Source organism: Hypomesus nipponensis, chromosome 23, assembly GCF_054491055.1.
Source record: "Hypomesus nipponensis isolate SF chromosome 23, ASM5449105v1, whole genome shotgun sequence".
NCBI classification, from domain to species: Eukaryota; Metazoa; Chordata; class Actinopteri; order Osmeriformes; family Osmeridae; genus Hypomesus; species Hypomesus nipponensis.
In genome coordinates, this window is record NC_140383.1 from 10,447,667 (window position 1) to 10,730,636 (window position 282,970).

General features: G+C 48.0%; 12 protein-coding genes and 2 long non-coding RNA genes across 38 annotated transcripts in view; 5 read left to right on the forward strand and 9 right to left on the reverse strand.

The window, feature by feature from the left end:
• enox1 (ecto-NOX disulfide-thiol exchanger 1) overlaps window positions 1–30,829 on the forward strand; it is a 52,079-nt gene extending 21,250 nt beyond the window's left edge. Inside the window, exons 3-16 of the mRNA XM_084688096.1 lie at window positions 9,440–9,642; window positions 9,743–9,886; window positions 15,387–15,554; window positions 16,026–16,232; window positions 16,935–17,168; window positions 20,166–20,378; window positions 22,223–22,329; window positions 23,642–23,759; window positions 24,354–24,547; window positions 24,970–25,077; window positions 26,691–26,744; window positions 27,605–27,707; window positions 29,276–29,361; window positions 29,642–30,829. Of these exons, the coding sequence (XP_084544222.1) occupies window positions 9,633–9,642; window positions 9,743–9,886; window positions 15,387–15,554; window positions 16,026–16,232; window positions 16,935–17,168; window positions 20,166–20,378; window positions 22,223–22,329; window positions 23,642–23,759; window positions 24,354–24,547; window positions 24,970–25,077; window positions 26,691–26,744; window positions 27,605–27,707; window positions 29,276–29,361; window positions 29,642–29,773 (1,878 nt within the window). The 5' untranslated portion in view covers window positions 9,440–9,632 and the 3' untranslated portion in view covers window positions 29,774–30,829. The remainder of the gene's footprint in view (window positions 1–9,439; window positions 9,643–9,742; window positions 9,887–15,386; window positions 15,555–16,025; window positions 16,233–16,934; window positions 17,169–20,165; window positions 20,379–22,222; window positions 22,330–23,641; window positions 23,760–24,353; window positions 24,548–24,969; window positions 25,078–26,690; window positions 26,745–27,604; window positions 27,708–29,275; window positions 29,362–29,641) is intronic.
• Window positions 30,830–36,795: 5,966 nt separating this feature from the next.
• Window positions 36,796–43,685, reverse strand: dnajc15 (DnaJ (Hsp40) homolog, subfamily C, member 15). Its single transcript, XM_084688102.1, has 6 exons — window positions 43,539–43,685; window positions 43,174–43,225; window positions 41,781–41,854; window positions 41,168–41,247; window positions 40,653–40,723; window positions 36,796–37,831 (listed from the first exon to the last, which is right to left on the reverse strand). Exons 1-6 carry the CDS (start codon window positions 43,641–43,643, stop codon window positions 37,761–37,763), a joined length of 453 nt encoding a protein of 150 aa, XP_084544228.1. The 5' UTR covers window positions 43,644–43,685; the 3' UTR covers window positions 36,796–37,760.
• Window positions 43,686–43,728: 43 nt separating this feature from the next.
• On the forward strand, window positions 43,729–52,734 carry epsti1 (epithelial stromal interaction 1). 2 transcript variants are annotated; one of them, XM_084688099.1, is made up of 11 exons: window positions 43,729–44,030; window positions 44,325–44,374; window positions 44,548–44,631; window positions 44,801–44,874; window positions 45,066–45,149; window positions 45,969–46,042; window positions 46,779–46,863; window positions 49,119–49,202; window positions 49,715–49,788; window positions 49,956–50,146; window positions 52,060–52,734. In XM_084688099.1, exons 1-11 carry the CDS (start codon window positions 43,837–43,839, stop codon window positions 52,188–52,190), a joined length of 1,125 nt encoding a protein of 374 aa, XP_084544225.1. In that variant the 5' UTR covers window positions 43,729–43,836; the 3' UTR covers window positions 52,191–52,734. The 2 variants fall into 2 exon arrangements, with proteins under 2 accessions (XP_084544225.1, XP_084544226.1); XM_084688100.1 differs by lacking the exons at window positions 43,729–44,030; window positions 44,325–44,374; window positions 44,548–44,631; window positions 44,801–44,874; window positions 45,066–45,149 and adding an exon at window positions 45,236–45,539.
• Window positions 52,735–72,239: 19,505 nt separating this feature from the next.
• Window positions 72,240–79,764, reverse strand: tnfsf11 (TNF superfamily member 11). Its single transcript, XM_084688101.1, has 4 exons — window positions 79,544–79,764; window positions 77,293–77,328; window positions 74,245–74,374; window positions 72,240–74,069 (listed from the first exon to the last, which is right to left on the reverse strand). Exons 1-4 carry the CDS (start codon window positions 79,739–79,741, stop codon window positions 73,639–73,641), a joined length of 795 nt encoding a protein of 264 aa, XP_084544227.1. The 5' UTR covers window positions 79,742–79,764; the 3' UTR covers window positions 72,240–73,638.
• Window positions 79,765–86,152: 6,388 nt separating this feature from the next.
• Window positions 86,153–103,020, reverse strand: akap11 (A kinase (PRKA) anchor protein 11). 9 transcript variants are annotated; one of them, XM_084688082.1, is made up of 15 exons: window positions 102,876–102,936; window positions 102,376–102,403; window positions 101,478–101,597; window positions 101,270–101,372; window positions 100,634–100,724; window positions 100,256–100,366; window positions 100,096–100,149; window positions 99,787–99,918; window positions 98,819–99,080; window positions 93,725–98,030; window positions 93,305–93,451; window positions 91,458–91,544; window positions 90,181–90,227; window positions 89,341–89,543; window positions 86,153–89,080 (listed from the first exon to the last, which is right to left on the reverse strand). In XM_084688082.1, the coding sequence occupies exons 5-15, from the start codon at window positions 100,694–100,696 to the stop codon at window positions 88,895–88,897; spliced, it is 5,598 nt and encodes a 1,865-aa protein (XP_084544208.1). In that variant the 5' UTR covers window positions 100,697–100,724; window positions 101,270–101,372; window positions 101,478–101,597; window positions 102,376–102,403; window positions 102,876–102,936; the 3' UTR covers window positions 86,153–88,894. The 9 variants fall into 9 exon arrangements, with proteins under 9 accessions (XP_084544208.1, XP_084544214.1, XP_084544211.1 ...); XM_084688088.1 differs by having other exon boundaries at window positions 91,458–91,541; window positions 102,876–102,935; XM_084688085.1 differs by having other exon boundaries at window positions 101,478–101,593; window positions 102,876–102,932.
• A 1,240-nt stretch (window positions 103,021–104,260) lies between these two features.
• On the forward strand, window positions 104,261–107,842 carry LOC146234177 (cytochrome P450 2J2-like). 2 transcript variants are annotated; one of them, XM_084688097.1, is made up of 9 exons: window positions 104,261–104,494; window positions 104,600–104,759; window positions 104,867–105,016; window positions 105,227–105,387; window positions 105,702–105,878; window positions 106,010–106,151; window positions 106,366–106,553; window positions 106,647–106,788; window positions 106,999–107,842. In XM_084688097.1, the coding sequence occupies exons 1-9, from the start codon at window positions 104,300–104,302 to the stop codon at window positions 107,178–107,180; spliced, it is 1,497 nt and encodes a 498-aa protein (XP_084544223.1). In that variant the 5' UTR covers window positions 104,261–104,299; the 3' UTR covers window positions 107,181–107,842. The 2 variants fall into 2 exon arrangements, with proteins under 2 accessions (XP_084544223.1, XP_084544224.1); XM_084688098.1 differs by lacking the exons at window positions 104,261–104,494; window positions 104,600–104,759; window positions 104,867–105,016 and having other exon boundaries at window positions 105,229–105,387.
• Window positions 107,843–108,034: 192 nt separating this feature from the next.
• Window positions 108,035–149,152, reverse strand: dgkh (diacylglycerol kinase, eta). Of its 5 annotated transcripts, XM_084688095.1 has the most exons (30): window positions 148,415–149,152; window positions 140,514–140,624; window positions 139,503–139,661; window positions 137,649–137,729; window positions 130,567–130,671; window positions 128,941–129,073; window positions 125,661–125,767; window positions 125,362–125,487; window positions 125,070–125,172; window positions 123,133–123,295; window positions 122,908–123,016; window positions 122,421–122,642; window positions 122,024–122,115; window positions 121,769–121,868; window positions 121,352–121,673; window positions 120,971–121,102; window positions 119,694–119,828; window positions 119,436–119,553; window positions 118,993–119,103; window positions 118,749–118,845; window positions 118,330–118,437; window positions 117,090–117,203; window positions 116,760–116,894; window positions 116,335–116,495; window positions 116,098–116,203; window positions 115,862–115,954; window positions 115,048–115,167; window positions 114,733–114,838; window positions 113,358–113,488; window positions 108,035–111,828 (listed from the first exon to the last, which is right to left on the reverse strand). In XM_084688095.1, the coding sequence occupies exons 1-30, from the start codon at window positions 148,694–148,696 to the stop codon at window positions 111,742–111,744; spliced, it is 3,969 nt and encodes a 1,322-aa protein (XP_084544221.1). In that variant the 5' UTR covers window positions 148,697–149,152; the 3' UTR covers window positions 108,035–111,741. The 5 variants fall into 5 exon arrangements, with proteins under 5 accessions (XP_084544221.1, XP_084544217.1, XP_084544218.1 ...); XM_084688091.1 differs by lacking the exon at window positions 139,503–139,661 and having other exon boundaries at window positions 148,415–149,150; XM_084688092.1 differs by lacking the exons at window positions 113,358–113,488; window positions 139,503–139,661 and having other exon boundaries at window positions 148,415–149,149.
• Window positions 149,153–150,441: 1,289 nt separating this feature from the next.
• Window positions 150,442–198,504, forward strand: vwa8 (von Willebrand factor A domain containing 8). The gene is made up of 44 exons (XM_084688950.1): window positions 150,442–150,692; window positions 151,167–151,244; window positions 151,333–151,463; window positions 152,874–152,984; window positions 155,878–156,045; window positions 156,266–156,430; window positions 156,567–156,725; window positions 156,845–156,949; window positions 157,036–157,164; window positions 157,847–157,981; window positions 158,081–158,158; window positions 160,124–160,284; window positions 160,389–160,502; window positions 162,434–162,602; window positions 162,738–162,815; window positions 163,714–163,829; window positions 164,712–164,812; window positions 165,019–165,125; window positions 165,879–165,950; window positions 167,476–167,552; window positions 168,959–169,034; window positions 170,808–170,943; window positions 171,457–171,576; window positions 171,762–171,967; window positions 174,908–175,059; window positions 176,662–176,770; window positions 176,952–177,090; window positions 178,035–178,222; window positions 179,569–179,691; window positions 179,863–179,927; window positions 180,029–180,154; window positions 180,538–180,647; window positions 181,881–182,032; window positions 182,219–182,426; window positions 182,522–182,603; window positions 182,688–182,892; window positions 188,450–188,558; window positions 188,723–188,879; window positions 191,191–191,299; window positions 192,380–192,505; window positions 194,031–194,189; window positions 195,500–195,598; window positions 195,732–195,970; window positions 196,809–198,504. The coding sequence occupies exons 1-44, from the start codon at window positions 150,554–150,556 to the stop codon at window positions 196,915–196,917; spliced, it is 5,697 nt and encodes a 1,898-aa protein (XP_084545076.1). The 5' UTR covers window positions 150,442–150,553; the 3' UTR covers window positions 196,918–198,504.
• Window positions 179,359–185,522, reverse strand: LOC146234180 (uncharacterized). 2 transcript variants are annotated; one of them, XR_014741619.1, is made up of 4 exons: window positions 185,477–185,522; window positions 180,012–180,134; window positions 179,587–179,662; window positions 179,359–179,487 (listed from the first exon to the last, which is right to left on the reverse strand). It is a non-coding gene; the product is annotated as an uncharacterized LOC146234180 (long non-coding RNA). The 2 variants fall into 2 exon arrangements; XR_014741618.1 differs by lacking the exon at window positions 185,477–185,522 and having other exon boundaries at window positions 180,012–180,222.
• A 12,736-nt stretch (window positions 198,505–211,240) lies between the features above and the next one.
• Window positions 211,241–217,035, reverse strand: rgcc (regulator of cell cycle). Of its 2 annotated transcripts, XM_084689506.1 has the most exons (5): window positions 216,852–217,035; window positions 216,457–216,630; window positions 213,528–213,635; window positions 213,027–213,089; window positions 211,241–212,138 (listed from the first exon to the last, which is right to left on the reverse strand). In XM_084689506.1, the coding sequence occupies exons 1-5, from the start codon at window positions 216,883–216,885 to the stop codon at window positions 212,131–212,133; spliced, it is 387 nt and encodes a 128-aa protein (XP_084545632.1). In that variant the 5' UTR covers window positions 216,886–217,035; the 3' UTR covers window positions 211,241–212,130. The 2 variants fall into 2 exon arrangements, with proteins under 2 accessions (XP_084545632.1, XP_084545631.1); XM_084689505.1 differs by lacking the exon at window positions 211,241–212,138 and having other exon boundaries at window positions 213,016–213,089; window positions 216,852–217,022.
• Window positions 217,036–218,168: 1,133 nt separating this feature from the next.
• On the reverse strand, window positions 218,169–232,005 carry f5 (coagulation factor V). 3 transcript variants are annotated; one of them, XM_084688720.1, is made up of 29 exons: window positions 231,792–232,005; window positions 231,090–231,172; window positions 230,557–230,679; window positions 229,538–229,567; window positions 229,129–229,341; window positions 228,580–228,741; window positions 228,272–228,493; window positions 227,960–228,125; window positions 227,693–227,873; window positions 227,374–227,470; window positions 226,855–227,060; window positions 226,605–226,752; window positions 226,215–226,427; window positions 223,989–226,030; window positions 223,625–223,824; window positions 223,337–223,505; window positions 223,096–223,200; window positions 222,836–222,970; window positions 222,427–222,631; window positions 222,087–222,266; window positions 221,659–221,775; window positions 221,506–221,577; window positions 221,328–221,413; window positions 221,044–221,202; window positions 220,694–220,838; window positions 219,741–219,892; window positions 219,021–219,203; window positions 218,652–218,767; window positions 218,169–218,344 (listed from the first exon to the last, which is right to left on the reverse strand). In XM_084688720.1, the coding sequence occupies exons 1-29, from the start codon at window positions 231,956–231,958 to the stop codon at window positions 218,326–218,328; spliced, it is 6,096 nt and encodes a 2,031-aa protein (XP_084544846.1). In that variant the 5' UTR covers window positions 231,959–232,005; the 3' UTR covers window positions 218,169–218,325. The 3 variants fall into 3 exon arrangements, with proteins under 3 accessions (XP_084544846.1, XP_084544845.1, XP_084544847.1); XM_084688719.1 differs by having other exon boundaries at window positions 218,169–218,767; window positions 231,792–231,997; XM_084688721.1 differs by lacking the exon at window positions 229,538–229,567 and having other exon boundaries at window positions 218,169–218,767; window positions 231,792–231,996.
• Window positions 232,006–234,116: 2,111 nt separating this feature from the next.
• Window positions 234,117–239,370, forward strand: slc35a5 (solute carrier family 35 member A5). Of its 2 annotated transcripts, none has more exons than XM_084688722.1 (10): window positions 234,117–234,364; window positions 235,116–235,354; window positions 235,851–235,949; window positions 236,055–236,188; window positions 236,398–236,465; window positions 236,659–236,847; window positions 237,044–237,241; window positions 237,408–237,535; window positions 237,749–238,017; window positions 238,895–239,370. In XM_084688722.1, the coding sequence occupies exons 2-10, from the start codon at window positions 235,228–235,230 to the stop codon at window positions 238,958–238,960; spliced, it is 1,278 nt and encodes a 425-aa protein (XP_084544848.1). In that variant the 5' UTR covers window positions 234,117–234,364; window positions 235,116–235,227; the 3' UTR covers window positions 238,961–239,370. The 2 variants fall into 2 exon arrangements, with proteins under 2 accessions (XP_084544848.1, XP_084544849.1); XM_084688723.1 differs by having other exon boundaries at window positions 234,117–234,197.
• A 694-nt stretch (window positions 239,371–240,064) lies between these two features.
• ccdc80 (coiled-coil domain containing 80) lies at window positions 240,065–251,916 on the reverse strand. Its single transcript, XM_084689690.1, has 10 exons — window positions 250,268–251,916; window positions 249,802–249,999; window positions 248,973–249,520; window positions 248,033–248,404; window positions 247,210–247,366; window positions 244,273–244,409; window positions 243,147–243,298; window positions 242,585–242,688; window positions 241,623–241,706; window positions 240,065–240,991 (listed from the first exon to the last, which is right to left on the reverse strand). Exons 1-10 carry the CDS (start codon window positions 250,968–250,970, stop codon window positions 240,672–240,674), a joined length of 2,775 nt encoding a protein of 924 aa, XP_084545816.1. The 5' UTR covers window positions 250,971–251,916; the 3' UTR covers window positions 240,065–240,671.
• Window positions 251,917–274,884: 22,968 nt separating this feature from the next.
• LOC146234185 (uncharacterized) lies at window positions 274,885–278,828 on the reverse strand. 6 transcript variants are annotated; one of them, XR_014741679.1, is made up of 3 exons: window positions 278,678–278,828; window positions 278,250–278,505; window positions 274,885–275,958 (listed from the first exon to the last, which is right to left on the reverse strand). It is a non-coding gene; the product is annotated as an uncharacterized LOC146234185 (long non-coding RNA). The 6 variants fall into 6 exon arrangements; XR_014741678.1 differs by having other exon boundaries at window positions 278,250–278,512; XR_014741677.1 differs by having other exon boundaries at window positions 278,250–278,515.
• Window positions 278,829–282,970: the final 4,142 nt, after the last annotated feature.

Consider the following 282,970-nt stretch of genomic DNA (forward strand, 5'->3'; position numbering starts at 1 on the left):
TGTCTATGCCAGCACAGCACAGCTGCACTGTCGTTCTGTATCGCTCTTAGAAAGACATAGAACCACTCCGTGGATAATGTTATTACAGTTTTTTACAATCGCTATGACAGTTTTTTCAATACCTTTAACAAGTTTTCTAAACTAAACTCAAACACTAATTGTCATAACACAAAAATATACTAAAAATGACACCATGTCTACCAAACCCTAACACACGTTCTCTTTTCACAGTAACATTTAGTCAATCATAGCACAATGTCATAAAAAACACTAACATCAGATGGAATTACAGAAACTGCATTCATTTATGCAGGTATGTGTCAGGTCTCACAGTATATGGATTATAGATTGTGTTTGCAATGCAGTTTCTTTTGAAGCCTCTACATTTTTGTTTTGTTGGGTTTAGAAAATGCATGCATTTTGTTTCTTTTGCTGCAGAAATTCAGAACAAAAAATGAATGACGATGTCAGAATAGCTTTATAGAATGTATGGTTACTGTATTGAAAAAAAAGAAGCCAGAAACATAATTGCTGCAGTAAAGGCTTCATTTGCAACAGGACATTACTGCAAGAAATATGCAATATAACTGCCAATTACCCTAGCTCTGGCCCTTCTCTGAGCGCCACCACACATTCTAACTCCTCTCCCTTGCCCTTGTCCCACTCCTCTCCCTTGTCCTGGTACTTGTCTTCCTCTCCTTCGTGCAGGTATTACTGTACTGTATTCTTACTTTCTTCGTGTTTCTCTATATTGGTTTTTTTCCACACAAGATCAGCACAAAGAGCTCCACTTTGCAGTATATATACCATATAGTCATGCGATTGAAAGAACCTCAACACCATAGTGTTTCCTAGTTGGGAATCAACTGTAATTTATAGTATTTGCATGACTTCAACCAGCTTTTTCTCAGTAGCAATGGAATAAAATACAGGGGATATATTTGTGTTTCAATTCACAATATGAACAGCTGTTCACTTTGACTTTAGCCAATAAATTAGGTTTTGAACATAGTGTTATCTGTTCTGACATACAGTGTTAAAGCATTGGTAAATTGGTCCGTAAAAATCGATTGTTTTGGTCTTGGTGGAGCTTGTGTGTAAAAGAAGTTCAAGCATTTAAAATTTGTGTTTACTCTATGCATTTTGTGTCAAAGCAACAAGAAATGTGTTAATTGTATAGCCAACACAGGCGGATGTTCTGCTAACTGTGTCAAGAGTTTAGAAAACTTGTTAAAGGTATTGCAAAAACTGTCATAGCGATTGAAGAAAACTGTAATAGTACTACGGTCGACGTTAATATTCAGCAGCTTAGATTATACTTCATATGTTCATGCTCTGTTTGCCTGTGACGGCAGTGTCGAACATAATAGACCTGTACTGAAAGTAACTGTGTCGGATTCAGGTCGGATCCCCATGAGGAAGTGGGTTTGGTTGTGCACACAGTCCAGTTTCAGGCCAAACTCACAGCCTGTGGTGACCTATACATAAACTGCTACCTGCCAGGTTTCCAGAGTACTGCTGCCCCCCCTAACCCCCCCCCCCCCTCTCCCTCCGAGACATGACTGGATAAATATTCATAGTCCAGCTTAACGGCGTGTGTGTGCGTGTGCTTTTGTGTGTGTGATGCTAATTGCTCCGTCCTGCATAGCTGGGGATGAGAGCGACAGAAGGGAAGGTGTTTAAAATGCAGAGAGCAGTCACGGCTGGAGGAATGCTAGACTGGGACACACATACAGCTTTCTCTCTCCTCTTCTCTCCTCTCCTCTCCTCTCCCTTTCTCTCTGTCTCTCTCTCTCTCTCTCTCTCTCTCTCTCTCTCTCTCTCTCTCTCTCTCTCTCTCTCCCTCTCTCTCTCTTTCTCCTGCTCTCTCTTTCTTTCTTTCTTTCTCTCTCTCTCTCTCTCTCTCTCTCTCTCTCTCTCTCTCTCTCTCTCTCTCTCTCTCTCTCTCTCTCTCTCTCTCTCTCTCTTCTCTCTCTCTCTCTCTCTCTCTCTCCCTCTCTCTCTCTTTCTCCTGCTCTCTCTCTCTCTCTCTCTCTCCCTCTCTCTCTCTTTCTCCTGCTCTCTCTCTCTCTCTCTCTCTCCTCTCTCTCTCTTTCTCCTGCTCTCTCTTTCTTTCTCTCTCTCTCTCTCTCTCTCTCTCTCTCTCTCTCTCTCTCTCTCTCTCTCTCTCTCTCTCTCTCTCTCTCTCTCTCTTTCTTTCTCTCATCCTCTCTCTCTGTGGCCATCTGGCCACTTTCTGTGACTCGCCCATTGCTCACTGCAGGCTGCACCGCCCACACACTAAACAGACACGCAGAAGGTGCCCAGACTCAACCCTACACGCACACAGGCCACTCTGACGTGTACCCCAAATTGAAGAAGAAGAAAAAAGGACATTATTTTTACTCTCAATTCTTGGTCTACTACTCCACTCTGTTCGGCACCATATTCCCTCTGACATAGACCCCCCTGTCTCTCCCTCTTTCTGGGAGAGTCCAGGCCTGGCAGATGGGTCAGGGGGGGTCAGGTACAGCAGGTAAGGTAGAGAGGCGAGGTGTGGGGGTGAGGTATATGGGCAGTGGGGTTCCAGAAAGAATGGTCCCGTTACATTGGGAGGAATCAGTCGTTGGCAGCTTGATGGACTGAGACTGTGGACACGTATCTCTGATCTGACAAGCAGGAGGAGAGGCATGGACCGAACAGATGGAGAGGGGGAGAGGAGGGTGAAATGGATGAGATAAGTGGCCATGGAAAGAGAGAGAGAGAGAGAGAGAGAGAGAGAGAGAGAGAGAGAGAGAGAGAGAGAGAGAGAGAGAGAGAGACAGAGAGAGAGAGAGAGAGAGAGAGAGAGAGAGAGAGAGAGAGAGAGAGAGAGAGAGAGAGAGAGAGAGAGAGAGAGAAAGAAACAGGTAGGGAGGTGCCTTGTGTTTACCAACACAGTGTTGTGTTGCCCATCTCGACACACGATCTGGCCCATCAGTCTTCATTACAAGAGGAAAGGGCATACGCATACAGACATACACAGACACACAGCAATTAGTCAGGGTAGAGTTGTATGACAGGTGAGGGTGATGTGTAATCTGGGTCGGGTGGTGCGGAGAGAGACACTCTGCTGCAGTGTGGGAATGTTCTGTTCCTGTACACAAAGATCCATCCCATTCCATACAGTACTACACTCTGGCACCTCCCTGCTATCCCTGTGATGTGTGTGTGTGTGTGTGTGTGTGTATGTGTGTCTGTCTGTGTGTATGTTTGTGTGTGTCAGTTTTTTCCGGAAGGGTACTGTGTGTTATTGTGTGCATGTGTGAGGTGTTTGTGTGTGTGTTTGTGTATGTGTGTCTGTCTGTGTGTATGTTTGTGTGTGTCAGTTTTTTCCGGAAGGGTACTGTGTGTTATTGTGTGCATGTGTGAGGTGTTTGTGTGTGTGTGTGTTTGTGTGTGTTTGTGTGTGTGTGTGTGTGTTTGTGTGTGTGTGTGTGTTATAGAACAGTGTGAGCCAACCTGCCTCCAGGCCCAATGTGGTCTGTACTGTCACTCAACATGATGATCGAATCAAACATACTGCTGTGACACACACTTCCCTTTGGGCATCACTGGTTCTGTGTGTGTATGTCTGTGTGTGTGTATATGACATGAGTCTATGTGTATTTGCATGCCTGCATGTGTATGTGCAGGTATGTTTGTTAGTGTGTGTGTGTTTGTGTGTAAACAGTTTGTGTGTTCCATGTGGGCTTCTCTAAGTGTTTCCTGTTAGACTAGAGTGAAGTTATACTAGGAAGCAACAAACAATATCAGTAACATCAACTACACCTCCTCCATCCAGCATAGATTTGACCTCCCCCACCCGCCCATCCACATCTTAGTCAAGGATGACGAATAAGGCAACTATTTGCTGTTTGTCTTTGCGTGACATGCAAACACAAACATCAACATGACCCAGAGAGATGGGGTTGCCAGGTTTGAGACTCGGGGTTGTAATTCACATTAGCATGGCCACATGAGGCTTCTCATGTTTTCCCATCGAGCACTTTTCACAAACTGCCAACGGTATTGACCCCCTCTCTCCCCCGGCCTCCGCCTCTCCCCAACCTTGCACGCCCTAAGTGGATTAAATGGATCTGAAACAGTAACCACGAGGCTGCTAATAGCGTTGCTTGAATATTAAGCAAGCCACGGGGGATTGATTCGGAGGGTAAAGAGTGCAGGGTTGTAATGGAGACGAGCAGTGTGTTCTGTTATACACACTGATGGAGACAGGCGACCACTGCTGCTGTTGTTGGTATTTACAACCGATTTTACATACAAATTCACTCAGGGTAAGAAAATCAATGTCAATTCAAGCTCATGCAGACATACACACATACACACGCCCACATGTGCACATGCGCACACACACATCCTCTGGAAGGGATTTGGCGTTCTTAGGTATATAGTGTTTGGGCAATTTTCACTCGGATGCATCTGTGCGTTTGTGTGCGTTCAAATGTGCATGTGTGTTTGTGTGAAGAAGGTCGCCACCCCGGGTGAACATTTCCTTTTTTTCTTTCTGCTGTTTCCACTCCACTGAGCGTGTGTATAAAACATGTTGTGTACGCATGCGTGTGCGTGTGTATTTGAGGGCTGCAGAGTACAGAAGACAGGCCCGTGATCACATCAGAGCTGGGTGTCGCTGTGGCCGAAGGCTATTCTCCATTCCTGAATCTTCTTTCCCCGGAAAGAGACAGTTCTACAGAGACTCCACACCGACTGCTGAGGCTGGGAGACTGCAGGAGGAGATGGAGGAAGAGGGGAAAGGAGAGGGTGGGAGGGAGGTTGGGATGGAGAAACAGGAGTGGAAGGAGGGAGAGAGGGTGAAAAGGGAGAAGGGGAGAGCGAGAGAGAGGAGGGAGATTGGGATGGAGGGATGGAGGGATGGAGGGAGGGAGGGAGGAGGCAGCAAGGAGAGAGCAAAAGAGAGAGGGTGAAAAGGAGAAGAGAGGGAGAGAGAGTCAAGGAGGGCGGCGGACTGTAAGCAGAGAAACACACAAGACAAACGAAGCGCAGGAAAAGAAAGATAGACGGGAAAACAGCACAGCACGACCAGGGATACTGCAGGAGGACAGAAAATAGTTGTTTTCGCTGCAACCTTCCTCCCTCCGCCATACACAAAGCTGCCCTCCAAATCAGCCTCTAATTGCTGCTTTTGAGGAGAGCCCCCACATCTGAAAGGCACTGATGCCATGCGTGCCACTGCAGCTAAGTTTAGGCAGCCGTTACTGTAATTAGGATTACTGCCACACCAGTGTAACCTGATCAACTGATTATGGCTGGAGAGGAAAACCCAAACAGGCCGCACAATAACAAACTCGCCACGTGTCTCCTTCTCCGTCCAACTGTTATCATCTCCGCTATGAGGGAATTAGGAATGACGTCAATTTAAACGAAAGCTTTTGAATAGTTCCTGCAGGCGTATGGTATTTCTGAATTTCTTAATCTTCCACTTCTATCCGGAGGAGGGATCAAGTTCCCCCACAATACTCTGCTGATGGTGTAAATGGGATTAAATTAATCTTGGCTCCAGTTCCATACTTATTCTCCACAGATTTCTTACTCTCACTCTCTCTCTCTCCCCCCCTCCCCTTCCTTCCTCTCAGTCTTTCTTCTCTCTTTATGTGTGTCTTTCTTGGAGTGGTTAATGGTGCCTTTCTAAAGGCTGTATTAGGAGTAATTTGCAGTGAGCGGTGACTGATCTCCTGGCTGTGACCCTGTCTTTATGCTGAAGGGTACAGGAGAACCTTCCCTTGGCTGACAGCCTCCCAGCCTCCCAGCCTCCCAGCCTCTCAGCCTCTCAGCCTCCCTCACGCTTCAGAACAGACACATTACTGCGTTCACTGATGATATCAGTCTTACTTAAGGTGGGCTTAAAAAAATTAGCATGTGTGCAATTCTAAGCCTTTCTTTCACACTTCTTTCATCTATCTGTCTGTCTGTCTGTCTAATAAATCTCATCTATGTGTGCGTTTGTCTGTCTGTGCTACGTAGCTTTACTGTAGGTTACTATACACTGCCCCTAGAGTGAGTTTCGGTAAGTCCTTAAGGCTGGGAGTGACTCCTTTGACACAGATAATGTTATTATGTGTCATGAATATAGATGACACTTTCCAGAGCTCCTCCCACACCATCCGCTGTGTGTGCTAGCCAGATAGCATGATACACAAGGGTTTATACAATATTCATCTGCTCAAATTGCAGTGTGACAGGGCATGTAAGTTTGAAGGGAGTAGCTATGCCGTATGGGATTGTGTGCCTGTGTGCCTGTGTGTTTGTGTGTGTTTGTGTGTATATTGCATGTCTATGCTATACCTGAGGTAAGATCATGAGGTGCATCACCATCGCGTGTGATGATGACATGATGTCACCCGGGTGGTGAAGGCAAGTGAACCATCTGAAGGCTCCCAAGGCCTGTCACCTGCTCCCCGTGTCTTCAGACACACACCCCGCCACAGGGAGGCTGGCTAGGGGTTAGCGCTTTTCGATAGCGCACTTCAACTCGTAACACTCCAGCAGGCTTGTGTATATCCTTTTCCCGACGTGACCTGCAGTGGTACACCTACACCACTAAATATGAAGAATGTACACGGAGGAATGAGCCACGACATCACGTTTAGAAACCAGAAGAGCCCAAGGGAGGGAGGTCTTGTCTTTAGAATCCCTGCCTGCTTCTGGTACGTGCTTGAGATATCACTATCACGGGTGATGTACAATGAGGGCAGGGGATTGTCTTTGATGACAAAAAAGAATGTGTGAACATTCCAAAGAGACAGCTGGATTCTCCCAAGCCCGTGGAACCGCTAGATCCACAGCGCAGATTCCCGGCTCAGAGGAAGTCAAATCTGTTTCAAATGAGTGAGAATCCGATTATTTGTATTCTGATTTATTGATGTTCCTCCATGGTTATTGTGGACATCCTGCTCCCCATTTGGGACCCATCAGGATGACCCACATGTGTGGAACAGATTTATATCCTTCACTGTCCTCCTCTGTGTCGACCTGGTCATGTTCTCAGCCACGCGCCCTCAGTCGTCAGTCATGGTCAGTGGCTTCCCTGAAGCCCATGCTACAATCTGATTGGCTGTTACTGTCATCAGAGTCCTTGTCGATGTGTTACTTGGACAGGGTCACCCATCTCTGCCACACCGCACTCCCACCCTACCCTCCCCGCCCCCCCCCTCTCCCGGCCACCCCTTCCGCCCCCCCCCGCCCGGGTGTGTCCGAAGAAGGGTGCCCCCTCAGTGCTCGAGCAGAGCGATGGTCCTCGTGAATCATTCAGAGATGTCAAGTGAGCTCTTGAATTATGGAGAGGACACACGTCGCGCCGTGAATATTTCATGGCGTGTGAAAGTGAGCAGAAGTGCTCCACGGGGCCGGATATCTGCGGACTGCCCAGCCATCGACACGAGGAGACTGGGGAGGGAGAGGAGGGAAGATGGTGGATCGCTCGGGCGAGGGTGAAACCATGTGTGGTGGGAAGGGATGGAGGGATGGAGGGAGCTGGGAGGGGGGGGGGGGAGGGAAGATTGAAAAGGGATGAAAGAAAAACCAGCGCTGTCATTTGTCATGAGGGTAAGCTGCTCCATCAAATTCAGCAAGCTGGGGAGGCAAGGGAGGGAGAGAGAGAGGGAGAGGGAGAGAGAGAAGGAGAGAGAGAGGCAGGACAAATGGAGGGAATGAAAGCAGGGGGGGGAGATGTTCATCTCCATGTTTGTGATGCTACATTAGCTCCTACTCCACAGCACACAGGTACAGAACCCCCTGGGGAAAGAGAGAGGGAGAGAGACAGACAGGAAGAGTGAGCGTGGGCCGAGGTAAAGAGAATAGCTGATGACACATGACTGAGTGTTTTCCGAGTGTGTGTGTGTGTGTGTGTGTGTAGTGTGGAGAAGGAGAAGGATAAATATTCTGGTCCATTAGACGTATGATTGTGTATGGATAAGGAGGTGTGTGTGTGTACAATTCTGTTCAACGTTGTGTGACTGCTGTGATTATGCTGCCGATGGATCAACGTCATACGAGGATGTGAAGGGCTGACTGTTTCCTGTTTGCTCCATGTATGTGTGCGCACGCACCACACATGCACATGCTCTATTATCCTCGTCAGTGGCACGCGGCGTGTGTGACGTGCATCAGATATAAACAATGAAATGCCAGGTTGGAATCTGCCTCGGGCAACACTAATGTGTTTGCAGACTGAGGTGATTCTTATCCTGCTGCTTTTTACAAACATACACACACAGACACACACGGGTCTTTCTTCAATGTTCAGTCCTCAATGTAAAATAGCCATTCGCTCCTCTAAAGGAAAGCATCCCAGAGCAATTTGAACCGATGTACTTCTTAATGAAAATATATTGATATAATTGCGTCTCAGTTAAGCAGAGATTGTGTTGTGGGGCTAAGCTGATTTCCTGGTGTCAGATTTGAATAATGATGATTACAGCAGAGTGGTCTTGCTCCGTGAAGAGAGACGGGCCTTGCATACTGATCACCTGATCTACTGCTGTCAAGAGGGCTTCAACAGTGTTGGCCAGCCATCCATACGAGCTTTAGGTCTGGGCTCCTGCCTCACTGTTTAAAGGGATTCGTCATCATGACGCCATAAGAGATAAGTTTTGTGGAGAGACGGTTGTGGGGAGAGAGGTAGGACAGGACTGGGTCAACATATCAAAGGTCAGGTCACCGTAACAACTCCCTGGAGACGTTTCAGGGGGGTGCTGCTTGACGTCTGCTTGAGGTCAGCAGGTTTTTGTTTGGAGTGTGTGTGTGTGTGTGTTTGTTAGTGTGAAATGGAACAAAGTGGACTAAAAAGCTTCTGAAAGCTGATGTGGCTTATTGAGAGGGAGCACAATGAATCAAAGCCATTACCCTGTCAAAAGCAAAGCACGGTGGTTACTTTGGTTTTGGTGCTCTCATTTCCTCCCTTGGTCTTTCCCAGGACTTGACGTGCCTGCATGTGCGTGCGTGTGTGTGTCTGTGTGCATTTGTGCATTTGTTTGAGTGAATGTTTGGGCGACTGTGTGTGTGTTTGTGCATTTGTTTGTGTGCCTCCCATTGGTCGTGCTACAGGGTTTAGCTGGTCGTGGTTATATTTCAGCTGGCTTGTTTACTGCCCAGAGACTGTCCTGGGTGGCTCTATGGCTGTACTGTCTTTACAATGTGTATCTGCACTGCATGGATGTGTGTCTGTACTATGTCGTACTGAATGCATGTGTCTGTGTGTCTGCATGGAGCACCGGAACAGCCTCCACTAGTACCCAGTTCAAAGGCAGGTTGGCTGACTGATGTCATGTCTGCTGTGTGTCTGGTCTGGCTGTGGTTCCCTGGACCTCCTAGCAGGGGGATGTGTGCGTCTGTCTCGGGTCAGAGCAGGTTAAGGTTCGTACTGCCACGCAGCACTAAACGGCTTCTTCTGTCTTTTCCCCAGGCCGCGTTCACGGTGATGGAATTCCACCTCTAACCACCAAGGCGTCTGCAGTCCATCCCTCCCTCCACCCATCCATCTCTCCATCCGTCCCTCTCTCCATCCCTTCGTCCATGAGCGGTGTCCCACACCCTGAGGGAGGTGGGAATCTGATGAGAGCAGAGGAGAGGAGACACAGGAGCACAGCACACCTGCTATGGCTAGCGGTATGTCACTGCACACTCACTCCCACACACACACACACGTGTGCACGCTAACGCACTGTGTTCAGAGTGTAAGCCCCCCCCCTTTGTCTCCTTCAAGCAGCGGATGGCTTAGGCCACCTGGGCGGTGAACATCCAGGCCACCTCAGCATGCCTGTTTCCCATGGCGACCACGGCGCCTGGGCCACGGCCATGAACAACCTGGGCATCGTACCTATGGGCCTCACCAGCCAGCAGCTGGTATCAGGTACCCTCCTCTTCCTCCTCCCCACGCTGCCCCTCCTCTTCCTCCTCCCCACGCTGCCCCTCCTCTTCCTCTTCCCCACTCTACCCTCCTCTTCCTCCTCTACACTTTGCCCCTCCTCTTCCTCCTCCCCACGCTGCCCCTCCTCTTCCTCCTCCCCACGCTGCCCCTCCTCTTCCTCCTCCCCACGCTGCCCCTCCTCTTCCTCCTCTCCACTCTACCCTCCTCTTCCTCCTCTCCACTCTACCCCTCCTCTTCCTCCCCCCACTCTACCCTCCTCTTCCTCCTCTCCACTCTACCCTCCTCTTCCTCCTCTCTTCTCCCTCCTCTTCCTCTTCCTCCTACCCACTCTACCCTCCTCTTCCTCCTCTCCACTCTACCCCTCCTCTTCCTCCCCCCACTCTACCCTCCTCTTCCTCCTCTCTTCTCCCTCCTCTTCCTCTTCCTCCTACCCACTCTACCCTCCTCTTCCTCCTCTCCACTCTACCCCTCCTCTTCCTCCCCCCCACTCTACCCTCCTCTTCCTCCTCTCTTCTCCCTCCTCTTCCTCTTCCTCCTACCCACTCTACCCTCCTCTTCCTCCTCTCCACTCTGGCCCTCCTCTCCACTATCCCACTCCTGCCTCCACACCACGTCTTCAACAGAAGAGCATGGCAGCTCACAGCTGAACAGCAGTGGAGTGGCAGGGGAGCTCACCTCTACCGACCATAGTTCAGTCCACAGTAAACAGAGTTTCTTGGCCTGCAGCTGCTGTCTGCAGCGGGGCAGTGCCAGACTGGGCAGACCAGAGTGCAAATACACGGGAGAAGTTCTTTGTGTTCTTGTCTGCTGATTTGACGTAACTGAAACAGGGGGAGGGGTTGGCCGGACGGCTTTGCTGTGCCTGAAGTCCTCATTAAAAACCTTATATAATTTAAGAGGTTATGAGTTTGGCATGCTATTTTCTACATCAAGGGATTTGTATTACTTTTTGTCCATAATACAAAATGAGTGTTGGCTCAAATTCAGCAGGTGTACTTCAGTAACCTTCCTGTTCTATTGTTGTCTCGTCATCAGTGGAGAATAGATGGTATCATGTAGTCAAGGAATGTGACAGGAGGAGGACAATAGCAGAGAAAGTATCTCTCTAATGACTTCATTTCAATATATCTTGACATTGACACTACTGGTGTGCTAGGACTGTGTATGTGTGTGCGAGAATGAGAAAGATAGAAACAGAGGGAGACAAACAGAGGTAGAGAGTGTCAAAGAGAGAGGAAATGAGAGAGGGTACGTGTGTCGATGTGTTTGCTGCTGCCTTTGTGTGTGTGCGCGTTGGGTTCCCTATGGCGCTGCTGAGTACAATTAGGACTGCAAGGCCACCAAGGATGGAGGTTATAAAGAGTCTGAATTATTTTTGTTTTGATCAGCTTGACAAATCACTCCACAGGCAGTGGTTGTTTGTCCTGCAGGGAGCCCTGGGTTAAGAGATTCGAGCTGGGAGGCAGAAATGGTCTCCAGACCTCCAGAATCTCTCCGGGTTCAGTCACAAGATCACACACATTTACAGCTACAATATACTGTTACAGCATACAAACTGGCAGATAGGCAGGCAACCAGAAAGCCAGGCAGACAGACAGATAGATATATAGATACATAGATAGATAGATACATAGATAGATAGAAACATTAAAAGCTATTGCGAAAACACTTTGGGGAACTGGAGGAAACACACACGCACTTCAAAGAGAATTAGAAGTACTCACAGTAATGCTGACTGTTTGAGAATGAGCAATATGAGATTTTCCCAGACCAATGAAACTGTTAAAGAGACAGGGCTGGAAAACCACTCAGCTGTCGAATATCCCACAGCATCTGGATCAAATAAAAATATAAGTCCTACTCACAAAATTGTTCAAGGCTATACAAAATGAAATCAACCTATAGACTCATGTTTTAACATATGAAAATACAATGAAAACACATTCTCTGCCCTATCCATGATCCATAGCTTCTTCCCCATTACTAGGATGGTGTCATTGTGAGGATATTATTGTGAGCTTTATTAGCAGAGCACACAGGGAGATTTGGGAGTCAGAGTTGTGTCTAAGCCCTGAATTACTAAATGCACGGATTTAACTCAGGAAAGCTTGCTTGAATAGGAAAGGAGCCTATTGTGATGTGACGGAGAGAGTTTTAGTATACATGGGACCCTTATTGAGCTGGAAGAGTGATATCCTCTTTCTTTGTAATTTACATAAGTGGTTTTCACTTTAAGAATGTACTCTAAAGGGTAATTTTCAAATAACATGCTCTCTTCACTACCACATAACTATCATACTATTACCACTGATACGGATTAGTCTCGCGAGAGAAACTTAAAAACAGCTCATAAAACATCTGAAACTGATGGAGTTGATGCACACAAACTTCGGGACAATCATGACCTCTAATTAGTTCTGAACACAGGTGGTATTGGCGTCAGACCCCAGCGCTACAGGGTGGTAATGTAGAATTAGCTCTATGTAGAGGCGGTAGTTTCAATCCTGACTATACGTATGAATAATATCTACCCTATGAGGCATGGAGGACTGCTTTGTAGTATGTGCGGTAGCAGGATACAGGCACTGGAGCCAGCCCTATAACCTCTCATTCATAATTAATGGCTCTCTTTGCATATGAGACAGACAGAGACTTGAAGACAGACAGGCGCCCACATAGAAAGACTTCAGATGAAAAGCAGTTTTTAATGAGCTGGGAACAGAGATGGAGAAGAGGAGGGAGAGAGAGAGAGAGAGAAAGGGAGGGGGGAGAGAGAGAGAGAGAGAGAGAGGGGGGAGAGAGAGAGAGGGGGGGAGAGGGGGGGGGGGAGAGAGAGAGACAGAGGGGGGAGAGGGGGGGAGAGAAAGAGGGGGGGGGGAGGGGGGGGGAGAGAGAGAGGGGGGGAGAGAGAGAGGGGGGAGAGAGAGGGGGGAAGGGGGAGAGAGAGAGAGAGAGAGAGAGAGAGAGAGAGAGAGAGAGAGAGAGAGAGAGAGGGGGGGGAGAGAGAGGGGGGAGAGAGAGAGAGAGGGGGGGGAGAGAGCTAAAAGGGAGAAGGAGATGTAGGCACGGGGAGAAGAAGAGGGATAGAAATGGTACAGGAAATGGGACAGGGCAAAGAAGAAGGAGATGGAGTAGATGGATGTTGAAAGGGAGAGGGGGAACTAGGGGTGCAGGAAACGGGAGAGGTAGAGGTAGAGGTAGAGGTAGAGGTAGAGGTAGAGGTAGAGGTAGAGGTAGAGGTAGAGGGAGAGGGAGAGGGAGGGAGAGAGAGAGAGAGAGAGAGAGAGAGAGAGAGAGAGAGAGAGAGAGGGAGAGGGAGAGGCAGAGGCAGAGGCAGAAGCAGAGGGAGAGGTAGAGGGAGAGAGATACAGTAATTGGATGAAGGAAAGGTGTACAGGTACTGTAAATGTGAGACATTGGAGGGAAAATGTGCAGGGCAAGCCTTTGTGTGGATCTGTGTGTGTGTAACGAGGTTATGGAGTTTCTCTGATTGATGACATCTCACCTTCGTGGTAATTAAGGCCAGCTGTTTCCTAGAGGGAGATTCAGCCCTCATGGTGTCCGAGAGGAAAGAAAGAGAGAGAGAGAGAGAGAGAGAGAGAGAGAGAGAGAGAGAGAGAGAGAGAGAGAGAGAGAGAGAGAGAGAGAGAGAGAGAGAGAGAGAGAGAGAGAGAGAGAGAGAGAGAGAGGGAATGAAGAACATGGAACGAGGGAGAGGGAGAAAGGTGGAGGAGAGAGGGGAGGAAAAAATTGCTTAAATCATGACAAATAGAAGTGTGAACTGTTTCTCTGGCAGAGCTAACAGGGCTGGAGGCCAGGGAAAGCTGCAGGCCTTGAATCATTTTCCTTTGGAGGAAGACAGAGACAGGCAGAAAAAGCCCAAACAATATTAGAGAATGATGGATGTGGGGCACTAGGAAGTGTAATTTACCTGTTAAAACCATCACACTCTGCACTTTAACGAGTTTTCCAAAGATCTGCTGAATCTCAGCTTACACATGATTATGACTCAGGAGATCCATAGATAATCTAATCAGTGTTCCCTTTTTCCTTCTTACGGAAACATTTGAGCTTTTCTCTCTCTCTCTCTCTCTCTCTCTCTCTCTCTCTCTCTCTCTCTCTCTCTCTCTCTCTCTCTCTCTCTCTCTCTCTCTCTCTCTCTCTCTGTCTCTGTCTCTGTCTCTGTCTCTCTCTCTCTCTCTCTCTCTCTCTCTCTCTCTCTCTCTCTGTTTTTAGTCTTTCATTCCCTTCTCTGTTTTTCTATTTCTCTTTCACTGTCCTCTCTCCTTAATACAGTGACACTCTGTATGATATAGTAGGGACCAGTAAAACTGTGTAGTTCAGCTTAGACAACATTATATTGAAATGTTGAACAACTATGACAGTATTGCATGGAATCAGTCTAACTCCTGTACGCACATGAATACAAATCACTCACAAGGTTTGATATATAACCTAATCAATCGACCTTCATGTTGTGATTCTGGACAGGATATCAACAGTCTATGCTGCATTGTAATCTATAACTGTCCACATGCCACTGAAAAAAAATCTATCTTTTCGGAATTTGACTTCTGTTGCCATTTATATAAGCCTGTGAACGTATATGTGTGTGCGTGTTTGTGTTTGCGCACTCCCTACTGTGACTGTGTGAGATGACATATGTCTCCTGATGTGTTGGGTGTGTTTCCACCCTGTCTTATGTTGTTATGAAGATATTTAAACAGTGTACCCACCACCTAGCTTAGTCCCCACCAGGCCCAATCACTTTGAGTCAACGTTCTCCTGTCATACTGCCGGGCGAACAGAACCCTGTAGATTAGTCACCGGCTCACTACGCTCCTTTCGAATGCCGGCCTGGCTGCGACAGACGTAGCATTTGTGTCAAGCTGATATTCGTTTGTTGCTGACTCGGATAAAGAACTAGATCTAGATGTTGACACTTGAGGCGATGCAACTGTGGTGTTAAGGTTAGGCCGGGGTGTGCTGGATTGGTGTCTGTTCCATTATGCAGCTCAGTCACACTGATTTTTCTCTGAGATTTTCATCACCTCTCCACCACACCGACAGTTCTCTCTTTGTCCTTCTTTCTTGTCCAGACTCCATTTATGGTTAGGGCTTTCACCCCTGTCTGATGATTAATGACCATTCTCCTCCCTCACTTCCTTTCTCATCCAGACACATCGATGTCCCAAGCTTTCACAAGTCTTTCATTTCTCCCTCTCTTCCCTAGTCTACCTTTTCTCTTCCCTCCATCTCCTCCTCTCCATCTGTATCAAGGGCTTTGATCTCTCTCCCCTCCGGCTCCTTCTCTACGCCTCTCACCCACCGCATACAAACTATACACAAACCTCCCTTATCCCCCAGCCCATCTCCTCCCATCTCCTCCCTCTCTACTCAAGTCTCTCCAACCTTTTCTTCTACCTTCCTCACATTCACACAGTAAGGACTCTTCTCCTTCTCTCCTCTTTCTCCCCTCCAGACTCCATCTGTATCCAAGGCTTTGACCCGGGCCTGGGCCTCATCGGCCCCATCAACCCCATGATGGCGGGCATCAGCCTGGTGCCCCCTCCGCCTGTGCCCCCCGACATGCCCATCATTAAGGAGATCGTCCACTGCAAAAGCTGCACCCTGTTCCCCCAGAACCCCAGTAAGACCCCCACACTCCATCAAGATTCTGCAGGCTGGAGATTGCTTGTAGCTAACATGAGGGATCAGAACAGTTTCAATGTGCTGCATGTTTTTCCACTGTATGTGTAAATACCAGTTTGTCTTGTTGCTTTGTCTCATATCTACGACCCCAGCACAACACATGGTATATATATTTCTGTTGTGCCAACTTTGTTGTTTACTGCTTCAGAATGTGTCATTGTCAGCGTGTTCTAATAGGGCTTCCCACTCAAAATCTCATTGATCCCTGAAGAAAATCAAGGGAATCCATTAGACATGCAGCTTCATGGAGGCATGACAAATGAATCAGATTTTCTTTAGTTAATCTTTACTCAATCTCACGATAATATGTAGGATGATCATAAACATGGTATGGTTGTTTCAGACGTGCCTGCTTAATCCTAATGGCTCCACTGGATCGAACTCAACGTCGTTCTATTTGCTTCCCCAGACCTCCCCCCCCCTTCGACACGGGAGCGACCCCCAGGATGTAAGACTGTGTTTGTGGGCGGTCTGCCTGAGAACGCCAGCGAGGAGATTGTCAGGGAGGTGTTTGACCAGTGTGGGGAGATCATAGCCATACGCAAGAGCAAGAAGAACTTCTGCCACATCCGTTACAGCGAGGAGTTCATGGTGGACAAAGCCCTCTATCTCTCTGGTGAACACAAACCCTCAAACTCACACAAGTCACTCTCACCACCACACCGGCCGTCTCGACAGACTCACACTCTACACACGACTCACACACACCGACACACATCACATAGCCAACTTCTGGAAGCAGACATGAGAGACGTTTTTTTAAAATGCGTTCTGCTGTTCAAACTAACAGCCGGCATCAGTTATTTCTTCCACAGAGAGAATAAGCATTCACAACCAGTAATGAGTCTAACATCCTGAGCTGCCTGCATGATAATGTGGGCTGTTGCCGTTTCTGGAAAGGGATACAAATCTTTCAATCTGTGATCAGCAGCAAAAATATGAACAAAATTGTGGTGCGGAATTTTCCAGTCGGCGTGGAGTGAATCTCAAAGAGCGGGAGGGCGTGTGTGTCTGTGATATGCGGTTCAGTATGTGCTTGGTGCAGTGTGTGACTGTCTTTTTGCCCCCCATGTCTAACCCCCACCAACCAACCCTCCCTCCCTCCACCCCCACCAACCCTCCCTCCCTCCCTCCACCCCCACCAACCCTCCCTTCCTCCACCCCCACCAACCCTCCCTCCCTCCACCCCCACCAACCCTCCCTCCACCCCCACCAACCCTCTCTCCACCCCCACAAACCCTCCCTCCACCCCCACCAACCCTCCCTCCACCCCCACCAACCCTCCCTCCACCCCCACCAACCCTGCCTCCACCTCCAGGGTACCGGATGCGTATTGGCTCCAGCACTGATAAGAAGGACTCTGGAAGGATCCACGTGGACTTTGCCCAGGCCCGGGATGACCTGTACGAGTGGGAGTGTAAACAGAGGCTGTTCGCCCGGGAGGAGAGGCACCGCCGCAAAATCCACGACGACCGCCTCCGACCGCCCTCGCCACCTCCCATCATGCACTTCTCCGAGCACGAGGCAGCCATGCTGGCGGAGAGGTTGAAAGGTGGGCATTGCAATAAGGAACGTTGTCTTTAGGAGCCTGTGGAAGCGGGACTCGAGGCCTGGTCAGGAGTAGCGCTGCTCTAAATGTCGTCTAAAGCTACATCTCCCGTTTTTCGGGGGGGGCATAAGTGTGCGTGCTCGTGTGAGTGTTTGTGTGTGTTTGTTTGTCACCTTTCCACTACTACCTCCAGCTGTGTCCACCCTAGCCCTGTATTCCGTTTGTGTGTGTGTTTGTGTGTTTTGCCATGTTTGCCAAGCTACATGCTATGCCACCTATGAATTTGGAGAAGAAAACAAATCATTGATTGAAATTCTCAACATGAGTAGTCAAATGAGTGGTCAAATGCCGACACACCTTTTCGCCTGTTATCTGTGGATTGAATTAAACTGTGAAAACAAGCTCTCTGTAGACGTCATGTCAAATTGACATCAGCAAGTGTCAGACATGATTAGATATGAAAACAGTAACATTGGGAAAATACAATTGTCTCGTTTTTCCTTATCGCTCCAGCTAATTAGCTATCGATTTCCAGGCATCCTCTGCTAGAGCCTGCAAAGCTCCCCTTTCGGCGAGCCATGTTAGGAGCTGTTATTTAGTGTAACAAGATTGAAGACAGCCTGCGGCGCGGAGGGAGAGAGGGATGTGTGATGGCGGAGGTCACCACTCCTCCTTTCCCGTCACTCTCATCCCTCTGTCCTCTGCAGAGTTCTCCGTTCTGAAGAGGCTGCTGGTTTGACTCCACTGCCCCCTCTGGCTCATCAGCAAGCACAGCACAGCTCACAATCTGCGTGCGAAGGTGGCCCTTCTCTGTTGCCTCTTTCTCTCTCACCCCCTCCTCTATCCTTTTCTTTCTTTATTTCTTTCTTTCTTTCTTTCTTTCTTTGTCCCTCGCTCTCTTTAGTTATTGTTCTTTTCTCTCTCTCTGTTTCTCCCTCGGCCTCTCTCCCTTTCTTTCTATATGTCTCTTTACCCCCCCCCCCCCCGCCCCCCCGGCTGTGGTCTGAGGCACTGCAGAGCCCTCACTCTCCTACAGGAGTTGTGATCAGGACTCTAGATGGGGGGAGGCAGCTGCTCCTCCTCCTCTCGCCGCATGAGGCGTGTCATCGTGGGGTCTGTCGTGTCTGTGTAAAGGCATGTCAGGTGCTCACCAGTGGGCACCCTTCCTCCTCCCTCTCTGTCTCTCCGCCCTTCCATCCCTCCTCAGCCAATCAGTCTTCTCCTGGAGCTTAGCGCTCCTGGATCTCTTCATCAAATCCTACAGGCAGGAGATTCCGGGACCGCAATTCCCGTCGTCCAATTTATTCCCGCATTCTCTCTGATTCTCTTTTCTTCTTTTGAGTTAATTTCCTCATCTGATTTATTCTCAACAATTTGCTATGACTCTTCTTTGTTTGATCCCTCGGTTTTCTGTTCTGTTTTCTGGCATTAGGAAGCTTTTTGCCCTTTGTAATCATATCCATTCAAACATCCTGTGGATAATGTTTACAAATGATCTGCTGGGTAAATACTTGCATGTTCATCACCTCATTACTGTCTTTCTGCAGTAGTTAGAGTAGAGGGCTTGAGCTTTCAACTTGTACCATGAAAGGATGATAGTGACCACCATTGAGACCACTGGGGTGTGTGTGTTTGCACTGTATGTCTGAATGGGTGTCACGGTATGTGTGCACGTAGACCTCACCATTTCCAACTGATACCACAAATAAGCAGAAGCCAAGCGTTTACGATTCATGTTTTATGTCTAAGTCTGGGGGAATATTGAACCCATTCTACCTCGCGTTGCCCTGCGATGCTCTGATTCACTGTGTCCGCTGTACTGTGACTGCACATGCCTAACTCTACTCAATAGACCTGCTACTGCGCTCCGAAAAGAGTTTTTAGCTATACCGCAGGTTATGATGCGGAGGGTATTGAACTCATTTAATGATTTCTAATTCACTGTTCTGCAATCGGCTGTGGCGCTTTCAATTATTATTCAAATGTGAAAAATACACTTGAAAGAGGCCCTTTGAGAGAGGGCTATTACCAAGGAGAGACTCATGGAGAGGCTCCAAGTAAACGCTTTTATTCATGTTAGAAATGCTGTTTGGCTTCTATCTGCTTTGACTGTGGTACGAGCAAAAGCACAACAGGCATAGGTTGGTTGCATAGTGATATTTTCTGATATTGTATGCCCATTGTTGAATCTTTGTTGACGTTGAGATGGCCCGAGATTGGTTTGTCTGACATCATGTGCTAGTTTAGTTCTGGTCACATGACAATATGAACTCAGACAAAAAATCTGCTTATTCTATTGTAAGTCTCCAACTGACTCAAATAAATAAAAAATTTTGAAATGTTTTTAATTTTAAAAGATTATGTTTGGTTTTATATTATATTCATATTTTCATCTTATCAAACCTGATATTATGCAACATGATATCCAAAGGTGATTTGAAAGTTTATTTAAATTAGTTCACAGGAGCTCTGGACCACCAGAACCTTTGACTGGCTAGTACCAGTCACACATTACTGCCTGACTTCAAATGATGTGAAAACAGTTTTCAAGGAACATTTTATACAAATAAGTAAGTTTCAGAATTATAGAATAATATAGAGTCAGACAATAAAAACAAATGATAATATCTATGCATCATACCTGTGTCTCCTGGAAGGCTTAAGAGATGTGTCTGGGAGTCAGTTTGACTGAAGTCTGGCCTCCAGTATGTTTTTCTGAGACTGGGCACTCAGAAGTGTCTTACTCCTGGAACTCCTGAGTTTGCGTTTGCTTAAAAGACAAAACAATTGCTTTTCTTTGCTGCTCTCCAGCGATCCTGAAACGTCTCATTTCTCAACCTTAACCTTCTCCTCCCTCTCCTCCACTCCACCTTTCATCCTCCTCTCCCTACCATCCATTCTCTCCATCCCCCTCTCTACACTCTCCTCCGTTCTGTCCCTTGTGCTTACTGGTCTCTGCTCCCTCTCCTCCCCCTCTTCCCCACCCCCCTCCTCCCTCAGATGACCACAAGTTCAGCGAGGCCACGGCGGTCCTCTTCACGTGGATCGACCGCGGCGAGGTCAATCGCCGATCAGCCAACAATTTCTACTCCATGATCCAATCAGCCAATAGCCACGTGAGGAGGCTGATGAGTGAGAAGGCCCAACACGAGGAGGAGATGGAGCTGGCCAAGGAGAAGTTCAAGAACGCCCTTCTGGCTATACTCAACCAGTGTAAGGACACACACACATGAACACACAAAACCTAGCAACACTGAACACCTGTGAGCCTGTCTTATGCAGTGTAAGAAAGGACACACACACATTAACTTATAACGTATCCAAACTGAACACCTGCTGGCTGTAGACACTCAGGCTAAATACATATTTACAGGACAGTAGGCTCTATACTTATGTAACCCAGCACACCTGCGGCGGGATTCTGACGATCCAGCTCCCCCTCCACCCCCACAACACCTGACCAGCTCCCGTTAGTCTCCGTGACTACGCCCCTTCGCGTACGCGCGACACGCACGCCGGGACACGAGTCGTCGCGTCGACGTTTTGCCTTTCTAAACGACGTTGAGCGAATTTACTCAGCGGGCAGGTTCTCATCCCGTTTCCATGACGACCGTCTTCCCATGTGTCCTGTGATCGGCTCCATTATCCGGTTCCCCACGGTTCCCCATGATGAGACGCAGATTAGATCACTATCCTCTACATCCAGACACCATTCCTAGATACTTCCTCCTTCCTACAACACATGCTGTACACCGGTGCCAAAACACATTTTATATTCAAAACTAACATCACCTACCCGCATAGAACAGTTGGCACATACAGCACAGCATATGGTTTTAGTGCAGTAAGGCCTCCAGCCAACCAGCCAGCAATACGTCTGTCAGGGTGACTGTAGTCCAAGCCCAGAGAGAGAGAGGGCTCTGGCTGGGTAAGTACAGTGCAGTGCCCCTGGGAGCTGTCCGTCTGGAGCTCCTGTGTGAGATCTGCAAGGGGAGGATCAGGTGGTCTGCCTCACTCACAGGTAGGCTGCAGCATCACCACGGTAACGCAGGGCCTCTCCGGCCCGTGGACAACGCAGACTAAGGGGGCTTTCGGGTCCACGTGTAAACAGCGAGAAGCCGTGTATTACATCTGGGCCTTTTGAGGATATTACCGCGTACGAGGCTGCTGCTGTGGCGGTTTAGCGTCTAAGTCGTCGGGGGGGCTCCTTTATGGGAAAATCTATTAGGGAAACACCATGAACGCATGGTTCAGTCGAGGGATTTGGGCTGTAATGTTGTGTATTGTGTTCTCTGTAAATACACACCACTATGATAATGAGACTGCGAGACCTCACTTTTGAAGCAACGTTTCACGACAGGTGGAGATCAAAAACGTAATACCGTTCTCATCTGGTTAAACTTTGACGACTGTCATGAACCAACTGTGGTTTCTATCCACACATCCTACCAGACCGTACCATGTACTGTATGGTCCACCCAAATACAGAGGCTAGGTTAACCTCGAGTACAACATACTTCATTGACAGCTGTGCTCCACCTTGTTGCAGTGTTGCTGTAGTCAGTCCTGAAGGAACTGAACCTGCAGGTCATGAAATGTAAGTACTGTACAGCAAGGGAGAGGAGAAGCCAGGAAAACTGGTCTAGACCAAGTCTGGACTTAGTCTGGACCTGGTCTGGACCTAGTCTGGACCTAGTCTGGACCTAGTCTGGACCTGGTCTGGACCTAGTCTGGACCTGGTCTGGACCTAGTCTGGACCTGGTCTGGACCTAGTCTGGACCTAGTCTGGACCTAGTCTGGACCTGGTCTGGACCCAGTCCATCAACATAAATAAATATCAATTTGATAAAACAAGAACATCACACCAACTAAATTACAATCAAGCAGTACACAGAACCTGGCCTCTGTGCTTGTCACTGTGTCCCCAGCCTCTGGCCCCCGTCCTCGAGCCCCTGGCCCTGGCCTCTCCTCTGCACCTTCTGCTGTGTGCCCCAGTGGTACCAAGCGCTACATAAACGGCTTGTCTTGTCTTGACCCCCCCTATGACCCCCCCAAAGTCGAGCAGATCACAGCCGTGTTCACCGCTGCCACCCGGCAAAAGGCCTGGGACCATTTCTCAAAAGCACAGCGCAAGAACATAGACATTTGGAAAAAGCAGTGCGAGGTTGGTACATTTCTTCTTTTTTCACCCCCCCCCCCCCCTTCTTTTTTTTCTCCCTTGTCACAGTTTGACTGCTCAGGAGACAGGCAGAGACAAATACTCTAGCCGGACTGACACAAGTCAAGTGTACATGAAGCCGTTATTTCACGGAGTGCCTTGCCATCACAGTTACAGTAGATTGACGTCCCGAATTCAGATATTCTGTGTGTGTGTGTGCTTACGTTTGTGTGTGTGTGTGTGAGTTCTCCTCCTTCCTTCCTCCCTCCATCGTCAACTCTTCCATTTGTCACATATGTACCGTATCCGAAGATCTGACGCTTCCTCGAAAGTGGGAGCTGCTGCTATGGTAACAGCCGTTTCCAGGGTTAAGGCTTAGATCAATGATTCATTGAGAGTCAAATCTGGATAAGAAGTCAGGCAGCTGAGGAGCTCTTTTCATCTGAGCCAGAAATAAAGCTCAAGGAATGGGGATACTGGTTGGTTGCACAGATTGGGATTTTAAAGGGACAGTGTCTGTCTCTTTTTGGGGTAAATGATAGAAACAAGAACTTGCCAGTCAACACATGTCCTCCAGATTTTTCATTTCCCTTAGTCGAGTCAGTAAGCATGGAAAACATGTGGATCGTACTGTGAGGTAAGACACAAGGTGAAGTCAGACACAGCCTATGCAGTCAGAACCTATCACGCTGCCAATGTGAACCCTTAAACGGGTTAGTATTCTTGGTAAGTGATACCGAAGTGACGGCTTCCACACTATTGAATGCAGCGCTCTCTGTGCACATTAGCATGGAACGACATTTGGGAGAGAGAATACTGCTACCACAGTGAGATGAGTTAATTGCCTAAACATTCGTGAAATCCCTCTGGTTTTAACAACTGCGAATCAGAGATAAAGGCGTTTCCTGTGTAGCGGTTACAGCCCTGCAGCTCTGTATGGAATGGACTCGGTTCCTGTTTCATCTGACACTCCTTTCAACGAATTCACTTTATCAGACTTTACAGAAGGGAACATGTGGGATGGGATTTTCGACATTCCAAACCCGACAGTCCATGACTAATAGAATGTCTACTCAATTTGGACAGATGATGTCAAAGTTAGCCTTTGTGAAACAATCTTGCATGAGATTATTCGATTTGAGTGGACATAAAGACTGATCTTAGAGGAACAATTAAGGGCAACTTCAGCTAGAGTATTGATTTTTTTTTTATATTGAAAAGACCAGAATCTCCCTTTTTTTAGGATGACATCTGTTTAAGAGTACAGCCCTGAGGCACTTAGGGACCCTGGCTCCGTCTTTTGGTTGTGATGTCACAGGAACTGCGGAACGCCCACAGCGAGGAGATCATGGGGATTCGCCGGGAGGAAGAGATGGAGATGTCAGAGGACGAATCAGAGGAGAGCCCTTGTAAGAAGACACGCATGGAGGAAAATGGTAGGACAAACAGACACTTAAAGTTCACTTGGCAACATCACTGTAAATCATACTGTAAGTGTTTTGATCTGGATATTTGGATTTATTTAACGATTCATTTATTTGCATCAAGTGTACTCACTTAGGATCCATTGTTTTTTAGGTCCCAGTCAGAGGCAAAACTCTTTACAAGAGACAATTTACAAATAACAAATGGTACAAATGTATTTCCTCTACAGGGAATCATTTCTTATTTCAGAGTTCAATGGATTGTCCTCCGACAGTGTCTATTTATTCTCTCTTCTCTATCCTTGGTCGTACAACCGAGACCGGGAAGGTGTTTCATCTTTGTGTCAGACAGAATTATTAATGCTGGCTCCAAAGAGATAGGAAACAGTGTGTGTGTGTGTGTGTGTGTAGTTTGTGGCTAATGGTTGCTCTATGTCTGTCCTGGCCATGGATACCAGACACACACACACACACAAACACACACACACACGCACACAGCTTTCCAAAAGTGTGTCATGTGGTTCCTGAATAAGAGGGCCCAAGGCTTTGCCGGGGACAGATCAACAGTGATTTTCCTCTTGACGTGCTGTCCTGTGCCCTGCCCAGGTGTGTGTGGTCAGACCCAGGCCTCCCTGAGGGAGGAGAACGACTCTCTGCGCTGGCAGCTGGACGCTTACAGGAACGAGGTGGAGCTTCTGAGGAAGGAGCAGGGCAAGGCCTATCGCCCCGACGACGAGCACACGCACACCCACGAGGGACAGCTCCAGCTGCTGCAGCAGAGCATGCACAACATGCAGCAGGTACACACTCGCACACACACACACACACGCACGCACGTGCACAAAACGCGTATTGCTGATGCAGTGTCTGCACCAGTGAGCAGGACATTCAGCTATCCCCAAAACAACTCTTCCAGGGCAGAGACTGCGTCATTCTTATTTGTTCCGACTCTTCTGTCTACCTGACTTAACCTCCCAGCATCTGACCGGATGCAGATGACAACGGCTCACCAGTTTGCGCCGGCTCCCGTGTGCAGGGCCTCCGTGCATGTGTTGTTTTATTGCTAGCCCTAAAGTGTGACTGTGCCTGGCCTCCAATCCGCGGTGTCTCCTCTGGTTTCTCACCTCTGTTCTTCTTCTTGTCCTCCCTGTATCGGTTCCTGTGCTGTCACGCTGTGTAACCCCTTTGCATTGTGTGTGTGTGTGCGCTTGTGTGATTGCAGCAACTTTTGAGCCTGCAGGAGCAGCTGAGATCGAAAGAGGCAGAGCTAGAGCAGGCCAGAGATGAACACCGGTACTTAGAGGGAGAAGTCGTGGCTTTCCGAGACAAGGTGAGTGTCTGATGGAGTCTCTGTGATGATCTAAAGATCATCAGCCTTGATGATCTTTATTCCTAGGAAAAAAAACTGGAACAGTGCTAAACGTAAAGGATCCCAGATGGACTTTGTGGAGGATTTATAGACACTGAAGAAGATAGATCCACTGGATGATAGATCTACTGACAGAGCAAGCAATGGCTACCGAGACAATGACTGGGACCCAGCATTCCGAACTAGGAGATTTTCTAATGCAAACCTTTCCTCCCTCTCCCTCTCTCTCTCTCTCTCTCTCTCTCTCTCTCTCTCTCTCTCTCTCTCTCTCTCTCTCTCTCTCTCTCTCTCTCTCTCTCTCTCTCTAGCTGTCTCTCTCTCTCTAGCTGTCTCTCTCTCTCTGGCTGTCTCTCTCTCTCTAGCTGTCTCTCTGGGGGGCATATTTATTTGTCCTCCTCTCTCTTCTCTCTCTTCTCTTTCTCGCACACACACACAAACATCTGCACACACACAAGTACCAGGTCCCCTGCCTGTTGTCACATTACTCTTCTCTTTGCGGGAGAAAAACATCCTAACATGGCTACTCCCTCCCTCTCATCTCCCCCTTTCTCCGCCCCTCCCTCTTAGCGCAAGCCCCCGCTCCCCATTTGCCTCGCTCCCTCCTCTCCCTCACAAAGTTCAAACACCAGGCCATTCAGCCAGCCTTCCTCTCATGAAACTGGACGTCTGAGATCAGGCAGCTGCAGGGTGTGTGTCTGTGTGTGTGTGTGTGTGTGCGCGTAGAGAGCCAGCACGGTAGACATGATCCCTCATGTCTAACCCCCCCACCCCCAGTCTGCTCTCCTGCTGTGACTACTGATGCTTGGCTGCGGCAGTTACGGCCGACACTGCAGCCTGTACCAAATTCTGATGTCGCCTCTTTATGACGAACACAAATGAAACACTCAATTGACGGACTGATGTATTCAATCGATGGGCGGAAAAGATGGCCAGTGACAGGAGGAGGGTTGTCCACCTGGATGTGACAGCATTGCAAAGAATGTCTACTACACTATATGAACATGTCGTGTTGGATTTAACACACAAGAACTTTTCAAACGTGATTCTTTTTCAGATTGCATTTAATCTTAATGATGTCCGATCACAACCAAGGAAGAAAAAAACGTCAGTTTCTCTGGTTACAGCTGAGTCTGTACAGTTATTGCTTGTTACTGTAGCTTGTGAAGAATGAAAAATGTAAGATATCATGAACAAATCTCATGAGGAGCATTTGCTGAGGGAAGAGAAACTCTCCTCTCATCAGCAAACGGAGGGATGGAGAGATGGATAGAGGGATAGAGCACAGATCAGTGGACATATGAATAAATAAAGCGCACAGACCTCTATTGATGTCGTGTGATGCCAAGAAAGGTTCAACATCATACATAAACCAACGGCTGCAGGACCCACGGTCATACCTGCTGCTGTTAGTGAGATGTCCTGCCCTGCTTCCTGCCTGTGCCTGTCAGCATCGTCCGTGTGAGACGAGTCGTCGTCACAGTCAGATGATGTCATGGATCAACAGATGCACAGCTCCGGTCTCTCTGGTCTCTCGACCCGAGTCTCTCATGTCTGATCTTCCTCTGTCTTCTCAGCTGTTGAACAATGGAGATACAGTGGAGGGCACCAACGGAGATGTGCCTGAGAAGGTAAACCTGGCACACACACCCACCCACACACACACACACATACACTGTTGTAGGGATAGTAAGTCAACCAGAGGGCAGGAGTCCCCCCCTGCACTCTATATCACCTAGCCGCAGTGAGCTTTCTAAGTGCTTCCATATGGATGTGTCCACACTGAGGTCATACCCTGGGCAGGAGAGCCAAACGCATGCCCCTGGGACTCTGTCTAGAGCTACTGTACATTAAGGGCATAGGAAGGGGTGTTGTGGATTGTGTGCGTGTGTGTTGTTGGCTCCCCTGGGTCTTCTGAAAGGCAAGAAAGTGCAGCGAGAGAGAGAGATTGACAGGACAACGCTCTCCGAGGAACAGCAACCCTAATACCGGCCAGGCACTCTTCTCCGATAAAAATAACACACACACACACGCGCGCGCACACACAACTTGTGTGTTGAATTCCTAGCCGTCCAGTTACTGGGCTGGAAGCAGACTGTCGTCTCGAGGACACAGATACAGGAAACACATCACAGAAGCCCAGGGCGGAGTGTGTATTTATGTACACGGCTTGCTTGGTCACATCACCTCCTATTGCCCTGAAGAGGTCAACACCAGCCTCTCACTGTGTCTGACCCTGGCCTTCACGACGAGCCCAGGGCCAAATACCGAGCACCAGAGCTAAGCTCTCGGAGAAAATACGTTGTGTTACATGAAATGGAACACAATCATCTCGACTGAGAATCCTTACATTTGAAGGATTTACCCCAATCCTGCGCTCTATCTATTTGTATGTTTGAAGGGACTCATTTCGGAGATGTGTGTGTGTCTTTGTGTGAGTTTTTCCCCAAGGACTTACCATGTGTGTGTACGTGTGTTTGTATTTTTGCAGGGGGTGAATGGGTGCATGGCCACTCTGTACCACACCAAGGAGAGGAGGATGGAAGGGGCCATGAGAGGAGCCGTGACATCCGAGAGAGAGGCTCTTCTCCTGGGTAATCCCACCCTGTACACCCACCGTACCAGTATAGAACACACATCGCATCCTGTGCACACACAATCTCTTTTGTCATTTGAAGTCTGGTTCAGTTGAAGGGGCCTCCGATCGAACTGCAGGACTAAATCATGTCTGGTTTTCTTCACACACACACAAACAGACACACACACGTTGTCGTTCGCTCTTGCTCTCTCTCTCTCTCTCTCTCTCTCTCTCGTTCTCTCTTTCTCTCTCTTTCTCTCTCTGCCAGTTGCACATGCCATTGTGTTCACACACACAGAAACACACTCCATTTCAGAGCACGGAGGAGTGAAAACAGACGAGAGGGCTTTCAGCCTCGGTGGTTCAGAGAGAGCGGAGAGAGAGCGAGAGAGGGGGAGAGAAAGAGAGAGAGAGAGAGAGAGAAAGAGAAAGAGAGAGGGGGGGGGGGAGAGAGAGACTGTCAAGCACAAATTGTCTAAGTCTCCCGTGACTCTCCTCCCTCTCTTCACTCCCCATCCCGCTTTGAGAAATGGAGTTCCAGACTTGAATGAGAGCGGCTTTATATCAACTGGAGTGAATACATAGAGAGAGGAGAGGAGGGAGGAAGGAGGAGGGAGGAGGGAGGAGGGAGGAGGAAAGCAGAGGGGAGGGCAAAGCAGAGGGGCGAAGGTGCAATTAGTGAGGACGGGTAAAAGAGGAGGAGAGGAAAGCGAAAGGAAAAAACATCGAAGAAAAAGGAAAAGGAAAGGGAGAGGAAAGGGAGAGGAAAGGAGAGGGGCGAGCCAGCGGAGCCAAGCAAAGCAGAGCAGGCAGGAACACATTTATCTCTCTTAGCGGCGCACACAGAAACCCAACATGAAGGAGAGGAGAGGCAGAGCTCTCTATCTCCCTGCCTCCCTGCCTGCCTGCCTGCCTGCCTGCCTGCGCACGACCGCCACAGCTGCTGGGGTTCTGGCTTCGAAACCAGCCGAGGCATCTTTAAAGAAACACACACGTACACTCACCAGGCATAATGTCACACACAGGAACACATGCGCCTGTACTGTACATGAACACGCCTGCATGTCTCACGCACACACACCCACACACAGTCACACACACAAACCCAGTCACACATACCCGAACATTTACCCATGGACACAAACACAATCACCCCTCCCCTCCCTTTTTTCCTTGCCACTGTGTTCCATATGAGTGAGCCAGCTCAGGGAATTGAATTAGGCCTCTCAGTAATTGGCAGTGTTACGCCATATAAATCAGGGAAATAAATATTGGCTGTGAATTCCCCGGGGAGGGCACTATACTCTCGCCCCCCTACCCCACCCCCCCCGCCCCGAGTGACTGCACTACCTTCGCAGGACCTCTCACAAGTAATCAACTCAAGAGCTGTTTCTGCTCCGACCAGCGTTTTTTGACGAAGGGGGGGGGGGGGGTGCAGTGCATTTATGGCACGGCCATGTCGGCGTGATGCAGATTGCTGCTCTGCTGGAGGGTCGGATATAAATGTACTTTCTCCCCCCGCCCCCCACCCCCCATCGCTCTCTCTAACCCCCGCATCCACCCCCCCCCCCTCTCTCTCTGCAGGCATCGTATCAACCTTTCTCCACGTCCACCCCTTTGGAGCCAACATAGAATATCTTTGGTCGTACATCCAGAGACTAGATGCCAAGGTAATCCACGTCACACAACCCCCATGGTTGCGACAAAATACCGCATGGGAACGACCGTAACAATTTTTGTTAAGAGACTTTACAAAGAAGCGCGACCGTGATCTTGAATACCTCTCCCCCAATCTCTCCCCTTTCATCTCCATCCTTCCCCCCGATGGGAATCCTCCCGTCCGTCCGCCCTCGCCTCTCATCCCTTCGTCGTCTGGGTCTCTGTGCCTCGCCTCGCCGCACTAACCCTCTCGTCGTCTTCCCGTGTCCCTCCTCCCTCTCTCCCGCGCAGGTGTCGGCGGGCGAGCTGGAGGGCCTCATGGTGCGTCTGCCCGGCATGTTCCGTCAGGAGCTCAGCGGCGTGGGCGCCACCCTGGAGAAACGCTGGAAGTTCTGCGGCTTTGAGAGCCTGGGCTCGGCGTGACGCAGGGGCGCACACACACACACACGATCATGCTGACGACGCGCCCACGCAAGGCCGTCCTGGGGATGCACACGGGCGACTGATTGTGTGTGTGTGAGGAGGGGACGTATGTTGACACACTAACAGCTGATGGAAGGTGTGTGGAACCCGAACACTTTGCAGGCTAACCCGTTGCACTGTGTGTGGGTTTGTCTCTGTGGGCCGCGCAGCCTTGATGATATTTATTCCTAGGAAAAAAAACTGGAACAGTGCTAAACGTAAAGGATCCCAGATGGACTTTGTGGAGGATTTATAGACACTGAAGAAGATAGATCCACTGGATGATAGATCTACTGACAGAGCAAGCAATGGCTACCGAGACAATGACTGGGACCCAGCATTCCGAACCAGGACATTTTCTAATGCAAACCTTTCCTCCCTCTCATTTAATTCTTTAATTCTCTCTCTCTCTCTCCGTCTCTCCGTCTCTCTCTCACTCTCTCTTTCTCTCTTTCTCTCTCTCTTTTTCTCTCTCTCTCTCTCTCTCTCTCTCTCTCTCTCTGTCTCTCACTCTGTCTCTGTCTCTCTCTCTCTCTCTTTTTTTTTCTTACCACCACCAACTCTCATCAACACACAATACTGGACTGGGCTGTAACTCATCTGTCAGCAGGTCCAGGAATGCTGTTCTACTCTGAAAGGTACAACAATAAGAGCGAGTCAGTAATGGTTAGGGTTTAGGAAGGAGATTAGAGCCAGATAAGGCCTCCAGCCCTGACCCCTGTGACACCCCCCCCCCCATGGTGCTGAGGAATTGAGAGCTGAAAAAGATGGTTCCACACTCAATAACTCCAGCTCTTGCTCCAGCCAGAGCTTCTCTCTCTCTTTCGCCCTTCCGTTTCTCTCTCTTTCTGAGGTCTAGGACTGACTGGGTTCTGTTCGCATCATCTTTCAAATGGAGGCTCCCTCTCTCCTTCTCATTGTCTTGTCTGTCCTGTAGACCGGTGTTCTCTTCTGTCACAGTATATACAGTATCTACATATGTTTCTTTTTTATCTAATAAAGATGTTTTTATCCAAATGGGACAGTTTATTCTGTTACTTTAAAACCAAATCCTCTGACAAGCTTAGCGTTCATATGTTAGATGAAGGCAAGTAGTAAAACAAAAGAAATAGGATCAAAACATTTGAAATACAATTTTCTACTATCCTTAAATGATTTCAGTATGTCTGTGTGTTTGATCTGGTTCTTCTGAACTGGTAAATAAGTGTTTTTAAACTAATACAATTAAAATGTATATGATTTGTATAGCTCTTTATACAAGCATTGTCACTGAGGGCTTCACATATGCCCACATAACTTAATAATGAAACATATAATAATTGCTATGTCTTTTGTGGTACCATATAGTGTCCGTTGCCATAGAAAACGACATGAACATTAACAACATTAATACTAGATTGAAAGGAGAGACTGATCTCTGTCTAGAATGTCTGGTCATAACATCTGATGCTGTGTACCGAATTAGGACCGACAGCAACTGACAACTATCAATTCCAATTCACAGCAAATATGTGTGATGCAACATGAGGAAACTAGGGGTGTGTGTGTGTGTGTGTGGATGTGTGTTTATGGGAGGACTTTGGCTTGCCTGGGACTGACCTCTTTCTGACAGCCCCGTAGATCATCACAGTAACCATGGAGATGAAAGTACAGCATGTACCTGTCATAAAGAGGCAAGGCAGAAGAGAGAAGATTCTTTGTTAGCCCTGAGCTAACTAAGAATGGTTACGTAGTGTGTGTTTGTGTGTGTGTGCGTGTGCGTGTGCGTGTGCGTGTGCGTGTGCGTGTGTGTGTGTGTGTGCGTGTGTGTGTGTGTGCATAAGCATCTGTATACAATATGTGCAGAGAGCTCGTTTGAGTGGCGGAAGATAAAATAAACTGTAAAAAGTAGGACATGCTGCACTGTAGCTATGGTTATGTTTCGATTCTCTCCATCAAAACCTAGCTTCGGAGGGCCAACGGCATGAATAGAGATATTGTACAGGATAGCCATCCTTCCCCCACGTCGTCCAACCTCGGGGAGGTATATTTACCACAATTGGTGTTTGATGCCTTGCCATGTGGCAGAGGTTTTGCTGGCTCTCTCGATGCCAAAGAGTCCTGCAGGTCCACACAATTCCACGCCAGCTCACAGCCTTCATCTGGGGCACATTAATCAGAGGGTCAGAATCTCCAGCTGTACACACACATGCACAAATGAATGACGGTGTCACATTTTCCTTTTTGCTTTGTTTAGCAATTAAATTTTTGGTCCATGGTAAAACATTTCCCCCCCACATGAGGATACATGCTTCGTCAGCTCTATGGTGAGCTTGGGTGTAATGTAAACATGTTCTAGGATTGTGCTATTTCCACGATCTCAGAAAGATAGTTTCAAATCTTTAATTAATCTGCATGCAATCAGTCACCAGCACCATAATCATGTGAGGAAGGACTGATTATGTGGGCATGCCCTTGAAGGCTTATGAATATTAACTCTATGAATTACCATAATATGATTATCCTTTCCCAATTTAGCTGTGTGCGTGTTGATTAAAGATGTGTTTAATTCATAAAAAATGCTGTTAACCTTTCTTTAAAAAATGTATGTGTTAATCTATGTATTTGTCTGTTTGGGAAATAAACGTTCCCTTTTAAGAGGAGGGATCAAATTGAGGATGTCAGTTTGGGTAGAAGGGTATGTAACACAGCCGTCAGAGATATGATGAAGTGAAGTGTTTCTGAACATATGACAGGTTCACGTGCATGTGTGGCCCCACAACACTGTGCTCAGTGGCAGATCTAAGGGGTGGCAAGGGGTGGCAGCTGCCACCCCAATAAAAAATACTGCCACCCCAATCTTCCCATGGAAAAATATTATTTATACATTACAGAACATTTCAATAAATAATATTAATGTTACTGTTTTACAATGTTATAGACTAATCCTTTACCATAGGGAGTACTTTACCCCCCTACTTTGGGTTTTGATTCGCCTCCAGGAGGCCACCCAACAACTTCCTTCTGCCACCCCATTGCCACCCCGAAGGAAAATCTCTAGATCCGCCCCTGACTGTCCTGGAACAACAGGGCTGTCCTATGTCTGGGGGAAGCAGAGATACAGCGCTCTCTTAAAACAAGTCAACACAACACGTCAACACTGGCAGCCGGAACAAGACTTGGTTCAGTCAGCACACCACAGTATTCATATGAATGTTGAATTTCTGACACTACTCCTTTGCCCCAGCTCTCTCTGCCTGGCTGACTGCCTGTGCATGTGCTCAAGTCCATCTGGTTTTTCTGCACACCGCAGACCACAAGCTGGGATCTGTATCCTCCATCTCCAGTCTTGGGATCTCTGTGCTTCTCTTCTCTTCTTGATAGTATTTGCTCAGTGTCCCTTAGATGGAGGCACGAGGCCTGGTTCATGAGCCCGTGCTGATGGAACATTCTGGAACGATGAACGGCCAACTGGACGATCGCTAACATGATTGACGCTTTACTAGTATCGGCAGACAGCCCGTCGTGGTCTCACGTTCGTCATTCTCCTCTTTGCCCCCAGCCTTCTCTCTTCCTTCATTCCAGAATACGCCATTTACGATGATCAATCTCTCTCGGCGTCTCTGTCTTTCTCCCTGTCTTTGTACTCCTCCAGCGTATGTGGGTGACATCATGGGTGAGTATCACTGAGTATGACTGTCCTGTCAGGCTGTAAACAAGATTGCTGTCTGGGGCCTTAACGAGATCCAGGAGTATATTTTTGCTCCCCACCTTCCTCCCTCCTCACATTCCCATCTCAGCGGGTCTTCGTGTTCTTCGTTTTTTTCCATCCTCTCCCTCCAGTTTGTCTCCCTCTGTGCTCTAGCGTATGCGTAAACAATCCGAAGTGAATCCGAACAATACCTCGCAGCTGGGAGATTGCATCATGAGAGACATTTGGTGACATTGGTTTTATTTACAAGTTACAACCGTCGTCCATTTTCCCGGAGGCGAGCAAACGCCTGGGAGCAGCATGGAACCAGCCTGGCTGCCAACCAGCCTCGCAGCCAGGAGCGCTGTCACTTCTCTCGCTGGACCACAACGTTGCACAGATGATTGCACTGTGAGGAAATGAAGACTTTAATTGTGCGTGTGTGTGTGTGTGTGTGTGCGTTAGAGAGACAAAAGGAGAGATGTTGGGGAAGAGAAAGAAAGGAAAGGACTGAGTGTGTCTGTGTGCGAAGCAGAATTAGCTGTGCTGTGGTGTAATGGTGTCTTTCTGACAGCTGTAATTAGCTCTGCTGCTTTATGTTCTGTTGTTGACGGTGTTCAGATGTCTCCCATTTCCACCTGTTAAATTGCCGCGCCAATGTCATGCCTTTTTGCCGACGGCTTGCTCTGAATGTGTTGTCTGTAATTATGGCTTCCAGGCGTTACTGTGGGAGTAGCACCCTTACTATTACACAGCCACGCGTAGGCATGTGTTTGACTGAATATCTGTCAGTACTGGCTTTGTTATTCAACTCACACTGTACAATAGATATTATGCACCGGATCTATGAAGGGCCACGGTGGACATCTACGTTTTACCATCACACGTTTCACGGACAGACAAAGTATAGTGACAAAAGTAGAGTGCAGATGTGGGGCAGTCCCTGACAAAGCCTCTGGCTTTTGCAAGACAATGCACACATCAGTCAGCCAGCTTCACGGTCATGCTAGACGGCCCAGCTCTCTGGTCTGCTCTCTCCCTGCCAGACACATCTGATTCAGTATCTTCTCTCGCTGGCCTACATCGGAAGAGCGATGGTTGACAGGAGAGAGAGAGGAAGAGAGAGAGGGAGAGAGAAAGAGAGTGTGAGAGAGAAAAAGAGAGAGAGAGAGAGAGAGAGAGAGAGAGAGAGAGAGAGAGAGAGGGAGAGAAAGAGAGGGAGAGAGAGGAAGAGAGACAGAGTGAGATGGAGAGAGTGAGAGTGCTGAGAGACAGCCGAGGACGAGAGAAAGGGGTGAGTGACACGAGAGCAAAGCCCTGTCAAGAAGAAGAAGAAAAAACACTGAGAAGGAGTTAAGAACTTAAGGCGAGTTTCCATGTCACCGTGGTGAGAGAGAATTTATAGTTTTACATCTGGGGGAGCAAATGTGGTCCAGGAGGCTAACTGGTTCACATTTACATCGTCCCAGTCATGCAACGCGCGGCATGTGATACAACCTTTATTAATGGTTTATCTGCACAGAGAACTTTGCTTCCTGAGGACTTAGTGCAGAAATTGAAAATCTACTTGACTCTGATCTGACCCTTACCCATATTGTCTAACTATGTCATTCGCACTGTCATCCTGTGTCATCGGGTTACATCACCAGGAACAGAGGACCAAACTTAAGCTTTCTGTTCATCCTGAGCCCCATAACAGGCAGCTTGAGAGGCTGAAGAGCACTACATGTTCATGTTGACATTGTATAATGATGAAAATAACAGAATGCTGAATAACAGTTGCTTAGCAACCTCTGTCTGGTCAATCACTCATAGGAGAGAAAAGCAGTCAGCTATTATCATCTCCCGAGCACAGACCAATGTATCTCTGCGTTATTTAAGGAAAAAAAGCTCTAAAATAAGACGAGGACCTTGCATGAACTTATTGACAAAAGTATTATGATCGTCAAACTATTTAATACAGCTGTTTTATTCATACTTTGACAATATTCACAGTATTCAATGGTTTTGTGTTCATGATCTATGATTAATCCTTTTGCCTGATGTAATTCCTTTCCTGATTAGAAAGTGGACATAAAACAATAAATGTGATATGACAAGTGGTTTATTTTAGGCTATTATCACCAGAGAAGAGATCGAGGGAGCAAGGAAGGGGGTGCATGGATGGAGGCAGCCCCAGCTGTGTCTCACCCTCGCCCTGACAGAGACAGCAGAGGCGAGACATCAAACAATCCAAAAACAAAAGCCTGTCAGTCACAAGTCACGTCAGTCTGTCAATCACAAAGTCTCTCAGTCTATATCTGTCAGTTGGCTCAAGTCTGTATCAAGCAGCTGGTCTCGCTACTTGTTTCTACTCAACTGCACTTCAGTGGAATCTTAACGTCTACAAACTGTTTCTGGAGAAATACCACCATCTGTCTGAGTTTGCAGTCCTCCGTGCAGCCATTGCAGCGGGGCTACAGTACGCTTTGCGAGGCATCCGATGGACTTGACATCCGCGAGCCTTGCCACTCATGCTTGCACTGTATAACTCAAGCCGCTAAACCCAGATTTAATGAGCTCTGACTTCCTCTCTCTCTCGACGTGGTAGCGCTGTACAGAGGCAGAGAACGGACGCCTACGACGCAGTATGAGGCTGGCCGGCCAGGGAGGCCAGGGACACAACCAGGGGGGTGAGAGGGGGATAAAGAGGTGAGAGAGGGGCGGGGTGAGAGAGAGTCTGCCATAAGGACTCAAAGCGAGAGGAAGGGCTGGAAATAGCTGCAGCCACAGGAGGGAGAGGTGGCAGAACAGGCCCCTACCAAGCTCCATCAAGCCAAACTCGCAAGCACACACACACTCTCTCCGACTGAATGCATTAGTTTGTAATCCTTATGCATTGTATGGAGGCAAGACCTCACAACAGGCACATACAAAAGGAAAAAACAAGATGCAATACCCAGCGAGGAAAGATTGTTCCACCCCCAAGCAAGCAGCTCATTACACACACACGCACGCGTGGGAGAGAGCAAACTGTTTTTATGTAAACTAGAGAAATGAGTTGTGTGAGATGTGTGATTTGAGTTAGTCTTCTCCATTAGTTAGGCTCTGGACCCTGTTCATGGAAAACAGGAGGAGATAGGAAGAGAAGAGATAAAGAAACTACACACAGAGAGGATGCAAGGGAGAAAATAAGATGGAAAAACTAAACTGAGGACAGAGTGGAGAGATGGAACTAGAGCTGTTTGGTAGAAGCTTCAGGAGAATTCATAGTACAGAACAGGGACTAATTATGACCAGAAACACATTAAATCAGGCACCATGAGTCATTGACTGCCAGTACATAAAATGCTTTATTCAGCAATCTCCGATAAATTACTAATGAGATTCTTCAAAAAAATGCACACTTTCCCCCCCACTCCACACACACACACACACACACACACACACACACACACACACACACACACACACACACACACACACACACACACACACACACACACACACACACACACACACACACACACACACACACACACACACACGACTGTCTCTCAACGCTCCACATTTCACATTTAGTTTGTTTCATTTGCATGGCCATATTCTGCAATGTCATGGTGGAAGGATTAGGTCACTGTGAAATCTGAATTTGTTATTCTAGGACTATTTACAGAATAGGGGGCTGTACACTTGCTATACAGGCCATATCAATGTTATTTAACTGATACCCATTAAGAAAACAAAACTAGTCCATTTATATAACACACTAATAATTTACACTAGACTAATAAAATGTCTAATGTTGCTGATCTGCTTTCTGAGGGCACCCAGAAGGTTAGATGGAGGACAGGTTCTGAAGGTCAGATGGTCCAGGTCAGAATGTCAGGTTCTTAATGTTAGATGGTCCAGGTCAGAATCTCAGGTTAGATGGTCCAGGTCAGAATGTCAGGTTCTGAATGTTAGATGGTCCAGGTCAGGATCTCAGGTTAGATGGTCCAGGTCAGAATGTCAGGTTCTGAATGTTAGATGGTCCAGGTCAGGATCTCAGGTTAGATGGTCCAGGTCAGAATGTCAGGTTCTTAATGTTAGATGGTCCAGGTCAGAATGTCAGGTTCTGAATGTTAGATGGTCCAGGTCAGAATCTCAGGTTAGATGGTCCAGGTCAGAATCTCAGGTTCTGAAGGTTAGATGGTCCAGGTCAGAATCTCAGGTTAGATGGTCCAGGTCAGAATCTCAGGTTCTGAAGGTTAGATAGTCCAGGTCAGAATGTCAGGTTCTGAAGGTCAATTGGTCCGATTAGCGACGAGACTCTTTGTCCAGCAGATCTTTTGCTTCGTTGATCTTGGCAGCCAGATAAGGAGATCCACCTGCAGAGAGAACAGACAGCCCTCATCAACACACAACCCTGCTTTTGCTTCTCCCTTCCACAAGTCAGTGTATTCATCATCTGTTCAAAAGCTGTTTTACATCCCCCAAGACCGTTTTTTTTGTATTCTAGTGACTGGGACGTGTGCAAATACACACACACACACACACACAATTGACTGAGGCAGTCTCAGTCATTAGCCTTTTGCAGTGCTGTGGTCACATTCAATCTCCATCCAGCATAGAGCCTGCCTGCATTTACACACACTGAACACTGTGCGCCAGGTACACAAGCACGGAAGAATCTTTGCGACTCTGCTAGGTGTGGTGTGTATTTCTGTGTGTGTTTGTGTCTGCTGTGTGTGTGTGTGTGACACCCAAGGCATAATAGACTCATCTCACAGGGTCAATGAGCAGAGCATCCTGGGAGACAAATCTGCTCTTAGACACCACTGCTCCAGCCGGAGGCTTGAGGACAGAAGGATGTGTGTGTGTGTGTGAGCATGTACAAAACCAAAAATAAATGCATGCGCTGCCCTCTCTGGTGATAATAGTCATGTAGTAATGATTAGTAATAATTTGACATTTAGTAGCAAACGCTCTAATTCAGAGTGACATACGCTAAGTACAGGGACATTCCCAGAGGAAAGTAGGGCGAAGTGACTTGCCCAGCGACACAACGTCATCTTGCACGGCCGGGAATCAAACCAGTAACCTTCTGATTGGTAGCCTGATTCCCATAACCACTCAGCCATCTGACCCCCGCAAGAAAATTAGTTGGGATAGTCCAGGACAATGCGTATGGCCTCAGAGAGGAGGATGTGTGCGTGTGTGTGTGTGTCTTCAGTAGCAGAACACATTTGGTGTTATAGCAAGGAGACTTATTAGGGGCTCAGCACTTGGCAGAGAGGCAGATAGACACATAACGTATATACAGAGGCAGGGTGTTATTACGATTGAATTGAAAAGAAAGACTGACAGAGGGAGCAACATCAAATATGTCACTGAGACATTCGAGTTAACCCTGGACATCCTCATTGGCTCACAGTCAGGAAGTTATGAAAGCTAGTTAGCCAATCATTCCATTCCATCACCCTGACCAGAAACCAGTCGTGCACCAATCCCCTTCCAGACTGACATCGAGCGGATTTATGGGATGGCAAACATAGCATTTAGCAGATCTCTGCAAGACAATACACGCTTATCCTCACAATCACGGGTGACTTCCTGTGAATGACATGCTTAGGAGGAATAGATGGGGTCTGGTAGCCTCAAATCAGTCATGTGGTCATTTTCGATAAGACCATTTACTGAGGGACACACACGCACGCTACTGCTTCAGAGTTGCACGCAGACCCCATGTCTAGGTGTGACAGCTCTGATGAATGGGACCGGGCAGACTGAGGGAGAAACACTGCTATCTCAGAGAGACTAAACCACAGGGGACAGAGACGGAGAGAGAAGCCGAGAGAGAGAGAGAGATGAGGCACCGAGAAAACAAAAACAAGATTAGCGTGGAGACCGAAAGAGCAGCGTCACCTTCCGCCGCAACGCTACATCCGAACCACGCCCTTGCTGGGAGAAGGGCATGCTGGGTAATAGCCTCTAGTGCCCCCCCCCCCCCCTGCCTTTAGAGCATATTTCACCCCCCCCCCCCCCCGGTGCCTCTCTCACACAGCATCTTCACGCTGTGCCTCCAGCTCCCCCTCTTTCCCTCCTCCCCTTCCCCTTAGTCACCTCTCCTCTCTGTCCTTATCGCCCAGACTCAGATAGGAATCCCACAGGCCATTTCTCATTTCACAGTGAGTAAAACTACCCTGTGCTTGTGTGTGTGTGTGTACACTTCTGAAAAGGAAAACCCATACCTCTGCGTGTGTGTGTGTGTACGTGAGTGTATACCTCTCAGGAGAGGGAGAAACGAGGGAGGCCATTAACCTTGAGCAGCGCTAAACCGCGTGCAGGAGAGGGAGGGCATGGGAGAGTGAGGGGTGGGGGAGGAGAAAGGTGGAGCGTGGAGGGTGAATGCACCAGCCAGCTCACATGAATGCCCCGTTTAGAGGTTTGAGAGCATCCGGCTCCGGTGGTTCTACTTCCGGCGGGCGCAGGTCATCCAGCTGTTCTGTTCACTGACACGTTTCTATGTGGTCGTTCAAACACCCAGATCTTTAAAAAAGGTTCTTCACTGATTACTCAATTCACTTTATTGATCCCGAAAGACATTCAAGGCGTTCAGTTAGCTGTGTTTGCAGTTAGAAGTAACATAAAAAAAATAAAAAAATAAACGTTTCTAGATTAGTTTTGGTGCGAGTTGCCGAGTTGGCGATATTAGCAGTAGATGTCTGTCTTCACTCACTACTGGAGCTAGTTGGCACTCGGCTTGCGGTGCACACAAAACACACTACAATACATCTTTCCCATTTCGAACGCAGCAATGTCTCCCTCCAGAAATCATGACCTGCTTAGTGCAGATAATCCCCAGACCTTGTTGTGAGCAGTTTCATCTGGAACTCTTTTCTTTCGGCGGTGCTCCTTACATCAGACTGCACACAACAAGGTCTGGGGATTATAGAGTAACCAGGTCATGATTTCTGGAAAGGGAACGTTGCTGTCAGTTGAATTTTTCAACTGTATTTTTGGGGCGCACAGGCCAAGCGCCATCGAGCGCTGTTATTTTTGAGAGAAAGCAGACATTCCTGACAGTCAACCATTCTCGCCGAAACAATCTCGATGGATAAATGACACAACAGTTCACCCCTTTTTTAGGTGTGAACCGTCCCTTTAAGGATTGGCACATGTTCAGTGTGGTTAAAGGCTTAAACTCACCTTTGTCTGGGTGATTAAGGACCATTATCCTCCGATGGGCATCCCGTGTCTTCACCTTAGTGCTGGTAGGACTGTGGTAGGCCAGACATACACACACAGTTAATAACATTTCTCTGAATCACACTCACCACAAATTTACAGAGGGTCCAGAGCCCCATCTAGTGGCCACAGTAGGAACTGACTGGTTTGTGCATGGGGAGTTGATTGGCAGGTTTGGGTTAGACTTCCACAAAAGCCACATAATGTCTCCTACTTAAAAGGCAATTATAATATTAAGTCGTTATGTTATTCTGTTGAATTGCAGAGGCAGTGCTGCCAGATTCAGTGTGCCGGCTGTGACCTTGAATATATTCCGTTTTGTTTGAGTGGTGACTGATCGCTGAGTGATTGTGTCCTGCTTAAAAACAAACCAGCTGTGTTCTGACTGGAGCCAGCATTGAGCTCAGCTAGAAAACACAATGACTGACAAAAACACGTAATCCAGACCGATGATTACCCTCACACACACACACTACCTGATTCCTAGGATGAGGCTGGCCTCCCGTTTGGTCATCTTCTGCTCAAACCCTCCTTTGTAATAATGGGAAGAGAAAGCCTGCAGGAGAGAGAGAGAGAACACACGTTAAGGGCTGCTACCTCCAGTAGACCCTTGTGCAGCCACAGACCGTCATTATCTGTTTAGGCTCAGGGACCAATGTGAGGACACCTACTCAAACAACATACGGCAACACTTTAACCCGTGTTCTCTTCGGCACAGGGGTTAAAACAACGTTTGCACATTTTGAAATACGGACACCGCTCAGTCGACCTGCGTGTTGAACTGCTCATTCCATAATCAAGGGCATTAACATGGACATTCCTCAGACTTTGTTTCTGTGAAACAAACAAAAAAGTGACTTCTGTGAAGTCACTTTTCTGGGAAGGCTTTCCAATAGACACTGGAACATTCACGCTGAATTTACATTTAGTCATTTAGCAGACGCTCTTCTCCAGAGAAGTAGGGTGTGCCCAAGGACACAGCGTCATTTGGCTGACATGGACAAAGCGAGGTCCACACAGAAATGTTGTTGCTGAGCTCGGTGTGAAAACACTGTCTCTCTGTATGGAAATGTGTTTGTGTGTGCTCACCGATGTGGGCATTTTCTTCACGGTCTCCGAGAAGACTTGTCCCAGTGGCTTCCACAGCTGGAATGCATAGCGACCTGCAGGGGTAACACACGCCACATCACCTAAACATGACGTCGATATTTAACAAGGCCGACAAGGACGAGAGGGCGGTTACGTCTCTGATGTGTCTACCCTCGTCGACCTTAAAGGCAACATGGAGGTGGTTGAACCACCGGGAACGAGCTGGACGGTGTTTCGGGAGCAGTGTTGGTCTCCAACGTGAATGGGGAACTGATGGTGATGGTTAGCTGCAACGGAGGAGGAAGTATGGTCCGGTCCAAACCAGCACTAAGCCCGTCAGCACTGCAACCCAGCCAAACATTCAATGTTTATGAAGCCGAGTCACGCAGCCAGCCAGCCAGCCACAACCACTAACCTGCAGCCAGCACAGTAAGAGCCAGCGAAGAGACAAGATTCGACAGATCAAAAGTCTTCGCTCAGACACTGGAGCTTAAGGAGTAATCATGAGATTATTGATCACGTGCTGGATCCACATGTTTGCCTGTTAAAACTCTTGATTTGAGGTTTGGCTTCCCAGAAAGCTACTTGCTGGGGTTTAGTGCCTTCTTTCCAGGAAAGGAAAGAGTGCACACGCACAAGCTTTGACTTGATTAATAAACGACTCTTACACGACTCCTAACCTGACCCGCCAAATGGATTGTTACACTTATCCATCTGGAAACTGTTTAGAAAAGGGTAGGCACTTTCAAAAAAGATAATTCGGAGGCAAATGGACGAACCATCTGTCTATCACAGCCTAACTTCAATCACACTCGTAACAGTCGGTAGTTTGTCATGGAACTCTGATTGGTCCGAACCACTGTGGTTTGGGCACAAACAAGTAACTTGGAGCTTGGCAAGATGGACTGTCACATGATCATGATCTGGCAAATCCAGTTGTTTTGCAAGGTAACCATGAGAATCCCCCTCTGACCTCCCTCTCCAAGTGGAGTAGATCTATGGAGAGCAGCGTGGGTGGGTCACATTCAGAAATATTCTGGGAACCACTGGCAGAGGGTCTACTCTCTCAATAACATGAACACTTCATCAATATCATCTCTGGCTGACAGCAAATTCCAAAGACAATCATACAGGCTATGGTTAGTTTCAGAATTGATTGCCAAACAGTCATGGAGCCAGACATGTTATAGGCTACCCATGGCAACAGGCTGGATCTGTGATACCTAGCCAGAGTTGGATAAGAAAAGAAACATGAAAGGACTATGCCAGTTTGTTCTCCCAGTGTTTGAGGTCAAACCAAACCTCCACACTCCTCTCCCACATTCAGGTGGACGTGAAGTGTAACTTTCTGATTAGGCTAGGTTAGGCTTCTAGCAAGGCCCTTCCTTCTTACCTGCAAAGCCTGCTGCCGCCACACCAAGACCAACAGCAATCAGAGTTCCACCCTGTAATCAAGAAAAGAAAAGTTATTGATGCTAGCTACCGCCGGTAAGGGGAGCAAGAGCTGTCACAAATTGCATTACATATTTGTCTAGCTTGGTAGCTAACAATGATTACAGAACTAACTAACTGTTGTAATTTGAGATAGTCTATTCCTGAACATTGTTCATTTCATTAGTAATCTAACTGATAGAGATTAGTTTGATTGAACTCAAGCAATGGGTGGTATTGGCTAGCACGCTGCTAACCTGACGCACCTGTCGGGCTAGCGCTCATTCCCCAAAAAACAACCAATCATATCAAGATCAGTATACTCACAAAGCGTTTGTCGATTTCTGCTTCACTTCGTACGTTTGATTTTGATGTGTACTCAGCATAACGCATCACTTCGCCCTCCATTGCCGCTCCGCTCACGTTCGCCATGCTGATTCTACGACTTCAAGGACACAACTACGGAAAGCCCACAAGGACATATCATAACGTTATATTTTGTAATGCAAAAAAGTCCTGTCAACTACTAGAAACTATCCTGCTGTGCGGACACTATCACAGCTGCTCACCACCAGTCTTCAACGTAATTTTTTGCTATTCGCAGTTTTCTTTCTTACTAGTTGTCATGGACCGTGATAGGAACCAATACTTAAATAATCAAAGATATTCCACCAAATCGAGAGTTGATGGAGGATCAAGTAAATCGAGAGTTGATGGAGGAGCAAGTGATTTATCTGTAAATAATAATCCACCTGATGATGCCAACTCAAACGTACCTGTCAACGAGCCTACACCTCAAGATCCAACCCACACTGAACGGTAAATTGGCGTATAATTATTCGTTTGTAAAATAATAAATAACAACAATATAATTCACTCCATGTTAACACATAACATTCTAAATTATAGTACATATAGCTAATAGCATACACTACGGATTGGGGAATCATTTTGCGAATATGCGAAACGGATGAATAATGTTTTAAGTGCAGAGGATCATTTTATATTATTAAGAATTTAGCTTAAGCTGAGTTTCACTTTCGTTTCATGTATCTCGACTCAAGAACAGAAAGCACGCATGCGCATACTGACATTTATCCCCTTCTCCCTCAGATTCACAGTGGTACCACCTAATCCATCACGGCATAGTAAATTAAAGATGAGTAAGTCACCGACTCAAATATTTATCTTTGGTTTGAAGAGTCATTGTCATCCTCCAATCATTAAGTTGCATAATCGATTGAAGCAAAGTGACATATTTAATGCTGGACAGATTTTTCATATATATATATATATATATCATAGTATTATATTTCCACACTTCTTTCATATACAGTGGCACAGAAAGAAGAGGAGGACCTCCAGAGATATAAGGAGGCCAACAGACCTGGCCCCATTCATCTGAACCCAGAGAGGCTGGGTAATGTGCTCATACACACACGCGCACATACACACAAACACATACTCACACACAAACACATTTGCGGAGACACATGCATGCATTTAACAACGAATACACTCACACGCACCCATACACACACACAAATGCACACCTACAGAATGTAACCCATACTGAGTTATTACTCCAGGGGGAGCTGTATCATTGGTCGAGGCCAGAGAGAGACAGCGAGTTGAGTTACGCCAGTCCAAACTTCAGAAAAAGGTGCTCCTCCATTTATCCTATTAAATTCATGGACATTAAATGTGTGCATTTGTATTTGCATTATTGTACTTCAATGGGTACTTTAAAGTTATAGATAGAAAGGCTCGCATGTGTTGTGCATGGAATGATGTTTATTTCTTAGCCATGAAGTCTATTTCTAAGAGTGACCTTTCATTACCTCATATTTGAAGTTGAAAATGGAGGAGATGGAGAGAAAGAGAAGACAGGAGGAGGAAGAAGAGATTCAAAGAATGAAAGCCAAGCAGAGGGTAAAGGTAAGTTGGGAAAGAATCATCGAAATCTACACGTCGTAAGGAAGGAATGACGACGAAAAGGTGCTTTGGATGTAGTACAACATGCAGCCTGTAGATGTCCCTGCAGACAAGTAGGCCGACCAGTCACGGTAATCCCTGAGGGTGGTGCTGGATCCAAAGATTGTGTTCCCCACCCATCATTAAACAGATGAGGTATCCGTGATTGATGATGGCTGGTGTTTCCCCCGACCACAGGCAGCTGCAGAGAGTGCAGTCAGACATGCTCTCCTTCATGTCTGGCTGTCCACTCTGTCTGATGGTGGGTGATGGACTGTAATGGTGGTTAATACTGGAGTGCTGGAGGCCAGTGGACCGTACCATTTTTTGACTGTGACCCCCGTGATTAAAGCAGTAGGAATTAGCCTGTGATCCACAGAATAATCAAATGACCCTGTTTATAGTCTTGGTCCAGTTGTAAGACGTGACTCTGTGGTGACTGGACGGAGCCCACAACTCTGTCCTGGTTCTGATCCACGGTGTGGGAATATATGAACCCGGAGGGTTGAAAGTGGAGTTAAGTGCAGTTTATTGCTGGGTGGAGCGGTGTCGATAATGTGCCCATTTTGAGTTAGATTAATCGGCCTCTAATGAAGCTCGTTAGTCTTGCTATTACTGTCATATTAGTGTCATAGTACAGTCTTCTTCCCAAGCAAAGGATTCAAAGTTCCATCCTGCTGTGCTGTGTGTAAATTGCCTAGGGGGGTTAGTCCCTCTGTACGTCACTCTGGATAAATGAATACATGTGGAATTTGAATGTAAATGTGGTGCTTGTGTGTACAGGCAGACAAACTGGAGGAGAAAAAAGTGCAGGAGGAACAGTTGAGGAGAGAGCAGCAAAGAGAGATTCACTACAGGTATGTGTGTGTGTGTTTGTGTGTGTGTGTGTGTGTGGGTTGGAATGTTGGAACGTTCCTCAACAATCCACCACTGATCCCAGATTACTTTAAGAGAGCTGTCAACTTTCTGTGGGCATAGTTGCTGTTGCAGGTAACAGCTACTGTATGCTACTGTTTTTGGCCCCATCCCCCTTCGACACTCCTTTTGACACCACCCAAAGCTGGTGGATGCAGGTTAGACACAGGTAAGCTCTGGGGAGAGAGAGCAACACAGAGAGAGACACACACAGAGAGCATCACACAGAGAGACACACAGAAAGTGTCAGAGGTGACCCTGCCCACCCTGAGTCACCCAGCCACTTGCAAAATCAAGAGCATCATTCCTATCATACATGACCCATCATATCTATAACCAACCCACAGTTTCATAGCCATACCCAAAACACTGAGTTATCTTCTGCATTTCTGTTCGGCTGATTTAAAAGCCCAGCGATTGAGATGTTAGACTCTGGGAGACTGAGAGTAGAAAGACCAGGGCTGAGGAGTCAGAACAGAGTGAATTAGACGGCGACCGGAGAGATGGAGCCAGTTTGGTCAGAGGCAGACAAACAAACCGACAGATCAACCTCTCAGTTTTTCTGTCCTGTCAGCCTGCGGGGGAACTTCACAGAGGGCACTGACACCCCAAGCATCATCTCCGTTTCAGACTCTCTGTCTGCGTGCGCTGACACTCGGTCACGTGCTTTTATTGCAGGACAACGGACCAGTTCCTCCAGAGGTTTGAGAGGACAGTCGCACCTCCTGTGGCATCCAGCAGCGCTGCGCACTCGTCCTTGTGGGTAAGAAGGTGGCCACAAACATTGTGGGCCTGCGTGTCAATCCGCATGTGCGATCCATGTGTATCCGTGTGTGTGCGCGGGTAGGGCCCTGGGTTCAGCCTTGTTTCCCATAGCTGTGGCTGTGAGGTTGTAGTCTAAAACACAGGAGTAATTCACACCAATAGATCTGCCTTTGGAACTTGTTTTCTGAGTAAATACTATTCGCTCTGGCGCTTTCGTGGACCCTGGAGGACCAGGAATTAGCACAGCTCCAGAAGGGTGAGGCCAGCCCAACCTGCTGAGCTCTCAGATCCCCCTACAATTATCCTCTGGTCAGAATCAGGACAGAACCGGGACACAGGATTGTACCAGAGGCCCATTGCTGTACAGAAACAAGTGCCAATAAATACCCAGAAAATAATTATATTTTTCTTTAAACCTCTTTTCCCTTGCTTTCTGTCTTTCCTTCTCTCTTCTGGTTATATGTTTCAAGATGATTCCTCCCTTTATTGCTGGCTTCTTATCAAAATGGTCTTATTCTGTCACCTCTCTGTCTGTCTTCTTTCTGTCTTTCTCTCTCTGTCTCTCTCTCTCTCTCCCTCTCCTTTCTGACTCCCACTCTCCTACTCTTTCTTTCTTTTTCAATGTCTCTTTCCCTTTTTTAGTCAGTTTTTTAGTTTTCTAGTTCAGTAGAGTTCAAGGGACTTCCCGGAGTTCACTCAGTCTGGATGGAGACAGAGACAGAGACAGAGACAGAGACAGGCAGACAGAGACAGACAGAGACAGAGACAGAGACAGAGACAGACACAGACAGGCAGAGACAGAGAGAGAGACAGAGACAGAGACAGAGACAGAGACAGAGACAGACACAGAGACAGAGACAGAGACAGACAGACAGGAGGTTAAGAGAGAATGAGAGAGAGCAGAAATAGGAATGTGTTGTAGTCAGAGTGGAGTGGAATAACCTGCGCTGGTGAAAGTACCTGGAAGAGAGCCAGGCTGCTGTCTATCAAGTAGGAATAAAGGATATATAACCTGCCATTAACACAGTACAAATTGTTGTGAGATCATCCTTATTGTGTCCCTGTTTACTTTCCCCCATGCATTTTATTTGTGTGTGTTGAGCAGTCCTGTCACTGTCAGTCCAAAATGATGCTACTAATATTTAGTTTCTAATTTTCTCTCTCTCCCTCGCCTTCTTTCCTTCTCTGTCCCTGTCGTTGTAACAGGATAAATGTCACTGAGAGGAGACTAGAGAATAGGTGGAGAGAGAAATAGAGGGGAAAAGGGAAAGAGACAGAAAGGCAACAAAGAGAGAGAATGGAAGACAAGATTTCATCCTGTACTAAGCGACTGCATTTTGTGGCAACATGCAACACAGTAAAAATCGCACACGCAGCTCCTGTGGTGGACAGGGGAAATGTTTTCTTGTGCGGCTTTTTGCATTGTTGTGCAGGTTTTTCTTCTTTCTTTTTCTTACTCCTCACATCATCGGAGGGAGTCTGTGGTGCCAGGAAGGAGTACAGGGGGATGAATAAGAAAATGACCTCTCCTTCTCTTCGCCTCCCTTTCCATCACTCCTGACTTCATCTTTTGATCTCCCTTGTCCTCCCTTAACACAGCCTGCCCTACTTCTCTCTCTCTCTCTCTCCTTCTCTCCGTGCTTCTTTCCACTCCTGTCTCAGACTCTCCATCCCTCCGTCTCCTGTTTTGACTTCTTTCTTTCCCCATTTCCTCCTCTCCCTCCTTGCCACTCCCTCTCCCTGTCTTGACCTGGCCCTCTGGAGGCTCTCCAGGGCTGCAGGAACAGGATGCCCCTGACCAGACATCACAGACTGGGAGATGAAAGCCTGCGGCCCAAGGGGAGGGTGGAGAGGGCTGGGGAGGTGGCTGGGGAGAGGGGCGATTCTTGGAGAGACTGGGGTCTTGATGTGGTTTTGAGTGGGATTCTGGGATCTGTTGTTCTTTCAGAGATGGCCCCATAAGGCAGATTGATCTCCCCTCATATCCTCTGTTTGTGTGTGTGTGTGTGGGTGTGCGTGTGCATGCTTGTGCGGTGTGACTGTGTGTTTATGTCTCAGCCTGTAATCTTCCCAGGGTGTGGGTAAAGGTTGGGCCACCTAGTCTCCCGGTTATAAGACCAGCAGAACATACCCTGGTGCTGAGAAAGGCAAACAATACCCAGGGACAGAGAGACAGGGAGAGCTAGAGAGACCCCAAAATAGTCCGCCAGACAGACGGACGGACTGTCTTACCCTCTTTGTCTCTCCCCTCAGGTGCGAGCACAAGATTACAGGGAGGACATGAGGGCAGTGGAGAATGCTGCTTTGCAGCTGAAGAATGAGGAACAGAGGAAAAAGGTGAACGAGTGGACCAGAAGGCTGGCTCATCTCCTTCAAAATCAAAAACGATTGATTATAGAGATACCCACCACTGACCTTTAACCCACTGCAGCCAAATAGTTCACGTTGTTTGAGAGTGGAAACCATAATGTATTATGAACCGTAATAATCTACTAATAATCATGTATCTTGAAGAGGCACAGGTAGATAAGCTCATGTATGTGTGCCTGACATCTAAGAATATCTGTCAATTGGCATGGTTGAATATTTACCATGTGACTATTAAGTATATCCTACGTACATATAGCGCTTTACCAGGTGTTTTACTGTGTTCACCCAGGATGTAAAGTATATATGTGCGCCGTAAATGAAGATAGGATATCAACCTCCTGCTTGGCAACCTTCTCAGTTTACTTTGGAAATTGCTTAGGATTTAGCAGGCTAGCCAGGCATGTAGGGAGTTGATTGGTCTAACTGTAAATGACCATGGATCACGGTGGTGGTGTCTGGCCAACATGGATTTTCCCCAGAGTGAGGCACTGGAGGAGAGACAGAGACAAGAGGAGAAGGAGAGGAGGAGGAATGTTCAGCAAGAACACACACAGTGGGTGCCACATCTGATTTGAACTCAGTTGTTCCTTATTCCAGCTGTCAACATACATTTCTGTTTATCTGTACTAAAATGGCTTTATTAATATGGATATACACTATAGATATATTCCAATGACAACGATGAAAACAATGTTTTGACTCGTGTTCATGTCACTGCAGAGTGAACGCAGCCTTCTTGGATAGGCTGCAAGGTCAGAGGTTGGAGGGGCAAAGAGAGATGGAGCGCCCTCCTATGGCTGAGGAGGTGTACAGCAGAGACTGGGAGGCCCAGGCCCGTGAACCACAGGACCCCCCCACTCCACCGGAGGCTGACCTACCACAGGGCCCTGCAGTCTGGGCAGAGGAAGCTGGTGAGTTACCCTCCCCTGGAAACCACTTTTACAGAGATAGGGTTCTCTTGTCCTATCTTCTCTTTATGCCTGCCAGTGACTCTACCTTACTGATGGGATTGTATAACCTATTATACTAGATATGAGTTACTCAAGAGTTATGACAAAGAAACTAAGAACAAGATAGTGGGGGGTCAGATGGCTGAACGGTTAGGGAATCGGGCTATTAATCATAAGGTTGCCGGTTCGATCCCCGGCCCTGCAAAATGACGTTGTGTCCTTGGGCAAGGCACTTCACCCTACTTGCCTCGGGGAGAATGTCCCTGTACTTACTGTAAGTCGCTCTGGATAAGAGCATCTGCTAAATGACCAAATGTAATGTAATGTAATGTAAATTGACTGTGAGGACCAGAGTTTTCATTTCATAGTTTACTCCGGGGTGTGTTTGTGTGTGTTGTTTGCACAGGCGATATCCAGCACAGTATACTACAATATAGCCTGTGTAGTGATGCATGTTTTCAACTGTGAACATGACTGGTTCTGTTTCTGATTTAGTGCTTATTTGGAGGGGAAAAAGATGTTTGAGCCAAGCATCAATCTCTCACCGGGAATGTGCATGCACTTGACTTGGGCCTTGACTGATGCAAGTCTAAATAAAACGAAGCCAAATGAGCCTGGCCTCTTCGCTCGCTCAGACTACACACTGTAGCGGCAGGATGATAGAGAGGAGATGTGGAGGCACACAACGGCCCCTGGGACTGTAAACAAACGATGCTGGAAGACAGCGATGTATCAACACGACACAAAGCAAGACACATGGATTCAGATGTTGTAAACATTTTCACAGACACAGACCTAACAAGACACAAACACACATACCGGTACACACACACAAAGTGCAGCGTAGCATGTGTTACAAGCTGTCAGTGAGGGAGGGGGTTTCTGTGCCAGCTTGCAGGCTGTGTTGGTCTGACAGGTGACTGGCCCGTGTCCAAACTCAAAGTGGTGGAAACAGAATGTTGTGAAACCCCGTTATTTGGATTTGGCATTTATTTGGATTTAGTCTGTGTCTGCTGTGGTGCATTGCGTCTGAGCGGTGAGTGAAGTGTATACTATCACTGAGCGTTACAGTCACACTTTGGAGTTTGCAGTCACAGAAACACTGGAACCTCACAGGAGCACTTTAGTCACTTGATTGACTGAGAAAAGCTGAGACTACTGTATTGTAGTAGGCAGAGGCCTGGATCAAGCTTGTACTTGCAGCTGGCAACACCAGGGTTGTTGGTTCAAGAACCATACTTGAATTCCTCTTTACCCTGCAAGCATCTGTAAACTAGCATCCACCTGCTACATCCACCAGCCTTAATGAACCTAGCCTACTAACCACAAGCGTCCCCTTGTTGTCTTTCAACACATTGCACCATGTCTGTAGCCAGAGTTGATTGGCCTGTCATCTTCTTGTGACTTATTTGAGCCTCTGAGCATCTATTGCTGCTGGCAAGACAGGCACCCCCACACACAGAGACACACCCAGCCACATTATCAACCCCTGTTCAAGTTCAGGGTATGAGGCTCAGAGAGTCACCGGGATCCCACTCCTGGTCTGACTGGTTTGATAGAGAGTGGTTGGAGAATTCGGATTGCACGGTTGGTTGGACAGGCTGGAAGATGTTAGCAGAATGGCTGCTATTGCAGACTTGGGTTTCTTTCTCTTTCTTACTTTCCCCTCTTCCCTGTATTTCTGTCGTTCTTTTCCTTTTGGACATCTGTCTTTTCAGCCGGAACCCGATGACACAGCAGAGCACGATGAGAGTGGAGGTTTAAACGGACCCTGAAGATGTTTGGGGTTCACGTGTGTCTGTGTGTGTGTGTGTGTGTGTGTGTAAGTGTGTGTTGGGATTACATTAATGCCTGACTGTGTTCCTTGGTTTCAGATGCCGATTATGATTGGGTTGTGATGAAGCTTCAGGCTCGTTTCCTGGACGTTGACAAAGATTTTCTGATGGACATTGTCATCCAGTGCAGCGGAGACTACCTGCAAGCCTGCCAGCTGCTGCAACACTAGTTCAGATTGAAGTTTTTACTTTTCAAGTTCTTATGTGTCATGTTTATTTGTCTTTTGTACAAGTATAGGTACAGTACATTGGAGTTCTAGGTCCTTCGTGTCTCCACAGTTTCCTAGTGGTCTAACCTAAGTCCTATAAAGAAAGTAATATAAATAAATACTTTCTAATAATGATACGTCTTCAGAACTGGATCTCTAATGAAAATGTATAACCTGGAAAAGTGTGAAAACATTAGATTGAAGTGTACCCCTTAATTGTCCTATAATCGGATATTTCATCATGATTTTTTTAGTATGTTTATTATTTGTAATAGTATCTGAGTGGGTTTATGCAGCCATTGTAAGTTTTTCCTAAAACTGTTTTTTAGTTACGTGAGATTTAACAAATTAGCCGTATGTCAAAAATGAGTCATGATCTTAACATTCTTTGTTCGGTAACCAGTTCAGTGCGTGTGGATGGAAAAATCGGTCCACTGATACATGTGGCATTGTGTTTGTCATCTATGTTCGATAATTAAAGGAGCATGTGCAATATCAACAACAAGATGTTTCCTAGAGAAGTGAACTGTGTTTACGTAAACAAAAACATTCTCTCTTGGTGTTTACTGATCGCTAGGGATTTCAACTTTTCATATCTATGCTTACACCTTACCTCATATGATTCCTTTATACTTTATTTCCTGACTATTATTTCTTGAACGCGGTCATTATGGGGATCCAGTTTCAAGGCTGTACTTGTAATAAAGCAGAATTCAACGCGAGGACTTGCCTTTTGGCCATCCTCTTTGTCCTAATCTATGAGACTGTGTCCCCTAAGACCTCTGTTCAACTTTCTTACGTGTGGGACGGAGTTAGATCGTCTGTCATTCGTCTTTCAGATGGTTAAAGTTCCAAGTTGGTACAAAGCTCTTGTTAGAGGGAGAATGGCCATCGTCTCAGCTCGGACAATAGAGATGGTTATCACCTTCTACGCCGAACAAAGGCCTTCTCTCTCTCTCTCTCTCTCCCTCTCTATCTCTCTCTCTCTCTCTATCTCTCTCTATCTCTCTTTTTTTCTCTCTCTCTCTTTCTCTCTTTCTTTCTCTCCCTTTCTCTCCCCTTTTCTCTCTCTTTCTGTCTAATTGTCTGTTTATCTCTTTATCTCATTTTTCTCCCTCTCAGAATTCAGTTTCTGTCAAGCCAAAACCCCCCCAGTGACATAAAAAAGTCATACTGGAAATGTTCAATCTGTAAATGTCACACCACAAAGGCCCCAGAAATGATCTGGAGATTATACTGCATGGATATACGTGTGTGTGTGTGTGTGTGTGAGAGAGAGAGAGACAGACAGAAAAACATCCCCGTCTGTCTTTCCAAGATGAATGCAGTGTGTGTGAACATGTAGTTAGCAGCATACTTTGCAAACCGCTGGCACAACTGTAATCAGGATAGTATTAAATAAAGCTGGGTTGGTTGTGATGAGGGCAGAGGAAGGTATCACATGAACACTCTGGCTTTGGGGGATCTCTAACAGGTTGGCACAGTACGAAAAGACTCCTGCAACACAAACGTACAGTACCAACTGGATCAATGTGTGTGTCTGTGTGTGTGTGTGTGTGTGTGTGTGTGTGAGAGAGAGAGAGAGAGAGAGAGAGAGAGCACGAGCGAGATAGAGACAGAGAGAGAGAGAGAGAGAGAGAGAGAGAGAGAGAGAAAAGAAGCTTACTTGCAATTATGCTCTGTGTGCAAGGAAATATGGCATTTTGACTGTTTGTATATACATTCCATATCCTATACTGTGACCCACGTACAATCAGGGAGGACACTGAGCCAGGAAAAGGAAATGAGTGGTATTAGGGTGCTTTCCTGCGGAGGTTTCAGAGAGGAAGGAACAGGTACATAGAGAAGAAAGGATCCTGTCCAAACCCACGGTCATTTATTTATGAGACTCATCCTCTTTTTCCCCGGCCTTGAACGTTAACCTCCTTGCCTTTGCAACTCCCTCCCTTGCTTTCTTTTGCTCTCACTTTATCTCTCTCTCACACACACACATACACACACATACACGCACACACACCCTTGCCAGAGTGATTGATAACAAGTCGTTTCCTGAATGGTCACCAATAACAGCAGACGGTCCTGCTGCATGTTTTTATTGAACTGAGAAAAGTCAAACTAGAATACACAGGAAGGGCTGGCTTTACCCTCTCCCTTGCTAATACCTTCCACTGCAGACCTCCCACTTCCTCTGACAGACACCCTGCTATCCCAGGAGTTTGTGTGAGTGTGTGTGTGTGTGTGTGTTTGCATGTGTGTTGCCTGCGTGTACAGTATGTGTGTATGTTTGTGCAGATGTGTCTATATCTGTCAGTGTGTGTGTGAGCTGGTGTGTATGTGTGTACGTTTGTGTGTGTGCATGTGGGTGTGTGGGTCCATGGGGTGGAGGTTTCACTGCTGTGAAATCGACTCCACTGAGATCAAACAAAAGTGAAATTTATTTGGATAAAATCTGGAGATTTCGCTTCAACTTGAGACTTGTTTTGTTCATTTTCCTGTTTTTTTCAACCTCTGTTCCACCGGTGCTTCCATCATGGCTGCAGAAACCATCAGACCAGTGATTCAATAACTTTTGAATCTAGAAACTCTAGAAAGATGTCAACCAGATGGAAACATTTTATGAAGAACCAGATGCATATCACAGCATTTGATATCCTGCTATCTAGCTGTCTGCTCAAAACATGCAGGGAACTGACTGTTCACCTTTATTCAGGATCCTTTGGAAGAACCCCATTACCTCAGGATAAGTAGGGATGCATCTACGCCCACACGCAGGCACACACACACACACACACACACACACACACACACACACACACACACACACACACACACACACTGCTGTGAGTTGGGGATTCCCAGTGGGTGGTTCCCACTCTGAATGAGGTCACAATGTTACACACACCCCAAAACTTCTGTGGGGAAAATAATAAAACAATAAAATCGGTCAGATACACCCCTCGACAAACACACAAGCAGATCTGGAGAATATTAAATGTCGGTTTCAATTGTAATGATTATATTAATATGACGGAAATCACTTCCATTAGTTTTTTTGTTCGGGCTGTTGGGTTAAGTTCTAATGAGTCCAGTTACAGAATGAGCTCATCTATGACCAGTGCCTCTGCTAGGGTCATTTCATTTGACCTCCCACCTCATACTTGTTCCTTCCAAATGGTATATCAATGTGATAAAGAGAGAGAGGATGAGAAAATGAGAAAATCAGAGACTAGGAGAACGTAAGAAAGAAAATACAAGGGACATTCCCCAGAGTTTGATCAGTCATTTCTGTAATTATTAGCCTATATTTTTGTTTCTACAGTCCACGTTGTGATAATATGGGATCTAGTAACATGTCCGTGGACTGAGCTGTCATGCTTCGCTCTGTCGGGGGATGTGGCAGGACACCGTCAGACCTCACAGTGACCTGGGAAAGTATGCCAATCTCAAGGCTCAAACATGCAACCACACACACGCACACAAAAGCACAAGCAAAAATGCATACATAAACATTGTGGATGCTCTCTCTCTCTGTTTCTTTCTCTCTTTCTTTCTCCTTCTCCACACAAAAACACACACACACACACACACACAGCTGAACCACAACTGAGTCACTGTGTTTCCTGGGGAAAATCGGCTCCACAAGAAGGGCTTGCAGGGCACGCCTCAGCTGTTGGCTGATAGCGCTGACAACAGGACTTTACAGTCCACACACACACACACACACACACACACACACACACACACACACACACACACACACACACACACACACACACACACACACACACACACACTGGCCTGCACATGAACATCAAACACAAGCATGCATGCAATTATACACAAAATGCCATCTACACACACTCGTATACTCACGCGAAGCTATACACATACCAGCAGGTTGTGTTTGGAGAGATGAAGACGAAGAGTGGAGGGAGGGGGTTTGGAAGGGCATGAGGTTCGTATCCTGTAGTTTTCTGTGTGGTCCAAATCTCTGCTATAATGTTACCCCCCCACACACACAAACATACACACACACACACACACACACACAGAGACTCTACACATGAAAACACCCTTACATATGCTCTGCATCCAGCATCTATTCCACATAGTGACCCAAGCACCAGAACAGAGAGTCTTAACTGAACCTTGGATTTATTCATTCCTGACAGTAGGAGATCCCTGGGAATGAATCTGTAGCAGAATATTCTCTCTTCCTCTGCCTCTCAGCAGAATCTCTCTGGAAGGCCAGTAAACATCACTGACCTACTGGACAGATTTCTTGGGAAGTCAATGAGTTTACCTTGGATGGAAACCATCTCTGACTGTACAGTGACATTTATACAGAAGACAAAAAATGCATAGTAGGTCTAAGGAGTTCTCTATAATTCTTATGAAGGGATTGTGTGTTAGTACTGTGTTGTGGTACAGTGCTGTGCAGGTAAATTACCTTTCATCCTGTATTTTAATGACTTGTGGTGATGCTCTGTGTGTGGCCTGGTGCTCATTTAGCAGATACTTTTATTCAAAGTGACCGGATCAAAAGTGTGTAGTTCCACAGTATTTTGGTGGTCAGAGTCAAGAAGCGGTCTGTATTTACCAGCCACATCGCAAAGTAACCACATCTCAGCTACCAGGCATGGACAAACAAAAAAGGAATACTGCAGCGCAATAATAACACCTCAAATTCCTCAACTCGTCTTACGATAACATCTCGATTACGATAGTGCATGGTGCAGTGCAGCAAAAACAACAACGGATCTTGAGTGCAACATCAAACACTTGGATGCAGCCTCTCGCCAGACGGTGTAACAACAGGGTATACGATGTGCAGAAGGGACACATTCCCAGGTGTCACGAGAAATGATAAATGGTTCCGCTCTTTTTTCCGTGCCCCTCAGGCCGAGTTAGTTGAGGCGAAGCTCGAAGAAGAGGGTCTGGAGCCCCCGGGGGATGAACCGTACGGATGCAGAGGTGCGTGGTTGACTGGGGAGGCCATGCCACCATGGTGGAGCATGGATGGAGAAGTGGGAGGAGGAGGAATCCTTCTTTCTTGGCGCTGATGTCGCGAGACAGTCCAATGTTACAGAGGGGAGGGCCACGCAGGGCTGGCTGATGCCCTGGAGGACCAGTTTGCGGGGCGTGTCCTGTTGGCCACAGCATAGGCGAGTGTCGGGGATTTGAGGTTGAATGCTGTGGCGTGTGTTGAAGGCCTCCGTCAGTAGAGCTGTCTCTGTCGAGTGTCCTTCTTTAAATCTTGGTTGGTCTGGGTCAAGCAGGCTGTTCTTGGTTAGGAAGGGTAGCTGATTGAGAGCAGCACGTTCCGGAATAACAATCCCTGGTGTCGTGTTTAGATTGATGAGCAGATTTTGTCAGTTTGTCTCCTTTTGCTCAATAACACTTGGTAATACTATATAGATGTTTGTATGAGAGGGAAGCCTACTGTTTTTGTGCTATAAGCCTCTTCTGGTATCCACAGTCAAATCCTACTCAGGCCAGGCTGATATGTCTGGGGTACACAGTGTTCTGAATGATTTTGTCTTACAACTGTCACTGTCATAACCAACCATGGCATCATTAGACCAGAGCATTAAGCTGTCTGTGGTCTATGCTCTCCTATGTGCATACACATGCACCCCCCCCCCCTCCTAGCTAGATAGATAAACAGAGAGATATATATCAATAGTTATGATTCTTACACTCATTTTCACAGCTGGACATTCCACAATTCTTGGATTGAATATAATTTGGACCTCATCCCAGCTATAGCCTTTTCCCCAGCCCCAGCCCCAGGTTCACCCCCCACCCCAGGTTCAACCTAAGGCTCCGGCCTTCCCCCGACCACCTGTTTACACCATCTTCACTCACTTTGTCTGCAGCTGGGTCTTGTACCACCTCCAGACCTGCACGGTCTGCTATGTCTGCAATAGAAACCAGCAAGGGAGAGGAAAAGAAAAATGGGGAGGGGAAATGAACCCAGGGGGAGACGGGTAGAGATAAAACAGGGTGCAGAAGAAGAGAGGGGGGAAGTAAGAAGACAAACAGGGGAGAGGAAAAGAGAGGGAGCAAGAAACAGGACAGGAGTGTGTGTGGTCGAGTGGGAGCTGACAGCTGGATAATTAAAGGCCAGGGTGAAGCGGAACATGTCTTACTGTAACCCTCCAACCCCTGGTGTTACTGAGTCATGCTCAGGGAGATGGAGGGAGGCTGGCAGTGGGCTGGCAGTCCTGCCATCTGAACAACTAGACCATTTGGACTGCTACCGCTGCAACACTGAAAAACACTGATGGAATACACACAGTCACCCAATTCCTTTGGTTGCACACACTGAGTTGTTGTGTTTACATGATGCTGATACAGCACGTGAAAAGTCCACTTTAAGTCCTTCAAGACATCACAAACAAACATCACAAACGGCTAACAGTGTACAATGTCAACGAACCCAAAAACTCAGTTCAGATTGCTCTTTTCCAAACAATCTCTCAAAACAAACTCAGTGACTTAATATTGTCATTCCAAAGGATCGTGTCCTGACCACAACTTGACCATCGCCTGACCAAGCCTGTGGTCACTTTGTCTCAGTAGTATCCCCACTGATGAGACTGAACTCGCAACAATACTTTGGTATATACCAGCTTAATCAATCCAGGAGCCTGGGGAACACACACACGGACAGCTACACACATGCACAGCTACATGCACAGCTACACACACACACACACACACACACACACACACACACACACACACTGCACCACTCTCTCAGAAGAGTGTGTTGCACAAGGGCCAGTAATTATGGTCTCCTTACTTAAACAGGTCTCCTAAGACTGTCTGTCTGTCCAAGTCCAGTGCTCAAAGACAAGCATTGGGATTACTCAACAGCATCCCATAATTATACAATAAATCATAGATATAGCAGAGTAATTGTGATGTATATCTTTCTGCGGCGTAGCGGCATAGCTGTGGACAAGGACCAGTCGATTTTGTATTGTTTCTCACACTGTCAGTGGTGGAGATGAGACGTTGATTCTCTTTGATTTCCGTTCATTCCATTCCTCTGTGTGTTACAGTCTAGTTAATCTATTCCAGGTAACTAGAATAAACTTGAGTGTGTGTGTGTGACCATAATCAGCTCATCCAAACAAACACGGTTTGCGGTCATGGTTGAAGTCCGAAGACACACAACACACAATCTCGAAATAAAATCCTGTAGTCAAGCATTTTATTTTCTCCTTGACTGGGAATTGGTGTTGTAAACCCTTGTAATGTTTGTTATGGTTTCCAAAGTATTTGATATCCAATACCATCTGGTCACTTTTAATTGACTTGAAAATTAAACCTGTGTGCAAGACACAACAATCTTTGTACATCCAGACCATTCTGAGGAGGTTGTTATTGAATTTAAATTACGATAAAAAGGATATCTATGGCCACACCTCGGGAAAGCAAGTTACTCAGGATGTGTGTCTTCACCGACTGCCTGGAACACAGACATGAGCTCAACACCCACAGTTGTGATTATGAACTTAAGTAATTCTCAGAATAGGGATATGCATTGCCCACCCCTAAACACACACACACACACACACAGTCACATATGTAGGGTGGTTCCCAGATACGTTGGTCATCTTACCAGAAACAGTCTTGAAGCTGGATTCAAGGCCTCACTAGATTGATCCTCCCTACCACCTAGCTCCTTGTTGTAACACACAGTCAGGAATACTGGAATAGGTCATTGCTGTCACGACCTCACCAGCGTGCTTACTGACGTGGATTGACAGCTACTGCAGAATTTAATTGTCTTTTTGATCATATATTTTTTTATGTATATTTTGTAATATTATAGAAGCCTACCGTAAAAAAAAAAATCACAACTAAAAACTCGAATTTTATGGTAAATTAGGGTTTGTGAAAAACCGAAAAAGATATTACCATCGCAAACCTAACACTACCGCTACACACACAGAGTATTACTTTATTCTTCTTCTAGTACCCAGCTGTGACACCTGTTAGAGCACAGTCAGTAGTTATGTTGGTCTACTGCACTAATGCATCACTTGTAATTAAAACAATCACTATATGCATCTGGTCTCAGTTTTTACTGACATGAACCAAATGTGGTATTTCATAACCTCTTCTAACAGGGGAGCTGACACGGGAAGTAACACAGGAAATGTAAAAGGAGCTTATCTGAAGATACAATTTTGTGTGACCTTTTGCTCTCAACAATCTCAACACTTCAACCGAAGAGTTACTCACTCCCCCTTCCATTGTAACTGTTGCTTATACATCCCCTCTGCAACTTAGCAACTGGGAAGGATCAGCAAAGGTCAGCAGTCCACGGTATTCAACAACGTTAACGATACTTGATCTGCAGCCAGATTTGCACTTCAAGCCAAAGTGGTGTGTGCCGGGCTGGGGTGAAGGAGAACCCATGTAGTGGTTTGTTTGATTGAACGCAGCCTTTTACTTGACTTTGCGGTGGATAATAAAAATAATGTGCACAACTCTGTGGGAAATGTCAAGCCCACAACCCATGTTCAATAAACATCCTTCAAACTGGGTTAAGGCCTGTTGAGAGCGAGGATGGCTTAGGATAGGGAGTGACGTGTGGAAGACACCCCATACATGTGAACTCTTGTTCTGGGGTCGGTAATCGGGACATTATTTGTACTCATTTAGATGAAGATAAATCACCATGTCACCTTGGCTGTCCGTGCTGGAGTGTGGGACGTTCTGGGAATTGTAGGCTGACAGTCCTGTGTTTCCTTTCAACCTATTCAACTGTGTTATAACAGATAGAACATGAAGTGTGTGTGTGTGTGTTTGTGTGTGTGTGTGTGTGTGCGTGCGCGTGTGTGTGCGTGTCCGTGTGTGTGCGCGTGTGTGTGTGCGTACATGTGTGTTGTTGGCCGGAGAGGATACTGTGACTGTGAGACCAAAGTTGGTCCAGCCCACTCCCACAGTGGAAAGAATGACAGGATTATCCTGTAAATGACACTACTGACCAGGACAGATGCTTCTGGGAGGTGAGATGCTGGTTAACTTTTCTTTGTGAGTGATTTTGTTTGTGTGTGATTTTGTTTGTGTGTGTGTTTGTGTGTGTGTGTGTGTGTGTGTGTGTGTGTGTGTGTGCAAGCATCTCTGTGTGTGTACACAACATGCATAGTATGTGAGTGCGTTTTCCATAATTGCATGGGTACTGTAATTGCTTGTGTTTGTTGTGCTTGTGTCTTCTGTGCAAGTGTGTTTGTGTGGGTGTGTGTGTGTGTCTGTGTGTATGTCTGTGTGTGTATTTGCGTGCAGATAAGATATAGTAGAAGTAGGTCTGCTAAGTGTTTGTGCCTACATGCCCACCAGGTCCATATCCTCTGTTGTGGTTCAATGAGTGTGTGTGTGTGTGTGTGTGTGTGTGCGCATGTTTGAGTGTGCGCGTGTGCTTGTGTGTGTGTCATGATGTAGAGACACAATGAGAGGGCTATCTTCTCTTTCAACTCCACGGGTTTGAATCATTTGTTTAACTTCAGAGAAACAGCATGAGGGGTTATACTGTAAGTGTGTGAATGTGCGTGGTTCGTTCAGTTGCATGAGAATGTGCCACAGTATGTGCTTAGGTTGCAGTATGTACTGACAAAGTATACTGTGCTGTAGTGTGTGTGAAAGACCGAGTGTATCTCTCTGTTCATGTGGTCTCTGAATCTTGGCATGGTTACTGTAATTGGTTTTACAGTAAACCCACGCCTGTCATCTGGCATTCTACAAAACAGAGAAGGGTTGAGTCAAAGACAGAGATACTGTACATACATATGTTCACATGCAGTTGTGCGCCAAGGAAACAGCACGTTTTCTAAATGTCAGGAATCATATACAGCATATGAAGATATGTTGTATTTGTATTGAGTTTTGCATTGCTTCCTCGTCACGTAATCTGAGTTTTGGTGGATACACCCAATCCTGCTAATCCCCCTATCTACCCACACTGCCTGGCCAGCCGTATGGTCTGGACCACCACTCGGCCGCTGGTGGACAGCCAACAGGCCCCACTGGGACACCCACCTGGACTGCCTTTGATGCCTGAGGGGCGGTTGTCAGGGTCACTGCTAGACAACATGTAACTAGTGAGTGGCAACTGTGTGTGTGTGTGTGTGTGTGTGTGTGTGTGTGTGTGTGTGTGTGTGTGTGTGTGTGTGTGTGTGTGTGATGAAGAAAGGTATTTCCATCAGGCTCTCACAAAGTACTGAGAGAAGGATGTCAGTCCTTCCAATACAAAGACATAAGGCTGGAGACCCAGCACAGTCAGTGTTCCCAGTATTTGGAAAACTGGAATGTGATGATGTGAGAGTGTTCTGGAAGCATAAGAGACTGATTGAGATGGACTGATACCTCATGTGAGACTCTCTGAGGAAGGAAGTGGGGGAGGCCACATGACCCTGGATCACTGTCTAATGTTGATTCTGTTACATATAATACATGTATTGATGCTTCTAAATTAATTAATTAAGTAAGAAAGTCATTACTTACATTTATAATGACCCCCCCCCCCCCGAAAAAATATAATTGAGTAATAGAGTTGATTCAGTCATTTATTTTGACATGAAAAGGGCTAAGATGTATGGTTTATCATTACCAAGTGTTTTTGGGGGGTGTTTGTCTGTGTGCCGCATGTATTTTTGTGTCTAATGCTGTATGAGGACCACACCTGTCTTAATAATCATAAACAGCTGTGTGTGTGATTGGGGTTACTGTATGTCTAGTCATGTGTGTGTGTCTCCTGCTGACTCCTCCCAAACTGCTGGCTCCCAAACAGACAGGCAGATAGACAGGCAGACAGACAGACAGGCGGACACAGGCAGACAGACAGGCAGACACAGGCAGACACAGGCAGACACAGGCAGACACTGTAATAATGTCTTCATCATCTGTTGCTGATCCCTGTCAGGTTTATAAAGTCTAGTTCCAATGTGCGTCCAAACAAGTAGAGTAATCTTTGTTATCATTTTAATCAAAGTATTTCATTGCCTTCATCCCCAGTTTTTCAAATTTAACAAATAGCTACTGCGACTTCAGAACCTTGTGCTGTTTGTACCTGCCGACATTCCGAGTTGGCCTCCCTGTCACGATCCAACGCTCCTCTTCCCCTGAATACTGAGGCCTTCAAATCTGGACCCCAAATCCCCCCCTGTGTACCGTCCAGTTGGTTTGTTCCATTCTGTGTCTGTTGTGCACCCCCACTCCTTGGATTGAGTTGCCCACTTATCCCTACACACCTGTGTCTGGTTACCCATCAAGCTGGTCTGTATATATACCCCTGATTTCTTGTGTTCCTTGCGAAGTCTTGTGTTAGTTTACCATCACATTCTGAGCGTTTATCTTATTTACTGTTTGGCCTCTTGTTGACAATCCTTGTTTGTTCCAGACCTCCTTCCCTCCTGCCTGATCCTTGTCGGTACCTTCGCTTCTCTACCTGCTTCTGGATTTTGACTTCCTGCCTGAATACTGGAGATGACTAGCCTACTCCCTATTGTACCTTTGCTAAATAAATCTGCGCTCTGCGCTTGGGTCTAGTCCTGTCTCCTGTGATGCGTTACACTACCTTCTATGGCTCTAGAGTTCAAATGTATATTTATATAAGTTAAGCACACACTAGGTGTAAGTGGCTATGGTATCACAAACACCAGGACAAGACAAGCAGACCAAAGCAGACAGCAATACGAACAGAACGTTTTAATCAACCTCATCTTGCGGCTCTGACCGACAGAAGCTTGGCTTCCTCTTTCTACATGTCTGCCGGGTTTCCCTTACAGCAGACAGAGCCCTGGATCACTGCAGATGCTGCTCCGGATCATCTGTTTGAATCAGATTGAAGCTTGGATCAACTGGGATTCATTGAGTTGTTCTCTCTCCTCTGAGGTGATCAGTCTCCACAGACAGTGACACAAGCATTTCGCCGCCTGCAAAAATGCTGTCTCTTTTCCAACCCAACGGAGAGTACAGTGTTTAGTTGAGCCCACTCCATGTCAAGAATCTTCCCGTTAAAAGGGAAATTTGGCTCAGTTCCCAAGGGCAGAACCCATCTTGTTTATGTAGTATGTGGGATCAGGAGCTAATAGTGTTCTGAGTGGGTTCTGACATCACCAACCACTGGTAAGACATTCACAACTCATTGTCAAAAATCCGACTATTTTCCCTAATAATAATAACAACATGACAACAATGTGAGAGAAGTTTATCAACTGCATTCAGTTGATCGTTCACATCAGACAGAGGAACAACTAATACCCTTTTGTCCCTAACCAACGGCAATCGAATACAAGTTAGTGAGTATATACTGTATTGCCATTTAGGGACAGTGAAGATAATCTGATGGTGTGTGATTTTTAGAAAGGGGAAACACAATAATGAAAATGGCAGTCTCCATTCTGTTTCTGTCACATCCACGAAAAAGAGAGATATTGGATCTCGGTCTACAGAGTGCAGAGGACAGACTCATTGTTCATGACATCTGGAATAATCTGCTTCATGGAGGCGCGTGTGGTTTCAGGGAACTGGTTTCTGAAAATGGATGACAGTCCCTGCATGATTGGCTGTTTTGGTCTCCGGTCTCTCACATGACAGGAAGTGAGAGAAGTCGTCTGGGTCAATGAGGTTGCCTGGAGCACCACATCACAACATCAGGACGTCAACGGGGGAAGGTTCACAACCACGCCAGGGTAGAACCTCTGTACATGTGTCGTTCCCGACGCAAGAGCTCATGACCCTGGGTCACCATCAAATCCCTGTAGGTCACAGGCTCTTTGGTCTCATTTGAAACTAAAGACATTGGTTTGGTTTTGATCAACCGTAATTGATGATATTGGAGATGAGTGGAGACAGTTAACCTCTGCCTGACCTGGAATCACAGTGCATAACTGCAGGCTCTACTGTACTGGATGTATATGTTATGTGGAGACCAGACCACAATGTATCAAGAGAAAGATTGCCACTGTCTGCTTTATAAGTAAATCTTTTACCTACTCTGTCCCCAGTAAGCCGCCTGCTCAAGGCTTTATTAAACTAAATACATACTTTTGGTTGGTAAATGAATGTCAGAGGGAAATGGCTGGGTAGAGATGTTGAAAAGCAGAACACTGACTGTAACTACCATCGTATTTCAACAATGTGTCACTAGGTAATTGTCATGGATCTTGATTTTGATCTGTGGAACGATTGTTTATTTAGGCCTATTGCATTACAGGCATTCTTTTTCGGAAGTCTGAAGAGTTTAACATTCCATCCGACCTGTCGGACCTGTTCCATTCTTAAAGGTGCTTCTAAAAAGCTTGATACTGGAGGTCATCGTCGTGTTTCTAAAGCTGATCGTCCTCAGCTTTCGAAGGCCTCACTGACACTGTGTGTTCTCACATCTTAGCGTGTGTAAACAAGACTATTTGTTAGCAAGGAGAATGCTACCAGTATACAAACAGACACATCTTTGGCTCAGCCAGTCTGCCTCCCATTAGAAACCACATCACGGAAGAGCACTGCAAATGATTTTCGAGTGAAACCGACCTGACAGCCCGACAGACACAAATATCAGATGCAGCTAGCTTTGCAAGCATCACTTTCCATGGAAAAAAAGTGTCACAGTCATTTTATTGAGAGATGGAACTGCCAGAAAACCCCTCTTTTAGCTGTGAGGAGTGGAGCTGCAGTGGAGCAGTAGATAAGCATCACAACTGTAACGATAAGGAGTGCATCTGACATGGGACTGGTTTGACATAGATTAGACCGAGATCCGGTGTGGTGATATCGATTCCCCTTGAGTATGAACAACGTGTTGAAGACACGTACAATTGAAACTCGCCCTGTGGCCTTTTCTGTCTAGGGTTGGCCTTGACATCGTTTCGCTCTGCACGATTCTCATGAGATCTCACCCTGCTTTCCGCAAACAACCAAAATAAGTGGCGTTCACTGTCTCTCTGTGAGGACAGATGCATGCCCAGTCTGTGCTGCACAGCCACTGCAGCTTGCTAATGCCAATGTTCGGGAAGTCTTAAAGTTTCCCAAAGTATTAACGGAAAGAGCAGATTAGCAGAATTTGAAAAAGCCAGACTTTGCATGTGGCTGGTGGGCAGCTGTCTGTGCAAGCAAATAACTGGCTGGAAATGAGCCAAGCCTCATTCTGGAGCCGACAAGACAACCTCTCCTCATAGGATGGAAAGAAGAGGGAGGGAGGGAGCGAGGGAGGGAGGGAGGGGTGAAATCAGGACCATATGAATGACATTCCAGCTAGTCTTGAGTCTGGGTGTGTTGCTTGTTGTTGCCGGTGGTTTGGGATGTCTGGGAGCAGACTCTGATTTAGGTCTCATGTTGACATTGTCCTGGCACAACCCTAGAGTGAGTCATTGGCGGCCATTACTTTTTCACAGGTCACATATTGTACACACACACACACACACACACAAATAACTGGTTATTGGTTACTGGTTGAAGACACCCAGTCACAAATACACACTCATATCAATGTTCATCTTCATTATCTCCATCATTAGAGATCCTGAGCTCAGATGAAGGGTACCTCACGGAGTGTTTGTGTGTCTCATTGCTCACTAGCAACGTGGCTCACCTCATTCAAGTGAATGATACCTGACCCATGTTATTACATAGTAAACCTACTTCATGTGTGTATCTCTGTGTGTCTTCACATGCATGTGTGTGTGTGTGTGTGTGTGTGATTCGGTGTTCAGGTGTTTGTATTTATGTGTGTGTATGTGTACGCGTCCGTGAGTGTTAAACCAGAACCTGTGCTGTTCTTTATGACTGTAATGTCAATGTTTTCATCTTGAGATGATCGGGACACAGAACACTTGAGGTTTCACTCTGTGGACTTTAAACTCTTAAATCTATGTGGAATGGCAAGTAAAACAATGTTGTTTGGGACGTCCCTGTGGCTCACCGGGCAGTCCCAAACAAGGCTTCTCTGCGGCAGCCTCGGTTCACATCCATACTTACATCATGTAAACTCAATTAGATCTAAGAAAGAGACTCTTGTGAATGGATGGAGATTGGAATGTTTTTCTGTTTCTCCAGTTTCTGACACTGTGACTATGTCATATCCCCGGCCTAGGCCAGGCCGGTTTTTAGTCTGTTCCGTCTGTTTATTCCAGGTCCAGTCATCCATTCCATTCCTTCACTCCCTCCCGGTAACTCAACTCACCTCATTCCCTCATCAACACCACAGCTCTTAAACCCCGGATTGTCATCCACTACTCGCCAGTTTGTTGAATCACCGACCTCACGTCTGTATTCTTGGCCTTCTGGGATGGAGTCTTCTATGCCTGTTTTAGTTCTAAAGCTTGTTCCTGTCTACCACCAGATCACTGCTTCCAATCCTCTGTTCCTCTTACCGGTACCTCGCTCCACCAGCCTCCCTCGACTTCAACCATCCTCTCTGTCTCAATAAAAGTTCAGCACACAACTAGACCAAAGTGCGTGTGCCGTGCGTTCGGGTCCTCAGTTCAGCCGTGACCGACTAATCCCCTCGACTTCTTTTTAATCTTAGTGGGAAAAGAGATCGGGAGAAGAAATGCTGGTACATCCCCTGGTACAGTAGGTCCAAAAACCCGATAACCTGAATCTGTGAATGGCCCTTTTTCCTCACAAACCACAACTGTTCTGAAAGTCTTGCATGGAGCCTCAACTGGGCTGTGCTGTGAGATGGATGTGGTGTCGACAGACACTGGCCGTCACTGTAGGGAATCTAATAAACACATGCATCTGGAAGCATCTGGAAAAGTGTTTTGGAGACTTCTATGAAATCCTCTTGTCTTGTCTTCTGTTAAACTTTCCAAATCTGGTCTACCATGCCTCTATTTGTAACATCCCCCCCCCCACACACACACACACACACACAAACACACACCCCCTCACCCCCCCCCCCCCCACACACACACACACAATATTCCTAACTATGCTGTCCATGGTGCTGAAGGCCAGATCGAGGGCAGTATCAAAGGGGTGTGGGGAAATACTGTGAAAGTTTTGATTTTAAATCTTGACATCTGCATTTAACTAGTCTTCTCTTTCCCATTGTGAGATTATTGATGACTTCAATTCTATTGAGATTTCCTCCAGTTGCTGTTGGGTGAGAGATACTCATCACAACATTTGGTAAGAAAAAGGCATGAAAGATAGTATTTAGTATTATTATAAGTATGAATTGCTGGATTTAGTTGGTTTTGTTTCTTTGTTCTTTTTTGTCTTGGTGTTTATTGGATACAAGACGCAAGTAGGTATGTCTGTGGTAATTGTTATGTTAAGGTTTTCCCCCCAATCTGTTCAAGTGGGTCAGTTTTTCCTTTGTTTAGTTCTTTTAGTTCAGCCATCTTATGATTTCTGTTCTGTTTAGTTGACCTCAATTAGTAAGTTAAGTTGATTTCAGTTATTTGACTTGCATTGCTTTATGTTTTTCTTTGTTTCCTATGTGGATGTTTTGGAGAAAATAAAAGACACATTTTGCGTAGTTACTCTTGTGCTCTCACGACTACCAACTTGGTCCCGTTACAATACCTGAGGTGTGTCCATTCTACAGTACAGTACTCTTAGGTCTATGTCCGAGAACTGGATGGGAAGAGAAATAGGTGGGGCAACCCAAACACATCATCGGCTCATTGAATAATACTGTAATCTTACTGTAAACTGAAATCCCAGTGTCCACGTCAGTGTCTGCTGATGCTGTCTGTTTCCACGTACAGACAGGCACCCAAATGGCTGACATTGACTCATGCAGGCTCAAACATGACCGTCTCCTGTCGCACGCCCATACGTCTACACTAGGTCCTGTAAATCTTACTGTATTTAAAAAAAAAATATTATAAAACTAATGTTAGGTTGTCTTGGTGAAAATAATCTATGACTTCAAACTGCCAAGAATGTCTCAGTTCTATTAGGGCAAAGACAAAGGCCGAGAGCCTAGCTTGTAAAAATAGTTAGCTGTGCTGACTCAGCAAAGGACTGTGTGTGTTTCTGTGTGTAGGTCTTTGTGCGTAGGTGAAGTGTGCATACAATATGTCCAATGTGTCCACCCACATCTGTGTGTGTGGGTGAGGAAAGTGTGTAAGCGTGCGAACTGCAAAGCAACCTCATTGTGCATAACAAAGCTACCAGCTGCTCTGTAAATTGTTCTCTGAGCTGTTTCCTTCAAACCGCAGGACCTAATAAACCCAAGCATCCATAGTTCACTAATGGCACTCAGTTCTGTATCAATGCCACTGGCCCTGCTCATTGGAGAAAATAATATTGTGTTATTGTGTTAAATGTTACAAATAAAGTAAACCTGTTATTGTATATTGTTACTGTAATAGTTCCGTTGCTGTATATTTTAATTGTTATAGTTTACTAGTTGGAGACAACGGGGGGCTGGTTGTTTTCATCCTTATTCGTATAAATATAACCTATTTTAGAGTTGTTTCCCCTGGAACAGATTTCATGTTCCAACCAAGGGGGGCTGTCGCTGTCTTGGTGTGTGGGGCTGCATCACATACCCTCTTAGCTTTGTTAAATTGCTGCACTAGTCCACACTTGACCGGTGGGGATCTCATTCTATTACGACTGAAACTGTTAGCTGCTCCTGGCATTCTCTAATCCCTGTTCTCCTCTCTGTCCCCCCCACACATCCCTTGTGGTGTGGGGGGTCTGAGCTGTCAGGACCTGCCTGGTCGTCGGTCTACCAACGCTGGACCAGGTCGTCAACCGGAAACCAGCCTCCATGACGGTCAACAGCGAGTTTCCAGGTCCCATCCAACGTCTATAAAGCCGAACAATGGATTTTTGGTGTTTTAAAACCCATTGACACTGTATGACTATGTTTAGCTTGTGTTCTGCTCCTCTCTCTTGCCAACCGTCTCTGGAGGAGGGGATCCCTCTCTGAATTGCTCCTCCCAAGGTTTCTTCCATTTTTTCTCCCGTTGGGAGTTTTTCTGGGAGTTTTTCCTTGTCTTCCTTGAGGGTTTAGGTTGGTTGAGGGGCAGTTCTATGGGCGTATGTGAAGCCCTCTGTGACATGCTTGCGTGTAAAAAGGGCTATACAAATAAATTTGATTTGATTTGATTTGATTATTAAAAATATATATATTTTAACAACTCCACCTTTTAGTTGAGACATACTATTTGGCACCCCAAAATGATTTGGAAAAAAAGAAATAATTAACAAAACTGATTCTTTAAAAGTAAATCTCTTGGATAAAAGTAAGAAATAAGTCATCATGTGTATAACCTGTCAACAGATAATCAGAATAACCAGTGCCCGATAACCATAGGCGTTGCAAAACTACTGTCAGCAAATATAGTTATTTTTACTGGCCAGGATCTGTAAAAGGTTTTATGTCCTGTAGTTAATGCGAAATTGCATTTTAACATTGACATGTCTTGGTTGAAACCATTGCCTTTCATTGATGCAGCCCCTTGTGTTTTTACATATGTGAACAATAAAATAAGCCGGTACATTCTCCATCTTTGCCAAAAGGGGGCTGTTTCCTGTATCATGGGGAGTGTGTGTCTGTGTGTTTTGTGCCAAGCTTGGCACAATATCTACTGACATAACATATTTTAATGGTTTATTTCAATGCCAAGCCCTGAGAAATTGAGTCACTTCTTAAGAGTGGCACACTGTGGAACTCAACAGTGTATACTTAAATGTTTAAATGTCAGCTAACTAGCCTTGTGAAACGCACCTCCAACTTGTGCAGAAAACTAACCTGAAGATGGCCAAGATGATGAAATACTAAGAGCATTGTTAGTAAACTTGCATCTGAATTTATTACTTTGGTTGTGAAGTTCTAAAAGTTTTCAGCTCAAACCAATTTTCTTCTAGTACAACATTTTGCCTGAATGAACAAACGTGACTTTTTGACTGATGATTTTTATTAATGCAATGGACAGTAAATGCAACCTAAGAGCTCTTTGGACACACAATACTGAAGAATATATCTGATTTCCATCTGTGAACAATATTGAAATTGATCAGCTCCATATGAACTTTTATTTCCTTAGTCCATCTCCAACAATCCACCCGAGGTGAGGATCCCCAGCCTACAATTCCCAGCCTACAACATTCCCTATATCCAGACTCCGACCCTTTTCATTTTCAGCCTCTGACGTCCCCCATTGCCAGCTTCCAACACGGTCCATATCCAGCCTCTATCCTCCCCATCTTCAACCTCTTACGTCCCCATCTCCAAACACCAACCCTCCCCAACTCCAGCCTCTAACCACCCCATCTCCAGCCTCCCCATCTCCAGCCCTTAACATCCCCATCTACAGTCCCAAAATCTCCCATTCCTCAGCCTCTAACCTCCCCATCTACAGCCTCCAAAGATCCCATTCTTCAGCCTCTAACCTCCTCATCTCCAGCCTCCAACATTTCCCATCTCCTGCCTTCAACCCAGGGTACAGCATGTTGAGAAACCTTATGGAATCCATGTGAGGTCTCTTCAAATGGATGTGAACACCAACCACTGCCAGACCATAAGACTGTGAAAACCCCAAAACACACAATAGGGGGACTGTCTGGATGGTACTCTCCTGATCTCCATCATCACTCTCTCTCTCCCTCTCTCTCTCACACACTTTTTCTCTCTCTCTCTTTCTCGCAAAATCCATTGCTGAAAATCACATTGATGGCTCTTAGTGGTTTGGTCACATATTCCCTGCACACAATACAGTACATGTTGGTATACTATTCTCAGCTTTATTGTCATCTGTTTTAGTTGAATTTCCCCATGCAGGTTCCTCTGTGGTCCAGATATCTGCTCTGAGTTAGCTGTGCAATACAGGGGCGGTACCTCAGTGAGATCGTGGCTGTGTATCATGGAGTAGAGATGGATGGGTTACTAAGTATGTTATTGTGAATGACTGTAGCTGTATGTCTTTCATACACTCCATGTTAAAATGACCACAAAAGAAAAGAATAAACAATAATAATAATAAACAGTGAAACTCTTTAGAAAAAGTAATTGTTTTATTTGTTAAACTGATATAAATAAACAAATACGAAAAAAAGATACAAAGATGAAAAATGTTTTACTTTAAGTTTGCTACAATCTTATGGCAAGAAAAGTATATTCTGCTTTCGCTAGGCAAGAGCACACAGAATTGTCAGAGAACAAATGTACATAAATATTTAATCTAATATTGAGCCCCTGTGTTTCAATGGAAAAGCGCATCTACTAAGGATCTAAGTGCTGCAAAATGCAATACAAAATATTGATTTACAGCCGACTGATCATTGTAACAATGATCCATCTCTGACATCTAATAAATAAATACATTTTGTGCATATTCCCATTTACCTCAGTAAAGAGTCAAATGAAAAAAAGGAGGTTTAAATTAAAGATGGATCCAAAGTCGATTTGGTTCCACTAGTTTCATAAGACAATCTCTCTTCTTGTTTGCTTGTTTGGTCAGACAGTCCAGCTATCTGATGTATTGATAACTTGCTTGTGTAATCCCATCAGATTAGTACTTACATTGAGTACAGAGGTGGACACCACTGCAATAGGGAAAAAAACATCCCAAAACCTCAGACATCCAGATGATGTGCCATTCACACTTCAAGGTGTAGTTCAGATCTTAGAATTATTTATATACTGTGCTATATACTGTGCAATGTATATTTTCTTGGAAAACAGAAATAGCAGTGAAGTACTATGTCACGGAACTGTGCTGTACTATAGAGCAACTGTTCACCAATCCATTTCTGGTCGTCGTTCAGCAAATGTTCAGTCAAGCAACAACTGACTGCTGAATTTCAAATGTTTTACTTCTGCAGCCTCTGTAGGCTACTGCTGAGAACCAGACGGCTGTCTACTCACCAGCACTCACTACCAGGAACATTAAGTCACAGCTGTGTTTTTATAACCATGACAACGTTTAGTAAACTAAACTATTATAGGATCTACTAGATATGACTGATGACTTCCTGAAACTTGGTGATAAACAAGCACCATTTATTCTCCACTGAAGGTCTGGCATATCTGGAGAAAGTTATCCATGCCCTCTTACTTTTTGTAAGGGGAAGTATATACAAGCATTCTTAATGGTGCTCTTGATACATTTTTTCAAATGGAATGCATGGCCTTTTTCAAATATATCAAAATGCTACTGAACTAACTAACTAAGGGTTTATTGAGTAGGTAGTGGTATTCACACCTCACCTGAATACCCACAAGTCCTGTTTCTCTTTTTTTTTTACAAAAGAGAATGAAACTTATCTGATGAAGAGTGATATAGAATACAAAATCTAAATCGAAAATATACATGATATCAACAAAACAAAAAAAATTCAGTGCTCTTGCATGTAGCAAGTGCTCCCTCAGTGGTTCATTTGCAGTAAGATGTACATATTTACGTTCAGTAGCACATCCTCCCTCCGGTCAGACCTCGCAATTGCTCAACATCATCACCCCAAAGTACGTCCCCTGAGTGTCTGGGTCCAGAAACCCGATATTGGACACTTCCACATAGAGGCTGTCCCCTTCCTTCAACGTCATCGCCAGGCCCTGCTGGGCACAGTACATGTTGTACTGGGTGTCGTCCCAGCGCACGGTGCTGCCCGTCTTCATCAGTTGAACGGGCGTGACCTTCTGCGAGGTGTGCTTCTCGTGGGAGATGTACTGCATGAGCTGAAGGTTGCTCATGTTTACGGGCGTCTCCTGATCCGTTTCGAGGTAGCGGAAGCAGGTCTTGGCGTAGATGTAGTAGAGGCCCTCTTTCTCCACGATGAGGCGTCCGTCGTGGTAGTTCATCCTCTGCAGGTTTCCCTGGGTTTGGTCCCAGTGGATCATAGCTATGTGACCCTTTGAGTCTGGAATCATGACAACAGTAGCGGTCAGATGCTGTACATGCAGGTCAGACTTGACTACTTGAGTACCATGAAGATGATTAGTATCATCCTTTGCCAAATCTAAAGAAGCTAAATCCATTCAAATCACAAATCAGGGAATGTGTGATGTCTGTTGTCCTCATAGTTCTGAGCTTACTTGTGTTTTTGATGGGGTAGATGATGGGTAGATGGGCAAATGGAAGTCCTTCCTTTGCTTGGGCCTTGCACCGTCTGCCTCTCCTTGGATTCCTCAGTGCATCTGCAATGATCGGCTCTGTCTGCACTTCCTGTGGGGACAGGACATGGTCATTAAAAGAGTGACAGTGCACACCACAGACTCATGGTTTACATTACATTAATAAACCACACACTATCCGTAGGCATGCTTTTCAATTACAAACCAATTGTTAAACAACATCTTGGCCTCAAATTGCACGTGACACATATTATAGATATACATATCTCTGTAATATTTCTCTTTGGACACAATAGACCGTTTCTCAAAGTTTAAACCCGTCACGTAACATTCTCTTGTCTCTGTGTAATTGACACAGGAAGTCCATGTAACAGTGTACATGTGTATGCATTTCCATCGATTTCCCACAGTTCTCAGCACTGTTCTCCCTGGAAAGTTATGAGCCACCCCAAGATCTAAACACCAGACACTGTGGTCAGGATCTTCAACTGTTTGACGTGAGGAGATGGAACTGCTCTCATGTTTTTTTGCACGGTTGAAGTTCTGAATCAACCCCCAGGGTGATATTTCTGTTTGATGGCTGATGAAAAAACATATCCATAGTGTACCCTCCCCAGGAACAGGAGACAAGACTGAGCCCATAGAGGCAAACACCGTCTCCGGGCATGTTTACACATACTTGATCTCACTAAACTGGTTTGAAAATGAATCTCTTGATAGGGGAAGATTTTGAGAGATGACTGATTCAAAAATGCCATCTTAAGAACATAATGTATGTGTTTCAACTTGTTTCAAATAATTTCAGACCAATTTACCCTCAGAGAAAATGATTACAATAACAAAACAGAATGGACATGTCTGCATACAGGTCGTTGAAAGAACATACATGAATACCACATATTCATAGACACATAGACCACATATTTAAATTTAAGATTCCTATATTTTTATTGTATGCACCTTCCTGCCAAAGCAAATTCCTTGTCTGTGCAAACTTTCATGGCGAATAAATCCCTTTCTGATTCTGATACTGCCTGGATAGAACTCTTCTAATTTGAGACACCTCAAAAACACATTTACAGTTTCCATGGCACAATCCTACAACAAGTATAATATATATATATATATATATATATATATATATATATATATATATATATATGTGTGTGTGTGTGTGTGTGTGTGTGTGTGTGTGTGTGTGTGTGTGTGTGTGTGTGTGTGTGTGTGTGTGTGTGTGTGTGTGTGTGTGTGTGTGTGTGTGTGTGTGTGTGTGTGTGTTGCATCAATATGAATTAATGATGAATACATTTAAAAAACTAAAATAGAAAAAAAAATCGTCTCAGGAGTTTGTCATCCAAAAACAATTTGCCAAGGTTTGGAGAAATCACAAACATCATCCGACTACCTTGACCATGGTGGGATTCATCCCTGATTTGGGATCCCAAACAAACCCCAGCATCTCATACCACTCTACCAGGTAGCAGCTGGAATAGTTACTGTTCAACTGTCTGTCTGCCCTTAGTGTAATAACAGTCTACTGACTGCTGTGAAGCCAGATTTATTCTGTTGAAGTTCTTGAAACATAAAATCCATTGTCTTTTCTCACAGGTAGTTATTGATTAATGAATATCATTGACAGGCCAAAGTCCACAGACCTGGAATCCCAGGCCTTCTCTACCACATCTGAACAACTGCCCTGTCAGCAAGAGCTGCCTCATCTCTCTCTTCTCTAGGAAGCGTTTCCTAATGAAATCAACCAAATCCTACGCATTATATGATTCTTTAAAACGTTGCTCAAGAGGCTGCAGAAAGTAATGGGGAAAACGAGTCACTCGTTTGAAGTGTTCTGTGTTGACCTTAGGCCTAGACCCAGACCCTCCCCCAGACCTAGAGCAGTCAGAGAGGACTGCTTGCTGGGCCTGGACATCCTACCTCACTTCAAAGGGCCCTTGACAAAGCCAAATAAGACAAACGTCACATCCAAAGTAATGCATGATCTTTACCACACCCACTCATCTGTCTGAGGACCTGCAGTGGTTCCGGGACAGACTCTATCACAACAGAACTCAGGCCAAGCGGACCTGTCACCCTGACACCTCATAAACCTCTGAGTTCTGCTCAAACTGCTCCCTGGGAATCATATCGGATCTCACAACACAATGAGTCGCTCAGTCCCAGGCAGGGTGGGTGGTTTTTCTTAGTACTCCGCTGGGGCAACCAGGGCAAATACAAATACATCCTTTCAAAGGGAATTTTTGAATTATGGGAAACAAAACACAGCGAGCAAAGTAAAGCAAAGCAGTCTTCTTTTCTCTGTTGTTTTACTTCCTTGAAAGTTTATGCTTGTGCAGGGGGAAATGTGTGCCAATAAAGTGGCCAAAGGTTCCAAAAAAGGGATTCCAAAAACCCCCCACTATCAAACAATGGAGCGTTCCTTTGTGACCACTCCGTTTGTGCCACTGCTACTGAGCACGTGGTTACCAAGGTTACTGAGGTTAATATGGACACAGTATGCAACACCAAAAAGTGATGTCATCCAATGGAGAGGAGAGCTGATTTGTTGCACTTATGTAGTATCTGAGTGTACTGAGTTTACTGCTAACTACAACTAGTAGACTAATAAGGCACGCTTTAAAGATACACCTATACTGTGTGCACCAGGTCTCGTAGAGCTCTCTTTCTCTTTAAAACTAGACTAAAGGACTCTAAACCTCCAACACATGTTTGGTTAATATTGTTTTGGATTAATATACTGTAGCACTTTCAGTACTAATGACTTACTAACTTAATTGCCAACTACACACAACTTTTCACAAGCCAACATTCATAGTGCAGTGTTTGTGCACCAGGAAATGGAATACTTTTAAATATTCTTGAAAGTAAAATATGCAACTGACATGGGAGTGGTGCATAGCTTAAAAAGCACTTTCCTCATTTGAGGAACCAAATTGTCCAACAATCCAAAGGTTTGTGATTGTGTGAACGGGGATGATGCAGGGGTCAACCTACCTCCATTGGTCGATGCGAAACTGAGGAGAGATCTACCTGGTGGGAGAAGCAGAACAATGAGTGTCAGGAGAAGAGATACAGTCTACTCACAAATTCTCCATGGACGCACTTGGAGAAAAAATTCCACAGGTGGTAAAGTAGTTCTTTCAGTGACAGGTTCATTAGATCATTGTCAAGCAACAGAAACAAAAAGGGATAAGTAAAAGGGACAGTTCACCACAAAAATATAAATTACACATTCATCCACAGACTTTGTTGTGAGCAGTTTCATGGAGAACTATTTTCTCTGTACCAAAGTATAGCCAACCCGCCAACCGTATCACTGTGCATCTACTCAAGGATGAGAGGCTTGGATTGCGGTGGTGGTTTGGTAGGCTAAAAGAACACTAAATTCATTACAAATACTTCTCAGCTCTTTCATGTACTGCTGTATTAAAATGTTTCCATTGTTGCTCCAGAACCTTTAGTGGAACTCTTAAGAGTTTATTTTAACACCAATCATGTCCCATATTCATGTCCATCTTTAGCATACGTTTATCCCTATAACATGGCCATATACAGACACATTGTGTGCAGAGGACCTCTGCACACACCACATACGGGTGGAGGAAGCGGGGAGGAGGAGAATGTGTATTAGACAGAAAAACTGACCAGGAAAGACGTTTTTTGCCATTGCTGGTAAGGAAATCCATTTGAGAAATGGGTGATATGCCTTAACCTTTCTGGAATGCAGCTTACATAAAGGTTTCTGTTTGAGGAGCACATTCCTTCATAGTGGTGGGTGCCATAGGCAGATTCTTGCTCCCATAACTGTTAACTTTCACAGGTGTGCATGGCAGAGGCTGGTACCCAGCCAATACTCAAACTGGTTCCTAATAAAAGTATGACTCATTCACAAAGCAGAAGCATATGGGCCTGTCATCAACCAGAGAGGACATATTCAGGTTACAGCTCATAGTGTCTTTTCAGATCAACAAACTTCAGTACAATCAGAGTCATGACAGAGAGATCACGACATTTGGAATAGTTGTTCATAGGAAGGAAAATCACCCCTCTAATGAGCCATCTAATTTTCCCCAAAACAGTACTACTAATACTACTGGTCCCATCAACTGCACTGCATCTCTTCCTCTCTTTCTCGCTTCCTTCTGCAGGTCTAGTTCATAACCAGCTCCTGTTACACATCCCTATGTTTGTGTCAAATTAGTCAGACAAACTGAGACCCATCCAACACAAAATCACACACACCACACACACAATCTGGGTTTCATTATATGCCAGCACTATAAAGCACCCTGACAGTACTGAGATCTTGTGTCCTTGTACATTTTGTCCAAACATCCATCAACTCCAAAACCACCATCAGGCAGCATGAGTGTAGTGTTGTCTCGGCTCGGTATCATTTTGTCTAAACTTTCTATGGAGTGGAGAAAGTAAGCTTGATGACACTGTTGATATTATTGGTGAGGGTCTGCACTCCTCTCTCAGCTCTTTGCTCAAAGCACCTCCTAAAGCTGGTCTGGATCTGAAACTGGCCAAGTCGGAGCTGTTTATTCTCCGGGGCTGCCAAGGACACACTTCAGTAAACAGCGAGTGACCCAAAGTAAACAAACACAAAACAACATAAATCTATGTAAGACAAACATCTGCGTTTTACAAACAAGATACAATGCATGACCGTATACCGCCCTTTCTCCTCTATTTCGTAGGGATAAATAATATTCTGAAAACATTGAATTATTTTGATCAACTCGGGGACCGCTGGGGAATAAACCCTTAATCTCGGAGGAAAATCTCTCCGGCATCAATGCTATCTGTTAACAAAGAAAAGACACACACAAACAAAACAAAAACACCGGCGTTAACAATTCTGTTATTGGGAAACGTTCTCAGAGCTGACACTCCATGGTTCACAAAGCAGTCTGTCTTTAAATAGAAAGTGATGCACACACCTAAACCGCAGGCTTCAATGGAAACAACGTGCCTTTCCATGAATCCGCAAACCTGCAAAACTTCAAACCCTGACTTCTATCCATCGCTTCATGTGGTTCTGTTTGTGCAAGTATTCCAGGACATTGTTACGAAATAACAACTGAAAAAACATCTGGCATTATCAGTCGGTGCTATATATTAAGTTGAAAACAAAAGTTATTTGAATGTAGGCATATAAAGTTAATACTGACATATAGATCACAATCCGCAACTAAGTCGCAGTACCGAACGGTCAAAGGGGGATTTTAACGTGCCTTACCTCATGGAGATAACCTGTCAAGTGCAACAATATTGCCACACTCGATGCGACCTGTAGCAGTCCCATTACAGCAAGCGTTCCAAACAGAAGTGGTCGGTATGTCGGTTCCGAGGTCGGCGCATGGTGGAAGCGGGACTGACCTCCCTCAATGTCGTTGGGGTTCCGCAAGTAGCTCCTGTAATCGTTATTAGCTGCCATGGTGAGCGCTCTCTCGGTTAAGATCGTCTTCTCAGTGCAAGGAAGGAAGTAATGTACGAGACGTCCTATAAACAGTGGGTGGGCTGAGAGAGTTGTAGACACACAGCCAATCAGACGAACGTGATTTGTTATGGGCGCACTTTCATAGAGCGGGAGCCAGACAGACAGAGAGACAAGTGTACAGGTAATACCAGGCCAGGTCCTTAAAATTGGTCTGAGCGCGTCTCTCCAGAACCCACCCAACTAAAAAAAGCAGTGACGTGATACCCATTTTTGAGTGAATTACAGACATATGAATATTATTTGTATGCTTTCTAAAATAGAAGCACTAAAAATGATTCAAAACGGTCTGTTTAGGAGTTACAAACCTGGAGTTCTAGCCATGTTTAATCCAGTCTACAATTTTTTACAGGCTTTGATTCAATAAACACCAGCTTAATTATTAACATACAGTACTGTGCGTCAACATGTGTATGTGTGGGTGTGTATCAATAACTTTATAATACCAGTGTGTGTGTGCATGTCTGTGTGGCTGAGCAAGTGTTGTTTAAATAGTAAACACCTCACTTCAACAGATGTAAACAAAAGAAATGCTGTCATATTGTACAGTTTTAACAATTAATTTCAACCACAAACAAACATGACGGGAATGCAACAACTGTCCTTCTTACCACAGTATTTGCAAAAAAGACACAGGTCATTCATCACAGATATATCTCTGGTTGACAGTGTTTGAGAGAGTCACCATGTGAAAGATGCAAAAATGAAATTGAACTTCTACATTTTTGGGCCCTCCATTTAGTCTCTCTCAGTCCTATCCCTGTCAGTCCTGTAAATACCTGTTTGTCTGACCCCTTTGTCTACCTGGTTCTAAAGAAACAGCAAAAGAAACAACCGAGTTGGGCACTTTGCCAAGCCAACATAAAAAACTCGCTCAGAAACCAAGGTTATTTTAAGTAGGCAATGGAGAGTATGAGATAGAGCAGAGAGTAAGGAGGAGAAAAAGAAGGGAGTAGGTTGGTGATATTGCAAAATCAAGGGTGATTATATGGGTGCCAGAAGAGTTCATGGGAGAAAGTTGGCTTTTTTACATCTCTACCCCTAAACCATCAAACTTCATGGCGCTAGAATAATTGAATACGCCATTATTATGGGCTTTCTAACTTCATAAAACCACACACATGATTTTAGTTATGTGTAGTAGGTCCGTATTTCCCTCACTGGCCTTGCACCATGATCTGCAGATCTGTTTTCACAGGGCACCACAGGAACTGGGCACTGCATCAACGATCACTTGCATCCCAAAACAGACTGAACCCCACCTCTAGGACCTATTGACCTTGGCCTGGTGCTGGACAACCTCTTGACCTTGGCAGCCCATACGCTGGTCTTGGCTGTGGCTCTGAATGTGGTTCTGTTAGCGCTGTTCTCCAGGTCAGGGGTCCCTGGAGCACCGTGAGAATCTCTGTACAGCTGTGGCTTTCCTCTGACCCCAACTATGTCCCTCTGAGGAGAGAGGAGAGCTGTGGAGAACAACGCACCCCCGGGAACTAATGGAATTCAGTCAGCTGAAACTGTCATGTGTGCATGTGTTAGCATTGAATGTCAGGTGATTTAAGAGGTTTACAGATGTGTGTGTTTAGGTGATATTTCTGTCCGCTGTTTTGAGCTGTGTGCCAAGAGAAGAACCCCAAGATGATGCCAACCCCCTTCTGCCGTTGCATTCTGGGACACCCTCCTGGCGTCTCCTTACTGACAACCACAGACTCTGGTCTCGGGTCAGATGGGAGAGGTCAGGGGTCAGAGCTGAGAGTCTCAGTGTGTGTTTGTGTGTGTGCTGGGGTGTGTGTGTATCTCAGACTGTAAAGTCATAGTGAGAATGGTCCAGTGAGTCTGGCTGACGCTTGGCTATTTCAGTTTCAAAAGAACCAGCATGATTTAACAGGATTTTTTGAAACAGGCAAGAGGGCACGACATGTCTAGAAAAACAAGAATGTGCAATTTTGATAATTGCGATGAAATGAGTGAAGTCCCTTTGGCCTGAATATATTTATACAGTGTATTTATGTCATCTTTGATTGAGCAAGAGTTCTTTTTGCATGCAAGCTTACTTGTGTAGTAATGTCAAATTAGGTAGACCTCGACTACCTGGTTTATTTATAGCTTTTTCTAAAGTAAAGACAGAATTAAATATCACAACATGCAGTGTGGTATTTTCTTCTTCTGCTTAGCCACCTCCTTAGTGGTAGAAGGTTCATCCCAAGTGGGCCTTCACACTCACACACACACACCCATGCGAACAGACATACACACACACACGTGAGCACATGCATGGACCCCTCGACAGGTCTATCGTAAACTCGTTTCCACAGCGCTCTGTCTCCTGGATTATTACATAGCAACTTTCATAGCAACTAGTATGTTTACGCCATCCTCCCCCCCATCTCCCCCCACCTCCCTGTTTCTTTTCACATCTAACATCACTTAAAGCCAGACTGTGGTTTTCTCAAAACTACATATTTTCAAAAGAAGATTGAAGGAACGGAGATCTTAAACAGGGGTATTTGAGATCATTAGCAGTATCTGGTTTCAGTGTATGTTAGTGTTTAACAATCAGTGGAGAACACAGACCAAAGTATTAGAGCGGACACTGACGGTTTGTGGGTACAAGACTGGTTGATGGGACGAGCCACACAGGACCGAGGTCACACTCACTATTTATTAACTAGTCCGACTTTCAACAGAACAAGCGACTGCTAGGTCTGCCTTTTGAGTAATGGCAACACAGACAAGGAGGAATAACACCATGGGCAGAGTTTGCCTTACAGTTGTATGTGTTTGCTACTGTGTTTGTGCTTCAGGGGCTGACTATCCTCTGGACTACCCTTGGCAGGGGAAAGCAGATCCTTCTGTTGGCAGACACTGGGCTGCAAACTGAGACAGATTGCATCCACAGGTGACATTCAACACTAATGAAATCTGTAAGACAGAGGCTGGTTATGACAATTAGAGGTGTAAAAACAGGTCTAAGCACGCATGGCTGTCCATCAATTTAATGGCACTCACATACACACAGTCTGCAGTCTGCTCCATCAGACTGTCACTAAGACCCAAACACTTTCACATATTAAGTACTGTGTAGCCTACATACTAAACATAATCTTTATCATCTTCATCTGTCCTCCAGTGTTCTATCCTTATTTCTACAGTAATATATAACTTCCAGGGACACATGCAGCAAAGGAATTGATAATAACAATGATGGGCTTGGCTTAGCTTGTGTGTGTGTGTTTGCATGTGCGTGTATGAGCTCGAGAGAGAGAGAGGAGGAAGCATGTTTTGTAAGCCTCGGAGTTTTGGATGACCTCCCATGTCTCATTCATCTCCAAACCACATCTCTCTGGCAGAGGATGTATCCCTCCAACAGGAACGCCATGTGCCAGCTCTGCTGCTGCCGATCCAGGCCCGGGAGGAGGAAAAACACCGGTGCAAGATCAACAATGACATCACCAACGGGAGACGTCTCTCCACCAGTCATCTGAGGAGCATCCCGCAGTCCTAATCCCCGCTTCCCCTGTGGTCTGATGAACAAGCACGCCCCCCCCCCCCCCCCGCCCCCCCCCCCCAGACAGAGTGTGCAACGCGCAAGGTGTTTTCGTGCCAGCGAGAGTGAAGATGAAGTCATAAATCGAGTGAGGTGTCAAGGTGTTTCCCTGTCCGTACGACGTGAGGCAACTCACCTCGTACGGGTATACGAGACCTGAGTCATGCGCCCTCCACAGGGTGTGAGCAGATGATAGATGACAGTCCTTAGGCAATACATAAGATCTCCATGAATCTCAAGCAGTGACCCACGCACATCCCCACGGTGTTGGGAAACCATTACGAGTCTTTGTGTCTCTGTCTGTCAAACAAAACGATTAGCCGCGGTTGACGTTGTAATTACTTCCAATGTTTCCAGGTCCACCAGATCCATCTGCTGTTTTCAATCCCCCCACCCCCTCCCCGGTCAAAACATGTTCCTCGCTTGGGCAGCAGCCGTTCCACTTGACAGAGATATTTCCCCTCTGCGAAAGGTCCCCTCTTTCTCATCTCAACCCATCATCCTCAGATAAACAATGATTCTTCGACGTGACTCAGCTGCTCCTTGCGAGCATCTCCATCTGCTCCTCTGCTCTCATGCCTCTCTCTCCTTCTCCCACGGTCTTCCTGTTCACCCGTGCCACGGTCGGAGTGTGTCCAGTGCCACAGGGGCTGGAGGACGAGCTTGAGCGACCACAACCATCGCCGGTTTCTATGGGGCCCGGCCCGCAAGACCAACACACGCGTAAACCATGATCCACCGACACATTACATTTACTTTGAGTCATTTTGCATAACACATGCATGTTGCTGTTCCGCTGGCCATCTCAGATGGCTTTCTGCTTGTTCTGTTGTGGTTCTCTGTAGTGGAACATTGTTGAGTGAGAACACACTTCTGGAAACAAACAGCTAATGACAGAGACAGGTGACAGGAGAGAGCTCACTGGGTGTGATAAGCGACTTGGTGGGCTGATACCTAGAACCTTATATACCACAACTCTACTCCAAGTGAACTCATAAAGTCAAAAGGATTAGGATGCTTGTACAACATGGGGATGCTGGAAAACATCATGCAGTGCAGGTGGCAATTTATGTTCATAAGACTGTATTCCCAGTAATTGTCCTATGTGTGTGCAGTTGTCTGAATTCTGTAATGACCTCAACACCCACAGGATGTCATCTATAATATAATATGTTCTTATCCATATTTTTTTTTTTCTCAAGGCAGTAAACAAAAGGGATGATGTAGAATGATGTCGCTGGAATTACCCCTCAGACACAAAGCACTCGACCCAGTATGTCAGTAATTCCATGACCCCTCCTCCAGTCTCTTGGACTCTCCCAGCAACCCGGACGTTTGTTGGTGTTGGGAGGAAAGTGATGTCATAGGGCCTTTTAATCACGGCTTGCCGCGGGGGTCGGGGGGGATTCCGAGCCAGACCCAGCCTATTTGAAGTAAAGAAGAGCCTGGGATCCTGGTGGGGAGTCTGGCGTGCCCTCTATATCAGTCTACAGGGTGCTGAGTGCAGCAACTGTACTGGACTGCAATTACATATCAGCAGTTCAGAGGTATTCAGATGAGAAAATATTCCTCTGTTCGATTTCCTGTTTGTTGTACCAATCCCAATAGTCATTGAAACATTGTCAGCGTCATCATCTCTTTCAATTGTCGTCACATCCAGCATTTCTGTGGTTGAAGATGAAAAAGTTGAAGAGAAATAGTTTCTCAACCTGGTTGTTCACGTTGTGGCCAGCGATTCACCCAACTGACTCATATAACTCCTACAGTACAGTAAAAAGGAGGCAGGAGGAAGAAAGTACAAGATTGCTGGTAGTGCTTCTTCTCTATGTAATGTAGCAAACTAAGTAAGAGGGGACCCACTGTTATTTTCCAATAACTCACGACTGTTAATAAGTCAATGTTGACTACTCTTCCCCACCACATGTGATATGTCAGAGTACTTTGAAAAGGTATTTATGAACTGGGAATTTATTCTTATGTTTTATAAGTTCACCAGGAAAAGCAGTTTTCTAAGATTTTTTTTTTGATTGATAAACATAAAAAAAAGAACATGTTTGTAGCTAAACGGCGAATGAGATGAGTCGGGTCTATGTGTGGTCGCGTTGGGTATTCTCCACCCATCTATCAGGATCGACTTGGAGATCAAAAAGATTGCTTCCGTGACACATTCCACAGCTCCTGTATCACGTCTAGGGCTGCAATGAGCCTCTCCTTTCTCTCGCTCATTTCCCCCCTCATTCCATTCACCCCGTCTTTCGCTCCATCCGCACCTTCCCTTCTCTCTCGGTCTAACAGACCACCATTCATTCGATGAACACACAGTGTCGTCAGCTTACAGCAAACCCTGAGCATTGTACGGAACCCTAAATGCATATTCGTGCGTGTGTGTTTCAGAGGAAGCCATGTCATTATACGGCAACAATGGATTTTTGTGAGGCGGCAACAAGACTTGACCATATACTGTAACATTGACAAGACCAGAAGGGTTTGGCTTTGATGACTCATCTGTTTCTTCTTGAATGACTGAATGGATCATCTCGAGAGAGAGGGACAACAAAGCTCTTGTCTTCACTGCGCTTTCCGTTGAGCCACATCTTGGACCTGAACATCTGTCATGAGCAGCATCTGAAAGATTTTTTTCCACAGGTGTTCAACCCGTCATAATGTACAGAACCATTATTAAAAGAAACACTCCCATAACTAAGGCTTACTGTATACATACGGTGTTCCATTCATGTCAAGCACATAGTGTCACCAACAAAGCAGAAAATGATTCTGGTGGGTAAGGAGAGGACAGGACACCAATAGCACATGAAAAAAGCTTTATTTTCACACACAGCCTTAACAATGACTTATGTATAGCGCTTCAACTTCAAGCTTAGAACGTGTAAACTATTTAGCCACTACGAGGGACAAGTAATGTACTCACTGTTATAATAACTTATATAAATTATTAAATATATTTATGTGGCAAGATTATACAAGGAAGCAGAAAGAATATAAGGGAGGGGGGGGGGAGGGGCCAGTAACGTTTCCACGTTTAGTGGAGTAGTGGGTAAAAAGTACTCTGTGCCAACTACAACAGTAACAAAATAGACTGATCTTATACAGAGGAGTCACTTCTCAGCAGAGACACATTCAGCTTTTCAATACCACAATATAGTAGCGCATAGACGTCATAGTGAAGGGCAGGAATGTACAGGACGGACAACTACGACTGTCTGAATGGAGGTCGAAACTAATCATACAAATGTCACACTGAGAGGATTTGTGCACCGTCTGTGTTCTCACACACACTTTCTGAAAACCCATAACACCAAATACATTCCACTGATGTCATAGAGAGTATACCTGCTGCTTACCCCTTCACTTCTACAATACCAGTTAGAATACAAGCGTGTCATTGGAACTGCCATGTGATGGGTAAAGAGCTCCTGATACATCTATGTGTGCTGTAAACAAATACTGCTACAGATGTGGGGAACATTTGGCAGCCTACAGCATCAGCAGTAATACACAAATCATCAGCTTTGGCTTGGGAGGACCTGCTACCAGGCAGCAGGGGGACATGGGCACAGCAGGAGCAGCACTGGGTCTCATTCACGAATGGTACAGTAGGTCAAAAGGTCAGTAGATTAGTCCGCTGGTGATGGCGAACATGGAGACACTGAACACTGCCAGCGATGAATGACCGGCCGCGGTAAGTTCCAGTGTGGACAACTCGGAGGTAGTGCCCTCAAACACGGGAAACGTCTCGCCGACTGTTTCATTTCGATCATCAACAACTCATGCTAAGGGGTTAGGGGAGACGGACCAAACACTTGGTTACGGGTTGGCAACACTAACTGGCAGGGTGTCGTGGTGCTGTTTGGGCTAACCGGTGCCGTGCATGGCCATAAACACAACCCTGCCGACAGAATACTGGTCCAGTCAGACTAACGGTTCGACCACTCATCCCGTGTGGGTCCCTCATCACAAAGCATTCCTCTAGGAGTGAGCGTCGGGCCGCGTTGGAGCTGGTGAGTAACAGGCTGTGCATTTGTGTTGTGAAATTGCATTGGGGGGGGGGGGGGTAGGCCTTACGTGCGATTGGTGTGTGCGCAAGTTGTGGTGGTCAGACTTGTGGAAGGGGCGTGTTGGTGTGCAATGCTGGTGCTGAGCTACGCACACGCTGCCAGCTGTGGTCTGGAGGTGCAACCAGGAGGACGTGTCCCCTGATTAAGGGCTGGCCTGTCTGTGGTCGCGGGATCTTCCCAACAGTCAGAGGATGAGAGCCCTAGCTCCAGATAACCCCTGCTAGCCCACACATGGTACTAGGCCTTCCAGACTGGGGCGACACACGCACGGGTGATTCATGTCATCCTGGGTGCACTCGATTTGGCAATGCAGTCTACTAATAACAAGGCTTCCTTCATGTCGTTGAGCAGCTTCACATGTTCGATTTAGGCAACTTTAAAAACATATAAAATCTCTTAGTAGCAAATCAGGCATACAAATTACTAATGGCAGATGCAATGTCTATATTTGAATGATATAATCTGTAGTTAGAGTACAAATGAGTGATTTGCAGTCTACATGTTGACTGTTATAATAATACCTACACAGGAAGTGTTTTTAAACAATTCTCTCCTCAACTGGGAAATATTTCCTTGAGACTTACATCTAAGCAGGAAAATCCCTAGAAGTGAGCTTGATTGCAAAGGTGGCGAGTATCACCAGGCCTGCAACACATGGATCTTGTTTGAAACTTGGGTGAAGAACACATATGTATCCCAAGCAAGAGGCCAACACAGTTTTGGGGAAATCAAGACTGACGTATGATTGCTGTTAGATTAATACGCTAATTATATAAAAGACATATAATTGGCCAGGGATGAAAGGTTTATGTGACTATGAACACGTGCAAATTCCTTCCAGTGTTGATAATGGAAGGTGGGGCAGAAAGTGTGTGGTTTTGTTTGGTCCCAAAACATGTGGAAACACCACCACAGAGGTGAACTATGGGTGGGTGACATCACCCACCCAGCGGCCTTGGGGATTCCCAAACAGAAAAATACACTCTTTTACTATTATCTCTGTCTCTCTCTCTGTCTCTCTGTCTCACTCTCCATGAGAAAGGAAAGGGTGTGCGGGTTTAACACAAAGGCAAGAAGGGTCTAAATGACCGCTCGCTAATCAGCATGTGCTTTGCAGCCTAATAGAAAACAAAACCGAACAGCAACAAAATAAGAGAAAAAAAAAAAAGAAACTACAGATGTCACGGCATGCAAGACACACACGCGCTTGATGGGTTTAGGAGGCAAGTGATGCAGTGAATATGGCGCCCCCTAGCTGGCGGAGTGGGCAAATCCCTGCAGGGGACGATTAATACGCGCCACAGTACAAGGCGATGGGGCTGGCAGCTGTGCTGGCTCTGCACGTGACTGCAGCGGGGAGAGGCCTCCGTAACAGAGGTCACTGGGAGGCAGGGTTCACAGATACACAAGAAGCAGCTTAGGGAGGGAAGGTTAGGGGGCAGGGGGGGGGGGAGGAGTTAAGGGGCAGCCAGCCTAGGCGTTCTCCAGGAGCCACTGAAAGAGGGGCGTGTGGCGGGGTCCTCTGCCCGCCTGGGGTGGCTCCTCCCTGGGATCGGACTGGCCCGGAGCCTGGGCTTCTTCACAGTAGCGCAGCAGAGCTTGGAGCAGCTCTCCCACCCTCCACTCTTTCTCACACAGCCTCTGGACCACAGCTGGCAGCTGCAAGGGCAAACCGAGGGCAGAAAGACAAACTTAATCCAGACTTGTGTCGGGTCAGCAAGAAGAAAAACCTGCATTAATACACACAAAAACACAGGGTTGTGTTTCTACTCTTTGGCTGAAAGCAAACATGGACATTAAAGAGAAGGACTCAAGGCCTATTAGGACCTATTGACTCTGGTTGACTGTGGAGTCATGGTAGGCTTAGGCTACACCATGTGTGACAGTTCCTTAACCTGCGAGGCCATAGGTCTTCTAACCTGTTGTAGCTCCTTGTCAGCACTAGGACCCAGCTGCACCAGGGGCAGATCGGCCATGGAGGCCGCTGCCCACTGGAGCATGCTCCGGAGCTGGGGGTCGAAGGTCGGGGGTTGGAAGTCCAGGCTGGTCTCCCTGACTTCAGAGTTCACCACGAGGAGGGCTCTGTGAGGCTGCGACGGGCCCCTGTCCACACGCACAGTCACTACAAGGGAGCACACTCGACTTCATCACACAGCCTCAGAGATGGACACGCATAGCTCGACGACCCGCGTGCGGGCCAGTTCCCCGTTTCTCGGGCTCTCTAGCCCAGCCTCGTGGCCCTTGCTGCCCTGTGTGTGTGTGTGTGTGTGTTAGGTGTTCCTGTGCTGCTCGGCTCTGCTCTGCACTGACAGGGTGGGCTTGGTTCCCACGCTCGGAAACTGGGCAAGGCCGGGAGACACACCGAGGCCGGCCGGGGAATGGACCGACACACACGTGCGCACAAACACTGCACAGACTGGACAGGGCCTGAAAGGGAGGTTGTGTGAAGAATGTGGGGGTGGTGAAATCCCCCTCCTCGTGCAGACGCACATCGAGCCAAGGCCAACTACTCCACGCTCACAACGAGGGACCCCGAGTCAATCGCAGCGGTCGCGGATGACTTTGTGTGCTGTGGCCGACATATGGTCGATGCGATTGCTTGTCTGCTACCAAAATGATTTCTAGCTTCGTGTCAGTGTCAAAGTCGAGGTGGTCAGTGATGTCATAAAGTGGTACGAGAACGAACAGGGAACAGGGATTTTGTTTATTTTTTACCCGACATACATGATCTAGTGTGTGATTAGGGGTCTGTTTCTTACCGCAGGACTCGTCCTTGACTTCTGTCTCCTTATCTTCAGTGCAGTCGCTGTCGTGTGAGAAATACCACAGTGGTTAGAGAAGGACAGAGGGAGGAGGTGAGGAAAGAGAGAGACTTGAGTGCATGCAGAGGACAGGGAGAAAGGCTTAATGTTCAGCATGCCAAGCCTCTTCCTACACAGAATTTGCCTGAGCTTAGCCCTCCATTAGGTTCATTTCTAATGGTCACCAAGGGAACAGTTTAGTGCACTCTACTTGATCCAAAGTTTTTCCACGGGGATATGGTATCATTTCATGTTGTGTATCCGTATCAATATCTGTATGTTCATCTAAATTACACTTTATTATCAAGGGATGAGAGACTTTTGTTGACAAAAGTTCCATTCCATAGCAACATAAAACCAAAGCATTGTATTGCTTTGTAAATCGTGCCAATATCTGCTGTACAATGCGTCAACAGGTACAATTAGACTTTCCACTTTCTAGATGTAAACCTGAAGCTTTGTTGACACAGCCTAGGGCAACAGGCTTCATGATACTAGCCCATTAAAGCTCCTCCTGTCTGTCTGTCTGCCTGCAGATCCATTTCCTCCAGGACGGGGGAGGGGGGGGGGGGGGGGCAGGGTTAACGAGGGTCACCGGGTTCAGCTGCATGCTCTCTGGGCCAGCGTCACCTGTGGAGAGCTGAGGCCAGCTCCTCGTCACCACTCGCGCATTCATTCATCGAGCACGCAGGCAGACACGCTGGCGTGCCAGCAGGCAGACCAGCGCACAGCGAACACCGGCGAGAGGATCCAGAGACGTGCAGCGACAGGACATGCTGTACAGTACATGCACGCAGACTGACAGGCGCCCGGTGAGACATGCAGGGGACAGACACAGGGGGAATATGGCAACACAGGCAAAGACATAGGCAAACAAATAAGGGGGGGGGGGGGGGGGGGGGGGTAGGTGCCCTCATTCTACAGTCAGGAAATAAACTCATTCGAAACTCTTAGGCCGCACATGCACGGTAAGAAGCCCCAAGAATGGCAGAAGAAAGGATCAGATCATGCCAGTGAAGATTTCCCATCACACCCCACTGTATGGACCTAAACGGAGCGATAGGAACACTGCTCTGTCCATCGGGAGTGAGCCTACTTCCTGGTTCCTCCTGTGTTGAAAATCACAGGTCGCGTTGGCCCGATCCTTTGTCATGCCATCCTAGGCCAGCCCCCCCTTGCCACATCATGTGGTTAGCTTAGCAATGTTAGCATGGCAGAGTTAGCTGGTGACCAACCTGTCAGAGGGGGAGAAGGACAGGTGCTCCTCACACACCTCCCCCTCCAGCCCCAGGCTGCTCCAGCTACTGCTGTTCCCATTGCTGCTGGGGAGGGGCGAGAGAACGGGTTGCTTAACACGGGCCAACGCTAGACAATCCTAGCACATAGGCACAAAGGCACACACACACACACACCAGTCTTTGTACACCTCCAAGTTGTCTAGAACAATTATGTCTGGTATCGCTGACAGACTGGAAAGCCATTTTGACTTCTTGAGCAAACAAAAAAGATCAACCTAAAACAAGGGCGACCGTCCGTTGTTAAGGTAAGGACTCAAAAATAGGGCTAGGCTCATGAGACACGAATGCTTCAATGACTATGCTATTGGGCCCCTGATCACAGTTTAACAGTGCACTGATGACTATGAGGTTATATTATTCTTGCCTTGAGCTAACCCCCTGAACAGGATCAACCTGGATCATCCAGCTGTAAAAATAATAAACTGGATATCTTTATAATTAACCAGTGATTACCCGACTGGCTCAAACCTGCATACAATGCCAAGTAAAATGGTGTTTGAGGAAAGATGTTTCTAAGTGCAGGAAAACAATACAACCAACTTCCCCTCCTTTAGTTGTCACCTGAGGTAAGATAGTCTCTCTGTGTGGTTCGTCTGAATGAGGAATGCGTTGACAGGGTGGTAAATGAGAACATCAGGACTTGATACCTTCTTAAAAAGTATCTTGAATCGCATCCGCTGAGCGCTCTCATGAGAGAATGATTGAATTACACATGCAAACACTTTTGCTCTTCTAACGCCTGAAGCTAGGAGGCTGCTGCTCAAATCCAGACACACCTTTAGAAAATATTTTTGATACCTTGTGGCCAAAATAACTAGTTGGCTCACACATTCACTTTGCTTGGTATCTTGGGAAAGAATGTGAAATGTTGACTAGCTTTGCTTCCATAGAGACAAGATGGCTGTGCCAAAAGAGTCAACAGGGCCATTCCCTCCCCGAGACTAGAGACTGGGTGATGTCACTGAAAACCGAAACCTAAATCCATCCCAGAGACAGACACAAGAGACAGACACAAAGAGAAGAAAAATCTGGAAACAGTTATGTTCCTTATACCTACATACATTAACCCAAACATTCCGAGACACATTTGGTTGAAACCCCAGTACAAAATCTATTACAACATCGCCATTCAATATGTAATGTCATATTTTCATCATGTCAGAAATTGTTTTCTGGCATCTTAACATGGGGTTCTCAAACCATAAATGTTTTTGGCCCTGACATGACAAGCCCTTATGTCCTGCAACAGTTACGGGCTAATTCCCCAAACTTCAAACTAACACGACAATATGGACAAGGTTTTGTATCGCTCGACTCAGTCTCGAAGGACTCGTCACTCACAACCTAGGATTTAAGAAAGGGTCACTTCAAACACATATGAACCCCCTGTCACAAGGGTCTTCCAAGACAACAGTTCAACTGACAGGTTAGCCAGTGTCAACACGGAACATTAAGCACGGGTTAGTGTCACTTGATGCTGGTGAAAAGGGTGCTCAGAAGAAACGGCGTGTTCACAAGTGAGACATTAGTGCAACGACCTGCAGCCTGTCACATGAGAATGACTGAGGTGACGGGGAGATGGGATCCAGAGGCCTGTACCCAGCCACTTCCACTTGGTACACCCCTCTCTTGGATCTGAAAGCAGCTTCTGGGTAGAAGCTCTTCCATAAGGAACCTACGGCAAACTCATCCTCAAACCCATCCTCAAGTCAAGCTATCAAGATGTTCTTCCAATCATTTGAGATTATTGGATGAACCCCACACACACACACACACACACACACCTGTCACTGAGGTGCAGAAAGCTGCTGCTCTCGTCTGGGTGCTCATCCTCAAAGCTGAGGTTGGACCAGCTGCCCAGGCTGTCGTCCCCCACGCTCAGGCTCAGCTGCTGGGACACCGTCGACTCTGTGGCCTCCCTACCTGGACCACTGCAGGTCACGGGAACAGGGATGGAGGAACAGTGAGTGGAGTGGCAATGGGTAAAGCCTGAACCATCTTAGCCCTCAGTGGAGTACACTAAAATCACTTAAAAGAAAAGCAAAGTCTTAAATAGCACATTACGCCCCCCCCCCCCCAAAACACCAGCTAACCATAAAGATAACAGTGTGAAAAGTACACACCTATTTACCAGGGTAATTCAAGGGGTGAGAGTGTGTATGTGTGTGTGTGTGTGAAAGAGAGAGAGAGAGTGTGTGTGTTACCTGAGGTTAACGGTCTGGCAGGCATTGGACAGTGCTGAGGTCATGATCTCAGCAGTGAGGCTCTCAGCGAAACTTGCTCCGTCATGTCCTATACCGCTGTCAGCATTCAGGCTGGTGTTGCTGAGCTCCCTCTTGGCGGTCTCCATGGCTGTAGACACCATCTCTTCGGCGAAGGCTGCCCTACGATCAAGGTCGATGTGGATCTTGGGGATGTCCAGCCCGCAAAGCCGGTCTGACCCACCCTCACACTCTTGCCTCCTTCTCCTCTGGCCTGCCTGGGGAAGGAGTCTGCTACTGGGTCTGTTGCAGAATGGACACTCCATCTCCCCCAGAGACCTGTTTAGCCCTGCTCCCTCCGACAGCCTCTGGGTGTGGGAGTGCCTGTCCTGGGCCTGGGCCCTGTGGAACTCCCCGGCCGGGCGCCCTGCAGAAGCCAGGGTGATCTCCAGGGTGTCATCAACTATCTTCCTGGCATAGTGTTCGATTACCTGCATCACTCCACTACTGTAGCCTCCGTCGTACAGGCTATCCGTGCTGTGGTACTGCCTGCTCTTCCCCTCCTCGGCCAGCAGAGGGCAAGAGAAGGAGTTCCTGATCAGGTTTTCCGTCATGTCTTCTAGTTTCGACTTCTTATACAGACAGGAGTCGGTCAGGGACTTGGGCAGACGCGCGCTCGACAGGCGGAGCTTGCGAGCGACGTCACAAGTGATGTCGTACGCCAGAGACTCCGCAAAGTTCACCATCTCCACGTAGTCTTCCGAGTCCCGACACGCGCACTGGATGGCTTCGTCCGAAGAAGGGGACCCCCCTCTGGCGGCTCGGTCCCTGGGGGCTCTCCTGGGGGCCGAGTGGAGCCTGGAGGTGGAGACTCTCTGCTTCGTCTTGCGGGCAGCATGGGCCAGGCCCAGCTTGATGGAGCGGTAGGCCAGGCGGCTGGCGTACTGGTCGAGCACCAGCTCCCTGCTTCCCCCCTCCTTCTTTAGGACCCGGATGAGGTAGCCGGCGTACTCGTCCGTCACACTCTCACAGCTGGGGTACTCGGAGGACAGGCCGGAGCTAGACCATGGGCTGGGCACTGAGGATGAGGTGGAGGAAGATGCCGGATGGAGGACTGAGGCGAGGAGGTCCGTGGACCACTGCTCAGCCAGCAAGCCCGCCCTGCTGTCTCGGCCGGGCTCACTGGGGTGGGAGTGGAGGTGCTGGAGACATTCGGGCCTTTCCTTGCCTTGTCGGGTCGCTCGTGGGTGGCAATGTCCCGACCCCACCATCCGCTTCACGTCGCTGATCACCTCTCCGGCGACCTCGCCCGCGTACACCCACAGGGTATTCAGAGTCCGCTCGGAGAACTGGGCCACGCTTTCCCTCCCGTCCTCCTCCATTCTCCTGCCACCGTCCTCCATCCCACCAAGGGTGTCCATCTCCGTGGCCATGGAGACGATATGGCAAGCCAGGCGCTCGGCGTAGTGGATGGCCTCCTTGTTGGACACCTTGCGCGCTGACTTCGACGAACAGCGGAGCTCGGACTTCCCGGCACGACCTCTGGCCTCGGCATCTTCATCTTCCTCCTCCTCCTCGTTGCCCTCGGCCTCCTCGGAGAGAGACCTCATCAGTCTGAGCATGAAGTCCGCTTTTTCCGTCTCGGAGGCTGGGTCCTTGGGCCCATGGCTCGGCTCTGGCTGGTCGTGGGGGGTGGAAGGGGGCGTGGCAGGCGAGAACTCCTTGGCCAGCTTTCCCTTCAGTTTCTTGGAGAACTGCTTGATCTGCTTCTCCTGGGAGACCTCGCTGGGCTGCTGTGGGGTGGAGGGGGGAGTACCCGGCGTTCCGTTACACTTCCTTCCAGGGCTGAGGCTCACGTCGTCACCGGCGGACATCTTCCTCCCGCCCCGGCCTCCAATTTCCAGCCCGGGTACGTTCAACGTGTCCTTCACCATCACTCGGCGTGTCTCGGAGAACGGCTGAGGGTGAGGAAGCCTGGAGCCCGATTCACTGCTGACAGTAACACTTTCATCACACGCCGAGTCTTTACCATCATCTTCGGGTCTGCAGCGCTCCCTCCCACTGTCACTGACAGAGCCCTGAGAAGATTCTTCTGCAGGTGAGGGACCTTTGCTTCCCATGGTCTTGCTGAGGAAGTCCGCGCAGTCCTCTACTCTCTTTTTCACTTTCGTAGTGGCTGTTATCAGCTCACAGGCCTCGCTGACTATCATATCCACCATGTTGCCAGAAAAGTGCTGGAAGGGGGTCTTCCCCAGGGAAGGCTCTGCTCCAGAGCCAGCCACGAGGCCCTCGCTGGCGGACCCGGCGAGGTGAGCCACGGCCGGCTGCAAGTCTGTCTGGGTGGCCGTGGTCGCGTCGGCAGAGGACGTGGTCACCGTCCGTCCCTGGGAGCAGCAGCTCCTCCTGGGGCTGCTCTGGGAGGTGTGGGCCACGCTGGACTTCCGCTGGCATGTCTCCTCCGAGCACTGGAGGCTGGAGAGAACCTGGCCAGCCTGTGGCACGGGAACGCAGCTCGCCATGCCCGACACGGTGAAGAGAGCCTTCTTGACCGTGCAGCCGTCCTCCCCCGAGGTGCCGGGGCTAGACTCAACGAGGGGATCTTGGGAAGCCGGGGGTCCAGTGGTGCCGGCGGCGGCGCAGGTGTGAGTGGTGGTGGAGTTGTCCTCGGAACTCACGTAGCAAATGTTATCCAGAGAGACGCTGATGGCAGCCTGGGTGGTGAAGGCTACGTCCGTCTGCGAGAGCTCGATGAAGGCCTCCTGGAGGACGGACTCGGACAGGTCGGACGCGTAGGACGACACCACCTCCTCGTCCTCCTCCTGGCCGAAGGACCAGTCGCTGGGGGTGAGGGGGGTGGAGGGGTGGGAGAACTGGCACACCTCCATCATCCCCTCGAACACCAGCTCCTCGGCGAGGTCGGCGGCGAAGCGCGTCACGGTGCTGTTGAACATCTGCTTCTTCACCGACAGGAAGTCCTTCAGGGCGCCCGACACCGCCTCGCCCACCAGGAAGCCGGCCAGGCCGTTGACGGCGCGCTCCTTCAGCACGTACGCGTGCCGCATGCCGATCTCATGGAAGGCCACCTGGAAGACTGAAGAGGTGAGCCTGGCCGCCAAGTGGCAGAGGGTAGTGGTGCAGGAGGACACGCCCTTCTGCAGGTCCCTCAGCGCGCTGCCCAAGCTCATCTCCACCAGGTCCGTCGCAAACCTCTGAATGCCATCTTTCAGCGACTGGGACGTCTGCTGCAGCCTGGCGACGGTCACCGTCTCCTGGATCTCGGACAGTTTCATCAGGTGGCCCGACGAGTTCTGGAACTCCTTGTGGCAGACGCAGCTCAGGTTCTTGTTGTCGTCGATGCTGACGGGGGACTGGTAGCCACATACCGAGCCAAGAATCTCCTTAGACAAGCTGCTGGCAAAGTCCGAGTAGGTCTTGTACATGGAGCAAAGGTCCTGGGGCTTGGGAAGCTCAGAGATGTCTTCAGCTTCCCCCTCGGTCTTCCAGAAATACTCGAGGGTTCCCCCAGAGTCACCCAGCGGGCTGAAGGCTGAGGAACTCACGGGGCTGAATAGAGGACCGCCAGTCTCCTCGTTGGAGGTCCGGGCGGGCCTGGGTGAGTCCGGCACCTCGGGATGGGGGGAGTAGGGCGAACCGGGCTTCAGCGGGGTGGGCTTTTTCACATTGGCAGGAAGTGTGGGGTGATCGAAGCGGTGGGGGTTCATGGTCTTGGTAGAACAGCCGCCCGACACGTACTTGGAGCCAGACACACTGGCGCCAGCGTCGGAGTACTTGTTCTTGGTTGACGGCACGGCCGCCCCGCTGCTGGTGGTGGGGTCCAGGGGTAAAGTGAGAGTGCAGCTGTCGGAGCTCAGCTCCTCCACATCGTCAAACTGGTCGAAGCTGTCGAAGAACTCACTGACCTCCGAGTCCGAGTCTTCCACTCTTTCCCTGGGCCCCCCGGGGACCTGAGGGATGTCCAGCTTGGCACGGAGACTCTTCTGGTAACCTACCTCATCCAGGAAAATGATTGGACTGGGGCTAGAGCCGTCGGACTCCTCGGATTCACTGAGAGGGGCCGAAGGAGAAGGTAGGCGGGCTCTATGGCTGTACAGCGACCACTGGGATTCGACGCCCGACGAACGCTGGACAGTGACGGACACCTCTGGAGCGGATCTGTGTTTGGCTGAGGACTTCTTGGAGGAGGAGCTCATTATGACGCTGGAGCCTGATAGGTCCTTGCGTCTCCTGTGGGCTGGGACGGTCTGTGAAGCCACGTCACGCTGGTTCCCATGGTAATATGAAGCACCAGCTGGGATTACAAACATGCAGAGAGGGAAAAGAAGTTAGGACGAGGGATGAAGTGGTTCAAGTGCGTCACATATTTCACAGACATGGTTTCACAAGTAAGTCGTGAAATACAGAATAAGCAATGACACATTAAAGGACATATGTGATCAACATACATACAGCTGACACGTCCAAATGAACCAGCACTAGGATGTTGTTATGTATAATCGTCATTACAACATTGACCATAGGCAATGACTGGCAAATGACTACTCCGTTCATTATTTATCCCCTAAAACATTAACAGCATCATCAAGCTGATCTAATCATTAAAACTATTGACCACTCTTCTCCTACATCCTGAATCACAGTCATTTGAATCTACAGACTCCTAAGAACCACTATCCTTGGGGTTATAAAAAAAACGTTGTCATGCAAAGGGCCATCAAATCAAATCAAATTTATTTGTATAGCCCTTTTTACACGCAAGCATGTCACAGAGGGCTTCACATACGCCCATAGAACTGCCCCTCAACCAACCTAAACCCTCAAGGAAGACAAGGAAAAACTCCCAGAAATGTAGGCCATGCCTACAAGACAAGGAAGACAAGGAAAAACTCCCAGAAATGTAGGCCATGCCTACATGTGCAAGAGATAGGATTCATAGTAAACCTAAATGTGCAAGAGATAGGATTCATAGTAAACCTACATGTGCAAGAGATAGGAGGCACATTAAACCTACAGATGTAAGTGCGAGAATTCATAGTAAATCTGATACGTGTTAGTGAGAGGAGGGATCGGAAAATTTACAAGCGTGCTCTCCAGCGTCTTCCTCCTCCAGGTGCTCCAGAGCGGTGACGAAGTCATCCTCGATGGACGACACCGACTGGTTAATGTCATCCTCCTCCGGCTGGCTGGGCTCCGACGAGCCCTTGTGCAGGGCCTGCAGCTCCAGGGCATAGCGGACCCCCGCAGCATAGCGACCCAACAGGCCCACTAAGGCCCCCACACTCACCTGCTGCTGGGGGCTGGCGCTGTGCCGCAGCACACACACTGTCCTAAGCCAGCACTGCTGTAGTAGGGGTAGGCATGGCGAGGGGAAAGGAGGGAGAGACCGACAGACAGACAGACAGACAGACAGACAGACAGACAGAAAAACAGAAAGAAAGAAGAAAAATTACAGATGTCAAGCTTGCTCGTTTGGTGGTTTATGCCAAGCGACCGCACTGTAGCACTTGTAGCACCGAACAAGACCTGCTTATCGTCAGGAAGTCTGGGTCTTTGTAAACTCACAGAAATTCACACGGGAGTTTGCCTTCTCCTCCCAGCATCACCAACGAGCATTGTTATGTCTGTTAAGTCAGACTGCGGTTTAACATGTTGTCGTGGGAGCGGAATACGTCACTCAGTGGCCCTTCTGTGTGGGCCACAATGAGCAGACTGGGCCAATAAGGCCTCACTGTCACACTGACACACAACAAACCACACCGTTATAGGGCCTCACCGAAACGGCCTACAGACACACGGTCTCGTGCAGCAAAATGTGCCAATCTGCGGCTGCTGAGAAAACCAACACACCCACTGTCCCGGAGAGTTTCACCTGATTGTTTGAGAGCGTGTGATAACAGACCTGTCTTCCCAGTTGTGCTGCGGGCGCTGTCTGGATTGAAGAGGTCAGATATCCGTTTGCGGTCGTGTCGGTCACCCTCTGTTCTCCCTGTTTCGTCAGCCCCACTCCTCCCCCCCCGCTTCTCCGTTCCAAAAACACCCTGGCCCACCTGTGTCACTGGGTCCGTCCGGTCCGGGGGTCTGCGGGAGTCCTTCAGCAGCAGGACCTCGTCGGGCCTCAGGCTGTGCACGTGGACCGACCTCAACAGCTCGCTCAGCTCTCCAGGCAGACAGGCCAGAGACTTGGGGGGGAGGCAAACACCAGTTGTCACTACCAATACACTGATGTTGGTACAGTTATTCACAAGTCAACTTCACAGCGTCCATGTCTTTTTTTTGTATGGAGGTCCAATGTCACAGTATTTTGCCGTTATATAATTGCTTTAAAAACTAGAAGCAAGGGGGGTGGGGGAGGGCACCTGCAGATTGAAGTCATCTCCTTCGGAATGACCAGGAAGACATACGAAATGGATCTGAAGGGGGGGAATAGTCGTTATCAATCCATTACAAATAAAGAGTTATTATACTAGTATGCAAGTCTGTGTGTTTGTGTGTGTGTGTATGTATGGCAATACACACCTCTGTCAATCGTGTAGCGTCTCTGGATTGCAACTCTAGGCCCACGCTGCAGAGTTCTTTTTTGTTCCTCAGTAGGCTCTTCAAACTCTGTGCCCCATTATCACGCACCGTCTAAACAAACAAACACACACACACACACACACACACATCTTTATTAGAAACACTAGCCTGACTATGACCTGGAAAAGTCATGATTTGTTAAGTAGATAACCTTCATATCCAACCACCAGAGCTATTAGCATATATCTGGACCTCTCCCCTGCTCTGGGCAGGATGTGAGTACGAGATCAAACGACTACAAACAGTACTGCAGACAGGGACTGTTTGCACCGAGACAGGTGCGTTGGGCCAAAGGGCACACGTGAGAGACAGACTGACCTCCTTTCTGATGGAGGCTCGGGTCCTAAGTGGGACCCCTCGGATACGGGCACAGGCATCCATGGCAACAAAAGGCTTGCTGGCCACTCACCTGGACATGGACAGACAAGAGAGAATGAGATAGGAATGACAGAAGGCCAAGCCTTTCAAAGGTTGTGCAGTGGCTGGACTGGGATCACGTGCATGTCCCTGCACTCTCTACAGGCTCACAAGGTTTTGCATCCTGCCTACACACCCTAAACCTATAAGAGGGAGATTTTATCAGGAAGATCAAAGTGAGTGAGGAGTTGAAATGATCTCTGAAAGCTATTTCCCTACAGTCTCACGTGGACCTACTCATAATAGACAGGAAGTGCTGTGACATCTCAAAGAGTCACAAGCTTAGATGTTTCTTCAAATAAAAAGTACAAATAACTACAGTATGTGTGTGTGTGAGGGGGGGGGGGGGCACAACAACGAGCTGTACAGATCCTGCAGTCCTGTGATTTCTATATTTGGATATCACTCCTAAAACTATAATTGCATGTGTCTTCCTAGACTTAAAACGTAGGCAATATTACAAACAGTGGGCCTAGGTTTAGCAGATACGGATAATACAGGTAACTGATCATTCGGGTAACTGATAACCCAGTATACCTCCTTTTATGTTGTAAAAGTAGACAGCCTAAATGAAAAGGCACAGTCTGCTACAGTAGGGGGCCTATCTTGATCCTCTGAGCCGGCATCAATGGTTAAAGAGCTTTGGAGAAAAAACACAACAAGAGAGCAGGGGTGTAGACTCTGAGGAGGGGAGACAAACTTAGTAAGCATGACCGAGCAGCTAAAAAGACAGCAAAATATTTACTGTGCACAGGGAGGAAAGTTCCCCACGAAATCAGAGCTCCACTTTGAGGTGCAGTCCAAGGCAGCAGCTGCTGTCTAGACACAGGCAGGCCTACCCTAGTCTGTGATGGCTGAAACCTGCCTGGGAACCAGGAAGATACTGTAAGACACACTTGTTTTTCATACACGCAAATATATTCCACTTCCTCTGGTGGCCTATAGACCTCCTGGGCTGGCTTTGGCACTCTGCTGTGGGCTTCTCCAAAAGACAACACCAACAGACCATTCTGTCTTACCACAATTATGCTCTGGCTAGGTTTAGACTATGACTCTTTAAATTCAGGACTAGGCACACAATTTGCATATTTACAGGCCCAAACTACATCCACATGATATGAAGTGCGAAAACCATGGCATTTGAATCATAACTATTTATGATTTTATCAAGTTGACACAGCTGGAAGAAAGGGCCAAAAGCCCCATGTTGTAAGAAGATTAGGCTGCACAACGAATGATATAGTCCTTGTTGTCCATTTTAGCTGGAAGCTAAAATAGCTCCGTCTTTTGAGGCAGTTCAACATGATTGTGGGTGGGTGGGCCATTTAAGACTGTTTGGGGGAAAACCACAACATACCTATATGCTAGCCTAATCTTTTAGGAAGTGGGGAGACATCCTCAGTGGTGATCATGACAGGTCTACATGGGAAATCAGGACTACATTTAAAGGAATATTTGTTCACTTTGTAAATCAGTTACTAACACAACGAGGGTGGCAGAGAACAGTCTGACAACGGCTAACACGGAGTTGACGCCAACTAGAAGTAAAGTAGCACAACAATAACACAGCATGTACGCTAGCTATTGGGGGCATCACCGCAACAAAAACACAATGCATATTCATCATAATCATATCTACATACATTTTGCTCGAGCCTGCTCGGATCCCATCTATTTACAACAGAATAAGCAAGACCATTATCAGCATCATCATCGCATTGAGGCTAGTCACTTGGCCATATATGATGGCCTGTATACTATCGTTGTTAGCCGTGTCAAAGTATTAATGTCGCAGGTGTAAAAAAAAAAATTCAACCTCTAGCTAATTAGCTAACTAGCTTGCATAAGTAATAAACGATATGCATATTTTAGCTAGCCAGATGTCTCATAGACTGTCGATTCATACCTAACTATCACCAATAGGGCCTTGGCCTATAATGATGTCACGAAATTTGCTGTTACTGTCATTGCAGCTGCCTGGCTAGCCAGCAAAGTGCTAGCAACGTTAGCTTTAAGCGAGCTAGCAGGCTGACGAAAACACAATTTCAAATCGAAATAAAAATATACCTGTATTTATTGTACATTTCCCACAAATCGTGTAACAGCATCCATCTCTGTCCTAATGTACATTCGGTAAACTCACCATTCAGTGCTGGACTCTACGATGCAGTATACTGACAGCTCATTCCATGAAAACACACAGATTCAGACAGTAGCAATAACACCGGAGAAATGATATGGCGCAGCGATCAATGTAGTTGAGCACAGAGTAATCGATTTTCTTGAGTAGGCACTCTGGCCCCAAAAATATCCAAAGTATTAATATGATGACGAAAGCATAATTCCTGCATCCTTTAAAATAATTCAATTAAAGTGCACATTCCGGACTAATTGAGTAGCCTGGCTATTTCATAATTCTCCTTAAAATCAAGTCAAGGAGTAGCCTACAGTTTGTTTCTCATTTTGAATTCTATTTAACATGTTTTTTTGTCTGTTTCTAGAACTTTTCTTTGTGAGTTTTGCTATGGTATCAAATAGAAATGTAGTGTTTTGCTGGTTTTCTCTAATCAACTTAGATAAGATTTTTTATCTGGTCCTGGTGAGGGCTTGCTTTTACTTGTGAGTAAAGGCTATCCTTGCAAGCCAAACGGAAAATTTAAAGTCTGCTAATTACGTTCCAGTTTTCTAGTGAACATTTTGAGAGTGAATACCATGGAGCGATTTTCATTTCTTGCTTCAAGTTCTCCTGGTAGTACATTAGCCAGTTCCAGCTACGGCTGTGTTTGAGATTATGCAACGGCTATGAACAATTTTCTGAGAGCCTTCAGGGCTCTGACATAGTTTCATTTTGAAGGTAACCAGCCAGTGTTCTGATAGTGTAGGATTGTGGGGGTAGACTATGAGGTCAGTAATCGCAGTTCCCCATGTGAGAACTAGATCTAATGTATGCGAGTAAAGATGGGTTGGTTTGGGTCACCCACCTTGGTGAAGCCTGTGAAATCAGGGAGAGCAGTGAAGGCCTTGCTTAATGGATCTGTTGGGTCATCCACATGAATGTTGAAGTCACCCCTAATTTGAATATTATCAGTATACATCACAAAATCAGCAGCAAAATCAGCAAATTCCTGTAAGAAGAGGTAATACGGGCCTGGGGGCAATACAGAGAGGCGAATCAAAATGATAAGCAAACTTGTGACACAATGCTACCAAAGACATTGTTCTTTTCTCAAACTGTACACAAAAAAAGACAGATACACATAGACACACAAGAAAAATAAAACGTTTTTCATTAAAAACATTATTTATTTTATGTTTCCTGTGTCTTGAGAGGAAACATCTGAGGCTGGAGTGAAGTGAGGCTGGAAAGTAAACACCACAATAGGAGAAAGGCTGTGAACTGAAGCATGATCTATGGACTAGAAGTACACAGCACACGCCTAATCACGTGGTGAAACATGACATGACAGAAAGAAGACTTATGCAATAATATAATACATAGTTCAGAAACCTGCTGACATAACCCAATAGAATCCTTTTCAACCAGTCCGTTCTTAGAGCTGAATAAAGATGTCTCTGAGCTCAACACTTACAGAATGGCTGGACATTCCAAGTATTTTAGTTTTTATATGCATTTTCCTTTTGATTACAAACTTAATCAAAAACAAAGCTCCAAAGAATTTCCCCCCCGGACCTTTTTATCTGCCTTTTATTGGAGACTTACATCGACTTGATTCTTCAAGACTTCATCTTCAATTTGATGAGGTATGCCTTATGGTCAATCCTGTATAACCTCAAATATATAACCTTTACTAAAAAAGTATTCCAGGATATTAGTCATGTCATGATATTTATTTATTTTCTTGTCAGTTCTCTAAGAAATATGGAAAGATTTTCAGCCTCCGTATAGGACAACCATGGGTCATTGTGAACGGACATAAGCTTGTGAAAGAGGCCTTGGTTCAAAATGGTGAAAACTTTGCGGACCGGCCGACAATACCCTTATTTGATGATATTATTGGAAACCGAGGTAAGTGTAATTACACAGCTGTGGTCAGGTCAACATGTTGTGATTGGAATAATTCAATTTGACATCTGCTTTGTTACGTAGAGATGACTCTGTGATATCACCTTCAGGTATTGTTATGTCTAATGGAAATACGTGGAAACAACAGAGGAGATTTGCCCTCTCCACTCTGAGGAACTTTGGACTGGGCAAAAAAACATTGGAGCCTTCTATTCAAACCGAATGCCAATGTTTGAATGAGGCAATAATGGGTGAAAAAGGTATTTGGAATAATGGGTGAAATATGTGTTTATTTGCCGCCTTGAAACTTCATCACTTATCAACTTTGAATATGACCTTGAAAATGATATGAATGTTTTGTGTATATATACTAGTAATACATACATCATATAGATGGGTGGATTTTTTAAGGTTTCAACGATACGCTTTCTGTATTATGAATTCCAGTTTTGTTTGTTTGTTTTTTTAAGGTAAACCATTTGATCCCCAGTTCCTAATGAACAACGCTGTCTCAAATGTGATTTGCTGCCTGGTGTTTGGGGACCGGTTTGAGTACAGTGACAAGGAGTTCCAAACCCTCCTGAAGATCATCAATGAGGCAATTCAGTTGGAAGGATCCATATGGGCTCTGGTAGAACCATTTAATCTCTTACTTTTAAATGTATTTGCTTTCATTCTTAGGTGTGTTTATCAAATGTATTGTTTCCGTTTCATCCATTTAGCAAACGCTTTCATCCAAATAAATTTACAATAGGTAACGTTCACCAATATAACGTTCACCAAGTCAAGGATCAGAAGTGTCAGGTCTTACATTATGTCAGTGGTCAGAGTCAAGGAACAGTTTGTATTTCCTAGCCACATTGCAAAGTAACCAAATTCATCTCAGCTACAAAGCGCAGTGAACATCTAGTATTAAAGAACTCACACAAGGTTGAATGTCTGCAGCTGTACAACCTGTTTCCGGCCATCATGAGACGAGTCCCTGGACCGCACCAGAAGATCTTTTCCCACTGGAAGAAGGTCATCGCCTTCATAAAGGTTAAGATTGAGGAGCACAGTGAGGGCTACGACCCGTCCTGTCCCAGGGACTTCATCGACTGTTTTGTGAAGGAGATTGAGAAGGTGTTTTATCGACTTTGTTTTAATCCTTGATTAGTTCTCTTTAAATTGATCCAAGTGCACACGCTTCGAATTGTTCACCTTGATAGTATATGTTTCATAATTTATCAAAATGTCCTCTTTTTTTTTCAAAGTTCAAGGATGACTCAGAGTCTGGGTTCGACTTAGAAAATTTGATTTATTGCACTCTGGATCTGTTTGTGGCTGGGACAGAGACCACCTCCACTACTTTGTACTGGGGACTGCTCTATATGATCAAATACCCAGACATTCAAGGTATGTGTTCCAGTGACTAACCCACCCCCCCCATCACCTCTTACGATACTGTTATTTATCGTATGTGTTTGTGTGTGCGTGTGTCTGTATTTAAGGATGATATCAGTGTGTGTGTGTGTGCGTGCTTGAAAAGGCGTTCACGCGTCACATCATGGCCCCGTTTCTGTATTGCTTGTGCTGACATCACATCCTGCCATTCCGTATCCCTGCGTAGAAAAGGTCCAGAGAGAGATTGCCGCTGTGGTTGGCTCGTCACGCCCAGTCTCCGTTGCAGACAGGGACAACATGCCCTACACGGATGCGGTCATCCACGAGATCCAGAGAATAGGAAATATCATACCCCTCAATGTATCTCGCATGGCCACCAAGGACACTCAGCTGGGTGGATACACCATCCCAAAGGTCAGACAGACATTTGGGATGGACCTGTGACAGGAAATGTTTTACCATGCCTGAAATATTCAGTGACACAGCATTTTGTGATGTTGTCCTAAGGGCACTTTGGTTGCGGGCACCCTCACATCTGTCCTGTTCGATGAAAGCGAGTGGGAGACCCCGAATACGTTCAACCCGGGACACTTCCTGGACACAGACGGCAAATTCAGACGAAGAGATGCCTTCCTCCCATTTTCTGCAGGTAAATCAACAGTATTTCCTCGATACAGTTTGGCCACAGCTTGCACTTGATGCACGGAGAATACCTATGCCAAATATCACCCACTTCTCTATTCAGCATCCTTGACATCACAGTGCATTTATGTCTGTCATGAACATCTTAGACATGATGTGGCGATCGTGGAGTGCTGGTTTGTGAATTCTTGCTCTGTCTTTGGTACCTCCATCCCAGGTAAGAGAGTGTGCCCGGGGGAACAGCTGGCCAGGATGGAGCTTTTCCTCTTCTTCACCTCCCTCCTCCAGGAGTTCACCTTCTCCGCTCCTCCCGGCACCACCCCAAGCTTGGAATATCAGATAGGTATCACACATGGGCCCATGCCCTACCAGCTGTGTGCTGCCTCACGCTGCAACTAAGTCACTCCTTAAAAACGACAGTCCCCTGGCAGGCCTTACAGGAAGATTAAAAATGGCAGTTTCGTGCACTTAGCATTCGGAGTGTTGTTGTTGTCGGATGACGAGGTGAATGTGTTGCTACTTGTATTGCTGTGGTACAGGAAGCGCAAGGCTCAAACATAATGAATATATCACACAGAGTGATATGAATGGTCTGTCATCATAATCTTGTTCTAGGGTAGAAATAAACTATGAAACACTGCAACATGTTAAATAAAGTTGACAAAAGCTACAATATTGTTGTTCTTATAAAATGTAATGGTCACCGTATTGATTATAACCTATCACTCTTTAATTCAGCTGTTACCATGGGCCTGTTTTCAAATGAAATACCATAGATTCACCCAACAAACACATAAAATGTCTGATAGCCAATAAGAGAAGGATTTTTTTTTAACTTGTGTGATGGGTAGGATTAGGACAAGTCAGGGAGTCACCTGGTTCTTCACCTGTGTCTCGTTGAGTTCTCGTTAGTTTCATTGTGTCCACCTGTGTCTTGTTTGTTTCTGTGTATTTACGTTCTCGTTTTGTGTCCAGTCTTTGTCTTAGCATTACCCTTTGTCGCTGCGTGTTACCCTCTCTGTGTCCCAGTTGTTGAGTATTAAACCCTTTGTTTGACAATGCCTGCCGACTCCCCTGCATTTGGGTCCAACCGCACCTCACATCGTGACACCTGGACTGTGGCATGAATGATATTATTAATATCACTGTACAGTTGTCTTTAGCTAATCAATTGTAAACTAACAAGTGGGCCACATAGTATCTATGGATCTGAAACTATTGTATCTATAACAAACTATAAATGACACATCATGTACTGTAAGCATTCATGTTTTATTGAAGAAGGAAGATATGAACTGGTAGCCTTTTTTAAGGCACCTACAAATGTACAACAAAGTTGAACAATTTATTTAGTCAGAATACAAAAATACACATCTCAGTGACTTCAATATTGTAATAAATAGTTAACCATGCATTCTAACCATAAAAAGGCACAGAAAACAGTCACTTAGTAGTCATACAAAATTACCAACTACTTTACCAAATTCATCCAGATATGAATACAGATGACAGCTGTAACATTATATTCCAAAGATGAAACACAATACACATCATATCATGAAACCTTAGGCAATAAATATGTAAATATTGTTTATACCTACAGAATTCTTACAAATTAAAACTGTGCCATTGTAAACATAATGTAAACAAATGAAACTCACTTCTATCCCACCATGTTAGAAGAATCCATGACTACTGGGTACCTCATCCTAAGAGGCCCTGGTGTGGGTTTGTTTGGTTTGGAAAAACCAGGCAGTTTGCAGCATTATCTACACCATTGGAAAACTCAGAATAGGATGAAGTTGTACAAATACACTGATTTGAGGTCACATATTGAACCAGACCAGTTCCTAAGAGCAACTTCAACCAGGATTGGGAAACTCAAGCTTTCCTTTACCTGGGTACGGGAGTCAAATACCCTCCTACAGAGCCAGGCAGACACTTTTCAGGACACAAGGACAGGGAGAGCATGCACACACACACAGACACACACACACGCAATCACACACCCGCACACACACACTGCTGCATTACAGACATATTGACACAGGTCCATCAGAAATTGAACAGAATATTCCATTCAGTTTATGATGAGGATGGATCTTAAATTGCAGTGAATCTTGATGACCACTGTTACTACAGGAGGAGGCAGTCAGTAAAGAGGTGATCTGTTACTCAGATTAAAGCACATAGTTAGAATGATTTCACAGACTGAGATAAATGAACACACTGACAAGCCAACACTACATTGCACTGACCCAGATTTGTCAACATTTGGTAAAACAGTAGAATACAGTAAGCTAAAACAGGGACCATATCAAATTCATGATTTTGTACTGTAGTGAGACCCTAATTCAATCTCAGTTATCCATGTCCATGAAACCATCCTGTATAAATGACCACTTAAAGACAAAAACACACAAAGACCACAAGACTTCTCGCCAGACAGTGGTGCAATGGGTGGACAGGGTTTTCCGATAACCATTTTGGCAAACCATTTAAAATAGAAAGTGTAGAAAGTAAATAAAACGGAAAATCAGCAGTATGTTCAATTCATATCTTTGGTATGCAATTCATATTGTGATGTAATTGAGAGTTCTTCATTTACCGTGGGATAAAAACATTCTGTGTTGTTGACACGCCATATGATTTCAACGCACAGGTGAGGGAAGGGTGCCACCGTTACATGAGCATTTAGGATTGAGAGAAACATGAGTATTAAATCAACGTGGGCAGATTAGCGTGGTGGCTATCTACAGTGGGGAACTGAGGACGGACACGTGATATGGCGTCCTCTGGTGGAATAAACTAGGTAACGCTTACAGTCCTTTTATCATGTGACATCTGGCAATACATTACACCCTATATTTAATCTTTCCATTTGAAGAAGAAAAAATAGAATTTGGGCCAGAACAAATATAACGTTTTCAAAGATAGTGTCATGATTGCTTGCGTCATGGAAAAAAAACGATCTCATTAAGTGATAACACAGATTGACCAATCAATGATAAGCAGCATATAGTGCCTGATATGCCAGGTACATTACTGACATAGATGCACTCAGACACATAGTCAGCACAAACACGGAGCTTTGCCTGTTCTTGTTGTACACACGAACCAATCTACGGCCCTGTTTCGAGGACCTCGTCCTGGAAGCACTGAGGAAAGAGTGAAATGTATGTGGTGAGCGGCTGGAAGAATTCTGAGTCAGTATGAAAAGCTGTTTCGTTTAAAACCACGTCTACGGGTTCATCCTCATCTTCACATCACTGTCATTATCATCACAAGTAGGAGCGCATGTACAAAGCCATCAATCCGTTTTCCTCAAGGAGAAACACTGCGTCCGAGAGCTCCAGGGAATGGAAACCCATATGAAACAACAACAACAACATTGCACCTTCATTGGAATACAACATCATTATCATGTACAAGAGATTCAAACGAAGAATTAATAATCTGGTGCAATATATTGTACACGATCAATGTGTTAGCTGTTGACACTGCATATCTTGTCAGCGACCTACAAAGGCATTTGTCTAGAACAGCTACTAACGGAGTACTGTATGTATACACTGGTTATAGATTGTATATAAACCTTAGCATCACATATACAAATATACCCTGTAATGCCACCAAAATTACAGGAACTACAGAGAAAAGTGTTACATGAACAGCGCTTTCTTTTTTTTACTCTGTGCAACAAAACCTACACTCCATAATCATATCCTACCAAACCAATATGTATCTTGTATCCCCACTAGTGTTGTTGTGTCAAATATTAACTGTAAAATTGCTTAATAAACTGATGTGAATGACTACTTATAACTAATGACATGAGGATCTGCACTGGAAAAAGTGCCTATTAAGTATATTGCTCCTAAAATGACTTTGTTAAAACAACCTTTCCTATTAAATTGAATCCTAATTAACTCACTGCAATTGATATACCTATGGGTACTACCAACTTGAAGTAACTATTACATTATCTACTAATCCTCCACTACAAATCTACAAGTGGAACTTTGGAAGTGTCCTGGACATTCACTTTGGTACTGATTTTAAGTCAACAAAGTTGTCAGCAATAGACCATTAGAAACTCCTAATACTCATAACTCATCTACCAACTGCATTTAAAGTTCTTATGATTTCCTTAAGCACTTTTTTTTTACATTATATGACTTTGAAAATATGGCACATCCTTGATACAGAATGATCATGCAAACCAATAAATAAAAGAGTAAAAAGATTTAAATCAAAATAATGCTTTCAGTAGTAACAAATGGCATAATAATAATACTTAAGTCATAAAAAAAAAAGAAAAAAAAAAAGAAACTTGTTCAAGTGTTATTTTGTACACACAAATCAAGACACCGATCATGCAAAGAAAACAGATATTCAAACTCGAGGAGCGAGCGTGGCATGCACTCCCATCTCACTGTTTCCTGGAGACCCCCTCACTACGCTTAACGTCTTTAACCACCTACTGTTAAGCAGTGCGTCAGGCAGCATTCACAAAGCCACACAGCACTGAACGCCACTGAACTACTGTATACTGCCCTGTACACTAAACCCACATGGGAACACTCATGGAAGTCCTGGTTTTGCTACTTACGACTCGGCCGTCTACGAGGTCAGGAGGCAAACCAACTGTTAATGGCAATTTAGTTGCATACCTGATTGTGCCATGAATAGAAATGTGTCAGGAATGGCTTTTAGTAAAGATCCACGACTTCCTAAGACCTATGCACTTCAGCAGACCAACATTTTGGCACCACACACACACAATGCCACACAGAAACCTTCGGTTCTCCGCCTCTCTAAAGCTCTCTCGACAGATGGATCAGGTCCATCGATCGTTGCATACTTAATTCTCACTTCCGCTGTCTTAGGAGTCCCCACACTCTTCTTCTGTGGTGGATGACGGGCGTTTTCCCCCTCTCCGGATTCATCTGTGCCCGCATTAGAGGTCACTAAAGGTGGTCTTGGCAAGGTCCTTAGTTCCCTGGAGAATTCTCTTCATATGACCCACTTTCGATATCCCCAGATCCTGGGGAGGGGTGAGAGGGGGGACAGTCAGCGCACATCCTATCCAGAGCGACGCCTACGCTAGACCCAGACAGAGACACACACACAGAAGACAGCTTACATCACAAACCGCACACACCACACCGGTATGGATGCTCGTCGTGGGCCCAAGCCTAGGACAGGTGCTGTGCTGACTCAAGTTGTCCTGCAAATCCCAGACTATAATAACGTAAGGAACATGCTTCCCACGTTGCACTAGAACGTCTACCAGTGTTACTTTTACTGAAACGATTTTGTTCATCCATTGACCAGTCCTTTAAGACCATCAAGTGTGCACAGATTGTATGTGTGACAAGTTGTGCATTCGTTTTCCATATGCTGTAATGTGCCAACACGCATACAGCACATACGGTTAAAGGACCGGCTAACTGTAGCTGACTCGAATCTCCGCACAATCTCTGTCCTGCTGAGACCCGGCCTGGCTTGGAGGACAACGTGAGCAGGAGCCACTTGATGGGAAATGTTTGCTTGTAGAGCATTTATGAACGACTTGACCCCTTGACCTTGCGGTGGCTAGGACATGAAGCCGGGCGCCTGGCAGAGAGAAACGTCCCTGCGCACGGCTGCAATGCAGTGGGGTTCATAAACAGCTTACAAGACGAGCTGCGGAGGTATTTGGAGCCATCTCACGTGTATATGGAGGGACAGAGGTTGGAATGGGGAACACAAACAGAGAAACACGGGCACAGTCCAAGGTATGTGTGGCCTCTCAATCTGTACGCTACATGTGGGGTGTGTATGTTTGTTTTCTTGCTCCACACTTCCGAGCGGGTACATTCTCTAGCCCCCCCCCCCCCCTCTGCCCTCACCAGACCTTTAGAAGAGACGGACTCAGTTGAATGTTCTTGTATGTACAGAGTTTGAATTTTCACAGGCCACAGTGCAATATAGTCACCTGGAGCCTGATCACCATCGAATGGGTCTTAGCGAGTCTCGTCCTCCCTTGGGGGGGCCTTGTTCCCTCTCTCGGCCAGGCGGGCCCCCATCCCCAGAAGCCCCGCCCCCCCCCCCCCTCACACCCCTGCCGCAGTGTATCCGGACAGCAGGGCCGTCCCCTGGGCTCCTGCCCAACAGCGGCGCTGGCACATCCGCCCATCCTGACCAATAACCTCGTCCCTGGCCCCTCCCCCCCATCTCCCGGCCCTCCCCCATCGCCCTCCCATGCCCCCCCCCCCCCCCCCAACCACCCGGTGGAGACTGAGGGTGAGTTAGTGAGTCACGGTCTCCGGGCAACCAAGCAACAGTCGCGCGGAGGAAGCCAAGCAGAGCAGCGCAGCACACGGGAGCAAACGGGGAGACGGACAACAAGCAAGAGGAACCAGAGACAGACGGAGACACAGTCAAGAGAGAGAGACATAGAGAGAGAGAGAGACAGACAGAAAGAGAGAGAAAAACCGGAGGCGGAAGGAAAGAGTCGACCTGGGAGCGGGATCAAGTGGGTGAAAGGGGAGGAGGGGGGAGGTGTGAGCGCGTGTGCGCGTGCGTGCGTACCTTCAGGTCCCTTCTCTCCAGGTGGAGGAGCTCGGAGCCTCGGATGTCGTGGCGGGTGAAGCTGTCTCTGTACTCCCCCAGGCTCAGCTGCTCCAGCCAGATGCCCACCTCCTCTGTGCCCCACCTCTCCACTACACACGGAGCAGAGCAGAGAGGTGCTCAGCGGGCCACGCACGCACACTCACACACACACACACAGAGTACACACACACACACGCATAGTACACACACACACAGAGTACACACACACACACACACACATAGTGCACACACACACAGAGTACACACACACACACACACACACACAATACACACACACACACACACACAGAGTACACACACACGGACGCACAAACGCACGTACGCACACCACCCGCTCTCTGAATGGCGTCTCTTTAAGCAAGGCAGTGCTCCTTCGGTGAGAGACATGGATATATGCAACCACACATTTCGGTGTCACGTCAGGCCAAAAGACAACACCAGGATAAGTCACTGTTTGGGTGATGAAGAGAAAAGAGGCGAGCCAGAGAGGGGAGGAAGAGAGGGAGGGAAGGAGGAAGAGGAGTGGCGGCAGCAGATGGCGGAAACAGGGTTAACACGGGCCAGAGGTTGTCAGAACAAGGTGCTGGCCAATGGCGTTCCAGAGAGGCTGAGGGCATGCGGGTTATCCACCAATCAGAGCACAGACAGGAAGTAGGATAAAGAGGGAGGCGGAAGCCTGTGCAACCTACAGGAACGGCCCACCCAGTCAACATCTGCTCTGAACCCAAACCTAGACCAATAAACGCTCCCCTTTATAGGACGGCTGAATGGGAATTGCCTGCCGTCTGAAAGTTTGATACTCCAACCACATTGTGATGCTTCCATCCAACTTGGTGTCAAGTCTGACATTCTGTCCATACTGCACATTCACCATGAAGAGACAAGTATTGACCCGTTTCACATCAGTGTACTGTTGAACCGGGATGAGCTCACAGGCCCTATCACAGCATTTTTGGTTCCTGCTTCGTTCATGTGTGGCTTTGGGCTGGTCCCTGCCTGTAGCCTTGGTTTGTGCCTGCTGTGCATGAGTGGACAGGTGGATGAGACCATGAACAGAGGGAAGAGGGGTGCTCATGGATGGCTGGGTCAGACTGGGGACCAGGGGACATCACACCACAGAGACACTCCCTGGACAGGACACGTCCTCCACAGCTCATTCCAGGATGTTACAATGTGTGCTGTTCATAGGTGACATTCGTTTGGATACTGTGACTGTGAAGGATGGATTCCACAGCGGTCTTAGCCGAACACAAACATAACACGTACGAGTATCCTACACATGTTTGCCAACGTGTGTGTGTGTGTGCGTGTGTGTCAGGAGACCCCCTCTTACCTGACTGGGGGCTGGTCTTCTTAGTGGCTTTCTCCTTCTTGAACTTTGGCACAATTCGGAACATGCTACTGCGGCTGTTCCTCTTGCCATACTCCAGAGAGTGTTCCTGGGGCACACAGCTCAGTCAGTCAGTGTGTGTGTGTGTGTGTGTGTGTGTGTGTGTTAGAGTGTGGGTGTATGTGTGCTTAGGAGAGGCAAGGAAAGAGACAGAGAGAAAGAGCAAGAGAGAGAGCATTTGTGTGTGTGTGTGTGTATAGGCGTGTATGTGAGCGGAAGTGTGTGGGTGTTCCTCAGAGTGTGTGTTTGTGTCCTTACCTCCTCGTCGTTGGGCTGCAGTATGTGGTAGAGCCAGGGGATCTCTCCCAACTTGGCCAGCTCCATCTCCACACTCTGCAGAGCGCCGGACAGCGCCTCCTCGTCCGTGGGCTCCAGTTGCTACGAAGGGGCGGGGGGGGGGGCACAAACAAGACCTTCGTATGTGTTTCTCACTGTATTTGTAGTCCACAATCAACACGTACACTGTCCTGGCTCAGTGCAACTTGAGTCAACGTTGGCTCTCCTTCGGACAGATTCGCAAACTGGAAACACTGGAGTCATGCTGAAGGAGAGACTCGTTGGAGTCATGCTGAAGGAGAGACTCACTGGAGTCATGCTGAAGGAGAGACTCGCTGGAGTCATGCTGAAGGAGAGACTCACTGGAGTCATGCTGAAGGAGAGACTCACTGGAGTCATGCTGAAGGAGAGACTCGCTGGAGTCATGCTGAAGGAGAGACTCACTGGAGTCACGCTGAAGGAGAGACTCGCTGGAGTCACGCTGAAGGAGAGACTCACTGGAGTCACGCTGAAGGAGAAACTCACTGGAGTCATGCTGAAGGAGAGACTCACTGGAGTCATGCTGAAGGAGAGACTCACTGGAGTCATGCTGAAGGAGAGACTCACTGGAGTCATGCTGAAGGAGAGACTCGCTGGAGTCATGCTGAAGGAGAGACTCGCTGGAGTCATGCTGAAGGAGAGACTCACTGGAGTCATGCTGAAGGAGAGACTCACTGGAGTCATGCTGAAGGAGAGACTCACTGGAGTCATGCTGAAGGAGAGACTCACTGGAGTCATGCTAAAAGGAGAGACTCACCAGAGAGACTCGGCCCACCAGCAGTGACTCTGTCTCGTTGTGGAGGGCTTTGACGTTACTGGCCACCTCTATAGCTGTGTTCCTGGTCAAACTCTGCACGCGACAAACACACACACACACACACGTACGCACATTGTTAGCAGGTTTCACAAGCCCCACCAGCGCTATCTGCTTGGTCGTAAACACAGACACATGCCCGCATCCTGGCTGGGAGCTGAGCAATGGGTAGCACTGACCTCTGGGAACTTGGGGTGTGTCTTGTTGATGGCGTGAGAGGAGGCGTTGACAGCGTGAGCCAGCTCCTGTTCTAGAAGCCCATTGGTCTTGGCTGCCTCACAGATCCTGCGATTGGACACATGGGTGAGGTCATAGGACAACAAACCTACCTCTGATTGGGAGAGCAGTTAATGTGTCTGTGTATTTGTTTGTGTGTGTGCAGGTGTGTGTGTGTGTGTGTGTGTGCGTGTGGGTACCTGGTGATGAGCTCTTCGGCAGCACGGGCACACAGCTGTATGAGGGCAGCCTCCTCCTCTGTTGCCAGGTCAACAGACTGCTGAGGGTAGAGGTGGGGGCGGATGGGGGGCTTGTCATACTTCAGTTTATCCTCCCATGACTTCAGGGTGTTCTCGAATGCCTGGACACACACACACACACACATACACACACACACACAGAGAGGATAGAAGAAGGGGGGTAAGGGGACACCTCCAGGTACTGCTGATATTGAGTTCAGGCCAGTAAAGTCTTCTCAGTTGTCTCGCTTCCCTCTTTCTCCCCCTCGATTCCTCTCTCCGTTCCCCGCCTTTTCTCCCCCCCTCAAACCCCTTCCATGTCTTTCTTCCACACGTCCCCCCCCCCCTTTTCCCCCCTTCCTCATCCCTCCCTCGAGCTCTCTCACCCGGTCCCTGGTCAGCATCTGGGCTCGGTTCTTGTGCTGGATCTTGATGACTCCGGGGGGCTGGATCCAGGCCTCCCCGTCCACCTGGATGGGGACCCCCTCGTCTCCCAAGATGGTGATCTTCACCGTGCGACACTGAGGAGACGCAGAAAACACAGACGCTCAACGCTGGCTTGTGTGCCAACGTGTCCTCGAGTCTTGCGTGCTCGCGTGTGCCGGACGGTATCTGACAGAACGTGGGGCGTGCGCGTGTCTGCCTCTCAGTATCTGTACGTGTGCGTGCGCGTGCGTGGTGTGTGTATTTAAGGGACGCGTGTTGCGTTTCCTTGCCTGTGCGATGCGGTGATGCTGCAGCTTGATGACTCTGGACACAGCCATCTGCATGCTCCCGAACACTGCGACGACTTCCAGAATCTTATCGTCAAACGACGGCGCACAGAAGATCTGCACGAGAAAAAAAGGATCCGCGTTACATTGTACTCTGTACAAAGATATCCAACGGCTTCGTTTTGCATTCTGTAAGCATATGCCGTGGCCTTCGTAGACATTCAGCATTTGTCGTGACAGTGTAGAGAGCTCGACGATGGCCCTGGTATTGGTCATAACCAGGATATGGTAGAGTGAAGGAAAAGGAAGACGCTGAAAAGGTTATTTCGTGTCCGATCACCAGTTTCCCCACGGCGGCTGTGAGACTGTCTCTGCTCGTGGACGTTCCCGTTTTCCTGCCAGCAGCATGTTTACTGGACGGCAATACAGACTCACGTCACCAGAGGGCCACCGGGGCGAGTCCCCCTTCAGACCCCTCCAGGCTCGTTTATTCAGACGCAACGCGAGCGCACGGTATGCAGCTGGTGGAGCGTATCGAAGGGAGCATGACCTGAGAGACGTGTTCAGAGCGCCTCACGTGGGGGTGAGTGTGAAGTACACGTAAATGCCACTCGTCTGGACTCGCGTTCTTTCTTTCCTACTCTGAGAATCCAGGGTGGTGTTTGTCTGTAAATGTGTGTGTGTGTGTGTGTGTCTTGGACTGGTTCCACTGAATGTCCTCTCCCAGCTCACAGGCATCCCAGCTTCCTCTGCTCCGATGCAACAGTTACATAACAGCCTGACACACAAACACACACACACAAAACACACACACAGTGGGTTTGTATGTACAGAGGTAACCTAACAGGGGCCATCTCAGGGATGGTGAGTGTGTCTGTCTCATGTGTTTGTGTGAGAGAGCCAGCAAACTAACAGTCCAGTCTGTCCACAGGCCCTTGTGCTCTGAGCCTCAAACAAACAATCGTCTCTCTCTCTCTCTCTCTCTCTCTCTCCCTCTCTCTCTCTCTCTCTCTCTCTCTCTCTCTCTCTCTCTCTCTCTCTCTCCCTCTCTCTCTCCCTCCCTCCCTCCCTCCCTCCCTCCCTCCCTCCCTCCCTCCCTCCCTCCCTCCCTCCCTCCCTCCCTCCCTCCCTCCCTCCCTCCCTCCCTCCCTCCCTCCCTCCCTCCCCTCCCTCCCTCCCATCCCGGTTTCCTTCTGTTCCTCTATAGGTAACACCAGACCCGTGTTCTAGAGCGAGTACTCACGTCATCCTCCTTGGTTCCGCCCCAGAAGTTGGTCCCGCCGGCGTAGCTTGGGATGTTGAGCACTGCGATCCCCTGGAGACTAGGCAGGGGGATGTACTGCCCATCACACTGTGACACACACACACACACGTACGTACACACAGACACGCACGCAGATGCACACACGAGGTCAACGTTAGGCTTGATCAACAGGAAGTTGTCTGTCTGACTGGGAGTATGGACTCCCTTGTACAGTATGGGTTCTCTTGTATGTGCGTTTCATGTAGGGTTCTGTTGTTTGTGTTCTTATATATGTGGTTCTCTTGAATGGGTTCCCTTATACAGGTTCCTCTGGAACGGATTCTCTTTTAGGATTCCTCTTGCATTGGTTCGTTCGCATGAGTGCTCTTGCATGGAATCCCCCTGGTAAAGGTTCTCACCTCTAACTGGACTTTCTGCTCCAGGTTCTTGTAGGTTCTCTGAAGAAGTTCCTTGGTGCCCAGAACCCCGTACCACATCATGTTCTTGGTGCGACTCCTGCAACCGACAAACAGAACAATAAACTGATGCACTTCATTTGTCAGACCGAAGACCCTGAAGTGACCCAGGCACGGGAGGTGGCGAAGCGGGAACGATGAGGGCGGAGAGGGAGAGGGGCGAGAGGCGAAGGGGGGAACGTCCGACCTGCATTTCTCAGGGTGCTCCTCTCTCTTGTTGTTGAACTCCAGGGAGATCTTGGCGTCGAGGCCGATGCCAAAGTAGTTGTTCATCACACACTTCTCCATGTAGCCCTCGCTGTCGGGTCGAAGGAACGAGAGAGAGAGGGGGGAGGATACAGCGAGACGTCACACAAAGAGAAGTCTATTCGTTCAAGTTCGGTGGGAGTATACTCTTCTGACGTACAACTTTAGGAATTCGTAGTACTTCTTTACATTTACATTACATTTACATGCATCCATTTAGCAGACGCTTTTATCCAAAGCGACTTCCGAGAGAGAGCCTTACAAAGTGCATAGGTCACTGACCATAACAATCTTTGAATGTGGGTAAGCTCAGCTGTGACGGCTCCCGCATGAGCTGCTGCAACAGTTGCGGTGTTTAAGAGGGAGGCGAGAGGGGGAGCTTACAGTGAGTCCAGATCTGGATCTATGAAGGGCGTGGCTCCAAAGGGGTCAATGTTGGCCAACAGCATCTTACTAATGATAGAGCTCCCTGCTATGGAGGCAGCCAGACCAGCACGCAGACCTGTACACACACACACGCAGACACACACACACACACACACCGTGTAAGACAGATATCCAGGAAGTTCTACTACTTGCGTGCAGGGATTGCTCATCTGTGTGTGTACAAATGTGTGTTTGCGTGTGTGTGTGTGTACCTACCAGGGCAGATGATGCGTGTGTTGAGGACCGGAAGGTTCTCCTTGCTGGTGGTGAAGGGAGTGATGGAGAAGGAGCCACATGACTGCGTGCTCCTACTGATCCTCCTCTCAGAAGGAGAACAAGGACTCTTAGCAGCTGAGGAAGGAGAGAGCGGGGGGAGAGAGAGACAAACAGATAGTCAGGCTATTATGGAGACTTTTACGCAATGAACAGATATAGGAGATGATGGAAAGACACGGGGGGGGGGGGGGGGGGGGGGGGGAGAAGGACCTCCCACTGCTTGAAAACAGCTTCCATAAACAAGACGCTGTGTCCCAGAGACCAAGACATATCCTACAGGACGCACACACGCACGCACACACGTGCACACAACCGGCCACTTCCACTGACACACACACACACAGCTGAAACTGCAGCACGGTTTTAAAATAGTAAGCAGAGTAAAACATCCATTATTTATCAGTTTCTTCGGTGTCATTTGAACTGGTAGACAGGACTGGAAACACGAGACTAATCCAGTCCTCATATTGGGGGACTCGAGTCAAGGTTTCCTAATGGCAAGTCTCACACAAATCCCTCTGTTTATTTATGACAGGAAACAGAGTGTGCACATGTCAGCCCTGTTTCCATTGGCTCGTTCCAGAGCAGTGTGTGTTGTTCCATGACAAGGGTGTAGTATTTCGAGCGCCCCCTAGATGGCAGCCTTTATTTCCTCTTTGATTTCCAGGAAGAGCAACTCAAGCCACTCAGAGGGTTAGCATCCACAGGGCTCGACTCGACAGCTGTCCACAGATCCCATACATTAGCAGCGATAACTCAATCTTGCTGCTCCGGGGTAAATGTGCTGTGGGCAGCTGACTCCTAATCTAATGGACAGAGCGAAACCACCAGACAGTGACTCTAGTCACCATGTGTCCTGTCAGTCAAGTTTTAAGTTGCCATTTGTAGCAACACTTCTTGTCAACAATTTAATAACATTTTTACCCCCTCCCCCCCCAAAAAACAAAATAAAATTCAAAACCTCTCTCACGCATATAGGGAAAGTCCCGTGTATTTACCAGAGTGCAAGGTTGTCTTAACAAACGCTACTGCTTCATGAAATACAGAGCGTCATCCAGATTGCTTAGAGGCTCTCACTCAGGGGAAGTAGAGTCACGTTCAAGACGACAGTAGGCTTGGAGTGGTGGGTGTAAGGTCGGCCGGGTGCTCGTGGCAGCGTGCGCGGGCATGCGGGGGGGGGGGGGGGCGTGTGGAGGGGGGAGGTCCAGCCTACTCACATGTCAGCGTCTCCAGCTCCTTGGTGTCCTCGTCTTTCTCGCTGTCCCGGTTCTCCTCCTCGTGGTCCTTCCGGCTCTCCACCGGGGACACCAGCTCCTGCTCCTCCGTGTGCGCGTTCTGCTCGTCCACCACTAGGGGGACGCACGGGAGGGAGGAGAGAGGGATTCGGTGGGGGGAGAGAGAGAGGGGAGTCGGGAAAGCCCGTTTTTGATCTCGGGCTCGGGTCATTCTCTCGACGTCCGATCTCGCGGGAGGCGTCGGTGACGATCTAAAAGGTCCCTTGAGTCTCCGGTCAGTTCAACCGTCTGCAGTCCGGTGTGCGGAAGCAGCCTGGGTGCTCGTGTGTGCGTGTGCGCGGCGCGTGTGTGTGGGAGGCCTACCTCTGACGGCCTGCTCTATGATCTGCCTGACGGCTTTCTTCAGACTGTTGGCCCTGAGCATCAGCTGCTCCCTGGGCTTGACCGGCCGGCGAGGGGAGCAGGGGCCCTTCTCGGTCTCCTCCTCCTCCAGCTTGCCCTTCAGCTCCGACAGGCTCTCCTCGCTGGCCTCCTCCTCCTCGTCGTCCTCGTCGTCGTCCTCGTCGTCGTCCTCCCGCTCCTCCTCGACGATGGGGGGCGTGGAGAGGGAGGCCGGGGGCAGGCACTGGGCCTCGGCGTTCAGGGTGTGGAGGAGGGAGTCCAGCTTCTCGTTCAGGATGGCACACTGGCGGGGAGGCAGGGCGGAGGGTTGGTGTGCGCGTGTCTTCACCCGCATGTGTGTGTGTGTGTGTGGGGGGGGGGGGGTGAAAGAGAGCTCACCTTGACCGACATGGTGTCGGACTCCTCCGTGTTGTCGGGGTTCTTCTCGTAGGTCTTCCCCACTTTGGCCACAAAGTCTTTCACCGTCTCGCACAGGATCCTGGAGAAGAATAGGGGAAAGTGGAGAGGGGAGGGGAGGGGGGTGTGGAAGGAAAGAACCGAGGTGGGAAAGGGGAGTGGGGGGGTTAGTCGGTTCTTCGGACGGTCGCTGGGGAGGCCGGCCCATGAGATAAGTAAGCCTCAAAAGACACTGACTTGGCAGAGGAGATGACCACAGAGTGCTGGTCCGAGTCGAGGATCTTGGTGAGGTGGGCCGCCACTGAGTCTTCGTAGGACGCTATCTGGAACTGGAGAGAGACGCGCCAGGTGTGAAACTTGACATCCAGCGCGCGCGCGCGCGTGTGTGTAATGTACGTCTACGTGTGTGTATCTGTGCGTCTATGCTTGTTGTGTGTGTATTTCTTAAAAGTCTACGTGTGTATAGGTGTTTGTATGTCTAAGAGTGTGTGCGCGTGTGCACGTGTAAGCCTACTATGTCTGTGTATGTGTGTGCTGGTGTGTGTGTGTGTGTAAGTCTAAGAGGGTGTGTGTGTGTGCACGTGTAAGCCTACTATGTGTGTGTGCGTGCGTCAGTCTAAGCGTGCGTGCGTACCGGGCAGTGTCCCGCCTCCTCCGGCGTGGAGGGGCAGCTGTGCTTGGGCGGGATCTTGATCTCGTACGTCATGATGCTCCACCGGTCCAGCATCTTGGTGCTGGCCCGCTCCAGCTTCTCCAGGATCTGCGGCAGCTGGGTGTCGTCGTCGCAGGACGGGCCCCAGCCCAGGACGCGCGCCAGGTCGTTCCCCGTGCCCAGGGGCAGCACGCCCAGCTGGCACTGCCGCCACACACACGCAGCACACACATGACCGGGAGTAAGGTTTAGTGTTAGGGTCGGGCGTGCATCGCTGAATGTGCTCGGCTGGTGTGCGTGCGCGTGCGATTTGCCAAAGGCAGAGACGAAACGGCCAGCCGGCGCTTAGGCCACAGATACACTGTGTGTGTGTGTGTGTGTGTGTGTGTGTGTGTGTGCGCCGTGTGATAGCTCACTCCTGCGAAAGTGTGCCTGTCTGGGTGCGTGCGAGCGAGTGAGTGTGCGTTACCTGTTTGTGGAGGCTGAGCTTGTCGATCTCAGACAGCACCCAGCCTACGCTTCCGTCCCCTCCGCACACCAGGATGCGGAAGTTGTCAAACTTCTGAAACAGGCGAAGACTGACGCGTCGGAAGACACACACACACACACACACATCCCGTCAGGCATCTGCACGGCAAAACGATTATACGAACAACAATCCAAAGTATTGACAATGTGTGTGTGTGTGTCTCACCCGAGGTGTGGACCTCCGTTGACCAGATCAAACACCTGAGCAGGGTTGAGGAGCTGTTTGAACCGGCGCAGGAACTTGACCCCCTGGTTGTCACCGCTCTTCGAGTTGACAAAGACCAGCAAGGGGCTGGCACAGGACGGGGGGCAAGTGGCCTTCCAAAAGCCTGACCATAAAACACACACACACACGTGCACACACACACATACACACACACACTAAAGCGTCAGCCAATATGCTTTTATCATCACCATACACTTTACCATTCAGAATGTAAGTCACGAGACACCATATATTGGCACATATATTCGTATTGAGTGCTTAATGTATCCGCGGGAACAGGGACAGTGCGATTCGGCCCAACACTCAAGCAGCTTTGGAATAAACAGCTAATGCATAACTGTCATCCTGCCACCCACAATGCAACTTAAAAAAACATCAAAGTGTGTGCAGTGTCTTGGTACTTTATGATGTGTGTGTGTGGGTTAATGTGTGTGTGTGCGTGTGCGTGCGTACCGTACACGAGTTGTGGTTAGCTATTGCAGTATTAAGTCTGGCAGATAGAGCACGTGTTTTGGACATGTGCTGTACACACACACCCAAACACACACGCGCACACACACACACACATATGTAAACACACATATATTCTATGCAGGGGACCTGCTGCCGGCAAGCCTCTGTGTTTAGAAGATTTGTCATATGGCAAATTTATATTGTCTTTGCCTCAACAGCAGGGTGTGTGTTCAGGCTCTGTCCGTGTGTGTGTGTGTGTGTGTGTGTGTAGGAGGATTGTGACAGTCCCCTGGGGTGCAGCCACCCACTCCATGTGTCTCTCTTTTTCCATTCCTCCTCGTTTTCCGATGTCTTTTCCCGATTATCGCCCCTCTCTTTCTGTCCTCCATATATCTCGCCTCTGTGCATACGGCCTCTCAATTCGGTTGAACGTCCGGGGACGTTGTCACTGCCTCTGTCCACGTCTACTTCTTGTCCCTCCACAAAATCCCTGCGCCCCTCCTTTTCCATTCCCCTTCATCCCTTCTCCCTGCGTCTTTGGCAGCCCAGTGTGGTGCTGACTGGGGCGGGGATAGAAGGGAGGGGGAGAGGGAGGAGGGAGGGGTAGAGAGGGAGGGGGGAGGGAGTCACGACGTTCCGGCACGTGCCGCAGTCGGCCCATAGCCAATTAGAGCGCGGCCCTCTCTCCTCCCCGCTTGCACCGCGGTGAGGGGGGATCCTGGCACGTGGGCGGTGGGAGGAGAGAGGGGGGGGGGGGGGTGAGGGGGAAGGGGGGGGGGGAGACGGATAAAATACGGACGGAAGAATAAGAGTGACAGAGGGGAAGAAAGGGAAGGAGAAGAAGAGGGGAGTGGGATCTCACGATCTACGCGAGTACAATCCACTTTCCTTCCTCTTCTAATCATCCCTTCTTCTCTGGCTTAACTCATCTGCCTCGGCTCTCTTTTATCTATTTTCTAATTAGCTGATGCCATCAGCCTCTTACAGAATCAGTGTCTCTGAGTGTGTGTGTGTGTGCGTGTGCGTGCGTGCGTGTGTGTATGGGCTCTGGATACGGCAGCGATAATCGAATCACACATGCTTATCCGAGTCTAGCTCAAAGGCGCTGATCTCTACGAGGTTTTGGGCCAACTCACGCTCAACAACACACACACAATCCCTTGAAGACGTCGAACACAGAGCCTGGAGGAACCCTACAGGGCTCTGTCCCCAACAACACAACCTCCGAAGCCTCTGTGTGTGTGTGTCTGGATGAGAGAGCACTTACGCAGATACATCATCGATAGATACACGCATTTACACTCAACTAGGAGAGGGTTCGGGATGATTCTCCCTAAATGACTAAAAATGTACTCTGGAGTATGAGTGATTCTATCCCCCCCCCCCCCCCCCGGCGGCCAGGCCGCGAGCGCGCCGGTGCCTACCGTCTGAGTCGATGCTGTTGAGGGCAGTGGGAGGGATGATGGAGACCTTGCACTGGCCCAGAGGACACTTCCGGGGGTAGATGTCCATACACGCCGTGTGCACCTGTCACGCGCCAACGACACCGCACACGACACACACACACAGAGGCAAAGGGCTCATTGTCAGACCCACGTGGCCTCACGGGGAGGTGAGCTCGTCCAATCGAGGCAGCTCGTTTTTTTGTTTGTTTTTTTTTCGTCATCGAAAAGGAGCTGGGAGAAGCTGGTTTGAGGTGGCGGCGTCGTTTCTCACCATGGCTTTGCACCACAGGCAGCGCCAGTCCTGGAGCCTCAGCACGCTGCCGCACGTCTTGTCGCACACCGCACACTTGGCACTGACCGGAAGGTTCCCTTCCAGCCACTGGTGTGGCATTGCAATCTAAAGAAAACACACACGCAAAATAAACACACATGTACAAATGTCCACAAACAGACCCACACAAACAGGTGTCGGGCTAAAGGATACATGAAGCATTGGGAAAATGCACATGTACCTAGGCAAACACACACGCGCTCTCTCTCAGACACACACGCACACACACACAGACTTACCCCGTCCTCGTCCTCTATGATGTCCTTCCCTATGGAGGCCAGGGTGGTCCATTTGCAGTTGTTAGTGGCACGGACCGCGCAACGTTTGTGGGCTTTGAATTTACACACTGGAAACACAAACCCACACGCACTTCTGATGAGTCTGGTCGATAAGCTCACCCTCGGCATTCTTTGTTTGTGATGGTCTGTCGCGTACCTGCCCATGTACCCTTACACCCTCCCCCTATTATGTGTGTGTGTGCGTGCGTGTTGGGAGGGGTGGGTGGGTTGGGGGTGAGGAGAAGGGGTGAGGATTCAGCCGTGTTCATCAACCTCATCGACATCCAGACAAAAGCCGGTCAAGGCCTTCCAGTCCGACATCACCCAGTATATTCCTTCGGGAACGCGAGGACCACGAGGAGACGACTCAACGAGACGACTCTGGGAGTGTTTTAACACACGGAGGGGCCGAGCCCCGGAGCCCCGGAGCACAGGGGCCAATCCACTTCTCCCTGGCCTGGGCCTGAGCGGCCGAGCCTGGGGACACGTCGGAGCTGTGAGCCCCGGAGCCCATTCCTGCAGGCTCCGCGTCTCGCTCTGTGGGGTTACTCTCAGGTCCGGTACTACTCCACTAGTAATCACCCGGCGTGTCAACCTCACTCGCTGCCTCTGGCCAACCTGCCCTGAACACCTGATGGCTCTCCCTTTCAACCGAAGAGAGGAGGAGGGAACGTAGCTAGCGCAGCGCAGGGTTCCAACACACCCAGACACGCCCCCAGACACACAGATCGTACACGCTTAGCGCACAAAGTTGAAATGCACTTAAGGTAAGTGCTCGGGACTAAGAGCGTCTGCTTAATGACTTCAACGTAATTGTAAAATGAATACTTTATGTCATTTCTGCACCAGGCCTCTCTCTCGCGCTCTCTACGAGAGAAACGTCTCAGCACTCTTCATTATGGATGAAACTCACTGCGAATGCCTTGTGCTTTAGGAATGACCAGCTCTTTACACACATGCGAGGGCGCGCGCACACACAGACGTACGCACACGTGCACGCACACACACACACACACACTACCAAGCACATGCATGAGCGTGTATCACCTCATGAAACCAATCCAAACAAAAACACAGATCGAAATCAGAAAATGAGTTATGGAAACAAGATGACTCATGTTAGCGTACCTCTCTGGGTTGTCAGAGAACATGAATGTACCAGGATATTGGCCAGCCTATCAAAACACTGGAAGAACACTGGGGGGGGGGGGGGGTTCACCAGTGTCCGCTAATGGGTGGGAGAGGTCTAATCAGACAGGAAGAAAGTACTTTTACTAAGGGTGTGTGTGTGTCTTTGTGTGTATGTGTGTGTGTGTGTGTGTGGATAAGGAGGGGAGGGAGACAGAAAGAGGGAGAGACAGACAGACAGACAGAGATAGATAGAGGGAGGATGAGAGAGTGAGCGCAAAATGTGTAACACAGATCAATCTCTATCGACTGCCTTGTGCAGGAAATCGAAGTGAAATATAAGCAGGCCTGATCGCTGTGAAGTTGTCTGCCTGGCTGTTCATACCACTTAATAGACCAATCTCTCTCTAGCTCTCTCTCTCTCTCTCTCTCTCTCTCTCTCGCTCTCTAGCCCTCTCTCTCTCTCTCTCTCTCTCTCTCTCTCTCTCGCTCTCTCTCTCTCTCTTCTCTCTCTCTCTCTCTCTCTCTCTCTCTCTCTCTCTCTCTCTCTCTCTCTCTCTCTCGCTCTCTAGCCCTCTCTCTCTCTCTCTCTCTCTCTCTCTCTTTAGCTCTCTCTCTCTCTCTCTCTCTCAGGCAAATCCCTACTTGTGGTTGTCATGTGCAGTCAGACTATGCGGTTGTCCATCTCCGTGAAGCTGCAGTGACACGGTGTAACTTGGTGTCGGTGTAGAAGTGAGGTGTGTTGTATGTGGCTGTGACGCTGCTGCCTCCAGGGTTATGGGAAGTCATCATTTCCATGTGGATGTTCCAGCGCCATGTCTGGTGCTGCTCCTGCTGTGCTGACCAGAACAGACAGCCCAACAGCCCCACGTATCTACTTTGTGGCTCTTTGGAGTCCAGCTAGCTAGAGAGAGAGGCTACCCTAATGATTTAGCGGAAGGAGTCTTTCTCTCTCTCTCTCTCTCTCTCTCTCTCTCTCTCTCTCTCTCTCTCTCTCTCTCTCTCTCTCTCTCTCTCTCTCTCTCTCTCTCTCTCCCTCCTCTCTTTGTCAGAGTGAGTGGGAAGAAAAAAAAACACATAGCAGATAAGGATTTCAGTGGAGCGAGACTCGCAGCACACGCGCACAAACTCCCACGCACACACGTGTGCGCACTGCTAATGAATGACGGCATCACACACACACACACCACGAACACACAAACACACGCACGCGAGAACATCAGGCTAATTAACAATGGATGAATATGCAGATGGCGTTCATGAAGATCCGCTGGCTGCCACAGGCACTTAACATTAGAGAGGCAGCAGGTTCGTAAAAATAGCCCTCGGTTTGCACCCTGTTCACAACCACCTCCGTTAGACATCAGTCCACACCCTGGCGTGGCGTCTGTGGCGTCATTCACAGGGCATGTTCTCACCAACTACATTTGCACAGGCGGCAGTCTAGGTGTCATTTTATAATTTTTTTTCATTTAGCAGACGCTCTTGTCCAGAGTGACTTACAGTAAGTACAGGGACATTTCCCCGGAGGCAAGTAGGTTGAAGTGCCTTGCCCAAGGACGCAACGTCATTTGGCACGGCCGGGAATTGATCTGGCAACCTTCGGATGACTCGTCCGATTCCCTAACCGCTCAGCCATCTGACTGGGTCATGATTGTGTGTTTGAACGGCCCCACCGCTGAGCTCCTCTCCCAGGTAGAACCTCACAGCCACGCACAGCGGAGCCCTCAACAGGAGCAAGAGGCCGGCCGATACCGGTAGAGACTAGTACAGACCCGGAGAGACAAGAGGAGGCCTGCAGAGAGCCAGTCAGTGAGCCGTTGATGAGAAAATATAGAGGTGTGGACTAACTTAGCGGGGGGGGGGTGGGGGGCTGGGAGGGGGGTGGGGAAGGGGGTGGAGGGGTGGAGTGAAACAAGTGTGCGTGTTTGAATGTGTGCCTCAGTGCGTCCGTGTTCCTAAAGGCTTTCCCCGGTTCGAGTATCGAACAGCCAACGCGCACACGCACTCGTTTCGTGCCAACGTGTCGCGTCGAGCTTATGTTCCTGTCTCCCTCGCTGTCCGTTGTGTGTGTGTGTGTGTGTGTGTGTGTGTGTGTGCGCGTGCGTTTTACCTTCACAGGAAAGGCCGTGGGAGGTGACCCCAGAGAGGCTGTCTCTGCAGACGTTGCAGAATGTGGGGCGTGCGTGGGAGCAGGCGTACCAGTTGTGCATCCCTGAGAAATGTTCCACATTAAACTGTGCCGTCTGGCAAACGAGAGGTTAAAACAGGTTGGCAGCTGCAGTCGCAGAACACTCATGGGTCAGGCATTTTTTGGTCACACTTAACATCGTCCTATGGGCATGCTCTTTTACAAACACTCAACAGGTTGCCTGGCAGTTCAATGCAGTGCAATTCAAAGCTGTACATACGAATGTTGATACACACGTATATTTCTGTAAACATGAACTCGAATTTACAATGACGTCACATCTAGATATGTTAAGAACTATAAAATAGCATTCGAGCACTATTTTCAATACAAAAAATACATCTATGGCAAATGCAAATTGGCAACACACACATTCGCAAACATCCACACACACACACGTGCAGTCTTTGTTTGGGCCGTCTATGCCGCAAGGCTTATCAAAGCTACTGGCCATTGAGCCCAACCTGTTCACATAACTGAGAATGCCAGCAACAGCACATTGCCAACAAGTTAAGATGGACTCTAACAGGTGGGAACACTTAAGGTGACAGTAATGTAGAGAGCCATAGAGACTGGTGTGTACAGTAGGGCGTTCGTGGGGTTTGCTGTTTTGGGGGGTTGCTGCATTGCAGCAGGGGATAAAGGGTGGTGTTGTGGATGGGGGGGCAGTTCAGACGAGATTTGGCTTGCGAATCTCAGCTTGTTTATCGTGACCCTCGGCTACGGACAAACGTTGTGTCAACATACAAAATACTTTTCGTAGCTCGCCAGCGCGGACTTGCTAAGTATACGCCATCGCTATTAAACACCGGGACAAAACAATTGAAAGTTTGTTGATGTAAGCTTGGATCATTCTTTTTCACTCTGTTTCGTTATGGTCTGTCAGTCTGATTTTCCATAAATATTCTGGTTGGTTGGAGGAGGCACCAACCAAAAGATTACACTAACAGATTCCAACTGATAATCACAGACTGGCACAGTTACATTATCTATATCAGATAGACTTTGACACAAAAAATGTGCGTGAGTGAGTGTATCTGTGCGTGTTTGTGTGAGTGAGAATGTGCGTCTGTGCGTGTGGGATCCTACTGTATCCCATGTGTTTGTGTGTGTGTGTGTGCGTGTGCGTGTGTGTTTGCTCTGTGAGTTTCCACAACGATCCCTAGTGGAGATCAGTCCACGGCATGCAGCAAAACACGGTATAGCGCACACACACACACACACACACATCTGACTCTGTGTCGACACTCTCCCACTGCCACTGCATCAGAACCGTGCACTGGAGAAAACACGTTCACCAAGGCACCACGTAGGAATCGGCTGATGAACCGCGCGATTCAATGTTAGGACTCGAGTGACAGGATGATTGAGTGTCCATGACACCAGACTGACAGCACTCTCTTGCGTGTGCGTGATCTGCCGTCCGCGCAAGACACCGTAAACTTTGCTCGAGCTCGGCATCTCTGTGGACACACGCGCACCCACGCACGCGCACACACACTGGCTCCCACAGGCAGCGTATCTGTTGATAGAGGGGAAAGGGCTTACCTCGTAGTGCTCTCTGGACTGGACGGATTTGAGGGAGCTGATCCAGTCCTCCATCTCTTTCCTGTTCTCCGCACAGAGAATGAGCCGGCGGAACGGGGTGATCACCTGGAGCCAGGGACGGAGGGACGGAGAGGGACGAGTGAGTGTTGCGGCGCTTTCCCTGGTCTGCGGTGCCTCTGAGCTGCAGAGGCGTTCTGCTCCTTCTTTAAGAGGGGAGTGAGGACAAGCCCCCCCCCCCTCCCTCCCTCTTTCGCTCGCTCTTTTCCCCTCTCTCCCTCCCTCTCTCCCCTGCTCTCCACGTTTAGCCTCTCACACTTTCTTGCACTCTCGCCGTCTTCCTGTTCCTCTCTCTCCCCCTGTCTCTCTGTTCCTCTCTCCTTCTCTCTCTCTCTCTCTCTCTCTCTCTCTCTCTCTCTCTCTCTCTCCCTGTTCGTCTCTCCTTCTCTATCTTTCTCTTCCTATCCCTCTGTTCCTCTCCCCGTCTCTCTCTCTCTCTCTCTCTCTCTCTCTCTCTCTCCCTGTTCCTCTCTCCCTCTCTCTCTCCCTGTTCGTCTCTCCTTCTCTATCTTTCTCTTCCTATCCCTCTGTTCCTCTCCCCGTCTCTCTCTCTCTCTCTCTCTCCCTCTCTCCCTTTCTCTCCCTTTCTCTCCCTGTCTCTCTCTCTCTCTCTCTCTGTCTGTCCTTTCCTGCCCCCCCCTGTCCTCTTTCCCTCTCTGCCCCCTCAGACTCCCTGAGCTACTGGTTTGAGGCAGATGTGTGCTGACAGGCGAAGCGCCTTGGTAAAGGCTAAAAACCCTCCCCCCCCCGACACCACCACCACCCCAACAGCCCCCTCTGTCTCCTCCTCATCATCTCTTACTCGCCCCCCCTCCACCTCTCTCTCTCTCTCTGTTTCTCTCTCTCCCTGTTGCTCCCTCCCTCCATGCTGCAGTGCTGTTTTCTATGGGTGGTAAGCTACAGTAAAAGAGATAACCCAACTGACAGACACCACCCTTTCAAAACCCTCATCACATATTCATCACAACCACTCTCTCCGATCTTACTCTCTGTTCCCACTCTCTTTCCCTCTCCTTCCCTAGACATCTTTTTGTATTCATCTCTCTCTCTCTCTCTCTCTCTCTCTCTCTCTCTCTCTCTCTCTCTCTCGCACACACACAGGCACACTCACACTATGCATACGACATTGTGATCACACACACACTGCAACAAGAACAAACAGTGACATGCAGTGCTTTTGGAAGACACGGCAGTTCCCATTGGATGCACGCAAATGTGCGCGAGTGCAGGCACACACGAGCGCACGATTCACACTTCCTCCCGCTCACTCTCTCTCCCATAGGTTGCTATCCTCTCTCTGTGCTATTGTACACCGCTATCTCTGTGCCCCTCTGCTCTCATCTCCTCCCCTCCCCTCCCCTCCCCTCCCCTCCCCTCCCCTCCCCTCCCCTCCCCTCCCCTCCCCTCCCCTCCCCTCCCCTCCCCTCCCCTCCCCTCCCCTCCCCTCCCCTCCCCTCCCCTCATCTATCTGGTCAGCTGTCCATGCAGCTCTGCAGCCCAGCAACACCTGAGGCACACAGCCCATTACCAGGTGTGCGCAAAACAGTCCACTTACACACAGACCACCCCTCAGAAAGTGTGTGTAGTGTGTGTATTTGTGTGTATGTATGTATGCGTGTGTGTGGGTGGGTGGAAGGTGGAGAGTCCATCTGTTCAAATAGAAGACCTTTCTTCACTATACCTGCATTGTTTGCTGCATGAGGCCTGCAGTGACTGTCCCATCTGCTTCAGCGGCAACATTAAACTATATGTTCTATAGTAGCCGCCATCATTTCTGGTCAACAACACAGTCTGTCTCTCTCTGCAGTCTGTCTCTTCAATCTGTTTCTTGCCCACTCTCTTTTCTCTCTCTCCCTCTCTCTCTCTCTCGCTCTCTCTCTCTCTCTCTCTCTCTCCCTCTCCCCCCTCTCCCTATCTCTCTCCCTCTCTCTCTCTCCTCTCAGTCTTCCGTCTCTTTCTCAGGCTACATGCACAACAGACACACTGACAGGAAAGGTGTTTTTGGGGTGTGATGCTTCAATCAAAGCTGGCCTGTGTAGGAGCATGGCCACAGGTGGGTGACACACACACACACACACACACACACACACTTGTACACACACACACACACTTGCACACACACACTTGCACACACACACACACACACCTGCATCCAGCCTTTGTGTCTGTGATGAAAGGAACACCTGTGATGTAGGCTACTCACAGCCTGGGGGGGGGGGGGGTTGATGTGGGAGATGTACCTGTGACACCACAACAGACAGCACACACACATACACATGCACGCACGCACACACGCATCCAACTTTCCACGACTACGACTCAACAGAACTCAAGTGATCCTGTCGGAGCACTTCTGTTTGACACGGGTCATTCTCGTCAGTGTAACATATCTGGTATCTGGAATGTTCCGGCACAGGAACCATTTCGAACACACAGCGAAGCTAAGCACATTCCTCAGATGAGCAAACCACGTCAAACGACATATTAAACATTTAAATAGCATTCAACTGATACAAATCACTGCATAATTGTACCGTATAGCCACTCTTCTGGCTGTGCGCAAAATGTCTAACCACAATTGTTTAGCCAGCAAAAAGTCCTGCATTCATGCATGACAGGTAAACCTTATAATGAGCCATGTAAGGAGATTCTTTCCTTATTCAGTGGATTTTGTCAAGGAGCAGTTGAAGGTTGTGTTACTAAAACTAAATCAATGTTGACATCCACTTAACTCTTGAAAGCACCATCTACGAAGCCAATTTTCACTTGCATAAGAAAAAGTAACTATGGTGTTGATACAATAGATGATTCAACTACAGATACTGGAGTTATATTGTAGTTCATGCAACCTTAATGTAAACTGTAGCCAAAACTAAATATTCATTAAAATGTTTCCGGATAGATTGGTCTCGCTCTTGAGTTATACACACTTTACTGCTTTGGTCATCTTTGGTAATACATGTTTTGTGACATTTATATTTTTCTATCACGGCATACACTATCATTTTAGCATATGGCACAGATATATAAAATAATGTGAACCATGTTAGAGTAGAATGATAGTTGGAGTTTTTCTTCATTGAGCCGTTGTGTATGTGACACATACTTTACGTTGTGAGAAAAACAGTAATACAGAGATCTCAGCTCTCTCTTCCTCTCTCGTCACTGCTTCTTCGCCTATCCTCTCCTGTCTTCTCCTGTCCTCTCCTTCATCTATCATCACCTCCTCTGTTCTCTTCTAATCTCCTCTCCTCTAATTGGCGCTTCTTTCTGAGTAATCATGTTATAATTCATCATCATTACGTAACTGGAAAAGGCAAGTCCCAAATGACTATGTGTGTCTGTTTGTTATTGGATGTATGTGTACAATATGACATGTTCATACACAATGAATGTGTGTGTGTGTGTGTGTTAACTGTTCGATACTTGAACCAGGAAAAGCCTTTAAACATTTACAACAGAGAGAGAGAGAGAGAGAGAGAGAGAGAGAGACAGAGAGAGAGAGAGAGAGAGGGAGAGAGAGAGGAAAAAGAAAGCTATTTTCTGTTCTCTTGAACATAAAGAATTATGTCTGTCTAGCCGTGATCTGATGGTGGGCTATTTGCTGCACCTGTGTGTGTGTGTGTGCATTAGTGTGCGTATGCATGTGACTGTATGTGTGTGTGCAAGCCTGCATGTAAGAGGGTAGCTGTATGTGGATATGGAGGGAAAAGGGATCTGATTCGTTGCCAAGGGAAACTAGAATCGTTGTTTCTAAAAATAGCCTTTGGCATCCCTGGCGGGTGAACATGGTCTAGTGATGACTGACCTCCAGCAGTTCTGGGGGGGCAAAAAAGTCTGATTAGGAATAATGACATGTGTGTGTGTTTGAGTGTGTAAGGCTGTGTATGCTTTGTGAGTTTTGTGCATCTTTGTGTGTACTTGTTTGTGTGCGTGTCATTGCAGGAAGATTCTGCAGTAATTACATTTTTTTTATTATCAGTGACTGATAATCACATAATCCTTTGGTCAATTCATTTATCCATTATTGATAATTGTACATAACGATTTCCTATTAGAGTGGCTTGTGTAACTCGATGACTTAGTTATTTTATCAGGAACATATGCGCACACACACACACACAAACACATGCACACACACACACACACACACACTCTCGCATACACAAATCACAAAATATTAAAGTTATTCGCATTCTACCATTTACAGCATATTGTCTCAGTTGGAACAGGTTACTGTCACTAATTGTAAAACACTGTCATTATTTGGGTGGTTGGACACAAGTTAATGTTTGCACACACAAAACAAGCATGCACACACACAAAAAAGCAGACGCACGCACATACGCGCACGCGCGCACACACACACACACGCACACACACACAGAGTGGTGGACTCAGTGACAGTCAGGCTTAGGATCCTGTTTCCACAGGGATCTGAAACACAATGGAACAGGAGGTGGAGCGGAACTGTTGCAGCTGCTCACACACACACACACACACACAACACACCAATTACACACACACACAACACACCAAACACACACACACACACACACACATCCAGACACAGACACACGCATGCTACAAATACAATGGGAAACCCACCACCCACACATGTTCACACACACACATATACATCTAATCACTTGGATGTGAGGGTGACAACAGAGAGAGAGAGAGAGAGAGAGAGAGAAAGAGAGAGAGAGAGAGAGAGGGAGAGAGAGACAGAGAGAGAGAGAGAGAGAGGGGGAGAGACAAAGAGCGTGAGAGAGAGAGGGAAAGAGAGAGAGCGAGAATCCCTGTGACACAGTCCCTGCAAAGCCCTCCCTCCTCCCCTCCTCCCCCTCCCCCTCCCCTCACGTGTTCCTCAAGGTGCTTCCCTCTCTGCCTCACTACCGCTGCTACAGCTACAGACGACACACACACACACACACACACCAACAAAGACACGTCCACACACACACACTCGGATATACACATGCACACAGATATACACGCGTACAGATATACACACGACAACGTAGACACGGATATGTAGGCACGCATAGCGATGGGCGGGACACACATACCGCACAGCGTCTTGCGAGAAAGGCACGAGCCCAAACGCGTCCACAAGACATACACGTGCCCAAGCCAGCTGAATTCACGAAGCACGGAGGACATCAATAATACACGCCTTCCAGCAACACTAAATCTTGCCGTCAGCCTACCTCCATCACGCAGCATCTCCATAACAGCGTCACATCATCCACCAACATACTGAGGCAGACTGCAGGCAGACAGGCTAACAGGTAGGCAGACAGTCAAGATGGGTAAACAGGTCGGCAAGCAGTCAGGCAGACCGACTGAAGGGAAGACAGGTTTACGGACAGAAAGACAGATAGACAGGCAGACGGGTTGACAGACAGACAGACAAACAGACAGACAGACGAGCATATATACAGACAGACCGATGGCTGGACAGACACAGACAGATGAAATGGCAGGCAGGCAGGCGAGCAGAAGTATATGTGATGGGCAGCCAGACAGACAGACAGACAGCCAGACAGCCAGCCAGGCAGACAGTATATACAGTACAGACAGCTGCAGTATCCGCGACAGGCTGGTCATGTCTTTACCCCGCTATCTTTGCAGTGCTGAAGCTTTAGCGGATCTGTCTCCTCTGCAGTGCACTAACCTCTCTCTCTTTCACACTCGTGCTCTCGCTCTACCCCCCCTCCCCCCCTTCCCACCCCTCTCTACGGTCTCTCTCTTTCTCTCCCCCTCTCTCTCTCTCTCTCTCTCTCTCTCTCTCCATTCTTCCTCTTTCCCGCTCTCTCACACTGATCTTGCTGGAGATATGGGGAGTGCGGTCTCGCTGACTGCTGAAGCCTGGTCTCCCTCTGCCGGTGTGTGTGAGTCTCTCTCCCTGTTTTCCCCAGAACCACATGTCCTGAGCATAAAGTTCTGATTTCACCCTTGCCCCTCTCTCGGTGTGGAGTCAATAGTAAGTAGAAGCTATTAAATGTGTGATGAGAAATACAATACAATGGATGTGGTTGGTTTCTGGGAATGTTTTGGGTTATACAGGGCTAGTGTGTTGCAGGCACAATCTATATCGACCATAACACACTTCTGGTCTGTGATTGCAGCGGGAAATGTGTGGCTCACGATGGTAAATAATTGGCCAGGTCTGGTTTCTCTCCTCTCTCTCCTTTTTCCCTCCCTTCTTCCCTCCCTCCTTGCCTCCCTCCCTCCCGCCCTCCCTCCTCCCGCATTCCTCTATCTCCTCAGAGTATGTACAGTCTAATCATAGGCAAATGACATCACTCTTAGGATTTCCTTTGTTCCCTCAGAGAGACCACTATCTCTCTCGTCGATCGCTCCCGTCCTCTCCCCAATCCCCCCTGTCTCTACCTCCCCCCCCACGCTCTCTTTCTCTTCATTACAGGAAGGTGTAACCTGCATGTGCAGTTCACTGCTCTGAGGAACAGAAGTGTGTGTGCTTTCCCCTTCAAGCATGTGCGCCCCCCCCCCCCACACACACACACACACACACACCAAGTCTTGCTAAACAATATGCCAGCAGCCATCCTAAACATGCTCAGTGAAGCACTCAAGGCGCCGCTAAAAATAGCTCCCCTCGCTCCCTCTTGCCCCCTTTCCTCCGCCTCCCGTCTTTTTATAGCATCGCTGGGGGAGAGGGCAGACATTTATAGAAGGACAGGCCTGCGCTCTCTGCTCCTTGTCTGTTAGGCTCCCAGCTGACAAGACTCATGTTGACACCACCCTCACACACACACACACACACACAGGCACACACACACAGGCAGGCACACACACACGCAAACACATACATTCATCCGTGCCACCGCAGATATGTGCGCAGTATGAAAATGGCTGCAGTACATTGTACTGCAGGCAGCCAGGTCCAACAGTAGGTAGGAGCATGTAGATGCTTGCTTTCCCCAGGCCCACACCTGTGTGTGAGTGTGTGTGTGTGTCTGTGTGTGCACGTCATTCTTGAGTTAGTAGCTGCTCACCGTGAAGCTGTTGTTGACATTCTTTGTGCTGGACTCAGCAACGCTGGCATCTGATAGGTCCACCTCATCAAAGATGAGTGACTGCGGAGAGGAGAGGAGAAGGAGGGGACAATGGAATTAGCAGTCTGCTACGCAAAAACAGGTCCAACGAGGCTTAAATCTTCTTCCAGCATCTTATCTTGTCCAACTATAGTATGAGAGCTTGCTGAGGCAAGGCACAGATGTACGCTGGCTGCTGTAGTCTTACAGGACCTCTACATGACAGTTCAGGGTCAGGGCCACATCCAGTCCCACATCCAAGCTGTTCCAGACTGGGAACGAACCTGACCCATAACCCTGAACCCTCCTGTCTCCGCCCTTCAAATGAACTCCATTCATTCCCGTCATACACGTTTGTCAAACGTATGATATAGACGCCAATGGGGCTCATTTGACGCCGGGGAACAGTGAGATGAACAGCCCCATGCATGATGACCAGGTTCCTGTGGCGTGGCAGTGCCACTGCCAATAAAGGCTAACCCTCACTGATGCCGGAACATTCCGAGAAGCACGATGTCTACTGACAGTTCAGGAGGGGCGATTCTGTTGCTTCGACCTGCATTCCGACTCCCCGTCCAGTGGGCCTCCACCAGCACCGGTACACAGAGCACAGAGCCACAGCTGCCAGCGGCAACCTGATAACTAAACACACTGACTGATGACATCACTGAAGGCCAGCTGAGCTTCCTCTTAAAGGGCCGGAAGCCAAATACATCTCACTGTCAAAGGAATGCCATCCGTGAGTGTGTGTGCCAGCTATGTGCGCGTGTGTGTGTGTGTGTGCAAGGGAGCCAGGGGCGGCCTATAAGGCTACAGCTGTCAGAGGGAATGCCCTGTTCATGGCACACTCTTCAGGGCTGGTTTAAGAGCAGGTCGAGGACAACAGCCATCTTGTGTGTGTGTGTGTGTGCGTGTGTGTGTGGGGGGAGGTGGGGGGTCTCTCTGTGTACGTGTGTGTTGGTGTGGGCATGCCAACACAAACAGTGCACCCACTGCCGGCGCGCGTGGCTGTCGTGCCACAGTGGGTATCACGTGTGCATGTGTGTGCGCGCGGGTGCGTGTGTGAGCTCGTGTTCCTGACTGTGGGGTCTCAGCAATGACACAGAGCTCTCTCTCGCGCGCGCACGCACACAAGCACACACACGCACACACACACGCACACAATGCCTCTCTGTTCTCCACTGTTTTCACGGGTGTCCGCGATGGGTGGTTGAGAAACACAGTCTGTCCTCTTTAGTCCTGGGCCTGTGTTTCAGGAGTCTACAGTGCTTCCCTTTCCCTGACCGCCTATCTGGGCTTACACGGAAACAGAGGGTCCAAGCGGCTACTTTTTCTTCTCGAAGCTCCTACGAGGAGGAAGCGAGGCAAGGAGAGGAGGCAAGGAAAGGACGGAGAAAAGGCCACGAGGATGGACAGACGTGAAGAAGGGCTGAGAAGCGATGCCAGGCTAGCATGGATGTGGTAACAGGGAGGAAGGGGGGGGGGGGGAAGTTGAATCTCCTCAGAGCCTCTGACTCTGGACTAACTGTCCTGGTGTCCACTCCAGGGATGGGTTACAGTGGCCACCGGGCCAATCAACTGCTGTGTCACACGTGCCGATTCTGGGACGGAAAAATAAGGCTGACGCAACCATACGGTCCGGTCCAAAGCTGCCCATCCCTAGAAACTGTGTCTGGCTACCTTCCTAATTGGTGGGGTGGGGCTGGGGGGGGGGGGGGGGGTATGGGGAGGAGTGGAGTGAAGAGGGAGGTCTATGGGGTGCGGGTGACACTGTGGGGGTGGCGAGGGTGACGCTATGCTTCTGGCTGTGCTGACCCGCATTGTCACCAGGCCTTCCTCCGATCCGCTGGCGCCGAGAGGCGGGGGGGCCCGACGGGGCCCCGCCCAGCACACGGAGAGGACCCTCCAGCACACCCGGCTCCGGGACACCCCCCTCAGCGCCCGCTCCTGCCAGCGGGCCAGGGCACTGCCCGTCTGGCCCCGCAGCAGGGAAGGGCAGAGCAAACCAGGTCAGGAGCGAGGAGAGCGCAGGGAGTCAGGTGAGGTCGGAGGGAGGGAAGGAAGGAAGGAAGGAAGGATGGGAGGGAGGGAAGGAAGGAAGGAAGGAAGGAAGGGAGGGAGGGAGGGAGGGAAGGAAGGAAGGAAGGAAGGAAGGAAGGGAGGAGGGAGGGAGGGAGGGAGGGAGGGAGGGAGGGAGGGAGGGAGGGAGGGAGGGAGGGAGGGAGGGAGGGAGGGAGGGAGGGAGGGAGGGAGGGAGGGAGGGAAAAAGAAAAAAGAAAAAAGAAAAAAGAAAAAAGAAAAAAAAGAAAGGGAAAAAAGGAAGGAAGGAGGGTAGGGTAAGGAGTGATAACATTAACTGTAACCACCTGAGGTCATAGAAAAATGAAAAGGTAACAAAGGAGAAATAAACAAGAGTTACTGAGGTGCTAGGAGGTCAGAGGGTGTGGATGAAGGGAGCTGGAGTCAGAGAGTCCTGAAAGACTGGTACTGGAAGAGGCTGTGCATGCTTTGGGCCCAGCCTGAGTCAGACTCAGAGCACATTCGGACTGTAAGACCCGTTTGGGCTAGATGCTAACCCGGTTCTGGTGGTACGCCTCGGGTTCTGTGGAAATCCAGTCAGGAATAACACAGGTCTGCAGGTGCAGGACTCAGATACACTCCCAGTCTGAGGTCTGTGGGACCATTCTCCAGTGTGTGTGTGTGTGTGTGTGTGTGTGTGTGTGTGTGTTTGTGTGTGTGTGTGTGGGTGTGTGTGTGTGTGTGTGCGTGTGTTTGTGTGTGTGGGTGTGTGTGTGTTGGTGTCTAAGGAGCGATGTGCAGACATACCTTGGCATCTTTGGCGTAATAGAGTGTTCGTCCTCTCAGTTTAAAGTAGCGCTTTTTCCACCTCTGGAAGGAACTGGTCTGTTTCAGCAGTAATCCCTCTTTCACACTCGTCTAGAGAGGGAAAAAAGAAAGGGGGGGGGGATAAACATTTTACGATAGACACACAAACCCACGTACACACAAGCACGAAAAGACGAACAGTGTCCAGCCTCTGGGCATTGACCACACCTCTGTGTTTATCTCCAGGAAACTGTCAAGATAAAGAGTGTGTGTGTGTCTCCGGCCCCAATTTTACGCATGAGAGACAAGGGATAGGCCAAACATCAGAGAAGAAAGAAAAGTCATTACACACACCAGCACTCAATGCTCTCCTCCGCTCTCGCACTCCCCAGCCCCTTCCCTTGGGCCTGGGAGAGAGACAGAGAGACACAGAGAGAGAGAGGGAGAGAAAGAGAGACATAGAAAGAGAGATAGAGAGAGAGAGCAAGCGAGAGAGAGAGCAAGCGAGAGAGAGAGAGAGAGAGAGAGAGAGAGAGAGAGAGAGAGAGAGAGAGAGAGAGAGAGAGAGAGAGAGAGAGAGAGAGAGAGAGAGAGAGTGATAAAGAAGGAGAAAAAGGAAGATCCTGGAAGGACATGTCTCTGAATAACCTTGTCGGCGATTGAACTCAGTGGTGGGGACATGCTTAACCCCTACTGATATATACACATCTGTCTTTCACTCCACAAGTTTGACATTCTTTAAAGAGATTCTCAAAGTGTGGAAAAAGAGGTTGCAAGCGATGTTTTACCCTAAAAGGCATTCATTATAACTTTTATTAGGAAACCACTGCAATCGGAAGGAAAAAAAAAAAAAAGAAGGAAAAAAAAAGATGGAAGAGAGAGAGAGAGAGAGAGAAGAGAGAGAGAGAGAGAGAGAGAGAGAGAGAGAGAGAGAGAGAGAGAGAGAGAGAGAGCACACCGGGGGTGACAAGGTCATCCTGTCACCTCCACCAGAGCGACTGTGTCACCTTAGATCAGCTCACCTCTACCAACAGTGAAACACACACGCACACGGAAACTCTGGGTGGAGAAACAGCACTCTGGGGGCACACAGGGGAAGGTGGGCTCCACACACACACACACACACACACACACACACAGAGCTATTTATAGCAGAGGAAATCTGCTCTCAGAGGGGAGAATTCCAAACAGAAAGGCAGGCACGCTGTGATCTGACATCCTGCCGGCCAGCTGTGTCAACTTATACACACAGCCCGTCCACCACCGCATCACACTCCACCACTCGCACACGGTCACGCCGCAGTCCCACTCTGCTGTACTCACACACACCCTCCTCCACAGACACCTGCCTAAGTGTCTGACTAGTGGGGGAGAATAAGTGTCACGCTCTCCTTGAGCACGCTCATTATCGTGCTCACTAGCATGCAGACACGGGTGCTCACACACACACACACACACTCAGACACACACACTCAGACAAGAGTCCAGTCTGCTGGACTGTTTACATGCTCCAAATGTACATTCCTTCCCTGTATACAAAAACAGTGTGCAAGGCCCGAATTCCACCATTAAGGTGAAACCTGGCTATTCGGACGACCGTACAAGGCTGCGGCCAGCCGGCCACGGCCGCTGACGACAACTCAAAGACACGGAGCCCTGAGGAGAGAAATACCCCGGGACAGGCGCAGCGTGCAAACGTATCATCCCGGCTGGGATGATACGCTGTCCTATCCTGTGCTTGTGTAAGCACAGGATAGGACAGGGCAGGGCAACGCATACGTCGCCCCCGCATCACCTCGGATAGTGACACCTCGCTCAGAGGCTTCCTCCGCAGTCAGGCCCCTCTGTCCAATCAGCAGCGCGGCCGGTTAATCCAATCAGATCGGTGGGGAACGCAGGCTGGAGTGACCGTCATGAGGGGCACATGACTGAGAGGGAGGAGGAGGAGGGAGTTGCCGCTCATCAGTCACACCACGGCACGCAGGACCGCCGTCGTGAGCACTCGCGTAGCAGACGCACAGACGCGCCCAAACACACCCGGGTTGGCGTCGGGGGGGGGGGGGGGGGCGCGGGGCAGCACAGATGGACCCGTCGACGGGATCTCGGGCCGTTCCCTCCGCGAGTTGTTTATTGGCTCCGAGGGCCAAAGCCGTGATATGGAAACCACATTTGACTCTGTCTACACGGCTGTACTACAACACTGGAAACGCACACTGCCGACAGGCGGCTGGCATATCATCTTTCTTTCCCTCTCCCGTCTCCCTTACACGCTGCACACACACACACACAAGTTCCTTGAACTCCAACCACCGAATGTCTATCCGCTCCAGCCGTCTGGCAGCTGTGAATGAGCAGAGAGTTGCTGTTCTATGGGTTTCTGATTCTGATTAAGAGAAGCTGGTAAATACACTTTAGGTTATCAGCTACTACTGATCCAGGAGTCAATTGTAGGATTCGTTGTCAAGGATTCATTGTGGAAGAGAGATGGTTAGGGAGTCATTCCTGCTCCACAACCCCATCTGACTGCAGATGAGAATCTTTGGGACCAGCAACTAAAAATGAGAAGTTAGTGGAACTTATTGTTTCTCCCGGGTCACAGAGAAAAAAAAAAGTGACTTTGTTCCAGTTTCACGTTCTATTTTTCAGTTTGTCCCTCCTTGGCCTCCTTAGTCCCTCTCTATGTCTCTTGCCCCTTCCTGTTGCCAAGTGGGCCAGAAGGGATCTATTAATAGGCCCACTAGCACTCGCTCCTCACTGCCTAAACTGTGAGAGGGAGAGGAACAACATGATGCCATACAGAACTGAGTAACCCTACCACAATGTACTGAACACACACACCTCTCCTTGGCCCTAACCCACTCCCTCCTTCCCTCTTTCTTCCTCTTGTAAAAAAACACCCCACATTAACCTCTATGCACTTCGGACACGCACACGGACAACAAGCACACGCACAAGCACACACACACACAAACACACAATGGATAAAGCACAACTCCAACGAGCCCAGCAGCTGTGTGTGGGGGAGCAGAGCAGGAGTTCCCTGAGAGAGCAAATGTAGAGAACAGGCCTGCAGCCTGTCCCTGAGGAGAAATCAGCCAGCCAGCTGGCCAACCAGCCAGCCAGCTTGTCAGTCAGTCAGACACGCAGTCAGTCAGACGGCCAGCCAGACCTCCTTATAGTGCTGATAGCTAGCTACCGTAATCGAGATGTTATTGTTGCACTGAATTTCGCTCAAATATATAGCTGGAGGTAGCTGAGATGTGGTTACTTTGCGACTCTCCTTGACTCTGACCAATAACAATACTGTTGAGCCATGGACTTCTGATCCGTGATTTGCGGCACTTTCTTCCTGCACTAAAGGATTCTGCTAAATGAATGAAAATGTCCAATTGTAAATGTTCGTCTGCAGGCTCCGAAAGAACTGGAGGGAAGCGAACACCAACAGTCACCAGCCTCAGACTCAGTCTTGCTGCAAGCCCAGGGCTATCTTAAACCTGACACCGACGCCAACCCTATACCTAGACCTAACAACCCTGGCCCTAACCTGATAGTCTGCTGTACCTTTGATATGCACTACTTGTACATTGCTTGAATGAAAGCATCTGCTGCATGAATAAAATGTCAAATGTAACCGATCCTTCTGTAACCCCCTTCCTCCAATCAGGAAGAGCAGTTAGTGCTGGAGCCATTGGGCCTCGTCACATGAGGTCAGTGGGGACACATGGTTCTGCTTTAGTCCTGTCAAAATCCCAGATAGATTCAGGAAATATGTCTCACATGCAGGACCGAATGTTTGGAAGTTTGGTTCACCGTCTCATGCTTCCAGCAACGACCCGGTTCACTTCCACGTCTGTGTGGAAGATCCGAGGTGAGGCACTTTTGTTCCACAGAGATCCACATAATTGCATGTAATTTACGGAATTCTAAACTCAACACTCGAGTCAAGTTTTCAAAGTCAAACACCCACCATACCCAGGAATAAACACACACACACACACGGTCACAAACACACGCTCAAACTGCCACACACACACACCCCTAAAGCCGTAACACAGAGGCCTTAACGTGTTGGGGGAATTACACCTTGTCAGTGTTTGGCATGTAATCATGTCGTCGTTGGTGACAGCAAGGCGTGCTGTGAGGGGGAAGCAGGGTCCAGGCTTACAATTACACACAACACTACACACATAAGAAAATCCTCTGGAGGAGAGGAGAGGAGGAGAGGGGAAGAGAGGCGAGGAGAGGAAAGGAGGGGCAAAGGCAGAGGGAGGAGAGGCGAGGAGAGGGGAGGAAAGGAGAGAAGACAATAAAGAAAAGGACGGCGTGTGGAATGGGAAGGGGTGGAGAGACAATGACGTTCGAAAGCCCCCATCGCTGTAAATGATGTGCTTGTCCTGCCTCCACAATACTTCTTCTCTTTTCCAGGCGGACAGGATGATGGCAGGGTGAGTGGGTGACGGAGGTGAATAAAGCTCTGGATCTACAGACGACAGACCGGGTTCTCTCCTCCCACTGCAAACTCCAGCCGTTCAGCCTGTGGCCTCATTACCCCTCACTCACGACAGAAAGATATGGGTCCGCAAATGTTCACACAAGCAAGCAAACCCTATCTCTTGCCCTTCTCTTCCCCCCCCCCCCCCCCGCTTTTCTTCTCTCTTTCCGGCCCTTCTTTCCTCTCTTCTCCTCTGTCGACCATGATACCGAGGAAGTATAGGCGTAGTACGTTTATCCATGACTGGTTTGACTCCCAGCGCCCGGAAGATCCTGGAGGAGTTTCTTACATTTGATTCATTTAGCAGAAGCTGTTCTGGTCAGAGCCAGAGAGAGGGGAGACGGTGACAGGAAGAGATAGAGACATTGAACAATAGAACACTATACAGAAAGCAAGGAGAGAGGTGAGAGAGAGAGAGAGAGAGAGAGAGAGAGAGAGAGAGAGAGAGAGAGAGAGAGGGAGGGAGGGAGGGAGGGAGGGAGGGAGGGAGGGAGGGAGGGAGGGAGGGAGGGAGGGAGGGAGGGAGGGAGGGAGGGAGGGAGGGAGGGAGGGAGGGAGGGAGGGAGGGAGGGAGGGAGGGAGGGAGGGAGAGGGGAGAGAGAGAGGGGGGAGAGAGAGTTCTTCTCTGTCTGGTTGTGTTTAGAGGGCCACTCTGTCTGTGCAAATAGGGACAAATCCTATCCTCGGCATCAAGATGCAGAGCATGTCAAGACTCACTCGAGGCAGAGACTGTCAACACAGCTCAATAGGGAGACAGCTGCAGACAGTGTTTCACCTAATGGCCCTATATCAGATTCCCTCAGCCCTGGAACTATAAACATACTCTCGCACTGAACAATTACACACACATGCCCACACGCCCACTGACACACCAACACACACACACACACAAACACAGAGCCAGATAAATGACAGTGTTTCTAATGTCATAGAGTGTCGGGTTACCTGAGCCCCTGGCTAAATCCCATTACCGAGGAAGAGACTAGCGACAATCAGGCAGCCCAGCTCCTCTCAGGCCATCAGGCTCAGAAAGATGAGCCTTATCATGATTACAGCCGAGATGGACTGCACACAATCACCGTTCATCTCACTGCAATTACGGGACGAATCAGGGCTGTTCACTCGTATTGATACTTCAGTGTTTATGAGGACGACTGTACTGGAGGTGAACATTGAATGATCCTCTCTCTCATTCTCACTGTGTCTCTCTCTCTCTTTATTTTCTCTTACACACACGCATCTTTTACACACACACACACACACACACACGCGCACACACACACACACACACGCACACACACGCACACAAAGAATCAGTTTCAGGTCTAATGTTTTTCCGACTCCAGTGTGTGTGTAGGTGTGTGTGTGTGTGTGGTGTGGGCATGTGTGTGTGTGTGTGTGTGCATGCACGCATGTGTGTTCTCAGGGTACATCTCACTATGGCTGTTAGACAGATAGGCTGGTTGCCATGGAGCCAGTAGAGAACCCTAGGAGGCAGTCTTTCCATCAGAGCGGTTCACGGACTGGTAGCATACTGATATACACAACACCCAAATCTATATTTAGTTTCACATCTTAATGACAAGAAAACGGGTGCATTGGCCTGTCTGACTACGTGGGGGCCAATGCCATAGTGTCCCAGATACAACAACATTGTTTAGGTCATAAATCACGATGAAAGAAGCTTCTCAATTCTCTTAATTAGATCATTAGGGGCTATTGAACATGCAGCAGCAGCAGGGGGCTGGTACAACGTGTCTCCAACCAATCAGGTCTCCCTCAGACACACCGTTACCATGGAACCAGCAAATCAGAGGGGAGAGATGTGTCTCTCTGGCTACTGGATAGATGGCGGGTGGAGAGGAGGGACATAGTCATGAACCTGCCCTTGGTGAACAAACACACACACACACACACACAAACATATGCACGCACACCCCAAGGCCCGGGGTGAGCAAACAACCAGGTGGAACAACACTCAGAGTCTCCATGCTCCATTAGTGCTCCTCTGCACAAACACACAGAGAGACAGACAGAAAGAAAGAAAGAAAGAAAGAAAGAAAGAAAGAAAGAAAGAAAGAAAGAAAGAAAGAAGGAAAGAGACAGAAAGACAGACAGACAGACAGAGGCTATACAAGACAATACATGATCTCCCGGTCATCATTGTCACCCTTATGTCTCTCCCCCTCCTATTGCTCATGTTACACACCTGCAAACCCACAGACAGACACATCTAGCTTGCTCATGCACTGACTCACTGGACTGCGTGGAAAAGATACAGTGCTTTTGAAAAGACAAAACCCAGAGAGTTTAACCTCCAGACAGTGGGAGCTATGTCCACGCCTGTAGAGTATATCTACCTGTCCATCTGTAAACTTGAGAGACAAATGTCCCCCCTTATTTTAACTGTCCAGCCTTCTGCATATCTATTGCACTGTCGTACTGCCTGTAAAGCAGTTTCTCCTACCACTGAGTTTACTGAGCAAACTTTGCAGAGAAAAGATTTCCCAACAAGCCCTTGCATGCCTACGCAGGAGTAGTCCAGTCCGACTCCCCATATCCAGACGTGTTGTTTAGATATTCTTTCCGTGAGGTAAGGACTGTGTGTTGTAAAAGGACTGTGAATTGGTAATATCACCTATCTGAACATGTTCCAAGGGGTTGACTGTCTTAATCCTTACCCCACGCATGTGCTAGCTAATTAACATGACAAAGACATATAAGATGAACCAACTCCATGTCCTGACAAGGCCAGGCCCCTAGGCTCTAAATATAACCCTCCCTGCTTCATTATTTAGACTGGGTGGAGTGAACCAGTCAATAATGAAGTGTGTCTTTTCAGTTGTGAGGGGATGGCCTCACGTACTGTGCCAGGCGAGCCTAAGTGGGCCAAGAAAGCTATGATGTCAGTCCGCTAGGTGAAGAAAATAACATTCTCTTACTTTAGGGAATAATCTGTCCTAACAGTTTCTAGGCTCTGTCCTAAATTCACCAACCCATTCCAAATATATTGCATTCAAATATCATACTATTGGAATGCTTTAACAATTTAGCTTAATTATGTTTCAGAAATGGATTTTATTTCCACATGCGACAACCTGTTGAGCAAACCATAGAAGCAAAACTATATGTTGTTATTTTGTAGAGTAACTCAAAACAACTATTGGGATATCTACAACTATATTTGACAAAACCGCAATTTTCGACAACAATTGACAGTAAAATGACTATCCTGATTATGCTTATCGGTGGGTACGGTTTAAGCGAACCAAAATTGCTATAGCATGTTATATCCTATTTATAGCCTTCTGTCACTGAACAGATCACGCAAATCAATAGCCATCGCTTAATAGTATATTAATGACGCGCCGGTTCAGCTGAACTCAAGCTTCATAAAGATGTGTTTTACCTTGCTTCTGATCTGCCCGGAGGTCGACACTTTCCGGATGAGTTTCTGGGGGCCTTCTTGTTCTCCCTCGCTGTCTGACGACTCATCCACCGCTCCAGAGCCCCCGACAGCCCCCACGACGTGCGCATGGATCCCAGCCGCGGACGTCGGCCCTTTCTCCGGCTCCTGTGGTGTGGAAGAATATGACCACTCCAGGTTAGCATTAACCCGGTCAGCCGCTCCCTTCCTTTCCGGGATGCGAGAGCTGGACAGCGGCTGGAAAGTGGCTTTCCTCGCCGTCATCTTTCACCGTCTCAAACCCACAATGATCAGCGCAAAAAAGACCGTTGTAAAGCCTGACCGAGAACATACGTGGGCTGCTGTAAGCATGGGGATCTAGCATGTCTTGGCACGGGGGGTGAGGCTACTACGTTAAGGCTAGTTCGAATGTGTTTAAGGTTCCAGCCTACAATAAACCAGACTGAGGCTAGAGACCGCCTAGGCTGTCTACAGTCACCCTTCAGCCGGTGGACATCGCCGTGGCAGACCCTAGCGGTTGCATGACAGAAGCAGTCAAGCAGCTATTTGTGATGAGAGGATTCTAGGCTATTAGAAGATGAACAAAAAAAGCAGCCTGAGACTTATGTCTCCATCAAAGAGGTCAATTTCTGACATATATGGCTGCGTAATAACTGTGTTAGCCAACTATTAATTAAGTGATAATCAAGACTGAATTAAATTTGATCGCAGGCTTGCCATCAAATTAGCAGGCACGCGCGTGTAGATAACTGTCGCGTTGTTCATTAGTATCGACTCCAGAACAATCAGATGTCCGGGATTGGATACACTGACATATAACCAATAGCCAAGTGCTTACTTTGCCAACCTTATTATGCTACTATAATAATACTATAAAAAAATAAAAACACATGAAACTGAGATGGTCTTCTATTTCATAGATGTAACTAAGGTAATTAACGGACTAGTTTTAACGCAATCATAGGCTATATGGTAAATTTGGATAATAGGCACTTCCGATTGAGACTAAAATAAAACTATAATTTTTTATTTTTGTAGGTTAAGATTTACATCTGCAAAAATTGTAACTAACGTAGGGTAACCTAAAACACACGAATAGATCACCGCCCCACCCCTATAGGCTACATGAGTGTGAAATACTTCAAATATGTTGTTCAGAATTGTGTATGTGATCTTAATTCAAATCAACTCCCATACTATTTCATATTTTTTATAGTCTGGTTTTGATAACTGTCTTATGCATACCGTAGGCTATGTGGTAATCTTAACATGCACTTATTTAACATTTTATACAGTATAGGCTACTAACCAGTTCTTCCCAAGCAGGGCTGCGAGTGTAAGGGTAGATATCTTCCATATTCCTAATCTTTTTCCGTTCTGATAAACGAGGGACGGTGGAGGAATTTTAAGACGAGACTTGCCGAGACTGTTGTAGGATCCTGGATACAATCTGAAGTCCCGAATCAAATATTCATTCAATGTTGTTTCACTTACTACTTCCTCCTCCAGTCCTACGCCGCTTTCCCTCCCCACTCTTTCAAGGGCTGAGCCTGTTCTCCACGTGATAAATGTCAAACCAGCATAAAGGTACCGTGGTACGGCTGGGATAACAGAACAAGCGCCCGAGCAACGTTCATTACGTCATGCAGTTCTTTATTCCATCTGATGCTCCAGATGTTGTTAAACTTAATTAATTTCTCATGTCATTTTCATGGCCAGGGGATAACTCACCACAATTCAAAATCATCAATGCCAATATGATAATAACAATAATAATATCAATGTAAAAGAGCATCCATAATACACATTGTAGGCCATATCTGTTTCAATGTTAAACTTTGCTCATCTCATGTACCCCTTCATTGTTTAAAATAAAACAAAATACGAGTTTTTCCTCAATGTTTCCGCACCTCTAAAGCGAACGAGTACAGTGGAACCAAGTGTAGTTAAAGACTATAGCAGTAGCCTACCACGGAATATTCGGTACGGACAACGTTGTCCGACTTTGATTGTCTTCCGCAAGAACGTTGGAGGCGAGTGTTATGAAACCAGAATGATGAAATCTAAATGATAGAAAAGAGTCTGTCTGTGTTTTGAAACTGACCATACCAGTCTTTCGAAATGCATTCGCAAATATTATGCAAAGGCACAGCGGCGGCTGTGGCTGCGAGGAGAATGCGGAATATCATGGGACCTGTCCTGGGTAAGGCAGGGTGGACGTGGAGAACTCATGAGGTCAAACTCCTCAATACGTCCTCAGGTAACTGAACCATTTTCTGGCGACTGTATTAAAGTTACCCGAGTGTAGTATTCTTACTTGGCCAATTAAAGGTTAGCTTGCATAAGACAAGCTAACCGGCTAATCTTACCTACTGTTAAGCTACTAAAGCTAGCTGTCAAAATGTTAAGTCCCTGCATACATGGATACTTGGGTGGTTGTCTTTAGAATTGTATAACTCCTCCCATACCATGCCTATATTAGTTAGCTAACCTACCAAACACAAAATAAACTATTTCAACCATCTATTACTACAGTTTGTAAAGACATGGCCCAATTTCCCAAAATTGTGTAGGATCTAGATAGGTTAAGATAGACCACTAGGGATTGTCTGGGGAGCATGACCAAATAGTTCCAATGTTACAAATGTCAATAAACTTGGAACGTCTGCAAAGAGGTGCACTCCACCGGTCTTCTTGTGCATCCTAGTCTAATTGTATTTCCACTGTCTTCTAGGTGACACAGTGAAGATTGGAGAGATCACCTACAAGCTGAAAACACCCCGCAACCCTGAACTCGTTCCTGTGAAACACAGTAGGTTTTCGGTGGATTTGACACCATGTTGCAGTGTTTGTTTGTTCATGTGCAATACGTGTTTACATCTACACTTGCGTGTGTCCAGTTTCAGACTCCCTCACCCAGACGGTGGCCCAGCACCTGCGATGGATCATGCAGAAAGACCTGCTGGGTCAAGATGTGTTCCTCATCGGCCCCCCAGGACCCCTCAGGCGCACCATCGCCATGCAATACCTTGTAAGAACACACACACACAAAGCTGGTCAACGATCGCACACAGACTGTAATCTTGATTTCATGTTGACATTGAACTAGCTATGACCTTTCACCTCGTGTGAGGCCTTTTTTTTTGCCCCCTGTCCAAATTTCGGAGTTTGTGCACGTTTTCGATTGTATGTGGTGAGATTGGATCGTGGATCTTGGTAGGGATGTCAACAGTTGACATAGGAAGCTGTCGACCAGTTACTAACACTATACCGTACAACATTTAAAGCAAGCATCCTGCTGCCATGTCTGAAGATGTCTCTCAGCCAAAGATCACAAGCTGCTCGCAGAGGGGAGAAAGTTTGCCAGCCCGAGGCCATCATCCAGTTGGTTTAGCCAATGACCAATATGGTGTGTGGTAGAGGCTGAGGGATAAAGAGACCTAGTTCGGTTTGTGAAGCCCAAGTACGTTATGTCATGTCACCAAGACCTACTGTGTCCAAAAAACATGTTGAAAAACAGAAGGAGGATGAGGTAAAAGTCAAGCCTGTTCTTGTTTGGTTAGCTCCTAGATGATCCGCAATAATTCTGGAACGGCATTGTATGGACAGATCATTCTTTTTTTCCTCTTCTTCTTTAAAAGCAACAATTGGTAGACATGGGCCCGGTTATTTGGAGAAAAGTCAACATTTCAAACATGTAATTTCTTCAGAAGAATCTCATACCAACAGTGAAGCACGTGGTGGTGGTAGTGTGATGGTTTGGGGAGGTTTTGTTGCATTTGGACCCAGACGCCGTGCCATCACTGAAGGAACTTTGAATTCTGCTCTGTACCAGAGAATTCTGACAGAGAGCCATCTGTCTGTGAACTGAAGCAGAATTACAGTTAGATCAAGTAACAACAGTGTAAGCATCTCTACCTGAGAATGGTTAAATTACAAGAAAATACAAGTACAAATACAATAATTATGTTTTCAAAGTCCAGGCTTAAACCCCATTGAAATGCTGTGGCAGGACCTCAAATGTGTAGTTTATGCTCCAAAGCAGCATGTCACTGATCTGAAACAATTCTACAAGGGTGTTACCAAAAAGAGTGGGCCAAAACCTCCACAGTAGAGTGAAAAACTACAGAAAGAGTTTGGATGCAGTCATTACTGCCATTAGGGGGGAATCAGTTATTAACTTAATGGGCCAATCACTTGTATGTTTGTTTTTGTACACAAGGGCAGTAAGTGTTAAATAACTTACATTTTTTAAATAAATACATAAACGATTTATCAAATTAGATTTTTTGTGTGTGACGGAAGTGTCACTTTGATCGATTCATAGGTTCTGTTGAAGAACTGATGGCATTCAATGTAAAACTATGCAAAAATCCTGCTCCGGGGCCGATGTTAGAACCTGTTTGAACCTGTTCTGACCTGTGGTGCGTGTGCCCTGCAGGAGCTCACCAGGCGCGAGGTGGAGTACGTGGCCTTATCCAGAGACACCACAGAGACCGACCTGAAGCAGAGGCGAGAGATCCGCTCGGGCACGGCCTTCTACATAGACCAGGTACGTCATCCCCAAGGTCCCACACCGCAGCATGGCAGACCTGAAGTGTCTCGTCTGGACCTTCTCAGGGACTCCGGCACTCTGTCCTTGGCGACCAGGATCGTGCTTGTTTTGTCACTAGTCTTTTTGTGGAAGAGGCACGTCCTTTATGGGATCGGTTCAAAGAATAATCACTGAGAATTCAGAGTTGAATGAGTTGGTCTGTGAGACGGACGACAAATTGACTTGAGTACCATAGATGCACTTAAGGTAGACATGTTTAAACGCACATCATCACCCAAACACAACCCGCCATCATCACCCAGCGGCCAAGCTCATAGTACTAACACTTGGATTTCAATGTGTCTATGAGTACTTAGCTGTGAACCAGACTTCAGCTGTGAACTAATTCCCCCGGCGACATCAAAATACTCTGTGGTCTAAAGGAGAGAGAGACAGATCCAATCAGAGGGGTGTCTGAGAATCAAAGTTCCGGACCGCACTTTCGGACCTTTCTCACGAATTAGGCCTATTATTCAATGTCATTCAGATGTTATGCACAGTTTATAGCGCACCAGCCCTACATTCAGGGCTTTCAGGTGCCATGGCAACCAGCTGTTAAGAGGCTGGGGCCTTGTTCTATTCCATTCCATTGAGAGGTGTTCCATCCCAGACAGATGCTGGTGAGCTGATCTTTGATCTATGGTGATGAGTCAGGGAGGTTCCCATGGAGACCAGGCATTTATTAGTGGATTGATTTCTCCAGGGAGTGTCAGATCTCCGGGCTGTTCCAGGGTCCATATAACCCCCCCCCCCCTCCCCCCCCCATCCAGTCAAACCCAGCCTGTTAGTCGCTGAGAATTCAGTCCGGGGTCACTGAAGTCAATAAGAAAGGTCTGTCTAGTACTGCGAGAGTCCATGGTCAGAGCAGTCGTTTCAGTTATTCAAGCGCACCTGTGTGATTCCTATGCGGAGGGTTCAGACGAAACGAATGATATCAGCGGAGACGCGTTATAATTCAGCCTGTGCCTGACAGAGGAATGAATGTTCAAAAGGGAAGCCGAGAGTAGATTTTGTTTTGTTAATAGTGTCTATTCCACCCCCCCACCCTCCCACACCCAAACTCAGAAACACATAAACACCTATTCCCTTTTTTAACACACTAACCCCCCCCCCCCTCTTTTTTATTTTTATAAACAGGTGTCCGTTGTTTCCATGGAAACTGTTCTTGAACGGCTGCACTATCACAGATTGAGCTAATTAGTGCAAAGTCGTTTTTATCATCAGTTGTTTTCTTCCGTTAAACCCCCCCCCCCCCGGGCTTGGCCACGCTCGCGTGCGTGTGTGTGTGCGCGCGCCCGCGTGCGAGGTGTCACACGGCGGCAATGGAACCCGGGGGAGGTGGCTCTGGTGTCGATTGTCTTTGTGGGAGACGAGCAGGACGGTGTCTTCAGCATCGGGGAGGTGCGTTTGTGTGCGCGTGGCGAGGTGTTAACTAGAACAGCGCAGTGCTCCTGTGGGTCTTGGTCTCGTTCCGAGTCCTAGATTAAGGCTTTGTGTGTCAGTCCCTCTGCTCTCCCTCTCTCCTCCACCGTGAACGCCGAGGGAGGATATAGGCTCAGGATGGAAATAATTGCAAGTCTTCGAAACGGTCTCCAACCACATCTCCCCAGTTAGCGTGCACGTTACATAAGATAACCTCAAACCGAGAAGGATAAGCGCCCAAACTGCAAATAGCCTCCGTCTGAATCCGTTCTCGCTCATCCACCCCTCCAGCTTGGATGCCACACTCCAGTTCGTGATGTAAATAGACCTAGAATACATTATTGTGCCGAACAACCTTGCAGGCAGGTCACCCGGCCCGACCTTCCCCATCGCGTGCCGTTTTGTGGGGGTTTTCGAAACGGGAACTTTGCGATGAACTCGAGACGGCGCGACGAGCACGTCCCACGTTACGCCTCGCACCTCGGGTCCAAGCTCCTGTTCCATGGCATGCACAGGGCCTAGAGGGATGGCTGTGTCGTCGAGGACTGCAGAGGAAGTGACAACGCTGCTTGCAGCGTTACCCCGGCCGGGTCGCGGTTACCCCTCCGCTTTGCCCGTCCTGCGTCACTCGCATTTCTCACCATGATCTGATTATAGTGGCGCAGCCGAAAATGGATCAGGAGTTAAACATAGTGCATCTGGTACTGACTCGAGTTTTATGGCTGTGCCTTCCCACACGACCTGCCATGTATTTACATATAAACCTAATTACACGGCGACCCGCTTTGTGGTCGGTTTCAGACGGCTAGTTTCCTGCCTTTGACGTCAGCGCCCGTTTGATTTCGGCACACACATGCTCGCACACACACACACACACACACACACACACAGGTTTGCACACACACGCACATGCTTGTGTGTCTACGTTGGCATCGCTAACCTAACCACACTGGTTGGCTGAAGGCAGAAAATAGCTTGTTTTAAAATAGGAAAAGAAGTGTTTTGATGTGTGTGGGTGACTCTGTCGGGCCACGATGACGATTATAAAAAACCCAAAGTACAGCGAGAGGACATCCTCAGGAAAGCTTTATGGCGGCCCTGTATTGTTAAATGGAGCATGAGACGATGAGCTGATGTACAGATTGCTCTCTGTTTTCCAAAGCCTAAGTGCTTCCAGTAAAAAGTGTCGCTGTTGGCTCATTTTAGTGTGGTCCAAGGGTAAAGATCATTAATAAGTACTTGTTGTTGAGAGTGGTCTCCGCTTGATATAAAAGAAAAGGAAAGAAAAAAAAAAAAAACTGGAACTGAAATAGCCATACAGTTGATTTCAAAGGTTTGATGTGCCATTTAGCAGACATTAAACATGGCATCGATTGCTCGACTGATTGATCCGGTCGAGTGATGGAACGATTGGTCTGTCGGTCCCCAGTGTGCGGTGCGGGCGGCGACCGAGGGCAGGATCCTGGTTCTGGAGGGCCTGGAGAAGGCCGAGAGGAACGTTCTCCCGGTTCTCAACAACCTGCTGGAGAACCGAGAGATGCAGCTGGAGGACGGACGCTTCCTCATGTCAGCCGAGCGCTACGACAAACTGCTTCAGGTGGGCTGAGGCGAGCCGGAACCCTCCGGCCCGCGATCACACCCTTCCAACCGTCCTTGGAAGGAAGTCCACATGTTTTAACGATTTTCTCTGGAAATGTGCTATGTGGGGAAGAAGTAACGGCGTTGTTACTTTGTAGAATCCCTCTAGATTTGATTCAGATGACAAGTATGATTCAGTGTTGTCTGAATAAGTCAAATCTCTGACCTGTGACTCCCAGGAGCACACCAAAGAGGAGCTGGATGCCTGGAAGATTGTCCGCGTCAGTGAGGACTTCCGGGTCATCGCCCTGGGACTTCCTGTCCCCAGGTACAAGGGCAACCCCTTAGACCCGCCCCTCCGCTCCCGCTTCCAGGCCAGAGACGTCTACTACCAACCCTTCAAGGTTAGAGCAACGATCGCAGACAATCAGCTTCTCTCCGATGTTCTCTCTCCGTGTCTCCTCTCTCACATTCTCTCCCTCTCTCTCTCTCTCTCTCTCTCTCTCTCTCTCTCTCTCTCTCTCTCTCTCTCTCTCTCAGGACCAGCTGGAGTTGTTGTACTCCGTGGGACCGAACCTACCAGCGGAGCGGGTGTCCCAGCTCCTCTCCCTGGCCACCACCCTCTGCACCCAGGAGTCCACCACCCTGGGCCTGCCTGACTTCCCCGTCGACAACCTGCCGGCCGCCCTGAAAATACTGGTGAGGCCACCGGCTCTCCGCCAAAGGGCCGCGGGGCGACGCGTGCACACTCCCACCAGAGGGTGTTCCCTCTCGGCCGGCCAGGAAGTGAAGGAGCCCTGTGCTTTTCTCCCCCCCAGGATGTCTTCCCCATGCTGTCCTCCCAGCAGCTGGTCCACCGGCTGTATCCCTACAGCAGCATGCTGGGCAAGGAGGGACGCACCGCCGTGGAGGGCGCCCTCGGCGTAAGGATACCCACACACACACAGACAGACACAGACAGACACACACACACACAGTGTTGACCAGGTTCCCTCTGTCTCTGTCGTAGAGGTTTGAGCTGCTGGACTCGCGGTCCCAGCCGGCCCCCAGCTCCGTCCTCAAGGTGGCGCCGGCGAGCGAGGCGGAGGGCCAGGCGGAGGTCACCCTGCGCGTCGCCCACAAAGACGTCCCCTTCCAGGCAAGGCTGCCCGCCAAAAGAGGCGCACAGGGTCTCCCAAGGTCCTTGAGCACGACGCTCGGTCACCAACGGGCTTCAGCGTGGCTTCCTGTTTGAGACGGAGCATATCTCCCCATAAGGCGAAGCCACGTTTTGGGGGAAATGGCTCTCCATACCGTCATTTGAACTATTCTACACGTGCTAGAGCGCATACTCTCACACACACACACACACACAATGTTTCCGCAGCCTCGCCATGTTTTCTTTTTCCCTGACCTGTGTGGGCCTGTGTTGTCTTTGGAAAGATTTGCACACGGGCTGTCCCCTCTGCTGTCAAATAGCTCTCCGTTGGGATATCTTGGAGATATACAGAGTTCAAAGAGAAACCGTTTGTCAGCCCAGTTTGTGGTCGAGCCATGGAAATGATGTCACAATGGCCGGCTCTTTGAATGTATTGTTTGGTGTGTTTGGCCTGAGTGTCGTCCCAATATCTGTGAGAGTATGAAGTGCCTGATATGAAGTAGAAAGCCGTTCTGTGCTTCAACTGTACAATTATGAGGTATGACAAATGTCGAACGGGCGTCAATGCCGGTTCCTAGTCTTACTAAAGCTGGAGACATCTGCAAGTGTGGCTGAAGTGTTTGGAAAAACACTCTTGTCATCTATCTTTCTCAATCTATAATATATCATTTTGTGACTACAGGTCCCAGCAGGCACCAGGGGACCCCGCCCCCCCAACAGCAACCCTGCCTTCATCAACACCCCAAGCCACGCCCAGCTGCTGGCGGAGATGATGCAGTCACACCTGGTCAAAGACATGTGCTTAATAGGGGCTAAGGTGCACACACACACACACACACACACATATATACACATCACTAAGCACCATATACATCCACACAGAAACAGTACCAGGATGTGATTTTGTGTCTTGCAGGGATGTGGCAAGTCAGTAATTGCCAAAGAGTTTGCAGAGATGCTGGGCTACAGCATAGAGCCTGTTATGATGTACCAGGTAAGGTCCCCTTCGACATACAGACCGTCCTCTCAACACTTCCCGCTTCTCACACGACATGCTAAGTAAAGATCTTAGTGAGCATGCGTGTCTGCGCTAGTATACAAGGATTTGGCTGGGTGCACTTTTTATTTAATCATTCTATTACATTTTCATTTGATTTTCTTTTGATATTGTCCGTTTTTATTTGTGTGTAAGTACAGTAAGTGAGTGCATGTGTCTTTGTGGCAGCTCAGTGCAAGTGGGATTCTGTAGAACATGATCAGAGATTTGATAGAGGAAAGGTCACGCCTGGTCCCCTCCACCAAAGGACCGGGAGGAGAGGCGTTCCCAGACTCCCTGGCCAGTGGGGAAAGGGGATTCAGACCAGGAAGTTTCCTTAAATAGAAGGTCTTTCATGTGAACTGCACATTGCTGAATGCTTCTACCCCTTGCAGACAGGAAATTAATCCGTTTGTCAGTGTGAACAGCATGACCCAGAAAGGCCTGTTGAAGATGGTAGAAGCCATTCACAGTCCGAACCAGACTCAGTGTGACAGCTGGTTCTGCTGACTCAGTTGGTTAGAGCCAGGTGCTTCACAGCTACCAGTGGACCTCCTGCCCTCATGTTCTCAACAGGGAGCGGGGAGAGTGGATGAGGGGGCAGGGAGAGTGGATGAGGGAGCAGGGAGAGTGGATGAGGGGGCAGGGAGAGTGGATGAGGGGGCAGGGAGAGTGGATGAGGGGGCAGGGAGAGTGGATGAGGGAGCAGGGAGAGTGGATGAGGGAGCAGGGAGAGTGGATGAGGGAGCAGAGTGCAGAGAGGAGAGAGGCTGTCAGAGACGAGAAAGGGGGGCAGAGAGGAGCAGGCAGGGAGATGTAGTTTTATAGCAGTGGGAATACAACGGTAAGGGGTGAGGTGAGGCAGCTGGCGGAGAGGTCTTTGGATCTGCTGCCTAGAGACCAGGGTGACTCTCTTTAGTGTCCACGTAGTAGTATACCCTTGAGTGCGAGCGTGTAGAAATTCCAAGAAATCGTTTGGGCCGGATCAGCAGTGTGCGGGAAACGGATTATGTGGTGTGTGTGTGTGTGGGTGTGTGAGTCTACGCTTGTGCATCACACTAAAGCTATTTTTAGCTCTCTTAAGTCAAGGGTTATTTTGCACAGGGAGTAGTGGAATTCTATTGTGCAATTCATCTCGTCATGTTGAAAATTCTATTTCGGAAGGCCAAGTTCCATCTGTCGCCGAACAAAATGGGGATTTCATGTGTGTGCGCTCTCTTTTTGTTGCGAATGTACAAAATGTATTTAATCTGATGAAAAGGCTCTTCCATGCCATATGCAGTTGTATTGTCAATGTTCTAACTTGGCGACATAAATTAAGTTACTTGTTCTGGAAAATGGATTTCCCTTTGAAATGTCCTTCTCGGCTGGCTAACTGGAGGCCTTACGTCCCAGAGCGCCGTAGCAGGGGTTTCCCTGAGGGACACGAGCAATCCCTGGCTGCCACATGATACTGGCCACAGGCAGACAGGAAGGTAGAGGACAGACAGACAGTCACACAGGCAGGGAGGTGGGCAGGCGGACAGACAGGCAGGCTAGCAGACAGACAGGCAGGTAGGCCGAAAAGCAGTCAGACAGGCAAACACACTAGCAGGCACATAGATAGTTACACTCCGAGTAACACTCCGAGTCTCACCATCCAGACAGACAGACAGACGGTGTGTCTGGAGCTGGGTCAATGATGGCTCCTCTCACTGGAACCGCGTGCTAAATATTAGATGACACTCTGACACAGTTGATATATACTGACGAACGTCTGTGGGCCTGCGTGGGTTTTAACTTGCACCCTCACACGCTCTCTCTCACACTCTCTCTCTCTCTCTCTCTCTCTCTCTGTCACACTCTCACTGTCTCTCTCTCTGTCTCTGTCTCTCTCTGTGTCTCTCTCTGTGTCTCTCTCCCTCCTCATGCTCTGTCCACCAGGACATGACTGCCAGGGACCTGTTGCAGCAGAGGTACACCCTGCCTAATGGCGACACGGCCTGGAGAGCCTCTCCCCTGGTCACGGCTGCCCTGGAGGGGAAGCTGCTGCTGCTGGACGGCATCCACCGAGTCAACCTGGGGACGCTGGCCGTACTGTCCAGGTACACACACAAACACACACACACACACACAGGAGCACACAAACACACACACACACACACACATCGTGGCACACGCCTCCCTGATGTCCCTCTCCGTGTGCTAGGTTGCTGCATGACCGCGAGCTGTCCCTGTACGACGGCACCAGGCTGCTGAGGTGGGACCGCTACCAGGCTCTGAAAGAGGACCTGCAGCTGACAGACCAACAGCTCCACGACAGGTGGGGGGGGGGGCTGGGGGCTGGGGGGGAGGGCTGGAGGAAGTCTCCATTTGGAACCAGAACAGTGAGCTGGAACATGCGTGGGGGAGTGGGGGGGGGGGGGGGCGGGGGGGGAACGCATGACACTGACCTCGAGGGCTGTCACAGACATTGGTGTCCGCCACCTGGACAGGTCGCACGCACCACCGGTGCTGGGATGTTTCCCTCCTGTCACACTGGGACAAGGCGTCCCTGTGAAAGTGGTGAGTGTGTGCGTGCGTGTGTGTGTGTGAGAGAGAGAAGAGAGAGTGAGAGAAGTGCTTACCTCTCAGGGTGTCCTTCAACATCTCAGCTTGTACATCTGTCTGCCACACATGGAGGCGTGTGTGTATGCGTGTGCGTGCGTTTGTGTGTGTGTGTGTGCGTGTGTGTGTGCGTGTGTGTGTGTATCTGCATGTGTACATGCGTGCATGTGTGGGAGGCCAGGTTAATCACGTTTACTGGCTCACGGTGACTCATTTCCTACCTGCTTCCTTTGATTTGTCATCTAGGATTACACCCCCTACCCATGCTTTCCATCTGGTGTCAAACGCGGGCGCGCACACACACACACACACGCAGTGTCAGGTGCCGGGGATGAAGCGAAATGATTGGTCGCGTAATAACTGAGGCGTTGATTAAGACACCGTGGCATCATCATGACAAGCACTGTCATGACACCGCCGCGTTGAAATGCGCACACACCCGCACATTAACCTCCTCGTTGAGGAGTATAACGTATCTGGGTTGGACTGGAAATGAAATGTTGAAATGATGTGCTCGCTGACAGTGGAAACACAAGCGACCCTACTTTTTATATCAACCTCCACCCGCATAACAGGGACTTTAGATTTAGATGGAGAGGGATAGAGGAGGAGGGGGGAAGTGAGTGAGGATAGAAACGAGAGCGAAGGGAGGGGGGGTCAGAGAGGAGGGAGAGATCGTATTTTCTTGGGCCGCAGTGTGCTGGCGTTTGGCAGGCGAGCTGTGTTCATCCCGGCCTGCCCGTCGCTCTCCCATTCACACGCTTGTGCTCGGATGCACCCCCAAAGGTTGACCTGACGATGACCTCACATGGGCTCCGTCGATAACTGTCCCCTCGGAGGTGACATTTTAACATCACAGCTCCTCCCCGGTCAGAGAAATGTCCTCCGCAGAGTCCCCGCACACACGCGCGCTCGCCGCGCACACACAAGCGCAGTCTCCACGGGACTCAGAGCCTGCTTATGAAGGTAAATGTTCATTTACATTACATTTAGATTTAGTCATTTAGCAGACGCTCTTATCCAGAGCGACTTACAGTAGGTACAGGGACATTCCCCCCGAGGCAAGTAGGGTGAAGTGCCTTGCCCAAGGACACAACGTCATTTGGCATAGCCGGGACTCGATCTAGCAACCTTCCGATTACTAGCCCGGTTCCCTCACCGCTCAGCCATCTGACTCCCATAGGGAGGTTAGGTTCACCGTCCAGATGTCCTTAGAGGGCCTGAGAGCAACAGGATACACGATCAGAAGCTATTGTGGATTTTGAAAGCGCGTGTGTGTGTGCGTGCGCGCGCCCCAACTTGGCTGGCAGGAAGGATGTTTGTGGCGGCGCGTCTGGGCTGAAATAAACCCACTTCCTCTTCCTCTGTTTTCGCGGCGCGTACCCAACAATACGAGTCTGCCGGGGCCGGGTGGGTACCGCATGTGCAGTGCGTTTGCGGACACATCGCCCCAGCTGTCTGTTTGGATCACACACAAACACACACACACACACCGCCAGCAGTCCCACCGATGTCAAAAGGGATGATGCTCACTGTGATTGAAGAGCGCGCGCGCGCGCACACACACACGTGACTAGGAGAGATCAGAGCTCAGGAATGCCGGAACTGCTCCTCGAGATGTTTGACGTGTGCTTGTGTGTGTTCCAGGTCCATCTTCCCGGTGCACCCATCGTTCCGTGTGCTGGCCCTGGCAGAGCCCCCGGTGGTGGGCAGCAGTGGGCAGCAGTGGCTGGGTCCCGAGCTGCTCACCATGTTCCTCTTCCACAGCGTCCGGCCCCTGGCCAGGGCCCAGGAGGGCAGCCTCATCACAGGACTGGTAACCCACACACCCACGCGCCAGTCACTGACCGAAGGCATAACATACTGCTGCCGATGGAGAAATGCACGGATGACGCTAACGTGGATCTTGTTGAGTCCTGAGTCTGCCCTCCCCTTCTCTCTCGCTCTCCAGAATCCCAAGGTTCCCAAGGAAGCGGTGGATCAGCTCCTAGACCTCACACATACCCTCAGACAGACCAATGACCCCACTGTAAGACCCGTGTGTCTGTGTGTGTCTGTGTGTGTCTGTGTGTGTCTGTGTGTGTCTGTGTGTGTCTGTGTGTGTGTGTGTGTGTGTGTCTGTGTGTGTCTGTGTGTGTCTGTGTGTGTCTGTGTCTGTGTGTGTCTGTGTGTGTCTGTGTGTGTGTGTGTCTGTGTGTTCTATCGCGTCCCCCACTCGAGGACCGTTGGATGCGATGGCAGGGAATGAGCACGTCACTCATCTCTGGATGTGACTTTGTTAATGTGCGCTCACTTGCCTGTATCCTCGAGTGCTCAACAGTCAGTGGCATATCTCCGACCATAGGCGAGAATCGTTTGTGTGTGCTTGATCGGGGCACCGATCTCAATGCAAAGTGTGTTGACCATAAAGCTGTTCAATCAACACTAAGACTATGGAGTGAGCCGCTGTCAGAGTATTCCGAACCCCGTGTGCCAGAAGCTATGGTGTCCTGCCCCGGAGCGTGTCCAGCCGTACTGAAATACCAGGGAGAACCACTAACGTGGAATGGGAAAACAAAAAGAAAATATGACCAAATCTTGTGGATAAAATCAACTTGTAATAAGACACAAGTGAATACCGAAAGATACCTTCGGTGTCGCCCTATAGGCAATCGAAATCAAACATTAAAAGCTGTTCAAAACAGAATGTTCAGGAAGACAGCCTTTAATGACCACGCCCGAGTCTTCCTCGGGGGCCTCTCCACCCACTGTGACCACCCTCACAGGGCGTGAACATGACAGTGTCTGAGAGGCCTATACACCCAAACAGGATCAATTATACCACGTCAGGGAGCCCATGAACCAACGGACTAGGTACCCCCTTATTCAGCCCGACTTGTGTGTGTGTGTGTGTGTGTGTGCGTGTGTGCCCTCTTGTGTGTGTGCAGGCCCAGTCTCTGGCGTCCTCTCTCTCTACCAGGCAGCTTCTGAGGATCTGCCGCCGTCTCTCCCAGTACCCAGACGAGAGCGTCGCTCACGCCGTCAACAAGGCCTGCTTGTCAAGGTACACGCAACGACTCTGTGTGTCTGTATGTTTACATGTACAGTATGTACACTAGGGATGGGCATAATTAATCGACAATCGATTGTCGATCGTTAAGAATGTCGTCGATGACATTATTTGTTCATCGATTAAACTAATGTGTGTTCTGTTGCGTAGTGTGAGTCTTGAAGGAATGCAATGGATTTCGCTATGTGGCAGCAATTAAACATTTTACCAAACGAAGCCAATGTTTGGAAAAAAACGCCACAGGCCTACTCAATTACCGGCGAGTTTCCATGTATTTCAAAAGTAAACATGAAGAGGTCACGGCGAAGTGTAGCGTGAGACCATTTTGACTTAAAAATGACTTTGTTCAATGCCAACACTGCAAAGCTGAGTTTAAATACAACTCCTCCACGACTCAAATGATGTACCACTTGAAGAGCTGCGATGCACAACGAGCAGAGAAAAGTACCCAACGGATCTGCAAGTCCATCGAGATGGATATGCTACCCTTAAGTATTGTTGAGGGCAAAGGTTTTTATGAAGCTTTGTTAATTAGCCGGAAAAAAAACGAGGGTCAGTTGTGTTTGAGCACCGGCTTCTAGCTGTCGGCTCCGCTTCTAGGAGTTACAGAAATAGTTGTTCTTCTTGTGATAGCTACAGATCTAAATGCGGAAACACGCTGTGTGTGAATTTTAATATAAAAATGTTGATGATTAATCGAAAGTGGATCCTTAAATCTCCCGACGATCGATTAAGACAATTTAATCGAATGCCCATCCCTAATGTATACACAGACTATATATACACACACATCCTCAAACATTGACAGAATGGCATTTTCTCCGCTACCAATTGATTATTTGTGTGTGTGTGTGTGTGTGTGTGTTGGACGCGCAGGTTCCTGCCCAGCCTGGCTCGCTCCTCTCTCCAAAAGAGTCTGACTAACTGCTCCATACAGGACCGACCTGACCCTGCCGACCACACGCGTGACCGCAGCTGTAAGTACACGCACACGCGCGGCCACAGCGGTACCGTACGCAGCGTTCCGCATGCACCGAAACATGTGCACACACACACACACGGCCACAGTTGTAAGGTCACGCGCACATGCACGCCTGTGGTAACCTGCCCAGCCCAGTCCTCACAGCTTGAGCAGTTTCTCAGGTGTCTGTCTGTTTGTCTGTCTTGTCGTGTCTGACTCCAGGCTCAGTGAAGGAAGGTGTGCTGACCATCGGCAGCGTCTCTGCTCCTGTCCACAGCACCAGTGAGAGGATGAAGGTTCCAGATGTCCTCTTCTACGACAACACACAGGTACACCTCAGCTACTACCAAACCCAGATACAGGTAGCTAGTGGAGTCGGGGTGTGTGTGTGTGTGCGCGCGCGCGCGTTTGTGTGCTCGCGGCACCCTCGTTCGGTCAGGAGCAGCACAGGACGTTGTCTGTGTGACACCTGGAAATACTAGATTCAGGGAATGTTTGAGTGGCCTGATCGAGAACCGTCCATATCTCTCTCCCTACATACATACATCCCCTCCTTCCTGCATTCCTTTTCCGTCCATTCAGCCCATTCTCGGTTTTTTCCCTCCCCAGTCTGCTGCTGAAAGTGTAAGGGAGGAGAGAGAGATTGCGTCAGATTAGAGGAGAAAGGAGATTTTTTTGAAAATATTTTGACCTGCCCCATTTTCCAGTGACCTGCTTTTTGTCCTGTCCTACAGATAGAGAGAGAGAGAAAGAGAAGAGGAGAAGGGAGGAAGGGGGGGGGGAATTACAGAAAATGGGTTTTGTGTGTGTGTGTGTATGGAGGGGGGGGGGGGGGTGAGAGAAGAGGAGAGACAGTCCTTCCAATCAACGAACGCATGAAGCCAGCGCCTGTGTTTGCATCACACACCTGCTGAGTGTTAACTGACCTCTCGGCGCAGCGAAGGAGTCGACCGGAGTAGGCTTACCACAACAAGAAAGAGCCACTTTTGAATGCCTTGAAAGTGGTTGGTGTTGATGTGTTGGTGTGTGTGTTGGTGTGTGTGTGTGTGTGTGTGTGTGTGCTTTTTTTCTCACTCCCTCAGCACATGATGGTGATGGAGGACATGTTGAAAGACTTCCTGTTGGGGGAACACCTCCTATTGGTGGGAAACCAGGTGAGAGACCAATCACCGCCTAGCCCTCCAGTAGTGTTACTGTCGGGATGTCTGGAAGGAGACAGTGTTGCTTTGAAATGCTTTTCTGGGTGCTTTGAGCACCACAAGCCCTAATCAATCTGGTTCCATTATTTTCGAGAGAAGAACAAAGTCTCTATGGCCGGTATCTCCAAAACCTACACAAAAAAAAAGAATCTAGATGGATGAATAGCACTACGGGAAGAGGAAACATATGTACAGTACCAGTCAAGTTTGGACACATTTTCTGAATTGAATGGGAAAATGTGTCCAAACTTTTGACTGGTACTGTATGTTCTTTTTCCTATTTTGAGGTGAACTGTCCCTTTAAGAATGGATGCATTTCAGCCCGGCCACTAAACATAGAATGTCAACATTGCTGTATACAGCTGATACTGCAGGTTTAGAGTGAGGCTGAATGTGTCAGGCTGGGCCTGTCAGGAGACCCCGAGCACAAAGGCCAGTTGGAGAGCTGCTGGAAATACGACGGCTCTTCTAACCAGGTCAATGATGACAGCTGTATTTGATCCGATGGCTTGTGACACCTTCTCATACTATCTGGCCGCCAGCCTCCATCACTCCGTCTACCCTCCGGACTCCACGGCCCTCCACCTCCCTCCTAAGCCTGTAACCTTCATCTTTGGATCCCTCCGCTCTCCACCCCCCCCCCCCCTCTTTATCTCAGCCCACTCTGAACCTATTATCCCCCTCTTCCTCCCCCTCTCCCCTCCAGTTTATCCATCCCTCCTTCCTCCCCCTCTGCCCTCCAGTTTATCCATCCCTCCTTCCTCCCCCTCTCCACTCCAGTTTATCCATCCCTCCTTCCTCCCCCTCTGCCCTCCAGTTTATCCATCCCTCCTTCCTCCCCCTCTCCCCTCCAGTTTATCCATCCCTCCTTCCTCCCCCTCTCCCCTCCAGTTTATCCATCCCTCCTTCCTCCCCCTCTCCCCTCCAGTTTATCCATCCTTCCTCCCCCTCTCCCCTCCAGTTTATCCATCCCTCCTTCCTCCCCCTCTCCCCTCCAGTTTATCCATCCCTCCTTCCTCCCCCTCTCCACTCCAGTTTATCCATCCCTCCTTCCTCCCCCTCTCCCCTCCAGTCCATCCCTCCCCTCTCCAGTGTATCCATCCACTCGAGGGCCCTAGGTTCCAGGGGACGGCGAGGAGGGGACAGAGTGCTTCAGGAGGAGGGACAGAGACAGGAGTGTGACACGCTGTGCCCTTCGTAGGGCCCCTGAGTGTGGGCAAGTGGGCGGGTGTCTGGCCGGCCTGCCAGATGCCTGACTGAAAAGCTGCAGGCCCCATGAGACATTTCGATCCAGGCCGGACTTCCGAGTCCACGTCCCTGTCAGAGCACACTACCATCAAGGGACTGGCTCACTGCTAAACTGGGATTGTTATTTGCAACAGTGGAAATATCGAACGGGGGGTGGAAACAAAGCTATCATACGAGTAACTTTTTGTGTGTAACCATGTGTGTGTGTGTGTGTGTGTGTGTTTTTCTCCAGGGTGTAGGCAAGAACAAGATTGTGGACCGATTCCTCCACCTCCTCAACAGGCCCAGAGAGTACCTGCAGCTGCACAGGTAACAGGGGGACGACTCCCAGGTCTCACTGACACACACCCTCTCTCTATCTCTGCGTGTCAACACTCTGGCGGGGGGGGGGGGGGGGGGGGGGGGGCAAAGTCCCCCGGCCCTCACCCAGTGGCAGCAACACCGGCTCCCTGTCACGGAGACGGTTTCCATGGAGCCAGCGCTCTCGTTTTTGCCGCCCCCCCCCCCCCCCCCCGCCTATCCGTGGCTTCGTCTAAGGGTGTCGCGGCTATTTCTGTACCCCGGGAAACCAGGCCACCGTGCAGCCCTCCTGTCTCCAGGCCAAGGAGAGCCTATGGAGAGGCTGCTTCCTGCTGCCCAGGGCTCGGTGTTATTCATAGGCATGGTAATCACACCTGGATGGAAATGGGTCACGGTCGTCAGCGACGCCGCGGGCTGCTTGGCTCGAACGCTACTCAACGCGAGTGGGAGAGTGCGAGAGAGAGAGTGTGAGAGAGAGAGAGTGAGAGAGAGAGCGTGAGAGAGAGAGTTTGAGAGAGAGAGTTTGAGAGAGAGAGTGTGAGAGAGAGAGAGAGAGAGAGAGAGAGAGAGAGAGAGTGTAAGAGAGAGAGAGAGTGAGAGAGAGACAGAGACAGAGAGAGAGAGAGACAGAGAGACAGATGGGGAAAGGCAGATGGATTTGATCTGTTAGCGTCAGGCCCTACTTAGGTGCCACCAGCACTGTCTTCGCCCTCGAAGCCGGGGAGAGCAGTACGAGGGGTCATCGATGCCGGCAATTCAGCTCGCGGCTGTGGTGATGGATCTAGGTCTTCCGGTTGCGTGAGCAGCCTATAAGGGGAGGTGCCGCCGTGTACCGCAGACTGGGACACACACACGTAGAGAGAGAGGACAGTGTTTAGACTGGAAGATCCCAGTGGTTCATATCAGGGTTGAAGCATTCGGATCCCAAGGTTGTGGGAGTGTGCTCTTTCTAAGGCTTCTTCCCGCTCTCCCATTCCCTCCCTGTTGCGGATCTGCACTTTCTCAAAGTCGAGCGAAAGTTATAGAGGAGAGCTGTACATCGGGCCGGGCTGGGCCTGTAGGGCGGGTCGACGTCGGCCTGGTTAGCTTCCACAGCGCATGCCGGGCTAATATTAGCCCGGAGCGCTGGCCCCGGGGGGGAACGTCCTCCCTGTCGCAGCGTCGGCAGAGAGATGCGTCCCACAAGGACGAGAGAGCGGGACCAGGCTCCCAGCCGATCAAACCGGGTTCCCTCTGGGGTTCGACCGGGAGCTAGGAACCCTCTCGGAGGGGGGGGGGGGGGGACGGGGGGGACGGCAGGAATGATGGGGAGAAGCGTTTTGCGGGTCTTGCTCTAGTCAATTGCGAAAACGGTTTGGACGGTCGGCGTGCGGGCGCGCGCGCGTGTGTAACCTCTCTCTCCTGTTCCTCCACAGAGACACGACGGTCCAGACGCTGACCCTGCAGCCGTCCGTGAGAGACGGCGTCATCGTCTACGAAGACTCCCCGCTGGTCAGTAGACTCGGATAAACAAAGGACGACGAGAGAGAAAGGGAAAGGGGTGAAAAGATGGAGATGTCGAGAGGGCAGTTATGTGGGATAAAGATGGAGACCAGAGGGAGTAAGGGGTGAGGGTATTGAGCGGAGGATGAGAGAAGAGGCGTACTGTGTCCTGGTTTCCAATGTTATTGTGACATTTAGGTGTCAGTGGGGAAGCCAGAAATGGTTGGTGTCCTCCCTAAATGGGGTTTATAGATTTTCTTCTTCCTCTGTCTGCACCCTGTTTCCATCTCTCTCTTCCTCTCAATGTATATCTCTCTTCCTTCCTCTGTTTCCATCTCTCTCAATGTATATCTCTCTTCCTTCCTCTGTTTCCATCTCTCTCAATGTATATCTCTCTTCCTTCCTCTGTTTCCATCTCTCTCAATGTATATCTCTCTTCCTTCCTCTGTTTCCATCTCTCTCAATGTATATCTTCCTTTCTCGGTTTCCGTCTCTCTCTCTCTCTCTCTCTCTCTCTCTCTCTCGATATATCTCTCTTCCTTCCTCTGTTTCCATCCCCTCTCTAAATAGATACATCTCTCTTCCCCCTCTCTCTGTGTCCAGTAAATGAGGGAGGGGGAGGAGAGGAGAGATTAAAGGGGGCGTGAGTGTGTCCACAGGGTATTCATGAGATGATTACTGTGGCTTTTTGAACCCGCGGGGTGATAAAGTGCACGGTTGAAAGGCTTTAGTCCATCCTATACAGAGCACTACTATTTTCTTAAGCCGTCACACGCCATCAAATTACAGTAAACACGATATACGCGATCGGACGTGCTCGTAAATATAAACCGTGTAGGCAACACCGACTGCCTCTGTCGATGTTGCCTACGCGGTTTATATTTACGAGCACGTCCGATCGCGTGTGTCGCGTTTGTGACTGAAAAGGCACCAGGCCGAGGGGTAAGGAAAAGACGTTGAAGGATTCACGCGATTCACCAACCGTCTGTGCGCCTCTCTCACGTCTGCTCCGCCCGTCTGCAGCCCGACTGAAGCAGTGGTGAGAGCGGTGCCAGGCGACCAGCCCGGCATGTCCACGCTCGGAGTCCCAACGATCGCTCAGACGGCCTGCCCGCTGAGGCTCGCGTCTTAAGTAACACCGCTGCTTCTGTGAGTCTCGCGTTTGACCGCGTGCAGGCCTCACACGTCAGTTAGGGGCGACGTCATTCGTGCGTCGTGCGCCTGGATTACGAAATGGGGCGCTCGTTTCTCGATCACCTCAGGGCTCAACTGAAAGGCCTTCCGTTTGACCTGAAATCGTCTCTTGCGTCATCCTGAATTGGTTTAGTACAAAATGATTCCCGATAATTTCAATAATACTGTATATATTCATGTCTGCGAACGCCTTTCAGTAGTTTATATAAAAGCGAGCATTGAACTGTTTTGTGCAGTGTGTCTGAGCACACTGTGAAAGCTTTTCAATCGTTTTCTGTTTAGTACAATGTGTGAAAGCTATTCAATAATTTTGTGTTTACTACAATGTGTGAAAGCTTTTCAAGAGATTTCAAGAGACCGATTCACTTGAGAGCTCATCATTTTTTCAGTCGTTCACGTCAGAGTGTTTCAATTGTGTATCTGAAAGCATTTCACTTGTGTTTGTGTGTGTGGTTGTCAGAATAGTATCTGAATGAGTCAGTATACAATGTCCCTATTGACCCCGCATCATGAGAACACAGCCTCGGTCATGTCACAAGACCGGCGCCAACGGTGGCTGTGTGTAACTGAGGGTTTCCGCGTGCGCAGGTAAAGGCGGTGAGAATGGGCCACATCCTGGTGATTGACGAGGCCGACAAGGCCCCCACCAACGTCACCTGCATCCTCAAGACCCTGGTGGAGAGTGGAGAGATGATCTTGGCCGACGGACGCAGGATTGTATCTGGTACAGACGCGCGCGCACGCACGCAGACGTGACTGGCTGTTTAAAGGGTGCCAGAGATGTGGCGTCTCGTCATTAAACACTGTAATTGACTATTGGATGTCACCAAAGACAAACACAGTTGCGAGCCTACAGTCCACAGGGATCCAGACGTATGAGCAGGGGTTAGGATAAAAGCCTTTATGGACTAGGACCAGTACTTGAACTATTCAGGGCGTAAACACGGAAGATTTTCCACTTCTAATTAAACGAAGGGAGGACAGTGTCGACCGTGGTGACGCGTGACGTCACCCAGGAATGTAAACAGAGTCTGACAAACCTCAAACTGTCTCTCTCTCTCTCTCTCCCTCCCTCTCTCTCTCTCTCTCTCTCTCTCTCTTTCTCTTTCTCTCTCTCTCTCTCTCTCTCTCTCTCTCTCTCTCTCTCTCTCTCTCTCTCTCTCTCTCTCTCTCTCTCTCACACTCTCTCTCTGTCTCTCTCTGTCTCTCTGTTTGTGTCCTGTCTCCTGTCCTCAAGACCTTGTGGAGGCAGAAGGGAGGCCCAACGTCATCTCCATGCACCCAGACTTCAGGATGCTGGTCCTTGCTAACAGACCTGGCTTTCCCTTCCTGGGGAACGACTTCTTCGGGTCGCTAGGTATAACCCCCCCCCCCCACACACACACACACACACACACACACCATATTGTCAACGACGTCATCAGTGCGTGACTGTCATCCATCCACCCCCTCTCCCCGTCTGCTGGAGTGTCTCTACTTCCCTCTCGTTTTGGCGGCAAAAATGGACTGACGGGAGGGAGTCGTGTCTCCGTCTGCTCCCAGGGGATATTTTCAGCTGCCACGCCGTGGACAACCCCAAGCCCCAGGCCGAGCTGGCCATGCTGAAGCAGTACGGCCCCGACGTGCCCGACGCCACCCTGCAGAAGCTGGTGGCGGCCTTCGGGGAGCTGCGCTCCATGGCGGACCAGGGCACCATCACCTACCCCTACTCCACCAGGGAGGTGGTCAACATAGTCAAACACCTGCAGGTGGGCCGCGGACGCCGTCTGTCCTCTCTTTTTCTTTCTTTCTTTCTTTCTTTCTTTCTTTCTTTCTTTCTTTCTTTCTTTCTCTCTCTCTCTCTCTCTCTCTCTCTCTCTCTCTCTCTCTCTCTCTCTCTCTCTCTCTCTCTCTCTCTCTCTCTCTCTCTCTCTCTCTCTCTCTCTCTCTCTCTCTCTCTCTCTCTCTCTCTCTCTCTCTCTCTCTCTCTCTCTCTCTCTCTCTCTCTCTCTCTCTCTCTCTCTCTCTCTCTCTCTCTCTCTCTGTCTGGTGCTCTCTCGTTCTCTTTCGTTGCGTCGCTCTCTTTCTGTCTCTCGCTCTTTCTCGCTCTCTTTCGTTCTCTCTCTCTTTCTGTCTCGCTCTCTCTCTCTTGTTCTTTTTCGTTGTCCCTCTCTCTCTCTTTCTGTCTCTCTCTCTCTCTCTCTCTCGCTCTCCCTTCTCCTCTCTTGGTCCTTACGCATCCATTCAGATTAGTTTAACATAGGCTCTTTCCTAATATTTTCTGACCAAAAAAACTTGAGGCCCTATTTGAGTATTTTTTGGGGAGTTTGGGTCCATTTATAAATAGTTCATAGAGGTGTACATTATGCATGACGCTTTCCTCCAGTCACAGTGGTCCAAACGCATTAGAGAGGCGGGGAAGGGAAGAGGGTGGGGGGCGGGTTAAGTTCGGGGGGAGGGAGGGAGGGAGGGAGGGGGGGGGGAGAGAGAGAGAGAGAGAGAGAGAGAGAGAGAGAGAGAGAGAGAGAGAGAGAGAGAGAGAGAGAGAGAGAGAGAGAGAGAGAGAGAGAGAGAGAGAGAGAGAGAGAGAGAGAGAGAGAGAGAGAGAGAGAGAGAGAGAGAGAGAGAGAGAGAGAGAGAGAGAGAGAGAGAGAGAGAGAGAGAGAGAGAGAGAGGGGGGTACTACCTGTACCTCAGTGTGCTCTGTGTGGTCACACACACACCCACATCAGTCTTGGGGATGAACTGAAGGTTGGCCTCATTTTAGGCAGCAGGAGAAAGGGAGCTGAACAAGGACAGAGAGTGAGAGACGGTGTTAGCAAAAGATTGAGGAGAAAGAGAGAGGCGGTGGGCGTTTGGAAACCAAAATAGAGAGGAGAGGGGGAGCGAGACAGGACAGGGGGGAGAGACAGAGGAGGAGGGAAGAGCGACACGACGATGGTGGAGAGGAGGAGGAGGGAAAAGGAGCGAGAAAGAGAGTGCTGTCAGAACAAATTAAATGTCCCGGCGTCTGCCGTCTAGGAACTCCTCCGTCCTCTCCTCGTCTTGTACAACGTCGCCTCCTCGTCCAGGTTGTCCCTCTGTCCTCGACACCCCCCCCCCCCCGGTCCTGCTGTCTGGCCTCGTCCCTCCGGCTCCACAACGAGGACGACGCACCCGGGCTCCTCCAAAACCCCCTTGGCCTTCCTTTCACTTGATTGAGTGTCACTCTATCGAGTGTCGCTCGTTGACGTCGACTTGTGCAGTCGCGTGGCGCTGGTCGAAGTGAATCATTGCTTTTGCGGTCAGACTGCAGTATGTTCCGGTACTGTATGTCTCGTCTCTGGCCCATGCTGCTAGCCAGGCTGTGTTTACGCACGGTCTCCCTCCTCCCCGCTATAGAAAACAGAAGCTGCTATTTATACTTCCTCTGTCATTTATCACTAGGGAAGGAGAGACACTGCGCGTGTAAGTGTCTGTGGGTGAGACCGTATGTTGATACTGTATTTAGTACGCGGTATGAAGGAGACCTGTGGAGACCTCTGGAGTGTTATTCACGCCTGCTCGTCCGTGTAGGGCTAGCCTCATTCGAAGGTCCTTAACACGTACAGCACCCCTGAGAGACGGCAAATTACCATACAGCAGCGAGAGGAACGGAGAGGCGGGGGGTGAGAGAAACTGAAAAGGAGGGGGGGGGGGGGGGGGTAGGAGTCTACACAGGGGGATTGATAATGCTAATCAGGGGGGAGCTGATTAGCATTATCGATAACCGTAATCCGATTATATTTTCCCCTGCCATAATCCATCACCCTGATTATCAGCTGACTGATGCCGAATTCCGAATACACGTACGTCCCACCAAGGATTCACGTAGCACCACTGCACCGATTGGCCCACGCACGCTGACTTTAGCGTTTGTCTCGGCCCATGAGAAGCCAGATCAACACTCTCCAGGACTGTTATAGTCTAACCTCCAGAGACCGGTACTAATACGCTTGTAGTCCTGTAAAGTGGTCTTATTGTCTGATTATCTGGCAAAGTGAGGCAGGGGTGGGGGGCAACCCCTAGGATGGTATCTCGTCCCTCTCTCTCCCTCTCTCTCCCTCACTCTTTCCCTCTCTCTCTCACTCTCATTCTCCCTGTGTGCGCGCATACGCATGTGTGGGAGTGTGTGCGGCACAAAGCCAAAGATCCATCTTTAGCTCCTCTCCATGGTAACACGCCATCTTAGTCGGGGACATTAAACAACATTAGGCAGAGAGATGGAAGCACGTATTGACACAGCGCATACACTTTTGTCTCACCAGTGATCAAAGACAAAATGAAGTTGCGGTACTGGAGGGGGAGGGAGGGAGGGAGGGAGGGAGGGAGGGAGGGAGGGAGGGAGGGAGGGAGGGAGGGAGGGAGGGAGGGAGGGAGGGGGGAGGGAGGGAGGGAGGGAGGGGGGAGGGAGGGAGGGGGGAGGGAGGGAGGGGGGAGGGGGGAGGGGGGAGGGAGGGAGGGAGCTAAACTTTGGAACCATTTGTAAGTGAGAGCAGCACAGAAATTAGTTACCTTTGTGACGATAACATCTGTTTTCCCAGACTGCCTGGCTGAACTGACCTTCCTGGTCACAATGCTGCCACCATTGTTGTTTCATATTCAGCTCTACTTAGAATCGCAAATCATATTAACTGTTTCTCTGTCTCTCTGCCCCATTTATCCCCCCCCCCCCTTCCCCCCGCTAACAGGAATTCCCTGACGAGGGCTTAGCCAACGTGGTGAGGAACGTCTTTGACTTTGACTCCTACAACAAGGACTTGAGGGAGGTTCTGATTGGAGCGCTGCACAAGCATGGCATCCCCATAGGAGCCAAGCCCAGCAGTGTCAACCTGGCGAAGGAGTAAGACTTCTGGAGACCTGTCTTACATACCACACACACACACAGACAGACAGACATGCACACATGGGCATTACCAGTCTGGCTGGCTGTTAAACTCTATATGTCTCATGTTGCTATCACTCAGGGAAGTTCTGTCTTTCCCTCCCTGGCACTTTGACACACTCAAACACACACGCACACACACACATGTCCGCTCGCTAAAATGCTGTGACCCTAACCAACACAGCACAGGATGTCCTGAACTCCCTCGACTAACACACTTCTTCGTGCCTGATAGGGCCTGGAGTCAGGCCAAGACTAGTGTGCCTTCACTCTTCAGTAACACACACACACACACACACACACACAGTCCAGTGGCTCCACCATGGCTACAGGTGGGGTGTATTTATAGCAAGACAGTAACAGACCATAGACCCAAACCTTTTAAGTCAAGTCTATTTAGAAGGTGAACCATTTGAATGTAGACATTCTCTCCATGTAATGCTTCTTCCGTTATGGGCCATGCTGCGAAACACTTAGGCTTCTGAGAAGTCTTACTTCCAGTAAATGCCATTCATGGCAAACGCTGCTCAGTTTACTCTCACTTCCTCTTAGATGCAAGGTAAGGCGGAGTTGAAGGTCAACCTACCGATGTGCAGAATTTTAATAAAGGAAAATATTTGTTTCTTCTGTCTCTTGTTTGTTTATTGGGACCCAAAGCTTCGGATTTGTCGTACAGTTTTGAACCTTGAACGTAACTTTGAAGTGCAGGACGCATTTGCAAATGCAACGGGGAAGAAACAAGTATTTTCCTTGAATTGTATATTGCGTTTAGTTTGGTAATATTGTCTTTGCTTGAAATCAGAGGATGTCTGAATACACAGATCCATTGGGCTCACTGGTTTGTTACATTGATTTAAGGACAAGTTATTAAGGCCAACCACCGCATGCCAGTGGTGTTCTTGGCCCAGTGGGTAGGCAGGGAAGGTGAGGGTGGAGGGTGAGGGTGAACCACACATTGCCTCTGACCTCCACCTGGACTGGTTACAGTTGATGTGAAGAGAGTCAATGGAAGAACATATTCAATGTGGTCCTCAATACAATATCTGATAGAGACGTTTGTACCCAGTTTGTACAGTGGATGATACGCACTGTAATACTAAGCCCGTCATTCACAAGATACAAAAACCATGGAAAAGTCCATATATGGCCATAGTTTCCCCACAACATCCTGGTTGCATCAAAGCAAAGTAAAGTCCAAAGCACAGACTGTCCAAATTTGGACATGCAGTTCAAGAAACAACTTCTACCCCGTGTTGAGGTTTTCCACTGAAAGAGAAACAGATCAAGTGAAACGGACAGTCCATGGTGTGCTATATTGTGGCTATGGTGCTGACAGCCCACCTGCAACCAATAATAGGATGGCCCAAACCCAGCAGTGATTCATGGGAAGGAGAGTCCAGTAAACATCTGGCCAGACGCAACAACCAGGGAGGCCAACCAGACTCGCACACGTGCACACACACACACACAAACACACACACACAAGGAAAATGCACACACATAGGGGAGCAGAAGGAGGACTAAATGGTTGTAGGATGACCTGCATCTTTTCTCCTCCAGGTTGCCCCTGCCAGAGGTCAAGATGTCAGGCTACTGGACCACAAACCACGGGGGAAACGCCCGCCGCAAACTGCTTTGCCCCACCGAAACTCACCCCATCGACATCAAGGTGCACACGCAAAGAGTCGTCCTCTCCACTCGACCCCTATATATTGGTCTGAGCACTTCTACACGTACACATACCGACCCCCCCCCCCTCCCCCCCCATGTTGTTACTATGTACCACGGAGGTCCTGTGCGTGCGCTGTGTGCTAGCGTCGGCCCGGCGTGTGTCCTCTGTGTGTCCTCAGGGCCCGGTGTTCCTGCGCGTGCAGGGCTACCCCTGCGAGCGCCAGGAGAGCCGAGCGCTCAGCTTCAGCGAGGAGAGGGCCCACTGGCAGATCCCCATGAGCGAGGTCAACATCGTCTGTGACGTCACCACTTCCAGCGGTACGGACCCTCCGCAGATGTCGCTCTCGGTCAAGTCCAATTTGGGAGGACGTTGGAAAAAGATCTTGTGTTTTCGTACAGTCGGCCAAGGTCAAATAAGGCTGACAAATAGCTAAAGTTCCAGCACAAGAACGCATATACAGGCATATACAGGCATATACATACTAGAATAACATTCCTCTTTTTGCTATCAGGCGAGGGAGAAGTAGTAGGTCTTAACCCTTGTGTTATCTTCGGGTCGTTCTGACCCATCAGTCATTGTGACCCACCGTCGTGTTGCGACAACTTAGCATACAAAAACAAAGTGAAGCATTTTCTCTGAACCGTCGGGCTGTCTCAGACCCCCCACATCGCGAAGGTTAAAAGAAAATGCTTGTTATCCGTTTTTGTATTGGGATTTTGTATTGGGTTTTTGTATTGGGTGTATTGCTTGTTATTTGTTTTTGTTACCATCGTTGGGTAAACATAACGATGGTTTGTTGTGAACCTTTGGGTGATGTGACCCGAAGGCAGCACAAGGGTTAAGATATGATTTGGAAACGTCGGTAGCGGCCCGCCACCTTACTCACGCCCGGCTGACACACTTCTCACGAAGCGTGTCACGTTCGTGAGGGTGTGGATCTCATGTGACCATGGGTTCGGGCGATCCACCTTCAACACGGGAGTAAGGTGGCTGAGCGGTTAGGGAATCGGGCTAGTAATCAGAAGGTCGCTGGTTTGATTCCCCGCCGTGCCAAATTACGTCATGTCCTTGGGCAAGGCACTTCACCCTACTTGCCTCGGGGGGGGGAATGTCCCTGTACTCACTGTAAGTCGCTCTGGACAAGAGCGTCTGCTAAACGACCGAATGTAAATGTAACACACGGGCGAGCAAGATGCCGTCAGCACGCACGCGCACCTCACTCCCGCTCCGCGGCGATCCCGTGTGTGTGTCCCCTCTGCAGACGCCGTGTACGTGGCCACGTGTAACCCCGTGTCCCTGTACGCCATGCGCGACGGCGGAGACACCATCCACTGCGTGGACCTGTACGACGTGTTCCCGCGCACCATCAGCGGGGTCTGGCAGCCGTTCGTCACCGTGGCGGCGCTCGGAAGCCCCCTGGACGGACAAGTGGTCCTGCACGAGGAACAGGTGGGACTGCGGAGGCCACGCTGAAAGGCCACGCTGACGTGTGCGGGCCCTGTGGTTGTACCGAACGTTGTGCCGAGTTGTTGTTGAATGTGGTGCGAGTGCGTGCGTGCGTTTGTCCTCGTGCTGCCTCTTACCAAGGTGACCGCGGGAGACCCCTGGAGTGCTCCGCGTGCAAATCAATAGTTGTGCAAACATTGTCCTAAACACACACACAAAAAAAATTGTTACATCTGTTGCATATTAGGGGAAAAATGAGGCTAAAAATACCACAGGATGAAAAGAAAAGAGAGGGAGATGGATAGGTCCTTTTCCTCCTGCGCAGGAGTGAAAGGTTCCAGACACTGGAAGGTTCATTCCGGGGTCGTGGTTCTCCCAGTGGAGAAAACACACAGTCCACTTCCTGAATGAAACACCTCCCACAGGCAACGAGCCAACACAAACACAAGCACACACACACACAAACACACACACACACACACAAACACACACACACACACAAGCACACACACACACACACAAACACACACACACACACAAGCACACACACACACGCACACACACACACTTTTGATATGACTCCACCAAAACTTCCCCTAGTGAGACTGTCTTCCATATATTAAATGTCAGGGTGTACACGAAGGCAGCAGCCAGGGCGAGCTGAGAGATTGTCATCAAGACAGACTTGGCACACACACTCAAACGCCTAACCCCTCCAACTTGGCACACACACACGTAACCCTAGCACCCCTAACCCTAGCACCCCTAACCCTAGTGCACCCCTAACCCTAGTGCACCCCTAACCCTAGTGCACCCCTAACCCTAGCACCCCTAACCCTAGCACCCCTAACCCTAGTGCACCCCTAACCCTAGCACCCCTAACCCTAGCACCCCTAACCCTAGTGCACCCCTAACCCTAGTGCACCCCTAACCCTAGTGCACCCCTAACCCTAGTGCACCCCTAACCCTAGCACCCCTAACCCTAGCACCCCTAACCCTAGTGCACCCCTAACCCTAGCACCCCTAACCCTAGTGCACCCCTAACCCTAGCACCCCTAACCCTAGTGCACCTAACCCTAGCACCCCTAACCCTAGCACCCCTAACCCTAGCGCACCCCCGCAATACAGAAGAAGACATATTGACTCATTGACAGGTTTAATAGAGTGTTTGTCTAGTAAGTGTTTGAAGGAAATGAGTTTGGGGGCGAGAAAGAGCAGGTATTCGTCGAGACAGATGAACAGGACTGGAACCTAGACAGGGGCGCCATCTGTTGGTCGGGGTCAGAACAAGCAAATCAGCAATGTGTGGTTTCTTTGTTTAGTTTTTGTTCTTTTTTTTGCTCTCTCAGGGTAACACTGTGCTCCACCTTGACGTGGTAACGGGGGCGGTTCGGCGACTCCTGCTGTCACAGGACACCGATGAGCCCGCCCCTTCCAAAGGCTCTAATTGGTGGAGCAACAAAGAGGAACAGGTCAGAGGTCACGCCATAAACAGACACCATAACAACTTAATCACACAGGGCACCTCATACATCAACCCAATTTTCGTTCACTCGGACGGGACCTAAAATGACACAAAAACGGAGGAGGTAAAACTGAGGACATCCGCAACTAAATCAGAACGTGTGTTGCTTGATATCCAGAAAAGTCACAAGATGTGCCGGGAGTTTGCTCACAAAAACTGGCTTCTCTTCTACAAGGAGGATGGGTAAGCTGGCCTCACTGCTGGTCAACTCAAGCATAACCGCCCACTCTATATAATAAGGTTACACAGGAGTCGTTGGTGCCTTACCTGTCATGCTCTCCCAGGAACCAGCTCGAGGTGCTGGATGTCCTGGAGGGCCGGGTCCACACCATCTCTCTGCCCATCAACCTGCAGGCTGTCTTCCTGGTGGCGGAGGATCGCTGGTTGCTACTGGAGAGCAAGACCAATAAGTAACCCTCCTCTCCTTTCTCCTCAACCCAACTCCTGTCCTGTCCTCCTCTCCTTTCCACCAAGCTGCTCCTCCCTTCTCTACCCTTCTCCTCTCCACCAATCTGCTCCTCTCTTCTCCACCCTTCTCCTGTCGTCTCCACCAATCTGCTCCTCTCTTCTGCATCCCTCTCCTCTCCACCAATCTGCTCCTCTCTTCTCCACCCTTCTCCTCTCCACCAATCTGCTCCTCTCTTCTCCACCCTTCTCCTCTCCACCAATCTGTTCCTCTCTTGTCCACCCTTCTCTTCTCCTCTCCACCAATCTGCCCCTCTCTTCTGCATCCTTCTCCCCTCCTCTCCCATCTCTTGCTAGTGAAGTTCTCAACCCGGTCTTATGTTGACAGGAAGTTCCTGCTGACCAAGCCCATGCACATGGGAGCAGAGGATTCTGGGGTGTGTCAGCTGCACACCATCAGTGAAGACGCCGTCAACTCTGGATATGGAGCCAGCTCAGGTAGCACAGTGTCCTACATCACATCTGGGCTAACACAGTGTCCTACATCACATCTGGGCTAACACAGCATGCTACCTCACATCTCAGCTAACACAGTGTCCTACATCACATCTGGGCTAACACAAGGTACTATCTACCGTACATCACATCTGGGTTAACACAGCATGCTACCTCACGTCTCAGCTAACACAGTGTCCTACATCACATCTCAGCTAACAGTGTCCTACATCACATCTGAGCTAACACAGCATGCTACCTCACATCTCAGCTAACAGTGTCCTACATCACATCTGAGCTAACACAGCATGCTACCTCACATCTGAGCTAACACAGTGTCCTACATCACATCTGAGCTAACACAGCATGCTACCTCACATCTCAGCTAACACAGTGTCCTACATCACATCTCAGCTAACATGACCTGCTACATCACATATGATGGGACAAAGTATTCAGCGTCACAGCTCAGGTAACTGATTGATCAACATCATAACATGGGCATTACAGCCTGCTACATCTTACCCTGGATTCTGTTGTTAAAGCTAGCACAGCCTTAACCTTTTCCAATTCGCCTTCAACTCTGCTGAGATGTGAGGTCAGTTCCATTAGGACAGACATACTTCTGTCCGCAGCTTATTTTCTGTCCCTACAATTACCAAGACTTGGAGCCTCCTAAACTTTCCCATCTCCATTACTTTGTGAATTAGAGCATGATGTCACGAGTGATATCCAACCAATAACACTAATGGATCATATCTCACTGTAATAACTCACTGGCTAGGCAATAAACTAAAAGAGGTGGCTGAACCCAGTCTGAGTGCACCAGTCTTGCAGACGGAAGTTTGTCTCTGAGAGGAGAGGTTATTAGTGGGACAGACAGGAAGTCTATGAGGTTTGCCCTTATCTAGGCGTTATATATTATGAGACGGGAGCTGAGGTGAATCTCAGTCGGCTCCATCCCTTCATCGTTCCTCCCGTCTGTCCCCTCAGGGGCCTCTGTCTGCCATTCCGGGGGCCGTAAATCTGATCATTCACCCTTCTCTTGTTCTACCCCGTCTCTCTCCCTCTCTCTCCCTCTCTCTTGATCTCTCCCTCTCTCGCTATTCTCTATCACTCGCTCTCGTTCTGTCTTTCTCTCTCCTTATCTCTTCATCCCTTCCGTTCTTCAATTCTCTCTCTCTCTCTCTCTCTCTCTCTCTCTCTCTCTCTCTCGCTCGCTCCTCCTCTCTCCAGGCGAGGTGTGCGTCCCCCAGGGCGTGTCCTGTGATCAGCTACCCAATGAGAACTTGAGTGCGGCTCTGGGCCAGAACATCGTCTCGCCCAATCGTCTCCTGACCGACACCAGGTCCTACGCCCGGGTGGTAGTGGGCTTCCCAGACCTCATGGTGAGATGGCATTACAGCCACACTTCCTGAGATATTGACCGGAGCCAAGCTGTTCATAAAAGCCCGAATGTCAATGAAGCGTCAAGCCATCAGCAATTGAACCGTCCCTCTCCTTTCTTCATCCCCCTCTCCTTCCCTCTGCCCCCCCCCCCCCCCACCGCCTTCCCCCATTCCCTCCCTCCCCAGTCCCCTAACGAGTTGTACAGCTTCAACAGGGACGTTGACCTATCAGAGATGAAAAGTCCAGATGGCGCGGGGGGTCATATGTTCTTCAGGGGCGGGCTCCGCTCCAGCTCGGCCAAACGAACCAACTGCGTCAGTCTGCTTTCAGCCAATCAGGTCGTCCGGGCACTCCCACCTGGCCAGGTGCCCATGAAGGACATCTTCCCCAAAGGTCAGAGTTCAAATCGAAAGAGAACGGGTTCAGCCGTGAGTGCATCCAAACACACGTAGAAGCGAGACTTTAAGGACTGTTTGTTTGTGTGTCAGACGTCACCCCTCCGATGACCTCTGCTTACCTGGAAGTGACTGACCTCAACTCCAAGAAGCTTAAATACATTCCCGTTCCACGGTAACTAAAGCACAGTTCCATCACTCTTGCCCGCGGTGCACCAACCTTCTCCCTGCGGTCGATTGACCTCTGTATTATTGACAGGTCTATGACCGTGTCTCCGTACACCACCTGGCTGTCGAAGGTCTCCGACTGTGACGTGTTATTGGCTGGCCTGGGCACTGGGGGCGTGGTCACCGTGGACATGGGCGGGTACGTCCGTCTGTGGGAGACGGGATTGGGCAATCTGCAACGTTCCCTGCTGGAGTGGAGGAACATGATTGGTTCAGAGGACGGCAGACCCGTGCAGGTAAAGACGGCTTCGGCTGCTGGAGGGCTAAAAGTTGAAGCTGCGTTTGAGTCGTGTTCCAGGAAGGCACCACGCGGTCAGAACACCTTCACCGCTGACCAGTTTAGAGAGCAATTAACCGGAGCCCTCAAAAGTGAATTATGCACTACCTCAACTTGACCACTAAGGGGCAGTGTTTTACCAGAAATGATTCCCCCCTCCCCAACATGTTGTCCCATAGTAACAGTCAGTCATCTCCACCAGCTCTGGCAGGGCGATGTGTGTTTAGACCTCCGTGTTCCTTCCTCCTCCTCGGAGCCTGTTCCACCCCAGTGTCCGTGTCTGGATGGGGCAGGGCCCTGTGTGAATGAGAGCTCATTGTAGCTCCGCTGGGATGGGGCCTGACCCGGGTTAGGGGTCAGAGCACACAGAGACAGGCAGGGACACACAGTACCGGACCAGGCTGTATGGGGACGGATATAGACTTCATTGTTCCGCTGGCTCTGACTCAGAATCCGAGTCAATGACAGAATTGCTATCGGGTCAAAGAATACCGTGTCCAGTTCCCAGGCCCAGAAACGAAGCCCCTTGTCCGGGGGTTTCTGTCTGCTGTCGGAAACACAGGCACACACCAAGACACGCGCGTACATACACACGCACGCACACTGACATACACACACAGGGAAGGGCAGGGCCTTTCAACATCAGAGGCCCTCTCGGCCTAGATTCCAGGGTCCACAGGTCTTCTTTGAGGTTGCACCTTGAGCACACAGCCCGGCAGGTTCCGCACACAGAGGGCCCCGCTGTGCTGCCTGGAGCCCTGTCCAAACAGCAGGCCCTCTCCCCCCACCCACGCCCCCCCCCCCCCCCTCCGAGGTATGAGACCTGTTTACACACAGGGCCGCAGTATGTACCCTGGTGGGGAGACACACACACACACACTGTACACACACTTTATGGAAACATGTCTCTCTATCACTCTGACCCCCCCCCCTGTACACACAGACACAACATATTTGCCGAAGGGCTTATTTGAGGACTTGGGTTGGAGAAAAGCGTGATGTCTGGAACGAGAGGTTGCAAAAAGTGACAAGCAAGCACCACATGGCAGCTTTCCAGGGATTGGCCATGACCCGCCGTGTCGCGAGTAGCTGGGACCTCCGCCGCAGGACGGATCCCGTCCGACGCCCTCCCCCTGTCTGGAGGGGACGATCGGGCTGCACGATACAAGGACCGACACTGCCGTGCCACAGAGTCTGTGCGGACATGCCGAGGCCCGTACGCGCGCGTTCGCACTGATAAACAGGGTTTGATTCGAGAAGAGCACTGCAGTTTTCCATGGGGGGGGGGGGGGGGAGAGATGGATGACAGCTCTCCATGACCTCATAATGCTTCTATTCACACACACACACGCGCGCGGCACCTGGAACTCGCTCGACGCACGGTGCGTGCGATGTGTCATGCGATGTTGCCAGTTCTCCTTCTCTCCCCGAGCCCTCTCCATAACCTCTCATTTCTCCGTAACCGCACCGATGACATCGCCTAGCCACATTCACATTGTATTGCATATGCACAGATTCCGTCCCGTAGAACCCGAGTGCTCGTTGGGACAGACCCAATATCTACGGGCATAGACGAGTACGCCGTCGAAGGTATATTCATGCCGATGCTCCTCTCGACACACTCTCACTCAGCCATGCAGTCCACTCGTGCTGTCTTTCGCCCCATGTGGCTACTTGGTCACTCGTGAGTTGCGGCCCTGCCCTATTCAACGAGCCACATTAGCAACACACACACACATACACACACACACACACACACACACACACACCCATGCTTCACCATCAAACCCCGCTGTGTCTCTCTGTGGTCATCTAAAGGGAGCCTGAGAGACATTTACGAGCCTATTCATTCTACAAGCCGTGGACCATGGAGGAGGGAGGGGACCAAGGGCGAGAGGGGGGTGAATCGAGAGAGATCGAGAGGGACACGTGGAGGAAAGAGGGAAGAGAGGGGTTCCCAGGGTTCATCTGTCCCCCAAAGAGGAATTCCCCCATGCTGGAGTCTGGGACTGAATCCTGCAATCACTCTCCTGAAGAGACATGTTGAACTGCTATAGGAGCGCCTAGAATGATGGCTTTAACCTTACTAGACTTGATAGAACTGTGGAGCTACCATACTGGGCCCACTTCTATATCTAACAAATCAAGCTTGGAAACCCAGCAAGCAGCAAGGATCGAATGTCTGGTTTTAGTTTAGGATCTGTGGTCCATCAAGAAAGTGTCCAGGAGATAAATCCTGTCTTACTTGGGCAGACTCCATATCAGGCCAACCCCTCCCCCTGTCAGACTAGTCCCGCCCCTGCCACCCCAGACCACCTCTCCAAACACACCCACACACCATCGCCCCCCCCCCCCCCAGTTCATCTAATTGGGTAAATACAGAGCAGACAGGCCTGTTTGCTATTTCTAATTAAACTCTTAGACACACACACTTCCCAGGGAGACCGTAGTCCTGGAGAGCAGAAGCCACATCCTGTTGACCAGGACACATCCTCATGGACTTCCCTACACACACACACACACTCACTCACACAATCACATACTTGCATGAGTTTGGCTGGTAGACGGGTGTGGTCGGCACGGTAGATATTCTTGTTATGTGTTAAAGGTGACACCAGCATGTGAAGCATCTCTTTGTGGATATCTCTCTCCTTTTCTCTGCCCCCTCCCTCCGCCGGTGGAGATGAAGGCATTCTCTCTCTCACTCTTTCGCTCTCTCCCTCCCTAGTTGCCCCTGAACCCCACCCACCACCGGGCAAAGTGGAATTTGCAAATTGCAGGAAAGAAACCACACACCCTAAAGTTGCGGCCCAGTGGCCCATGAACCCATCCCCTCCAGCCTGCAGCCTGTGCAGAGACACGGGCCAGGCATCCCCTCATGCCTGGCCCAACATGGTGGCCCATCCTGTATCAAGCCCCTCCCTCCCCATCACTTGTTTAGTCACTCCTTACCAGCAGCCAGAAACCAGAGAGCAGCAGTATGCGCCAGGGACTGACACCTCGTGATAGAGACGCATGCTCCCAGTCTGCCTGCTGCACTGGAACCGGTCACTCACTGCCTTACTGGCACCGTTGAGCCAAGATGGCATCACAGAACTGTCTCTCCTTACCGGCACAGATGACCCAAGATGGCATCACAGAACTATGTCCCCTTACTGGCATAGATGACCCAAGATGGCGTCACAGAACTATGTCCCCTTACTGGCATAGATGACCCAAGATGGCGTCACAGAACTATGTCCCCTTACTGGCACAGATGAGGCGAGATGGCGTCAAAGAAATATGTCCCCTTACTGGCACAGATGAGGCGAGATGGCGTGACAGATCGAATTCCCCTCACTGGCACGGATGAGCCGAGATGGTGTCACCGAGCAATCTCCCCTTACAGGTGCTGATGAGCCGGAATGAGGGCTCTCTCTATCACCTCGTACTGGACGCATTCAGTTGGAGGGCAGTGCAGCTCCAGAGTCAGTCATTGCTGGACGGCGCTGTGCGGAGGCCACTGGGGTCCCATGCTGTGTGAGGGAGGAGATTCACCCAGACAAATAGCCAGGCGATGAGGGGCCTCTGGAGACACAGACTGACCGGATGTCGTTCTGAGGGATTGGAGACGCACATCGCCACGCAGTACATTACATTACATTTAGTCATTGAGCAGACGCTCTTATCCAGAGCGACTTACAGTAAGTACAGGGACATTCCCCCCCCCCCCGAGGCAAGTAGGGTGAAGTGCCTTGCCCAAGGAGACAAAGTCATTTGGCACGGCGGGGAATTGAACCGGCAACCTTCTGATTAATAGCCCGATTCCATAACCGCTCAGCCATCTGACCCCCCCAGTATCTATGGCCCGCCTCTCCAGTTATGGTGGCAGCATGCAGGTCTGCCCCCTTCGTTTCAGCGCACACACGCGTAACAGGAGAGCTTAGAGTAGATGAGGTGAGCACCTAAAAGAGGGTCTGCGGTGACGCTGGTGAGTGACCTCCGGCCCCTTACCTCACATCAGGAGAATGGCACGCAGCGTGCTCCGGTTACTGATGCCAACTCCGTTTACCTGTACACGCGCACACGCACGCGCACGCACACGCACCCTTCACTCCTGACTCCTGCAGGAGATTAGCTCGCCGCGGCTGAGTCAATGGGATGTTGTGTTTGTCTGTTTGGGGGTCCTGTGGGGTCATGTTTAACACTCAGCATGACCACTGGTCTGGTCGCCGCCACCACCCACCCACCCTCTGTTATCATCCTGGCATGCTGGTGTGTCAATAGGGTTTCCTGTGGGGTCTGTGTTCTCTGCGGTAGGGTGAGGGGAGGTGGGGGAGCAGCGCTGCCGTCTCAGGGCCGTCTGTGGCCCGGCTGGATGAATCCTGAGGAGCCCCACTGGACGGAGCCTCGTCCTGCTGACACAGCGCTTCTCTGGGGGGCTCCGCTCGCTCTCATTGTCCCCCTTCTCTGACTGTCCCTCTCTCTCTCTCTGTATAGAGAGAGCACTGCCACTGCAGTTCAGCATTTGAAGAACGGGCGTGTGTCTGTGAGCGAGTGTGCGCGTGTTTATACTTCTGGGTGTGTGTGCGCGCGCGCGCTTGCGTGCGCGTGTGTGTCCGCGACACGGTGCGGCGGGAGGTGCGCGGGCCACTGCGGAGCTGGATACGGACAGGGAGGGAGCCTATCTTGAGAAGCTGGTCTCCACAGATTAGACATCACCAAACCTCCCTGACCATGACACTGCAGAACACAGTCAGGGGACTGACCCCACTGAAGTAACACCAGCCCCACGGCCTTCCGGAACGTCGAGGCACCTGAAAGAGAGTCACCACAGGTCCGGAGCCTGTTGTTGACTGACCTTCGGACTGCTATTGTCCATACTGGGAAACTGGGGGCGTGTGAAGTGAGAAAGTGTACGTGTCTTGCATCTGACTCCACACCTGTGTGTGAGCGGGAGAGCCAAAGGGACTTTGAGACAGCGCCCTTGGATGGGGAACGGCAAGAGGAGGGGTCCCGATGGTTCTGTCCTCCTCCTCTCGCTCGCACCCCTCTCTTCCTGAGGCACACAGAGCCTGTCCATGCCTGGCCTCAGTGAGAGGACCGAGAGAAGGGAGACTGCCCGTTCTCTCCATCGCCCACAGACAGAGGGGAAAGAATGTGCAGGGTGCTGTTGTGTCCCGCATACTGATTTAGCTCTGTTAACCGGCTGAGTTTTGAAAGGAGAAACAAATTGTACCTTGTGGCTGAAGTCCACAAGATAAGCACCAATAACCAGCCTAAGCCCTCTGAGTAAACCAAATACGAATCTCTCAGAAAGAGAGAAGAAAACAAAAAAAGTGGTTTGTTTTTTTTTCCTCAAGAGACGATCAATTTAGAACACAATACGAAAGAAAACAACTATCACTATAATCCTAGGTTGCAATCCATGCAGTCGTCACTTCCATCCCCGAGAGACTTCAGACATCGCCGTGTCTCTCCTGAATCCCTTTCCAAGGTTCCAGTGAACCCGCGCCTGACCTCCCCTCTCCTCGCAGATCACCGTCCAGAGAGACAGCGGCCTGGACGTCACCGCCCCCAAACATGGCAAGGTGGACCCCAAAAACGCCCCTCACGTCGGGGGCAACCAGTGGGCCGGGGGCACAGGTGCGTCTGGGTCTCCGAGATCACTTGTTGGACGTTGACATGGACACCTACAGTTAGGCTGGACTCTTTAACGAGCAAAATATCGACAGCCTGTGACTAGCCTCCTCGATCGGGATGAATGGCCCCGCCCTCTATAACCATGTTGTTCCCCCGTCGCCCTGCAGGGGGCCGAGACACGGCCGGGTTGGGGGGCCGCGGGGGGCCCTACCGTCTGGACGCCGGCCACAAGGTGCACCAGGTGTCCCAGGCAGAGAAAGACGCCGTCCCGGAGGAGATCAGGAAGGCAGCCAGGGAGATGGGAGCGAAGGCCTTCAAAGACAGGTAGTATGTGTGTGCGTGTGTGTGTGTGTAGAAACGCAGGGTAGAAGGAACTGGCTGGTGTCTGACCAGGCTAAGCGTTTGGACACTCAGAGGGGCTCCTCTCCGATACTCCACCCCCGGAATGCAACTCCGATCCGGGCTGGGGAGTTGGGGCCGCACCAGCCTGGATGAATGAGGCAATTGATTCTGCTGGTGAAGAGTGCGCGCGCTTCTGGGTGCGGGGGTTGAGGGGGGGGGGGGGGGGGGGCAACCTTTTCACCGGCACATGAAGGCTGCCTCTGTTCTCCGCCCTCCGACGTTCCTTCTCTCTCTCTCTCTCTCTCTCTCTCTCTCTCTCCCTCTCTCCCTTCTTTTTCTTCTCTCTCTCCTCTCTCAGCTCCTCTCTTCCTGCGCCCCTTGCTTCAACACTGGCCGCTTTGACACCGGCCTGACAGCCCCCCCCCCCACCCACCCCACCTCTCTCTCTTTCTCTCCTTCGTCTATCACTGCAGCACTAAGCCTTGTCTAAGTTGTTCAACTATATGCTAACAGTCAGGTTTCCTGCTAGCTGTCACTAACTGCTTAACCCCCTCTGTAGTCCTAGAACGGCGCTGCTGACAGGACTAGGACTACAGTGGATGTCTGTACTTGCAGGTTCTGATCTTATCCATGCTGCCAAGAGCTGTCATCATTAAGGCCCGTCTCTGAGTTCTGCATGTCGAGGGGATGTTATGTCAGGCCATTGTTGACGTAGGCAGTCATACATCCATCAGGCCTAGTTTGATCCCTCTCTAAGCCATGGAACACCTGATATGACGACACAGGCACACCGGAACGACAGTCGTCGAGCGCAAACACAAGCCATGTACAGAGCACTAGTGTTGTGAACTGCGAGGCGCTGTCGCGTTTGTGAGTCACTTGGGTTCTGTGTTGTTGTTTACATAGTTGTTTGCTGGGATTCTTTATGGGCCAAGACTGAGGCTTCATCCCTTCTACCCCCTCTCTCTTTCTCTCTCTCTCTCTCTCTCTCTCTCTCTCTCTCTCTCTCTCTCTCTCTCTCTCACTCTCTCCTTTCTTTCCCTTGCTCTGGTCTGTGGAAGTTTCTGGAATTTGGAGGAAATAGCCACGGCGGCTGGCCAGTCCGTCTGCTCACCACACACATTTAGACACACACACACACACAGGAATGTGTGGAGGAAACCACATCAGCATGGCCTCTCAGGACTGTGTAATGATCTGTGTGAGAGAGTACAACTCCAGGAGACTGTACACAGATTTCACAGTCCCACTTGTTGTTTTGAAGTCGGCTCGCGAGGAAACTGGGTCCATTCCTTAGTGTTTTTGCCGTATCTGTTTTGGTCCATTCCTTGGTATGTTTAGGGCGGTTTCAAAGTGCTACGGTATGTGCAATGTGAGTACGAGTATGGAATTGTGTGTAATCCTTGTTGTATTTGGATAGCCGACACACATACACTCACCCACAGCACGCGCAGACATCTGCTCTGTGCCGCAGACTTCTCCGCCCCTCCTATGTTACCTGCTGGTCTTGTAAAGATAGGACCAGCGATGTGGACTTGTGCGTGTGTGTAACAGTGATACAGTACATGACCGGACAAGGTTGATCTGATGGCTCGGTTGATACATTCTCAGACTACACAAGACCCCTTTTTCTGATTTTTTTTCAGAGCCATTTTCCACACACAACACATACACACACACACACACAACACACACCACACACACACACCACACACACACCACACACACACCACACATACACCACACACAAACCACACACACACACCACACACACACAACACACACACCACACACACACGACACACACACCACACACACTGAGGGGTTTGATCCGGTCTCGCTCGAGTTCTCACCCACAGTAGACTTCATGTGAGAGAATCCCCCTGCATCCCACCAGGGTCCCCCCCTCCCTCCCCACCCACACACACTCCACCCCACACAGCTTACAGCTGTCAGTACAGCCTGTGTTTGTGTTCATGCGGGTGTGTGTGTGTGTGCTCTGAGGGAGGCTGAGATGAATGCAGCCCGCTTACCGGGATCATACTGATTAACCGGCCTTGGGGCCACAAAGGAAATTCTACAGGTGTGTGTGTGTGTGTGGTGAGGGTCACCTGTGTTTTTTTCCACTGCCGCGCTAAACTCAAGCAAGCTGGGCCAACAGTACTTACGTATGTGTGCGCTCGGCTGCTCTGTGCTAATGTATGCAGCTGCCTCAGATGCATTTGCAAGGTTTCCAAGCAGCCTCTCTCTCTTTTTTCCCCGCTATGTCTCTTGGTCTCGCTCGCCCTCTCAGGTTGAAGGAGATTGACATGAGTGAGTACGACGCCACCACGTACGAGCGCTTCTCCGGGGCGGTCAGGAGGCAGGTCCAATCCCTACGCATCATCCTCGACAGCCTGCAGGTGGGACACACCCACACACACACACACACCTTTACACCTGGAGAAGGGGACCGTAGAGTCAGCCCTGTCCACAGTTGCTCTGTAATCAGCTTGCTGGGAGCCTGCCAACTTTGCTTGTGTTGGTGTGTGTGTGTGTGTGTGTGCATGCGTGTGGGTGGGTGGGTGGGTGTTTAAAAGAGTGGAAAATGTAGGTGTGTATATTCATTCCCAGGTGTCAAGCCATACAACAACCTTTGCTTTGAACGTGTGCGTGTGTGTGTATGTATGTTATTGTTGGTCTTTGTCCTTGTTAACCCCCACCTCTACAACTATAGAGAACATAAAGACGAGGCTTAAATGATCATGCCCGGAGAGTGAATCAGAGATGAGAGGCTCTCGTCCACACACACACACACACACACACACACTGTCACGCACATTCGAGTTGGCAGACTCCCAGTGAACTGACATAGCTCTGCTGAGATCCTCTGTCCAACAGGGAATCTCCCCCACTGTGTTGATATCTAAACAATAGAGCGGGTTGCCAGATAAGAGAGACCGGATCCCCCCTTTAACTCACTTTGGACAGATCTACAAACAGGTTCAAACCAAAGGCCGCCTCTCGGGTTGCCAGACTACAGTAAACCACGCCCACTGTCCCAGTAGAGGTCCATCGTGTTCCATCCACACCCCTCAACTTAACAATAGCAGGACCTGCCTTTTGACATGGTTTATAAATAAACATCGCGCGCACACAAGCACGCCCTCCACGTAGAGCGTCAGAGATGTCAGAGGTGAGAGCGCGTCCGCCGCCGAAACGCACGCCTCGCCGCGGGCCGCAGCCCCGCAGACCACGTGTTCTCAGGACGGCGGGGCGGAGAGGGACATCTTTGTTTTCTCTCTTTCCTCTGGGAATGAGGAGAACCGGGGAAAGTGGCCGTGTTCTTCGGCCTCTCTTCCCTCTCTTCCTCTCTCTTCCCTTTCTCCTCGTGGGAATGCATGAATGGAACGAGTGGGTTGAGGAACAAAAGCAGGAAAGAGGTCTTGTTGCAGCTACGTTCGTGATGATGAAGTGCGTGTGTGTGTTTTTGTGTTTTTCAGGCCAAGGGGAAGGAGCGACAGTGGCTGAAGAACCAGGCTCTAGGAGAGTTAGACGATGCCAAGATCATAGATGGACTGACTGGAGAGAAGGCCATCTACAAGCGCCGAGGAGAGCTGGACCCAGAGGTGTGTGTGTGTGTGTGTGTGTGTGTGTGTGTAGGATCCTGCCAGTGGGAGACTGCACTCCAAAGATGTGGGATTATTATCACTGAGTTTGTAGTCACATACAGTGTCTATGTTCATTTTGCACCTTCACACACACACACACACTCTCATTTTAAACTAGCATACACATGTACGATTTAGAAATGTGCAAGTGCGTTACTTGTAACCTCGAGCGCTAAACACTCAATGACATGAAACTCTGATGTAGGTAAAAACCGTCTGCTTGATCAGGGCTCCAACCTTAAAGTATGCATACGCACTAATCAGCTTTGCATATCGATTTAACCACCATCACCGTATGCAAACTGATCAAGGAAAGCCCGACTGTACGTGACTCAGAGGCCTTAAGTTAAAACCGACTTTGGAAGTGTTTGTCTAAAGCCAGTATTAGCCGTATCAACCTAACTAGATCAAGGTTTTCACCGCCTTAGTGTGATAAATACGTACAAGGAGAACCAGTAACTCCAAATGCACAATGATAGTTTATTATCGAAATAGTAAGATAATCAATACAATAATAAGGAAACATATCAAATACTAAAAAATACCTTCGGAGCAATCGTTAACGAAGGTGTTCACGATGAACTCGTATAGTAAACACAACTCAAAGTGATTGGTAAATCTTCTCCATATATACACCCAAACCTGCATACAAAAATAGGGACACCGGCCATATGAAAGTAAGGTTGTCTTAACGCATACCAATTCAAATCGGCCCATCACTCATCATTACTCAAGGCTGCAGCAGACCAAGTGTGATGCCTTTGCAAGATACATGTCACAACATTAAAAGTATGACTAGAATTTCATACCTAAAATGTGTAACAAAATCATATCAAACATGACATTCAAAGCTGTTTAGAACTAGGTTTACATGAACACCACTTTGAATGATCATTTCACTTCCTCGGTTCACCTTCCTCTTCAACTGTTGAGACCATCTCTCCAGCGGTGGGGCGGTCATTTTAACATGACAGTCCCTTTGGTGCAAATCAACGACTGTCCCAGACGAGTGTCTGAGTGACCAGTGACAAAGGGGCTGTGTCATTCAGGTCTCGGCCAATACAGCCCTACACACACCTACACATACATACAAGCACACACACACGCTCTCACGTGTACATGTTTTGCATGAACTTGTAACGTCATTATATGGTGGGCTACAATAAGACACACAGCCTGCGGAGGGTCAGGAAATGTTAGCTTCATTCAGTTAAGTGGGCAGTCTGAATGAAGGGCCCAGAAAACCCCAAATCCTGGTTTTGCATTTACATTTAGTCATTTAGCAGACGCTCTTATCCAGAGCGACTTACAGTAAGTACAGGGTGAAGTGCCTTTCCCAAGGACACAACGTCATTTGGCACAGGCGGGAATCAAACCAACAACCTTCTGATTCATAGCCCGACTCCCTAACTGCTCAGCCATCTGACTCCCCTACTAGGTTTAGTTGAACCAGGATTTTAAAAAAACGCTGTATGTTTTCTAGCTGGGCAGCCCACAGCAGAAGCCCAAGCGTCTGCGCGTGCTGGCGGACGTGTCTGGGAGCATGTACCGCTTCAACGGCGTGGACGGACGGCTGGAGCGCTCCATGGAGGCCGTGTGCATGGTGATGGAAGCTCTGGAGAGCTACGAACACAAGTTCAAGGTCAGACGTCGACCACTTCCCTTTGTTTTTTGGTCACGAGCTGTGCAGTGGGTGTGGGTGGATGTGTGTGTGTGTGTGTGTGTGTGTGTGTGGTGTTGTTTAACTACCCTTGTGGGGACAAGAAGTTCCCATAAGGATAATAAACTAAGGCAAAATTAACCTTGTGGTGACATTTTATTGTGCCCCACTACTTCCAGTGTTATTTCTAGACTGTTTTAGGCAGGTTAGTGTTAGAATTAGTGTTAGGGTAAGAATGAGAAGGTTAGGGATTAGGGACAGCTCGATTTTTAATGGGAGGGAATTGTCAGTCCTCACTAAGATAGTAAAACAAACCCCTCTCGTGTCTGTCTGTGTGTGTGTTTGTGTATGTGTCTGTGTGTGTGTGTGTGGAGGCGTTGACTGATGCATTGGCTGTCAGATGATGTCTTTGTTTGCACAGAGCACTGTCATTTCCGAGAAGTACAGTCATTGTGCTGTCCCTTCTTATCTTCACACCTCTCCTCTCTAATCTGCATCCAAAGCTACTGCTTTGAACTGCTAGCACCCTGAAGAGAGAGAGAGGGGGGGGGAGAGGGAGAGAAGGAGAGTGTTGGTATGGACAGACTCCTTGGCCCCTTGTTGTCATACTACCTGACCCACAGCTAAATTGGTGTCATCACACACACACGCACGCACACACTTTGCTATTGAATGTCAGTGTCGCTGCTGGTCACCTTACTTGGAACTGCACCTGACAACCCTCCCAGACTCCTGGGCTTGGCATGGAGACAGGTGTCACCTGATCACAGGCATCTCAGCTAACACGCACACACACACACACACACACACACACACACACTGCCATGACCTGGCTTGATTAGTGTTGAGGAGATCAGGACATCAGGGTATGCAGGACAAAGTCTGTCTTAAATGTTTCAATACAGGAGGGTCACCACACACACACACACACTCACAGTGGTGAGACCCACAGTCACATAACTCAGTGTGATGGATTCCCTATGGATTCCCATATCAGAAATAGCCTCCTGATATGACACAGGAATGCTAGCCTGGCCCAGGGTTATGCAACATGATGACACAACCTTGATTTACACTTCAGGGGAGGTGTGTTTGTGGGGGGGGGGGGGGGCGGTGCTGGTAGAAGAAACAGCCGTACTCATTTTATTTATACCATATACACCGTTATGCATCTGGTGGTTAATATTGTTGTACATCTCCATTTAGGACAACATCTCCCTCTCTTACTTTCTCCTGTACCCTCCCCCGCTCCCTCGTCTTCCTCTTCCCTCTCCCCCTCTCTCCTCCTCCAGTATGACATCGTCGGCCACTCAGGGGATGGCTACGACATCGAGCTGGTCAGAACCGACAAGGTTCCCAAGAACAACAAGCAGCGCCTCAAGGTTCTCAAGGTAAGATGCGCCTGCCTCTCCGTCATCCCTCTCTCCCCCACTCCGTCCCACTCCTCCCCCCCCAGGAAGACTCTCCCCCTCCCACGCTCGTTCGCCGTCCCCGACGCCTCACCCCTCCGCCTCTCCCCTCTAGAACATGCACGCCCACTCCCAGTTCTGCATGAGCGGAGACTACACCCTGGAGGGCACCGAGGCCGCCGTCCGGGAGCTGGCGCGCCAGGAGGCCGACGAGCGCTTTGTGGTGGTCCTGAGCGACGCCAACCTGGAACGCTACGGCATCTCGCCCGAGCGCTTTGCCAGGGCGCTGACCTCCGACCCCCAAGTCAACGCCTTCGCCATCTTCATAGGCTCCCTGGGAGACCAGGCCGAGAGGTAAGGGGGGGGGGGGGGGGCGTGAGGGGGAGGGTGGTGTGTGTGTGACAGAGAGAGAGAGAGAGAGAGAGAGGGGGGGGGACAGAGAGAGAGGAGCGATAGAGAGAGAGAGAAGATAGAGAGAGAGAGAGAGAGGGACAGAGAGGGACAGAGAGAGAGAGAGAGAGAGAGAGAGAGAGAGAGAGAGAAAGAGAGAGAGAGAGAGAGAGAGAGAGAGAGAAAGGGGGGAAGAAAGAGAGGAAGAGAGAGAGAGTGTGTGTGTGTGTTTAGACTGACTGAGGCCATAGCCCGGGCAAATTAATCCCAGTGTGGAGTGGAGCTTGGTGGTTAAGAAGGCCGGACAAAGAGGGCCATGAAGCCTATTCTCTCAAAGACTTCTCGCCCCTCCTCCTTCTCCACCGGCTCCTCCCCCATCCCTCCAGACCCCCCAGGGCTCCTCTCCAGGGCTGTTGTCCAGGGCCCCTAGCCCGGCCTGTGTTGCTGCTCGTAAGGCTCTTAAGGAGCCGTGCGGCGCACAGTTAGAAGGGTAATATTGATAGCAGTGTACTTGAGTGTCAGCCTCTAGTTAGGACAGTGGGAGGAGGGACGGAGAAGGAGACAAAGAGAAAAGAGGAACACACAGAGAGAGAGGGAATGAGGGGGGGGGGGGGGTGAGGGGGTGGGGGGGTGAGAGGGCACAGTCGGGGGAACTCCGTTATGTCCCCAAACTTGGGCGCAAATGAACGGCAGCCATTGTCTCTCTTTCTCTGTATGGGGAACTGGTCAGTCGAAGTTCGCTTCCTGCTCGTCACTGTTTCTCTTCCCCCTCCCCCTCCCCCATCTCTCACCCCCATGACAGACTACAGAGAACCCTGCCAGCGGGGAGGTCCTTCGTTGCCATGGACACCAAGCAGATCCCCCAAATATTGCAGCAGATCTTCACATCCACCATGCTGTCCAGTGCCTGAGAGACACACACACACACACACACACTCATTCACACATTCAACACGCACGCGCACAGACCTGCTCAATACACACTAGCTCGCTCGCGCATAGTGACTTACAGCACACCAGTTGTGTCTTTATTGAACCATATAACATTCTATCATATCTCCCAGACCACTTACAAAACGTTGTTTCTGTTAACTGGGAACAGGAGAGCAGGAACTACATGCTAGAACGTCTGTACAGAAGCCCTTGTTAATGTAACGTTGGAGAACAGTTGGAGAAGGCTTAGATACTGCTGCATCCCTGGAAGTGCTTGATGGAAGTGTGTGTGTGCGCGTGTGTGTGTGTGTGTGTGTGTGTGTGTGTGTGTGTGTGTGCGGTAAAGCTTCGGATGAACACCCTGTGATGTTGGATGCCTATCCCAGCCCACTTACTGACTTCACACACACTGAGGCGTATCCTGTTCTTGAATCGGTTGAATCTTTCTGTGACGCACACGCGCGCACACAGTGTCAGGCTCGATCGACGGCCCTACTTGGTGTGTGTTTATGTGTGTGCGGGGGGTGAACATCGATAGTCTCTCTGTCTCTGAACGTCCGGTGTGTCGTGCCCTCTGACACGCCGGGCGGACAACACTAACGTGGCCCCTGACACACAAACAAACACACACACACACACACACACACACAGGGGGCAAGCGGTACTAACTTGGCTCCTCTGGAATGCAGGGACTGTGACCAGGGGGAACTTCCCACCTGACTGCACACGTCGTTTGAAAGCAGCCGCGGTTGCACAACCCCTTGGTGTGTGTGTGTGCGCGTGTGCATGTGGTTGTGTGTGTGCACTGTGTGTGTGGTATGTGGATGTGTGTGGGTGTGTGTGTGTGTGTGTGTTTTCCTGTGCTCCATCTATGTCAACAAGCGCGGCCCTTTCCTTCCTGATGACTGGACCTTGTGACGCCTGATGCTCCTCTCGGTCTTGTGAGGAATCTTGGCTCTCGTTACAGGACCCCCAGCAACTCTCTCGTCTACACACACATACACACACACACACACACACAGCGTCTTATTTGCAGAAGTCTGTGCTGCTGGGTAGGATAGAGTTATATGGGTGGCGGGGTTGTGTGTGCAGCATGTGTGGGTGTGCGAGTCAGGCATGTGGGTGGCAGTACACACACACACACACACACACTCTCTTTTCCCTCAGCACCGGCAGTCACATGCTGTGTTCACTCCTCTGGAAGCTGAAGGAAATCGATGACCTGCTCTCTGTCGCTCCCACCCTCTTCCATCGATCCCTTTCTCCTCTCTTCTGCTCTGCTGTGTTGGAGTGAGGGCCCCGTCTGACCTAATTGACTGTCTCTCCTCATATACTTACTTTATGCCCTCTGTGTGTTTGTGGGTTTGTCTTACTGTTTGTGCAAAAGTGTTTTCAAATCAGAAAACAACATGGCCTCTGTAAAGATATCCGATTGAAAATCGAACATTTTGTATAATCGCTGCTGTTCAATGTGTCGTTGTACATGACTGTAGGTTGTGACATGGATTTGTTCTGGAGTGGCGGAAATGTAATTTATATATAAACATTTGAAACTTACAGGATCATTCGATGACTTCTCGTGTTCCTTCTTTCATCGTGTACTCTGGCGTGTCGACGCGTGCGATCAGTAATGTGTTGAGACTGGCCGCTGTTGTGGCGGTCGTCGTTCCACAGCCAACCGTGTGGCTCTGAGAATGGGAGGGAATTCTTAGAAAGCCCCCAGTGTTTCGGTCCTCTCTTCCTGCCTGCTCACTCTTTCCACGCTCGGTCACAGACTCCATCGTTTCTGGTCCAGCTCCATCACTACCCCATCTGCCCTTTCGTTCGTGGCCTAGCTGGTTCAAACCCAAGTCTATTTGAAGCGTCAACTGGTTTATTCCTGCTTCATCCCTGGCCCCCGGACCTTTCCCCTAACCTCAGCCTCAGTCTTCTCTCCGGGCTCAGGCCTGATCCCCTTCCCGGAGCCCACACCCCTACTACCCTGGCCCCCACCCAAGCCCTCCAACGCTAGCAGTGAACCTCCCGCATGGACCTGCTTACTCCCACTCCTCCATCTTCTACACCTGGTAAGAAAGGGTTAGAATGACTAACGCATACTGAAACCCTCGCAGTCGTAATGCACACCTGCCCATGTTATTTTGAAACCCTCTGTGTGGTTCCGGTACAGTGACAGGAAGTCTAGACGCTGTGGGATGTCTGCATTCACTGACACACGCACGCACACAAAGACAAATACAGGTCTGGTGAATTACGGAGTCACTTGGTGACAGTGGTGTGTTTTCTGTCTGTGATTCACTTAGCGAACTGTGTTGTTCAGACAAAACACTGAGCTGTTGGAATGTAGCCTGATGACTAGGCCCCTCAACAGGAGAGTCGACATCGATGGAAATCAAGCTGACAGTCGAGGGTTTCTCTGTGCTGAGCGTGAATGTGTGTGTGTGCGGGAGGGGGGGGGGGGGGGACCTATTGGATGCAGATGACCTCCGTATGACAAGTGTAGAACCGAGTTAGACTCTTTCTAGGTTGACAGTAATACTCTCACACACAAACACAGTGACATCTCTCACCCAGGCGCAGCTCTAACCAGAGGGTGACGGCGGGAGACGATTGATCACACTGATCGATCGGTGGCTGGTTACCATGGCAACCCAGCGGGTGGGACAGGCTAGTTAAAACGACAGGAAGTGTTTGTACACGGTCACGGACTAGACAAAGGACACAGTGTAGTCTCTGGTGAATATTTTCTGCTACCGTTTGCTGTGAGAGGGTGATTGTCTACTGATGCCAAAGAAATCCTCTGCATGGATATGATGTAAATACTATGGCTCAACCAGAGGCTGAAATTGATGTCTCTCCCTGAGTCACTCTGTACAGTTTATGTTCCTGTAAATATCATTGTCTTGTAAATGGCAGTAGAAAAAAATGGAGGCGTTCAATTTTGTCATGAAAACAATCAAATAGTTCCAAAAAAGAAATTGCTCAAACCTTTTGTGTCTAGTTTATACCACACTGGATACATGTAGTTTGTGATTCGTATTGTATGTACATTCATTTCCACGTGTGCGTCATATGTGCGATTTTGGGTGTGTTTTATGAGCCTCTTGGTGAAAACGTCCCTTGAGTACTGTGTGTGTGTGCGCACGCGTTTGAGAGACAAAGTGTGTGCGTGAGTTTCCTGATGTAAACTAGCGATAATGACCTCAAGCAACAGGAAACTAGTAAAGTAGGAGGAAATGATGTCATCTATGGCACACACACACACACACACACGGGCCTACAGTACTTACACACAGATGGCGTGGGATCCTGAGAATTGTTTTTCGAGAGAGTTTAGGGAAATCTCACTCAGCTCTGCTCTCGGTAAACAAACGCACACACAAACACATACTCTAGCGGTCTGCGTACTCCCCCGCCCTGCGGTCATTCCTATAGAACACTCAACCCAGAAGGCATCCACCACAGGATTTATGGCTGACTCATGAGGCTATAACAACAGCCAGGCTTTAATAGCCCTACCTAATCACCACCTGTGTGTGCGCGCGTGTGTGTATATGTCTTATGTATATGTGCTCGTCAACAGTCTGGTGAACCTCCACTCTGGACCTGACTGGAGGCCGAGGGGCTTTTCAAAACACTGCTGATGGCCCACATAGATGGTCAGAGTGGCAGAAGCAATGCTAACAGATCCAGTACCCTATGGAGCCAGATAATACAACGCGGTTTCATCCCATCATCCAGAGCCTGCCCAGACCTTGATATGTACTCTTGCATGGAGATGAACTACGTTATTCACCTCACCCGTCATGGCGTTTTGGCTCATTAGTGTATCTATTTTTCCATCTCTGTCCGCTCTCTCTCTCTCCCCCTCTCTATCCCCCTCTCTCTCTCTCTGTCCCCCTCTCTCTCTCTCCCTCTCTCTGTCCCCCTCTCTCTCTTTCTCTCTGTCCCCCTCTCTCTCTATCTCTGTCTCTCTCTCTGCATGTAGGACCTTGTTTAGCCATGCAGTTAAGGTTTCAGCAGAGTAAGTGATTTGCATATTTGCACCCGGTGGAAAAGCCATTCCGTCTGCTGAGAGGCTGTGGTTTGGAAACAGCCCAGCGACCACGGAGGCGACAACCGGGGCCACCAATCAGGGGAGAGGAGATGGGCCGACACCCACACACCTTCCAGAGACATGACCTTGCATGGAGCTCTGGTGTGGGTGTGTGTGTGTGTGTGTCTATGAACACGTAGGCTGTAAAAAGTGTCTGTGTGTTTGTGACACGTGGGAAACCGACTGCCGTTAGCAGTACTCTTATCTCTGTTCCTTCCCTCAACCGTCGCCCGGAGTGTCCCGACCACAGATGAGGAGAGATGAGTGTTCTCCCCGTAACTGTAGCTTCAGTCATTCTGGGTGGATGCGACTGTACCGTGTGTCTGAATCAGACCTCCTTCGCGGCCTTTAGGCATCTCCACAGCTCTGCACCAATGACAGCGCTGAGGATGTGGTCTCTCTCGGTTGTGCTGTGGTTACCCTGTTGGTGTGGACGTGATTACACGGTCTTCCCTGACAACGGCGAAACAGTGTGGGATGTATTGCTTCTGTGGTTGTCGGGTTCACTCTCTTGGGTCTATTGAATTGATTTGAATCTATTTGTGTATTGATTTGAACGCTTTCCCTGGCAACATCAAAACAGCAACAAGTCACTTCCCAAACAGGGGAAAAAAGGAAGCGAAACTTCTCTGTGTTTTCTAGCAATAGCCAGACGTCTTTATCTCTCTGCCTGTCCTTCTACCCCCCCCACACACACACACACATACACACACACACTCTCTTCCTCTCCTCTTTCTCCTTTCTCCCATAGGCTCTCCGTCTCGAATGACTTATGGGGTCAAGCTGGCAAACCTGCCCTCTGGCATGACAGAGGCTAAGGGTTTGCGAAGCAGTTATCATCGCTCAGGGCAGCAACACACGAGGAAGGGGAGCAGGGGGGACACAACATCAGTGACAGGAGATTCTCAGGGCTTGTGCAGTTTGCTGACAGAGTCTTGCTCCTCTCCCCTGCACCATGATCGACTCCCCGTGGCGATCCCAGGGATGAAGACCACAAGAATGTGATCTCTGTAGGCCACGTCTTGTTTTCAACTCAGTCCCTGCCCGTTTATTGTCATAGCGACAGAGAGGGATGGACAGAGGAAAGTCGTCCCTCCGCTGGTTAACCTTTGTCACTCGTTCGACTTCCCTCTGTGCTGACTGGCTAACTGGATGTGTGACGCGCACGCGCACGCGCGCACACACACAAACACTGATTTGCTTAGCAGATTCTTCTCTTCTGTTTTCCTCACCTCCCTCGCTCTCATTCCTGTCCCCCTCCTTCTCACTTCCTCTGTCTCACAGCCTCCTGTCCAGCTGCTCTCTCTCTCTCTCTCCCCTGCTCTACCTCCTTCTTTCCCTCCATCTCTCTCTATCTCCCTCCCTCTCTCTCTCTATCTCTCTCTCTCTCTCTCATTCTCTCTCTCCTGCTCTCTGTCTGTCTCTCTCTCATGGGCTGGCTGGCCTTGGCTTTAGTACAGCCAGCTGTGCTCCAGTCTCTCTCTCCAGAATGATCCTAATGCTGCTGGATAATGGAGATGAATGTTCAGTCGGAATTCCTCTAGTGTGATGGTGAGCTAGCTCTTGCATAGAGTCCAATATGTACAAGATCACGGCCTTCCCCGGTAGCAGAACCACACAGGGTTTGTCAGCCGTCTGTTCAGACGCAGGTGGTTGGATAGTGAAACCCCATGAAGGATTCCCTGCTGTTTGAACTGAGCCTCTGTGCGTCCCTGATGACTGAAGCCCAGTAGGTAACGTGCGAACAGACTCCTGAATTTCTATGGGTAACACACCGACAGACGTTAGTAGGCAAATGTAAGCCGTTGTGGTGTGTGTCGTACAATCCGGGATGGAGCTGTCTGTCAGCAGTGGAAGATCCATCATTTTGTTTTCTGTATGATGAAAACGCTTTCAAACACACACACCGTACAGTCTTGTCCTCCAGATGTCTCCAGACGACGCTCCACATTCCTCCCGAAACGGCCTCCCAAAATGCCACAAAACCGGAACACCGTCTCGTTTTGCGTGTTGGTTGGTTTGTTGGAGAGCATACACGTATGCGTCGTGAACTTTGGCCTACATCCAGGAAGTGTACCAGGAGTTTGGGAAAAACAAGGAAAGAGAGCCATTTTCCTCTTCACTTCCAACCTCTGTTCTGGAAGTCTCCAGAGCATATCTATAGAAGAACTAACAGTTTTCACATGGCTTCCGCCTCTCTAATCACTATTGATAATGTTATTACACAGGCTATCAGTCCTGAACACTACGCCCAGGGAGTGTCTTAAACAAAAACAGACGTTTTCCTCTCTGCTCCTTCCTCAGACAGCCTCCCTAGCTGGCTCTGTCAAAGGCTTCTTTCATGCTACTCCAGACGGAGAGAGAAGCTAAAAATCCTAATTAGCCTAGCTGTATTGAGTCTTTCCTGCATGTCTGTGGCTAGGGCTGGCCTAATGACTGAGGTAGTTCCGCTAGACTGGCGTGTGCATGTGGACCGACCAGCTCCGAGCTTAGCAGTACGGGAGGCTACGACAGGTTTTCCTCTCATTGATCATATCAAATTGTAGAACTAACAGAATTTGCAGCTGTAGGCAGCCTAAGCCTAACCTAGGGCGACATGTTTAAAATGGATAATCCATTTGAACATCTATCACAGCCTGAATAATACCCCACTTCTAGCAGACGTCAACTGCCGGGTGCTGGACAACCTGGAATGGCTGTCATCTATTATTCCACCCTCAACCTGTGCCCACTCAGCAGTACAAAAGCCAAATCTTTCTCCATAGAAGAAGGTATCTGGCCTGTCAGTCTGGATTAGGCTTTTTGTGTCCTCGTTGAGCTCAGATTAGGCCTGTGATCTGACGGCACTGGCCTCCACAATGCCCTCCTACGGAGCTGTTCTAGCCTCACATCAGCGCCACAGCAGGTGAACGTGGTGCTCGTGTTAAGTGGCTGAGAGCCAAACAAGATCCTGGAGCGTGCCCATTCTTGTTTTAATGACTCACTCCTTCCCTCTCTCTCTCTCTCTTTCTCTCTCTCTCTCTCTCTCTCTCTCTCTCTCTCTCTCTCTCTCTTTGACTTTCTCTCTTGCTGTTTATCCATACTAAAATAGAGATGACAGAAGCATATAAAGCCTGTAGAGGAGTGATGATAAAGGCTGTATTAATGTGACAGCATATTGTCCCACCTGTCCAGAGAGATGGGTGAGATGACGGACACGTGCAGTATGTAATCTCAGGATGCACACACACACACACACACACGCTCATACGTAGGTTTAGGTTCGTTCACACAGTTGACCTCCTGTCACATTAGTCAAGAGCCTTACATCTGGGCGAGTATGGGCATAGCTACAGAAGAAACCTTCGGAGCCTGGAACAACCCAGTGTACACACACACACATGCACACACACACATTGTGATAAAGGAATGGAGACACCCCCCCGCTTGTCTGCGAGGGGACAGCTCTTTGCCTGTTTTCACTGCCTGCCTTTGAGCAGCAATTATCAGGGTAATTTAATTCCCATCAACCCAGCCGCCCCCAGACCTGCAGCGGATGAAGGGACAGGGTGTGTGTGTGTGTAGGAGGGGAGTCGGGGGGGGGGTCGCCAGGTAAAGAAGTAAAGAGAATGGAGTCAAGATAACCTCCCCTCTCTCCCTCTCTCTCCTCTCTCCGCTCTCTCCCTCTCTCCCCTCTCTCCCTCTCTCCCTCTCTCCCCTCTCTCCCTCTCTCCCCTCTCTCCCCTCTTTCCCCTCTCTCTCCTCTCTCCCCTCTTTCCCCTCTCTCCCCTCTCTCCCCTCTCTCCCCTCTCTCCCCTCTCTCTCCTCTCTCCGCTCCCCGGACTCCAGGGTCTGAGGAGAATCTGGCCACGCGTGAACCTGGACTAAATGACAGGCTGCTTATCCACCTCTCTAACCTGCCCAGAGGGAGGAATGGAGGGAGGTACAGAGAGGGCAATGAAGACAAGAACAGAGAGGTTAGAAAACAGTGGCGGGAAAGAGAGGAATCATAAGGAGAGCAGAAAAGTGAGCAATTACAATTAAGATGAATGGGGGGCCCTAACCTTGACGAAAAGGCGGAGGGAGGTGGAGAGACAACAAGAGAAGGTGGAGATGTTGAGAGAAGGGGAGAAGAGATAGAAGAGGAGGAGGAAGAAGGACAGTTAAAAGCAGAAGGCTTGGGAGGAGATGGGTTAGGAGGGGGGCGTAGCCCAGTCTGTTAGGTTCACATTGTTGTGACTCTGGCATCTGTTGGAACTTAATTATTAACTAATTCCTTTGTTCTGATAAAACAACAAACATCCCACCAGCTGACCGTGTGCATTTGCATGAACCTAAGATGATTGAATAATTCAGCTGAGTAGGTGGTTTCAACATTTGAAAGGACTTCATGCTAGTAAAGAATACAGTATTTGTTTGTAATATAATTCTATTTTTTGGTGTGGGGGACAAATTGGGGGAAAAAAGGGCAGCCTGCTTGAAGTTGTGTCTCAAAAATGCACTGATTTATTTAAATAGATATCACAATTGCAATTCCTCGGTTACCAAACACTGCCAGCTCCACATTGTATTTAGTAGCTGTATCTACATTGTTGAATAGTTCTGGTGTGTTACATTCTGATGTGGAAGATAAATTACATAAGCTGTTAACCACAGGCTGGCTGTGTGCCCTACTCCCTGAGGCAACGTAGAGCGTCTCTCACTCACATCCTCACTCTCTTTCTCGCACTAGTACCCTCACTCTGTCACACTTTTACTCTCTACAAGTCCTTTTTACATCCCTATCTTGTAGGAGTATCTAAGATACCACTGTTCTTAAAATGGCTCCCATTATTTTGTTATCTATTCAAATGAGTGCCCTCCCACTGACAGTATCTGTGTCCTCCTACCACACCCTGATAGACAACAGACAGGCATGGAGGACTTACAAACGTATCTGATACGAAAAAGAGAAGTAAATGAAAAGCGGGCGCAGGAGACCTCGAGGTGGAGAGGTGTGAAGAGTTAGCGACGGAGGGATGAAGAACGATGCGCAGACGAGAGCGCGAGGCGGAGGAGGGACGGAGAGAGACGGGGAGATCGAATGTTGGCTCCTGGAAGCCAGACAGAGCAGATGGAAGCCAGACAGTCGTGGAGGGAGGGGAGCAGAGGCCACGACTTCACATAGCCTTCTGGGGTCTGCCTTCCGCCACACACACACACACACACACAGTCATGAATCTTTAACGCCTCACGTCTTCCTTGCTGTTGATGGGACAGAAGCTGGAGCCGGGACGCGTCATCATTAGCAAAGTTAGAATCATCCAAACATTGATACTGACAGATTGATTCTACTACAGTGTTGTCACAAGATGTGATATGATGACATCCGTTGATGTTGTAGGAACCCCAGGCCGGATCTTCTCACATAATCTAACGTAGTGGGTCAGATCAATTGTATCAAAACTGCCGGCCTGCTGCGGAACAATATTATATGACAAATGTCTGGTTCAATTTCAGTCTGTTGTAATTGTTAGGAGCTTTGGGAGGTTTTGGCGCAATAGTAACAGCACAATGGTCACATTTCATTTGTAGTAAGTGGCAGTATTTTGTTTCTGATGGGTCTCGCCCCATTGCCAACAGTAACACATTTTGGCAACCGTCGCTGTTAATGTTGCAAAATAATTTGACAAGCCTTAAAATGGCCTCAAGAACAACATTTTTTTCATGTTTCAAAATGTCTCCCTCTGTGAAGCAAATCTGTTTTAACAATAAATCGTGAAGCTGATGTCAAGACTCCATCTGTTCGATCTATTTGCCCTTCTTTTGGAAGAGTCTCCCCTGTACTGTTACATGGATATAGGGTTAGGAGACTCTATAGATCTCACTTTGGCCAGTAGAAATAGAGGATAAGTGTCCCTGCGCCTTCTCATCTCCTTGGTAACTCCATGACCTCTAACCTGGCAAACTGTTCCAGAGAGTTTGGGGTTAGGAACCTGGAGTCAGGGTTGGGGGTTCCTGGGGTCTGGGGTCAGGTCTGGGGGGTTCCATTTCTTTCAATCATTGGGACCTGGTTGTGTGTCTTTGGGCACACATTTCACACAAATACAAATCCCAGTGGTTTTTATTTAAAAAGATTCTCTGTATGAACTTTTCGCTCTTACTGTGACAATTACGGCAACTATGTCTGTTTATTCATAGATATTACACACTGACTGACTTACTTCTTAACCGGCCGGCCAACCGCCCAAACATCTGTTTGTCTGACTGTCCGACCAGCCTATTGACTGACAAACGTACTGACTTTCTGATTCACTGACTCACTGATTGAGTCTCAGTTACCAACGTGGAAACGTTGACGTGGAAACCCAGCCAGTCGATCGCCTCAGAAAGAGGAAGGCCATACTCTGATACACACACCACATCCCTGTTTAGATGACTCAATACCCTCAAGTTCACCAAACCAATTGATCGGGACGGTTTCCCACACATTCCTGTTGGTTAGAACGAACAACCATTAACCGGAACTTCAGAAGAGTGGTCAAAGTAGGTCGTGACCACTCCCCCCAATGTGAACAACCCCTGTGGATGTTTCTCAGAACGCGTCCAGTGGATCAGTTGGACAGCTGCGGCCAAACTCGGCAGACTCGAGACCTCGTCGAGAGCGTGACGTCATCATACGCCTGCGTTCCTCCCCCCACATGTGGAGTGAGAACAACGAGAGCCTCGAGCCCCGTACTGCGAGCGCAATACGGAGAAACTAAATGTGTGTCAGTGGAAAATGTGTTTCCCTGAGAGATAGCAGCGAGAAGCCGCATGAAGTTTTACGGTTGTCTAACGGGTCTTTTCAGCTATCTTCTAGCACCTGCCGCTGAGTCCCATTCAACTGAAAACATTCACTCTCATAAATTATCTTCTGAGTCATTTTCCAACACTCCCCCAGTCTGAGCGGGGGACTCTGGGTGGCCACAGACAAACGCTATGTGTGTGTGTGTGTGTGTGTGTGTGTGTGTGTGTGTGTGTGTGTGTGTGTGAGTGTGCACATGCAATCGTACGTGTCTGTGTGTGGTGAGGTCATGGGACTTTTGAGGAGTTTTGAGGAGTGGTGTAGTCCTCGTCATATGTAGAAAAGTGTAGAAACTAAGATACGGCAATAGTGAGATAGAAAAGTTCACAGAAAGTTCAGTCGGCGTGTTTTAAACAACGTCCTCTGATAATAAAACAAGGGCAACTGCACAATACCACGGAACATAAAATACCAAAGTTGACTATGCGATTCAGCTTTCAATAATACAGAAAATTACGACTCGCCTTTTAAAGTCTAGCCCCAGTAAAGAAAGCGGCAGGGCATTGTCATCTATTGAAAGCTAGGCTTCAGTTTGAGGGTTATTCAAAGCCTCAGGCCCACACACACACACACAGACACGCAGGCACACACACACTCTGAGCCCCTCCCCCTTGCTCCTTGGACTGCCAAACCTGACATCTGGCCTCCAGTGATCTGGGGACGGAGCAGTAAGCAAACTGATCATTGGCCTACAGTGATCTGGGGACGGAGCAGTAAGCAAACTGATCATTGGCCTACAGTGATCTGGGGACGGAGCAGTAAGCAAACTGATCATTGGCCAACAGTGATCTGGGGACGGAGCAGTAAGAAAACTGATCATTGGTCTGCAGTGATCTGGGGACGGAGCAGTAAGCAAACTGATCATTGGCCTACAGTGATCTGGGGACGGAGCAGTAAGCAAACTGATCATTGGCCTACAGTGGAGCTCGGTCTCCCCATGATGTGGATGTCCACATCTCTGATTGGCTTGAGCTGCACCCCAGCTATTCACAGGAGCTCCATTCCAGGCTCCAATCAGGATGATCCTGGTAACTGGGCTGCCCCTGAACTCTTGTTGACAAGAACCTGACAGGTTTGGGCTTGTCTCGAGAACATGAGATTGTCATCATCGCTGCCTTATTGCACCATCTCACCCGTGCTCCAAACGACCTCACCTTCTGCCTCGATTGTCTGTAGCCGGTTCCACAACGCCTGCCAGATGCTGTCCGTTTCTCTCCAACTGCATGACTGCTTCCTCAATCCCATCCCTCTCTTCTCCCATCCCTCTCTCTCTCTCTCTCTCTCTCTCTCTCTCTCTCTCTCTCTCTCTCTCTCTCTCTCTCTCTCTCTCTCTCTCTCTCTCTCTCTCTCTCTCTCTCTCTCTCTCTCTCTCTCTCTCTCTCTCTCTCTCTCTCTCTCTCTCTCTCTCTCTCTCTCTCTCTCTCTCTCTCTCTCTCTCTCTCTCTCTCTCTCTCTCTCTCCCTCCACCCCTCCCCTTCCCATGCCTCTGCCTGTCCAATGTTCCCACACTTCCAGCCCAGTGTGCCTGGCCGTGGCCTTGGCCAGGTCCTGGGTCTCCTGCCAAACCCAGCACTGGCTGCTCCTGCACTGGCCCAAAAAGGTCCTTCCTGGTGCCAACGAGGAGAGTAGTTGTTCCAGTGGAACAATACCGTTGCACCAACACGTTTCACGTTGCCCCTGCCAACCTCCCTGCTTCCCGGGCACAGAACAATGAGGACAGGTGGGCTCTGTCTGTGATACGGTGGGCTATGCCCCTACGGACACGGGCTTCTGCCCAACTGTACTAAAGAAACAGAGTGGATGTGAGCTCTGTGCCAGGTTCCTGCTGCCAGATGAATGTGCCTGGCGGATGGGGCTCTTGGCTGGATAGGGAGACAGACAGACTGGGCCTGGGACAGGCTGGACCGAAGCCTGGACAGATGTGACTGACAGAGCAAGTTTTCCAAATGATGGGGCTTTCATCCTCTGAGTGACTGTTGACCTTGTCTGACGGTACATGTTATGAGTGAAATAATACATGAGGGCTTGGAGGGTTTAAGTCTTGTATCAATAGGAAATGCATCCTGTCTTCATTTTCTCCAAACATATGTTCTCTCCTGGCCTGCACCTGCTCTCTTGGCACCCTGGTGTCCACAGAGAGGACTGGTTTGCTTCCAACCTCTGACCCCCCAGAGCCCCCAGTTGCAGACCTGGTTGGACCACCACACCTGCCGTCCTGGTAACGAGGGGGTCATCCCTGGCTGATAGCCTGGCCTGGAAATAGACCCTGGGTGGTGGTGGGGGGTGGGGTGTTACACAACAAACTTCCTGCTTTGTTGAGTGGTTGAGTAATGACTCCATGAGTCATGGGATCTGTAATGTCTATTTTTGTGTGTGTGTGTGTCAATCACGTTGCTGTCATGTGCATGGTCACCATAGGTGTCACACACACTTTCTCTCTCTCTCTCTCTCTCTCTCTCTCTCTCTCTCTCTCTCTCTCTCTCTCTCTCTCTCTCTCTCTCTCTCTCTCTCTCTCTCTCTCTCTCTCTCTCTCTCTCTCTCTCTCTCTCTCTCTCTCTCTCTCTCTCTCTCTCTCTCTCTCTCTCTCTCTCTCTCTCTCTCTCTCTCTCTCTCTCTCTCTCTCTCTCTCTCTCTCTCTCTCTCTCTCTCTCTCTCTCTCTCTCTCTCTCTCTCTCTCTCTCTCTCTCTCTCTCTCTCTCTCTCTCTCTCTCTCTCTCTCTCTCTCTCTCTCTGTCTGCACCTTCTGTCAAAACGACATGAAAAAAGGCTTCACATTCCCGACAGTGGATGGCCAGTCATTCGTAGACCCAGCCCAAGCCAAACCTTTATGAAACAGCAGAATATCCCTTTAACGGAGATGTGCTGACTCCGTCTGGCTGAAAGCTGGCTCCAGGAGAGGCCCGGAGGAGGAGGTCAGGACAGGGATAGGATCAGTGACACATGGACACAGTCACCCACTGGAAAGGACGGGGACCAAGGATGTGGGAGACAGTGGAGTGACAGGATGGGGGGGGGGTGAGGGAGGGGGGGGGCATGAGCAGTACACCCCTGAGGTGACGTGGTGGATAAGAACCAGCTGTCGGCTGTCAGCCAACTGTCTCAATCTCAAACCAGGGAGTCAGCAACATTGTTGTCTTACATTCATTCATTTATAGTTGAATTCTCCTGATGTCGGAGATACTGGCAGGACTGTGTTGTGCGAGCCATGTGCTACTGTAAATCCAGAAGATACTTTGTGCTACTGTGCATGTATTCTGCTTTCTGACCCTTCCTCTTGTAATATGTCACGGTATTTTGAAGTTGTGTCATGCAGCTTCTGGGTTGCCAGGTTGAAGGTGTTAATTATCCAACCTCCCATTAGGTGACAGAGAAACCAGTCAAGAACAAAAATAAAGACAAGGGGTGGTTTTTAAAAGATCCATAGAAATATTCATTTTATTGATCAATTTTAATTAATAATATCGTCTCTGGTAGCTGTATTAAATACGTTGTTTTTCCAAGTAAATTATGATTTAAGTTCACATTCGTTAGAAGCATGAAACCAGCAGTCAACAAGTGTCCAGCCCAAATCTTAATCTGTCCATAGAAGCTTTTTAATACCAAAGCAATATAATTTGGTGCAATCATTATTTACATAAAATACAAAAATATATTTCACAAAAAAAGTATTACTGATAAATGTACAATAACCAGCTCTATAAAACTTACAAATATACTTCTATAAAAAAGCTATTTTTAAATACTCTTCCAGGTCAAGTTTTGATTAAAGTAGCACAGCCCTGTGTGTGTTAGTGAGGGAGCAGACATTGTCACAATGACTTTTAATGGCATCCTTTGCCTTTCTCCTTTGCTATCCTGCTTTACCTTTTCACCATCACTAGTTACAGATACATAGCCAATGGGTGTTCCTCTTGAATCGTTGAATTCCTCGAGTTCACCTTGAGTATTCTGTATGCATACAGACTAATGCTGCAGTAGTGCGAGGAGGAGGAGGCAAGGAGGGTAGGAAGGGAAGTGGGGAGGAGGAAAGGAAGAGGAGAGGAAGGGAGTGGAGAGACGATCCTGACAGGACAGTGATTCGGACTACAGGAGGAGATGAGTTTCGGTCTCGCTGTGGGATTCAGAGTTGGCGTGGTCGCCATGGCAGCTGGTGTGCCAAATCCAGCTGTATCAGGGTGAGAAGGAGGGGATTTGGGTGGCTGGTGGCTGGTGGGGGGGGGGTGAAGTCCAGACAGATGCCCCGCTCCCTCATGGCTACACTCCAGGACGGGTCTGTTTGTTGTCGTCTCCGTGTCACATGCCTGTAGGGACAGACAGACTGGGGGTTAGCTGTGGACTCACTGTCTCCCTCCTGGTCAGAATCCAGCTCTATTCTGGGCAGGGTTTTTATTGTCCAGTCATCGTAAACACCGCGGCCCCAATAAAGCTGCCTGACTGACTGGTGACTGACTGACTGACTGGTTCAGATTTTACAGGGACTGGCTGTCCACCTACAGGCACTGAGGGACACTTTTACCCAACACAGACACAGGTGCAATCTCTGTTGATACACCTCTTACTCATTGCCAAACCCAATCCCATTCCACTTTTAACATTTCGACTTGACACTCCATCCCAGGTTTTCTGCACGCATACATTCCAGCGCATCTGATACAAGTTCTAACACCCTGCAGTGCTGTCATAAAGAAGTGGTCCAACACAAATAAACTGTGCTATGTTGGTCTGTACCCACAGCATAGAGACGACTTCAGCTCTGCTTACGCTGTTCCATGAGCTGCAACAGGTTAGTAAGTGTGTGTATGTGTGTGTGTGTGTGTGTCTGTTAGGATTTTACAACATGAGTGACAGCTGAGTAGGATATGTTCCCTTTGCCTCCACGGTGCCCCTGTAGGCTTCTGGATCCCCCGGTGCGTCCCTCCCTGCCCCCCAGCCCCCCTGCCCCCCAGCCCCCCAGCCCCCATCCCCCCTAGTCCCAGCCCCAAGCCCAATAACCCTCTCTATAGCGAACCCCTTATGGTTTCCTAGAAGCAGTCAAGTGTGATAGCCCCTCACGTCGCTTTGGGACTGGTCGTTAGCATAGCTGGAACTCCAAAGGACAAGCACGCCTGGTGATCCTGTCCAATGGGCAATGCCAGGGGGCAGGTGGTCATATATCACAAACCGGACAGCTTGGTGGCATTAACACTTACTCGCTAATGTTTTGTCAAGGTCGGCGATGAAGTCCTCCAGTTCTTTAGTGTCTCCCAGTTTGGCTGCAAATACAACAGACAGCGTTGTTAAAAGTTGTTACTAGGTGACCCATGATTGAACAGCTTACAACAGCTAAGGGATGTCATTATTCCCGTTAAAAAAACAACACACTGCATTGAAATGTGCACCTAAAAGGTGACCTTTCGCATTGTAAGTTTAGCCTATCTGAAGTTTTGGCATTCGAACTGTTCAATCATCTTCTTCCATGGCTATTTACAGTCTGACATTCTGCTGAAGCACTGATCTCTGGTACAGCTTGTCATTATCAGTCAAACGGAGAAAAACTTTGCATACAGAAAGGCAAAACAAAGACCCGATTTGTTTGCACGCGTGTGTCCATGTCTGTGCAAGTCTACGTGTGATTGTGTGAGCGTATGAGCGTGTGAGCATGTTTGTCTCTGTGTGTGTCGGAGCCATGAGGGATGACGAGCGGAGCTCACCTTTAGGTGACATGAGCGCGGGAGAGGTGGGGGTGGTGGAGAAGACTGTGGGGGAGTTGAGCCTCTCATCGCTGAAGCTGAAACTGTTTCTGTTCAGAGACTCTGCACCTGAGAAGAGACAGAGACCGAGAGAAAAACGGGGGAGGAGGAAAGAGAAAGACTCATTTAAAGACTATTCAGACGGTTTTGGGGTCGACCGCAAGGTTCACTACAGCAGGCGTCAGTGTTTTGTCACAGAAACACGTGCGGCAGGTTATCTGTGTCAGTGGAGCAGGATGATTGTGTGTATTCAATGCATACCACCCAAATAACAACCTTCCTGTTTTCTACACACACGCTTACGCGCTCCACTTTGAGTCAAAACTATTTCTGTGCCCTTTCCACAACCTGGAAGTGTCACATGGACTTCTATGGAAGTCATTGGAAAAGGTCTCAATTCTAGATGTTTCTGATTCAGTAAGAGCAACACATTATGGCATTTTGAGAGGCAAGACAGCACTCCTTCCTCCCCTGGTCTCCAGTTTGGTTTCAAACATACAAATCTCTGGGTCTTTCCCTCTGTTAGTCCCTCACTCCCTCCACTCTTCTCCGCCAGAAAGCTGTTGGATTGTTGCATAAGTGACATAATGAACACTTTGATGCAGCCAAATCAGTTCAAGCACCCACACAGGAAAACACGTTCTGTTGTTTTAAGTGCCGGAAAGGGAAGGTGAAAAAAAAAAAATAAGAGAAGCAACACGTGTAAAATTGAGGAGGAGTTCGGCTCAGCTTAGCTCGCAGTCTGGTGAGACTTTTCTCTGACGTGGCTCAGGGATAAACGTCTTTGTAACCCTGAAATGGTTTGGTATGGACGGTACGCTGTTGGGGCAGTCGAGTTTGTGAGTGTAAAGAGAGTGTGCGTGGAGTGAAAACAGATTATCCAGAAACAGATTGTCTCTTTTACCCCCCTCCCCCCCCCCTCACCTCTATCTCTCCCTCTTTGCGCTGAACGACTGACAGAGTGCTTCTGATGTACACCACTTACCTACAGTGGTCTAGCCTCTGACCACCTCAACTGCTGTCGTTCACACATGCATACAAACACACACACACACACACCCTGTAGCCACACACACACTCCCTGTAGCCACGGTGTGCGATGATAAGCATCAGTGTTTGACTTGGAATGAGAAACCTCTCATTTCTCAAGCAGACGGTGGCTTTCAGTCGGCGTGCTGGCCACGCTAGCTGGTCTGTGGGGAAGCTCACCGCATCACTATCTCTCCCTCCATCTCTCTCACTATCTCTCAACCCTATCTCTCTCACTGTCTCTCTCACCGTCTCTCTCACTGTCTCTCTCGCTGTCTCTTTTTCTTTCCGACTGTCTCTCTCCCTGTCTTTTCTCAAATTCTATCTCTCTCTCTCTCTCTCTCTCACACACACACACACACACAAACTTACATTGGGGAGCATATCTAAGACTTCGGCACCCTGCTTTCTTCACCCCTTCAGCCATCCTTCCATCCATCATCAACACAATAGCTCCTTTTTGCACGGGTCTAGAAGCCTCCTCAATGGACTGCCATGGAGAGGACAGGCCTCACACAGGAATTTGATCTGTCTCGCTCCTCGCCCACAACCACTCTCATTATTTTCAGCCACATATCACATAGTGCGACTGTTTTTCTCCTGAGTAATCTCTACAGTACTCCTTGACTGCATTGCATGCGTTTTATTGCTGTGATTTGGATTTTTAACTCTGTGTGGGAATATGTGAAACAATATAATAAACGTATATCCCTCATTTTCTTTTCTTCTACTTCTTTCTTTGTTGTATGGCTTTATTGGACAAAGATTAGAGATGTACAGGAAATGTGTGTGTGTGTGTGTGAGACAGAGAGAGAGAGAGATAGAGAGAGAGAGAGAGAGAGAGAGAGAGAGAGGGGGGGGGGGGGGAGACATGCAGAAATGTGAGCCGGTATGGTTTGCGCCCCTACCCAGTGAGCTACTGAGGTGCTCTATATAACACCATCATTTTAAAGTTATTATCAAATGATGTACCCCTTAAAAAAATGTGTCACTACATCAAGTGAAAACATAAAAAAGTGTAACTACAAAGAAAAAGGAAGAAGCATTTCTTGCATCTCTTCTCAGTATTGTATCCATTTCTAAGACTACATTTTGAGCACAGTTCCTGATGGACCGGACACTTAAACCTCCTTAAACTATTCAGCAGTCCCAGGATTCTAGAACCTGTAGAACTGTACAGCACTCTTCACATCTTTCCTCGGAGACCCCAACCCACTCGCATGTGCCTGCGAAATGAAAGCACTGTGCTCAGGGTGGACCAGTGGACCATATATGTGTGTGAGTGTGTCTGTGTGTGTGGGTATGTGAGACTATATGTTGGTCAGCGACAGTGAGGCCCAGTGTCAGTTTCAGTGTATGGAATGGTGATACACATTCTGTGGACCAGGAAACTGCACAGTGAGCTTTATGACAATAAAACCTTAGACAGCCACAGAGTCATGGCAGGCTTTCAATATGGGGGCTCGTTTGCCAAGTATGCCACTGTAGTTAACCCCAAGATCTCTGGACTCGGATGAAGCCTGTGTGCATGTGTGTGTGTGTGTGTGTGTGTGTCTGTATGTGTGTGTGTGTTTGTGCAAGCTCCTGTTCAGCTCTCCAGCAGACCAAGACAAACCTTTACAAAGATATCTTCCTGCTGACGTTGCAAGTCTCCCACTAGCTAAACAGCGTAGTCATGAAAATAAGTGCATTCTGGATACTAGTGGTAAGTGTGCAGCTATGGAAAAGTGGTGCTGACAATTTGATGACACCTGTTATTAGTCATACTATTCCCACCATTATATTATTTTTGGAACCTGGGGACTCTGACATTGGATGGTGATGCCCAGTTGATGAGTCCAGAAAGGGAAGGTTTTCTTACTTTCTGAGTCGCTGATGCCACTGTCACTGACACTCGCGCTGCTTCTCCTCTTCATGGTCTTCAGATGCTCGTCGTATCGAAAGTGTCTCTTCTCCACCGGTGACGTGAAATCCTCGATCACTGCGTCAAACTCACCGAGCACGTCACTCAAATCGTCCTCCTCAGTGAACTGGCCTGAAATTATAATGATTCAGGTAAAGAAATAGTCCAGTGTATACAAATCATTTAGGTTATATGTCCTGCTAAATTAATAATAATTTAAAAAAAAGATTCGTATAGGCTAGTTCTGTGTTATAAAATTCCAAAATTGGTGTCTTGGAAGTTATTCCCAGCACTGTTTAGTGTTTACTGTCCACATTTTATCACATAGATGATGACAAGACTTAAAAACGTACCTTTGCCTCGAGACTTCAGTTGAGGAGACTTCATGGTTGTTTCTCTATTAACGTTGTTGATTTTATTCAGGTTTATCCAATATTCACTCGAAGATCAAATAAATCTCTGCGTTAAGTCCAAAGATACAGTCCCTCTTATATTTTGTGGGTCTTTACTTCAAAACACTGCCTCTAAACTGAACCCTCCCGCGTAGCAGGACTCCCGTATTTAAATGTCCAATGCGTGGCGGGGGCGGTGACTAGTGGGAGGCGAAAAAGAGGGAGGGAGAGAAATATATAGAGAGATGCAGGTGTCCGTGACCGTTTAAGCTACTTTATCATAGGGCAGTCCATACTTGTGGGTACAGTTACATTCGCTGGCGTCATCTTAATATAAGCATGTTTGTAAACAACTTGTGTGTCACTTAGCGGGCATACATGTAATGCTGAGGTATTAATATCATTGACCTTGAGCTCCCCGTCTTCTATTGCCGGGCAGATTGTGAAAGAATGGGGCCAGACTTGGGCCGAATTGACATTGATAGCCTGGGCCCACGCATTATTGGCATGGCAGTTTCTTAGATAACTCCTTTTTCAACTTGGCCGTAGAATACGTATTCATAAGGCTATACTCCATCAATGTAACTTTCCTTTTCTGACAGCAGAGTCTAATTAATCAGTTAGTGATTGTTCATTATCATTATCATCATTATCAGTAGCCTACCCAAAGCCGCCTTGACATTACAGTACATGAGTATGATCCTTTGTGCCCTAAAATAAGGAATGGGCGCCATCTGGTGTCTTAAGCTAGTTACGCTAGTTCCATGTCCAGTTCCAACTATTGGTTACTATCTGGTGAGTGTGTGTGTGTGTGTGTATGTATGTGTGTGTGTAACGGACCAGCTCCTGTGGAGACTTTCACACCTTCTGTGGCCGGTAAAATTCAACACAAAGTGTGTTTGCAGCTGCACGTGTGTGTTGACTCAGGATCCAGAAGGTGCTTGATGATGGCACAGCCGTCTGTAGGACAAGTGCTAAAGCTGACACCTTCAGGTCCTGGACTTGGACAATGCTGCTGTTCACACGCCTACCCTGACAGGGGGTATCTCTCTTTACCTCTCTCTCTTTACCTCTCTCTCTCTCTCTCTCTCTCTCTCTCTCTCTGTCTGTCTGTCTAATGTTTCTCTGGGAGACTCTCCCCTCTCTATTTATCTCTCGCTGCCTATATTTATTTATTTCTCTCTCCTATCTCTCGGTTTCTATGGTGAACCTTCATACCACACTGCTAGACTGGACATTCTGCAGCCGGACAGTTATGTAATGTTAATGACAGACATATAAGAATTACCACAATTTATTGATAAGTACGATATATTTACATGAATCTTCAATTATGATACAAAATATTACATATGAAGATAAACAAATATAATTACATGATCTACTTATCTCTGGTTCCAATGTGCACATTCTGCATGCTTTCAGGCACATATCTTTACTGCTGAGGAACATGTCTGGAAACGTACGGAAACATTTATGGAAACACAATAAGGAAAAACAACGTATATGGAACGTTTAATGTGAATTCATCTGTGACAAAACAAGCTGATAATAACAGTCGTGCTGTCATGAAGATTCCTCCAAACCCCTCCTTGAGTTTCAACGACATTCCATTCCTTGTGTTTGCACCCGCATGTTTGTTTCATCTGTCTGTGCATCTGTCTGGGTGTATGTGTGTGAGTCAACTTTGCGTCCGTGTGTGCCACTGTGTGTTTGTGTGTGCGTTTGTTTCACTCAAAGTCGCAGCCCAGCAGCTCCAACCTCAGGGTGATGGAGCTCCTCCAGGTCTGAGGTTTGATTCGTATGAAGCGAGAGAAGATGGGAGGGTGGATGTAGTTCTTCACGTGGCCATTGTTGTCTGTGTTACCTGGGAACACCTGCAGGTGGCAGCACACCACAGAGACAAATCATTTACAGGCACCAACAGACTCTGCTGAACAGGAATTCAATCGAAAATACTCTGGGTGACTTTGGTAAAAAAAATGGATTCATCTTGTTCAGTCAAGCGTGTGTTCTTTGCTGTTCATGTTAGATCTTTTGACTTAAAGAACCTTCTCATCTTCAGTTATGCTGATAATATATACAACAGGTGAACAAACGCACACCGAGACTTCCAGAGCAGCTTTTTACCTTAGACAGATAGTCATCATCGTCCGTGTACTGGGTCCAGACTATTCCGTCATCACTGTGCTCCAGAGAGTAGGAGCTGATGAACATCTCCTTGCCTAGAGCCTTGGCTCCCTGAGTGACGATCCCTGTGATCTTCTTCACCTGAGCCAGCTCGATCTGAAGCCACTGCCCCGCTTCGTTGTACTGGTGAGGAGGCAGACCAAGGTGAGGGGGGTGATGTGAGTGGAAGGGGATGTCCCTGGTGGTGTACTTACTGTACATGCAATGAATGTGTGCATACATGTCTTTTACCATTCTGTGTGTTTCTCTGTGTTTTCAAGTTTGAGTTTTAAGTTTATTTGTGATTTGTGTAAGTAGAAATACAGGTACATTCAAATTCTCTTTCCTGCCCTTCTCGACTGTTTACTTCCTCGCGGTCAATGTCCCATATGGTTCTAAATCTTAATTTCAACATAACGCTTTCCTAAACATACATACATACAAATGTATATAAAATGAACAATAAAAACACTATAACAACAAAATGTTTTACATAAAATAAACCTATAAAGCTTATTTGAATTGAGCATGTACCTCCTATGTGAAAGTGCAAACTCCAGTGAATTGGCTAGTGTTCAATGTACACTGGTGATGAAGTGACAGTTGTGTGGGTGGGAGGGTCCAGCTGGGGCAGAATGGGGAGTTGGGTGTGTGTGTGTGTGAGTGTGTGTACTACTGCACCTTTGCCTGCCATGCATTGATGGTGCCCTGCTTATTGAGGCGTGCCAGAGAAGGGTACCATTTTCCAGAGTACCAGCTCGTAGCTGTGGAGCTGGCAGTGATGCGATGATCCTCTATCAGTCCACTCTCAAGACCCAGGGGCACAGAACAACCTGGCATAGGGATTACACCGGGAACAATTTGTCATACCCCTCCTTGTCTCTCTCTCTCTTTCTACCTCCCTCCTCAGGGACGTGGACAGGTTGTGGCTAAGGTTGCCCGGGCAACTGCCCGTTTGCCCTCCTCGAGTCAAAGTGCCCCTCTGAGGGAAAATAAATGAGTAAATAGTACATTTAAACAGCTGCCGAAAAATGTAATAAAGTAACGTTATTCACTTCCAATCGATAAGCCTGTGGGCAACGAGAGTGGAAGTCACAAGGGGAGGGGGGTATGCCCCCTACTCTGTTTACTCTGCGGTACTGCACGTCTCCGCCACCTGAGCCTGCATTTTTTGCCCTTAAGAGGTTGTTTTCTTCTATGTAGATGAAAAAACTGCTTTGACGTTGTCAGAAATGGTGAGTTTTAAGTTGTAGAAATGTTTACCAAACGAACAATCATCATCAAGTTTTATGACCTTCATAAATCCAGGCTCAGTTTGCCATCTTAAGCCTAAATAATCAGACGGCTAGCTTGCCTACCAGACAACCAGCCCGTTATCACACGCAAATATTTTGGTAGGAAAACTAAGCTACATGTCTGCTGATGGTCAGTTTATAACATTTCGTTTTAACAAGAAGAATCAATGATAAAAGTAATGCATCACGTGAATTATTTCATTCGAAATGGTTAAATATCTAATCCTATCACTATTTGGTGTTTTGTTGAGGGGGGGGGCTACCCTTTTTTCAGGCCAGAGCAACTGCCCTTCTAAATTCCTGCGCACGTCCCTGTCCCTCCTTTTCTCTCTCTCTCACCATCAAGTTGACAGCCGTAGAACTCCATCCGTAATGTGGCCATGTTGTAGTAGCTTAGAGGGTGGAGTCTCACGTACCGGCCAATTAGAGGGGGGAAGAAGGTGTTGACCTTCAACTCGTTAGCCTCCCGGTTACCTGTGAATGTCTGAGAGAGAGAGATAGAGAGAGAGAGAGAGAGAGAGAGAGAGAAATACCAGGATATTTTGTGAGGATACTGCGCATAATTGTGAAGAAAACGCTTGCATGCAGTTTGCATTTCCTTTTGAAGAGGCATACCAATTATTAAATATTTATGTCAAATCAGTCTGCAACCTATATATCCATGACTAGTCTGGAGCATGGTCGCTCACCATCATCGCATAATGGTTGCTGTCTCCCTTGTAATAGGTCCACTTCCTGCGGTCGGTGCTGTAGGAGATGGTGTAGTTGAGGATATACTGGGGCCAGAACATCTCCTTGGCTCCCTGGGTGGCCACCTGGCTGATCACCACGGACCTCTGGAAGTCCACCTAAGGGGGAAGGAGCACAGGAGGGTTAGAGATGGGAATTGGTACACGTGTCACACAGACAAACACATATAAACACACACACTCACACACTCAGACATATACACTGTCTGTTGGTTTCACTGTACCTGTATCCAGCTGTCTGCCTTGTCGGTGCTCCATGCATTGATCTTGCCATGGTTGTTGAGCCTGGCTAGAGAGGGAGCCCAGTATCCTAGGAGAGGAGAGATCAGCTGTTGGATGGAGACACCAGCCTACACCAACTATATACCTAGACTACACATAGAGAAGGGAGCGGGGCGATACCTCTGTGGCTTGATGCTGTGATCTGTTGATCCGGAACACTCCTAGACTCAAGTCCCAGCGGATGGAAACAATCTAGAACAAACACACAATGCAACGTGTAAAGACATGTTCTTAGTGTAGTTGGCATGTCTGTAATATGTCAGTGGGTCATACCATCATCTAGGACCAGGAAGAGGGTCTGCATCCCTTGCTGTTGGTACAGTCCGACCTCTGTCTCCAGCTGCCACAAGCCTGGCTTGGATGGCCTCATCTCGAGTGTCGCAAAGCCCCCTGGGATGGAACACATATCTTAACAGCCGTTTCTGCCCATGGATTCTATGACTTTTAGATGTCTGTTCGACAGCTCCCATCCTCCTTGGGATAGCACCTGGTACATTTATATTTAGTCATTTATCAGACGCTCTTATCCAGAGCGACTTACAGTTAGTACAGGGACATTCCCTAGAGGCAAGTAGGGTGAAGTGCCTTGCCCAAGGACACAACGTCAATTTGCACGGCCGGGAATCAAACTGGCAACCTTCAGATTACTAGCCCGACTCCCTAACCCCTCACCCACCTGACTCCCTGGTAGTGTTACTGACCCGGCAGCAGAGGGAAGACCCCCTGGCGATGCTTGTGCGTGTGCTGAATCAAGAAGGTCTGCCCATGGAAGTGCACACTGTGCAGGTCCTGAGGAGAGCCCATGTTGATGAGGTGCCACCGCACCAGCTGGGAGGTGTACATCCTCAAGCCCTTCAGGCTGAAGATGATGCCGTTGATGGCTATGGATGAATGGGTTCCACAGGAAGACGACATGAAAGGCAGAGCAGAGCGGCCATGACATTTCGGAACATTGTGGAACAGACTTCCTGGGAACCTTTGCGCGCCCTTCGTTCCACAGTGGCTAGTTTTGACGTTTTTCGGCCGAGCCCACATGCCTACCGTGGAACTTGAAGGTGCTCTCCCTCAGAGCTCTCCTGTTCGTCTTCTCCAGGCGCTCGCGGTTCCTCTCGTAGTACCAACTCTGCGACTCGTCGAAGGTCATGAAGAGGAGCGTGAACTCTCGTGTGTCCACCATCCTCTTGGCCATGGTGCCCTTCCGACACACCAGCAACGGACCAATGAGACCAGAGTTGATGTCCTTCTCCTGGAGGACAGTGTGAGCGGCTCAATTAAGTATTATTTTCATCCCGTCCCATAGAAGAAGAAAAACACTGTTGTAGATGACATCATCATCATTTAGGGGTTTTACTGCAGTCATGTGGTCGTGCAATGTATACAACTCAATTATGCCCACAAAATGAAAAGCTGTGACGGTCAATCTCTACACACACACACAGCCGGTACTCACAGGATTCACACCAGAGTAGTAGGCCCAGGTGCGACAGTCTGACTCGTGTGCCTTTGGCCCGGCCTTTTCATTGACATTCCATAGGTATGTGTAGCTGCTATTGGGCAGGACCTCGTTATCCTCCTTGAACCAGTACTTACAGTGGAAGGACAACCACATGTTAGCAGAATGCAAACCACGAGTAGACATATCATTGAGGATCATATGTTGTGATTGGAGTCCGGAAGATTCCGTAAAATGGTTCCCAAATGTTCCCTCACCATATTAGACTCATCCTCGTATGACAGGCCTTCGGTCTGCTTGGTGTAGGTGACCCCATTAGGGTGCAGAGAGTACGGACGGCTAGCCAGATTCCTGAAGAACACCTTCACACACAAACACACTGGGATGACTGAGTCTATGTATACAAATATCTCCGTATAACAATACCAAGTTGTGCATTCTCCATATAAACTGTACAGGAAATCTGTGGGATCTACAGCTGCTTGATGCCATTCTTACAATAATGGTCTCTCCGACTTCAGCCTTGATGACTGGCCCCAAGATGCCCAGGTGCTCATCCATCTCCCTCCGGAGGTCAGGAGTCTTAAATGAGCTGTCCAGATAACCCCGGAAGATCACCTTGGTGAACTGGGTGTTGGGGCTGTTGTCTCCCCACTTCTCCATCCTCCTGGAAGGAGAGAGTGAGATGATTCAATACGCTGTTAAGCCTGGAATGCGTGTGTTCATCCCTACAAACTGTCAGTCGCTAGCCACCCTCTTCTCCTCCTCTGCCGTCTCGCTCCTCACCTCTGTCCGTAGCCGGCGTAGTCCCACTCGACCTCCTCTGCGGTTATAAAGTAGGCCCTCACTTTCTCCCCTCCGGTCTTCAGGAGGAACTTGCCGTTGTCATCCAGGTCAAATTTGACAAAACGACTGTGACTATACGGATCCTTGAAGTCCACATACTCATAATCTTCCTTATCTAGGTCCTTTGACTTGTGAGTCAGCTGGAGAAAGAGAGAGAGCGAGAAAGAAAGAAAGAAAGAAAGAGAGAAAGAAAGAAAGAAAGAAAAAAGTATTTGTTAAAATGATCTGATACTTTGAGAGACTGTACTCATGTACTTAAGAACATGAACCATGACAATCAGGCAATCTTGGAACTGTCCTCCACCTCCTCTGAATGCTCCCCTGGTAGATACAGCTCGTAGTCACTGAAGTCAGGTCGAGGAATGCCAATGACGATGGCATTGTTGATCAGATCCTCCTCGTTGGTGACGGGCCGTGACCCGCGGGGGCTGAATGCCGGGGCCTGGGGTCGTACCCCGCGAGGGGAGAACCCTCCGTTCTCCTTGCGTTGAGCCTTGTACTCCTTCTTCTTCTTGGTCTTCATGCTGTGGCCTTTCTCAGGAATATGTCTGCGGTACTCAATGATCTTGGGTTTCTGTGTTGGCTCTGGTGTTGGATCAGGACTCAATGCTGGCTTTGGCAACTCGTTGCCTATGTATTTGATCATATGGTCAGGCATCTCCATGGAGACTGCGTGGTGGGTTGCATTGTAGCTCCAGTGCTCTTCTTGGGGGTTGAGGGGGGGGCTGCGGACGGCATGGCAGCTGCCGTTCTTCAAGCAGATGACCACTTCCTCTATGCTTTCGGAACTCTCTGATGGGACTTCCTCTGAGCTGTTCTCTTGCGTGTGACTGGTTGGTAGAGACAGATTTCCAGCATCAAGGCTGATGGTCTCCTTGGAGACACTCTCAGAGGATGACGACTGGTCAACTTGATGAGCAAATATGTCCTCCCTTCTCTCAGAGCTGACCTCAGATGAGTTCATCCGGTCACTGTTGGTGACATTTTGTAAAGGTTCTATTTGAATATTTGTTTCATTGAAATGTTCCCTATTTACCACTGCATCGATAGACCGGTTGGCTGTGGAGGTGGCCTCAGGTAAATGGATGGTATTTACATTTACATTGGTCATATTTTCCAGGGAATGATTCTGATTGGTCAGATTTGTTGCCTCCATTTTTAGGTCCAAACTGGTCATATTGTATTCATCTGGTTGGCTGAAGTTCAACTTACTCACTCCAGTAATTGATAGGTTAGCTGCATTTTCTGATGCATTTAGCTGGCTAATTATGTTACCTGTCAAATCTATGCCATTTAGGGGAGGTGGAAAGGTGTTGTTAGACATGTTGCTTACAAACATTTCATTGTCCATTTGTTCTTCTAACTGGAGTTTTAACTCCCTAAACACAATTAGATCTAGGTGTGTTTGGTTGGTTGCATTTCCTGGTAAGTCTAATTGGCCAGTTTTGTTACCAGTCAGATCTGTAACATTTTCATTCGCTGAATCTGGGATGGGAGACATGTTGGTAATGAACAGGTCTGTCTCACTGGAGGATTCCTCTGAAAGTTCAGTATAGGAGAAAACATCTCCCCGAGTGACTTTCTCCTGGTCCTCAAGGTCTAGATTATCGCTCACAAATGTCTGGTTTCTCCCGGAACTGTCCCTGTTTGAACTCATATTCTTGCCAGCCTCTGTGTCCATAGTGCCATCCTCTATCAATGAATTTATGTTCTGCCCAGTTATGTTCCTTGTCTCAGCCGCAGAGCTGCTTAACTGATCACGACTGGTGCCCAGTGGTTCTGTTGTATTTTCCCAGAAGCTGAAATTCAGTGATGTCTGGTTGTGTATGTCACTCATTTCCCAATCAGTCGATATCGTGTTCTTCAGTGACTCCAGTGTTGGCTCTGGAACGGTGTGGTTTTCCACCTTATTCATGTCACCGTCGGACGTGCTGTTAAAGAATGATGGAAGGATGGAGGCAGGTAAACTGTTGGACAAGATGTTTGCATTCTCAGCCTCTTCTCTCTCAGGCTTATCAAGGGAAGACAGGTCCAACTGCTCCACACTCGATCCTTCTGCCTGCTTACTGAAGGATCGAATGCCCAACAAGTTGGCCCACATTTCCGTATCCTCGTCTATCTCCACATCTATTGTCTTGTCCTTCGTCACATGCTTCTCCTTTTCTTCTTTTATAGCGTTGATGTCCTCAGGCAGCCACACATCAAACCCAACCTTGGTCTCAGGCACTGTCTCGGCCCCATCCTCAAATTCATAGAGGTAGTCATGGAAACACTCCACATCTTGGAACTTCACCCGCATTCCCTTGGTGGTCTCATGGGAGTTCAGGGAGGATATGAGCCACACGCCTAGCAGGAGAGACAAACACCATGAAATACACAAATTGTACACATTTTGTTTTACTTATGGAAGATAGCATTAGAAGCATATTGAAAATTGGAGCCCCTCTGGATAACACTGCACTCAACTTTGCCAGGTATTTACAATCTAAACCAGGGTTTTCTTCAGTATCCGTATCTACTCATTCCTCACCGATGTTATCCATGTCCATCCTGATGGTCTCTCCAGTCATGGGGTACAGGCTGAGGAAGTCCTCTGTGCGATTGTTCAGTTCAAACACGTGACCGTAGAAGGTACTGGTCTGGATGTGGCTGTGTGCTCCAACGCTGGACACGTGCCATGTCACAATCTCTCCATTGCAGAAGCCTAGCACCTGGCCACTCTCAAACACGTACCCGTTGATGGCTGCAGGGAAGTCAAGTGTCGATTGAAGTTGACATATCCTTTCCAAAATCATTGTCATCAATAAACATGATCTTTGGCACAAATGACATTCAACCATGTCTGGAATTGCAATCTGAGGACGACCCAGTAGTGAGGCAGGATGAGAGTTTATACTGAGTGTTGAAAGCTGAGACTCACAGTGAATAACGTTGGACTGATAGAAGTCCGGGTTGTCCTTTTTGACTTTGTTGGGGTCACAGTAAGACTGTATGTTGTCTTCCAGGTACCAGCTCTTGTTCTCATCAAATATGGCAAACATGGCATGCTGCTCCTTGTCTGCTCTCAACTGAAACACACATCCGTATCAATTCTGTAGGTTGGAGTAGTGGGCTTGCAGAAGAGGAAGAGTCGACACGCCGTAGCGTGTCGTCGTGTCCTACTGTCATACCTGTACGTTTTTTATGTTGAGGGACTGGCTCTTGCAGATGAGCAGGGGGCCTATGAGTCCGGAGGCGATGTCTCTGGGTGTGTCCACAGCACTGTGGTACATACGGGTCAGACATCTGGCGTCGCTGTCGGACGGCTCGTCCTCCACGATCACCTGCCACACGTAGGTGTGCGTCTGGCCAGGCAACACCCCGTGCGTCTGGTTGCCTGGCAACGGACAGGCGTGATATTGGGTTAACTAATGGGGACCCGTTTGATGAAAAGAAGGACTTCGAACACACGACAAAAAACAAAACATTTGAAAGACTTTTATAATCGAAATATAGACTAATTATAAATCAATTTATTTGCCCTTGTCTGAAGAATCTCTATACTGTTCAGTGTTTGACGTAATATGACCTTGGAGATAAGGCATACAGTATCAAGTCTGTCTCCAAATAGCACCCTGTACAAGATACAATTTATCAGTGTGTCGTCTGTTTTTGGAGGAGAGAAAGACGAGTGGAGGAGTGCAGCATACCTCCGGCCGGGTAGTTGGCTCCCTCGGCGGCCTTATCTATGGTCAGTCCATGAGGATAGATGCTGTAGGGCCGTGAGGCCTTGTTCTTAAACACGATCTGGAGGAACATTAACAGAGGCACTTGGGATGCATGGAGAGCAAAGTTCAATATTCCTACATCGGTACAACGTTCATTGTTGATTTGTCAACAAATCCAACAAAGTTTATTAGGATTTTTCGTATCCATTTTGAATCAGCGACAACCTTATGTCTGTGGAAAGGGTAGCCTGCGTCCCGAAAGTATAGGGACGGGTCCGCAGTGTGAGGAGAAGGCGATTACCTTGATGACATCCCTGATCTGTGCTCTGATGACGGGCCCGATGATGCCCACCTCCATCTTCCTCTGCTGCTTCTCTGCCCTCTTAGTGAAAGAGTCATCCGTGTACTGAGTGTACACAGCCTTCTTATACCGCTGGCCTATACGCTGTGGGCCCGGCTTCAAGTATTTGAACTTGAAGTCCCTGGGAAGTAGTTTTCAGTTGAACAAAATGATATGTTCATGGACAGAAATGGTCAATGTGATTTAAATCCTGGACGCTGTATTCACCCATCCATGTAAGCAGGCATGTTTGGAGCGTAGTCCCAGACCACCTCCTCTGCGGCGATGTAGTAGGTCCACTCCTGGCTCTCTCTCCTCTGCTGGATGGTCAGCTTGCGCTTGGGAGCATCGAAGCCCTTACAGCTCACTACATCTACAAAGCCATGCATACCAGCTAAAGAGAAAGAGAGAGAGACAGAAAGAGAGACAACAGACAGACAGGTGATATTTTAACCGATAGGTTGAACAGCAGTAATACGCACATTTAAAAACAAATTCTCACAGTTCATCTGACATGTTTATTTGTTCTTGGCCACATACCCTCCTGGTGCTTGTTGGTGTAAGATGAAAGCAGCCAGCGGCCAGGGTAAACGGCGGTCATCTGGGCACTGGTGGCAGTGCCACTGACCAGGCCCACAGACGACACTCGATGCCCGAAATGTTGCAACATCTGCCCATTCATGTGCACCGAGAACACCTCAGGGTCTGAACTCATGCCCACCAGGTGCAGGCTGACAGAGGTGTGAGCACAAATGCTTAAACCTGAGAAGGGAAAAGGTAGCGAGGCACTTCAACTTTGGATCCTGACCACCTAACAGGCTGCCTTACTGACTGAAAGCGAGACTCACCAGGGATCGCTCCCTTGCTGTAGCCATTAATGGTGTGTTTGACAGGGTTGTCAGTAACTTCTCCTACAGCACTAGATCTACTCAGGCTCTCATCAAATACCCCAAACATGAAGATGTACTCGTGGTGGAAGGAAGCCTGCTGCCCCGTCTCGTCAAGACTGCCTACAAGAAGAGAAAGCAGCGAATACAATTAGGGCCACTGGACACCTCTCTCTATGCAATGGATGGATGGATGTGGACCGATGGATGGATGTGGATGGATGGATGTGGATGGATGGATGAATGAATGTGGATGGATGTGGATGGATGGATGGATGGATGGATGTGGATGGATGGATGAATGAATGTGGATGGATGGATGAATGAATGTGGATGGATGTGGATGGATGGATGGATGTGCATGGATGGATGTGGAGGGATGGATGTGGATAGATAGATGGATGAATGAATGTGGATGGATGTGGATGGATGAATGGATGAATGGATGGAGAAAGGGTGGGTGGATGGATGAGCCGACTGGCAAAAATCCTGACATGCTACCAGACCTACCTGGTTTACAGATGAGTAGCGCGCCAATCAAGCCAGCGTTGTAGTCTTTGACTATGTCAAAGTGTGACTGGTAGGTGTAGGTAATACAGGGGGGGTCTGCCACTTGGGGGGCTACTTCAGAGTTGACCTCCCAGTAGTATGTGTGCTCGCCGTTAGGAGGCACCACGTCATCATCCTTCTCCTGTTGAGACGTATTGTCAAAGTAATGGGCGCCTGAGAAAGGAGATGGAGGCGTGATGCTAAAATCAGGATAGACTCATTACTGAGAGATTACAGAGGAAAATATTCCGGGTCATTGCATTGGCAGATGTGGTTTGACAGTCCGGTACAGTGATGATAAAATGGCGTAATGTTTTATACTATATTATTTCTAGGAAGAAGGTGAGTGTTGAGTGCTTGAGCAGGGTACCTATCTCAATGATAAGGGGAGTCTTTTCAGCTGTTGAATTAATACATTAATAATTAGGTTCAGCCATAATAAAGTGTATAGCAGTAACTATCACAGGCTTTAGTAACATTCAGGTGCAACTTGAATGTTACTTAACTGACGATGCCCTTAATTTAACTTAACTGACGATGCCCTTAATGTGGAAAGCCCAACGGTAATAGTGATTCAGAGGCTATATTTTATTCCAGATAAACACATTGTGTTGTACAGTATGCCAGTTAGCTATATCAGTAACAATATCAGCTGACCTTTCTCTCTGGTCAGGGTGACCATTGCCTCCTCGTAAAGTAAAGGTTTGAAGCGAGTTTTTGTTCAACTTTTCCCATAGTTGTTGTGTTCCCATAGACATCAAAGTGAAAGCAATGTAAAATCCCATGAGAAAGTGGTTACAGATAGTAATGTTTTTCCTAGTTTACTTATTTGATTTCCCTTACCCTGTGACCTCTGGTTTATTATTATTTTTGTAAGTTAAATTAGACTTAGTTGTTCCCACTTGGTTGTATCAGTCATGCCCAGCAGCATTAGTCTTGTTGTGAAGGGATATTGAGGATTTCCAGAAGGACATCCTGTTGGACTTCAGATCAGTAATCTGTCTTTCCTGGTTAATATGTCCAAAACGCCCAAACACAGCTGTGTTTTTGCCCAATATCTGTGTACACTTTAGTGAATGAATAACATCCCAAACACTCCAGAGCCCACTGCTACCCATGCTGGAAACATCTAAACCCCCAGGTAGGGTGGAAATGTCTTGGGGAAGGTTTGTTAGAGTAAGCACGCAGCAACACTTCCTCCTATTTCTACAATGCCCATATTTAGGAGTGCTAGCATCATGTTTAATAGTTGAACTTCTGCTTAAGTTTATCAGGCATTTATGCCTGCTAAGTTGATCCTCTAATGCAGGGTAATATCAGCAACTAGACTAAACAGTCGTGCAAATAGTCACGCAATCAATGTGTACTAGAGGATCCAGTCATGATTACCCTCTGACTGCTTGCCATAAGCAATGCCATGTGGATGGATGCTGAATTGTTTGTCCGCCATGTTCTTGAATGTGACCACAATGGTCTCGCCCACCTGACCTCTCAGGGTTGGGCCCAGCAGACCTAGGGAAGACAACACGCTGTGGTGAAGGGTTTGCACACCACACTGTAAGATCATTTGTTAAAGTGAGAACGATTCATGTGCCATGCCTTGAAAGTGAGGTTGTTATTGTGTGGATGCTGTTTGTACACAGTGGTTAAGGCGGGCCGTATGTTTTCTTGATAGGATTAGGATTATATCTCAACACTGTTACACAAATACATTTGATTTATTGATGATTTATATATATGACTCGTCTTTCTTTCTCGTATCCCCAGGGTCTAGAGAAGGACATTGCATGTTGTTTTCCCAGCAATTGATCAAGTCTGATGTTTTTCTTGGGTGGGTATACTCTTGTCTGGACATATGAGACTCATTCACTAACGAAAGCCAGACGGTGTTTAGAATTTCCAAAACCACAAATCACATTTACCTAACCATGGAGGATGAGTCTTAGCCTGCTTGAAGCCTTCCTCGTACTCTCTGAAAACCACTTTCTTATAGGAGGGACCCGGCCTGGGGAAATTACGGAGGAAAAACATACAAAGAGTTAATAAAACAACAAGAACTGCATCGGCCCGCGCACAAAACACACAGTGTAATGTATTGTAAACTACATACTACATGGCTCACCGTCTTCAATTGTAATCATACACAGAAACAGTGATCTAATCTGATCTAAACAAGCTGCTTTTCCTACAGTAAAATTAAAAAAGTAAAGTTTAATAAAGAGTAGTGACATTTTATAAAGGTCTGCCACATACTGTACTTACACATAAGTACTTACACAAACATACAATCATAACTAGTCTTACAAAATGACAACACAACCTAATGTGATGCTTTTTCATCAAATTACATCAAGTACTTTCATACAAATATACACGAACAAGAAATATACTGATAAATCTGGCAGTAGTAGTCATAGATCACACCAACCTTTCCTGTAACAAATCAATGGGCCAAGTAACATACCACCACAAAACCTACACAAAAACTGTTCAATGATTCTTGAGTATAACATTAATGTCACTCATTTCACCACAGACTAGCCCATACATCTCATCAGGATACTTAATTCACTACAGACTAAACTCGTTCATCTTTTAAGAACAATATAATATGACAACTCTACCTTCCGTGTCCATGGCCATCAGAGTAGTCCCAGAGGATAGGAACAGCAGCAATATAGTACCGTCTGATCCTGGCTCCATCCTGAGACGCAGCGATGAAGGACAGAAAAGGAAACACAGCCAGGAGAGGCAGCAGACAGGAAGCAGCTGCCCAAGGACAAGGCTTCATTTCTGTTCAGCAGGACAGCAAAGTGTGATCTGGGTCCACTCTGTACTTTGCCTGTCTTAGACCTGAATTTGGACACACACACACAAAACACACAGACTGGTTAAACATTGTATTTCAGGGCAATGGGCCAGCGGAACATTTTTGAACCCTGTAATTTACTGTTGTTCCCTCCCTGGTACATGTATTTCCCAACATGCATGCAGATGACACTTCTGATGTCAAGTTTAATCATAGGGGTTTTAGACATCATGGATAGGACTCCTCCTTTATTGAGGAATGTCTTACTTTAGGCCTGACGTCAGTCCTGACTTAATTAAAAAAAAACAATAGATGATGGATGTGAATTTTGGACACCCTGAAGAGCTTGCCATTTGCAATTGTTTCATGCTAACAATATTTAAACAAAAACCTCGTTAGTTAAAGCCGCCCACAAAGAGCATTGAGCTCAAGCAAATGCCAACAGGTTTGATCCCATGGTCCGATCCAGAGCCATAATGATTCTGGTCCGACCATTGAATTAACGTAACACGCCTCGCTCTGCTTGTGTGAATGATGGTGTGGTGTCCTGTCATGTCCTTTCTACACACAAGAAGTTTAATGTTAGGATTACATTTACCCATATACATTTTTTTTGTAGCAAAATGCAGCAAAATATTATACGTTTTTGACGTTTTGTCTTTTTTTATGGAGCCAGACAGAAAAAAGGTTATCGTTATTAAGCTACGTCATTGCTTCACGTTTCACAACCAGGAAGTGACCAGGAAGCACGAAGTAGTTTTTTTTTAGTTTTTTTTAATTTTTTAAAAAAAATTTATTAGCAATTTCAACAAAGTCAAGTGCATTGCAGTTTACAAGATACAAAAAGTAAAAAAACAACATCATTTACGTTCGGAGTAAACATGTATTAATACAAAATAACATAACTAAAAAAAAAAAAATCACGCTAGGGGATATAAACCATTACATTAATATATTTAAACTACTACAGATTTTTACTGTTTTAATGGCCTTTTGTTTAAGAGAATTTTTTATTGAAAAAATATACTGTCTGAGCTCTCCGTTCAAGGCAATAAAGCAAGGTTTTCTTCCCATGAATTTGCATCTATGAATATGATACTTGGCCATAATAATAATAAGATTAATTATATATACACAGTTGTTTTTCCTGGAACTGTCAAAAAGCCCAAACAATACATACTTCCAGAATAAACAAAAATCAGCCTCAATACTTTCAGTAATAAACTTACAAAGATTTTGCCAAAATTCTTTTACAATTGGACAATGCCAGAATAAATGCACAACCGTTTCTTCACATTCATTACAAAAAGTGCAAACAACATCAATGTCTTTCTTAAATCTTTTCTTAATATAGCTTTTTGCTGGATAACATTTATGGATAAGTTTAAAAGAAATTTCCTTCACTTTATTTGTGACTAAATATAGATTAGGTAAAAGCCATACATTCTTCCAAACAATATCATTGACAAAACGATTCCAGTAAGGAATAACATAAGACACCGTAGTTATATCTCTCTGAAACAAAGTTCGAATAGATCTATTATTATTTCTACCAGTATTGGAAAAGCAGGTTTTGCCTATAGGGGAGTCTGTAACAGGATTATGCACAAGGGGACAATTTTGGAGTGTAACCCTTGGCTGAGATTTAAAAAGCATACAAATACCAGAGGGTATTGCGCCAAAGACTTTTGCATAATCCCCAGGTGTGACTGGAATCCTGTATTTAGCAAGAAACTCCTCATAAGTGAAAGGACGACCCTTCTCATTAAATAATTGATCTACCTGCAAGATAGTTAGTTAAAGCCGCCCACAAAGAGCATTGAGCTCAAGCAAATGCCAACAAGTTTGATCCCATGGTCCGATCCAGAGCCATAATGATTCTGGTCCGACCATTGAATTAACGTAACACGCCTCGCTCTGCTTGTGTGAATGATGGTGTGGTGTCCTGTCATGTCCTTTCTACACACAAGAAGTTTAATGTTAGGATTACATTTACCCATATACATTTTTTTTGTAGCAAAATGCAGCAAAATATTATACGTTTTTGACGTTTTGTCTTTTTTTATGGAGCCAGACAGAAAAAAGGTTATCGTTATTAAGCTACGTCATTGCTTCACGTTTCACAACCAGGAAGTGACCAGGAAGCACGAAGTAGTGAGCAGGTTAATGATGATGTGCTGCTGTCATAGAGTGGTTGCTGTAGCTAACTGGGGCTGAAAATGTAATACTTTTGTCTTTAAATCAGGACAACTTTCATTGTTATTGAAGTCTCTAGGGTGGATGACCCACTGCTTTTTGTTTGCATTCGGGAGACCTATTTATGTGACGAGCGAAACAGCTGGTCATGCATTGTATACGTTCAGTGTTATTTACATGATTCATCTGCAGGTATTGTAACTCATTTAGTAGTTAACCATCTACTTTGTACTCAAACGTTTGTACCTAATCGTGTTGTGTGATTATATGCTAGCAACCAACCATAGATTGTGCCTTAATATTAATGCAAAGCCAATAGCAAACCATATTTAACAGTAAGTGGGGAAGTAACAGTAACAGGGAGTTTGTCAGTCCACCAGATCTGTGTAAGTTTTGGAACCTGCTAGCCTTTGGTTAGCCACCTACAAGGTTCAAGTATTTTTATATATGATGCTGACTACTTCTAAAGTTAAATCTTTAGCTTAGTCGTCCTGACCCAATATTGTTGTTTTGAGAACGCGTTTTCAATAGCTATGATTTCATTTTGTGTGAGAAACCCTGACTGCCCTCCCTGCCTGTTGGAACAGAAGGCTCTTTGTGTTCCCCTTGTCTTTGGCATAGTCTTAGTCTGTTTCTCTCACATGTCTCTAATCAGCTAGCTAAACATAGCTAATCAGGAAGACCCTGGTTTAACTCAGAAAGGGAGTTGAGGAGGAATGCATAGGACACATTTGGTCCAGCATCTGGTATCATTGTTTACATGTTCAGTTTGAGTCTTGTGGCACAACAGCAAGTTTTGTATTAGTTGACTAAATGACACAACTGACTGTTATGACCAGCTTGATTTCTTTTCCATTTCGTATAAGGCTATAGGAGATAGTACTTGATTAATCAAGGTAGGGAGGGAAGGAAAATTGCAGCTCATTGTTGTATGTGTCCTCAGTCCTCTTGCAGAGTTGTGACTGTGTGTGAGGCTTCCACAAGCCACCTAGCTTCAGGTCCATCCCCAGCCTCCGCTTCATCCACTAGCCCCAGCTCCCTCCTCTGCTCCAGCCATGCCGTGCTGCCGTCCCTGCCCATGGCTCTGCTCCCGCTCCTCAGCCTACACCCTGGCCCTGGGCCTGGGCTTCGTCACCCTGGGGACCAGCCGCATCCTGCTGCTCAAGTTCTCCGTCAACGCTGGTAAGCTGATGTTTATCGATGTCAAGACCTCAATTGTCAGTTTGGGAGATGTTTCAAGAAGGCTCTGATATTGTTAGTAAGAACTAGACATTTCTGTGGACCACTGCCTTATTCTAGTATTACTATCAGAATCAGAATCAGAATGGGATTTATTCGCCATGAAAGTTTGCACAGAGAAGGAATTTGCTTTGGCAGGATGGTGCATACAATAAAACATATAGTAACCTAAAATTGTGGACTATCTATACTAAGAGTACATAAACTAGCAGTACTAAGTGGAATAAGAATGAAATAAAACATACAATAGAATAAAATATAAGTTGCCGTAATTTACAATAAAAAAATACAAATACACATGGTCAAGATACGGATTGTATTTCTTGGGCCTAATCTTGATGAGCTAGGCCTTTCAGATCTGCAGTGCAGTCAGCAGCAGCAGTGGCTGTGTACATTGACAGTTTCCTGTTTGTTTGTTTGTTTATTTCTCTGTCTGAAGAAAACAAGTATGACTTCCTCCCTGCGTCTGTCAACCTGCTGGCCGAGGGACTCAAACTCATCTTCTGTCTGGTTATGTCCCTCAGGGTGATTATAAAAGGTAAGACAACAACAAGGACATGGACATGTAGGTGTGTGTGTGGGAGGGAGTATCTCTTGAGCGTGTGTTCGTCACCGTGTGTGTTTGTCACTGTGTGTGTTCCAGAGGGTCGTTCGGGCAGAGAGCGGGGCTGTTCCTCTGGCCCCTCCTTGCTCAGCTTCATGAAGTGGTCTGTTCCTGCCTTCCTCTACTTCCTGGATAACTTAATCATCTTCTACGTCATGACCTACCTGCAGCCTGTGAGTTCTATTACGTGCTTGGGTTGGAATCTTCCCGAGGGCCAAATATAATTTGAAATCCTTCCACATCTTTTAAGCATAATCATTCAAATGATTATCGCTAGTGTTTTGGGCAGTTGTTTTGCTCAATCCTTGTTGGTGTGTCTTTGTATAAACAAAGCTGCTGATCCCTTCTCTGTGTCTAACCTCTGTTTCTGTTCCTACTTTAGGCCATGGCAGTTCTGTTCTCTAACTTTGTCATCCTGACTACAGCCATTCTCTTCAGGCTTGTGCTGAAGTAAGTGACAGCTCATTCGTGTTTTCAACCGGTCTGGACACACTATATCTGTGTTGATGACGCTAAAGGTTGTACCACATATCCAGAATGTGGATTAAACAGCCTCAGACGACCTGTGAAGGTCTCAATGCTAAAGTGTGTTCAGTGCGTCCGGCTCGTCCCTCATCAGCTGTCGTTCCCCATCACCCACCAGGAGGCGCTTGTCCTGGGTCCAGTGGGCCTCCCTTTTGATTCTCTTCCTGTCCATCGTCTCCCTGACGATGGGTTCGGGGGGCAGCCAGCACGCCATGGCAGTGCCGGGCCTCCACCCCGGGCCCCTGACCACACCGACAAACAGCTGCCTGCTCTACACCCAGCTGGAGCAACAAAGGAGCAACAGCAGGTAGATGGATGGATGGAAATACGGATGGACGAATAAAGGCATGGATAGAGGGATGGACAGATGCCAGAGAGGAAGAGGGACGGACAGATAGACGACTGAGTAGCACGAGTGACCAGAACCCGTCTTCCCAGAAGCTCATACTCTCCCTTCTCTCCCCTCTCTTCCTCCCGGCGTCCCTGTCCCCCCCCCCGCTCAGCGAGTCCTCCTGGGTGTCGTCCCTGCCAGGCGAGGCATGGCGAGGCAGGGTGTTATCGAGGCTGCGCGCCCTGGGCATGGGGCACGTCCTCCTGCTGCTCCAGTGCTTCATCTCCTCCATGGCCAACATCTACAACGAGAAGATCCTGAAGGAGGGAGACCAGCTCGTCGAGAGCATCTTCATACAGAACAGCAAACTGTACGCCGGCAAAACCCCGCGCTACGTCTGAAATGACGCGGCTAGACCGAGCGTGGTCGGTCAGGCGGTGGCCCGAGGTTGAACCTCCAACCACCTTGGGTGACGAGGCAAGTTCCAGGATTAAGCCGATGTGTGTTTTCTTTTTCTTCTTCACGTGGTGTTGCAGGTACGTGTTTGGCGTCGTGTTCAACGGGCTGACACTGACGCTGGGCAGAGAGGCCAGGGGTCTTACTGTGCACTGTGGCCTCCTCTACGGGCATAACATCTACTCCTTGGGCTTGGTGTTAGTCACTGGTGGGTCCCAAACACTTCTAGACATCCCTGTACACGTGCACGACAACTACCACCCGTTCCCCTGCTTTCTCGACGCTCAGATAGATGTATGACTAACCCCATCCCTTCCATACGGCCCATTCATCGCGACCGCCGTAACTGAGATCGATAGGACTCAGCCGTATTCATGCCGATGAACCCGATCCCGATCTTCTCTCCCGCCCACTTTTCCAGCGGCCCTGGGTCTGTCGGTGGCCTTCATCCTGAAGTTCCGGGACAACATGTTCCACGTGCTGAGCGGCCAGATCACCACCGTCCTGGTGACGGCCCTCTCGCTCGTCCTCTTCGACTTCAGCCCGTCGCGGGACTTCTTCCTGCAGGCGCCCGTGGTGCTGCTCGCTATCTTCGTGTACCACGGCAGCCGAACCAGCGAGCCGGAGTACGCCCTGCAGAAGGAGACGCTGCGCATCTCCAACGGGGAGGTGACCAAGAGGTCACGGGGGGTGAGGAGATACGCAACCACACGCAGGCACACGCACGCACACAAGCGGTTGGTACCGCCTCGAGATCGTACGAAATGAACGGTTCAGAGTGCAAACCGACGACAAAGGAAATGACGGGGGATCGTCGGTGCGTTTGCCCGACGGTATAGAAGCACGTCCACATGCGAACACGTTGACAGGGACAGCTCGTTCCTGTGTAATGTGATTTGGCCGGAGTGGAAGCAGCGCTGATTCTCTGTAATGAAAAGAGGATTCAGGCTGTTGCCACAGCCCCGCCTCAGATAACCACATTAACCAGATAAGATGTAATGCATTAGGTGGGGAGTTATGGGCCTCGGATGAGGGAAGGCCTAGCTATGTGTGTAGGCTTTGTGAGGTGCACGGCCTGCGTTGATCTAATATGAAGAAGCTGTAGCTAGCTATGGTGCTAATGGGAGTTAAGTAGGCTGACATGTTGAAGGCCCAGGGCACTCTCGTACATGGTGTGTCTGTCTGTCAGGTTGTGAGTCCTTCACTCATATGCCATGTTAGACCGTTCGGGTGAAAGGCTGCCCTAATGTTACTAATGGTGTGTCAGTTTGAAGAGGCTGCACATGGTGAGTAAAAGCACTTTAAATTAAAAGTCAACATTTTTCCCTGAGGGAACATCAGTTGTGTCCTTTTGGGGGGGAAAAGAAAACAATGTATATAAAAGTATAGCATGCATGTACTGGAAGTAATAATAATAGGGTGTCCGTGGCCATTTTGAATGAAAATCCATAATGTAGAACACAGTGTTAATCAATATGCAAAAGCCGTATTGAGACAAAAGCATGGAACTTTGAACCCCCCCCCAAAAAAGAACTGTGTGTGATATTTGGTTTGTGTTGTCGGGTAGGATGGGGAGGAGCTGCCGATGCTGCTAAAGGCCACAGACAGCGAATCAGAGGAGGAGTCTTTATAGCACCTTCTGAAGGCAGCACTGCAGCCGTCGCTGCTAATGGAAAAATTGGTCTTGGACTGTGACATCTCAATCGACATTCTACTTGTGGTTGTGTGACATCAGTGTGCCTGGTTGTAACATCAAAAGGGACACAAAGAACCTTTTGTCACAAGAGCTTTTATTGAACGTTTGTGCCTGTCTTTATGATGATAATGCTGTATGGGTTAGATATTTTATTACTGCTCTATACAGTTTAGGCTTAATGATTGCCTATTTCTGACATGGTATTCATGTGGTCTAAAATGATTTATCTACAATTCATATCCAGAGGATGTTAGTCTTTTATGTTTTAGTGTTTTTTTGTTTGTTTTGTGTCAGTGCAGTGTTTTGGGAACGTTGTATTGGCGTGGAAGAAAGATACTGCTGTTGAATGAAGCCTTGTGTGTCTCCTGTGATCACAAGAGTAGTGACTGCCTGGTGACCTTGACCTGTAGCGGTCCATATCAGTGTTCATGTACAGACAACTGATTATATGGAAGCTGAGCATCACATCTCTGGGTTTGGTTTACACATGAAATGTCAATCTGTTGTCTTCTACTATTTCCATTTGTATCTAACCGTACAGCTTCAGTATACTTCTGCAGAGTATCAACAGACAATGGAATCATTAATGATTTATACTACAAAGAGTATATTATGTATATATACATTGTGAATATATATATATATATATATATATATATATATATATATATATATATATATATATATATATATATATATATATATATATATATATATATATATATATATATATAGTTGTGATCAATGTACAGAAAGATAAGTGTTATCTTGAACTGATGCTTTGCTATTCTAACATAAGTAACAGTAAGTAACAATACCTTTACCACTGATTTTGCCAATCTGAACGACTATTATCAGACAATCAATGCTATTGTGAATGAATACTTTTTTTCTATACAAGTATCTTTCAATTACCTGGGAAGTTTTTAGATTGTATTGTCAAGTGATACCACAAGGAGGAGCTGTAGGTATGTAGTCACTGTAAATGAATGACAAACAGTATAAACAGCCTGGTAGGTGAACAACATACTCAACTCAGGGTTAAATACTGGTTGTAAACACAGTTTAATTTGTCAAATAGCACAACATAGTATAAATAAGAACAATGTATACAGTAGCAAATTAACTTTTTAAAAGAGAGGAAACTTTTATGTGGGAGCGTTACCCCAACCAGTTGTATTGCTGGTCTCAGATATCGATTTACCTTGACTCATGATAACATATCAATAAATAGCTACACAAGCTTAGTCTTGTTTTAGTCTTTATCTCCAGAAGACAGATCCACATTGAGAGGGAGACTTTAGCCAGGAAGGCGAAGTGAAGCAGAATGTCTCATCCAAATAGTGTTGGCTTGAACAGAAATGAGAAGTATAAAGACTTGAGAATTGAACTCAAGGAGCTGCCTAGTTCCAGTATGGTTTCTAGGTTCTTACAGATGTAAAAGAACTGTATACGTGTAAGCAATATGGTAAATGCAATTTATAAGTGCTACAAAGATTTTAGGAACCCCACCCACAGATGTGTGCTGACTAGGGACAGGGGCGAGGGTAACGACCAGAAGCCAATGTGAAACTTCCTCATTCCATCGGCAACTAAATCCTACAACAGAAAGGGCACTATATAGACCACTCCCACTTCAAACCCCATCTTAGTAACCGTAGCCCTGGTGGTAGGCATCCTGGTAGCCGTCGTAACCATGGTGATGGTATCCGTAGCCCCCGTATTCGTCCTCGGGGCAGCGCATGCCCAGGGACTGCTGGATGGCCATCTCCTGGCGCCGCAGCTGCATGGAGTCCACCAGGTCGTAGATGATGGCCATGGACCACATGGGCGATGGGTACCAGGACTTGACGTTGCCATCCTTGCCCACCAGCAGCATGGAGAAGTACTCCGGGCTGATCTGGAAGTAGTTCCTGATGTCCTTCACCAAGGTGGCAGACAGACCCTCTCGATCCACGGTGGCGCTGCCTGGTGAGGGGAGGAGTGGAGGGAGGGAGGGAAGGAGAGGGGGATGGATGGGTTCATGGATCATCTGTGTTTGCTTCAGCGTGTCTTTGAGGTGGAGATCAATGGTAAGAACAGAATAGGGCCCAGAGAGGGAGGTAGAACAGGGGGGCAGAGCTGGGTGAGAAGCAGGGGTGGAGGGGAGGGACAGGGGGGCAGAGCTGGGTGAGAAGCAGGGGTGGAGGGGAGGGACAGGGGGGCAGAGCTGGGTGAGAAGCAGGGGTGGAGGGGAGGGACAGGGGGGCAGAGCTGGGTGAGAAGCAGGGGTGGAGGGGAGGGACAGGGGGGCAGAGCTGGGTGAGAAGCAGGGGTGGAAGTCTGGAGTAGAACTGGGTCAGCAGCAGTGGTTGAGTGGAGGAACAGGGGGCACAAGCTGGGTCTGTAGGCTGGTTCAGTGCAGCAGCTGAGCAAAGCTGCTTGTGTCAACAAAACACCACGAATCTGCATCAAAGAGCACTGTAGAGCACCTGACTTTGACATGGTGTGTGTATGTGTGTGTGTGTGTGTGTGCACTGTATGTGCGTCTTGTTTGTTTTTCAGAAAGCCAGTTCCTATATGTAATACATACTGTCAGTTGACATTAAAGGTGTCTTACCATTTATAGGATAGAGCTCCAAGACGCCTCCCATATCTGCTGCGTCCATGCCGACCAATTTCAAAATGGAGATGTGTCTTAGGCCTGGGTCACCATGGCAACGCCCGCCATAGGGAGAACAACAGGAAACAGAGACGAAATGTTTACACCTTCGAACGTCGAGGAATAGCAAATAACTTTAAGTTTGATCCATGGAGTATCTATCACAACCTCTTTATTGCATCGCAGCACACGGAACGCCAATCGGTTTCTTCACACAGTGTGAATTCACTATATAATTAGAACCGCTTGGGTGTGTTTGGTTGACGGAAGGGGAATGGGAAGGGCTGCTGAGCAGAGCGGGGACAGAAAAGCTGCCACAGCCACATGAAACAGAGGGCTGGGCTGTGCGAAGAGAGGTGAGAGCCAACAGCTGAATACCGCGGCAAAACCTCCCAGCACAGTCAGCAGGACTGGCTCTTGGTTGGATGGAGATAAATAGCATGAAAGAGAGAGAGAGAGAGAGAGAGAGAGAGAGAGAGAGAGAGAGGGAGGCAGATAAATGGAAACAGGCAGAAGAGAAACAACGTGAGTGAGAGAGAGAGAGAGAGAGAGAGAGAGAGAGAGAGAGAGAGAGAGAGAGAGAGAGAGAGAGAGAGAAAGAGAGAGAGAGAGAGAGAGAGAACAAAAAAGGAATAATTGAGGCCAGCCAAGAAAACAGATGAGGGAAATCCTCGGGCTGTAGATAAACAACGTGTCTCTCTGTATCTGTGTTTGTTGAAATAAAGCACTTTTTGAGTAATCCTGTTACAGTTTCCAGACAGTTGGAAAGGGTTGCTAAATGGCTTGCTATCACGACAATGGAATGCTGTTGTCATACAGATCAGAGCAGTGGAACGGGGAAAGGAAAAGGCGATTCATGACTCTGATTGGTCAGGCTGATAGGCTGTGTTTTGTGATAGATTGTTAATGCGCTGACTTACCCAGGTTACAGGCTTGGCTCGTTAAAGCATAGAGCTGCTGTTGATAGGCCCACTCCTCATCGTTGGGGGCGGAGATAAGAAACAGGCGACGCCTCCAACGGAACCTGAAATGGTGTGCAAAATGGTTGAGCAGAATTCACGTCTCCGTAGAAACATATGATATGTCGTTTTTTTTCAATCAGTCAGAGTCAATCAGTCACAAAGCATTATTATAAAAGTGACTTGTTCCTGAGATGAGCTAAGTTACTACTGAACACCACACAGACTTACGAACACACACAAACACACAGTTACGCTTCTGAGAGGAGCCAATTTGAGCTCATAAAAGTAGTGTGCATTGTGATCCAGGTGATAAACGTGACCAGAGAAACAGGTGCATGCTCCCTGGCCAGTTATGTACAGTTTAATGGGAGAGGGGCCATGTGTGTTCATAGATTCAACCCATACATTTCATGAGCAGACCCATTTTGACCAAGCTCAAAATGCCACTGCACCTCTGGTTGTGTCTGTGTGTATGTTTGTGTGTAAAATATGACGATGCGTCTGAGCAGAGGCAGGATACCTTGACAGGAAGTTCTCGAGTGACCTGGGCTTGTCCTCCTTCTTACACTCCACTCCGTTCTTCTTCTGCTCCTCCATCTCCCGGATACGAGAGGAGAACGTGTCCACGTAGTCAAAGACAGCCTTCATGGCGATGGGAACCTCGTAGAATTGCTGGGATTGGAGGAATGAGAATGACTGGCCGTGGAACAAACCACATTTGTACACCCATCATAGGGGTCACACTGGGAGAAGGAATGATCATATCTTAACCATTACTGTGAGGACGTTTTGGAGTAAATCTATTTCATTAAAAAAATTGGGCATCACAAAGACGACAGTAAATGGCTGGTCACTATACGTGTCTTATATCTTATTAAAAATGCTTTAGAAAGACAATGGTTTGCGTATGGGAAACATTTAGTATCATCAGTAGTTTTGCTTTCAGAGAATCAAATTGGTGCTGGGATTTCAACCCTCTTAGATATGACTGTCTCAAAGGGTTGCAGGATGTATGCAATCCCAGCATGAATATTTTATTTTATAGGTCTGAAAATACAATTTTAGAGTTTTACGATCCATTACACTGTTCTGGGAAACAGTTTGGAGTCTGCTTTACCTCCATCTCTTTCTCCATCCAAATGTCCACCATCTCTCTCCTCCCCCTCTCCATCTCTCTCTTTCTCTCTGCTCTCTCTCCCCTCTCCTACACAGGGTCAGTGCCCCGTCGTTTCTATAAACTTCTCAGAACACTGGCTGCTTTGTTTATTAGTCTGAAAACGACCACAGTTTACGCTGGCATGGACGCACAGACTCACAGACAAACAGGCCGAAAAGTGAGAGAAAAAGAGAGAGAGAGAGAGAGAGAGAGAGAGAGATAGAGAGAGAAAGAGAGAGGAATATCTGTTTGGTCTTGGTTATTGTGACAGTAAATCGATGTACAGAGTAGTATAGAGAAATCCTAGAACACAGATGGGTTGCCAAAGGGACTGGAGCCGATGCACTGAATCAGTGGTGTACACTCAACCCAATGTCCACCTGGCAGACAGTATGATGCATCGATGATGAATGTACTTATTCTCGTTTTTACAATACGCTTTATCGTTCGCAAGTCTTTGCTGCATGCAGCGGGTTGTGTGTGGCCGCACCTTTGCTCTCATGTCGGTGTCCGTGACGACCATGTAGAAGTCATTGTAGGTCATGCCAAAGTCCTTCCTCAGCTCTGTGATCAGATCATGGTTCACCAGATCCTCCTGGCGAAGTCCTTTCATCGTCTTGTCATTCTCTGGAGGAGAGGAGACCAAAGAAGAAGAGAGGGAGTCAGAGACCGAGAGACAGAGGAAGAGTGAGAGACATTGAGAGAGAACAGACTCATTTTGTGTGACAAGGATATACAAAGAGAGAGGGTAATTCAAACATATGGCATGCTGTTTGTACACAGTGTAGGCAAACTGAAGAGATGGACAGAACTTTTCTTCCTCACCAAAAACTGTTATGTATTAGTGAACAGGAGACTGAATACACTTTTACGGGACTTGGGCGATATAGATCTTATTGAACAACATTGGGTCACGTCAATTCTAGATTGGTGCAGACAGTATGGTTCAAACAACAAAGCAGAACATTCTTTCAGATCCTGTCCACTCCAGTAATGATGAAACCAATCCATGATATATACCTTAGAAGAACATGCACAAAAATACCATCTTTGGTAAAAAAACAAAACAAAAAAACATTAGTTTTACCTTGTAAGGAGAGCACTATGGTGGTCTGGAATATTTGACTAACACTTACACAGACCACAGCCAAAGGCCTTAATTGTGCACACACGTGTACATACATGCATGCATACATACAGCACACATGTTTACACAACACTGTATGCACAACGCTGTGGAGAACGGGTTCCATCATATACCATTCAAAAGACTACTTGTGTACACACTCACAAACATATACCGTACACAGACACATGCACGCACACACACAGACACACACACACATACACACACACGCACACACACACACACACACTGACCCTTTGGTCAGTAAGTGGAACAAAACTGTAACTACCGATCACTTCTGTACGTGGGCTGGGTCATATGACCTCACCTCAGAACTTTTCCCGGTATTCGGCATACAGAACTCTTTTCACGCAGGTCGTCAGACTACTGAAGTTTTATACAGAAGGGTTGTGTCCTAACACACCCTAACTAGAGGCTTCAGATCCAGACGTCCATAAAATGAGTCTGTAATGGTAACTTACCCGATGACAAGGCATATCCCATTAAAAAAACAGTTGTGATGCTGGGTCCTATGAATAAGAACTGTGTGTGCATGAGCATTTGTGGGTTTGTGTGTGTGTGTGTGTGTGTTTGTGTGTGTGTGTTTGTGTGTGGATGAGCTAACTCTCTCCAGCTAGCACATCAGCTGCAGGGGAAGCAGACTTCCCCCTTGTCTGAGATGATGAACTAGGAAGGTATTTGCTCCCAATCCCACACATAACAATAACACTCACCTCTTTGTGCGTGTGAGTGTGAGTGTGTGTGAGTGTGTTTGTGCTTTCTAGCTCAGCTCTGACACCAGCTGATAGACACACAAAGACAGAAAAGTCACAACAGAAGTGAATATTGTTTTATTACTGCCTCTGAGAACTTGATTTGATTCATAAATCTGTTATAAAATGTTGGTGTTGGCACTGGGCTACCTAAAAGCTGATACAGGAGGGCTTTGTGCCCTTTCCCAGAACCCCTTGGGGAAAACCCAGACTTCAGCATGTTAAGAAACTGTGTCCACGGTAGCCAAGGGCCAAAAACCTTTTTATAGTCTGCAGTCCTATCTCTCTGTTGAACAAGACCTCAAACAGAAAACAAAGTTGCTACACATGGCAAGGAAGGGAAAGGGCAAGAGGAAAGATGGAGGGGGTGAAGGAAGAGAAAGGAGAAGAAAGTGGTAGGAAGAGTTATATGGCATTAGGTACAGAAAAATTGGAAGGGAGAAAAGGTAGAGACGGTTAGAGAGTAACAGGAGAGAGAAACGTTTAAGAAATGCAGTGAGAAAGACTAGCAGACACAGCAGAACATAGAGAGTGGCAGGGAAAGGAAGGAGCAGGGAGAGAGAGAGGTGGTAAGGGGTGAGAGAGGGGTAGGAGAGAGAGCTGGTAAGGGGTGAGAGAGGGGTAGGAAAGAGAGGTGGCAAGGGGTGAGAGAGGGTTTGGAGAGAGAGGTGATAAGGGGTGAGAGAGGGTTTGGAGAGAGAGGTGATAAGGGGTGAGAGAGGGTTTGGAGAGAGAGGTGATAAGGGGTGAGAGAGGGTTTGGAGAGAGAGGTGATAAGGGGTGAGAGAGGGTTTGGAGAGAGAGGTGATAAGGGGTGAGAGAGGGGTAGGAAAGACTTCAAACACAATTTCCTCTGGCCTGTGGGGACCGCTAGACAGTGTGGCTGTCTTCAGGGTGTTACTGTTCCTGTGCTTCCTGTCTGAGAACCTCTACTGTGGGCCCAGGCTGACACTCTGCAGACCCGTGGAGGTCTGGTGCGTCTCGAGGTGGGGGGAGGAGTATTAGCAAGAGGGGTGAAATAAGGACAGGGAGCAGGACTTTGATGCACTGATACAAGACAGACACATATGCTGTGACAGTGGTCTAGGGCCGGGGGCTCAGGACCAGACACCTGGGGGGTATTCTAGAAAGCAGGTTATGTGACATACCCGGGTAAGTTAACTCCTCAGCTGACACCCAGCGTTGTAGCAGCATTGCCAGTAGGTTGTCGCAACATTGTGAATCAGCTGGTAGGTTAACTTACCCGGTTATGTTGCACAACCTGCTTTCTGGAATACCCCCCTGGGGGACAAAACAGTAATTTGGACCTAATACAGTCAAACTTGAACTCTGACCCTGCAGTTTGGGCAGGAAATCCCATGCGGTGAAGGGAGGGGAAATGAGGGATCTGTGTTTCCTGTTGCCTGATCACTGATCACTGATAAGAAATCATAGCACGCATAGATATGTGAAGAACGACACCACTTTCCGGCCGACGAGCACACATCTTGACTGAGTATGTTCTCTACTGCACAGTTGGCCTACATACCCAGCTGGTAGTGGTCAATCTTCATGGTGGAGTTGGTGAGGGAGCCGAAGATAGTAATGATGGACACCTTCCTGATGGCCATCTCGCACACGTTCTCCAGGTATTCATCCCTCTGCTGCACATACATGCTGCTCTCCTCACTGGGGGCTGTGATGATCTGGAGGGAGGGATGAGGGGGGTGGGGAATGGAGGAGGGGGGTGGGGAATGGAGGAGGGGGGTGGGGAAAGGGGGGATGAGAAGAAGTAAGCACACACATGCAGTAAATGAGTTGCATAAATACACACACTCACTCACACACACTCACATACAAAAACACACACCTGAGTGTACGCTGGGAGGTACTTGTGTTGACATTGCAGCCCTGGGAGAGGATGGGGGTTGTGGTTTCCCACTCTGCCCCTCCTCACAGCTCTAATACCAATGTAGACCGGCTGCAGAGCACTGCTTACACTCTCTAGCAATACCACCGCATGACACAGTCTACTGGAACAGTGTATACAGTCCACTAGAAAGCATATATAGCAGTCTGCTAGAACACCAATTGACAGTCTACTGTACCAGTACACTGACAGAGTCTGTAGTCTACTGTACTAATACACTGACAGAGTCTGTAGTCTACTTCCATCCTTCCCTTCTGAAATCTATTGGGATTTAGCTATTCTAACTAGGGGCTCTATTTGTGTACACTTAAGTCATATGTACTGTGTTTGGTTCATGCGTAGTTAAAATATGGCGTACATGTGGGTTGAATAAATGCTGTCTTCAATGTACTGTATGGGTTTTATGTGTTGTATGTGTGCATAGTGTGGACTTAGCACATACCACCAGCCGTCTCCTGCCCTCAAAGTAGTCGAGGAAGGTGGCCAGGGATCCCTTAGCGGGGGGGGGCTTCTTGGTAGGCTTCTGGTACTCCTCTTTCTCGTTGTGCTTGGATACTTTTTTGCCGTTTTTCTTTCCATTGCTCTTCCCTTCCTTCCCTGGCTTCCCCCCTCTCCTCTCTGTTTTCTCTCTCTTGGAAGCCTTGTCAGGTCTATCGCTCTTTTTCTTCTTCTTCTCGTTCTTGTCGTGCTTGACTTTGACCCTCTTGGTGGGGGTGATCTCCGGGATGACCTCCAGGGTGACCTCTGGCTCCTCGGGGTTGCTGGCTGTTGGCTGGCCCACCTCATACTTATCCTCATACTCGTTATTCAAATACTGGAAAATGACACCGAACAACAGAAGTGTGTGATCTTTTAGGTGGAAAAAGGTACATGATTGTTGGTCATCCTACATTTCTCCAAATTGGATTTGAACTGAATTTAACAGAACTAATTTTAACGATGACATCTATTGTACACATTCATTGTGTCTATTTTGAGTTGCAGTTTGGGTCAGTTGTAATGGCCACAGTAGTTATGTTTTGGTTGACACCTCCATTAAAAATACCCCAAAACGATTGCCAATATTTCAATCTAGATTGACAGTAGTGCTATCAGCGTAAGTGTGTAAAATCCCTGATTACATCCTAATGTGACACATGATGTATTCAACCTGAGGCAACATCCTGACTACAGCCTACATAATCTGGATGTTTTTGGTCTTTAAACGTTTTGCAAGACATAGTACAAGCCTACTGTGCAAAAACATGAAAAAAACAAAACAACAACAACCGCGTCATGTTATGGCTTGTGAAAAGCCTCTATAGAAAGGAAGTGCAAATGACCTTCACAACCCTAAACTCTACTAATGCACAAACATGTTTTTGAACTCCAAGCTTCTGTACCTTTCCTCCATTCTTCCTCTTGGTGGGCTTGGTCTTGGAGGGCTTGTGAGAGGTGGGCACCAGCCCGTCCTGTTTACGGCTGTGGGCTTCCTTTCCATTCTTGTCAGTGCGGTTATCCCCAGCAGGGGTGGTCTTGGGCGGGTGCCTCTCTCCCTCCCTGCGGGAGGCTGGCAGCCAATGGGCTGTGGTCTGGGCTTTGGTGGGTCTTGGAGTGGTGACGGTGGTGGTCTGTTTGGTTGTAGTTGGGCGTTTGGTTGTGGTGGTCGTTGATCGCCTTGTCGTGGTTGTGGTAGGTTTGATTGTGGTGGTGGTAGGTTTGGTTGTGGTTGTGGTAGGTTTGGTTGTGGTTGTGGTAGGTTTAGTTGTGGTTGTGGTAGGTTTGGTTGTGGTGGTGGTAGGTTTAGTTGTGGTTGTAGTAGCTCTTGTTGTGGTGGTTGTGGGTTTTGTGGTTGTGGTAGTTGTTGTCGTTGTCGTGGAGACAGTTGCTGGCCTCATCATTACTTGCTTCCTGTCAGGCCTCCCAGCTATGGGCATGTCAACTTGTCCACCTATCAAAAGATAATACTCAGAGAGCTTTAGTACACCAACACTGTCTGTAGCTCAACCAAATACACTCATCACTTCACATGTTCTGAGACACATAAACTTCTTGTAGTCTGTACAATCAATAACAAATTATATAGATGACCAAGAAATTACATGCCCCATGTAAAGTGAATTCAACTTTTTTCCATGTAAAACTAGACACTTTAGCGAGGAGAGATATCCGTTTCGTCCGTGTCCTCGTGTTTTGGGTGGTAACAGTTGACATGTTCCCACACCATCTCACCAGTCGCTGTGCCCTCCTCCACCTGGCCCTCCACCCCCGCTCCTTTACACTTCTGGATGAAGCCCTTCTGCCTCAGCTTCTCCAGCTTCCTCATGGGCGCCTGGTCGATGACCTCATACACGGCCTCCAGCCTGACGGGGTAGGGGTACCTCTCCTCTACCTGCAGGGTCTTCCTCAGAAGCACCATTCCGAACTTGCCTGTCAGAGGTACAACGTCACGTTATTGCCAGCATTATTAGTCATACAAAATTCGAATGGAGCTATTGTGTAATCCCTCTCTCTCTCTCATTCTTTCTCTCTCTCTCTCTCTCTCTCTCTCTCTCTCTCTCTCTCTCTCTCTCTCTCTCTCTCTCTCTCTCTGTCTCTCTCTCTCTCTGTCTACTTCTCTGTCTATCTCTCTCTCACACACACAAACATGCACACATAGCCTTGTCCACCCGATGTGAGCAGATGTACGTGTCTGTACCTTTCTCTAGCTTGAGGAAGCTCATGAGTCGGGGGATGAGGGCTGTGTCCAGCGGCTCCTCCATCACTTTGCCTTCCTGGGTGATCCGCCTCACCTTCCCGCCCATCTCCCCCTCCTCGTGGAACATCACGATCTGTTGCACATGGCGATCTGCCAGCTCGCAGTACACGTCTGGCTTTAGGAGTGACATCATCAGCCGGTAATACCCGTCTGACTCGTGGGGTGCCGAGATAACCAGGACCCGGTTTTTCCCCGCAAAGCTTGCCAGGAGGTTAGGCGAGCCGGCGTTGTTGGGCATTCTGGCGACTCTGGCCCGCGCCCCTGGAGTGCCCTCATCCTGGAGCACGCCAGACTGCGGTGGGTTTCCGGCCTGGCCCAGCCCGGCCCCCCTCCTCCCAGCCCCTGCCAGCGAGATCCTTCCCCTCCTTCTGCTCTGTCCAGCTGCAGCACTGGCGGGAGGACCAGGGCTCTGGTCAGCCTGCATGGCCTCTCCTCGTTTGATTCTGGACCCTGTGTTTATAGGCGAAGTGCCAGGGCGCAAGCCGGGGACCGTGCGGTCCCTGCCTGAACCAAACGGCTGAAGACGCCCCAGTCTGGTGCGACGGCGCAAGGTAATCCGTTTGAGGTGCGCCTGTCTGTCGGCGTCACCTGCCCATGTTAGCAGACTCAGCAAGGCCAGACCCAGGACAAACTCTCCCCGCATTTTAAAAATGTAAAACAAAGTAAACACTCCGGTAAAGGAAGAGGGTGAAATATCCAGCAATGGACATGAGATCTTGATTCGTGCTTAGTGCATTTGTATTTACTAACGGATGCAAAACTAGAATGTAAGAAAGGTGCAAACACTAACTGTGTCGTGTTTCAGAGCATACCTTGACTTTTCACAGCGGAACACCAAGTAACGCACAGCCCTACTTTACTGTCTGTATCAACCTGGCTGCCACATGAACACTAAGGGATTATAGGAAACTATCACGGTCTGCCATCCACCTCTAAATCACTGGTTTTATTAGCGATCTTCCCGTTGTATCCAGAACCGTTATCTCAAACGCAGTTTATTGCTCCGTGGCATTTACGCTCCATAATAAATGTCAGAAATGTAGCTAACTAATGTTCTAATGCAATTATTCCAAAACTACACGTGATACTCACACAAAAAGTTTCTTCATTGAAAAAAGTTCGGTACAAAACAAGGAAAGTTATTTATCCTCAAAAGACAACTAGCTGCACGTGCAGAGCTTCGCGCATGCAAATGAAAGGCTTTCCACCCGAGAAAAGAAAGAAACTTTACGCAGAATGAGTCAAAATCCAGCAGGAAACCTGTCCATAACCACTGACTTGCTGCTCTGGGAAACGCGTCTCCCTCTCTTGACTTGTGCTCTGGAAGTTATCCCAGAATGTCCACACCAACCTCAGTCTCCCGACTCTCTTGGCGACGCCGCAGCATGAGCCACGGCATTGACAGTAGGTTACCAGAATAAAGAAAAAACTACTGAAAATGTTTCATTTATCTCAAGGTTTGAACATCTGATTCGAGATTTGAATTACAAGTAGGCCTGCATACACAAAAAGTTAATTCCAATAAACCCACCCTGATTTTATGATTATTAACATCAAAGATTGTCTTTAAATGGTAACCCCTCCGTGGAGAAATTCTGAAAGAGAAATGACCGTATAGCGCACTTCAGTCAAGGTCCTCCCATAAAGTCCGACAAGAGACGCCCCCTGCCCGCTCCTTTTGCCTTTGATTCATCCGAAACAGACAGACCAGGTTTTCCCATGTACCTTATCCAAAAGGGAGTGTATAAACCAGGGTATTACTGTAAAGCTGTCACGGACCATTTCAAAAGGAACGAAGAGCGGTGGTAAATTTAGACTGTAAGCGGTTGGCCGTCCGTCTCCACTTAACTAAAAGTCCACTGTACACAGGGCAATGGGGTGCAATTACTGTACACGAGACTGTTTATTATAGGCAACCTTATAGGCCTATAATTACAAGGAATATTGACGGTTTTCCCATAATGAGTGTAGCTCAGTGGTAGACAGTGGTTGTCTTCAAAGTAAGAAGTAGCAGGTTCATTTTTTGTTCCTGACATTGTTTTGGAAACAAACATATGCTAAATGAACACGAATAATTAATATTATATTCTCGAAGTTTATCTTTATTTACATATGTTCTAGTTTTAAATGGAATACATAAGGAACCCTCGTCAATGATACTAACAAAAGAGGGAGCAGATGGAATCATGAGAATTATTGTCTAACCCGAACATCAAACCTGCTCAGTCACCACTGCTGTCCCGAGGATGATGGACAAACCCGGTGTCAGGCAGGAAGCAACACTGAGAGGACAGCTGGTGGTTCTGGACTCTGTTACCCAGGAAACCTGGGGTAGTGATGGGCTGTGTTGGAATAAACCAGGATGTGCTGTGCAGGTCCGACTGATGACAGGTCTGCAGGCTGTTTCCTGTCTGCTCCCGTCAGAACCAAAGAGCAGACCTCAACCACCTTGAGCATACGGAGTCCATCAGCTTGATCGTCCATGCCCTGCACTGGCTGTAATTACAGTCTGCATGCACAGTCAGTGCGGTTTCAGCCCACTAAAGAGACTTCTGCATACTCCAAAGTCTCACACACTCTAAGCCTACATGGAAATTACTAGAAGAACTCCAGCAGCAACATGTTCTTTATTTAATTTGGAAAAGGCCTTTATTACAGACTCTTAATACAGGCACATGACATGCACCCACATGCACACTCAGGTATACATTCACACACACACACACACACACACACACCCACACACACACACACACACACACACACACACACACACCCACACACACACACACACACCCACACACACACACACACACACACACACACACAAGCGCACAAACACACACACACGTAACAACTAACACCCAGACACACACACACCACATAACTGATGGCACATGTCCTCATAACCCACGCCCCGAACAGATGGCAATACAGGCATGTGATACGAGTGCTGAGGATTTGAGCTGGATCCTCACTCTGAGCGCTTCACAGTGCCAGACTGAAGTGACTGACTGCTTGATCCTTCGCTTCCTGGTCATAAGTCAGTGGTCAGAGTTCATCTGGGGTCAAGCCAATTGTTCTGACCTTTGATCCTTTTCCGCAAGACCTGTCGTAGTGTGTTTGTGTCTGTGTATGCCTGTGTTTTGGTGAACATTGCCAAGATACTTCAGGGTAGAATCAAACTGTTCTCTGCATTTGACATCTGATGTGAATCTCACACTTGTCTGTGGTGCTCATGTTCAGCTCAGGGGAGGTGTGCGTGTTCATGTGTGAGCATCTCATTTTGCGGGCATGACAAAATGAGTTCATATGTGGGTGTGTGTCAACACTGACACTTCTTGTTCAAATGTAGCTTTTGCAGATAAAACATCATGTTACAATTTCAATAGACTCTGTTCATATCCGCTATAAAAGTGCTGGCTGGCTGACGGACTGGGTCTGGATGTGTGGAACCCATCCTACTTCTGCTCCTTCTCCTGCTTTTCCTCCTGTTCCCAGTCCTCCTCCTCCTTCCTCATATCCACCTCATCCTGCTCCTCTTCCTCCTCCTCCTCTTCCTCCTCCTCTTCCTGCTCTTCCTGCTCCTCCTCCTGCTCCTCTTCCTCCTCCTCCTCTTCCTGCTCCTCCTCCTGCTCCTCCTCCTGCTCCTCTTCCTATTCCTCCTCTTCCTGCTCCTCTTCCTGCTCCTCCTCCCCCTGGTCCTCCTCCTCCTCCTCCTGCTCCTCTTCCTGCTCCTCCTGCTCCTCCTCCTCCTGCTCTTACTCCTCCCATATCCCATTTATTAACATAAATGGGATATTAGCAGTTTGAAATGGCTCAATGATCTAGCCCAGAAGATCACATGCGCAGTAACACCATGACACCAAGTATCCAGTCTGTGGCCTTTTTGACCTTTGACCTCTTAGCTGCCCTGTCAGGTCAATGAGAGGGGACACAACCTTCCTTCGCCGTCCGGTGAGCTACACACACACAAAGATGAACAGACTTTCTCATGCAGCGAGAATGTCTGATTCAAAAGATTCTTTCCATTTTCAGTGAGCTTGAGAGTAGTATTGCAGATGTCAGAAGGCTACCTCCTATTGGCTGAGAGCAAATCCTTATTATGGGAAGTGATGAGTTAATAGACAGGCAGTAGGTGAGTCATACCCAGAAGAGAAGCAGCTAGCCTGTTTGTCAGGCTGTCTGTTTGGTTGTGAACACATCTTATCTGCTACCCAGCAGCTAAGCAGTGTTGCTACTGACCTTCACTGGAAAAGCTTGTCACTGATCCACAACAAAATATGCCGTTGAGCATGGGAAAAGGCCTCTCACAGTGGTAGCTGTAAAAAACGTTAACATCAAACTGTTGTCCCAATGATTGTAACTGATTGAAACTGTAATACTGTTATGTAGTATGGGAACCTGTACAGTAGAATGTCGAATGGAAAAAGGTTTCCAGACTCCCACAACGACCACACAGCACACTACTGTTTCCATTCTGGAAGCACATGAAAGAGAAGGGGGTTATTTAAATAGTCTTTTAGGGGCTCAGGTGTTCTGGAACATTCTCAGGTCAGAGAATCTGCAGAGTTTGAGAAAGGTCAGATACTGGTGGCGTTGCAAAAAATCTAAGGGAAACTCCCATTAGCGCTCCATCTTTCCATCCCTCCTTTCCTTAAACTCTCCGTTTCTCTACCTCCTCCAGCCTCTATCTTGAAGTTTTCCACATCAGCAGAACGTGACCTCACGTGGCCACAGAGCAGCTGTGCTTGTATACGTGCTAGTACATGGTGTGTGCGTGTACGTGTGAGCGTATGTTTGCGTGTGTGATAATGGGCGTAGTGCACGACCAAGTGCTTTACTGTGTCCAGAAACAGTATGTGCTCCTACAAAACCCACCTTGAGCAAACACCACAAAGGCTGCCCCCAGTCCCCCCACACACACCCACCCAACCCCCCCACGGCCCCAAACTGTGTTCTTTCCACTCCAAGTCTGTGTGTGTTGGTGTGTGTCTGTCTATTAAAGGATGAATAAGCCCCTTTGGTGATGAAGTCATGTAAACGAAATAGGTCTGGTCTTGCACAGACACACACACACACACACCGCACACACCCCTCCACACATACACTGCACACACACACCTCCACACACACACTCATTCACAACATTTAACATTTTATAGGTTACACTGGTAGTTAGTCGTTAGGTTAATAAGCTATTATCGCATTATGGCTTGCATGGTTTTTGGTTCTGTTCTTTGTTTTATTGTGTGGGGTTTGTTTGTGCGTGTGTATGTGTGTGTGTGTGTGTGTGGGGGGGGGTTAGTAGAGGGGAAGGGGGTGCGGGGGAAGAGGAGGGGGGGCGGGCTGGATGGGGGGGTGGATGACTCGCCCTGGGCCTCATTACTCATTGCTATCAAAGATGCAGTATCATCTGGGTGTGTTGTCTGGCACTGATAAGCTCTCCAGTCAAGGTTTAAACTGAGCTCAGCATGTACTCCAGCCAAGTTTACACTGCTAAGTAGCCCACTCTAGCAGAGACTGAACTGAACTGAAATGCATAGGGATGTTTATTGGTAGATTATGCATGTGGTTGAACTAGACTTTGAACCAATGACCTCAAGGCCATGACTCCACAATCATTGCTCCATAACGCAGGGCATTCATCATGTCAATAGGCCCCCTTTCATGGAGGGAGCAGGCCAGTGATTCTGTGTGGTGTGAGGACAGGCAGAGTAAGTCAGCCTTCTACAATGTGTGACACATGACATGGTTTCCCTGCTAATGACCCTAGCATGTGTAGCTGTAAAATCCCACTTGTTCTATTTCCTGTATGGAGTGTAGCAGGCATATTAAGGAGTGACTTGTTAAAAGCTGAAACTGAGATCCTGCTTAGGAGATTTGTCCGGAACAGTGGAGCCAAGCACGACGATTGCAGCAGTGATGTTTCTCTCTCTCTCTCTCTCTCTCTCTCTCTCTCTCTCTCTCTCTCTCTCTCTCTCTCTCTCTCTCTCTCTCTCTCTCTCTCTCTCTCTCTCTCTCACACACACACACACACACACACACACACACACACACACACACACACATGAGACCAGTGTGATCCATAATCAAACCCATCAAAAACCACAAGCCAACAAACCTTACACAAGCCCTGGCGCGAACACACACACACACACACTTGATCCTTTGATTCAAACCCTTTAGGACGTATACAACGTGAAACAATCACACTGAATGGTCCGAAACATTGTGCTATTCATCTGAAACATTTAAACTTTTTCACCAAATGTGTGTGTGTGTGTGTGTGTGCATTCAACCCCAGTGAGAACACTTCGGGTAACAACAAATCATGGAGTTACAGTTTTTCTTGATCGCTTTGACCTGCTTAAAGAAACTAGGACCCACTCGGTTTTCATCATCACTGTCTCAGCAGAGTAGAAAACACCCCTTTCTCATTGGATCGACACATTTTCCCCACCCTTTTGCAGAACAGTTATAGTAACACGGATGTCATTCAAGCAGTCCAAACGCCATTGTTTTAGCTATGGTAACCAAACAGAAACCATGTGTTCCTACTGTTAGTAACGACCTACATCAGCGTGAAAGCGCTGAAGCACCTGTTTGACACTCCTGCACACAAATCTTCAATTAGCGATCAGTCTGCAGGCCTTGTAAAAGGTGCAGCGTCTGTGTTGGTCTTTGCCAACATGGATGGAAGAGGTGTAAGGCAGGTGAGAGTGAGAGGAAGAGGTAGAGGGGTCCGAGGAGGAGTCAGAGTGCAAGGCGGAGGTAGAGTTGGAAGGGCTCAGGTTTCTGATGACATTCGGGCAGCTGTTATTGATCACGTTATCAATCATGGCCTTTCACTTAGAGAGGCGGGACAAAGAGTCCAACCTGTTCCGAACAAAAGCACTGTCACATCCATTGTCAGAATGTTGCGACAGGAAAACAGGTCATGCTGCTGCACAGTATATACAGAAATATCTTCAGTGACATACTTTATGTAATTGTTCCCTCATTCCCATGAAATGTATTCTTTATAGAATCCAAAGACTACCATTCTCTGGCGGTAGAAGGAGAATGTTTAGTGCTGAGCAGGAGGCAGCCGTTGTGAACATGGTTGTGGCAAACAACCATAAGGCTGCGTGAAATCAGGGCAGCAGTGATTGAAGATCAGGGCATTAACAACGTGACTGTGTCCACCATTGATCACATCCTAAGAAGGAACCATATGGCCATGAAGCAGCTCTACACAGTTCCATTTCAAAGGAACTCTGACATTGTGAAGGAGGCCAGATGCCAATATGTGGAGATAAGGAACATTACCACAGTATACTGTAATGCCTTGTCATATCATACAATTAGAGTCAACTGGAGTCACTTTTCATTGTAATTTAGCCTTTATTTACTTCGAAAATAATGGAGCTTGAAGCTGAGGGGGCTTCATTTATGTTGATGAAGCCGGCTACAATCTCTGCAAAGTGAGGCGACGTGGAAGGAACCCGATCGGGCACAGGGCCACTATAGCAGTTCCAGGACAGAGGGGCACCAACATAACCAAGTGTGCTGCCATCTCCAATGATGGTGTCCTATGCCATATCCCCACTATTGGCCCATACAACACCGAGCGCCTCATACCATTCCTGGATGCACTTCATGACAGGCTGATCCCACCTGAGGAGAGAGGCCTGTTGAGGCCTGGCATGCCACTCTTCGTCATCCTCGGGGACAATGTGGCATTCCAGCACTCTCGCCTCGTCAACGAGTGGTGTGCGGTACACCCTCGGATGATGACGCAGTTCCTTCCAGCATATACCCCATTTTTGAATCCCATAGAGGACTTCTTCAGTCAGTGGAAGGTGGAAGGTTTATGATCACCGTCCCTGTGACCGGTTCCCCTGGCTGAAGGCAATGACTGCTGCTGCCCAAGAAATTGTTGGTGCGGAGAAATGTCAAGGTTGGATAAGGCGTGCAGGATGATTTTTCCCTTGGTGCATTGCAAGAGAGGATATTGAATGTGATGTGGATGAGGCCAAGTGGCCCCATCGTCAATACAGAACAGAGAGTATGAATAGTGGCTATTACTTATACTACCTACTTACTAACCGAGAGTGAGGTCATGCCGGGAAATATCATGACCAAACGGTCGAGGTTAGTAAGTAGTTTATTATATGGCATTTTTAACTTCTTTTTTTTTACGAAAATAAATGGTACCTCTAGGCTAATTGTAGCTAGCTCTCAAGTCTTCTCACACTGTGTTTCATATGTTGCCTAGCAACTCATTACTTTTGATAGAAAGCAGACAACATGGTTCTGCTAAAATGGCTTTAATTTCAACACAAAATAACGACACAAGTGATTAAAAGAGTCTAGTGTTCATCCTCACTTTCGATGACAAATCTTTTCAGCATCATCTGATAGTAAAACTCAGCAGCTGACTCGTCGCTCATTTTGAAGATGACGTCAGAGGGCAATACAGAGCCGTATTGACCGCTGAGGAGGGCAATACGCGTCTGGCATGACTACCCATTATCAGAAAGCTCGTACCGTCGTTGCCATATAATAATCTACAGTAATAAATATTTATACTTTACTTAATAGATTTGATACATGTATTTGTGTAATATTGACAGTATTTCAGTTTTCAGCCACAGTTTGAAAATAAGAATCAACAGAATCAATAATATTTGCATAAAGCATTTCTGATTCTAGATCTAATTATTTGCAAGAGGGCAAATTTGACAACAAAAGGCACTGGCATGAAGGCTACGTACAGTAATGGGCTACAATGACAAGCAATGGTGCACTGATTCACACTGAGTGCTGTATTTTTTATTTTGTTGTCCACTGTGTAATGGCTGATTGGAAGAGCTCATACACTTGTTTGCAAGTTGTGTCGTTCAAAGGCTAAATTTGCTTTTGTTGCATATATTAAATCTTTTGGCGCGGTTAGAGCCTTTTGCAAACAAAATGTGACATTTTGACCACGAGTGCCACTGTTTCGGCCTGGGTCTTAACTGTTTTGAAAATGTAGAGTTTGAGTTGACTGCTGCATCAAAGCAGGCCCTGGTCACCGCAGGCCTGTTGGGGAGAAACCCTCAGCTCTGATGCTATGATCCGCATCAACAACAGCATGCCAAAGAACATTCCTGCATCCTGTTATCCCGGAACATGGCAGAGGAGAAGAAGGCTGTTGATGCTGGATCACTTATGGTGCAGGAAGCGGAGGCTTAAGTAAAACAACCTGAGGATAGCTGCCAGGTGTGCTGTGGGGCATGCTAATGGATACAAGAGACTAAATCAAAGCAAACTGTGATGAACATGATGTTAATGCCTATTTGCCAGAATTTCTGATTTGTTCCATTGACAATCGGACTTTGGTTAATATTCAGTTAGGTATTTCCTCATAACCCGATGGTAATTCTGCTTGCCGTTGTTCCTATGCCCCAGAGTGTAGTTATACTGCAGCATAGATTGGATAATGACTAGCAGACTTCTCAATTCACAGACTACTGGGACTATTAACCTCAAATCTTCGCCATGCACATGCACACATCACAGTCATGCACGCACTTGACACGTGCACACAAACGTGCACATGTACACACACACTCGCATGCACACAGACAATACACATCCAGTCTCTTCCACATGGAAATATAAACCACCGTTGCATCTGGTTGTCAACAGCAGGTATGGACGGCAGATGACGCCTGGCCTCAGTCCCAGTCAGAGAGGGGTGATCCAGACCGGACAACTGACAGTTTGAATTCGAGATTCAGCCCAGGCCTGCAGAGTGCAATCCAGGCAAAGCTCACTGGTGGAGGGGAGAAGGGGGGGGGGGAATCCTTCCCTGGGGTGGATCATGTTATAATAATATACCAACTTCAGTGTGGATGTCCCAACACAAGCAGGCTAAGGTGAGTATCAGTTGCAGGGGAGGTGAGAGAGATGGGGCAGAGCAGAGTCCCAGCTGTCCCCTCCCGTTCAACCACCCCCTACATTGTCTCTGTTGTGCGTCAGGAGCCGTGAAGGCTGACCAGGAGGAATGAGATGTTCTCATGCAGCCGTCTGCCGTTGGTGCTGGACATCTTTTCTTCAGACCTGTATTCAGGGGTGTGCGTGTCTGTACGATGGGTCCAGGACAGGAGTGGGCACAGATGTCTGAATAGGTGTGTCTGTCTATCCATACCCAGCACTTAAACCACCGTCTAGAGAAACTACTAATCTGCTCATGAACAGCTATTCCACTCTGTGTCCTGCTGTTTGCATATATATATATATATATATATATATATACGCACATTTTTATCTATTGTAAATGTCCATTGATTTCTTTTTGTCACATTATTTTTTCTCATTTTGATGCTCTTATCATTTCATATCATATTCTCATCAGCTGTGTGCTTGGCCATCAAATGGTATTTTAGACTGGACATGCTGCACGCCGCACACACTTGTTTGGGCTTGCGAACCAGCGAAAGAGTAGTAGGCTAACGTTACGTTTTGAGTGGATGGGGAGCGTAAGACCCCAAAATGGATGCCAACAAAATTCTAAATGGAACATTTACCTTTACAGAGTTGCCAATGGTTCCACACAAAAAGGCACAACATCTTTGTGCCTTTTTGTGTGTGTGTGTGTGTTTGTGTATAGTGTGAGCATAAGTGCATGTGCTTGTGTATGTATGTGTGCAAGTGTGTGTGTAGGCCTGAACTGTGCTATGGGTCATGGTCATGGTCAACAACAATCCACAGACTGCCTAGATGAAGAAAACCTTCCTAGTTCCAAGTCATCGTGGCGACTGAACGGTTGGTCTGGGGAGGACTGATAGAATCATAGGAGGATGGGAGGAATGATTCATAAGATGAATCATAAGATGAAATCTATTGTGTATTCTGACTGAAACACACTACATAACTATTACCAGATGTGTAAAATATGTTCACATTTAGGCTGACTTCTGTCAACATCTTGGTGATAACAGAATGGTGCATTTAAGTTGATATAGAGTCTGTCCGGGTCCATACGATTAAAGCCTACCACTGCTCAGCTGAATAAGCATCTAAAGAAGTTTTTGAAAGGAGAGGATGTGAGTCTTGAAAGGGGTCAGAGGGCAGAGGTTGAGGGGTGGATGGGTCAGGGTCCTGTCTGTTGCTTTGCCGTACACATATTTCTGGCATGAAACACATTTCTGTTTTTCATCATGTTAAACCTGCTTTGCTGAAATAACCCACCATTATTCAATAATAGTGCAGAGGTGACAGACACACACAAAGAGATAAAAAGAAAGAATGTTGTGCTCATGGTTTCTATTGCCCTCTTACTCTCTCGCTGTCTTTTTCCCTCTCTCCACTTCTCTGTCCCTCTTTCTCTCTTATTCAATCCAGACAATTTAACGGTCTTCCTATCATGGGCCTATCTAGCCCTATTTTGGGGGGGCTGGAGCACCTCCCAAAAGTGTCATTAGCCCCCCAAAATGTTTTAATAATAAAATAAAAAAATAATAATCATATTTTAAATCTAGATTTGTTCATTTCTCTTCCTAAACCCCACTAGAGAACACTATTTAAAAGGATATTTTCAAAAACTTGCCCCCAGCCCCCCTAGTTTTGCTGGATCACAGGAAAAGTTTTAGGTTTAGCCCCCCCAAAAGTGGGAACCTAGATTCGCCCCTGCTTCCCATCCTCAGTCAGTGCTTAGTTGAAGCATCAGTTGCTTGTTCTGGGCCCACTCTCACTGAAATGGCCCTGATGAAAAGCACATAAACATTCCTACCATACTGTAGCAACGCTGAGGCTTATCTGACCCTGCTCACTCCAACCTGGCTCATACAGAGTAGATCTCCAGTACAGACCACCTCCAGAGTTGCTTCAGTACAGACCACCTACAGTGCAGTTCCAGAGAAAGGACCATTTCCAGCGCTGGAACCAGCACTGTGTCTACAGTACAGACTCATACTCATACGTTTACTATGTGTGTTTCCTTAACCTCTATGTGAGAACAGCAAATCATATATTACATTTCAAAAATGTCCTGGTCAGTCCAGATTTCCATCAGGCTGTTGCAGGTTGGAGATTTGTGTATTCACGCGTACAAAGAACCCACCAACAACTGAATACATTTCGGAATTTGATTGTAAAGAAGAGGGGTGGGGCTTGTAGCACAGCCAAGCCTGTTGCAGGGTGATGAGACTGGTAGGAGCCTTCCGAGTCCTGGAGACACATGAGAACATTGGGATAAAGAGTGGTTGATAATTAGCAGGCGGAATCCTCAGGGTGTGCTGCTTGAGGTTTTAGGGCCATGTCTGAGCAGGAAGCACAAGCAGATTCCCCCAGGTGCGCCTGGGTCGAACTTGAGAGCGGGGGAAAGGTGGAACAAGGTGAGGTTGGGAGGGTTAAGAACATGAGCTGACAGGTGAATCTGGGCCGTGTGTTTATAGAAGAAACATCGAGAATGGGGGAGGAGTTGAGGTGTGGTCATCTCCTCCAAAACCTCCGTCACACCTAACTCCATTATATGTGTACTTTTTGGGAGATTAACTCCATTCATCTCGAGAGAAGGAAGCAATTCTAGTGTATTGACACACATCCCTGGTGTTGTGCATTATTCTGGGAAGGGAGCACAGAGCTTGGCTGCAGACGGGTGTTTGAACAAGACATTCCACAGTCAGGCTTTAGAATAACATTCCCCACATGTACAGCGAGTGCTAGCAGTGACCCCAAGCGCCCCAATGACCAGCCAACCTACAACAAAGTGCACAGACACACACGCATGCATACGCATGTACCCACACACACACACGCACACAACACATTCAAAAAGCTGGGACCTTCTGGACCTTGAAAGCTGTTGACCACTCATAGATAGCAGACTGATATCTGGAAAGCATCAGGTTTTTATTAATAACTTGCTGAGAAGGCACATACTGAGGCACAGTACTACGTACTAAAGTAGGTATTTCCCTTTGAGGCGTACTGTCAGTATGAAGACAGGCGTTCGGTTTGATGTGCTGCTGAATTTGTCCCAGATTTGACTATTTGCTAATCTGCACACAGGGGGAGACAGAGGAGCTTGTGGGTGCCCTCTGAGTGACTCAACCCACTTCATGTGGTCGAATCCCTGATCCAGAACAGCCCTTGGCTCTGTATTTTGGCGGGTCACCAGCTGGGCCAAGCTGGATTCAGACAGATCCATCACTCTGCAGAGGAATCAATACAACGGCCATGTTGGACAGGTCTGATTACTGTTGCATGGCTCTGGAGGTGGTGGTCAGTTCTGGACCAGCTCTGAGGGAAGTCGGTATTCTGATCCAGCCCACGGCAGCTCCAGAAAGGAGACCCACAGGCATGGTCAACTGGCTACAGAGCCGATGATGAGAAACTCTACGAAGCTCCCGTTTCTTGTATCTGAGGACGTCGATTTGGACTGTGACTTCTAACAGGCTTTCAAAGGCTTTCCTGAGACCTGGAGAAGGATGAGTAGAGAACGAGGTCGAGTCTTGTCAGAGGTCGGCCAAGGCCAGGTTATATGTCGTGGTTGCGTTGCAGAATGACTGTGTGCACGACTAGACTAAGCAAAAGCAGGGGCTTCTTGGACAGGCTCGAGGCTTTGGGAGACTAAGTGTGCAGTTGAAGGCTGGGAAGCTATGGGAAGGCAGGCCAGAGACTGGGGAGGGGCTGAGTTGGCAGGCTAGAGAATGGGGAGATGCTGACAAAGCAGGCTAGCAAAAAAAAAATGGCCAGACTCAACAAAGAGGACACGTTAGCTTCAGCCAGGATTAAGTATGATGTTTTATGATCAGACCTGTGTCTTCCAGTGGCTCCCTGACCTTTACCCCCGAATGCCCGCACCAAGTTGTTGTCTTGTTCACAGCCCTGACATGTGTAGCAGACTGGCACACTCCTGGTGTCTGGGGCATGCTGAATTGTTCCTTAATTCCAGCTCTAAGACAGGAGGGTGCCAAGAGAACACACACACATACACACTCACAAACACGGGTGTCGGCACACACACACTCAGAAAAAAGGGTGGGTGTAAAAACAAGATGTTCAGCCAAGAGCCACAATGTTTCTATCTTTTCTTAGGTTCTTAATTAAAACCACTTTTTTCCCAAAAGCACGGCAGGACAAAAACGTGATATTTTAAACGTAAACCTTGCAGCTTGTTTTTGAGACAGAATCCTTGAAAAAACACATGAGTATTTGATTAAGAAACAGGACAGTTTAGAGCAGGTTATTTTGGTTTTAATCAATATCACACACAGTGAAGCTCACAATAGCTGTCATTGCATGATCTGGTACATTCAAAACAACAAAATAATCCAAACCTAGAACCATTTACATGTGGATGTCAAAACAACATGTTCTCTGAGAGACCACATCCTACATGTCCGTTAGGTCAAGTGGACAGACATGATGTCCACTTGATTGACAGTTGGTCTAGACTTGAAATTGGACAATTGTTTTTTATCTACACAGTATAGGCTATCTAAACCCCAAATAATCTCCCCTGTTACTGGCCCCATCTGTTAACATTGGAACAGCTGGACAGTTGCTTCCATGTGAACAGTTCAATCAGTCTGCACAGACAACAGCTCCTCAGGTCTCACACTGTCAGTGATACCCGTGGTTGGTGTGTACAGTATGTGAGTTGTCACGATCCTCTGTTTTCACACAAGCTTATTATTTCAGCTCATGGTTCATAAAAGTTCCTTAAAGTTCCATGACGAGGGCTTGCAAGGCCATGCATAAACTTTGTAACCCAATATTACCGCAGGCTAACAAAAAGTGATGGATGAATTCTAAACCAGTTAAATACACGTGACGGGTAATGCATTGTTGTTTACTTGAAATGACCTAGGACTGAAATGCTGTCAGTAAAAATGCTTGTATCAATCAAAACAGAATTACAACTGGATTTTTTGTTTGGCATCAATTTTGAGGTTGGTCATCATACCCTTTAATCTCCCCCTCGCATGAAAGTTATACTGACACAAAGTTGCTTTTGGGACTTAATCACCAATATTCAAAGCCCCATCCCTTTGCCTATCCAATATACAACATAAAAGTGAGTTTTTGATTTTGGGAGAAAGCATTGAAGACAGCAAGACAGAAAGAGAGAGAGACAGAGAAGAAGGAGAGATATGGATTATGAATATGATTGATGGGTGGCTGGAAGCTGTTTGTGTGAATACTGAACATGAGTCTTTGAACGTCATGCCTGAAAGTACCCCAGTCCACCAGTATCGATGTCTGTGGTGTGACATTGATACTCTTTAACACAAAACACATTCACGGCATTAACAGAAAAGAGCTGAGCTGACTGTTATAACACCTCATGCTGAACACATGTGGAGACTTGAGATCATCAGAGACAGAGAAGGACCTTAGAAAGATCTAGAATCTAATCTCATTGCAGACCTTCCAAAGCCCATCAAAATTGTACAACCAAGGGTGGTTTCCTAGTTCCTTAGTAAATATCTTTCTGAGTCTGTCACAGACACAAGAGCTCCATTGTGGAGGCCAGTTGAATTCTGGAGCTGAATCTCTGTGACATCAACAATGTTGACATTTCACACACAACATCAGTATTCTGGTGGGAAGCCAAACCCCCGGTTACTAAAATGTGAGCATCTCAAGGACTGGTAAAAAATAAAATAAAAATGATGAATCCTTTTCTTCATTCTTTCTTCTTCGTTCACCCCACCACAATGTTCTGGCAGCAAACAATGATTGATATGGTGTACACAGCCCAAGGTTAAGGTTCAGTCCAGCTAAGTGTCCAGTGCACCATACAGCTCCCTGTCTGTGTGTGTCTGTACAGCCAGTATCCGGCCAGTGAAGCACAGCAGGGTAGACCTATGGGAGATGAGCTGGCTGGAAGATGGGCCGTTAGTCACTGCCACATCTGCCTCTGCCATTACAAGTATGCTTTGGACTTTGAGTCAGACACCCAGGAGAGAGGCGAGGGGGCGCGATCGAGGAAAGGCTCTCTGGTTACAGTCACATATCCCAGGGCCCAGACACCACTGGAAGGAGAGAGAGGAGGAGAGTTCAAGTTGTCAATCAGAAAAAAGAATGTTGCTAAAGTGGCACACTGTTTTTGATTCAGGTTTGATTCAACAATTTCCACTTCTGCCTTTCTCACTGTTGTACTTGAATGCAGGGACACCACTCGTAATGCCATGATCCCTGAGGGTAGAATTCATGGAGGGGCACCAGTGCATGGGTTATTCCTGTTCGGTAATTTTACAATTTCCTGGGCTTTCATCACTTTATCCCAGACATATTGTACATGTCCTGTCTAGAGCAGGAAAACTAGAGGTGATGAAGAAGGATGGGGAGCTGGAAGGGCTAGAAAACCTGGAGCCAGGAAAGCTAGAAAGCTGCTTAAGGTGTTGTATACAACCTTGATCAGACAGTTAGAGGTCAGTGGTCAGCCAGCAGATGGAGAGAAGGCACACCATCCTGAATCTCTGTAACTCCTTCCATAGCTGTCAAAGTCCTTCTTTGACAGCTAAGAACTCTTTGAAATGTAGTATTAGTAACACCTGTACTGAATTCTACATCTTTGAGCTGACTACACATTGGTCAAGCTTATTGTTGCAGAATTGTTTCTTGTTTTGTGGTAAGGAAAGGTTTCAACTGCAGTTTTTACTCAGGTTTGAACTGGTTTCCTGTAGCTCGATATGTGGCTGTCTCAGATGTGTGACTGGCAACATGGTGAAAAAATGTGGTACTGGGAAAAGTCCTCCCCGTTGGTTTGGCAAACGGTGGTAGTTGGGCCCAGGCTGACAAGAGGAGGGAGGGAGAGATAGATATGGAGAGATAGATATGGAGAGGGAGAGGGAGAGGGAGAAAAAGAGAGAAAAAGAGAGAGAAAGAGAGAGAAAGAGAGAGAAAGAGAGAGAAAGAGAGAGCGGGTGGGTGGGGGTTCTGGGCATCTGGTGCTTCCTGGCTGTACAGTTAGTGACAGTCTGGGACCCAGATGAATCTGGAGATGAACAGGCGATGATGGTCTTTCCCAAAGTAAAAGTACACTTCAGTCAGTTTTCTTTTCAGACTGAATTTCTACTCATGGTAGAAACTCTAACATGGTATAAAATGATGTCGGTCACAATGTGATTGTCATCTATGTGAACCAGCGACTTCTTGATCTGCAGTCAAATTCTTTATCACTGAGCCATACCCACCCCCATCAGTATTTTATCAAACTGACTTTGTTCAGACCCTTTTTGTAGTTTACAATACTGACAGTGTACTGGGAGGTTGGAACAGGTCCAGATCATTAACTGAGTAGGAACTGAATCGTACAGTCTCCTTTCCTATGGTCATTTACTACAGGCAGCCACATTCCCATAACCGCTACACATAAGCATGAGTCGTTCTAACACCGCCGTCTTCAAAGACCGTGAGCAAAATGTGAGAGGAAGGCCAGAGCCAGTGTCAACATGACCTGTGCTATATGTGGACAGCACACAAAAACAAACCTGGAATATACACACAAGAATATGCTCTTAGTCATACAGACACACACGTGTGCGTGCATGCATGCACAACACAAACACACAGACACACACACACACACACACACACACACACACACTATACTGTATGTATATATAAACACACCCAATCATGGGAGCCAAACATGGGAGAGCCCAACTTCCCCATTGTAGGTTTAGACAGGCTTCTGTCCAAAAAGCTCTCAGTACTTTTCCAAAAAGTCGTTGTTGTTTCGAAGGGGCTGAGGAATTTGGGTGTACTGTTAGAACATCATCAGTCCACTAAGATGACCTTGTCCTCTACTTTCTCCAACGTAAGATGTCTTAGGTAACCTAGATACATTTTTTTAAATCAATTTCTCATATTAATAGTATCATTCTTTTAATTAGCTTTTGAGTCCTAGGCTTTAAATAATTGTACCTGTATATGTACGGTATGTCTAAATACACCTATATTTACACATACATATAGATGTATAATACACATGAATGTGTACACATTTTATCTTTCCATGTCTTGATGCGGACCATGTTGTGAGAGAGTATATCAGACACTGATTGCAGAACAGCAGCTATATCCCTGTTTGCTCTACTGTATGCACTGCTGAATCCATCCTGGGAGATATGCACAGCCATGACATCATCAGTCATGGCCATGGCTGATGGAAGCAGCAGACTTAACCCCTGAACCCCGGAAGCTTCTCGGCCACAGGAGCACGCAGGGGCTCCCACGTGACCGAGGAGGGAATCAGTCATCAGTGACCCCACACATAGCTGTGTCTCTGGTGACATCATGGGAAAGGAGGTGAATGGCCAAGTTGGTTATGGGTTGTGTCCATTACGGAGTCTAATATCATGGATACCCTTCTTCCTGCTTCAGTTACACGGTTCAGTTTGACAAGGGGATATGAGGAAGGGTGAAGAAGTTGATGGGTCATGGAACTAGATGGACTCTGGGGTTCACCTGGGAAAAGACAACCGAGTTGTTTTTTTCTTTTGCTATTGAATTATTAGTAAGGCCAGTTGTCTGTGTAGCAGTGTGGGAAAGGAACAGGCCAATAGAATCTATTGACTGCTGTCTTCTAAAATACCTGTCCAATTATTGTTTACAGTATTTTGAAGACCTAGAAATAGTGTGACTAAAACTCCACACAAGCACATCTGTAGGAATGTTGAAAAGTTGGATCGTTTTTAATCATAGTAGTCATGGAGTAGTCATGGACAAGGACAAACATAGGCTTTGAAGATGCTTGTTTTCGTTTTCAGAGACACAAATACCACAGAAATGCGAGGCTGGGACCAAAAGGTCAGGCATGTTAAAAATAAAAGACGCCACAGAGAGAAATGCCACAGAGAGTAAAAGTCTGAAAGGAACACATCCACATGAATCCACCATGCATCTCTCATCTATCCACAGGTAAATCTATCAGCACGTGTACGCCCAGCTCTCTGGGCTGAGACTCATATGGTCTCTACCCAAACCACAACTCAAACCACAGGCCCATTCTGACCCAGGTTAGGTTTATCCATAGCCATTGACCGGACACCCCACACAGTATAAACACAACCACAATGTCAACACTGTTACTACGTCATAGAAAAACTGTGACCTGATATGTTGTGTTGTACTTCAGGCCATTCAAGAGACCAGATGCTATACAGATACCTGAGACAAACTGGTATATTCTCAGAAGGTAATCTACTCTTCATCTGAAGGATCAATGTCAGTGATCCTGATACCATCAAGTAAATAACTTATGAATCCACAATGCACAATGACTTCCTGCTTTCCAGCTCTAGTGCCATTCCAGCTCCTACTGAGAGTTCACTCAACTAGATGCTGTACTCTGCAGAATTTTTTTTAAGTGAAGGTATTGGAACAGACCCGGAAAGTGGAAAACTGCCTTTTATGCAAGTACACTGCAGACTGCCCCCTACTGCATGGTTATGGAAAAAAAAAAACAACAACATCCAGTTCCAGTAGAGGACGCTGTTGTCCTATAATCTCCACTCTCACCTAAACTGACCCCACGGTCTATGGAACTCAGACCTGGTCCAAAACAACCCAATCTAGATGTTTGTGTACCAACTCCTGCCTTTCTTCATGTAATGTAAAAATATTTCAAACCATGGGTGGAAGGGCCTTCTCATGCACTGCTCCTGAACTGTGGAACTCACTACCTGGTTCCATCAGAAATGCTCCTTCGCTTGGCCATTTAAAAACATTTCCTCCAAACGTACCTTTTTAATCAGGCTTTTAATTGCTCATTTAAGTTCTGTCTGTTCTTATTGTATATTAGTTTTTTTTAACTGTGCTGTGGCGCTTTGAGTGCAAGAGAGGGGCATTACAAATCAGATGTATTATTATTATTATTATTGTTAACCATTACATGTTTATATTCACTTCATTCGCAACTGAGGTAAAAAATTCATATTCTGATTGAATGATGATCTAATTTACAACGTTCACATTTGGGATCAGCTGTGTGCAATGTGGAGTGTGACCAGAGGATGGCAGTGATGCTCATCCAAACGACTGTGATCATGAACAATACGAACAACGCTGAAGGGAAGCAGGGTTTTGTCAGGCTGTACTGCCTAAACATAAATCACATCATAAACAAGATGAGAAAAAATCTAATACAGTAATCCATAGTCTGCACAACTACATACGAGCAACATTACAAACATGGGTCTGGGAGGAGAATACTAGTGATCAGTGATTGATGACATGTATAATGAATTGATCGGTGCAGGTTTGGATGTTGAGGCATTAGGAAACAGCCACAAAAGACGTGGTGATGGAAACATATCAATGTGGCGATGGACACCTCCGGTAGGAAGACATTGGTTGTGTTCTTTCAAGATTCTTAGCTCTGCATGTTTGTCTCTCACCATCAAATGCCCTGCTTTTCCTTAACCCCCTCCCCTATCCTCTTTTCCTCCTGAGGGGCCAGCAGTCAACTTTGACCCCCTGAAAGAGCTTGCTAAATGCCTGTGCAATGTGTGTATGTATGTTGGTGTGTGTGTGTGCATACTTTTGTTTGCATAGGAATGCTCTTGCAAGTGTGTGTGTGCACGCTTGGGTTTGCATAGGCTTGCATGTGTGTGTACTACAGGTATATGTGTACTATATGCTTGTGCGTGTGTGTCTCTGTGCGTCCATATGTGTGCGTCCATGCTTATGTTTGCTTGGGAAGTGCTTTGTGTGTGCGACGTGTGCGCGTGCATGCATGCATGTGTGTGTCTAATCCCCAGGTCAAGCACTCGGGGAAACATCTTGTCTTAGACTATCAGATCACCCTGATGGATCACCCAGGCCCAAACTCCAGCTCCCTCCACGACGAGCCCTTTCTCGCTGACGACCGCCTCGGATCCAGATCGATGTTCACAACTGCAGCCCGCATGGGCGTGCTCCATAGAGACCCATCTCCAGCATGGGAAGACCATGAGGTCTCGGAGAGAGGGGAGTACTTCGGAAAACAGTAGGAACATGATAAACAGCCTGGTCGGTGTTGGTGCTACAGTAACACTCCGACCTGCCTGTGAACTGATCTGGGCAGCGGCAGTGTTGAGTGAAGACAGATGAAGTGGAAGTGTCTACCGACTGAGTCATAAACGTTCACTGGCATGTCTTCCTCCTGGTAACTCCCCTCCACCCCTGGGCTTACCTTCAGATGAGGAGCCAGAGGAATGCATCGCTGTTCTAATATGTAATGATCCAGGATATGAATCAACACGTCCTGTTTACATAAATAAGAGAACCAAGGACTTTGCGTGTGTGTGTGCGTGTGTGCGTGTGTGTTACTGTTGTGGTGTGTGTAGACAGACCGGCAAACTGTGGATGATCCATTCTCATGCTGTTCTCATGGATAGACAAGAGGAATGTGACAACTTCTGTTCAATTTATGGCAAGATGGCCGGCTTCTGTAGTTTCCCTCAGGTCACATACCAAAGTGTATGTCTACGCATGTGTTGGCGTCTGTGTGTGTGTGTGTCACACGCTGTTCCTGCAAGTTCTATGTTATCTAAACTATTTAAACAAGTGGTTGGTTTTCGGGGGTTTGGCGCTGATAAGATCTTTTAAGAGAATGCTTTTGCACCCTTTGGTGTAAGAAAGGAATGCAGGGAGGAGGTGAGGGAAGAGAGAAGGAGTGGATGTGTGTTACCTCTCTGGCATCCCATGTGTGTACCTGTGGGGTTACAGAAGGGAATTTACTCATGGCAAGTGAGCAAAGCGCCCACGCACACACACACACACACACACGTCCACACTAAGGGGCGTGGGATGAGGTCTTCATGAACTGCAGCCAAGCGCCCCAGTTTAAAGGTCAAACTACTGATTTGACCCCCTCTTTCCCCTGCACACACACACACACACACCTCTCTCTCTCTCTCTCTCTCTCTCTCTCTCTCTCTCTCTCTCTCTCTCTCTCTCTCTCTCTCTCTCTCTCTCTCTCTCTCTCTCTCTCTCTCTCTCTGTCTTTCTCCCCTCGTCCCGACCCCCCTGTCCACACACACTTCAGAGGCTCTGTGCGAATGCATGGTAATGAACATGCCATGAACTGACAAGTCCATTCAACTCCACAGGGACAATTATAGGAACATGGCAGGCAACGAATGACCCCAGAACGGTTTTCCCTGTGAGGATCCATCACTGGTGGTAAGGACAGAGGCCTCTGGATGGAGATCAGTCAATCATGACGACTTAAGTATTTGGCCTTGCGCGCAATCTTCTATCATCTCAACATTGTTATGGCTTCGTTTTTTTAAAATAAACCTTTCCTTCAATTTCTCTCGATCCCAATCTTCCACCTCTGCCATTCTCTCTCTCTCTCTCTCTCTCTCTCTCTCTCACTCTCTCTCTCTCTCTCTCTCACTCTCTCTCTCTCACTCTATCTCTCTCACTCTATCTCTCTCACTCTCTCTCTCTCACTCTATCTCTCTCACTCTCTCTCTCTATCGCTCTCTCTATCTGTCCTAGATCCTCCTCTCATCTCTCTGAACCTGTCCTTCCTCTCCCTCACCCTCTATACCTAATCCTCTTACTCCCCATGTCCATACAACCTTCCCTAACTTTATACTCCTCTTTTCTTAATGCCCTCCTCCTCTTCCAACCACCCCCCCCTCTCCCCAGAGCCAGTGGAATCCCGGCTCCATCCACCTAAGTGTCACTGAGGAATGTTCCATCATTTAAACGGGGGGAGAATGCTCCGCTAATATATAACCAATTACACTGGTCACATTTCCTCTGTCTCCTTTGAGCTCTCTGCAGGCTCAAAGTGCCAATCAGGGCAGGAATGCCAGAACATGGCTCTTATTTGCCAGGGGTCAGCGCACCAGTAACCTCACATTCTAAAGGACCATTGTTCCCATGGCTAGAGAGACTCGGAGAGAGGGAGACACACACACACACCAAGGCGGAAACACACACATACAGAGGAAGAAACACACACACTAGTCCGGCCCCTGGAGGCCCCACATCAAGGGCCCGCTCTGTTTAAACAGCATCCGCCTGCACAGCCACCCGCCATGAAAGGGATTAAACAAGGTGTATGTATGTGTGTGTGTGTGCGTGTGTGTGTGTGTGTGTGTGTGTGTACGTCCTCAGAACTTGGTAAGAAGGGACATTGGAACTAAGAAGCTGGAATGATTTGCCCAATTCTACATGATAAGTTAGATGTTCCTTTTCAGTTTATTTTAAGTGTGGTTAAGGTCCAGAGAAGCACATACATTTGGTTTAGGAATCGAATGACTGCTAATGGTTGGTCATCAGAAGGTAGAATCAGGAGGAGCGTAAGGTGTGCTGTGTCTGTCTGTCTGCCTGCCTGTCTGTCTGTCTGTCTGTCTGTCTGTCGGTACACTGAATGTTAGACTGCTTGACGAGATTGGCATGGATTTGTGCATTACTCAATACACCATATTGATGTCAACGGATAAAATAAAATAAAAACTATTATACTGACACACACAATCACACAGAGACAGACGTGCACTCTGAGTTTGGTTGAGCAGTGTGGTCAGTGGTGTCTGTGGATCGTGAACAGAGTGGCTGCTGACCTCTCAGGCAGATCAAACACAGAGAGCTGATAGGCTAATAGGCTGAGTCGGTTGAGGGATGTTTGCTTAGAGTTGCCTGGCTCAGCCATGTCAGAAATGCCCTGGATTCCTTACCTCTTTTTATGTGTTTCCATAGCGCTCAAAGGTACACACACACACATGCACACGCACACACGTACTCAGACAAACACACAAAGGCATGCAGTCACGTTAAAAGAAACCTGACCTACCTGACGGATCGAAACTACACCTACGCTCTGTTAACCCCTCGACGCCCGGCGTGGGAAACAAAACTGACTCCAAGATCTAGATCCTTCTCAAACACAACAAAAGGATGGACAGACATACGAATGGATAGCTGGATGAAAGGATACATGTATGTAGTATGTCTGGATGAAGGGGGGCTGGATGAAAGAGCGACCTTGATGGGACGTGGGCAAGAAACGAGTCTGAGAAAATATAAAGAAAGTGAGAGAAAGAATGATTAAAAATACAACGATGAGGAGGGGGAGCGAGGGCGAGAGCGAGAGTTTTGACAGACGGATATTACTGTAGAGGCCAGAAAAAATATATAGATTTGAAGGGAGTGACTAAAGACTGGTCAATTAGCAGTACTTCATCCCTCCTTTCTCCGTCTCCCACTCTGCCACACGCCACGCTACTGCCTTTCACGGCCAGCACAGGGCTTTGCTGGGGGTCACAGGACTCGCCGGCTTGTCAGACAACATGATTGCAGCCTTGCTACAGAAGGCATTTCATTTCGAAATATCCACTTCTTCAATCTTGTCGTTAAAGAAGAAAGATGGATCTTTTGGTCTTGCCTCTCTCCTATTTTCCCAGACACAAAGACCCAGGCGAGGAGACCTTGGGCCTCTGAAAAGGCCTTTCAATGCAGCCCTACGGTGCTCACAATTGGAGACTCTACTATGGGTTTATTATAGTTAGAACACTAAGCTTTCAGACATTAAAATTGATTTTTTTTTTAGGAGGGTGAAAAACGAAGAAATATTTGACACTTTTCTATCGAGCTTTAATTTCAATTGTCCTTGGTGGAGTGTACGACAGTAGTGGTTACTGGAGCAGGGTAAGACACTGTCAGTCTGCAACACAGTATGACGTCATCTGTCCAGTTTGTGTAGTGATTCATCCCCAGCACAGAGGCCACGGCGCTTTGTCCAGAATGTGTCATGGTCTGGTGTGGTCTGGCCGAGGTCTGTCCTTATGTCCTTCTGTCTTTCCGTGGCATCATCTGAGCGCGTGTCACTGCTAGGGTGTCGTGTGACTAGAGGAGCCAGTGACATTTCTCTGTCATGTTTACGTGACTTGTGGAGGAGCTCTGATGTCAGCAGATAGAATTTGGAACCTTTGGGCTCTGCTGAGACCGCAGCCCACTGCTCGACTGTCATGAGGTTGCTAGGTTACCTGGGCCCAGTCGCACAAAACATGTGCTGTGTAGATTGTAATCAGAGATAGAGGTGTATCGTAAACTAGACAGGATTGTGCTTGCATGACATTTGTCTTTTACATTGAGGGAGTATGTGAGAATATCCAGTGGGTCTATGAGAAGATTCACTACAGTGAATTGGAGATAACATCAAGTACTGGTCAGCAGAAATAATAACGTGCACACACAAACACACAAACACACACACAGTTCATTCACATATAGTGTATTGGCATGCGTGGGCTGGTCTTGTGTGATGTTGGCCGCACTGATAAGGGGGCCATGTGGGGGATGGGTGGGAAGGAAGGGTCATTTTAGAGCAGCACTCACTTTATCACCTGTTTGTCCTTTGATATTGTGATAGCGTGTTATTGGTGCTAGAACAAGGCACTGTGCCGACCTGAGAGAGAGAACAGAGAGAGAGAGGGAGAGAGAGAGAGAGAGAGAGAGAGAGAGGGAGGGAGAGAGAGAGAGGGGTGTCTAGTCTGTGGGTTAGCATGCAGGTGCGCTGACTGGCAGGCTGAAACAGGGCTGAGTTGGATGGACTTTGCAAACTGCTGAGTCACTGACTCCCTGGAACACTCTCGGTTGGGTAACCCTGGACAACGTCATACAGCATACTGGACCTGGACCACAGCCTTTGGAACCGAGAGAGAGAGAGAGAGAGAGAGACACTTCTTAGAGAATCACAAAGTTCAGAGAGCTCTCTCTCTCTATAGCTTAGAATCTTCTGTCCCTGCGTTGTGACACTAAGGGTGCGACCATGCTACCACTCTAACACTCTGGGCATTTGATATTTGATACTGTATGTCAACAAATAATAGTAAATTAAACTAAGCATAAGTGCCTCAGTCCAACTGAGGCAGACAGTTTGGGGGGGGGGGGGGGTGACCGGGGTGAGAGGTGGCAGGGGGTAATGATGTCCAGTAGCTCTACTCCGCTGAGTAGAGCTACCCTCTGTAAACCCTTCTCATCTTGGACACCCGTACATAGGACACTTTTAATGATGCTGCAGTCGTTCATGCCCCATTTCCGTAGGCAGGTCATTATAATGACACTCAGTAAAAGGGGGTCAGATGGCTGAGTGGTTAGGGAATCAGGCTTTTAATCAGAAGGTTGCCGGATCGATTCCCAGCCGTGCAAAATGACGTTGTGTCCTTGGGCAAGGCACTTCGCCCTACTTGCCTCGGGGTAAATGTCCCTGTACTTACTGAAAGTCACTCTGGATAAGAGCATCTGCTAAATGACTAAATGCAAATGGAGGCTTTGTCGAGCCTTCTTCAGAATGGCTTCCATGTTGTGGGTTGAGGTGAGGTCATCAGAGATTTGCATCTCCAGGAATCTGAAACAAGTTACTCTCTCCACCTCCTTTCCTTGGATGGAGAAGGGGGAGTGTGTGTTCTTGCCTGTACTGAAATAAGCAACAATCTCTTTTGTCTTGTTGATATTCTGGGTCCAGGTAGTTCCCCTGACACCTCTTACCTCTTGGCCAATTCCATGGAATCCCTGGAGGCAATCAGACCAATCACCTTGATGATGCGTTTCCTGCTGTTTAGCTGTGCAATCGTACAGAAGATGTACAGCGAACCAAGGGTTCCACTCAACTTTGGCATACTGGTGTGGATCCAGTGAGTTTGGTATGTTCATTTCTAGCTTCTCAAGACACTTTATGACAACTGGGGTGGATCCCTAGGGCAGTAGTCATTAGACTGTTCACTAGGGTTGTCTTGGGTACTGGCACTTTTGAAGTCATGTTGAAGCCCCTGGCAATCTGTTGTGTCAGTGAGGTGTTGAAGGTGTCTGTGAAGACAGAAGCCAGCTGGACAGCATCTTTTGATGACTTAAGTTATCTGGACCAGGAGCCTTGTGAGCATTCACCTTCCGGAAGGTTTAGCGCACCTCGATAATTGGAGGACCATTATATCAGGTTCCAATAGCTGCTATTTCATCTATTAAAGTAATCTGGGACATATCGGAAATTGATTTATAGATATCTGAAATTGATGATTACATTTCCACACGTCACAATTTTCAACATGTGGAAATTAAATTGTAGATATCTGTAATCTTTTTTCTCAATAGTAAAAAATCTATTAATGAAACTGTATCTCTGATTATTAGGTATCTGCAAATTCTGTTTGGACCAGTGTAAATACAATTTTCCCACGTGATATTATATTTGTAAAATGTAAAAAAATGTATCTATCAGATATATGTCAAAATATATTTTCCACAAGTGAAAACGGAATCATTACAAGTTTAAAGGGCTGGTTTAAATGGCTAAACGAGTTGACATACCATCTCAGGTACCCGGCACAATGAACACAACTGTTTACTACAATGCAGTCATGCATCTCAATTACAGTAGTGCAGAATACAGTGCAGCAAAAAACAAAAACAAATCTTAAGTGCCACATCAAACACTTTTGTGGGTGCAGTCTCTTGCCAGACAATCGAAAACAGGATCTCAAATACAATGTGTAGAGAAGGGATATGTTCTCAGGTATCACAAGAAGCAAGAAACTGATGTGCTGCTTTTGGTGCCCCCAGGGCAAACAGAGAAGGCTGCTGAGGTGAAGCTTGAAAAAGAGCTCCTTGATACCATGGCAAATTACGTATCCATCTATTAATTGTTCAGGCAGATCATTTACAAAAATGTAATAAATTGAAGACCTTGCACACACAATTGTTTGCCAGTTCTATTCACATAGTTCTATTCACACAACCCCTGAAGGTCTCGTCGACCTCTGGACAAATTGAGTTGGCAAGATATCGAATAATTTTACTATAATTTTGACAGAGAATTAGGCAGTACCCAGGAAACATTAAACAGTATAGCAAAGTCATAGAAAACACAATTGTGTTGCAGACGGTTTAAAAATCACAGCCTAAGGCATTACAGAATGTAAAAAAAAAGTTGTAATCTCACAGTATTAATGCCTCTTTTTACGTACTTTAGTAGCACAGGTGTTTCCTAAAAAGAATGAAAAATACATTAAATAAAAACTGGAAATGCACAGTTTACATACCACAATATGGACTGAAGCTAACTTCTGGGGGGGCCTCTGACTGGTTTCTGCAGTGTACTACACCATCCTTGCTGTCCTGCTTGGGTTCCTGGTGTCTGGTTCCAGATTAGGGGATTCCCTCCTCCCTACTATGCTCTTCGACAAACACCTTCTGCCCTGAGAACTGCTACCGGCAGATCCGAATTAGAAACATAATCTGGTCTCCATTCTGAGCACCAATCAGATATCTATCATAGAAACATTCAATATCTAGGATAGGAAACTCGTTTGAGTCATGGGGAACCCCCTGGCGTGCAACCGTATACCTGACTCAGGAAGTCATTATCACCTGTGCAGAACAGCAACCGAATGTGTGGAGAGCAGTCTCCCTTTGCTAGAGGTGTCTTCTGCTGTGACGAGGTATCACTGTGGAGCTGAAAAGGAGACTGGTGATATCCGGTGATGAAGCTTCTCTTTCTGTTGTTCTGACTTTCACTTGTCTGATTGCTCCATCATTCTGTAAGGGTTGCATGGAGGGGAATATTGTGTGTGTCTGTTTGCGTTTGTGGGGGTGGGAGTGTGTGTGTGTGGGGGGGGGGGGGGGCTAGTATATGTGATCTTTTGCTTGATGTTGACCTCATGGTTGACCAGATGATGACCAATATGTTGTTTCTATGAGTCAGAACACGGAATTGGGCATCTGCTGTTTAAACCTCGCAAGAAACACAAACATGCACACGATTTGCACCATCATTTAGTCATTGGAGAGGTGAAATCTCCATGTGTTCCTTTCCTTCCGAGTCGGGCTGAATGCTCTCTGTCATGTGGAGCATGCAGAGCGTCACTGACATGAAGAACCTTGATTATGTTACCCAAACATTGCTCTGCTCAGAGAGCATGGTGGTCAACATGGCATTTATCGTCAAAGTGAAAGAAACCACTGTGGTGCGTAGACACACACTGATACACACACACACACACACACACACACAGAAAAGCCATGACTAATGGCATGTGTTTGTGTTTTCTTTCCTGAACAACAGGACCTGCTGACCATACATAACACAAGCTGTCATTCACCAAGACTTGGCCTCAGAGACAGCTGCTCCACCGGGTCCTGAGACTTGCCCTAGGAGAGAGCAGTTCTAGAGAGTCGTCCACAAAGTCAGCCGTTCTACAGGGGTATCCACAGAGACAGAACTTCAGCAGGGCTGTTGTCAAATACAGCATTTCTACAGGGCTGTCGTCAGAGACAGCATTTCTACAGGGCTGTCGTCAGAGACAGCTTTTCTACAGGGCTGTCGTCAGAGACAGCATTTCTACAGGGCTGTCGTCAGTGACAGCTTTTCTACAGGGCTGTCGTCAGTGACAGCTTTTCTACAGGGCTGTCGTCAGTGACAGCTTTTCTACAGGGCTGTCGTCAGTGACAGCATTTTTTCTGGGTTATCACCAGAGACAGCAGTTCTACTGGGTCTCTTTCCAATGCAACAGGTCATCTCATTGTGATTTTTGAAGATATAATATTAAGGATAGGACCTTCCTATCTCGACTCAGGTGCCTTTTTGTATTCTGACCAGTTTCCACACATACTTGGGAGGTTTATCTTTATTCACTAATATCACGGGTCCAAGTTTGGAATTAGCAAGGAAACATTTCAGAAAGTAATTGGGAGCCTGCGTCCTATTTGCAATATTTTGTGTTTGTCCAGAAATAAACTTTGAGCTTTGTTTTCTTGACTGTCTGCTTGTTTCCCACCCCTTCTTAATCGGTTTGATTTAATGTAAGTTTTGACTTTGGGTTACTTTAATCCCGTATTGTTCTACCAGATGGATTTCCCCGTTGAAACTGCTTGTGTTCCTTTTTTTCGGGCATTATTCACACATCTTCACACCTAGGCAGTAACATTATCTTCAATCCAATGTTTTGGATTTTTGGTGACATTTGGTTGTGTTCAAGAGGTCTTGTCATACACTTGGGTAACATTGTTTCAATTGATTTGCATCCTCCATGTCAATTTCCATTAGCCGTCAATCATTCGTATGGAATCACAAAAGCGATAAGTAAGTAAAAGGTTATCTATTCAGTGGATTGTTAAAAAAACAAAAAAGCTTTGAGGTATTTCCTCCAATCAGTCAATAAAGCTATATCTATATACAGTTTCTATATACAGTTTCTATATAAAAGATTACCCTTCTTTATCATTTACAGTTAAATACTTGATTGCACTAGCTAGATGGATAGATAGTTAGACCAGGTACTTTCCAATAAATACATTTTTAGTCTTAGTCTTAGAATGTTATTGTCATCCAAACATCCCAAAACCACAATTCCCTGCCGAAGTTAGGTAATTTATTTAGTTGAGATTTGGCCTGATGTCACACTGTGACGGACGACTCATTAATACATTATTCCATTCTCGTATCTTTTACTTTTTCCAAAGTATTTTAAGTTTCAAAGCAGGTTCATTTCCAAAAGCATGGAGGTGACTTGGCTTCATATTTAGATTTCATGTACACTGATGTCTGTAATCGAGTTGAATATTCACTTCCTGCATGCCCGATCATGCCCGCCTGCAGCATGACCACTGCATCTCCTTCAACAGGTCAGGCTGGACACCCAGTAGTTCAGAAGGGTTCCACAGTGAGTAGGAACCTACTACTATTGCTGAAATGTGGGGAAATCCTCTGTCATGATTTTCTTTTTGAGTGTCTTGAAATGCCTCGGAGAGTGTTTTTAATGTTGTATGTTATGTACTAATGGGATGACCACATGTCAGTCATGAAAAAATCGATTTGATTGGAACTAATTACTTTGTTGAAACATGAGGCAGCATGATGACCCCTCCTGGATAACAAAAGCCCAGTCCGATATGTGTATGGTGAGAGTTGTAAAAGGAGAGATGAAACAAACATTTGGCACGTACCATCTGGGCTACGTCGCTACAGCATCCCCCAAATAGTTCTGTTTTAAAGGGTTATCCGCCAACAGAAGTTCAGCGGAGGTTCTACAGTGTTGCTCCCAGAGACAGCAAATGGAGGAGTCCAAGACAATCACCTGAAGACCACCTACGGCACAGCGGCACAGTGTGCTGCTCGGTACCAGCGAAGGTAAACAATGTCAGCACATGCTACTGTTAGGATAATGCATGGTGAGAACAGAGAGAGACCTTACTGCAGCATGATTTCGGATCTGACAGTCACGTATTTCTGCTCCAGAGTTAGACGTGTATCTGCATGCTGACTGCATCGCTCGGCGATGTACGTCTCATCGGTATGTGTAGAATGGGTTTTCTGTGTGTGTGTGTGTGAGAGAGAGAGAGTTAGAGAGAGAGAGAGAGAGAGAGAGAGAGAGAGAGGGGGAGGTAGAGAGAGAGAGAGAGAGAGAGAGAGAGAGAGAGAGAGAGAGAGAGAGAGAGAGAGAGAGAGAGAGAGAGAGAGAGAGAGGAGGGAGGGAGGGAGAGAGAGAGAGGGGGGGAGTTAATGTAGAGTGAAGGCATTATTGTGGACATGTCTCTACAGTATTTTAGAAATACGACTGAGAGATGGCTATGGCACATTAAGCACAGCTTAAGGTCTGGTCATAGATTCACACATGCTCACACGTGCACAAACACACACACACATTTACAGACACACACACACAGACATGCACACATACACACACAAACACATCCATGCATGCTTTGCAAGCCCACATATACACTCACTCACATAGTACCCCTATTCCTTTGTCACCGTCGTCAAACTCATTCACAGAAACGCACCAGCTCCCTAGTGATCCAAACTGGTGTTTTTTCTCGAGCATGATTTGATTACAGTATTTGTTCACGGTGTGGCTCCTGTTTACATTAATGGCTTTGCACGCACCATCAGCTATTTATCGTCTCAGTATAGAAAAGGGCATTTTATTTCCATGATGAACGTTTGAATGAGAACCATCTGAAAAGGTGGTGAGACACCGGGGTCTATGTGCAGCTTTATCTGTAGCTTCACTCTCTATGGCTCTCTAGTTGCTGGCTACTGAGAAACACTATGTCGGTAAAAGATGAAATGGTCTAAATAGAAATTCAAAGAAAGGTAAATGAAAATGTCAGCACACTAATACTTACCGCAGGTCCAGTTCATGAAGGACACTGAGTGTTATTTTAGTTTGTCTCTTACTCTCTCTCTCTCTCTCTTGTTTTTTTTCTTTCTCTCTCTCTCTTTATTCCTCCCTCTCTCTCTTTAAGCCACAGTCACTCTGTGTGTGGCTTAAATTACAAAGCTTTCACTCAGAAGTGACTCACATTTAGAGAATGTAGAACCTCTCCTTCTCTCATCAGAGTTTTCACTTGGATGGCCACTCACTCACTCACTCTCTCCCTTCTCCTTTTCCTCTCTTCTCTATGTTCCACTCTTTCTCTCACTCCAACTCTCTTTTCTCTCCCTCCACACCCCCCCCCTCTCTCTTTCTCTCAGTTCCTCTTTCTCCTCCTTTCAGTGGATCTTTCGTTGTATCCCTCCTCAAGGCCACCACTTCAGCTTGTTCTCTGCTCCAGCATGTTTCTCTCACAGCAAACTTGCGGCATCTCTCACCGTAACACAATCATGTGTCACATGATGTGACCTGCACATGACAGACACAGAAAAAGGTGGACACTGGA

What these genes read in the sequence shown, in the direction of transcription:
- dnajc15 (XM_084688102.1), bottom strand. Translation starts at nt 43,643, where the DNA reads ATGGCGAACGTGAGCGGAGCGGCAATGGAGGGCGAAGTGATGCGTTAT. An exon ending in AGCCTCATCCTAGGAATCAG is followed by an intron (nt 40,724 to 41,167) that starts GTAGTGTGTGTG and finishes GGCCTACCACAG; the next exon opens with TCCTACCAGCACTAAGGTGA. An exon ending in CCTTAATCACCCAGACAAAG is followed by an intron (nt 37,832 to 40,652) that starts GTGAGTTTAAGC and finishes TTCTCTCTGCAG; the next exon opens with GTGGATCTCCTTATCTGGCT.
- epsti1 (XM_084688099.1), top strand. Translation starts at nt 43,837, where the DNA reads ATGGACCGTGATAGGAACCAATACTTAAATAATCAAAGATATTCCACC. An exon ending in GCATAGTAAATTAAAGATGA is followed by an intron (nt 44,375 to 44,547) that starts GTAAGTCACCGA and finishes TTTCATATACAG; the next exon opens with TGGCACAGAAAGAAGAGGAG. An exon ending in TCTGAACCCAGAGAGGCTGG is followed by an intron (nt 44,632 to 44,800) that starts GTAATGTGCTCA and finishes TTATTACTCCAG; the next exon opens with GGGGAGCTGTATCATTGGTC.
- tnfsf11 (XM_084688101.1), bottom strand. Translation starts at nt 79,741, where the DNA reads ATGGCAGCTAATAACGATTACAGGAGCTACTTGCGGAACCCCAACGAC. An exon ending in TTTCGCATCGACCAATGGAG is followed by an intron (nt 74,375 to 77,292) that starts GTAGGTTGACCC and finishes CTGTCCCCACAG; the next exon opens with GAAGTGCAGACAGAGCCGAT. An exon ending in CTACCCCATCAAAAACACAA is followed by an intron (nt 74,070 to 74,244) that starts GTAAGCTCAGAA and finishes TCATGATTCCAG; the next exon opens with ACTCAAAGGGTCACATAGCT.
- akap11 (XM_084688087.1), bottom strand. Translation starts at nt 100,696, where the DNA reads ATGGATGCCTGTGCCCGTATCCGAGGGGTCCCACTTAGGACCCGAGCC. An exon ending in GGACGGACCCAGTGACACAG is followed by an intron (nt 99,081 to 99,786) that starts GTGGGCCAGGGT and finishes CCCCTACTACAG; the next exon opens with CAGTGCTGGCTTAGGACAGT. An exon ending in TGCCAGACCGTTAACCTCAG is followed by an intron (nt 93,452 to 93,724) that starts GTAACACACACA and finishes CGTGACCTGCAG; the next exon opens with TGGTCCAGGTAGGGAGGCCA.
- LOC146234177 (XM_084688097.1), top strand. Translation starts at nt 104,300, where the DNA reads ATGTCTCTGAGCTCAACACTTACAGAATGGCTGGACATTCCAAGTATT. An exon ending in TGATATTATTGGAAACCGAG is followed by an intron (nt 104,760 to 104,866) that starts GTAAGTGTAATT and finishes TATCACCTTCAG; the next exon opens with GTATTGTTATGTCTAATGGA. An exon ending in CAAATACCCAGACATTCAAG is followed by an intron (nt 106,152 to 106,365) that starts GTATGTGTTCCA and finishes ATCCCTGCGTAG; the next exon opens with AAAAGGTCCAGAGAGAGATT.
- dgkh (XM_084688095.1), bottom strand. Translation starts at nt 148,696, where the DNA reads ATGACGGCGAGGAAAGCCACTTTCCAGCCGCTGTCCAGCTCTCGCATC. An exon ending in ATTACGCCAAAGATGCCAAG is followed by an intron (nt 139,662 to 140,513) that starts GTATGTCTGCAC and finishes CTGCGGGGCCAG; the next exon opens with ACGGGCAGTGCCCTGGCCCG. An exon ending in CCACGGCCTTTCCTGTGAAG is followed by an intron (nt 125,768 to 128,940) that starts GTAAAACGCACG and finishes TTGTGTTTCCAG; the next exon opens with TGTGTAAATTCAAAGCCCAC.
- vwa8 (XM_084688950.1), top strand. Translation starts at nt 150,554, where the DNA reads ATGCATTCGCAAATATTATGCAAAGGCACAGCGGCGGCTGTGGCTGCG. An exon ending in ACTCGTTCCTGTGAAACACA is followed by an intron (nt 151,245 to 151,332) that starts GTAGGTTTTCGG and finishes GCGTGTGTCCAG; the next exon opens with TTTCAGACTCCCTCACCCAG. An exon ending in TGGGCTTCCCAGACCTCATG is followed by an intron (nt 182,033 to 182,218) that starts GTGAGATGGCAT and finishes CTCCCTCCCCAG; the next exon opens with TCCCCTAACGAGTTGTACAG.
- rgcc (XM_084689505.1), bottom strand. Translation starts at nt 216,885, where the DNA reads ATGAAGTCTCCTCAACTGAAGTCTCGAGGCAAAG. An exon ending in TGGCATCAGCGACTCAGAAA is followed by an intron (nt 213,636 to 216,456) that starts GTAAGAAAACCT and finishes GTCTCTTCTCAG; the next exon opens with GTGCAGAGTCTCTGAACAGA. An exon ending in CGCGCTCATGTCACCTAAAG is followed by an intron (nt 213,090 to 213,527) that starts GTGAGCTCCGCT and finishes TTGTATTTGCAG; the next exon opens with CCAAACTGGGAGACACTAAA.
- f5 (XM_084688719.1), bottom strand. Translation starts at nt 231,958, where the DNA reads ATGAAGCCTTGTCCTTGGGCAGCTGCTTCCTGTCTGCTGCCTCTCCTG. An exon ending in ACGAGGATGAGTCTAATATG is followed by an intron (nt 222,971 to 223,095) that starts GTGAGGGAACAT and finishes TTCCACTGTAAG; the next exon opens with TACTGGTTCAAGGAGGATAA. An exon ending in GGTCTTCCCTCTGCTGCCGG is followed by an intron (nt 221,776 to 222,086) that starts GTCAGTAACACT and finishes GTTCCATCCCAG; the next exon opens with GGGGCTTTGCGACACTCGAG.
- slc35a5 (XM_084688722.1), top strand. Translation starts at nt 235,228, where the DNA reads ATGCCGTGCTGCCGTCCCTGCCCATGGCTCTGCTCCCGCTCCTCAGCC. An exon ending in CAAGTTCTCCGTCAACGCTG is followed by an intron (nt 235,355 to 235,850) that starts GTAAGCTGATGT and finishes CTCTGTCTGAAG; the next exon opens with AAAACAAGTATGACTTCCTC. An exon ending in TGACCAAGAGGTCACGGGGG is followed by an intron (nt 238,018 to 238,894) that starts GTGAGGAGATAC and finishes GTTGTCGGGTAG; the next exon opens with GATGGGGAGGAGCTGCCGAT.
- ccdc80 (XM_084689690.1), bottom strand. Translation starts at nt 250,970, where the DNA reads ATGCGGGGAGAGTTTGTCCTGGGTCTGGCCTTGCTGAGTCTGCTAACA. An exon ending in GGAGGAGGGCACAGCGACTG is followed by an intron (nt 249,521 to 249,801) that starts GTGAGATGGTGT and finishes ATCTTTTGATAG; the next exon opens with GTGGACAAGTTGACATGCCC. An exon ending in AGAGGAAGAATGGAGGAAAG is followed by an intron (nt 248,405 to 248,972) that starts GTACAGAAGCTT and finishes GTCATTTTCCAG; the next exon opens with TATTTGAATAACGAGTATGA.